The sequence below is a fragment of the Cygnus olor genome, chromosome 11 (genome assembly GCF_009769625.2).
Source record: "Cygnus olor isolate bCygOlo1 chromosome 11, bCygOlo1.pri.v2, whole genome shotgun sequence".
Taxonomy (NCBI): Eukaryota; Metazoa; Chordata; class Aves; order Anseriformes; family Anatidae; genus Cygnus; species Cygnus olor.
In genome coordinates this window covers 3,123,444-3,351,192 of record NC_049179.1, presented here as the reverse complement: position 1 = coordinate 3,351,192, position 227,749 = coordinate 3,123,444, and the positions used below count along the sequence as shown (strand labels likewise).

At 39.3% G+C, this 227,749-nt stretch overlaps 8 protein-coding genes and 2 long non-coding RNA genes across 29 annotated transcripts; 7 read left to right on the top strand and 3 right to left on the bottom strand.

Moving 5' to 3' along the window:
* The first annotated feature begins 4,202 nt into the window (after positions 1-4,202).
* Positions 4,203-14,628, top strand: LOC121076027. Its single transcript, XR_005823305.1, has 4 exons — positions 4,203-4,269; positions 5,112-5,264; positions 7,562-7,639; positions 11,890-14,628. It is a non-coding gene; the product is annotated as an uncharacterized LOC121076027 (long non-coding RNA).
* A 203-nt stretch (positions 14,629-14,831) lies between these two features.
* On the top strand, positions 14,832-100,009 carry PRTG (protogenin). Of its 4 annotated transcripts, XM_040569929.1 has the most exons (20): positions 14,832-15,080; positions 15,970-16,272; positions 47,770-47,914; positions 48,910-49,043; positions 49,353-49,490; positions 50,647-50,805; positions 51,366-51,525; positions 52,171-52,418; positions 56,339-56,503; positions 57,546-57,851; positions 58,565-58,753; positions 81,646-81,741; positions 82,158-82,344; positions 83,841-83,968; positions 84,748-84,918; positions 88,447-88,626; positions 89,796-89,916; positions 90,851-91,016; positions 91,913-92,017; positions 93,060-100,009. In XM_040569929.1, exons 1-20 carry the CDS (start codon positions 15,014-15,016, stop codon positions 93,444-93,446), a joined length of 3,555 nt encoding a protein of 1,184 aa, XP_040425863.1. In that variant the 5' UTR covers positions 14,832-15,013; the 3' UTR covers positions 93,447-100,009. The 4 variants fall into 4 exon arrangements, with proteins under 4 accessions (XP_040425863.1, XP_040425862.1, XP_040425861.1 ...); XM_040569928.1 differs by lacking the exon at positions 14,832-15,080 and having other exon boundaries at positions 15,358-16,272; positions 91,913-92,002; XM_040569927.1 differs by lacking the exon at positions 14,832-15,080 and having other exon boundaries at positions 15,358-16,272.
* LOC121076026 lies at positions 83,226-109,907 on the bottom strand. 4 transcript variants are annotated; one of them, XR_005823304.1, is made up of 4 exons: positions 109,783-109,906; positions 109,452-109,665; positions 83,673-83,832; positions 83,226-83,584 (listed from the first exon to the last, which is right to left on the bottom strand). It is a non-coding gene; the product is annotated as an uncharacterized LOC121076026 (long non-coding RNA). The 4 variants fall into 4 exon arrangements; XR_005823302.1 differs by adding an exon at positions 108,837-108,959 and having other exon boundaries at positions 83,227-83,584; positions 109,452-109,907; XR_005823303.1 differs by adding an exon at positions 108,837-108,950 and having other exon boundaries at positions 83,228-83,584; positions 109,452-109,906.
* Positions 109,908-109,992: 85 nt separating this feature from the next.
* On the top strand, positions 109,993-123,631 carry PYGO1 (pygopus family PHD finger 1). Its single transcript, XM_040569945.1, has 3 exons — positions 109,993-110,288; positions 114,799-114,884; positions 116,700-123,631. Exons 1-3 carry the CDS (start codon positions 110,240-110,242, stop codon positions 117,819-117,821), a joined length of 1,257 nt encoding a protein of 418 aa, XP_040425879.1. The 5' UTR covers positions 109,993-110,239; the 3' UTR covers positions 117,822-123,631.
* Positions 123,632-125,561: 1,930 nt separating this feature from the next.
* Positions 125,562-133,745, top strand: DNAAF4 (dynein axonemal assembly factor 4). The gene is made up of 9 exons (XM_040569944.1): positions 125,562-125,757; positions 126,284-126,431; positions 127,145-127,278; positions 128,595-128,835; positions 129,555-129,700; positions 130,280-130,389; positions 130,744-130,897; positions 131,749-131,854; positions 133,335-133,745. Exons 1-9 carry the CDS (start codon positions 125,635-125,637, stop codon positions 133,457-133,459), a joined length of 1,287 nt encoding a protein of 428 aa, XP_040425878.1. The 5' UTR covers positions 125,562-125,634; the 3' UTR covers positions 133,460-133,745.
* A 677-nt stretch (positions 133,746-134,422) lies between these two features.
* Positions 134,423-135,983, bottom strand: C11H15orf65 (chromosome 11 C15orf65 homolog). Its single transcript, XM_040569953.1, has 2 exons — positions 135,688-135,983; positions 134,423-135,104 (listed from the first exon to the last, which is right to left on the bottom strand). Exon 2 carries the CDS (start codon positions 135,096-135,098, stop codon positions 134,742-134,744), a length of 357 nt encoding a protein of 118 aa, XP_040425887.1. The 5' UTR covers positions 135,099-135,104; positions 135,688-135,983; the 3' UTR covers positions 134,423-134,741.
* Positions 135,889-156,782, top strand: CCPG1 (cell cycle progression 1). Of its 9 annotated transcripts, XM_040569934.1 has the most exons (11): positions 135,981-136,454; positions 137,034-137,131; positions 138,839-138,910; positions 142,532-142,646; positions 143,250-143,329; positions 143,519-143,726; positions 144,689-144,784; positions 147,771-148,025; positions 151,519-151,628; positions 152,676-154,081; positions 156,031-156,782. In XM_040569934.1, the coding sequence occupies exons 3-11, from the start codon at positions 138,851-138,853 to the stop codon at positions 156,209-156,211; spliced, it is 2,511 nt and encodes an 836-aa protein (XP_040425868.1). In that variant the 5' UTR covers positions 135,981-136,454; positions 137,034-137,131; positions 138,839-138,850; the 3' UTR covers positions 156,212-156,782. The 9 variants fall into 9 exon arrangements, with proteins under 9 accessions (XP_040425865.1, XP_040425870.1, XP_040425874.1 ...); XM_040569931.1 differs by lacking the exon at positions 137,034-137,131 and having other exon boundaries at positions 135,889-135,983; XM_040569938.1 differs by lacking the exon at positions 144,689-144,784 and having other exon boundaries at positions 135,980-136,134.
* Positions 156,774-165,805, bottom strand: PIGB (phosphatidylinositol glycan anchor biosynthesis class B). Of its 2 annotated transcripts, XM_040569941.1 has the most exons (12): positions 165,481-165,805; positions 165,268-165,403; positions 165,002-165,119; positions 164,588-164,692; positions 164,288-164,418; positions 163,555-163,695; positions 163,072-163,123; positions 162,436-162,647; positions 161,193-161,257; positions 158,758-158,968; positions 157,838-158,018; positions 156,774-157,259 (listed from the first exon to the last, which is right to left on the bottom strand). In XM_040569941.1, the coding sequence occupies exons 1-12, from the start codon at positions 165,803-165,805 to the stop codon at positions 157,140-157,142; spliced, it is 1,797 nt and encodes a 598-aa protein (XP_040425875.1). In that variant the 3' UTR covers positions 156,774-157,139. The 2 variants fall into 2 exon arrangements, with proteins under 2 accessions (XP_040425875.1, XP_040425876.1); XM_040569942.1 differs by lacking the exon at positions 164,588-164,692.
* A 376-nt stretch (positions 165,806-166,181) lies between these two features.
* Positions 166,182-202,790, top strand: RAB27A (RAB27A, member RAS oncogene family). Of its 5 annotated transcripts, XM_040569949.1 has the most exons (8): positions 167,544-167,698; positions 179,412-179,530; positions 188,857-188,965; positions 192,593-192,765; positions 194,943-195,028; positions 195,800-195,903; positions 196,641-196,764; positions 200,342-202,790. In XM_040569949.1, exons 4-8 carry the CDS (start codon positions 192,613-192,615, stop codon positions 200,538-200,540), a joined length of 666 nt encoding a protein of 221 aa, XP_040425883.1. In that variant the 5' UTR covers positions 167,544-167,698; positions 179,412-179,530; positions 188,857-188,965; positions 192,593-192,612; the 3' UTR covers positions 200,541-202,790. The 5 variants fall into 5 exon arrangements, with proteins under 5 accessions (XP_040425885.1, XP_040425884.1, XP_040425883.1 ...); XM_040569951.1 differs by lacking the exons at positions 167,544-167,698; positions 188,857-188,965 and adding an exon at positions 166,182-166,292; XM_040569947.1 differs by lacking the exon at positions 188,857-188,965.
* A 2,461-nt stretch (positions 202,791-205,251) lies between these two features.
* RSL24D1 (ribosomal L24 domain containing 1) lies at positions 205,252-213,351 on the top strand. Its single transcript, XM_040569946.1, has 6 exons — positions 205,252-205,434; positions 208,647-208,760; positions 210,195-210,267; positions 211,013-211,076; positions 211,560-211,645; positions 213,034-213,351. Exons 1-6 carry the CDS (start codon positions 205,354-205,356, stop codon positions 213,105-213,107), a joined length of 492 nt encoding a protein of 163 aa, XP_040425880.1. The 5' UTR covers positions 205,252-205,353; the 3' UTR covers positions 213,108-213,351.
* Positions 213,352-227,749: the final 14,398 nt, after the last annotated feature.

The following is a 227,749-nucleotide window of genomic DNA, read 5'->3' as shown; positions in this document are numbered from 1 at the left end:
TGGCAGCAGAAGAAAGGCTTTTTCTCCACCCTAAGGTATGAATTTTCACAATTATTTTGGTGCTGTTACAGACTAAGAAAGGAACAAGTTCTGTTAGGGGAGGGTTTGTAAGCGGCTGGGCCTGAACGAAGTGTTCACACTGATAAGTGGTGGGTGACAGAAGATGAAGAGTCCCCTGCTGCAGGCTTTAAAGTAGGTTTGTTGAGGAATGGTAGTACCAGCCTGTTAAGTGTGAGAACAGGATCAATGATGCTAAGTACTGGGGCAGGGTGGTGGGACACAGCCCTTCTGGAGGATGCCACAGGCTGAAGGCAACCCAACTCTGGTGCCTGAACACAAGTGCAGGTTGCCAGGGGGAGACCAGGGGAATGCAGGCATAAGATAAAAACAAGGAACGATGTGACAGTTCATATGGCTGCAGGTGCTTGGATGCATGGAGATCTTCAGAAAGGACAAGAGGCTGCTGCTACAGAGCCTTGTGTTCTGGATCAGAAAAGACACCACTATGGGTAATAATGTCCTGGTGAAGAGTTGGTCTAGGTCACCCAATTGTCATAAGGAAGTGGGTACGGTTGTCTTGAAGCATCTCATGGAGTCCTAAGATTGCAAACCGTGGCTTTTACAGGAGACTTAGTTCTCTAACCTCTGCCAGAAGGCCAGCACATGGGGATGCAAGGAATCCGGGAGGTTTCTGGAGGGGGGGGCAGAAACAAACAGGTGCTGGATTGACCAACCAGGGCAATGCTGTGCTGCATCAGCTGCATGTCCCCTTGTACTTGTATTTTGACACATCCATGTTCCCTGAAACATGCACTCAGATTTTTGGAGGGTAACTCTGAAGATACTACTGTGAACACTTCTGAAATTTTGTCACCAGAAACACTAACAGGTATGGGTCTGTGTGCCAGCTGCAGCCCCCTTACCAGAGCATTACAGATTACACCTAAACTGCTTCCTTGTGTGTTCACCACCTTTGTTAACAATTCCATTACTTCTAACACCTAACAGTGCCAGATGATAGGTAGAAAAAATTTCCCAGGTAGGTTTGAGCTGAATGTACCAATCCATTGATAAAAGTATATAGTGTTGATATTTACAAAGAGATTTTGTGTGGATTTGATGAAGAAGCATAAATTTGTAAAGATATTTTAATGGAAGACTTGAGCAAGATGCCAAGGGTAGAGCAGAGGATGGACCAGGAAGCAAGGGACAGGATGGCTGTAAAAGGAATGGTTTCTTTTTACTCAATTTTAAATGGTGCCCTGAAAATTAATGCATGTTTTTGATATTTTTTTCTGGGCTTCACCAAGGCTGAAAGCTGTAAGCAGTAGTATTCACTGACATTGATAGTGGCTTCTACAAATAGTTACTGATTCAAACTGATTTTAATAGAATCTGAAAAACATGGCTAAGAATCTGGCCTGTACTTGACCTTTTCCTTTTAGAATGATGTTGTGCCCCCTGGCTGATGCCTTCCTCAGCAGTCGTTATCTCGTCTGTTTGACTTTGGTTTTTAGCAACACGAAGAGCTCGAGGGTTGGCCGCGTTGCTCCAGCTTCTGCTTCCTCCGAGCCTGAGCGGCTGCTCGCTGCCAAATGGAGGCCCGGCAGCGCTGTGTGCGACAGGCCGCAAGATGGCGCCTGCTGCTTTGCCCGAGGTAGTGCTGAATTGGGAAGGATACACACAATACGCGATATTTTTAATAATTTCTACCCCATTATTATTATTTTTTTTATCCTGGTTTTGATATCCCATCAATAGAAAGAGAAAACCTGATTCTTGTTACCTGAAGTGGAATGGGAAAGTGATTTTTACAGCAATCTTCTTACAAGTTGTGGTTAGCTGTTCCAAGCACAGTATAAAACCTCTTACAAATTTTTCAGGAGCTTAACTTTTCTGGCTAAGTTGAACTATTTGTTTCAGTGCTTAACCAGGATGACTGGTGAAATTTATTTGTGCATTAGTTATTACATTTATATAGCAACTGGTGTATCTGTATTAACTTTGTTTAGTGTTAAGCCTGAATAAATAAATGCAATGCAGACAACTAAATTATTTAGCTTAAAGTAAAACGTACAAAATGAGCTCAACTAAGAAATGCACAGGGCTTGTGGTATAAACTGATTTTAATTCAAAGGTCTACATAAGCAAGGTTTTCACTCGCTGCTGTGAGCGAGGTTTTCTTAGATTTTCAATCTATGTTAATAATTTGATTTGTATTGACTTTTGGTATTTTGGTCTTTCTCTAGAATTGTCTTTCTCTAAATTTCTCATTTACTCTAAGGATTGTTGTATATGTGTAAATGTTTTGCGGTGTGGTGTTACAAAAATGAGGCTTTAAGTGTGAATAAGAAATATCCAACAGTAACTTAGTATTTTGGGAGGGATTTTTTTGTATTTATTTTTTCTCCTTCAAAACTCATCTCTTTTTAGGCTAGGTTTTTGTTGTTTCAGATCTTTCATTTTTTATCAAGTGGTATAGTTAATCAACTATAACCTCAGCATTCTTACTGCATCATGAGGCAGAACTGTGGGTTCTTAGGAGGCTAAAACAATTTATTTGAAGTGCAACTGAGGCTTCACTTGTGCTACTTGAAGGAGACGTGACTTAAAATATTTTAATGCTATTAACGAGTCACGTATCTAATGTATAAACTTTTTTTTTTAACTAGAGACAGGGTTAAGTATATCATGCATCGAATGTAGACAAATAATTTTCCTTCTTTACCCTGTTTTTCTCCTCTCTAACTTCATTGTTAGTTCATACATTGTATGTTCATACATAAACTTACTTTGCGAACTACCAGATGCTTTGGTGTTTGATTTACTCTGTAAATCCATACCACAGTTGTGCTGTTTCACTAATTGACTGTCGTTACAAAAATCTGTGTGTGTCTCATGGAAATCCACAGAAGTCTCTGGCATACCTTCAGCATGAAACGTGACCTGGATCAGCACAGATTTCCTTTTTTCTTTTGTTCTTTTTTTTTTTTTTCTCAGTGTAGCTTAAATGTTACTTAGCAAATACATGATACTTTTATCAAGTCCCCAGAGTGGAAATCACATCATTAGAATGAGAACATACTAAAACACATATGAAATATTTAAAACTGAAGATGTGTATTTTTAAATAATGTTTTCATTTTACTCATTTCTTGTGTGGTCAGAAATAGTGTAGATTGTTAAAACAGAAGACTAGTCTTTTTTTTTTTTTCTGTCATTCTTCATACTGTCTATTTGTGTTTTCCTTTCTGTTTCTTGTTAATTAGTTTGTTGTGGTGCTTGGATTCTTCACATAGGATCTTACCAAATTATTTCCTTTGTATGAGATTCTGCTTTTTGGGTGCAGTTTGTTTATTTTACCATCTCCTTTTTTAATGAACCATTTCTTTAAAGGAATCAACATGCAATTCTTATGATGTGAACTGAGAGGAGCTCGTGTATTTATCTGCAGTTAGACCACCACTAACAACAAAAAAACCATACCTCTGGTGCCATAGAAGCACCTTACTGAATTGTTTGTACATTTAAAAGGACAATACCTACTATCTTCCATTCTTATAAATGAGAGTTAAGCGTTTAACTAGCTGCTGCGTTGCTCTACGTCATCACAAAATCGGCATGAGAAGCAAGCACAAGCTTTGGTACTCTTATACTAAGTCATTTTTCTTTGAAGTAGAGACTTAATTGCTTTTTCTGTGTGAAACATATATCATTAGCACACTAATCAGAATACAAACAGCTCACAAAGGGGATAATGAGGGAGAACTTCTATGTAATACTTGTTTTACATCCACGTGACTCTGTAGAAAAATGTTTTGTTTTGCTGAGCTGTCCTTAATTTGAGGTTTCTTGCTTAATGAGACTTCAAACAAATTCTGCATTGTAGGTTTCAGGTTTTTGTCCCAGAGAGAGAGGCTTGGGATTTAGGGGGGAGGGGGGAAGCAAAGTGCCTTGGAAAACCTGAACAAACATTAAGTGAGCATGCCTCTTGAGGAAAGACAGATAAGGCAGCCTTCCTAAATGTGATAGTGTAAAACTTTCAGCTCAAATATACCACAGACTAAAACATGCATCACAATTTGTGTTTCTTAAGCCCTTTTGAGTGGAAGTTTAATGGAAAATGTTTTTGTAATTGTCTGATAGCTTTTCTGATATTTTCTACAAGTTGAAATATTTCTGACTCAGATTTTTTTTTTCAAGGGCTGCAAAGTATGACCTTTTAGAGGCTACAAACACGCATGTCCTACTATGCACTGCTGCTTGGGAGTAAGTAAAATGCTAAAGGTTTAAATCAAATTGCCCTGAGGACTGGTTACTGACCTTTTGAATGCAAAGCTGTCAAAACCTTCAACTAGACATCAGCTAGAGAAGAACACTTAAGGCAGATCAATGCAAATAGAAAACAATGTGGTTCTGACTTTTGGTAATTCCTAGTTAGTAAGCAACAGCTACTGTGCTATAAGAGCTGTTGGAAACAAACCCACGTTGCCTAGGAGTTGCTGGGAGTAACAAGTAACAGGGTTGTTTGTTTGTTTTCAGGGAAAGACTTCTATAATCTACTTAAGAAATTAAAAGTTTTCATTAATTGCCAAATCCTGATATAGTTATCTGAGCAGGATGCTGCACTGACTTCAAAGGGATTTTTGTCTACTTAAGGAATGCAGGGTCAGGCCCTTAACTAGTGATAACTTTCTTCATTGGGTTGTCAGATATGACAAACTATGCCACTTTGATAGAGGTTACCCTCTCCATGCCATGCCATCTCTTTGTCCTGAAAGCCTGCTTTTTTCCTTTGCTCAGGTAACTGAGTTCCTGGGTGGTTGCTATATAGAAAAGCTTGAAACTGACTCTCTGCCTGAAGCTGCAGTTTCTGTGAATGTATTTTCTTCATGTTGAATAGCTATAGCACGTTATTTTCTGGTTGTGACGTACAATAAATTCAGTTGCGGAATGTGTTTGACAGATTTATGACTCTTCACCCCCATTCTATGAATTGCTGCCCAACAATTAGTCATCCATCCTTAATAATTTAATTCCTAATTATTTTTCATGTACTATTGCTTGCTAAAATGCAAATTTTTAAGTAAATGCCTTACTTTCTCTGTCAGCTTACAGAAATGGACCAAAAAAGAGGGGATGAGGAAACTGCTCATTCATATGTAGAATCTCAGTCCAATAATTGTGGGCATCCTCCTGTGTGGACAGTATTAAGCAATCATATATATCCTATGCTGAAGATTCACAGACTAATTATTTTACAGGTTAGTAAAAAATAATTCACCATGCTTAATCAGAATCTTAAAACTGCTTTTCTGTTAGTGTAATTCAGAATTAGCTATTAAAAAATAAGAGGTGCTGCTTCATCCAAGACAAAAATAATATAGTTGAGCTCAGTTAACATGGAGCTAAAAATTATGCCTTTTTTCCCAAAGTAATTAATTTTTACTGTTCTCCACAGTGAGAATTCAAAGTTTGTCAAGACTGTGAACACTTCTAAAATCTAATTCTCACTTGAAAAAATTGTAGACATTTATATAAGTGAAATAAGATGAAATTACTTAAGTACATGAAAAATTTCAGAATTAGGAAAGCAAATATCTCAGTTACATTTTTTTTTAACATTGAAAAAAGTCTAGTTATGTAATTGATTCTTAAGGTGCAAACAGGCTGGCTCAGCTGGTCTCTCACTGTATGAAGAAATTAATCCTTGTCATGTTCTACCTAACATGATGACTGAATAGCTAAATCTGTTGATTGGGGGCTGCAGACTGGGCTGCAGCTGCAGCAGGGGCAGGATGAGGTGGGGACGAGGAGCTGAGCCGCAGGGTGTGACTCAGGGCATCCCGGACTGGTGGTGCTAACAGGGATGGGCCTGTAGCTTGCTCAGGGCATCTCAGAAAGAGCATTTGTCCATTTCTGTCTCTCCTGAAATTGGCAGGAATTTCAGTACTCAGGAGAATTTGGACGGCTCTCTGCTTGGTGAGGGTTTTCTCATCTAGTTAGTCTACAGCATGATGGTTTAGTTGCTGCAACAGCATGCTGATGTTGAGTGGGATGCTAAGTTTTCCAGTCAATGACTTGCACTGGCCTGCTCCTCAGCTGAGCACATTAGGCCAGTTTCACTCACTCACCTGGCAGAAAACTATTCCACACACACTTTTCCTGGTTACCTAGGTAGGGTGAACATTTTGATGTGCATAAGGTGTGTATTTTGTATGTGCATTATTTGCCCGATGCAACAAGTTCTGCCATGTGCTAACATTTGGCCACTGTGATCTTCCAGAGATATCAGAACATGAATAACAGCAAAATGTTATTTACTATTTAGGAAACATAATCCTAGGGTAATTACTAGACACTGGATAGCAGCATGGCTGAAACTACCAGCAGCCTTAACAGCTGGCTGTTCTCCTGGTCTCCATGCTATGCAGGCGCATATGTGTGTGCCACATGCTAAACTGAACCAGGGACTTAATTTCAGCAAAAAATGCTTGTAGTTTCCCCCCCAGTGTTATTTCCATCAGGTTCGGTTGTCTGATCTGATTCCTCGCTTGGCCATGCAAGCCCTTGTGCCACCCCAGTACAGGCACAGCATGTTGCAAAGCGCTGAATTGCATCAGATGAACTAAGGTTGCCTGTGGCTGTGCTTGCAGGAGAGCCTCCCTGCACGGCAGTGCTCCTGCCTCTGATCTCCTCCTCCTGCCCTGCAGGGCACCTCGATCCAGCCATGCCTCCTGCCTTCGGCTCACCTCCCGTGCTGGGCAGATAGCTCTTCCAGAGCCTCCAGACAATGAGAAGTCCCCATGGGATCCCAAGTGATTCCAGTAGCCTAGCTGAGATAAAATCCCAGTGACTGTGGGTGATGGAGGTGGTAATTTCAGCATCAAAGAACAACCCCCTGTGCTGTCCAGCTTTTGGCTCCCCTCAGCTCACCCCCCTCCCCTTGGCTCACTCCTTGCACCTGGGTGTTGCCTTTAGCGGCTCGGCCCGAATTCTTCGTAAAGGCGTGCTGCTGTAAGTCACAGCTTCATGTGGCCCTTCAAACATCTTAGTATCCATCCCCAGAGCCACATTGTGCATGGGGGCATTTGCAGGATGAGTCTGTATGTGTGTGAGCGGGAGGAGGTGCTGGGAACATGCCTTGAAGGCTTCAAATCTGTTTATCTTCACACTCCTGAGAGGCGATCGCTCTCCCGTGACAGGGCAGCGCGCTGGAGGGAGCTGTGCTGGCAGCAAGGAGATAAACCTACAGGGCGCAGGCTGCTCTGGCCAAGTGGCCTCTCCCTGACCAGCAATTCCTTATGTCTCTGTGAGATGAAATGGGACAGGAGCAGCAGGAAGCCTCCTCCAATCCTTCTTTTTAATAGTTCCTCAGGATAAATAGTAGATAAGAGGAAAGGCAGCATTGTTAATAAGCTGAGAACGTTAAGACAAAGAAAAGAGCTGTGGTCTTTCACAGCAAAAATAAATAGGTATCTGTAGTGGGGTATATTCAGCAATATGTCCAACTGCTAGTTGGCCTCTGACTTGCTTTGTTTTTCATTTATTTTATTTCCAGTAATTGTTTCCTGATTGCAAACATATAGAGGAAAAAAGAAATGATTTGCATGTTTCCTGTTGTAACAGCAGAATGAAGGTAACTTACACAGGGATGAAAAGAGACCATATTTCATGCCTGTTGCTAAACAAATAGCTGCGGAACAGTGGGTTGTCATGATAAACAAGAAAGACACTGACAAAAAGCTGCCCCTCTCTAGAAGGTTTGAGAGATTCCTTTGTAGATTCAAACATAGGAAGTGGTAACCTAGGAGATAATTTCTTTCTGTTCATTTATTCTCAGTCTGAGACTTATTTTATCAACCTGGTGTATTAACGTTTTGATTTATAGAGGATTATATCAGAGTACAGTTCTGCAGCATTTTCAGGATTTTTACTTTTACTTTATTTATAGGGAATAGGGTTGAGAGAGAGGCCTGTACTGTGCTATTTTTTTAGAAATATTACAAATGCAGCATATGGGGTAGCTTTCCTCCACCTGCCGGCTGTTCCTCTTCCTCCTTGCAATTCCCACATACACATAAAACCTTAATGAAGTTATACCATGTGTTTTGGTGCACAGACACCATAGCTGCTGTTCTGTGCTATTGCTGTACCTTCGCCTGTATGGTGCAACCTTTGGTGGTTTTCCATTCATTTTATACTACAACAAGCCAGGTCAGGGAGATAAACCAGGAGGAAAGAAGTCCTACCAGGGGGGAAAAAAAAAAAAGGAAGAGTTTTCTGGAAGGTTAGGTGTTTGGAGGAGCTTACTGCAGGCAGTGGAGCACTGGCTCTGGCACAAGTGCTGGGAAGAGAGAGCATGGGGCTGCAGTGCACCCAAACCCCACGCTGTTAGAGCTCTGCTGTGCATAAGAGAAGAGTGCATCTGGGATCAGGTATGCTCTCAGGTGTGTGCTTTTTCTTTATGCAGCTGTGGCTGTGTGGTTTGTTAAAAGCACCAAGAGGAGGTCCTCTTTCTCCTGGCAAAGCTCATAGCAGACCCTATCTTCACGCTGGTGTGACAAGGGCAGGGGTGAACTTCTGGAGGCTGCCTCCAGGGCACAGTGAAACAACGTGGCAGAGGCACACCCACTGATTCAGGCCAGAAGATTGGGATCACGGAGGGTGTCTGGAAGGAAAAAAAAAAAAAAAACACAAAACCACGCTAGTGTGGCAAATAATTGTATTTCTTCCACTTTGGTGTTTGTTGGTTTATAACCGTATGAGATCTGTGTCAAAATCTCTTTGTCGAGGAGGTGTGCTTTTCCTGTACAGGAAGGCTCCCTGGAGAGAAAGTTCATTAGCATCCCAAGGGCTCAGCCTAAGGTGTGTTTGCCCATCTGCTCGGGGAAGGAGTAAATCTCCTTTGAGAAGGCAACCAAGATGGTAACTGTACACGGGTTCAAAATGAAGCAAGAAACCACTAAGTGACCAAATGTGCTGAAAATAAACATTTGTATAGTGGATCTTAATGGAGTTAGCTTAACATATTGTAAATCTGTGAATACAGTTGTAATTGGATCAGGAGTTTGGCATGAGCAGCAAGGAAGTGGCTAAGCATGCCTCTAATGACACCAGATCAAAAACACTCGGAACAAGAACTGTAAAGAAGAAAAGGGCTTCCCCGAGCAGAAGGGTTAATGATGCTGCACCAGGAGTGCCGCAGACGTGGCTGCCCGTTAGCTGGATTTTCAGGACTCCACCGGCTAAAGGCAGAGCTGAACCAGCGCAAATTGCCGTAATTCCCCTGCAGTTAATAAGGCTCTGCCAATTACCACTGCTCTCGGCCTGTCCTGAAAAATGATTGCAGCTCCAATACAGCAGCAGCTGTGCTAAGGCGCTCGTAGTGGCTGTACCCTGTCCCCTGCCCTGGGTGCCTGTAGCTACACTTTCCCTTGTACCAGACAGACCCACAGCAGCTCCCGCAGGGATCTGCTGGCAGAGCCAGAGCCTGAGCTAGGACCTGGCATTGGGGAAGGGTTGGCTGAGCGGGTCTGGGAGCAATGGGGATACCAAGAGTGCAGTTTGGATGATTATATGCTGGTTCGGAAATAGATTTGGGCCACAGGGCTGCAGCACTGACTCTTACAGATACTGTTCTCCACCCAGAGGTGCTCTTCCCTGTCTTTTTCTGTCCTGTGACGTTAAGGTGCTGGAGCAGTGCTGTGTGAAGCCAGAGCAGGGGATTGGCTCCCATGGAGCAAATCTACTTCCCCAGGTGTCTCAGAGCTTGTTAGGTTAGGCAGATGTGGTACTGCAGGTACACAGCTCAGGCAGTTTGTGTCCAGGCCAACCATGTCCTGTCGTGGCCTTTCGCAGACCACCAGGATGAGACAGCCAACATGATGCTATTCCTTCTTCTCTGGTTTCTGAGAAGGAAAAGGAAAACTGAGCTGAAATGCCTAGTGCAAAACTGTCCACAGAAGAACTGAACCATTTCTGGTTCAAAATAAAAGAAATGTAAATGGTTTTAAATATATATATATTAAACTGGAAGAAAACCACATTCTCCATCCGTGGCCTGGACCTGGGGCCTGTTGTGGCTACAGAGATCTTGTAAATATGGAGTCTACCAAGGGGAAATGCAGTTGCAGGTGAATTTTCAATTTTTCCTTTTCCTGAGGCTGCCATTTGCCATCACACTGAAGAGTCCTGCCTATTAGCTTCTGTTCCAGACCTGTTGCTAGCACTTCAGACAAAGTGTATAAACATCATGGTCATGAGACTTCATTCACCTTTGGAAAGTCCCTCTTTCATCTTGCTGGATCATGATGTGACCAAAATTTTGGATTTTAGCAACCACACACAGAGAAGAGCGGTGGAACAAAGACCTGAGCTAGTTTGGTTCATGTCAATCTGATTTTTTAAATTGTTGTTTTCAGGAAACATAAGCTGTGCTTGTTAGGGTTCGGGCTGAGAGAGAAATGCAGCATGAGGTCAATCAGGTAATTCACAGACAGCAACCTGGACAGCGTGTTGGTTTTCCAGCTGCTGGTAGCACTTTAAAGAGAGGTATTACTCAGGTCTTAAGGCATTGAAGTGGTGACTGCTGAAGTATTACAAGTTATGCACGTATATTTCAAAGAAATAATCTCCTTTGCAGACCCAAAAATGTAAGAGAAAGCATAGAAAAGGGTTTACACGGTCTGAAAAGAACCACAAAACTAGGGAAGTTTACATAGTTTCCCACATATGCCAAAAATACAGATTGAGTCAAGTGAAAAAGCCTGTGTTGGTGGGAGGAGAAAAATTGCTGCCCTGGAGCAAAGTAGGCATAGATTTGTTTGTATTGGCTGGCAATATCTTGGACTCATCCTGAACTGTCGTGGTTTTCTCATGATAATGCTTCTGTGAGACTGTTAGCCAAGTAGATAATTGTATTTATTGGCTCCGTGTTTACTAACACGGTGTATTTGACAGAGCTCTAGCTGGCAGTGCCTTTAAACTGTGGCTCAATGGCTTTATCAGCTAGTGGTGAAGTATGAATTTACATATGTTATCACAAGTCTGCCCTATCTCTGATCCCATTAATTACTGGAATACGTGTTAAAATAATGATATCTGACAAATTAAGGAGGGAGAGTTTATGCGGATCTAGTTACAGCATGGCTTTATTCTAAGGAATTTATTTGTTTCGCTCAACAGAAATATGAAAATGGAAATACTGGTGTTGTAGCTGCCCAGACGCAGGCACAAAGAGTGCTCCAAAGGGACACACTTTTCTTTACTAAGCCATTTAAGACAAACAGCGTATTTGATCTCAGGAGTCAAAACCTCCTGCTGGCACAGCGTAGTCCAGGGAGATGGTAAAGCAGTTTCACTGCCACAGCTGAGTACAGCAGCCAGCACAGACACAGTTAATGGAAACCAGCCCACATGTGGGACTATGGCTTGGTCTCAGCTCCCCTTCTGAAGGCACGTTTGCTGCGTTGCTCGCTAGGACCTATGCCTGCCTCAAAAAGGGCCAGTGAATGGGGATTGGGGTGAATGGGGAGTGGGACGGTGCCCTGTGCTGGGCAGTGCTGCAGCCCACCCGCAGGAAGCAGCACCCTGCCTGAGGCTGTGCAGAGCAAGGGGCTGGGGGGAAGTAACTACATCTAACAAGGGACAGTTTCACCCTACCCAGCAACTAACCAAAGCACATGATATAGAAATGTTACCGGGTAACACAGAGCTGTGTTAATTTTGCTGTGTTAGTGATGCATGTTAGGTAAGTTAAAGGGGAAAATGTCGGTGCGAAGTGAGCAAAAATATCCCTTTCTAGTGTCAGAAAAAATATTATTTTGCCTCAGACTATGATGCTAAACACCCATGGCACTCACTTTCTGTGTATTTCCTTCAAATCAGCATCCACTGGGGAGTTCCTGTATCCTGTCTGGAAAAGAAGCCTGTGGAAAGATCTCTCCAACGTGCACAGTGCTGGAGCAGCGCATTTGCCACAGAGTTCTAGGTGGTTTCATGAGTCACTTGTGAAGTACTGTTCTGGGCAAGCAGAAACTCTGAGTTTTTTAAATAGGATTGCACTGGAGGACTTCAGTGGGTACTTACCCTGCCAAGGTAATCACAGTGTGGGCCTACAAAAAGCACCTCCAGGGTTCTGAAATAAAAGTACTGTCAGGAGTGGTCTCCCTTCTCTGCCTCGCTGCTGTTTGGCGACAGGGGCTACTGCTAGAAACCAGCCCCACGGCTGTCTGGGAGGTCGCACACAGCCCACGTGTGAGCAGTGTCACAGGGACGCCCCAGACACAGGCAAGAAGTCTTCCAAGGAGCCCTGACTCCCACTGCATGGGGGGGCTTTGCTCTGTCACTAGTGAAGGATGTGGAGGGGAAACCCCTGGAAGCAATACATCAAATCAGAACACATCAGAAACGTATCTCAGATTACATCTGCAGTAATGGGAAATCCATATGGAAAATCAAGCTAACTGATAAATATTTGTTAGATACTCATTGAAAATGACTGCACTTTTTTTGTCACAACATAAAAATGTGTGTTTCTTGGATTTATTTGATGGGTAGGAATTGCAGTGCTGAGTGAAGGTACATATTTGTCTATTTGATCAGATTTGCCTTGGTAAGATGCTGTGGTGAAATGTTTGGCATCTCTCCAAAGAGCTTTAACAAGTGGACATGTTTTGTCCAGGCCTTGGAATGTGTTTTGAATTGTTGTTTGTTTTGGAAATGTCAATGTATGAACGTCTCAAAAACATTGATTTTTATCTATTTGTTTACATTTATGCAACTTCAAATGCCTTAAATATAATATAGCCTTAGTATCGACTTTTCAAATTAAGTAAGGAGAATTGCAGAAATATTAAATACAATTTTCACATTTTATTAGCATTATTTGGAAGCGTTCTGTTTAACACACAAGTAGTTTCACACAATTCCTTGGTATGCCTGTTCTGTGAGATCCAATGCATTCCAGGAGCATCATGCTGTGTGTAACGGTCATTAACCTCTGAGGAAAAAACCCAAATCTTTAGATGTATCCCACACAGTTCAAACATAATGCCTAATTTAGGACATAGCTAGAAGGGGAAATTGCAAATAGAAATGTATTGATTTTTTGTTGTTGGCACTGTCTCCCTGCAGCCATTGGGAGGGTGACCCTGGGACTTTATACCAGATACTTCAGATGTATTCCCCATTGGTGTGTTTGTCTTCTAGATGTGCTGAGCTCATCTAGCAAATCTTGAATTCTGGTCACTCTGATCAGTCAGAGTTTAGTAGGAGAGAATACAGTACTGGGATGAGCTGCAGATGGAAGGTGTGAGTTTGCCACAGGCAAGAATGAACTTTATTCATAAGCAATTTTTTTTAGATTATTTTTGAGTTCTAATAAATGATACTTTTTTCGTAGTTCACGCTCTTATCTTTAGTGACTGGATAAAGTAAAACAGTTAGGAAATTTCAAAAATACTGTGCTAAGTGGATCCTGTTGCTGTATGTATCCCTATTTGGACACCAAAATGGTGGATGTTCAGTTCTGCTGTGCAAAATGACTATGAAACTGCGTGGATATCTCTTGGGTAACTGTGATTTGCATGCACAGCTAATCTTTCCTAATTACCTTCCCTGAAAACTAATGCTAAGATCTTAGCAATCTGAAATCTTTTGCTCATGTATTTCTGACAAGTGAGAAAGGTGATGTAGGTCGAACTATGGCTTACATTGCATTTTTATGGCTCTGATTTTCTCCTGAACGCTTTTAGAGGAGTCGGTAACTGAGGCTGTAGCCAGTCCTGGTGATGATGCAGCAGAAGGGACGGAGTTTAGCTGCTGGCTCCTGGTTCTGTGAACTTTGCAGTGCTGGCAGGAACAAAAAGCAGTAAAAACTTGCCTGTCACTGAAGTCAGCAGCTATCACAATGAATGCAAACAGGGGGCAAATCTGCTGAGTAAGAAGATGCCTTCTCTACATCGTAACTTTAGAACTCTGAACAGACAAAAAAGAGCTTAGAAACCACATTTCCAAACTGGCTGCCAGCGTGGTGTAAAATCAGGGGTGAAGCTGAAAGCTTAAATTATAACAGCAGCTTTTGATTTGATGACATCTCTGACATCTCCCAAACAAATCATGTATGGGATGTTGATACCCTGATTCTCAAGCCATATGTTTGCAGTTTAGGTTCCATTTTGGCAAGCTACACTTTGGACTTGGGGCAGATGTAAACTCATGGCTGCCTTCCGGTGAAGCGTGGCTCATCCTCGGCAGCAGCATGCTGCCCTGTGCAGCCATCTGGAAATGGTTTTATCGGTGCTGCGAAAAGGGGGCTGTGAGGACCGCTGATACAATGGCACTCCAGTCGTGCTCTGCTCCCATCCTTGCCTTCAGCGGTCGGACTGTGAGCACGGGAAGGCCATTTCCGTGGGCTCACAGGGATGCTCTGCAGCACCTGGACGTCGCTGCACCTGTGTCGGGCACCGCAGGCCTGGGCCAGAGCTGCACGCGTGCCCCAGGCCCCATTTCCAACTACTCCACTCCTCACCAACCCTCTCTCGTTGCTAACAGTAGAGTAGCTCAGTAGTCTCGCCCCGCTCCCCCGACGGCGGGCCCGGCCGGCAGCTCCCTCCCCGGCCCCAGGGGCTGAGGCGGCGCCCGCGGGGCACAGAACCGGCCGGGGGGCGGCCGCCCTCGGGTCCCGGCGGGGCAGCACCGGGGGTCGGCCCGGATGGCGCCGTCCGCCCCTCGCGTGCGGGGTCGGCTCCTGTCCCCGCCGCGGGCCGATCCTCCGCCCGCCCCGGGGGCATTGTCCGCCGCGGCCCGCCCCGTCCAGCGGCGTCCCTCCCCCGGCCGGCCCTGCCCCTCGCCCCCTCGCCTCCCTGAAGGCCAATGGAGACGGGATGCGGAGGGTAGGGCCGGGACGGGCGCGCCGGGGCCGCTCCGTCCGCCCCCTGTCTCCTCCCCTAGCCCGCTGACCGGGCTCTCTGGCGGCGGCCGGCGGGGCATGCCAGCCGCGTCCCGCTAAATGGCGCCGCTCCGCCGCCGGTCGCTGCTGCGGGCGCTGCTCCGGGCGCTGCTGCTCCCGCTGCCAGGTGAGTCCGCCCCATTGTCCGGGCCGCGCCGCGCCGCCGCACGTGGCTTCATTTAGCCGGCATCAGCGCCCGTGCGGCACCGGCCGGAGCGGGAGCGGCCGCACGGCCCCGCGCTTTGTTCGCGCCGCGACGGGGCGGGCGGCTGAGGGGGGACAGCGGGGGGCTGGCGGCCGCCCCGCCGGCAGGGGGCGGGAGCGGACCGCTGGGCACCGGTAACCGGCCTCTGAGCACCGGTAACCGGCCGCTGGGCGCTGTTAACTGACCGCGCGCCCCCGAGGGCTGGGGGCCCTGAGGGGCGCTGTGAGGGGTGCCCGGGCAGCGGGGACAGGGCGGGAGGAGGGGGGATAGAGGGTAGGCTCCGCTGGGCGGGGTAAGTGGTTTCGGTACTGATTTCTTGTAAAATTAGCCTTTTACGACGCCCCAGCTCCTTTGACAGGCTTGTAAAATTAGCGAGCGGCTCGGGCGCCTGGCGGGTGCTGGCGAAGCTCCCCCGGCGGACAGAAGTTGGCACCTGCGTCGGGGGGCGGCCAGAGCCCCGCCGCCTGTGGGGGCACGGCGGTGACCCCCAGGCACTGCTGCGTCCAGCACTCCGGCGGCTGAGCCAGGGTTGTGCTGAAGGCACCCGTTCCCTCGCTCATCCCACACTGGGATGCGTTTGAAAGCTAGGAGGCAAGAGGCTGAGCAGCCTAGAGTCTGACGACTTTACTCGGCTTGAAGTCAATAGTACAGCTTTCCCTGAGCGATCCGGGGTGCAGCTGGAAGGGCTCGGAGGTCTTGGAGCCTTTAATAACAATAATGGGTTTACCTCGTGCTGTGCAGGATTGCTCACAAGTGCTCCTGGTAACGAGCATGTCTGTACTTACAGTCAAAATCTTTTTCTCTCCCTTAGGAGTGTGGTGCTTTAGTGAACTGTTTTTTGTGAAGGAGCCTCAAGATGTTATTGTCTCAAGGAAGGATCCAGTGGTTTTAGACTGCCAGGCCCGTGGTGAAACTCCTATAACTATTACATGGCTGAAAAACGGAGGCAAAGTATCTGAAAATGAAAGGATCTACACTTTATCCAATGGCTCTTTATACATCAGTGAGGTGGAAGGAAAGAAAGGAGAGCTGTCAGATGAAGGATTTTACCAGTGCTTAGCTCTGAACAAGCATGGAGCCATTCTCAGTCAAAAAAGTCACCTTACTCTAGCAAGTAAGTTCCAGCTCTTGTTTGTTAACCTGCTCCCAAGTTTGTGGCAACAGCTCCTGAACAGCACAAAACAACTTATTGTTCTGATGTTTGTGTGCATGAAAAGACAAATTACAAAAGCAAATAGTGAGACAATTCTGCAGAACACTTGTTTCTTTGTATATGTGTAAATATTATGAGCAAAACTTGTCATGCCTCCGTTCAAGTCTGTGACATGGCCAGAGTGGCAGAGCCACCTGTGAGCCCTCGTGGATGGTGGTGCCTTATGTGGTTCGCTCATCAGAGCAAGCAGTGATGCAGAGCCATGCTGGTATAGTGGTTGCAGATGATGCAGAGCCATGCTGCTACCAACGGTCTGGGTCTTATTTCTCAAGTCCTGTTCTTGAGACTTTACAAGGGTTATCTACAAATCTGTTCTTTTTTTCTTGTTCAATAGCCTGATGTTGTGATGAGTAGTGTTGGGGATATCTTGGGGCAGAGTATAATAATAATAGAAATGGCTGTCTTTGGGAGAGGAGAGAGGAAAGGTTTTCAGGGCCATCAAGAAGATTAAATCATAGAACCATTTAGGTTGGAAAAGACCTCTAAGATCATCTGGTTCAACCTTTAGCCTAGTACTGCCAGGCCCACCATTAAACCAAGTCCCTAAATTACCAAGTCCTTGCTGTTCTGATGTCTACGTTCAGCCAGGCGGATGGGTACTGTCCCTTCTGGAACTGCTTCAGGGTTCTGGAACCTGCCATAAGGACCTGTACACGGTGCCACTGGGGGAGTCACACTTGTAGGGCACTCCAGGCCCTGATGCTGCCTGAGTGGTGAGGGAAATTCTTGCATGTAAGTGCCTTTATAGCTTTAACGGTCTGACCCTGAGTGTGTGTTCCCCTTGGTTTTCCTAGCATCTTTAAACGTATTGAGCAAGAGATGTGTGTTGGGAGCTGAATGCCGTGCCTTCTTCCAGGACAGTGCAGAGTTTTGCCAGTAGGCTGGAGTCATTTCAAAGGAAGTGTAACACAGAGAGTACACAGTTTGTGTAGTCCTCTCATGTTCCCTCTCTAATAGGACTTAACTGATGAACTTAATCTAATAGGAAAAGGCTCCCTTTGACCTCTTCAACCCTGTTCTTTGTGGCAAGTTGCAGTAAACTGTGGCACTGATACCTCTGTGGAAACTAGGCTTTGGCTGTGAATTGCAAGTTTTATCAAATTCAATCTGAAATTAGTTAATACAGTTAGTACATTAACTGGCATTAAAAAAGTCTGAATGTTAATACTTTTTTTTTCCCCATGTGCTTCTGAACTGAATATAAAAACTATCCATAAGGTATCATAGGAAGGTGTGAAATACCTTGTTCAGTGATCTGGAGCTTCGGGCAGTTGAAGACCAGCCTGGAAGCAGGTGGCTTCAAGAAAGTTACGAGTTTTCACATGCTGCAAGAGGCTGTGAACTCTCAATTTCTGAAAACTGGCTATTTATTACTTTGTATCATGGCATCTTACTCACTTTAAGGATTAGAGGCTTGGTAGTTCTTAGATACTTTTGACTAAATGATGAAAAATGAAGTATTAATATTGTTTACATTTACATTCACAACATTAGGTTTCAGAGTGTCAGCAGCATTAATAAACAAATTGAAGACAGTCTCTTAAGAGGATAGGAATCTCATTTTTTATAAATATAAAGCAAAGCAGTAGATGATGGATTCTTTGTGTAGGACTGAGGAAAAATTAGGGTGATATTAAATATGAGATGTTGCAGGATGAGCTCTGTGTTCTCCATATGAGAGAACTTCTGGAATGGTACGGAGAACTGTAGTAGTGGAGCACAGTAATACATTTGTATGATCTTTTTTTTTTTTTTTTCTTCAGACAGGATTGACCTTCTGTAAATGTTTGTTTCTCACATACACATCATTTCACCAGAAAGATGGTTTCGCTTTGGTTTGTTTTTAAATAATGAAATTTTACCACCAGGGAAGATACACAAGCAAATAGATTGTGTGTTGTGAAGTGATACTCTTGTTTTGCAGCCTTTTTTTTCTTCCCGTAAGACTATGACAAAAGGTTTCTTTTTCTTCTTTGAATACTTAAAAAGGTTTCTTACGGCTGTTGGAGAAAACTTGAAGAGATAGCGGATCTGTAATGGTCACAGTAGGTGATGTTGACTTAGTGATTAAGTGGTTAACTAGTGACCAAATGTGAAATTAACCCATGCAGCAGTTTATTCCTTTTTGTCATATGAAATGAAATTTGAAGTTGTGGGTTTTTTTTTTTTTTTTTAGGCTTATAAGTTTTGTTTAGAATCAGTTGTGGTCGCTGCAAAAGCAAATTACCTTGTGGTCAGGCTACAGAAAGAACTATACATATTAAACAGGTGGAGAATAGGCATTAAATGGGCATTCTTTCTTGGGAGGAAAAAAGCAAATGCTCTCTTAGGTCTCTGGTAGCAGCAGGGTGCAAGGATGTTCTTTTACTCTGCCTGATCAGAGATTTTGCTGGTAAGCTTATCTTTTGCTTCAGAATTGTAATGTTTAGTGTTGCATTTGGAAACCAAAAACTTTAATCTGTCCAAGAGTTTAAGATTTGAACACACAAGGAGATCAGGTCTTGGTTTCTAAAGTTAGGAACTGGAAGCTGAAGGTTGCACTCTTGGCAAGAATTCCATTATTCATGTGCAAATTAAGAATTCACAGGGTTAAAAGGTTAGAAACTGGCCAGGATGAGGTTTACCCTTGTGATAAAGAGCAGATGACCCTCATTCATTGGCCAAAGCTTTCATGTAGCTCCTCTGCAAAGTTAGTGATTGCCATGAATTGTTCTTGAGGAATGCAGAAATTCAAATGTGAGCAGGCCTTTCCTTAAGTGTCACTATGGAGCCTTATCTCCCGAGCACATCAGAGTAGGTCTGCAGGGACAGGGTTCCTCCCCAGAGGCCCCAAGGCTTTGCTTTCCTGTTGTTCATCCATGCACAAAAGAATTTGACTAATTTAGGTCTTTTTTTTTTTTTTTTTTTTTTTTAAGATCCCCCCACTTTTTTAAAGGAAGCTGTGGAGCTGAGGTATTGCTTAGGTAAAAATAAATATTCTTATCAGTACATGCTTATAGTTGCGTCCAAAGCTGGCTAGTTGATGTAGGGGGGAGAGAGGGAGGTCCCTGTGCTGGTCTTTGTGAGGTACCATGTGGGGGTAAAATGCTAATAGTGAAGAGTAAACGACTTACTCAAAATTCCCCTTATTGCTGCCACTGCTACTAGCAGAGATCTCTCTAAACAGAATATAAAAGTCATGTAGAACATGGAGGAAATCCAAGCACTTTTGGTACAATTAGAGTCAGCTAAAAATAAATAAATGAGATTTTTGTATTTTTGCAATTTAAATTGTGAATGGAAGTTTAACCACAGTTGACTAAGATTCTGTCCATAAATACAGCTAGACTTGCAGTAAGGTAATGTTAAGAAAAAATGGAGAAAGGGTAATCGTGTTTTGAAGTTAGTAACACAGGCTTTGAGTAGTGATTGGATAGGATGCTCATTGTTTATTTCCTTTTCACAAAAAGTGGAAATTGAAGTCTTAAATGGATGGAAGGGATATATACAGCTGGTTGGAGTATCCGTAGAGAACCCTTTCTCCTCTTGTAACTTGGCTGAATGTCTTATGTGCGAATTACAAGAAACATTAAGCCCATTCTTCATGAACAGGTTTCTGCATTACACCAGAATGAAAGGTTATTCAAGCAGAGGATTTCTTGGAACATGCTCCTTGAGGAAGCTGTTCGCTTGCTGCGTTACAGTTCGTGAACTGCTGGGCCTAGTCGATGTGGCAGAGTACTTTGTGGAGAGTTTGTGCTTTTGCTTACCTGCTGCGGCAGTGATGTGACTTGTGGTCCCACTGCCATGTCAGTAACTGGTAATGTTTATGTTTTTATATCCTACATCTTTTGCTCTGCTTTTAAATATTTGATTACTTAAGAGTGCATCCAGCTGTGCATTATCCTCTATAGAGGCAATCACGCTTTCTTAGCAGTAAACCATGCTTGTTCCAGCTGCTTGTTCCCACTTTTGCGCTGTGCCCTTCTTCCTGTGGGCACAGCTACACGTGTGGCTAACTGATCAGGGTTAAAATAATAGAATTAAAACAAAAGATGTTTTTAACCCAAGTGAGTTGCCTGATGTGTTTTGTTATGGAGCCCATTGTACTGGTGTAACTGAGAGGAGTGATGTGAAGGCGAAAGTCTTGGTGGAGGAATGCTGCTGAAGCTTAGATTGCCACAAAAATAAATGTTCTTTAAGCCTTTTTGGAACATGTACATATGCAGAAATGTTGCCCTTCTGCTATTACTTTTTTAAAAATTAATTTTAGTGTCTTGCCTTAAATGAGGAGGTCAATAGTTGTGGTCTCACACTATCATTTTCATTCAACGTGGAATCTGTCATCTCAGGTATCCTCCAAGTGTTTACAGATCTCAAAGATATGTTTAATTATGTTAAATAGTGATGGAGAGAGAAACAAATTCTGAGATGGGGGTGGGGAGCAGAAGGGCCGAAGTGTTTTCTGACTGAGATGGAATGAAGTGGCAAATGGCTGTTGTAGACAATAGTCTTGTATTAAAACAGATAGCAAGGTCTTAATGCTGTAGGACTAGTGTGGTTACAGACAATTTGAGGAAGCTCTTGTTTTAGGTTTTTACAAGTGCTGCCTTATTGCTATTGCTTTGATTAGTTGATTTGAGTGCCCTGGGAAGAGAACTGCTTCCTAAGCTGAGTGAACGTGGCTGAGTTTTCAAGAGTTCTTCAAGAACTCCCCCAGACATTTTTTGACCTGGGCTTCTGCAACATATTTACAGAAGAAATTGTCCAGACATAACAAATTGTTACCTTTTTCCTTTCTTTTTTTCTTTTGCACTAGGGCATTCCCTGTTCTTTCAGCAGTGACTGGTCTGCACTTGTAACAGGTCTTCCACAGCCTAAGGAGGGGGCTTTTACATCCTTTCCGGGACAAAAAGTATATGAAACTCTACTTAGCGCATATGAACAGTGTTTCCGTTACTATGTCAGTAGAGAAGAGAGCTTTTCACAGGTTTCCTGAATGTCTCAGTTTCACATTTGTCAAGCATAATGCCAAACTGAGGCATTTTATGTGCTTGCTGTTCTTCCAAACTAGTGAGGCCAAAGCTATTATGGTTTTTACTGTTTTTTTATCACCTTATCTTTATAATGTATAAAGTTTTTACCAGCTTCTTTTTTAAAGGGAAGCTCAGTCTGACTGGCGGTGGGTTCTGTAGCTAATAAAACCCTCACCTATGTGAGAAGTGTCAAAGGGAAACGTGGTACCATGCTACAAGTTGTTCAGAGCCACGACTAGAGGTGTTCTTACCTGATGCAAATTCTCCATGTGAAGCATGTACTAAACTGTTGAGATTTCTTTTCTCCTTGCAGAGCAATGCACTGCAGCAAAGGATACTGTTCTGTTCTTGCAGTGTGGTGCTTCCCCCCACCCCTGCCTTTCTTCTCCCTCCCTCTCTCTGCATTTCTTGGTGTAGAAATTGTTGAAAGGGCATTCAGTAAGGCCCCCTTTTGTCAGCCAGCTCTGATTATCCTAAAGAAAAGGATCTCACTCTGAGCAGTTGTTTGCCTAGAGACTTGTTGTCACGTCTTCACAATTTAACAGCTGTGGCTATTGATGGTGTGCAGGACAACTTAAGACATGACAAAAGAGAATCTTGGAGGAAGAATTTATGTTACTAAGCATTTTCCTACAGATTTGTCCATCGATTGACAAATTTGTGTTTCATTTTTGTGTGTTGTGCTCAACATTTTGTATTTTTCCACATCTCATATCCAAAACTGTGGACATAATCTTTTGTTTAGTTTTGCTTTTTTTCTTTTTTTTGTCCCATCAATAGGCCCAGCTGTTAAATTGGGATTGATTACTTCCAGTCTTTATAACTAGTAATCACCACCTAAGTGAAAAAGTAATCAACAAAGTCAAACCTCCCCATTTTGTTGAGCAAGTGTGTGTTGTATGGTCAACATTAGTTACCGGGGTCAACCTCTACATTGCTTTTAAGCAGCAGCATTTTAAGCAGCATCTGCATTTTTAAGTTGATTGTCTCGGCAATTGAGTTAGAGGAGAAAAAATCAAACTAGATGGTCTGTGCTGGGCACTAAGAAATCCATTGGGTAGCATTCAAAGACCTGCATCTATATTGAAAACATTTTTTGTTTGTATGGATAAAATTGCTACTGGATGGAGATAAGCATCAGACATAGGAAGGAGATGGGTATGAAACCAACAGAGTGTGGAGGATTTAACTGTGACTTAAGAGATGAAATTGTAACCTTCTCTTCTGTGTTGTTTTTTCTGTATGTAAAGATTTGGAGGGAGATGGCCTTCCTTATATTTTAGAGGAAAATGTAAATAAGTAGTACTAGACAGATTTTCTTTACTGCCTTTTTTTTTTTTTTTATCTTGATGCTTCCTAAATCTTAACAGCAATTCTGTTTTTGTTCTTTTTTGTTTTGTTTTTTTAAATAGGATTTTATCTTCTTGAGGGAGGAGAAGTTTTGTTCTGTTTTTAACAACGTGAACATTCGTGAAGGCAAAAAAAAAACACCTAAGTGGCATCTGGATAATACAATTATCATCTCAAGGCCCTGCTTCTCAATTGCCTGTCTCTGTTGGGCTTCTGGAAGGAGGTTTCTGACACATCAGTGCATCTGTAACACAGGGGAATAGCATCTAGATATCAGTCCCCCCTATTCCCAGGTGCACGTAGGTCTGCCATATGCTTGTGAAGTTCACTTAGGTTGTTCTCCTGTTCTCCTTATCAAACCCCCCAAAATGACAATGTACAATCTTTGTGTTTTAGAGGGTAGAAATTTCAGGGTGTCCAAGTCTTTCTGTGCCACAGTTATACTAAACAGCTCTTAACATTTCTGCTATAGTCAGGGGATTGCCCAAGTTTGGCTGATAAGAAAAATCAGTACATTTTTCAGTAGTTGTTGAGGAAGTTATGTTCACTTCTAGTTTGGACATTTCACTTTAGCAACTGCGATAGCATTTAGTGAGGACCTTCTTGTTTACTACGTGTCAGAGCAGTAGAATGCAACATGAGAGATGAAATACTGAAAAGAAACATGTTATAAAAGATAGAGGGATGCTGACAAGTTTTATATCTAAAGCTGTTACTAGAATTTAATCATTACTTTGAGGCAAAAGTTGCAAAGTACCAGGATACTACTTCACCATCTCCGGAAGGGCTGCTAGAAATGAGTGCCTTAAGTACTGAGGAGGGAGAAAGTTGGCAAGGAGCGGAGTTTAGTCTTCTGTAGCCTTGGTTCTTGGGTTTACACTTATATAAACTAATTTCTTCTGACTAATGTACCCATATGCATATATTCCCGTAAGTTATTTGAAAATGATCTTAAGAAGTTGTTTCTGCACATAGACAATGCTTTGAGGAAAGAAAAGACTTCTGGAATATGAAACAAGTGGAATGAGTGATGCACTGATAGAGATGTTCTAGCAACATTGAAAACGGACAAGAATGTTCATTATGGAAATAGAAAATGAGTAGGAACCTCATTAAGTGGAGTTTCCTGCAGTCATGGGCATGGAGGCTGATGAGGCTCACAGAACATGTGATGCACTCAGTCCCAGCCTCGCTCCTTTTGGAAACCTGTCCTTGACTATCTAAAAACTAATGAGCGTGTACAGAAAACAACCAGGTCATGTAATTTGACCTTGTATAACATAAATGAAGGAATTGCTTCTATACACAATGAAAAAGAAAACAAACAAACAAAAACCCCACACACAAAGCCAAACCAACCAAACAGAACATTGGAAAATTGAAAATCCAAAGAGCAGGTGGTAAAGATGAGGGTACTCTTTTATGAAAAAAAGTGCAAAAAATGATTAGTCATCTGCAAGTGTGGAAACCCTGTGTTTAGATACCTCAGGATACACTAAGGTATGGTCATTTTTAAGGGATGTTGCTGCAGAAGAAAATACAGGTGAGCCATCTGCTCAGTCAAGTCATTAGTAAAAAAAAAACAAAAACAAAAAAACTCAGCAGTCACTTCCATAGAAAGCATAGAAAGTGATGATCATCACTTTGCCTCTCAAGACCTTGCAGTTCCACTTTGACTTCTATTTTATCATTTTTTTTCAGTAGTAGAATACTACTGAGCAAATTATGTCTCCAGCCTTTGACAAGTGGTGACTACCATTAAAGCCCCTGTGAAATTCTCCTGGACAGCAAGAAATAAGATTTCTGTTGTTTGTGAGTTATGAATAAAATCTGTTGTGAAAAGCACAAATCTAACTGGAGGAGAGGGTCTTGATATGCCTTCTCATCTGTAAAATCTTCAGAAGAAAACTTTCTACCTACAGTCAATATAATGGGCCTGGTGGTAGGATGGGTTTTGTCTCAAAACACTGCAGTTCATCAAATCTGTATTCAGATGGGGAATGTCTTTGCCAAGCCTGTGCTTAAGTAGATGTTACCTAGTCCACTAGTCTTAGAACATGCTAAAATTGTGATTTTGAATTTGAAAATAGCAATGTTTTCCTTTATCCTAGAAGTATGTGTAATGGAAATTATTGTAGTTCCATTCTGAAGTTATTTGAATATGAGAGTCAGTTTTGAAAGAAATTATCACCAAATTTACCAGTGGTAAGGGGCTCTCAAAAGTTATTACAGGCATTAAACATGTCTTCTGGTGTTCTTTTAATACATAGCTAGGGGGCAGTTAAACTAAGTCTTTGCAGCTTGTGATTTGTATCTTGGATCCGCTGTTGTCTGCATGTTAGAAACTGGAGGAGATTTTGTGAACAGCAGCAACTTTTTAACTTCAGATTGCTTTTTGTTGTTGTTGTTTGTTTAAGCATCTTTAGATATGATTCCTGTTAATATTGATTGATTACATTGTCTGTTCTCATTTCATTAGGTCAGAATTTCTTTTGTGCAAAACCCACCTGTCTTTATGGTATCATAAATTAATAGAATTATAGAAGAAAAAACGCTGGATTCTTAATTGATCAGTGCAATTTTACCACATATATAACAGTTAATCTGTAGATATCCTGATAGATACCTATGGCTTACTTCTGAAGTCTTACATTACACCAAAGATCTTTCTGAATTTTCTAGGTGAGGGTTTTGAGTTACTTATATAGATATATGTATAACTCCCATTTGAGCCATGTCAGGTTAAAGAGAAAAAAAAACACAAGAGAATAGGATTGGAAAAATAATCTGTTCTTCTGTATCTCCTCAACCTTTGCAGTATTAATTTCTCGCGCGAAGTAGTGATGATTAGTTGCCTTTTCTTACACCAACATCACTAAGGCCATCTATCAGCCTGTTACAGACTGGCCTGTCAGGTTTTTTTAAGCTGTATTGTGATGCACTCACTTCTGTACACCTTAACGTAACTTGGACAGGAGAAGTATCAAATACAAAAGCTTTTCATTTGTTTGTTGATTGTTCTAATATTCAGATTTTTCTCTGCATTTGTGTCCTCTCCAGTGTTCCCACCCTTTTCTAATTCTCATGTCTCATAGGCAGTTTTTGCCACATGTATCTTTTTTTTTTTTTTATATGCTATGTTTTCGCTTTGGACTTGCAAAACTGCTTCTGCTAATCCCCTCCTCCTCCTTATTCCTGTCTGGTGACTGGAAGGAGGTACTGTTTTCCAGTGGAGTTTATTTTCACAGCTGTGGCAGAGGAGGGAAGTGTCATAAGATACTTAAAGGTCAATTTTGACCCCAAATTTAGATGAGGTAAAAATGATTGGACAGAAGCGTAATATCTTGTCTCAAGTGGTCTGGCTGTCATTTCAAAATCAGATAATAATTATGATTAAGAAAAAGCTGTTTTGATAGCCTTTACAATAGACAATAAAAAGGGCTCAGTGTTACCTGGTATTGGGTTGTGTTCCACGTTTTGTTACAACTGGAAGTTATCAAATAAGCCGTAATGTTTTCAAGGAAACTTTAAAATGAAACTCAAGGTCTTTGAACGTGCAGAAGAGTTCTAAATAATTTCTTGCTTTCTCTTGCTAGTACAATCTTGAACATATTAATAATTGTTTGGGTAATTTATCAGCAGATTAACTAGTGTAAATTGTTAAATTACCATGTCATTGTCTACACCGAGATTCTAGTAAACCTCTAATAACTCTAACATGTGCCTCAGGCAGAGCTGTGCATTATGTATGCTTTTTGTAACGAGAATTCATTGACTTTATGAAGCCATTGACAGACATTTATCATTTTGTTCATTAAACTTGTCTGTGACATCCGGCAAATTGATGTTAACTGGAAATATTCTCCAGGAGTTCTGGCATGACTCTGTCATTTTGCCTGAGGAGAGAGAAACTTTGTATGTGGTGTATCCCAAATTACAAGGGTGAAACTTCCTTCCCCTTCACCATCCCCCAAAAGCATAAATGAGCATATGACAATCTTTTTTTTTTTTCCTTGTCTTCCTTTTAGTGCTCCTTTATGCAAACAGCCCTGTGGCCCACAGTTTGCAAGCAGATTTATCATTGATCTTCTGTAGAGGTTGAAACTGGATACTGCTTTTATTAGTTCAGCCAGTCCGTGCCATGAGGGCAGCTCAGTTTTATCACAACTGAACTGTATACAGCGTATGTGACGTAATACAAATCCTCAGTGCTCCGTGCACAGTGGCTCATGCAACTGGTACGTCTAAGCCTGTAGTCTGGTGCATCACTCTATATATTCTCAAAATTAATGTTTCGTTTATTTAAGAAGTGGAGATGGTATAAGGATTTTTTTTTCTGTTTTTCATTTTTGAAACATAATTTTTGTTGTTCCTTCCAGTTAGTAAACTTTTTTCTCTTTCTTTTAAGGCCGTGAACCTTATTTCTAGCAATAATTATGTTTTCTAGTATTTGGGATTCTTGACTATGCTAAACACCAGAAGAGGTAAGCATTGATACAGTCTGCAGTGTATGGAATTTTTGGTAATATTGATTGGAGTTTGTGACATTCCCAGCACATGGCATTTAGTACTTGTTTTTAATGGTCATCATCTTCACGTGATATTGCTTATTGCTGATTCACATAAAACATGGTAGATGACCAAATGCTATGTTGAAAAGCTTCATAATATATGTCGTAGGGCAGTGATTCTTTTGGTCTTTTGAAATTTCAGTGTTCAGAATGATATCTCATTCATTCTGCTCTTGAGCACCTGGTGTGAAAAATATGTGCTTTTAACACCTGCCTGTGTTTGATTCCTGTGGATAGCTATCTCCAGCAACGGTACAGGTTGTTAATAGGATATCTGCCCACCTGCTAGTGTTCCTGTTGTGCTACCTGGATCCAGTTGTATCAGGGATCTTTCAGAGCAGGAATGAATGTGCTAACAGTTTGTGACATATCAGACTAAAATGTTTATTAATGGGTTAAAGACAAGGTTCAGATTGTAAAACCTTCCAAAAATTGAACGTCCCAAAATCTGTTAGGTAAAATGCTCATCTTGTGAGAGAAAGAGTACAGCAGTTGGCTCTTTAAAATATATTGTGTCCCACTACATAATAGTTCAGTGGATTAAATGAATTTATTGATTTCCGCTTCTTTACTGACACACATTTATGAGCAGTTTCTTTGGCACCATAGCCACATGTCAAAGGTCACAACTTTCCTTCACTGTGGAAGAATAAAAGCTTTCAAATGGTGAATCCCTGAAATCCACACAGTGCTTTATATGTTCACCCATAGCACCCGCATAGAATGATTGTGATTTCATGACTTTATGTAAAATAAATAATAAAAATATACACACTAAAAAACCCTATCCTTATGTATCATAAATTAACTGCAGGAAACTGTTTCTCTGCACAAAAGGCAAGATATCTAGTTTGCTAATAGGTATAATTATAAGATACATGGTAGTATACTAGGCTTTTTTTAAGGTCATAGGTTATATTGAGAATAGTTCATTTTAAGAATATGATAAGCATTTCTCATGAAGAATTTCATTGCACTTTGGTTTAGAAACAGTGCTTCTTTACTTTTAGAGCTGAGTCAAAGACATATTACACTTTCTGCACCAGAGGTGATATTGGAGGTAGATCCTACTGATAGAATTAAATGCATTCAAAATCTATGTTCTGTGTTTAAAGAAAAGCATTTGTAATGTTGACGTTTACTTTAATGCCCTTCATTAGTGGTAGCCTGTGGGATTTTTGGTGTGTACTGGATATGAAATTCCACTGACGACATAATCATGAAGCTACTAAAAAAGAAACTGCAATGGAATATAAAGAAGTTTAATCTGTCCAAAAGAGAAAAATCAATCATGCTTTAAACATAAGGTGGCTGATACTAGTTCTGAAGTTTTGGAAATGTAGGGATTAGCATGCAGTAAATGCCATGTCTCTTGTTCAGTCTGTGGCGCTCGTCTGATTGGTAACATGGCAGAAAAAAACACCTTTTTTTGGGCTAGATAAGTTATTGAACTAATGTAGTTAGCTGTGATGATTTGAACTGGTGTCCTCTGGGATCCAACAAGTACTAGACCTGGCTTGGATATAAGCAAGCAGGAGTAGCTGGGATTTGGGACCATCTGGGAAGGGTTGTCTTAACTTTTTTGGAGCTATCAACTGGTAGAATAGCTCAGACCATCTCAAGAAACAACTGACTAAGTCTGAGCTGCAGACAGTTTCTTGTAACTTCGTTCTGATTTAGAGTCGTCAAGATGTCTGTGCTAGGTAAGGTGGAAGTTTTGAAATGTCAGCAGGGGTTGGCCCTGTAACTTTTTTTTTCCCCTTTGGCTTTAGTCCCAATAGCAGGACTATTTCTGAAGGAATAGCAGAGCCTGGAGTTATGTCAGTGGGAAAAACATCATTTTCTGAGAAGACAAAAATATCCTTCCCATCAAGTATCCCAAGATACAGAATTGGCTGCCAAGCTTTATTTTTACATAGTACAGATGAAACCTGTTGTTGCTTTTCAGTCAGGAATGTTGCTAAAAATACCAGCAGTCACCTTTCCTGGGCTGTTGATTTGACCAAATGATGGTCTTATTCTAAGCAGACTGGTGACACTGTCTGCTGTTAAACTTACCAAACAGTAATATCACAGTAATATTGCAGTAACAATAGTAATAATAATATATAGTGATATTGCAGGACTGTGGTTACTAAGTTTCTGACATGTTAACCTTTTGAATAGAAATTTGTCATGTCAATATCCATCTCTTTGTTATTAAATATATGTCTTTTTAATAATTATTACTACTATTTCTTTTTATACAGTAGACTTCTGCTTATCCCATTCACTGGCAAATCTAAAGTAAAACTGCTTTTTCTGTATTTTTTTTTCCGCTAGGAAAGCATGGGAATGTCTACTTAGGGAGCAGAGACATGGGATTTGTTGGGGAAGTGGTTTGGGAGTAGCTTTTTCAGTTGCTATTAAGATGTTTCCAAAGTTGGTTGTCCTGTAAATTTTGAGGAAAAATCCTGAGTTTGCACGCATTCAGCACGGTCTTACTCACCTAGAGACACAGAGGGTGCTGTTTGTGCTGAGCATGTTGTTTGGGAAGGCCAAGCTGGGCCTTCCTTCGAAGCAGTCGCAGGCAGCTGTTGACTTGCCTTTTTCTCCTGCTCTGAATTACTGAGGAGCTGAAGTGTGATCTAACAGTGCCTGGAGAAACCAGCTGGCATCGAAAGCTGAAGTCAGTGAAAACAATGGTCTAATTACCTGGGGAGGAAGTTTGGGAGAGCAAGTGGGCGAGGCGGAGGTGTGAGTGGCCTCATGTGTCTAGAGGTCAGGAAGGGGAAGAGAAACGCGTTGGTGGGAAGCGACCAGAACTGGGGAAAAGCCTGCAGAGGGAGGCCTGGGGTTGGCTCTGTGTGGAGATCACCATGGGTACAGGGTGGGACTGGGAGAGCACTGAGGGGCTACCAAAGACTGGCTCCAGAGAAATGGCAGAAAGGAGTGTGACCGTCGGAACAACTTGCAGTGAGGACCCAGGAGTCCCGGGCTTTTCGCAGGCACTTCAGGAAGGCAAAGAATAACCTCACGGTTAGGGGAGCCCCAAAGGGTTTAAATTGCATCACAGCTTCAACCAGGAGCTTCTGTGTTATGTGACACAACCAGGTTGGCCCTACCGTTCACAGAAAGCCTGTCATTTTGTGCTGCTTTTTTCCTCCGTGCCTGATGTGAGGCTCTGAGTTTTGGTCTCCTGGAGGTGCAACAAGCTGGGGGGAGCTGTGGTTGCAGCACATGGGGTGCTGTGAAGGATCACTGTCATATGTTGGACTCCTAAAGTTAGTGAATGTTTTGGGCCACCATCCAACTGTTTGTACCCAACAGTAAAATGAAAATAATAATAGAACCTCATCTTGAGGTGTTGTGAAAGTAAACGCATTTCCATTTGTGAAGAACTGTAGTTCAGAGCCCTGCAGAAAAGGCCATAGGGAAGTTAATAACTCTGTCTTCACGGCAGGGCTTAGTAGAGCGCAATAAATAAGGAATGAGGCCACACACTGCACGGAGAAGGGAAAACAAAATATTGAATAGTTGCTCATTACACGAGCGCTATTCATTTGTTGCCATGAATAGTGGGGGAAGTGTGATTGTGCAAAGTTGCATTGTTTGCTAAAGCACATATATAAACAGAGCAAACGGACTTACATGAGCAACTTCTTCAGTTTCCTAAATTCTGAGCACTTGAGTTTGCAAATTTTCATTGTGTTTGTATACACACATATAAGAGGCAGATAAACTGAATGCTACGTTAGTTGGAAAGCTTAGTGGTTAGCTTCATTTATCTAATGTGTATGTAATGCAGCAACAAATGAAATAAATATACTTGAAAATACAATAGTTTTACATAAGCAGGGTGTCAGGAAAAGCCTTGTGATGGCAGAGTACCTGCCTCCTGTTACAGTTCTGAGACAAGTTAAGTAAGTTCATCAGAACTGTCTGATCCAACCAAAACATGGACTGGTGTGTAAGTGTGTATTTAACAATAGCTTTAATTTTATTTTAAAATATTTTGGTGAACAGTGGGTTGTTATTGGCCTGCTTTACTGACCAGTGAAAATCTGGTAGAAGTCTGTAACAAGACTTGTAAACCTGCTGGTAGTATTGTTTATCACAAAGTAAGCTGACTTAGGAAGCCATTATAACACAGAACTAACAAACCCCACATTTGATTTATACTTTTGACTACAGTTTAAGCTTGTGTGTAGACAGGACTTGTATGAGCACTGAGCTGTATAATTCTCTAGTGTTTGTCACGGCAACTTTCATTCCCTCTGTGATCTGATTCTGAGGGGAAATAGTGTTTTTTTGTGTGTTTGCTTTGCTTGGTTGGTTGGTTTTCCTCCCCTGGTGTATGGGAGACGAGCTTTTTTTGTGGTGAGTGGTTTTAGGTCGGTGCCAGAAAGGACTGTGAACTGCAGTGCTGCGAAGAAATTAGCACCTGTGGGTTGCACCTCCTCCTCTATCTGGTCTATTACTTTCTAATTTTTTCTCCCTCAAATATTTATGTGATGCTCTGGTTTATAGCCTAGAGCACCATGTACTTGCTAGGCTGTAGATCTTATCTGGAGCCATAGGGTGCCTTTCTGAAAATGTAGCTAACAGTGTTCATGACTTTCATGACTAGAGAACAACCCACCCTTTTATTTCCACCCCCCCTCTTCCCAACACATTTATGCAAAGAATCTCAAAAGCAGTGAAGTAATCAGCACTTTGCACTTTTGGTGCACCTGGATCCTGTTGGGAATCTGGCTCTTTGTGTGCCTCACCTTCCTTCTCTAAGGATGTTTTTCACAGGCATGTTCAGTAGCTGGAATTATGAGGAAATGTTAAGCATTGTTTTGGCTTACTTTAATTGTTCCTTACCCTATTATTTAGTTGTTGCCGTGTTTGCCATTTTCTTGCTTTTACCTAGATAATAGTTGCCTGGCCTTTCACAAACTTGTGAAGAGGAAAGATGGTGACCACCTGAAACAATAATATCTGTGGCAGAATAGCCTGAGAACTTTAAATAACCAAAGGGGACCGTTTCCAAGGCAGCTAAGTGACCTTTGGATCCCAGAAGCGGGCTATTCATAGAGGCAAAGCCTTTGTCCTGCTTTGACCAGTGGTCAGTGAACTCTGGCAGGCCCCTCGGCTCACCATCTTGGCCCTAGACTAGCAGCTGGTGATTGATTCATTTAACTGTCCAGATTCACATTCTTCTGTCAAGGACTTGTCAAGGAAGAAAAAGGTTCTGTGGAGGGCTATTCATTTTGCTAAAAGGAAAGGGATGCATTATATGATTGAGTGGATTACTTTTGGGTCAGAAGAGTTCCTGCTTTGCTCCGTTTTAATTCGGTCTTCAATCAAAGAGAGATTTAGTTTATCAGCACAGTGTGATGCTCATGAAGAGGGACAGATCATTTCAATTCCATCAGTGTGATAGGGCTTTTTTTTCCTCTTCCTTCCTGTGATTTGTTCCTTCCCACTCAGATTTTTTGCCAACAAGTAAATAGATTTTTGTGATCAGCTGATGTAACAGGGTTGAGAACATAAATTTTTATCAACCTTGCACCTAGTTTTAATGTGTAAAATATATGAATATTGTATTTCTAACCCTTCTAATACCTCTCGTATAGATGGTGTTAAGCAATCCAGAAAAGACTAAAGCAAGTAAAAGAAGATTAGTGAGTTACCTCCGTTTTAGATACGGAGAAAACTGAGAAGAGGACAAGTTGTACGGGATCCAACTAATAGATTACTTACCTACAGACACCTCAGGCAGCTGTAAAGATAGTAGAAAATACTATCTTCTATCTAGTTCACATTTTCACCTGAAAAACAAAAGTTTGTTGTACAAACCCAGCATTCTCCAAATGGACAAGAGGGCCACCTCTCAATTTGTCTGATGCTGTTTTTAGAATCCCCTTTGGTAAACAGAGGAAGGTGTTTCGTGCTTTATGAAATTTGAATCATGTTTTCAGTTTTGTAGTTAATGCACCCAGAAACTAACTTTTGATTTGCACTATGAAAGTGTTTTGCCGGGCCCTTCTGTCCATCTTCCCTTTAGCTGGGCCAGGTTTCCTTAGCGTTAAGATTTTTCTTTTCTTTTCCTGCTGATCCTCTACATAACGTACTGAGGAAAATGTTGCTTAGCTCCTTCCACTGGAAATAACAGGCATTTAAGAGCAGATCCCACCAGTTAACCTTCTGCATCTGTTTGAATGAGCACGATGAGCTGCAGCAGATGAAATATGACCTTCAAGTTTCTTTCCCCACTCGTATAAACTATGTATTGTTTTGATTTGGCTTACTGAACGCATTACGAGGGATTTCTGATTGGCTTCAGGCCAAGGTGTTAAACTTCTGCTGATGGAAGTACAAATGCATAATGCACAAGAAAATACAGTGGGACTTCCCCTGTTTACTCTTTTCTCTTCCTCTTTTTGAGGGAAATGGGAGAATTTTGTATTTGTTGAGATAAATGAGTGGCTTAAACTGTCTTAAGAGCACAAGAGATGAACGAACTCTGAGCTAATCTAACCGTGCTTAGCTATTCTCTGTTACACTGCTCTATAGATGTGGCAGAAGTCTGGGCTAAGTACAACATCTGTTGAGTAGGCCTCCTTTGCCACTTGCAGATATTATTTCATGGGGACTTGGTGATATTCTTTTCATGTCTGCACTTGCATTTCCCGGGGATCAGTCCCCTTTCTCAGAGCTTGGTTGTTTCAGTCTGGAGCATGATGTTTGGGATATGGGGGTACCGGCTTCTCTGTGCTCCAGGTAACACAACCATGGTGCCTTGGGTAGCTTTGACTCATGGCCCTGAGCTGAAGGTAAATAATGAGCCTTTGAAAATCATGGGAATGGAAGATGGCTTGTCAGTGTGTATTAGAGCATATAAGTAATCTAATAAGCAGAGGTATTACCTATTTAGTAGAACATCGCTGTTGGCTTGTGCTGGGACCGGGCAAACTGGAAATCCAGCTCTTGTCTCCCACCCCAGCAGTTGACAGCCACAGCAAGCAGCGTAAAATAAGGGGTCGCCTTATGAGGTGACTTCATCTAAAGACATTTTTTTTTGTTTATTCTGTTTGCTTTTGATATGAGGGCTTTTATGGTAAATCCGGAATAAATTTGCAGGTTATCTTCCAGACAGATAAGAGAGTGAAATAAATATACTTAGGGAAAAATACAGGCATTTCCATGGCATTGAAGGCAGCGTGATTTTCATCTGGAAGCCGTACCTCTGATTTGTTATAAGGTCCTGCCCTTCCCCACCTCCAGAAATACTGCAGATAAGCGTTTAACTAGAGGAATTAAATAGTTTTCAGTAAACATGCAGTACTGAAAATGCTTTTCGTTACTTTTTTGCTGATGTGTGAAGTTTATTTCTGTTTTTCCCTCTGCTGCTCTCAAAGACATTCTGAATTTTGCTGTTAGTTACTGTGCTTCACAGAAAGGCTGTTACTGGGGAGGTCTCTGGGCTGTGTAATGCAGTAGGGGGGCATTTGGTGACAGGAATGAGCTGAAGGCGTTTGGCCCTTGAGAGCGTAGGCATCTCTCCTTTCCCCACGGGAATGCAGCAATGTTGACATTTGGAGAGGGGGCTGAAGGGCTTGAATTCTCAACATCTCTCCCCAGCGTTTTGCAGTGAAATTTTGTGTTTTATTCCAGAACGCTGCTTCTGAAATACTATAAGCAAGAAATGCAGAGTGCTTGTACTTCTCAGCGGTAGCGTTTCTGACAGTCTGAAGACTTGCAGCACCGCCATATCAGCTTACACTCATTCATATGTGGATGGTGTCAGTTTGCCACTGTAAGAAATGGAACCTCTTCCTCTGCCTCCCCCCAGATGTGAGGGAAGGCGCAGTGGTGGGCGGCAGCAGAGGAATGTGTGGGGCCCCGCTCCTGTCCTGGGATGCGCTCTGCAGTGCTGCCCATGATTGATGAGCGGGGCAGGGTGAGGGGAAGAGTGGGTATTGCTTTCTACTTAGAGTTTTGTTTTATTTTAGCCAGGAATAGCATTTATTTATTTTTAAAGGTGTGTGACTGATAAATAGAGGTCTTACCCTCCTGGTGGCATCTGCAGTGGCATTCATTGATCAGAACAGGGCAGCTTTAGAGCTTGCAGTGTCAGAGGCTTTTGTTGCACAGTGCTGAAATAGGCTTCTCTGTGTTTCACTGAGTAATTATCACATTTTCGTTGATCTTTTTGGGGTCTGTTCTTTGAGGAATCTTTGAATCATAGCAGTCAATCTCTAGTTTTCTACTTCTATTATTCTATCTGTTTTCTTTTTTCTTTTTTGCTGCCAAATGAGGATGGTTGTGAAGGGGCATGTCTTTTGTTGCACAATCCTGCTTGTGTTCTGATCCTTCATGTTGTAAAGTGCAAAACTGTGCTGGATGTTCTCCGTGCAACAGTTGGATTATTAAGTAGAACTAATTCTTCACAGAATGGCAACAACTCCGAAGAAAGGCATCTGTAGGATTAAGCACAGATACTGGAAGGCAATCACTTGGCAAACTGCTGAAGGAAAGCAGTCCTTGCAAGGGAGAAAGTGGTATGTTCTTTCTCCTGAATGTATGCAACCACACAAGTTGAACGGCTTTGAAGCTGGTTAATGTGGCTTACTGTGTGCCTTTTCTGTACTATTTCCTGCATTTCTTGTCTGAAGAAAAGCAGAGGGGAATTCCTTGATAAGTGCGTTAGCATTTATTGTGCACTTCTGTGGCCACACACTATTGCCTGGATGATAGATAAAGCTGAGAAGGGAAAACCCCAGCTGGGAAGCCTTCGGAAGTTAAAAGATCAAGTCTCATGCTTGTTTACATGATTCAGTAGGGTGTATTAGTTGTACTATCAATAAACTATTGAATATACAGAACCACCTATTTCTAAACCTCAGTCTTTTATTTCTTTGAAAACAATGCTAGTGCTATAACTCCTGTGGTGATTTGCATGCCTGGCTTCATTTGGAAGGGCAGTAGTGCATATGTATCTTCTGCTATTTATTAAGTGATTGAGGTGGGGTAATGCACTATGTGTAGCCATGTGAATAGCTTATATATAGTTGCGAGAGCTGGAAAGTGCTGTTGTTGCAACATCATTAACTGCTTTGACCAGGTAAAATAGAAAGACTTGTGCGAATTGTTCCTTGACTTCCTTCCTTCAGGTTGGGAGTCTTGATGTTTGTTGCTGTATTGCAGTTCTCCTGGACCACCATCTCAGTCTGGCTCTAAGAGCACCTGATGGGCAGAATAATGAACTGGAATCTAAGGTGCTCGTGAGTTAGTAGGGTGTCAGTTAGGATCCACCTGTTGTTTTCTGTAGCACATTGGTGCTGCCTAGGATCCCGTTTATTGTCACAGTTATGTTAATATGTCATGAATAAAAAGCTCTCTCTGTTCAAATGGTCTATAGAAGGAGGAAATAGTACAGTCTAATAGTCATCCTGTCAGATTGTACTTTCCTGTTCCTGCCTGCATGTTTCTGCCTTTTAAAGAGAGCTTTTTGAAGGATGATTATCCATTTCTGAGGAGCCAAATTTCTTCAGCAGGTTTGATGTTCTTCTTAATATACAACAGACATTAATTATGAGCTCCTACTGTTGCTAAGGCTTTCCAAAATTTATGGTGGATATATGCCACCTATGCAGCAAAAGGAAGTAGTACATTTCAAAAAATTGCATATATCCTGAATTCAAATGATTGCTTCTATTCTTGGGAAAATGAATTGTTATCTTAGAGATTCCTGGTCCATTGTGATGCTTATTATAATAATTGTGAATCCACAGGTTTTCTGTTTGTTGTTAAAAGGCGAACTTAAACAGCCAGCCACATGTTTCAATGTTGAAAGCCTGGCGTTCCATTTGATGATCAGTTCTGTGCCCAGGAAACAACTATTTACAGGACTGAATGCTTCTGAGAATAAATGGCAACATTAGGGTTTGCTTCTGCCTTCAGACATCCATGTAAGAGCAGGTTGCATTTTCAAAACTTCCTCACCAAAGGGAGGCTGTTCCAGAACCAAATGCATCTTTTTTTTTTTTCCTGTTGCTTTTTTCTCTGGAGCAGCCAAAGATGATGCTGTCTTTGAGGCCATCTCCAGACCTTCACTTCTATAGAGCTCTTACAGAGGGGAAGAAAGTTTTGGTTTGTTTTTAATGAGGGGAAAAAAACAAACAAACAAACTTGAAACATCAGGAAATAGAAGGAAAAGGTGATTCTGACTTCTTTGTAGGGGGTTAAAAAAATTTCTTTTCCTTATCTGGTCAAGTTTTTTTTCTCCTTTCCTGTCAACTGTCTTCTGCATGCATCTGTTTGGGTCCTCCTCTTCTCTTGACTTTCTGAAGTGGGATATATCTGCAGACTTGCCCTTAACACAGTTTCCATTCTGTATGTGGAGAAGTCAGCATACTTTCCTATTTTCTGAGGGTACTGTAGGAAAGAAAGAATAAATCATGAATGTATTTCCCTAAAAACCTGGTCCAGAATAGTCCACTTGACTTCTAAGTTGTCAGGAAGAGATGATATTACATGTGAAAATTCACCTAATTTGCTTCATTTTGAGAAGCTGATGGTTAAAACTGTCTTGCTGTGTGTGTGGCCAGAAACAGCTTTACAGAATCAGCCCCAGTCCGAGCGGTTGGAGAGCTTAGTTACGTTCAGTGGACATATTCAGACTTGGTTATTCCTGTACAGAGATTTTTAAAGTGATCATTTGTCAGCCACTGAGTTAGGAGCTTTAAAGAAAGGAGCAGGGAGACATGAAAGTGTTAGGGGAAACAAATGAGATCGCAGCTGACATCTCCAAGGGAACTTTTGTTCAAGAGTGCTTAGGCTGTTGACCTCTTTGCTTCTCCATTTCATTCCTTTTAGATTATAGTATTCCTCAGTACCAGAGAAATAGTGTCTAGTTTGTGACTCTGCAAATGTTACCTTTTTTTTGGGTGGAGGGCAACAGGGTTTCCATGGGCATTGCTGTGCAAAGGTTTTAATGCACAGAGAAACCAGTTTGCATCGTGTTTTAAAAAATGTGTTCTTTATATATGAAGTCAATCATTTATTTCTTTAGTTTTTCCCCTCTTACCAGAGGTTGGGGAGTAATTCCTACTGATCTACATCTTAGTTTGGAAATCAGTGTATAAAATTACACTACTTAGGTACCTGCTAGCAAGTTAGCAAGAGTAAGAGGGAGGAAAGGAAAAACTAAAGCATAACATTGTTTCTATCCTTTTCTGTTCCTTTCTCTATTGCACCTCCCCCTCTTTGTTTAGTTTTGGTGGTAGAACTAAGTGTATGGTGGCCTAGAAATAAATATTTTTGCAATAAGGTGACCATAAGTTTTAGCGGAGCAGACTGTTTCCTAGATGTAATTGACTGGTGGTTTGTTGGAGGTGAAACTGCAGTAAGCTCTGCAGTGGAGCTCACCCATTAGCTTAGGAATAAGGGCTTCAAGAAGATTTGACCAGAGCATGAATTGATGATAGCAGAAAGGCAGATGGCCCAAATCCTCACTCATGACCTCATCAGGGGTCTCCTTGGTATTTATTAGTGAAAGCTGTCTCTAATTATCCCTATATGTAGGACAGATTTTGGTCTCTTCAAAACTCAGAATGTGATTTTGAAAGGATCTCATAGACTAATTCATCTGAAAGATTTGCTTCTTGCCTACAACCTGCCAATATTACTCTAGGAGCTGAAACGTGAGGAGTAAGTGGTGTGAAGGATCAGTTTTGTCTATAGAAAACATCAAATTTCATGACCAAACCTGGCTCATTCATTCTCTGTGCTTGCATGTCTTTCACACTGTAGAAATGGTGTTTCTAATCTTGTTTTTCCAATATCTGGCTTTTTTTTTTTTAATTGTCTATGCTTGTATTTTCTGTTGAAGATTTGGAATACTTAACGTTCATTTAAAGAAAAACAAGTTAAAAAGATTACTAAAAACGGAACAACTCCCTTTGCTCTCCCTCTGATCCTAATGGAGCAATATGTTCCAGGGGTCTGGAATAATACATACATCACCTAGAGAATTGATTAGAGGTACAGTATTTCCACAATAAAAGGTCTCTTACCTCTAAGACAAGGCCGTGACTCAAAGCCCATTGAAATGGTGTCAGTATGGGGAGGAATATTTGTCAGCGGTCTTAAACATTCACTCTTTCTGGATTTGTCAACATATCTTGCATGGATGCTAATACACTATGCCAGTAGCTCCAAAATTTGTCATCCCATTTTGATGAGATCCATTCTTTGACTTACCAAAAAAAAAAAAAAAAAAGTGGTAGGAAGGGAAGAGGAACTCAAGTTGTAGTACTAAGCTAGTGGCTCCAAAGAACCCAAATGCAACTCTGGAGACTTTTGCAAAGCCTCAGAATAATTGTGATCACTGTAGAATATGATTGTATTTTGTACAAGCTGTAATTCCAATTCACCTCCTTTAAAATGCATGCTAGGAGATTCAAAATGTCAAATTTCAAAGAAAAAACTTTGGGATAAGCAGATTAATAGGTGTTCCATACAATTACTGATAGTGTCAAATCAATGCAGCAGTTTGTATCATTTAACCTCCCTATTACTTAATCGTAATGCTCTAAGGTAATTGCTTGAGACTGGACTCCTTTTCCAATACATTTCTGAACTGTCTCCTTCAAAACTGCTGCTATGGTGTTCATACTATTGCAATCGTAAGAATTTTTTAATATCGGTAAAGTCAAAGGGGACCATTTTCTTTTCTTCTGTTTTAATTTTAGGAAGAGAAAATAGGTGTATTAGCTTTACCCTGGAAATATGTTTAACTTGAGAAATATCTGCGAAAATACACAGTGTAATCTGTTTAACAAATAGTGTAGTGATAGGCTAAATGTTATCCTGCTTGCTGATATTTCCAGCATACACAGCAGCCTGTAGAGTTTTTGTTCTGCATGTTCCTCAACAATGAAGACAGAACTTATTAAAAAAGGGAACATTATTTGCACTTCTGTGACTACTTTTCATTTCAGTTTGGAGTAGAGGAAACATGACTTGTTATCCGTAATTCCAGCTTTGTCTCGAGTTCATATTTTTCATACTAAAGTGTTTATCTTAGTTCTGGAACTTGTCTTCTTCTTAAGAGTGAGTTCTTAGTGACTGGCTTGATAGAATAAAGGAGAGAGAAATTAAAGGTGAAGTATGAAAGTGGAAAACAAAACAGAAAGGTAAAAGGAAGTCTTTACAGGGTACTCTTTACAGGGACGAGCGCATTTCCAGGCAATTCAAGAGAATACTGCTTTAAAGTCATGTCTAACAGTTTGCTGTTAGTACGTCATTAAAATCCAGGGATTAATAGCAGCAGTCTCTTTGTTTCACATTAAAAAGGAATTAGTTTAATTTGGGATTAAAGGGTGCAAAGAGCTGTTCTAGCAAAACTATTCCCAAGGTATCAGTAAGGTAAAGTGGGATGGTTTGAAGACTGTGGCTTCTCTGACTGTCCCAGTTATACTACATATCTGTATGGATATTAAAGTTGTTATAAACTGATTCAATAATCCTTTATAATATATGTTATCTTTGGAAGTGAAATGATGTGGAAAAGCTTGTTTGAAATGCTTGGAAAGGCAATTAGATTTATAAGGCAATTGGATTTATAAGGCCATACTGCCTTTCTCGTACTGGAACTGTGGTATGACTTACGTTAGGCAAAGTATATTCAAATCTGTGGATACTGTTCTGAGGGACTGAACCTTTAAACAAGACTTTCTTGTGTATCAGATCAGGATAATGTACAATCTTCTGCTCTTCCCTCCTGCAAGTATGCAGGGGTGTGCAGTATGTGCAAACAGATGGAACAGGGTTGGCCGTTATTCCTCCTCCCTTTTGTACTCCAGGTGTTGCTAAATATGTAATCGAGGAAAAACAAACATCTTGAGAGCTCTATTGTATGAGTACATTCTGGTGATTAATTAATGTATTTGAGGAGAGGCACATGATGAGTTTATGGACACTACGTGTGTTTTCGACTGAACAACTTCAAATCTTGAATTCTTACTTATTTAAAATGTAAATAAGTAGGTTGATGTTTGTTTCTAAAAGTCAGTAAGGCTATTCTCCTCTTTCCCATGTAATTGAGCAGCTGTTGAGGCATCAAAGAGGCTACCTTCTGTAGCTATTGATTATCTTGTCACATTTTTCTCTGAAATACTTGGACTCGCTTGGCTTGAAAAGAACGTAGATGTGGAAGGATGCTAACAGAGCTGCTCCAATACATTAGCTGTTGAATAGCAAGAGTGTACAAATCGTTGTCCAACTGTAGGCAACCCAAGTTATGCTGAACCTGTGGCACACCTCAGCTGTCTCTTACACCTTAGGGAACCTCTGGCTGATGCTTGGGTTCTGCAGAAGGGTTCTTCACACACTGACTCTTTCTTACATACCCTTTTGTTTACGTACTAGCTTCATTATCTTATCTCCACAGGTTTTATGGCCTATTGATGTAAAATGTACTACACTGATAAAGCTCTGAAGAGCAAAGAAAAGTGAAAGAGAAGGTGGGAGGAGGTAGAGGGATGGAAGACTTCAAGAGCCTCTTCATACTAGTCTGCTCTGAATAGTCTTTTTGCCTGGGGAAAACATACTATTAGATTCCAGAGTTTTCTGGAAAAAAAAAAAAAAAGTGCTTTGGGAAAGGATCTTTACTGTGGCATTTAGTGTGAGGTTACAGTAAGAGCAGTGCCACTGTCCCCTGGGTGGGCGGGTAGCAGCCCACTTTTGGTAATTGTTGTATTGCCTCCCTTGCCTGCCTGCTCCTCATGAATATTTTTCCCTTTATCAAAACTTCCCTTTATCAAACTCATCTGAACTTCCTCCACTACAGCTAAAGTCTATTTCTTCTTTTTCTGTTTTTAATGATTAATGAGAGTCATTATTCCCTGTCCTCTTTAATATCTCCTTTATATATTTGTAAGACAGCCGTTTCTCTCTTCGGTTTCCTTTCCCAGGACTAATGAGGTCCAAGCTCTTTTAATCATTCCTCATGGGTCAGGTTCCGTTTTCTCCTGAAATCTTACATTTTTATGCGTTATAATTGTAGGTCAAACAAGACGATCAAACTTTTAAGGGTGAATGTAAGAAATCACTGTGTTTGTGGTAGCACATACAGAATGCTTTTCACATATAGTTATTTATAACTTTACCCACAATGCTCCATTTGTGTGAAATTCACCTCTGAACTGTACCTACTTAACAGTTTATATGCACACACACACACTTAACTATATATACCTAACTACTTCATTTAATTTTCACTGACATCTCCTGGATAATTTGGCAAAGACCTACCCATTAGATCACTTTGTGATAGCTCCAGCTTTGTGTACTCAAACTGCTGCATCAGAAATGGGGAGGACATCTGCGTGTGTATAGGTTTGCCACATCTGGGTCTGTCAGTGTTCATGTAAGTGTTATTCCTGATCCAGACTAGAGTGGCCACCTGAGTGGCAAATCATTTGGAAATATGTGTCTATATAGCCAGCCAACAGGAATGGCAAAACTCCTTTCATAATCAGTTTTAAGCCTCACTCCTGCAAGGATGGAGGAATCACACTACACTCAAGGCAAATATGTGCAAGTTGGCTACAGTACTAAAATCTAATACACTATATATTTGTTGCATTTTTTATCAACTGTTTCAGGGAGAGAGTATCACAAAAATTAGATCAAGAGGAGAAAAACACATTATATTTATCACATGCTATCCTGAAATCCATTGCTCAGGAAACAGACATAGCTTTTTCTTAACATACAAGCTTATTTTTCTCAAGTGAAACCTCTTCACCTGAGAATTAGGAAAAAAAAAAAAAGTTTCATTTGCAGGTTAGGGCTATTGTTTAATTCTCAATACTATTAATACGTAAGTTCTAGAAATTGCATGATGGCATTAGGCACTTTTGTTTCCACCTGAGTAGCTCATCTGTCTGAGTGGCCATTACCTGCTGAGAAACACACAAGTGTTTGGTTTGGAGGGTTTCACAATATTTGCTGCAGTCTGGTTAGGTGAAACCCAATTCTCTGCTGCTGTTTCAGTTCAGGGGCTTCGTCTTCCATTCTTTCAATTCCTCTATTATACAATTACATTTCAGTCTTGGGCTAGTGTCAGCTGGTATGTGTGAAAAAATCAGCAAGATTTAAAAGTAATAAATACGTAGGTTGTTGGAATTTCTTTTGCCTTTCAAGAAGGCTCATTCAGAAAATCACTTAGGGACATAAAGGTCATGAGGTAGCCTTGACCTGCCACAGCATCTGGTTTTAGTACCCAGGTCGAAAGTGCAGGATGTAAGGGAACATCCGAAGTCATCTGGACTTGTGTTTGCATGGGCAATCTGCCTTCATTTAATTCCATAATTTCCTTCACTTAGGAGTGAAGGAAATGATTATTATTGTTAAAAATAATAAAGGACTGCTGTATTTTAACAACAACAACAACAAAAAGATAAGAGGGGTGAGCACCTCATTAAGAGTTTGACTTTATTGTAACATAACTGTTAAATCCATGTAAACCTGAATTTAAGTACAGTTTTCTTCTGTGCATGCAGGATAGTTTTCAATACATGTATGTCACGGTAGACAGAAGCAGTGTTTCTCTAATATTTAATCATCGTATGCTGACAAGTAATCATTTGTCATTTGAGCCTGAGGATATTTGCCTCAGTGGTAAATGAGGGAACTCATACCTGAATTGAACTCTGATTTCCTTTTGTATGGATAACTTTATTGGGCAGAACTGGGTGGTTTATGCCATCACAAATATTTGTACTCAAAAGTAACTATACAAACATCTGTTCCCTTTACATAAATTGCAATAATTTTAAAAATGAAATACAATTTATAATAATTGTTTTCTTCCTCTGTGTGCAGCATTTGGTATCCTGCAAGTTAAAAAAAGGTGGGAGCACCAGCTTCTTGGAGTAACATTTGTTGTTTTGTGTTTTTTTTTGGCTATAAACCTGGGAACAAAATGATTAAATAGACTGGAGAAGAGGGGGAAACCTCAAATAAAAAGGCACTTACATTTATTGTGTTCTGCAGGGTTGTTTTCAGGAACAACCCAAGTCTCTTGAGACTTTGTTTCTTATCCATTTTATAGAGCTCTGGCCTCTTAACAGCAGTGCTTTAATGACTTGTTCTTGGGGTTCTGAGTTGGTATCAGCGTTTGCCATGAAAACAAGTCTGTTACAAAGAGGTCAGGTTTCATGAGACAGCAATAGACTTGTAAAAACAGATTTTACTGGCACAAATAAAGTCAGAGTTAAGAAGAAACCACAGATTTGCGTAAGGAAACAAGATACAGAAGGAGCAAGTATTGAGCTAAACTGATAAACAATTTATAAATTGAGAATGATTGGGAGATGAACAAAAGTTTTTTTTCTTCGTTTCTTAAATGACGTTTAGTGATATTAATGAGTTTTTCTGAAGATTTTGTGCAGTTCTCTGCAATTCTGACTTTTGCTGTCATTAAAGATTAAATTTCGGAGGCAATACCTCTGTCCTGCTCAGGTGGAAAAATGTTCTTTAGATATTAGCCTAAAATTTTTTAATGTATTTTCTAAATAACAGAGTTGAGTCTGTTCTTACTTGCTATTGTGACATTGTTTTGTTCCTGTATTATTAATTTTCTTGAATTTCTTGGAATCCTTGAGAAGCTCTCTTCTGTCTTTAATCTTTAGCTGTAATGTACAGGGTGCATTAGAATAAAACATTATATATGTTTATGTGTATATAATATATATTATAGTATTTATTATATAGGGCACACACACACACACACACACATATATATATATATAAATAAAAGCCATATACTAGATTTGTATTCTCACACTGTTCTTTTAAATAATCTCAGTGATATAAGGAAATTTTTGGTGTGACTTTATAGTTCCTCTAGAGACAAAACTTTTAAAAGTCTGGAAGAGCTTTGCTTTGCTGAGACCTTTCTGCCTTGTCAGAACGGTCCTTTCTTACATCACGGGCTGTGTGGTGCATCTGCACTGCACAGTGGCTCTGAGACTTGTGTTATGTTGATTTGTGGTGTTCTTATTATGCCTTTATTACATTCCAAGAGATTTTATTTTGAAAGTTAAGCAGACTTGCTCAGCTTGCTTCATCATGCTTTCAATAAATAGGTAATGAATGCAAAGAACTATACTTTGTGTTAGAAAATCTGTTCAGAACAGCACAAGGGAAGTACTCTGCTGACTCTCCAGATGATACGTGTTGTCTGTGCAGGCAGGGATTAGAATGGATGAGGAAGGGAGGAAGTAAGACGAGTGTGGATGCTTTTGTTTTGCTCTTCTGTGGTGGAAAGCTACAGTAGAGTTGGACAGCATCAAATTCAGCAGAAAGCAAATCCCACAAGTTAAGAGTCATGGGAGCAATCTGGTATACATGCAGTTTGCCTTGCAGTCAATCTTAACTCTGTGAAATTGAACTTTGGTCTGTAGAAAAGAACTATTATGTTTCTTTTTCCTTCTGATGATTTCCTAGCAACCAAAAGAAGATATCTACTTAGGGAGAAAACTGCTTGAATGTTTCCTCTCCCTGTCCCATCTCCACCCCATCCACCTGTAAGGCTTCTGTTGTAACTTTTTATGTATGATGTGGCTTTTTTTGTTTGTTTTTTTAATTAAGTGGTTAATTAGGACTTAACCATGAGGTTTATGAATCTCTTACTGCTCAAAAGTGAAAGGAATAACCGAATGCACAATGTAGGGAACTGGGTTAAATTCTGCAGGTGAGTGAGTCTGGTTCTCTCTGCGGTGAGGGTGGGTAAGCAACTGGCTGTAGGCTGTGCTGGGGCTGGGGAGACCTGCTGCTAAAAGCCACAGCCAAGCACAGAGCTGATCTTAAGCACAGATACCAGAGCATCTCTACATGTGTCCTGGCAGTCTGAATCACATTTGAGGTGCCAGACCTGGATTCCAATGGCCATGGTGTTTGCATCACGTGGTGGCAAGTGCTTTCGGGTGATTTTGCAGGCAAGGGTGGTTTGGTAGTCTTGTTAGCCAGCTTTTTTGGGAGGTATCATTAGGACTGTTCATTCCCATAGTGCTGATGGTACTACCAAAATGCAGTGCAAAAAAAAAAAAAAAAAAGATTTATTCTGACCCGGGGTATGAAATAGCTATACTAGTAATAGGAATCTTTAACTTACATAGTTAAGTCTATGCTAGGAGTTAGTTTGTGCATGGAGGGGAAAGCAATCAAGTGATGGCATGTTTTCTTCACACTCCAAAATCTAATTTATTGATGCTGTGTAGGAGTATTAAATTGTGGGGTAGTGGTGGTGGGCTGGAGCATTCATTAAGATGCTTGGTGTGCATCAGTGCTGGACATGTACCCTATACAGCAGAGCATTATTGAGAACACCTTACAGCTAATACTATGTAAACCAAATTCAATTAATATATAAAATAGAGGAATTCTTTCAACACAAAGCTTGAAAGTTAAGAGATGGGTAACTTACTAATATTGTCAACTACATTGTGTTTTTTTAGAATTTACACAAGAGTAGAAGTTTACTCTAAATCTGATTTTAAAAACAAATCAATATCATGGAGTTTTTACAGAGATTGTTCCCTGTGCAATTACAGGGAATGTGAATGCATGTGGAATTATTCATGTTGTGAGTTATCCAAAACGAGTTGCCACTGAATAGATGCTCTTTGTGTTAATTATGTAGTGAGCAGCAGTAAATAGAGCAATTAATTAGAGGCTTTTGTATTCCTTTCCCTTCAGCTTTTATTTTCTGATCAATTTCTTAGGTGTCTATTAGATGGAAGGTATTTATTGATCTGCCATTTCAGCTGGCTCAATTTTGCGAACTCCTGAAGTTGTAAGTGCTTGAAATTTTATAGGGAAGCAATGTGTGGTCACTTGGACTTTTGGGATGAAAGTGTTGGTTAAAATTTTGAGATCGTTGTAGGGTTTTTTTGTTTTTCTTTTTTTTCAATCAAACCAACTTGTCCAACTCTGCAAATGCTTTTACTGACGTGAGTGTTATTAAATGACTGAAGTATGACTGTTGGGATTCAAGTGCTGTTCCAGAAATTTTCTATTGCAGTCAGATTTTTTTTGATGAAGTGTTGTGGGGCCCAAGGTTCTTGCATCGATGTGAATTGCAATAGTTTAATAACCGGTATGCTTTCTAGTTGCATGCCAGTCAATTTGTTCACCTCATTCTATTTGAGAGATTCATGTTAATTTTGGTTGATATATGTATATTTTTAAACCAAATTAAGTTAAAATAAAATTATTTTTAATATACCTGCAACCAATGAAAGCAGGCGTTGAGAAAAGTTTATAAGGTAATTAGACCAGTCTTTCTTTACATGTACAAAAGAGGACAAATTGAAGTATTTTGGAGTATTTTTTCAAGTTGACCTATGATCTGGAGTTTAGTTTAGCCAACGTTTTTTCCTCACTTGACTCCTTCAACTTACATGTTCTCTTATTTTTAGCCATTTCTGCATTTGAAGTCCAGCCACTTTCAGCTGAGGTTCAGGAAGGTGGAGTAGCTCGATTTGTCTGTAAAATAACAGCAAACCCTCCTGCCGTTGTGACATGGGAAGTGAATCGAACAACTTTACCTGTAGCCATGGACAGGTAAGTAAACTTGCATGTTTTAGAATGTCATTTATTCTCTGTGATAATTTTGGGCCTACTACAAGAATAAAATCTGAATACTTGCAATGACTGCATTAAAAAGGTTCCATCTGTGTAGTATGTCCACTACTAATGAGACAGTAATAGTTGTGTGGTTAGAGTCATGAGCACAGGCCAGTCAGTTGCTATTGTGTATGCAATAAACATAGAATGAGATAATGTCCATTGACCTGTGAATTGTTGGGGGAATTGCTGTGGGATACAGAATAGGAGGACTTTTGCTGTGGGGACAGTTTGAACTAGTGGGATTGTTTTCACAGGTGCAACGTAGAAGAATTGATGCTGAACCTGTGGGTGTTTTTTTTCTTTCCTTTTTTTTTTTAAGGGCCTATGAAGAACTATGTATGTAGAAAACTGAGTTAAAACACTTCATGCTAGGGAAATTCTGCTCAGGGAGACTTGTATTTTGAGTTCATTAACTTGAAGCATATAGCCTGTTCTGTGCTGGGTATTCTCCATGGCCAGATTGCGATCACTGAACCTACTCCCATCCTTCTCAGCATGTAACTTTTGTTGAACATGTCTAAGACACCTAGCATGCAAAGGAAGGTAAAAAGAGAAACATAAAAGTTGAAAGCATAGGTGGGTTTATTGGAAATTGTTTATTATGCTACGGTAGCAGAAATTGCTGCCAAATAAACCCACCAACTTGAATAATATGGACATGGTAGCTGGCTAAAGAAGGCTGGGATGATTGCTTTTGAGGATGAGAAAAATCTGCTGGTTAAAACAGATTCTTCTGCTCTCATGCTGGTGTTAATCAGGGAATCCCGCCTGTAGTTGAGGAATGGAGAGAGATGAGTCATGTGTAGAGAGTGTTTTTTGAGTCTCCAGCCTGCTGTTCGCAGGTCAATGTAGTAATGGCTATTTATAAACCAAATACTTCTTTCACTGGTGGAACATTTATCTACATTTCTTTTTTGTTTCTTTGACAGAATAACTGCTCTACCTACAGGAGTTCTTCAGATCTATGGTGTTGAACAGAAGGATGCTGGGAACTATCGATGTGTTGCCACGACAATAGCCAATAGACGTAAGAGCACTGAGGCAACACTGAGTGTTATTCCAGGTACTCAACATGTGAGATTTTTCCACAATATTTTAGTTGTCTTAGTACTGTAGCAAAAACACTTACTTGCAGTGAAGGGCTGTAACTGCCCTCTAAACCACTCACCAAAGCGATAATTTTACTTACTTATATCTCGTGGCTAAAATATTGTTCAAGATATATTTATTTTTTTACAATTACTGAAATATGGATTTGATGTATACTTAACTTTAAGCATCCTTTAAAAATATATATAATTAAGCTTTTGTTTAATTGCCCTCACTTTCTTTGTTCTTTTTTTTTAATTATTATTTTTATTTTTCTTCAAAGCTTCAGATTTGAAGCCTTTTCACAAGCCAGCTATTATAGCTGGTCCTCAAAACATTACGGCATCTCTTCATCAAACTGTCATACTGGAGTGCGTAGCCACAGGGAATCCAAAGCCAATCATCTCATGGAGCCGGTTAGGTAGGTCTTAAAATTACAGCGTACAACATTAAGCCTGTGGAGAGGAAGTGAAACTGGAAAGAAAGGATTTCAGCAATTAGGTTACTGTTCTGAGGCTTCATGTAGTAGGCAATGATTTGTAGGTTAGGGTAGGATAAGTGGAACTCTTTGTCACATACTTCCATACTGCTGTAGAGAACCCCTGAGGTTTCCTGAGGTTTGCCTGCTTCTGTTATCAGTCCTGAACTGCCCCCAGTACATTATGGACAGGGTGCCAGGTGGGGCAGTGACCTCCAGGAACCTGTGAATCAGAATAGAATCACTGGTAAGTTAGGGCAGATTGGAGTGACTGCATCCTACAAAACAATCCTGTAAATGTTTCTTCCCCTATTCTTCTTGGAAGCAGCATGTGAATGGGATTTGGACGTTGTATTAATGGGCTGTTCAGACCCTGGATTGCCTTAGAGCGCAAGTAATCTGACTGGAAGGGGACAAAAGAACAGAGGGAATGCAATAGGAGTAAGAATGTTCATCAGTGGAACCCCTTTTTGCTATGCAAATTGCCTCTGTTTTCACGTCTTGTTATACGTACCTAAATGTGAAAGTCAAGACTATACCTGTAGAAGCAAATTGTCAAAAGTTTTCCTACCTTTTATTTCTAGAAGTGGGAGAAATAACTATGTTTCCTGGTTGATTCAGTAGCTCTTGTGGACAAACAAGTTTTATTTTTTAAAAAAATTGTGTGACAGTTAGCTTAAGGGTTTTTTCCTTAGAAAAATAAAATATATGGTAATCAAATATGTTTGTTTTATCCCCAGCATAATTCAGATGGAGGTGGATGATCCCTGTTGGTAGTGATGAACTGAATCTTAGTGCAAGACAAATGGGGAGGGTAACTGGGAAAATGGCATTAGTTTTTAGCTGTGATGGAGAGTATCAGATACGTCGACTTACTAAGTGGAGTAACCTAACTGTCTGAATGGTCAGATAACTAAGAGTTAAGCTCAAAGCAAATACAAAATGGCAATCTCTGAAAACTCATCTGAGATTTTTCTTTGCATTTTTTGATCTTTAAACTCAAATCCATGCCATTACTATTTAGGCAACCTTATTCAGATTGGTTATTGGAATACATTGAGCAACTTCCTAACCATACTTCTCCCACTGTCTCAAATAGACCATAAGTCCATTGATGTCTTCAATACTCGTGTCCTTGGAAATGGGAACCTCATGATCTCTGACGTGAAGGTGCAGCATGCAGGCGTGTATGTCTGTCGAGCCACTATTCCTGGCACACGAAACTTCACAGTCGCAATGGCAACTCTCACTGTGCTGGGTGAGCCTGCTTTGACTTCTGCTTTGTTTCAACGTCCTGCTTCTCTCTTGAGCTGTGCTTTGTAGGGGGTTGGATTTAGGGAGGTTGCCAAGGTGAAATGGATCACAGATCTGTGGCTGCATTCTTTTGTCACTTGACTCACATGAGATGCGCCAGGCATTCGACATTTGAGTTACAAACTAATAGTTCATTTGCACTTAGAGATAGACGGGTGCAGTGTTTCATCTGGGAAGGTTGACTTCCAAAACAAAATCTAGTGACAAAGTAAAAATATGTAATACACCTGTGTGAGTCATTAGAAGTTTGTTGTAGACTGGAGTTTGATTTGTTGTTTGTATTTATAAATGCAAAATCAAAAATGTGTAGCAATGTTGCTTTTTGTGGAGGGAGTATGTGTTTTTAAACATGCTTTGTTCACATGAAATGTGCTTTCTGCATGGGTATATTTATGCTTGAGTGGCCTGAGGAGAGGGGCTTGTGTGTGGGAAAGTTCTTTCTTAGTCTGACTGTCCTGGCATTTATGTGGGCTTGATTTTTTTTTGCTTGTTACTTACCTGTAGCTCCACCTTCATTTGTGGAATGGCCAGAAAGTTTAACAAGGCCTAGAGCTGGTACTGCTCGTTTTGCCTGTCAGGCAGAAGGAATTCCTGCCCCCAAAATTTCATGGCTGAAAAATGGAAGGAGGATACATTCCAATGGTAGAATAAAAATGTACAACAGGTAAGATGTCCATTGCTGTATGAGAGGTGTGCCTGTGAAGAATACAGTTCTTATGAAAGGATGAGATTCCAGTAACTAAATATAGCCAAACAAGATATAACTCAAGTAAACAAAATTAAGTGTAACATTATGGACACTTCACAGGCAGAAGGAATGCAAGTTAGCCGATACCTAAAATCCTCAATGAAGATTTTGTGTTCTCTGCATTACCAGGGAGGAAACTCAAGTGGTTTCACAATGGAGTTACTCTAGATTTACAGTAGTGTAGTACAGACCAGAATCTTGCAAGTTGTTTGAGGCCTGTTTCACTCCTGTGTAGCGAACAGCTCATACTAAAGAGTTGGTTAAGAAATGACAATCCTAAGGTTGTGCTATTTGCAGGGAGCAATAGATTTACAGGCTTATTTTCATTGTGCCTGGCTTTGCAGGCCTAAACACGAATACTGACATGGCAGGTTTTGAGTAACACTACAGGTTGCTAAATTTCACAACAGCACATTAATTTCTAATTGAAAAGTTTGTGAAGTACAAATCATTTAAACTCATGAAATAGAGGAAATGTAACTGTTGTTGCATTCTATAGAGCTACGTTTATTCAAGATGTAAGCTTTTCTTTTTTCCTTTTTTTCTTCCTTTTGAATTCAGTAAATTGGTGATTAACCAGATCATTCCTGAAGATGATGCCATTTATCAGTGCATGGCTGAGAACAGTCAAGGATCTGTGCTCTCCAGGGCCAGGCTTACTGTAGTTATGTCAGAAGACAGACCCAGTGCACCTTATAATGTCCATGCTGAAACAATGTCAAGCTCAGCAATCCTGCTAGCGTGGGAGAGGCCGCTGTATAATTCAGACAAAGTGATTGCATACTCTGTGCATTACATGAAAGCGGAAGGTAAGCAGTTTAATTTAATTTGTTTCCATATACTATTATATACTTATATGTGGTAAGAACTTGAATGTCTGTCCAAGAGGTGCCGAATTTGAATGGCTGATGACTAGGGCTTCATCAGAGCATAACAGCATAAAAATCCATATTGTAACCAACAGACATGCGTGGGCAAAAATGCTTTTGCGAACTCATCTCGTTTGTGGGACTGATTGCTCTTCCAACTCACCTTTGTCTTATCATTCCAGTGAACAGATTTTGAAGTCAGCAATGGGCTTTAAAAGTTGGGACCTCCCTACTAATGTCTGGGTTTCCCTCAATTTGTCCTCAGGGGGAAATTCTGCCTAGCTCTCTTCTATATGTTTGCTTGGTTAGGAAGGACAGAGCATATACCAGAGTCCTGGAGGCTTACAGAGTTGACATTTTCACTAGATTCAGCTCTTCTGTCTATATGCCCCAGTTCTTGTGACTTTACAGATTTCCATGTGTTTTGGAGTAGAATAATTGACATGTTATTGGCTTTAGCTATTATCTCTTAGAATATTGACTTAGTGAGAAAATTTGCTCTCCTTTCACCCCTTGCTCTCCTACAATGAGAAATATATATATTCGAACTTTCCAAATATGTGGAAATAGCCATGAACTGTTTGCTGTAGCCTCTTAAATATTATATAAATTCCTATGTAACAGGGAATGGATAATTAAAAGAAAAATGAATAACTAGACATTTATAATCACTTAGTGTTATGCGATTCCTTTAAGTTAAGGAAATCTTTAGGGTGATAGAAAACAGGCATTGTTCATAAGTAAGAGAAGTGACTGCCGAAGGACCTGAAATTTTGTTTGGTGTGTGGCTTAAACTAAGCTGTAATGCAGCTCTGTTTTCTAGGAGGACTGATTTCTTTTTTCATTTCTATTCAGTAACTAGTTTATTCAACGACAGGACTGCAGATGCTCAGCTCTGTGTGGAATACCAGTCTGCCATCTGCTAAGCAGAGGACAGGAAGGACAGCTTAATTACTCTAATACTGATGCAGGAATAGCTGCCTTTGCTTTTGCAAGTGGAATCTTTCAGGACACAAGAGAATTTTGTCTGAAGGAAGGAAGGAAAGAGTTTTAAAAGATAATGAGGACAAGAGGTGCGGGAAATTACCCCCTACACTTTCAGTCACTGAGGTATTGTGCTGACAACCCGCACTCAAAGCTAATATGAATAAAGTCACACTAGATAAGCTATCTGGGTAATTGTATGTCCGGTGCCAGTGTAGAGAGCAGAGACCGGGTAACTTCAAAGAAAACTGGGAAATTGTCCTTAGGGAAGCTTGTATTTGTGCAGGAAATACTCTTTCACAGTAGTGAAAAATCTTCTAGAATTTGTATTCTGCAAAATTGTTTTGCAGTCGTTGTATCCTTTGCTTGCTTATACAAATGTTGTGTCTTGCGAAATAAAAACAAAACAAAACCCACCAAACCCTGTATTATTTAAACTTGCTTTCTCAAATACTCATTTTGTTAATCTTTCCAGACAGCCTTGTGACATTTATTTCACGTAAGGCTGTTGTGTATCCTTTCACATTAAAAACTCCCTGGTGGGGAGTGGGAGGGGCTACGTTATGTGGAGTAATTTCAGTGCTGGGAATCAAAATGTGGGTGATTTGTGTGCATTTTTAATTGGTACCAGAAGTTCTGCATCAGGGCATAAAAACATTTTTGGCTTGTTTTGTATTGTAGAAAATGTTTGGGTTCAAAGGCTAGTGGACAGCACTCCTGTAAAAATAGCTACTTTCTGAGAGGTAGTCGGTGAACCTTTCAGAGGATGTTGCCCACATCAGAGGCATTATTAAAAATCTAGAAAGCATGCCTTTGCGAGGAAGTATCGCATCAGTTGGTTCTGTAATCTCAGTTTTAGGGCAACTGTATTTGAAGAAATGCAAATTAAAGGATAATCTTTTGATTCAGTGAGATGACATTCACACCATACCTGGGCTCAGAGTTGCTAAAATTCACTGACATTGACATGTCTTGCTTACTTTGTAAGAATTCTGGATAATTATGTGTTTGTGTAAGTCGTTTGGATCAAGGTATTGCTGTCATCATTTTCTTCAGCGTGTCTTTCCTCAGTCCACCCTCACAATTTGTTTCAGACGCTAATTAATATTAAAAAGAACCTCAGATGTCTCCCACTTAACTAGAGCATATCTTACTTGCTTAAAGATTCTGATGTGTGTAACTTTTTTCTTTATGTATTGCTTGGTGGTTTATTTAGGAACCTTATTTGTCAGTGTGAGTGAGTAAGGTTTTATTACAAAAAATAACAAAATGCTTGCTAAGTCTCCTACTGATGCTTATGATTCCATAAGTCTGAAACATAAAGGAAACCTGGACAATACACTAATCATATGCAGTTCCTGAGAATTTTCCGTAGAGTTCACAGTGTGGTAGGTGCTTTGAATACAAAAGATACCATCGCTCATCGTTTAATTTCACAACTTGAGCATTCTGCTGCTTCCCTATAAAAAGACGTTCAGGTCCTCTTCCTTATTTAAATTCAAGAAAAAAAAAGGTTTTAATGAAGTTAGTTGAATAAACTAACAGGTGGTGTGGTGTCTTTTGTCGTGTTTTTTGCCTTTTTTTTTTGTTGTTTCTTTTAAGCAGAATATTTTGCATTCAAATCGGGGTCATAGTAGCAAGAAGAATAAGGGTCTGATGAGCGTGCATGTTGGAGTGTGTTAATTCCTTGTTAGTGATTCAGAAAAGGCACAAAGGGAACACTGATTGTGGTGGAAGGCAAGCCTTGTTCTCTATTATGGCTGTTTCATTAGGGCCTCTGCATGAGGCCTAGCAATCCATTCAATGAGAGAACAAGTCCTTTTAATTTGAGCTCAAGGATCTTGTTTAGCAGGTCAGAAATCGTGCCTTGCAATTCGTAATTAACAAGCCATTAACTAGTCTGTTGTGAGATGCTCGTAATCTTGTCTAATTAAAATGCTATCAAGTTAATTCATAAATGTGGGAAAACTTAATGGTGGAATTTGCCTTTCGTTTTGTTTATAAATTCAGTTGTGAAGAGGAGGAGCTGGCTCTTACAGCGTTTTGATTAAGTTGACATGCATTCGGTGTGAATTGTTCGTTAGCACAGCAGCTTTCACCACACGTATTCCACTTTATAGCCTTCCTCTATAGGAATAAAGCCCCACAAAGACAAGACTGCTGCTTGCATTGCTATGCATATTTTAATGTGAATTGCTGAGATTTTTTTTTTCCTGTCTCTTATTTTCTCTCCTTTTTTTAACGACTCATTAAGGAGCAAAACACTTTTGAAGTTCTTTCTAGGCTATTCCTATTGGCCTTTTTCCAAATAAAAGAAAAAAAATGTCAATCAAATGTACTAGAATTTGAAGGGCTAAAATAAGATCCTTTCACTGAATAATTTCTTTCTGTTTGTTTGGTTTTGTTTAGGGGGGGGCGGGTTTTTTGTTTGTTTTTTTTTGTTTGTTTTGTTTTGATGGAGTGAAGGCTTTGCATTCCTCCCAGTCTGCTATATTAAAACCTATGTAAATAGGTTTTGAAAAAACCTCCCTGACTCTAAACAAATAGATTTAGAAGTTTGCTATGAACGATAAGGCAATTAGAGCTCGTGTGTTGTGTTACTGTACATTGGGCACAGTTTGTTGTGACTGATTCTAAAAAGGGGTTTAGAGTTGCATTCAGTGTCCCTTATTCGTGAAAATCCTGAAACACCATAATGTACACCACAGCAAGGCACAGTTACTCCTGTGCATAAAAGAACTCTACTTAGTAGGTTGAAAAAATAGACGTAGGCTGGGGAAGATCATGAAATAACTTGGTAAGATCTCAAATCCAAGCACCGTGATGTTTACAGATAGTGAGAAATTTTTGTTTCTTTAACCCTTGTTTTATGGCAGGTTTAAACAATGAAGAGTACCAAGTGGTCATTGGAAATGATACAACCCATTACATTATTGATGATTTGGATCCAGCAAGCAACTATACCTTCTATATTGTGGCTTATATGCCTCTGGGAGCCAGTCAGATGTCAGATCATGTGACTCAGCACACCCTCGAAGATGGTAAGACAAATAAATACCACCCATTTTGAGTGAGCATTTTTATTTGCACTGAGTAGAAATGTGCAATCAAGTGCTAACATCTCTCGAGGATCCAGTGACATCAGTGAGACTTCTGGATACATGCAGTCTAAGACTGAGCTAGCTAATGAAAGGAATGAGAATAAGGTAACATTCTGACAGGACAACATTATATATTACTTGGTGCCTTTTTTTACATTGAAAGATGTTTCATTAAATCAGGTAAGTAATTGTTCCAGATCTTTAAGAACTTCCTCAGTGCTGAGAATGTGTTGGAAGCCTAGGATTTTGAACTGCACACCCAGTGCATCTTCTGGAAATTTTGAAGGAAAATTTGAAATAACAATTTGACATACCAAAAAAATTAAGGTGGTAGTTTTTGATGTGCGTGTGGGGGTGGTGTCTGTGCTTGTTAGTGGAATCCGAGTTTCATGAAAAAAACATACTGACTTATTTCTGCACAGTGGTCTAACTATCCAGAACATCATGTCAACAACAAATTGTTTAGTACATCCCACTGGAACTGATTAACAAATTCTGACAGTGTTAAGCTTTGGCAGTGTGGAACGTTGCCCATTCCAGTTATCCACCTGTCTCTTTGCCAGGAGTTACTACCCTTACAACACAGTTGGTGGAACGGAATATGCACAGAGTCTTCAGCACTGCAGGGGGTTGTCTAGACTCCTAGTTTAAGCTTCTTCATCTAACCTTGACAGTCAGTTTGGCAAAGCAGTAAAGTGCCGATTGCCATCAATTCCTGTTGGCAGCAATAAGAGATTAAAATGTTGAGGGCTTTACAGAAAGGACTATACTGTATGAAGTCTGCACTGTATACTAAGTCTATACTGTATGCAGGTGAGAAGTACGAGCATTGTTAAGCTATTATTAAAATAAACAAGACCATACAAAACTTTTTAGATTATTTACTCTCTTATTACAAGTACCTCATCATAAGTTAAGGTGTCGGATGAGAATTTTACATCTTTTTCCTGAGCTCAATAGCTTTTGTCCTTTTCTTTTATAGTTCCCTTGAGAGCTCCTGAAATTAGTTTGACGAGCCGGAGTCCTACAGATATTCTCATCTCTTGGTTGCCAATTCCTGCAAAATACAGGAGAGGTCAGGTGGTCCTGTACCGTCTGTCTTTCCGCCTCAGCACAGAGAGCAAGATCCAAGTCTTGGAGCTTCCAGGGTCTACAGATGAATATCTCCTAGAAGGCCTGAGACCTGACAGTGTCTACTTGGTTCGTATCACTGCTGCAACAAGGATTGGCTGGGGAGAGGCATCTTTGTGGACTTCCCACCGGACTCCGAAAGCTACAAGTGTGAAAGGTAATTGTTATGTTACTGGCACCTTGGAGATGGGGTCAGTTGCAGGCTTCGTCTGAGGGCTACACGTTTTTCTGACACGTAGCACAAGGATGTGAAATAGGTTTTCCCATTACATGTTCTTATTCTAGTGATCTAGAAAATAGTTCTCTATGTATGATTTTGTGGATAATCTGCACAAACTTCTGATTCCTAGAATAATAAATTAAACGCAGTTAATAGTTTTAGGATCAAATGTTGATGAGGAGCTAATCTGTTTTGTGCTTTACATGGGACAGTAGGAAGAAAAGCTGTTACTATTTTTGTGTTGATCTTTGATTGTTGTCGCATGATGGTATTAACATATTTGACACAGTGGCAGGAAACTTTAAATCAAATGTTTTAGCCTGTAGCCTTGTTTCCAGTGATAACACAGTTTTCTTCTGTTCTACATGATTTTAATCAAAAAACAAACAAATTCAAAAAGCATAGTTCTTCACTGTCAAACCCTTTTCTTCATTTTGGACATTACGCAGTGGAGAGGCTGAATTCAAAAATGTTTTTTTCCTGATTTATCATAAATTATGCTTTTAGATTAGCTATAGGGAATCAAACATATTAATAAAGAAGAATGAACTAGAATGAAGAGTGAACTTAGGAGTGAAGGATGACCAGATTTTTGCATGGATTTTTTTTTCTCAAATATAATAATAATAATTATATTTCTCTAAAACCAGCACCAAAGTCTCCTGAGCTGCGCTTGGAGCCAATGAACTGTACAACCATTACAGTACAGTGGCAGCAGGACTCTGAGGACACTGCAGCTATTCAAGGGTACAAGCTGTATTATAAGGAGGAGGGCCAACAGGAAAATGGACCAATTCTCTTGGATGCCAGTGATCTGCAGTATACTGTCAGTGGTTTAGGTGAGTGTATAAAATACTTCTTAACTGTTCTGGAAGACAATAAGATCAAAGGACGTCCTCGGGATCTTAAATCTTCAGACACGTAAGGCAACAATGTTAGGTATGGCCATGTATTTTCCCAGCAGTAAGTTTTGCAAGTTTGAGTTATGCTGCTGGTGGAATAATCCTATCCCTAAATATATGCTGCACAATGGTTGGATAACCAGGTCTTGTTAATCTTGTATAAGTTGGAAGAAAAAATACCGAAGATTTTTCTCTGGTGTTTCTAGTCTATGTCTGTGTTATTTGTAGCCTTTTTCACACCTACGCTGCTCTACAAGCACTGTTTGTTCACTGCAGAATTGCTGTAGGACACACTACTGTAAATCCTTGAAAATTTTACTGGGATGCTGAGTAAAAATGAACTACAATTATCTTAAAATATTAATGGGATAGTAACATGCATGGTGTGGTAGCTAGTAGTCCCTCTGCATGTTATTTCTTTTATATTTTAAGTAGTACTAGTAAATATTTGCAGGACTGAACACGAAGATTAGAGCACGGAGCTTTCTGAGTCCCACTGGAGTCTTTCCATCGATCATCAGGCTCTGTTTCCTTCTGCAGCTCTTGCCAAGTATATCAGTACAGATGTCTTGATATCACCCTTAGTTAGAAGGTGCTTCTGTATGTATATAAAAAAAAACCTGAGACTTTGTTCATAAAGAGATAGGATCTATAATATAATCAGCAAATGTAATATAGGACTTGACACTTAGTATTTGAAATGTGTCGAGATAGTTTATTAGGGGTAGTGTGGAGAATTAATCTTTACTAAATTAACAAAATTGACCTGTAGTCTTAACTAGGTCAAATGGCCTCTTGACCACGCTCAGATAATTCTCATCTGCTGCATACAGTCGAGATACTATTTTAGGGGAGAGCATTCTGGTCTGTTAACTGGACAACTGACCATCTGTGACCATTCCTAGCCAGAGCATCTGGCAGCAGCTGACTATTTAACTGAGCTGTGAGACAAAAGAGCTGTGGGTTGGAAGGATGTGGTGTCTGTGTCCTAGGACATAAATGCATTTTTTTGTCTTCTCGTTATGCAGTTACTAAACAATAATTTCACACAGGCAAACTCATTAACTGTGTGGCATCCCTCCCCCCCCAAAAAAAAACAAATTTAAAAAAATTATGTGAATTTTCTCAGTATACTAATTTTCCTCAGATTAGGATATAGTTTTACAGAATTCTGTATGTTTTTATTGGGTTTCCTTTCCAGTAAGCACATAGAGGAGAAAACAAAAGCAAAGTGAGTTTGGGAAACTGACTTTCACATTGGTGATTGATAGCATTGATGATGTAACTACTGTAAATGACTTTCAAATGGTTACAGGACTCCTGATGGAAAGATAAGGATGATAAATCAGAATCAGCAATGGCAGTATAAAATAGGTTTCAGTGACTGAACATTAAATATGTCAATATGAATATTATGCCACATTTTAATCTCTTGTTGGTTCCTACCTTATGTTATTGAAAACAGATCACTCTTACGCCAGTGTTATGTCTCCCCAGTTACTTCTGTGTATTTTGAAACTGGGTTATTTAGCATGATAGTCACCATGTAAATAGAATTAAATGATCTGATCAATGTCAGGGTTGCCTTTCTCAAAATAAGTATTCACAGTTTCACATATACATTTGTTTGTGTTAAAGGTCTTGGCATTTATTTTCAATAGCAGGCCATTTCCCAGACAAGTGTAAAATTCCATTATCAATTGAATTTGCCACAGGAGCAGACTACTGAGTGCATACCATGCATTTTTGCCTCTATTTTTAATTCTTCCTTTGCTTCTTCCTGCTCTATAAAGTTCTGACTCTTTACTTAGCAGAAAGTCTTTCATTATGACTTGATGAATCTGCTGTTACAGGTTCTGTTTCGGTAATGTTTCAGAATGTGTGTTCAGAAGTTGAAGCAAGTTCGGTTGGTGGAAGGGTTTGTTTGGGAACCTTCTTTCCATGGCTTTAAAAGTCAAAGGGAGTGTCCGGAGAAGGTCATTTCCCACTTTTCAATGTCTTCAGATCAGTTTTTCTTAAAGAATTTTAAGCATGTGCATATATATCCCTGCCTCAGTATCACCAGTAATCACTATTGCACTAGGTATTTATTTGCTTGCCACAGCTCACTGCGCAGCCAAATATATGATCGTTAGGAGGGTAGAGCCTATACAAGAGGAGCAGTGGCTCTGAAGAACCCATTTTAGGCTTATTTGGTTTATTGGAGCCAGGAACTCTTCGTAACTGTGGCACTACTGATGGGAACCTCATTCTGCAGCCTGCATCTAGAGAGTTTAAAATCATGCAGCTTCTTGCTTATCAGACTTGAAAAAACATGATCCATGATGATGCTGCAACACAAGAACACAGTTCTTAAAGCTGCCTGGAATTAATTTTAATTAAAGAAAAATAATAGTTCTTATGCTAGTAACAGCAATATTTTTTACTAATTAAATGGATGCTTCTGGTGATGGGGGAATGCAACGTGTTCTTGTGCCATTAGTGCCTTTTACACTTGGAGTGAGGGAGGAAAGGAAGAATTCACTCTGCAAATTCATTCTTCTTTAGTTGCTCTCTGAGAGCCCTACCACCTTGTGTGATGGTAGTTACAGTGAGGATTTCAGAAAGTTGCTCTTAGGTGACAAAGCTAACGCAGAGTCTCACCAAATGCACACAAACCCGAAGGCAAGCAGGTTGTGGCAGAAACGTGTACACCTGAGGTGCTCTCTTGTTTCTGTTGTATACAAGATGATATCATGCAAAATAACCGTTTTCAGACAGAAACACCTTAGGGGATGGAAAAACTGGTCTGTTAGCTTTGGTGAAAACGCCTTGAGCATGGGAGCACACATACCTGGGCCTTGCCCTGGCGCAGGGCCCTTCCCAGGAGAACCTGTGGAGCGGAGCGTCCGCGCTAGGGACCGGAGCCCCCAGGAGCACCGCTGGCTCCCAGGGCTGGGGGCACTTGCAGGCTGCAGGGGCTGGCCAGGACCTGCCAGGTGACTGGAGGACCATGAAACGGAGCCCATCTGCTTTATATATGTGTGTGGGTATGTTTTTTATATATATATATATATATATATATATATATATATATGTATACACACACGTATGTGTATACACATGTATATGCGTATGTATAAATATAATAATAATAATTGTTTGGTGGTTCCTGTGAGGCTTGGAGAGCCTGCAAGTCTTCTGTCTGGGAAAGCTGCTTCTATGCTGACTGGAGTTACCTAAAGGTGTGTGACATGAGGGATGTCACAATCCCTTGCTACTTCTCCTGGTACTCCAGTTTTACATTACCTAGTGGCGTCCTCCTACTCAGTCCAGTTCCTCTGGAAAAATACTTATGTAGTGACAGACTCATTTACGCAATATACTCTGTGTTATCAAAAAGTTCAGTAGTAATCAGCAGAACTTCCTTGCTTCCCTGAAATTGTTCTTTGTCCTACCCTTTTCTAGTTACAGAGAGGAGAAATGAGGAAAAGTGTATTTCACCCCTCACTTGGACAAAATATCTAAGTGCTTTTGTGAAGAATTTGTCAAAATCTATATGATGCAAAGACATGTTTTGTGACCCTGCATGACACTGGTCTAAAAAGGGGGTTTGTGCAGAAGAATTAACAAGCTTCCTACTACATTTAGCATTCCCCTGGAGATTTGGCCTTCAGTTGTTTAATTTCCCCTGGATCTATTTATATTGCTTTATAACTATGATTATAGCTAATTTTAATCAAGAGCAGCAAAGACAAGGTCAATCTACAACCTATAGAAATGGAATAAAGATATAAAAGAAGAGTCAGCGCAAAGAATTTCTCCAACTGAACTGTCAGATGCATGTCACCCAAGTGCCTTTTGAAGTAATTTCATAGAAGTGCTTATGAAGTTTCATAAAGCAGTTGATATAATGGTCTGATATGACATAGTGGTTTGATTCCCTCCCCCGCTCCCCCCCAAACATATTGCAGATGCATGCGTGAGAAAGTGTACATCTTAAAAACTTCAGCTTTAATGCCATCTTTCTCATTAAGAGCTGCAAATGTTGTAATATCGAGAAGGAATATTCTAAGAGCATTGTCTATTTTTTAATTTCAGATCATGACTATTGGTGTGTCAAGGTAGTTATTTCTGATAGCTAGGGCTGTAATTTCAGTTTGATCCCAGGTTTTGTTTGTGTCAAAATGTAGTCTTGCATATTTGTATCTGAAAACTTTGGGATATCCAAAATTGCATATGTGGGAATTGATATTACTGTATGGTTATAAGTTACCGTGAAAATTTAGCTTGGGATTCACATACAAATTTCAAGGAACCAAGCATTTGAATGGTTTAGTGAAATAATGTGAAAAACCCTACAACTTCAACTTCAGCATGCTTTTTTTTTTAAATTAATTTAATTGTTCTCAAATTTAATTTGATGAAGTATTTTCTAGTATTGCAGGCCTTTATTTTTGCTTGAGATACTCTACGTCAAGTCAGACATTCATATTTTTATTTGAGCAAATTGCAGCAGTCTTTTAAAATAAATACAGAAAAATCAGAAATGACATCAGTTCTTAATAAAGAACAACTAAAAGCTCGTTTTTTGTTTTGTTTTGCTTATAATAGCAGATGATAGTCCTGTGTGCTGTGTATGCTGTAGCCATTATACCTACATGGTTGCATAGTGAAAAGTGTCTAATAGCTCAGTAGGTGACCAGGACAAATATTATCATTTATTACCACTGTTTACAGCTGGGTCAGTCCAGTGTTTACTCACACTGATTACATCCTTAAACTAAACCTCTTATCTGTCAATTCTCCTGATTGTGTGTAACAGGCTTGCTACTACAACTTATCAGCTAAAACATGAGGGATTTGCTGAGCGAGGGGAGGAGGAATTGGTTGAATTGCATAGTAATAAACCCCAAAGAAGTAGGTTGGGTGTGCTTAAAGCAGCCTTTTCCTCAGCTGTGACCTCTTACTCTTTCGCAGATGTGGCAGTTTATGTATATTTGTATTTAACAGTCCCAAACTCTTGGGCTAGTCCTGGTATGATATGCTTCTACTACACGTCAGTAAGCAAGAGGCACATTCCTTGCTTCATAGTCATGAAAGGCGGACCTGTCACCACTTTAAATGAGCCTGTCTTCCAAAGGCAGACATGGCATATCTGCATATCATTTTTTCCTTGTTCCTGTTTTCTGGGTTTAGAAGGGGTGGGGGAGAAACCCTTATGATTAAGAGACGCAAGGGAGGGGGCTTTGCTACACTGGAAGTCTTTTCTACCTGTAAAATATCAGAGCCAGTGCTGCTTTGATAAGCTTTTGTCCCTTTTATGTACAGAGCTATATTGCATTTACAGGCTGTAAGTGTAAATAGTGATCTCATATATATACATACATATATATATATATATATGTATGTATATATATGTATATATATTTTTTTCCTGTTCCATGGTTGGTATTTACAAACTGGTGCATTAAATTTTGTTTCAAATGTAAGTCAGTGCTAGTAGTTTCTCTAGATAGATTTGTAGCAGGGAGTTCGTTTTGATTCAGGTTTATTCTTGGATGTGTAAAAACTAGGCTGGGTGCCAGGGGCAGGGAAGGAGTGAAACCTTTGTCTTGTGCAGCATTTTTGACTAAGTAATTGTTGGTCTGTGTGCAGCGTGATGTGTGCCAGGACAGGGCAGTGGGGAGCAGCAGGAGGTTGCTTAGAACAAATTCACTGAGATGAGGTGACCAGACAAATGGATTCGCAGACTGACCCACTTCCTTAAATTTGTGCCTCTCTCATGGAAGAAAAATAAACTGCTCTGTTCAGATGAAAAATCGACTCACTCAGGTTATAAATTGAATTTTTACCAAGCAAAACTGAAGCTCGCTTTTACTGTATGTCCCTTTGTTGGAGCTTATTGGCATGGCATCCATTACAACAACTGTGTGTCTGGCTCCACTTTATTTAAGCACTCCTAGAGATGACAGAGTGGGAATCCTGGATAAATATCAGCTTGTTTTTGAGCAGATTTGCTCAAGAGAGGCCAGTTAACTATCAGCTGCTAATGCTGCATAGTTATTGTGCAGTTCAAGTGCCACATCTGTAAAAATGGAGTGCCTTCCTTCCTGTGCAGTTCTGTGGTTATATTCCTCTTGCACTGCGCTCTATCACGTTTGTCTCATAGTTACATATTTTCAGCTTAATTTTTGTTCTCAGAAAAAGAGATTACTTTGATTATCACATTCTTTCTGACACTACAACCTTTATTAAATAAACTTGATTTATTGGTTCTTTTTGGTTTTTAGATGCCTGCATTGTTTTTGAAAATAAATGTTATTTTCACACAGTTGATTTGTAATGGAAAGCTTTCATTAATGTTTAGTGTATTTGCCAATATTAAATTACACCACCAAGTCTCTCAATAGTTTACTGATTTAGCCAGCAATCAAACCTAATGGGTGCTGAAATACTGAAATCTGTAAAATCTACATTAGCAGCATAACTGTTTAGATGTCGATTAAAATGTTACATATGACAAAACAGGGCAAACGCTCATTAAGAGAAATCTCTGGGCTTCTATGAGTTAAATGCAGAGTCATGAAATAGTTTTAAAACTGATGGAGAATTATTTGTCTGCATGGTAAGATTGATTTGGGGTCAGAAAGATGTACTCTTGCTCTCTTAGATGGTTAAGATCTTTCAGAAATGGGTAGATTCCGTGTCAGAAGGATTGCCTAGCATTTTTTTAATGTAACCTTCTCAAACGTGCTCCCTGAACTACTCTGTTTGAATCCATTTATCTGGGAAAATAGTCCTGATGTCCTCATTTGAACATGCCTTGACTTTTGCAGTGATTCATTTTAACTTCCTAAGTTAGTTGCACTTTAAAGGGGAGGGACAGGGTGAGGGAAGAAATAGCCAAGTGAAGATTGAAGACTGAATGTACTGTACTTCAAAAAACAAAAGAAAGTGTTAAGACCAGTTAAGCCTAGCTCTCTAAAGAGATAGTGGGAGCTGTCAGGATGAAGGAAGTTTCATTATTGCATGGGATGATGCCTTGCAACAATTTTATAGATTAAAAACATAAAAGCTTTATTAAAGCAACAGTAGAGATTGTCTTCCATGGGCCCGCTCCAGTAGCTTGGAGGGTTATTGCCTGTATTTTGGGAAGACTTTCCCTTTATCAGCTGTCCCTGACACTGAGTTGGGTGCAGTTGTTTTCACTCAGGACATCAGACTAATTATTTTGCACATCAGGCTAATTGTGTTGCAACTCTAAGAACTGGAATCAAGGGGGCTGGGCAAAGCACTGAAAATTGGAGGGGATGTGATTTGCAATTGGGCAAAAGAACTTGCCAGCCTCTAGTACAGCAACTGTATGTCTTCAAGGTATTTCAAAGGAAAGTTTTCTGTGGTGGTGAAGGAAAATGCTTGCAGGAAATGCTCTCTGCTGCTCTGTGTTCTTGGGCTAGAAATTCCACCATTTAAACCTAACCCTGTGTGGGAATTCAGTTGGGAAATTGTGTCATGTTGATTGAGTAACAGTTAGGATGTATGCAAATAGTGTTTCATTGTTCATTTGCTGGAGCTGAAGATTAAAATTTGCTTCACGAAAAGGACATGTTGATCACTATTTGAAGTAATTTACAATTTTCTTGATGTAAAGAAAAACTCTCAAAGTTGCTTTTGAAATGTTTCAACTATTACAACCAATATGTAATAACATATTTTTTAATTGATATATTTTTAAATGTTACCAGTAAATAAAGACTAATTTATTGGAATTGGAAAATGCAGTTTTAAAGGAAAAGAGCAAGCAGGTAAAATGGCAGGCGTGATCTGATAATTGCTTATGTTTCTTTCTTAAAAGAAACAAACAAACCACCACCAACAAAAAACCCACAAAACTATGTACATTATGTTATACAACCTATTTTTTTTAGATCTAAACGAAACTTTAAATACGGTAGTTTTTCTTTTTCTTAAGTGGGAGGATTTGTCTCTGGGAGACAGCATTATTTAATTTGCTATTTATTGGACTTCATTAGTAAAATACTTAAGTCGTGGATTGCAAAGAAACTGCTCCTTGGAGAAGGCTTAGAAAAAACTCCTGTTATAGGAAATTAAATCAACATTGTCCATTAATCATACTGCACGTCAACCCCCAGACCTTTCTTGATTGTTCTTGGTGAATGTGAGGAACCATTAGATGTGTGAGGTCCTTAAAGGTCTGAGTAAGTCAAAGGGGAAGAGTTTAAAAAAATGCCACCATTAGCACATGAAAGAGACTTCAGAGTGGACAGAAGAAAACATTCGCTGTACAAGACTAGTTACATTTCTTAATTTTTTTCCTCTGTGTTTTTTTTAATTATTATTTTCTTCCTTTGTTTAACAAAAATACAGATGTTGTGCTTGAAATGTTAACTTTATTTTCTCCTGATTTTTTTTCTTTAACTTTTTTTTTGGATTATGTCACTGCTTTTGATAAAGTTGTATGGGAAAGTTAACAGTGGGGTTTCTTTATGAAATCTGTGTTAGTGATAAATAAGTGCACTTCTAAAGCTGAGCTAATGTGCTTTCTGGTAACTTTCTTGCCCAGAGTAACACCTTGGTTAGAGTGTATTTGCCATGGCATTATTGCTAATCGAAGCGTTTTTCTATTTTGGGAAATGATGCAATTGTGGAAAAGCCAATGTTTTTTCAGGCTGTCTGGAGTCACGCTTTTGTGGCAAGTGAAGAGCGGGTATGTGGGAAGTGGGGAAAAAAGCAATCTTGTGTTGGAAGATGAAGCTTTTGCTCTGAAGCTTTCCTTCCAAACCTCTGATTTATTTTTTTTTATCTAGGAAAAATGTTTAGTAGAAATAAGTTTCGCATTAAAAAGCATATTTCAGCATTTATACCCACTTCCACAGTATTTTGCCGTTCTTATAGCTGAATATTGTACCTTGACTCAAACTGGTTATAATTACAAAATCAAAGACATTTGCTACTGCACATTTTTGTAGAAGCTGTGACAAGGAAATATTTTTTCATCCAGTTTGGTAGATCAATTGAAGACTAGGATTTTCTGTCTGTTGCATGCAGTGGGTCTTTGTGCAACTGCCATATTATATATTCAGACAAGGGAGCAGACATAAAATATTGTTTAGAAATACATCTCGAAAATGTGGTCTGCACTTCAGATCCCAGAGCTTTCTAGGAAGGCGGTGGAATTGGAAATGTTGAGGAGCAGCAGGGCCAATGGTAGGAGGATGTGTACGGGGCAAGAGAGGCAGATAGGTGAGTGTTGCGCTGCTTTGCCTTGCGTCTGTTTACCCATCAGTTCCCACCTTATCCTTCCCATGTTTAAGATGCAGGAAGAAGTGTGCTCGCACCCTGTTGCCTGGCTCTGTATCTGTGTGTCTATATTTGCATGTTTATGTACAAGAAGTTAGGGGAAAAATGGGATATCTCTTGGCTTCCTGACCTGGCTTCGTCTCTTAGTCTAGCCCAGCACTTGTTCATCAAAAATATACATCCTACTGTATCAGTCTTTTTGTATTACTTTTCATTTTCGTGGTACTTGCTAATGTTGGCCTAACCTAGGCTTTGTCTTCCTTCGTGTCTTCTAGTCTTCGCCTTGCTGCTCATGTCCTGCCTTTATCTAACTTCTTTCTCCCATCGGCCCTAGCACCTTAGTAGCAACAACGACATGCCTTGGAAAACCCATAGCTGTAGCATTCCCCCTCAGTTATTTGTGCTGAAACACAAGGAAGAGAAGGGCTGTTTTGGTGGAGTTGGAGCAGGTACTGATGCTTTAAACTGAATGTGGCACGATATTCGTCAAATCAGTGCCAGAACTGACCCGTACATTTCCAGATTTCTGGCTTTGCATTCAGTCTATTGTATAACAGCTCCCCCTTGAGGGAAATGTCTTTTACTGATAAATTCATGAAATGGCTGTTCTATCCATGGGAGTTTTGTGTGGACAGGTTTGGGGTTCACGTTTTCTCCGAACTGCGTAAGATGAAGGAGATTCCTGGTGACCACGCTGCATCCCACCTAGCTGGCCCCAGCTGGCAGTACCAAGGGGGTTCTGCCTTCTCTGCCTCCTGGGAAGTCACTTCGTTCTCTGAGCTCATCAGAATGCAGTTTGGAGCCTGACAAAGTAGCAAAAACTCTTTCGGAAGAAAATACCCCATGTTCCTCGTGTACCTGTCTGTGCGGCCGCACTCTGCTTGTGCTAACATTTGCGTGGTTGCACAAGGACGGGGGGGAAGTTGCCCCGCGTGAAAACTCAGCAAAGGGATGTTGTGGCAGGAGTGAGTGCCCGAAGGGTGAGGGGAAGCAGGCTGGCTCCTTTCAGCAGCAGCGTTGGCTAATGTTGCTTTAAAATGCTCATCAAACTGCAGGCTCAATTTAGCCTTTATAAAACTGAATTAATGATGGGAAAACCTTTTAATTGTACAAAGGAGGATAGCTAGCTAAGAGTTAAGTAGCTTTGTGTTTATTTTACTGAAGTAATCAATCAGCCAGACTGCTTTCTATTTTCCAAGTATTGTGTAAACTTCATATGCAGAGGAATTACATCAAGATCGTTTCGTTCTCCCTTTTTCAATCAAGATAGTAATAAAGCTTGGATTTAAATTGTGAACGGGTTAAGAAAGATAACAAAAACAACCCTGTTTATGAGCAGTCTCCCAGTCTTTCATTTACTACCTTTCAGCTTGTTAGTGCAGTGTTTGACATGTATTTAATACTTGTTCCTCACAAAACTAACTAATTAAAAAATATAGCAGGTATGGTGAAAGGTTTAAATTACAGCTGGTCTCTGGTCAAACATTTTGACAATTACTTTGCTTCCAATGAGAAGTGATTTTGTTTGGAAAAAAAATCAAGAAAGAAAAACATTTTTAAAGCCAAATTCCTGTATATATAATTATGGAAAACACTTAAAACGTATAAAAGCATCCTTGGAAAAAGGGACACAGTCTGTGGAAATTCTGTTCCAGGTTCTGCGAGGATGCAATTTACTTTTCCATGTTGTTATTGCTATTCTGAGCATCCTTTAAAGCACAGTAATATTTACCTGTAGTAAGTAGTATTTACATTCAAACATTTTATAATCCATTTCCAAGTGGGAAAAATACATGTACTTTTTTTTTTTCCTTCACAAAACATCACAAAGTATAAAGAAATAGTAGGGCTATGTTTTCAGCCAGAAGAGCAAAAAAAAAATTTCAGAAGTTTCAGGAAGCCTGAAATTTTTCAGGCTACTCTTCTTGTTCAGACATTTCTTTGCACAGACAGCAAACAACATTTTGTAGGAGGGTATTAGTACTCAGAACACAGTTCAGAAAATTACTCTTTACTAAAGCATTTCAGCTTTTGAGAATATTAAGATGAAATTCACAATGTGCACGAGCATCTTGACCCTTTCTTTCTACACTACCTGCAAGGTATAGAAAGAAAGACTGGTCCAGAGGTTTGGTCTTAATTAAGTAGTCTTCAAATAAACCGCTAACATCTATTTACCTAAAAGCAGCATTAACTTGCACAACTGCTGCCACTAATATAGACTTAGTAATCCTGCTGGTGAATTATTTTAGAAGTACAGAGTTCTGGCCTGGGAAGACATGAAAACAAGATGAGGAATTGTACCAAATTTATGCTCACCGAAATCATTCGGGAAGCAATAGAAGTGTGTAGTGTATCGGGCTTCATTGCCTGGAGATGAGCTGTCACTTACAGTATTCTTTTAATAAACTTTTCTGTGCAAATTCCCACCACAAAAGTGCTGATGCCATTGTGCCAATGAATATAACAGCAGTGCATGTTAGAGCCAAGGACATCGTAGGGTCTTGGATACTTTTCTGATCATTACAAATGGAAATTTTCTTTAGGGCATGTTTTAGAAGTCCAGGATGTTGCTGTATGAAAATGTGAAAGCTAAAAATAACCCTGCTGTGCCAAACCACTAGGGAGGTTATTCAGCATAATCTAAATGTAATTAAAATGAATACCCTTGTTAAATGTCGAAGGCATGCAACCAGTGAGACGAAAAAATGAGGCAGCTAAGAAGATAGTGGGGGGGAAAGTAACAGACACGTTCATACGTGGAGAGAGATACCGCAATGCATCTCGTGGCTGAGGAAACAGAGACCTGTGTCCTTGTTACTTAAGGTGAAATTACCTGCTGAGCTAAGGCACGTAAGGAGAACTCCTTACAAGCGTTATTAGCTGTCTTCCTTGCTTCCTGGTTTTGTTAACATGTGTTATGGGAAAATGCAATGAATAATTTGCATTAAAAGTAGTGCATGAAGGCGGCCTGATGCCAGCCTTTTTTTTTCTTTAGCCATTCTCAATACATCTGGATATAACTTCAGCAAAGTAAATAAGAGAGCTGCCATATTAGAACCAATAAGAGTGTATCAGACTGTTAGTCTAGGACAAATGCATCCGTTTAGCAAATTAGCTCTAAAACTTGTTAGTCTTCAAGGTTAACTTGCCCCTCCACTCTGTATTTAGCAAATGTTCAGTTCTCACACAGCTGTGCATGCCACAGAGCCTGTGTACAAGAAGTGTAGATAAGCTCCGTCTTCATACTGCATCGCCGTATTGGTGTGTGACAAATACAAGGGAGTGCTCTGAGAGCGGGAGCATGCGTGGCCCTCAACACCTGCAAAAACACAACTTCCCACTGAAGTTTGGACTCCAATTATATATATGTACAGCTGGTAGGGGCTATGTAGCTGATATTTGCCATAATAAAAATATAATGGTTTCACTTTTACGTACTTTATGCTTAACCATTGCTTGTTTTCCTTTTAGGACTGACTTGCTTTCCATATAGCAATTTGCAAATGTTTTAGTGTAGTTCCTTGTTGCCCTTGCAAGGAAGAGCTCCAGGCTGATGGTTATTTGCCCTACCTACACAAAACCTTGCGTGTTGCAGTCATGCTTGCCACAGCACAACTCCTAAAGCTTGAGATCTGAGATGAGTCACCAGACCACAGATGTTTTCGCAATGAAACTGTGCACCTTCTAGAAAGTCGCTGTGGTGCAAGTAATGATAGATAGTGTTTTCATTTTGCTGCTCAGAAGGGTCAAAATGGCATGGGGAGTCCATGACAGATCAGTAGAAAATGTTGGTTCTGTAAGAAAATTTATTTCATAGCTTCAGGGGAAAGTGTGGGTGCTGTGAATAGATCTCCTTTGTCATTGTATAAAAATATGTCATTTGTAAGGTGATGCTGGATGTCAGGCAGTCAGTGCGTATGTGTTATAGTGCTTGGTATCTAAACAGTTGTTAAGCCGAACTTGCCAGACTGCTCACTGCACTGTGCTTAGATGCATTTTCAGGAAGCATTCCTCTCAGTGCGAAGGTCAGACACGTTGTCCACGCTTCCTTTCCTTCTGCAACACAGAAAGGCCGGTCTTCACGGGAGAGATCATCTTTTCGGTCTCCTTCTTATGGAAAAGAACTATTTGTAGCACACCCCTTTCTTGAGGGTGCTTGTAGCAGGATTATAATTATTATTAAATCAGACTCTCTAACGTCTGTCTCTAATTAACTGTTCTGTCTCTCGTGTACAGGTCTTACATACAGCTGTATGTAAGGGTACCTGCTGTATGGGGTAGCACATCCTATTTGCAGCAGTGTGTGAATTCTCGGTGGACATATCTGGGTTAGTAACTGGGCATATTGGATGCTCTGCTGGCTCTTTCGGACACTCCTTCCCTCCCCCTCTCCCTCCCTTTCTTCTTCTAGCCTTCTTCTAGCGATGGCCTCTCTACATAATTCCATTAAAGTGATTGTGCTCCGAGGGGTGGACTGAGGGGCAGTGCTCTCATCTTTCAAAGCAGGACCAGTGAGCTATGTGCTTTCCACTGGGCAGTAACAAAAGAAAAGGTCTCTTAGAAGAAAAGACGAGCACAAAAGATCAAAATTAGGTGTTTGTCCAGGCCTCTGGTATTGCTTTCAAGTTAGCTTTTGAGGGCTCACTTTGAAAATGGTGAGCCAGGCTAGTTAACATAAGGATGTCTGCTAGTTTTAGAGTGTGTTGTTAGAATAATATTGGAAGAGAGCGTTTTGCTTGTGTAATTTAACAGTTCCCTAAAGAACGAGAGAAGCCCAGAGACTGATCAAAACTGGTGCAGGCACAGCAGTAATGTGACACGGCCCGTACAAAAATGGAGCCAATTTGAAGTCCTTAAGATTTGCTTAATTTCTTTTAAAAAGATTAGAGGCATTTAAATCATTCTGTCACTTTTGTGTTCTCTAAAAGGCCCAAATGCTGGATGTTGGGAATTCATCCTCTAGCCCTCCCCTCATGCTTCTTTGTATAAAGTTGCCATTGCTGATTGTGGGCAGTAGGAGAGGTGATGTTTTTACTGCAAGGGGGTGTGAGGTGTTATTTGTCCTGGGGCCCTCGAAGGGGATAGCGCAGAGCTACAAAAGGGATACAGACCCTTTTCACATTTAGACAAATAAGCGAGATCCATCCAAAGCCGTGGAAAGCCAGACCATTTAGCTGAATCAATTCATATATGTCGTATGTTCTGGTTTCTACCAAAATAAACCTTCACAATGTTGTAAAAGGAACAAATTGCTTAGTTTCCTCTTCAGTTATTTGGGTTGCAAAGGAAAACATGAGTATCACAGACAGGCTTTGTTCTAACTGTTTAAAGTTACCTTTAAGTTGAAGAACAAGCCATATAGATGTAAAATGTTGGCAATTTGTAACTTCTCAGAAACTACTTCAATCTGATATTAAAAAGTTATTTAAAATATGTGATCAAACTAAATTGCAACTCCTTTAAAGAAAAAAGTCATTAAATATCATTATCTGAAACTTGTAAGAATGCTTGGAAATTACATATCCAGAGCCTGGACAAGATTTTAAAAGCCATAATGTAATAGGATTGCTAAATTTGTTTATTTGCTTAATCATATGTACCTGAGCAATGTAAAAGGGCATTCTCTGAAGGGAAGAAAAAATTAAATCCAGTCCTGAAAATCTGAGAGGGAATACCTGTTTTTTTGAGGGGAAAAGACCTGAATTTGTGTCATCTTTCTACTTCCCAGCTTTATGTTACTGTTTGGCTTGATGTGCTTTTCTCTGGCCCTTTTGTCTAGTATATTTGAAATGTATTTGCTTATTTTCTTAATAAGTTTCTGCTGTATTTACATTACTTTACTTCAAAAGTACATTTTTAAGGATAGTATTTCTCAGTGCTCTTCCTTTCCCACCCTTCCCCCTTAATAATTCCCCTGGACCTCTGTTGCTTGGAGCAGACTTTGGCTAGCCCCAGATTCGATGTCAAAGGCCATGACCCGATGTCAGAGCAGCCCATGCTGCTGGCCTCTTCTTTGAATAATTATCTGGAGTTTATTGTGTTGAAGGGATGGGCTTGGGGGCAGCGCAGTCACCCTGGAAAGCCAGACCAATGAGCTATCCAGCCGGACCACTACCCAACAATGGACCTGTGGGTTACACAAAAAATTCAGCAGCACAAAAGATTAAATTAAAAATGGACATTTGGCCACAGAAGTTTTGTCCTTAGGACAACCATTTTGTCAGCCTTCTTGGTACAGTACTGTTTTGATAATTTAAATTGAAAAGAAAGAGGTAGTATTTAAAATTTGTACGTATGCTGGACTAAAAGAAATACTTTGTTTATCCCCTTCCCCACCTGTCAGAACCACCAGGTTGAATGTGGCTGAAAAAGTTGTTTCTATCCACTGTGCTCAACTCAGGACATGAAGACACTCAACTCTTTTCCTAGAAATTCTGTGCAGTCCTAATACTTTTAGAAACAAGAACAAAGCCCCAGATACTTTTATTTCTGTCAATATTTTGCTTTTAAAGTGCTGAGAGTGGTGATGTTGAAAACAAGTATGAAAGTATGCTCAGTATCCAGACTTAATGAGTCAACACTAAAGGGTAGTAAAATGTCCATTTTCTTTGGGCTTCCTTATCTTTTCCACTCCCCAGAAAGGACTTAAAAAGTCTGAAATCCAGGTTGAGGATTGCTGTCTCTTCTTATCAGGACAAATGAAAGGCTGCTAGAGGTGGACTCACTGTTCTGGAGGGTTGAAAAGGGGGTGGAGGTAGGGGGGGTTCTTTCATGGTCTGACCTCGGATTCTTTCTTAATTTTATCTAGCCCTGACCTGTTGGCTCTGCTATGGCTCCTTTCAAGGCCTTTGGAGCTTCACAAACATGCAGCAGCTGAAGGAAACAATGACAGGGCTTTTAGGGGTTGCAATATTACACTCTCTTGTAACCTTGACTAAGTAGCCTGTAAACAGATGCTTTCTATGAAGTGTTTACCAGAAAGCCAAAATTTTGGCTGCGTTTGTACACACCAGACACGTTTTGGGTAACTGTTCATTCAGCTGAAGCTTATATGGAATCCAAATTTATAGTTCTAAATCAAGGGTGTTACAGAGCTGTATTTGCTGATACAATATGGTGATGGAACCTGCTGTTACATGTTTTATGGCTATGTTTAATGCCGTAGATTTACTTGGAACAGAAGAATTGTGCGAAGACAAATGATCAAAATCTCAGTGGGATAAACATTGTTTGGTCTTCTGCAGAAAACTGATTTGAAGATAGTGTTAAAATGTAATCAGGACATATGCACTTCTTTTTTGTTATTTTTTTGAGGAGGGAGGATGGAATTATATATGGATTAAGATTTTTGATTGGTGTCCTTCTTCAAGCTGAGAGAGTTTTAATTATGTAACAGAACGTCTCAAGAATGGATTTTTTTGTTCCATCTTAACTATGGAAGTGACTTTGTTCTTAGTAACTTTTAGTAAAAGTTCAATCTGTGCAATCTTGATAATTTAAGAATGAGATAGTTGCATTAAAAAAGTACTTCACCAGCTGCTAAGCGATTAGAAGCACATTTTTTTTCTTTTAGATGTTTAATTGCTAATACAGGCATTTCATCTTTGATGCCTCTAGTTTTTCCAGCTGCATTCATTGGAAGTGCATGAGGACACCATCTGGCAGTAATGAGGTATAACTCTACCAGATGGAACCAAAACACATTGGTGGGAGAGAGATGTTCCTTCCTCTCTGCATGTCACCTTTGTCATTAGGGAAATGTCGTCCAAACAGAGAACCTTTTTTTTCCCCTTCCTCCAAATAATGATAGCTGCTATAGCAGTCATCCCAGAAAACCTAGATTTTCAGTGGATATATTTCAGAGGCCAGTAAGGGTCATCAGGAGCATCATTTATTCTGTTGTGGAACAATCCCAGCTTGTTTTATGTTTGTGTGTGTGTGTATTTGTCTCAGTTCTTTAGTTCTTCTAAAATATTAAGTTTGAGACACTGACTTAATGGAATTCCGTGGAATTAATACACCCACATACACTAAAACTAGATCTGGCACAGGAAGGTATAATTTCTGTTACTTGTAGTTGCTTTGCCTGCCACTGTCTATTTACTAGACCATGTATATTTTTCCAGGCTTTGGAAACTGGTCTCTGTACATTTAAAACCTGCCTAACTAAGAAATGTATATAACTGGAACTTATTACAGTTTTAAGTTTTGGAAATAAACTGAGAAAAAATGCATATGAGTACTTCTGAATGCTGCTTCTCCGCACAATAAAAGAAATGGGAGAATTACACAGAAGCAAGGCTGATGGCAGTAGTAACTGAGCTGATGCAATAAAATATAGCAGTTCCAAAGAACATCCGTTCTCTACATCTGTTGCTGTAGAGCAATAGAACTGGTAAGAAATTGTCAGTTCTTCATGATGTTTTTGCAGTTTCTGTCAGTATCTTGCATCCAGATAAATAAGCGGATCTGATTCTCCCTCCATCCTGAGAAATGAAATGATTTGTCATAAAAACAGGATTGGAACATCTGAGTTCGCTATAGCTTTTCTTGCTGAATCTGTTTTTACAGCACTAACCTCAGTAACTGCTCTGAGCTTTCTGTCTGCCAAGAAGTTAAACATAATCTCTAAAATTACACCTTAATGATGCACTAAGACAATAAAATAGAAAAGTGTTCTCATTTGAACTCTTACCAAGCTTCGGCCACTGAAATGTTAAATGTGTTTTCCAAGTTACAATCTATGTTTTAAATGATAGTTCAATGTATTTTTAGCTCATACTTACAGTATTTAGCTTTGCCATAGTCCTACTGTGAAAAGTTTCTAAACCTATGGACTTGTAAAAGAAGGAGAAGGCTCCCCCAAGTGTCTTTCTGCTAAAAGACATATTGGGGTTGAACCTGCAGGGCTCACTGCAGATTTTTATGGGAGAGTGAATTACAGCATATGGGATGCTAGAGAAGTATCACTAGGGAGCTGTGACCTACCTACAAAAACTGTCATAAGAAAATGAGGCTGATCCTACTTTTTTTTTTTTTTAAAGGCAAAACAGTGATGTTTGGAACAGTATCTATTCTGATCATTTTAAATTAACCATTATATTAATCATTATAAGGCATACTTAGCATCTTCCAATGTGTATTTTATAGGAATATTATTACTAGAGGTGATATTTATGACCCTGGTTGAACTACTATTCATGTGTTTTAAATATTGCCAGGCTTTGGTTATATAAAATGGTTGTAAGAGGCAGATCCATTGCGCTGTGTGAAGCTGTGCCAGCTTATCACATCCAGTCTCTAATGTCTTCTAAAAGACAGTCTATATACTCCAGAGGCACTCCTGTAATAAAATCTATGTATTAGCTCTGTCATGTTTATATAGACATCAGTGCTGGCCTCTTGCTTTGTATGAACAGTGTAGTTTTGTGTCTTTTCCACCAGCTGATTTAAGTAATGACAATAAAAATGCGTGTAAAAGGGCTGTGGGTGCTGTGACACTTACTTAATTTTATAATAGTCTAACGTAGCCAGCAGCATTAAAACAAAATGGAACAAACAAGTGAGCAAAAACCAAACAAGCAAACAAACACATTCAACAGGAACAAAATAACTTTAACAAAATGAATCTGGTTGGTATATAGGCTAGAACATTGCTCCTGTTCACCCCTTGTCTGGGAACAAACCTTCAACCACTACACAAATGCTGACAATTGCAATTGCAGGAGAATTAAATGAAATGATTCAGTGTTACCAGGCTGTTCATAAAGATTTTGAAAATGCAGAGGTGAAATCTTGATGTGAGGTGCTGTTTGTTTGTTTATTTGATTTAAACATATTTTTTTTAGTGTTTGAGTGAATCACCATTCCCATTTTGTTTCTGAATAGCAGCGATTGTCTGTGGAAAGATGTGTGTTACTTCTGGGTCTTTTATGGGCGTAAATGATGGCCTCAGTGCTCACTTCCCTGATTTCTGAGCCTCTCAGCCTCCTGTTAGTGTATAATGCGCATGGATGGCGTACACTAAATTTGAGACTGTCAGCCCCTAGGTGGCCATGCCATCCACAATCTTTTATCAGTGATTTATGTGTAAACTATTCAGGACACCTATGCGGGCTGAAGATGAGAAAGCTCCTAAAGTTCGTTTTCTAAGGATATGTCTGGCTTTGAATGTTTGATCCAGTTGATGAATTGCTAGATGAAAGTGTTTACGCCACATTTGTGTTGGGATTGCCATTTAGGAGTAAATCATACCATAAGCCTGTGGACAAAACCAACAGTTGTTCATAATGCACAGAAGAGAGGCTACTATAGACAAAAAATATTTTCCAATATTTTCCAAACAAGTTTTATATCATTTTTTTTTTAGCTGCTTAATATACTGTCCTCTTAAAATTCTTTTGTATTCTCTGTTTTGGATTTCTGTAGTATTTAGGCTTTTCTAGGCCAGTACATAATGCAGCCCTGCTCAGTAACTGTTTCAGTTACAGATACCAGCAGATTCTGTTTCAGTCATAGAAGCAGTAAGGTATGACAGCTCAAAAATTGTGACACCCCTTTTGGATTAACCAGTCTTGCTGCCAACTGAACAGTGATGTCCTGTGTATGAAGTGGAAATAACCTTGGTTTTTAGACGGTAGAGACTAGTTGAAAGGCTTTATTTTTAAACAGGTTCTTCTATGTGAAGATAATTTTTTGAAACTTCCTGCAAGAATTTTTGAAACTTCTTACAAGAGTAAGATGAATGGTATTCAATGTTGTGCAGAATTAAGTAAAACACATTGGATCAAAAGAAGTGTTTGTCTTAGACATGTGAATTCTTTTTTTTCTGTGGGAGTTAGATTTGCCTCTTTCTTCCACATCACATTCTTTTTCTTCCCAATCAAGCATTAATGAGGAATTCGAGTTTTAAAAAAAAAAAAAAAAAAAGGCAATGAGGATAAACAGACCTCACAGGCTCCTCATTCAGCTCAGCAGGGCACTAGACCTTAGCTATTCTTTATTTCACGGTGAAGGTGATCAGTTCTGGGTGACCACTTTCAAAGGGCATGGAGTTTTTGAAGGTGCTCAGCAGGGTGATAAATTGTCGTGTTTGTCATCATGTGTCTTGCGGAAATGCAGCAGGGGCCTCTTCTGCAGGAACTTGTAAAGAAAAAGATGCAGACTGTGACGCTGGGCTGGTTGGATGCCACCTGTTTGTGTGGAATCATGTCAAAGGTCTGCTAAATAGTACTTGAATTCAAGTTTACTCTAAGAATGGATGAGAAAATCAAGTATAACAATCTCCAAAACATAATCCTAAAAAGATCTTGAAGATGTTTTGATGGCCTCAGTTTTTAATGTTGCTTTTGTTTTCAAAGATTTCAGTTATGTGCTAAATACCTGTATTCCTACCACAGGTTAAGTAGGAAGTCTGGGGAGGTAGATACTTTTGGTTTTCTGAGACACGCATTGTAATTCACGTCAGAAAGTTACCATAACTTGATTTGGACGTGTGAAAGTCGCTTGGTACTTCTGAAGCGTAGTAGTTATCTTTTTGGTTGGGCACAGTGTTTTGAAATGCCCCTTCCCTTCAGATGAGTGTTTTTTTTTTTTTTTACAGACTTCTAAGAGATTGTAATGATTTATATATATAATATCTTGCTATCCTTCTGAATTTTCCATGTTAAAGTTCCGTATTTCCACTTACATTGTGCTTAACGTTATTCTTGGTGTTTGTGTCCATCTCCTTTTATCTGATTGCAGTTTTGTTGACTAGTAACAACTGACTTCATCTGTTGTTAAAGTGACATTGTAAAGTGAAAAAATGTTTAAAAACTCATTTTCCAACGTTTGGCTATTTATATTGTTTTCTTGTGACACTGAGGAAAACAGGAATGGGCTTTTCTTGCCTATTCTAACATTAATGCTAAATTGCTAAATATGTCAAAGAAATAACTGAAATCCAATTTTAAGAGCTCATTTTGCTCTACACCTATATTTAGATTTTGGTAAAATAATCTTAAAAATAAACCTAGATGTAAACTGTATCTAGTGGTATTAAATTAAGGCTGATGTTAGTAACTAAATCAGAAAAAGATTGTCTATTTCAAAATAAGCATGAAAACATTTTACAAAATGCATTTTTATGAAGCAACTGTGCCTTATCTATGGAAGAACAAAATCCAGCTTTAAGTTTGTATTGCTTATGCAGAGACTGCAGAGGGCGCTAACGATCTGACATAAGCCCAAGTCCAGTTTGTGGTTAGGAAATGGGTTCCTGTTTGTTTCAGGAGAAAGGCCATGTCAAATCTTGGCTAAAATGAGAAAGGAGAGCTTATTTTGAAAAGAGATAACATTATGGTATTTAGTGCAAGGAAAAAGATAATCAAGTATAACACAGTCATATGACATCGGCCTAGACCTTCTTAAAACATTAATAGAAAGTAGTAGATTCATTAGCTGTCACAGTGGAAGAGGAAAATAATGTATACATCAGTGCTGCTATAAAGTTTAGCTGCGCCCATAAGAGCTCATATGTGCGACCACTTTGCAAATCATCTATCGTATGGATGGGATTTGTTACAAATATCAAGAGAGCAGGCTGCAGAAAAGCTAGCTTTGGCAGTGCAGCCGTCCTCGTGGTTTGTACTCCATGTCATCTTCATTTGTGAAAAGCTTAAGGCCCCTCTTTTTTACTCATTTCCCTGTAGTAATTTTTTCACTTGGACCAAGGCCAGTGTATCACTAACAGAACTGAGGGAAGCAGCAAACTGCAATATGAGAACCCACAGGCATGGCCAGAGGAGCAGCAAACTGTAATATGAGGACCCAAAGATATGGCCAGAGAAAAGGAAGCAGGGAGACCCTTCAAGCTAGGAGCAGTGACCCTCTGAGAATGCCAGAATCAGCTTTCAGGAAAACATATGGAAGCGGTAGTTTTAAGTCAAAGGTGTTATTAACCATGACTGTTGTTTCACAGTATTATATATCCTCTAGGAAGCTTGAACCAAAACATTTCCCATTTCTTTGCTGGATCCTGTCTTTCTGCATTTGCCTTACTTGCCCTGCTTCATTCCAGCCTGTTTATCCAGAAAAAAATGTTGATTTCTGTGGACCTCATGCTGTTTGTTTCAACAGATCTCTATTACAGACTGAAAGCACTTTTACTTATGCAGAATGAAACTATTAAAAAAATGTAGCTCTGTAGCTGTGAATGTGTGAGTTTGTTTCAAATAGAAATGTGATATTTATCTTATTCCCACTGATATCTGTTCCAAAAAAAGTTATTTCAGGCTACTGGAAGCAAGACTGGGAGATGTAACTGATTCCAGCGCAGCCTTGGCAAAGATTCACAGAAGGTCATAGGACTGGAGGAGAAAAGGCAGTCTTCCAAACATTTAACCCATTTATCGGTCTGCTGACAGTAGCAGACAAGTTTTGAATTGAATTTGCAGAACATTCAGGTTATCTCACTGCCTGTAGAAGTCTGAAAATCCTTATTTTTTGTCTTGATTCTAATTATTCCTTTTCTCTTTGTGCAGATCCTAGAAGAAAGTACCACGTAAGGCTGCTGGCATATAACAATATGGAAGAAGGTTACCAGGCAGACCAAACAGTCAGCACTCCAGGATGTGTCTGTAAGTGTTGTAGATGCATTAAGAGTTTAGTTTCAAGATTTCAGCAGCTCTTTTTAATCTATAAGTAACCACTTAATTCAATGTAAAATAGAGAACCAGAAAGGTTGTGTGTGTGACAAATACTGTTCTAGTCAGAGACAGTCTCTCGTTTTAATAAGTTGCAGCTGAGGAAACAAGTTAGCTACCAAACGCATTTTCCTTCCCTGTTGGATTGTCTGTGTCATCTAACCAGTGACGTATCATATATCTTGTCAGTTCAATGTCTTGAACCAGATTCCTGGGTCTGAATGCCAGGTAATACTGAGTGGGAGCAGATTTGAATCTAAATCTATGGGTTCAGACCTGTCTCTTAACCTTACCAGTATCTGTATATGCTTCATTAAATAATTTATGCTGCTGTTTTTTGTTTTTTAAAGCTGTCCGTGATCGCATGGTGCCACCACCCCCGCCCCCTCACCATCTCTATGCCAAAGCTAACACTTCATCTTCTATCTACCTTCACTGGGGAAAGCCTGCCTTCACATCTGCACAGGTCATTAATTACACAATCCGTTGCAACCCAGTGGGACTGCAGAATGCATCTCTGGTTCTTTACCTTCAAACGTAAGTGCAGTGCTCTTGCATCTTCATTTCCCATTTCTAGATCCAGTTTCCAGTTTTCCTGTCCTCTTTTAATCCTCTTTAAGAGGGATAAAAGTTGTTGCAGTCAAAAAGCTGTGTGTTTTATCCAGCGGCTGCTAGTTCTGTTTCTTTGGTTGTATAAGATGTGTTTGTAGAACACCTGAGTTCTCTTCCTGACATCCTGATGTTGGATCTCTGGACAAGCTCTTGAATTTTTAACAGGTTTATTAGCTAAGCTGAATTTCATGTTAAACTCTTCTTCAACCAAGCAAAAGAGTACATATTTTATAGTTAGCTTCTCTGGTCAAAAATGGGACTTGGTACAGTGTCTGATTTTAACACTGGAGGCAAAAATTATTGAGTTTTGAGGGGTTGAGTGTGTCCTTGTGGGAATGTCACGTTCCCAAGTGTGTGGCATCCTGCCAGGAGAAAGCTAAGTAGGACCTATAGCTTGCTATTCAGAGAAGAAACACATGAGTCACAGAACAGTAGGACAGGGAAGAAGTCCTGCCTGAGCTCAGCGTTCAACTCTGTGTCCTGGTCATATGAGAGCAGAAGACTTTGCTCCGTTGTGACTGTGTACAGTGGGGGCCATGGTGCTGTTGACGGAATCCATATGTGTGTAGCTCTCTCAATGTACGGGCTTACTCAAGTCTTCTAAAGAACAGAAATGCTGCGTTAAAAGATAGCTTCCATCTCTGACATTGATGGTTTTCTCTTCAAAGAACACATCGCCTGCTGTAGGAGTTAACAAGTAAACCCAGTACAATCACCATGTACAATTCCTGGCGTATAATATGGAGCATAGCAGTGAATACTGCTTTTTGTGATAGGATGAAAGTATTGCAAATATTGGTGACTGACTTTGCACTACGGAAAATGAAAACACGAAATGAGACTTAAGTAGGGAAGATTTTTATTCCACGGAGTTCCCCTAAACGTGGGGGTGATAGAGGCCATAAATGTAAGGGGGAGTTGCATGCATAGCCTATATATTGTGAACTGAGAACAGAACCAGGAATAACTGATGGAGCCAACAGTAAGTGCCTTTTCAGCAGCAGTTGTAGTTTGTGTTACTCCAGTTTAAAGCTGGAGTTTAAAGAGCTCCAGTTTAAAGTTGTCGTATGGATGAACGTGGGAAGAGATGAGTTTGGGATACCTGCTGGCAGTCTGGGTCATGACGTTCTTGGACTTGCTTGTGCATCAGCTGTCCAACTAAGCTCTGTAAAAACCTGAGCTCAAATCAACTGAGCTACAGTTAGATAGCAAACATAGTGTGGTCCAGAGAGCTCCAGGGTTAGTAGAATTACCTTTTTAGGTAGACAGTGCAGACGGCTCACGTGTCTGGACTTGAACTGGTTTGTCCTGTGTTGAACTGACAGCAGCAATCCACTCACCATGGCTAAGAGATATCATTTGAGTTCTGGATCTTCAAGTCAACACCTGCTGTTATATTTCTTTCTTCTTCATCTGTACAGGTCAGAGACTCACATGTTAGTTCAAGGTCTTGAACCAAAAACCATGTATGAATTTGCAGTTCGTTTGCATGTGGACCAGCTCTCTAGTCCCTGGAGTCCAGTTGTCTATCATACTACCCTTCCAGAAGGTAAGGGCACTAGGAGAAGACCACAAGGTTCTGAAAAAAATGTTCTGTAAGCCAAATAACCTAAGAAATTGCTTATTAATTTGGAGCTGTCTGCAGGAGAGAGAAAGACTTTCCTCTGATATACAGATAATGCTCTTCTCAGTGGAAGATAGAAAAATGCTCTAAAGAAAATGCGTTTTTTGGAACTGTGAAATTCTTTTTTCAAAATCTACATAAAACCATCAACCATTTTTAAATAAAATGTGATATTAGCAACCACTGAAATAACTTAAATAAAAAAAATTGTTTATAGGAGAGGCACAGTTAATTCATAGGTATTATGAAAACATATTTTAAAATCCAAGAGTTTTAGAAACTGTAAGACAATTACATATGTACTTTCCTTTCTACTACACTAACTGCTGGTTTGTTTCTATGTCAGCTTGGTCAGTGAAAAATCAAACTTCAGTTTCACATTCTTAGCACAGCAATATTTGATGTTTGGGATGTACCTCTTCACAGGGAATTTTTATTTATTTATTTATTTATTTATTTATTTATTTATTTATTTATTTTGGCTTTGAAGGAAAAAATACAGAACTTGCTTTTACAAAATCTGAGCTATTAACCAGATCAGAGTCAACACGAGAATTTCTGTTGAAGAGCAGTGAATAATGTTTTTGTTTATGTTATCTGGGATGTAGCAATAGCCATTGGTTCTAGACAGCAGTTTGTTTTTGAGCAGTTTAATTATATGTAAATTAGGTTAGCCTAATAGTATTGTGTTACTGTTCTCACAGCACCATCTGGCCCTCCAGTGGGAGTGAAGGTGACTTTGATAGAGGATGATACTGCTTTGGTTTCCTGGAAGCCACCTGATGGTCCTGAAACAGTTGTTACACAATATACTATCCTCTATGCATCCAGGAAGTCTTGGATCGCTGGGGAATGGCAAGTGTTGCACAGAGAAGGTAAACTAAAATCATAAATGTATGAACTGGACAAACAGTGATGTTACTTATAAGATGCTTCATTATTTTCAGCTCCCTTGGACTACAGTAAGAAAGAAATTCATATAAATGTTGACGTGAAAGTTATAATTAGTTTAGAATTACTCCCAGCTGATGAAAACATATTAAAAACCAATTAATACCTCAGAAGATGAGGGGAGAGGGGTTGTCTGTGTTGCTTTGGAGCTCAGAGTGTGCATGTGAACCAAAATGTTTCATAAATGCAATTACATCCATCATAGTTCTGGATAACAATGATTGTGATGGTTTTATTTTGTGAATGTGCTCTTTCAAATCTGAAGTCTCTGAGATGCCTTGCTCTTCAGAAATAAATTTACAAACGTGGCTGTGTGTTTCTATGTTTCTTTTGATCACTGCAAGTCCAGTTAGCTCAGTTTGACTTAAAGAACTTTACCCTACTCCCAGTAAATAGCTGTGCAAATTGATTTTAACTCTCTGGCTCTCTTTGACGGCTGAATCCCAGCTAGCTAATCTAACAGTCAGGTATGGTAATGCGAACTGCAGTCGTATCTTTGTGGTTACATGTAGACATAGTCTACATTTTCATAGGTGCTTTCCGGAATAATACTATGATTTGAAGAGCTGCATTAAGAATAGATTTATATTATAGCCAGGAAAAAAAAAGCAAAATACATTTATTCTTAGGTTGGTATTCAAAATACAGAGGCAGTTCAGAATAGATAATGTTCCAATAATGTATTATACTAAAGAAAGAACCTCAGTGTTACAGAGTAAAGTCATGTGCTGAGCAGCTTAATTAAGAAGATTGCCTAGGAAGACTTACATTTTGTTGTTCTGTTTTTGTTTCATGGCTGAAAGCTTATTTGCCAGCAGAGAGTGATGCCTTAAATCTTCTGTATAGGAAAATACACAATACATAATGGCTTTAGAAGTGCACTCAAAGAGGACAATTCTTTTTTTCCAGTCTCAGTGAGACAGAACTGTCTTAGTTAAAAATTGGTGGTTGTCCCTTGTGCTGCTCCTGCAGAGAGGATAAAGGACTGATAGCCACTTTGAAAGGTGGCAGTCTCACTTTGTCTTTGCTGAAGCAGAACAGTATTTTTTTTAAGGCTGACCTCTGACAGAAATTGTCAGCTGAAGAACACTGCAGAAGAACAGCAGTGAAATGACTCTTAATCTTAAGCAAAATTTATGAAAAATATCTAGTCTTTGAAATATCCGTGAGCTGTAACTATAGGGGACTGAGTCCTTTTTTTTTCTCCCCCTACTAAAAGTTTCAAAGAAACAGTAATATAAAGTTGTTACAAACTGTTCAAGGAAACAGAAAAGTTTTCATATTAAAGGACCAATCTAATATTAATTTTAATTTACTAAAATGCAGCAGATTTAATTTTAAATTTGCAGAGAGCTTATATTTGAAGAATAAATGTAATTTTAGTGATAATATACTATATTTGTTATGTGCAGCAAAGCAGCTGAGTTGCTCTTCCAGGTATATCCTTCAGCTCAGCCATGACTGTGCAACTGAACAGCATCTCAGAAAAAAAATTTTACCATAGCTAGTTGAAATGAGGGGATGGCAGTAACAATAAACACAGGCACGTGTTCCTGTACCGAAAGTGTTGGATGGAATGAGCAAATGGAAAGCTATAAATCTCCATGTTACTGTGTCCATCAATATTAGTCATGGATTTAGTAGTTGGATAGATATATTTGGGTTTGAGGTGTGGCATGGAATTCAGGACAATCTGTAATACTCCTACTTTAAAGTACATATGAGAAAACGTGAAAGAAAACGAGTATGTAGAAGGAAGATGGGGCAAATACTGTGCCAGTCCCTTGCCAGTCCTTTCGTAGGTAATTTCAGGTAGGAGCAGGGTTTGACTTTTTTTTTAATGCATTTATTCTGACAAGATCGGCTAACCCTGTACAACAGAGTATTGTTTTGTCTTGACACTAAACTTCTTCTGCAGAAGATTTATGAAATAAATCTATAAATTCCTAACATTGGCTTTAGTTTATGCATGAAAACATCTGCCAATCCACCAAGTTAAAAAACAAAAACCCAACGCTTTAATTTGATTGAGTTTGCGTTAGCCATGGCAGATGTAGGATGTAACTGCAGTTTGTTGCTGGTTTGTGGTGTGAGCTAGCTTCCAGCCACCTCCCCCCTCTTCCCTAGCTCCCTTCAAGTGGATCAGAAGCTCCAGCCCTTACACACTTGCGGTGCAGTAAATCAGTACAAAGTGCTTACTTGCTTTAGCTTTGCAACAGATTTGCAAGGGGCTGGTGGGAAAGAGCCTCTAATATTGAAACATGACCTTCCGCCCTTGCTGGTGCTAAATATTACAGCTCCTTTGGTTACAGATACCTCGCGTTTTACTTCAAATGCTTTCAGCTAATGGGTGTTTTTTATGGAAGAGTTGAAATAGCTTTTGAAGTAGCTTCTCTTTTGCCAGATGTATAATCTTTTCTGTCAACAAAACAACCTTATATTTTATACGCTCCCATGATGCTATAAATTCTGACTTCTGAAACTGATTTGAAAGGCTGAAATTTAGACTTAAGTCTGAGAAAGTGAATGGAATTTGTGACAGAGAGCAGGGGATAGATTTGGTCCTGTAACTGCCATTATTTTGGGAAAGGAAACCAATATATTTCTATGGTAGGAAGAAACAGAGGCATTTTAGAAAGCAATTTGAATTTTAAGCAGCAGTCTGCAGTTCCCATACAGGCAAAACTCATTGATTTTGATACGAGTTTTGCCTGTCTAAGGATGATGCAAGTGAATCCTATTTATGTTCTTAATGTATTTCTCCTGCCTTCAAGGATTTTAGGAAAAGAATCCTTAACATGTGAGAGATGCTTTATGTAATATTTTAGTAGCACAGCTTAGATGAACAGTAATCAAGGAAGCCTCCACATCTCTAAATAAGGTTTAATTTTATTTTAAAAGCATGGTATAATGTACTTTTCAAATCTGTCCTGTTCGTTTTACCAAATAGACCTGAAATGTGATAAGCCAAACCTGAATTATGTTGTTGTGACATTTTTAATTCGCATTCATGATACGGTGCCGTTCCCACAGAGCGTCTAGGAGGCACCTAAATACTAGAGATGTCTCATGTTCTGCTTTCTGCGGCTGAAAGTCTGGGTAACAATTGGAGCATTGCTCATGGATAGAATCACAGCGTTAACACTGTCAGGCACTGAAATGAAGCTAGTGCTAGACTGAGGATTAGTGTGCTCTGTATTGTAGCCAATACTTGACTCTTGTTTTTGAACGGTATTGACACTTCACACTGTGCTGTGTTCAAGCAGTATGGAGTGAAAAGACAGAAGTGTTCTATACCCTGTACATGCAGGCTGGGCCATATAAAAGTGATCACAGTCCTCGGACCAGACTGGGAGGTGACACTGGAAAGAAAGCATACGTCCTAGTGTCTAAATCTCAGTCTGTTTTCAGAGACTTTGTCTAACTGCAACTGTATATTCATCTTTTCCTAGGAGCAATGACTATGGCTTTGCTGGAAAACCTCGTAGCAGGGAATGTCTACTTGGTGAAAATAGCAGCCTCCAATGAAGTGGGAGAAGGACCCTTCTCAAATGTGGTGGAACTTGCTGTACTGCCAAAGGAGACAGAGTCTAATCAGAGGCCTAAACGCTTGGATTCAAGAGATTCCACAAGTCAGTAACAATGTTTTGATTAGTGCTGTCACAAGTACCAGAAAAAAAAGATCCCTGTTTGTTTTAACTGGTAACTGCTTTCTGGATAAACCATTCTGTTTCATATGAGGCAGTCCTAACAGTATAGCTTTTTTTTTTTTTTTTTAGTGGAACCATTTTGGAATTTCTGTCTTAGTGCAACTCAGAACTGGTTTAATTCTTTTGCTCAGAAGTTGGAAGTTTGCTTTTCAACTGGGAATACATAACTATTTTGAATCGTACTATCTTGGCAGCCCCTCTGCTAAGGCATTTCCTATAAGTCCTTTATTTGGCTTGAGATACCAGTAGCACTGAGTCAGTTAGAACCAGACAGCCCAGCAGAGATGAGATGGCATCTTGAATAAATCTGTTGAAATTTGCTGGCTCCTAGAATTCCAGCAACCCAAATCAACCTATTAGTCAGTGATATATCACCATATGTTTTCACCAAAGAATTCAGCCCCACGTGCAGCTCTTTAGGAAAAAATATGCTTTACCTTGGGGAAACCAAGGTGACTTCAGTGGTTTCTCCATCTAAGAATGGAAGAACAAATTCTGTCACAGAAAGGGATTTGTCTTGGTGACTTCTCACAGATTTTAAAGTTGTTTGGGGAGACCAGATATAGTAGTTATTCAGGTGTATGAACCTTTTAACCTTTCCTTGCTGCTGCATGCTTAATTGTGATTCATGCACGGATTTATCTTGTTCAGGTTTTCTCTGCTCCTGGACTCCAGCTGTATTTCAGACCAAATAACTGAAGTTGTGCTCTCAGGATTAGGTTAACAGACATTTGATGTCAATGACTAAAAACCCTCCTAGGTGACAGTGGCTGGAATTCTCCAAGCCTTTTCCCTTTGTTATTTAGCAGCACCCTGTAAGGAGTGGGTTGGAGCAGGCTCCTCTGCTCTGTGTTGTGTGTCACTGAAAAGGCTGTAGTGTGGGGCTGTCCCTTTTTCCCCTCCCACGCTATGGCTGCATACGGTCCTCTATTTGGGCTAGAAGTTTTATTTTCAAAAGTGTCAAAATATATGACGTAGAAGGTCTGGAAATCTCATTAAAAGGAAGCATTTGTATGTGTGATTGTGACTGTAACCCCATTCGGGTAACTCTTCTTATTTTCTGAGCCTTTTATTGTTCTTTTTTGCTATAGCTTATTCTGACTATTACCATCTGGACCAGAAATCAATGACTGGCATTGTTGTTGGGGTTTGCATAGCCTTGACCTGCATCCTTATCTGCGTCCTGATCTTAATTTATCGCAGTAAAGCCAGGTATGTTTTTGTTCACCAAGAGTGAGATCTTTCTCACCACTCTGTTTCTGTATGAGGACAAGTCACTTGGGACATGTGTTCTTTGAGAGTGCTAAGTTCTTTTAAGTGCTTTGTCTCTTCACCTGTTTCAGCCAGAAATGGAAGCAAAGTTCCTAGTTTTGTTGGCTCTTCCTACTCTATCTGAACCCCTTCTACAATGAAAAGAGGAAAGAACCTACAGAGGGGGTCAGCAGAGCTTTGACAACTAAGCATGAGGCATGTTTCCAAACAAAAAAGCCTTTTGAGTCAGATAAACATGCTGCTTTACATCATCTGTTCCTCCTGCTTAGCCCTGCAGTCTGCCCAGACCTGGTTTGCAAGGCTTTAAACCTTTGATGTTGCTGGAAAAGAGGAACTCTGACATGAAGCAGTTCTATGATACAGTTTCTTTGCACTAGTGCAAGCCACCCTCTGTCTTCCTTGTCATCGGCTGCTAAGAGGCCAAACCTGGCCCTAGTGACTCTGCCCATAACTTTGGGATCTGAACAAATATAAGTTACTAAAAATAAATACATTTTTAAAGCTGTCTGAAAGTATATTTTAGTAACAGGCTTTTTAGCACACATGCGGGAGAAAATATGGATTGGGAGACAGTCTCTGTGTAGCATGGTAGAAAGGTCCTAATATCATTAGCAGTTACTTCCTTCAAGTAATATTAGTAATCATGAGAATTGCTGCCTGCACATACGCTTGTAGCCTACTGTGCATGATTAACTGGAAGCAGATGTTATTTTTATGACAAGCAATAACATACATTTCATGAGAATTATGTAATAAAATATAGATGCTAAGAATATACCAATATTACTTGATTAATAATAGCCTTGAAGTTTATACTTGATTCAATGTATTTTCTTCCTGTGGGTCAATTTTATTTCTGCTTAACATTGTGTAGAAAAACATCTGCCCCTAAACCTGTGCAGCAAAGTACTGACCAGCTGTCACATACCAGCATCTCATTAGCCAGCGCTAATGAGGCGGAGAAGAGTATTGAAGGAATCGCAGAGAATGCAGAATCCTTGTTGCCAATGATAGTGGGAAACAGCTTCATCGATGCTAAGGTACTGTGAGCTTTACTCACTCCCAAAACAGAAATCTTTCTTTAGAATTCGTTGTTATAACATCTGAGTCCCTATCAAAATTAAAATATGTACACTGCAAATTCACAGCAGTTTTGTTTAGTGGACAAACACAAGTGTGGCAATCCAGGAACAAATTTTCAAGACTCATTTTAAAGTTCAGCTAGAGATTTGATTTAATGCACTCTACTTTGTAGATTGCCAATTTTGGCAATTCTTTTCTAAGAGCAGGAGATAGGCAAGAGAGTCCTTGTCAAGCACCTAGTTTAGTCAGTGCGATGCACAGTCTAGTCAAGTGTGGCACTAAAGCAAGTATTAAAGAAAATCTTTCTTTATCTTCACTGGTAAGACACTTACATTTTATAAACTCGTATTTAATCAAATTATAAATTAATCTAGATGGCAGGATGTGTCAGTAGATGCGTAGAATCTTTTAGTATGACAAAAACACATCGGACATATTTTCAGATAGACATCCTGATTTAAGGCATGTTCTGTACATACTGCAAACTTGCATTGATATTCCTTCAGGACATATGGAAGAGCTGGAAAAATATGGAAATGGACCTCAGTGCAGGCACAGGCACTATGTCACATTCCAAAGGGTAGAACAGGAGCAGTGATTGAAACTGTTTGCTCTGTGTTGTGGTATTGCACCTGTTAGGTCTGGCCTGTGGGCTTGCCAGATTTTGTGGAAATGGTCTTGACTGGTCTCAAGCAGTAGATGAATACCTGACCATAAAAAATTAACTGAGCGCGAAACCTCATTTGTCTTCCTTCTCAGTATGGAGCCAATGGTTGGAATAGAAAAAAATATTTTTAAGTATCTTGGAAATCTAGTGTGTTAAAATCTCTTTCTCCCCCTCTTTCTATTGTAGGGGGGGTCTGATCTAATTATTAACAGCTATGGGCCTGTCACAAAAGCTAACTGCAAGAAGAGGTGGCTGTTCTTCCAGGATACTAAGAAGGTGAAGGCTGAGGAGGTAATTGGCCTAATGGGCAGAGATGCACAGTCTCTGCTGTAATACCCTGCGTTTGCAAAGGAAGATATTTAGTTTTCTATGTATGGGAAAATGTAATTAGTAGCTTAAGTTTTAATGGAATAATTTCAGTTTTGTTAGGGTTGATGGTATTCTACCTTGTAGCATAGTCATATGGAATTTTAATTCTCTGTCCCAAGTTGTCAAATATTTTAACTCTTTACAATTAACTGATAACTTTCTTGCCTGTGCCCTTTATCTGTGAGCAAACAGATTTCTGTATACTGTCTGTGCATACCATCTACAGTGCATCTGCAGAGACCGTGTGCGCATATAAATACAAATCAAATATAAACATCTAAGAATCCCGTGCTACCCTGACAGCTAATACCTTATGTTTGCTGAAGAGAAACCAAAAGAGGGAAATGAAATGATTTCTCCAAAGTATTGAAGAAACTTAGAATCTGAGCTAGGACTGTCATGCTTCTGAAATTGTTGCTCTGCCTGTAATTTCTATTTGGATTCAATCCAAAACTGAAATGTTAAACCGCATCCTGAACACTGTAGTACAAATTCACGTCTGTGGGGCATCTGACTAATGTTTATTGAATACTAACTTATATTGTGCTCTTGGTATGTTTAAGGAATAGGAAAGCTTGAGCAGCTGTTTATTTTTGATGCCTCTATGGGCAAAATACTTGCTACTACCCAAGGAGTAATGTTTAAAGAATATGCATGAAGGGATGGGGACAGCTCTACCAAGTATTTTGTTAAAATACCATTAAGGTCTCTTTAGTGAAATCATTCTTGATTAGCCATGCTTGGCAAGAAGGGGTTGCTTCGTCTAGTATGGAAGAGAAAAGGATGCGCAAGGCTTGAGATTGATTCTTCTTAACCTGCTGTAGGAAAGCCCAGGCTGTTATTCTAAGCCAATGCTGTTGTAAGCACTCTGGCGGAATAGGAGATTGGAAATGCAGTAAAAATTCAAATTATGGCTCAGCTTTTCAGAGGCTGAACAACCTTTTCCTCTCTGCTTTTTATATAGCCTCAGAGAAGATTTGTCCAGGCAGTGTGTCTGTATCAGCCAAGTACCACTGTGCTGATCAGTGAGGATGACTCTCCCAGCTCTCCTGGCCAGCAGTCTAATTTCCAGGTGCCATTCAGTATTGCTGCCGATACAGAGCATTCGGCCAACAGTGAAGGAAGTCACGAGACTGGTGACTCTGGAAGATTTTCTCATGAGTCCAATGATGAGATACACCTCTCCTCTGTGGCAAGTGCCACCCCTCCTGCTACCAATCATTTTGTAAGCAATGACATCACGAACATGATGAGCCCTGCCATCAGCAACTGCAAAGAATCTCCTCTGCCGTTCACTACTGACCAGACTGCTACCTCACCTCTTCAGATACACTCTGCAGTGCAAAACTGACATCCCTAGGACCACACCAGACATTCTTGCAGTGTATGTCTGTTCGAAGGACAATGAACAGGAAGCCAAAGTTTTATTGTGGAAAGCCTGACTAACCCAGCAGGTGATCCCGAGTTTCTGTTGAATGTTTTATATTTGTTTATTTTAACTCACTCATTTTGAATGTTCAGTGGTCAACAAATGTGAAAGGACAGTGAAGATTTCTGACTAAAGTTAAGAATATGTCACTGGAGCAAAGGGAAGGCTTTAGGCCCTTTGCTGACTATCTACCTCAGTTTGCCGAGAGGTGAACTCTGAATGACAACTGCTTTACCTCGTTTGTGTTCTAGTTGGTCTCAGCTATGGAACTGACGATACTTCCTAGTAGTGTTGTTTTATTTTTTATTTTTTTTATTTTTTTCAGTTGAGTGTAGAATGAGTGTGTGTGTGTGAGTGTGTGTGCGCGCACTCAGTGATCAGGGAGTTGTATAGGTAGATGAACAAGATTGTTTAGCTGAAGCTCTGTCTTTGAAAAGAAGGAAATCTTAGAGCATAAAATATAATGATTTAATGTGGTTGATCTAAAGGATGTTGAAAACTGCGAAAACTGGAGTTGGTGCTTCCACATGTACAGCCACATGAAATCTTTTGTACCTCTTGATTCTCATAGCCCCAGTAAGCCTAGGACAGTGCCTTTCCCCCAGAAACTTGTGCCAGCAACCACTGACCGGATGAATGCTATATCCTTAGGGCTCTGGGGCATGTTGGGCTCCCTACAGTGACAAATACTGCCCATTTATTGACAGTTGGTGCTGAAAAGCATGGCAAAATGAGGAAGCATTCAGTATTTCCAAACAGTTTGATTCTGCCTGAGAGACGTGGAATAGATGATAATGCTGAGTATTCTGGTGTTGCAGTACTTCTTAGCAATGGTGCCTTGCATTATGTATAATGAAATTACTGATTTGCCTTATGCCTTTTTAGTATTCATAAAATTGCTTTGGAGTACAGAAGGATGCCTTAAATGCTTCTTAGATGTTATAAAAGAAACTGTATCATGAGTTAATTTTTTACCCAGCTTAGAGTGCTGATAAGCACTGCTAGCTTCACGGTATGTCTCAGAGCTGTTCTTGGGATGCAGCCCTGCTCCTTGCCTTTGCCTAGAATGCTGTTAGCCAGGAATTTTAGCTCAGGGAGTGACTTTACCCACAAGCCAATCTAAAACTCTCATTAAGCTACCATGAGAAATAGAAAGTCAGAGCTTTAGTTGAAGAGTCTGTTGAAGGAGGTGAGTACTGCTACTGCCTTGAACCAATACAATTCCTGTTTTATACTACCTCCTTTAAGAGTTATTCTAGTGTGGGTTTTTTTGTTTGTTTGTTTGTTTTTCCTGTACTCAGGGAACAGTTTGTTACTTTTGAGCTGCCTCACGAAAACGTGGAGCAAAATGACAGGGTATCATGTTTTATTTCTTAATGGGGTAGGGGGTGAGGGAGAGAGAGAGGAGAGGTTGGATTCATCCAATGTTCTAAACTTGCCTATATATCCAGTCCTCTGCTCTGTTTTCCCCATTTTACTTAAAAAAAAAAAAAAAAAAGGCATTTTTTTTTACTTTAAAAAATGTTTAAAATGTAACGTGAGAAAGCAACCATAGAAACTCCTGGCTCTAGTTAAGTCTGTCGGAACTCCCACTGAATTTAAGGTAGGCCAGGCTGGCTTTTGTATTGTTCCGTAGGTATCAAAAGGTGGTCAGAAGTCATCGACAAGCCCTACCCTTCTGTCTGTTTCATTTTGATGAATCGGCCTGTAGCTATGGTAGTTCTTTAGCTTGTAACCGTTTGCTAGTTCAGGACCAGACAGTACGTCTTCACTTTTTCATCACAGTGTTGATTTAAAGGCTTTTAAAATAATCTTGTACCAAAGACTAATCTGTAGAAGAGAAGGAAGCTGTATATTTTCCAAAAATAATTGAACTAGTTAAAAGGTACAGGTCTGAACAGCTGAATACATTTTATTGTGTAAGTAGTCACTAACAAAATCAATAGGGCTTCTATTGATTGTAGTAGTTGATTGCATAGATGAGTTGTATGCTTCTACAATTTTAACTACCTTGTTACAAGAGCCTTTAAATAAAGTTATAATTATATCAGCAGATATCTCCAAAGAATTCCAAGTGTAATTTTTTTTCTTCAGCATGTAGCTGGATCAACAGTACAGTATTAAAAATATTTTTGAACATTTTTTTCTACTTGCTGAAGAAAAAGAAAACATTTTCACCAAAGATTTTTGATCTCATCAGGCAGAATGTTTAGTGTACAGCAGAGTACTGTTTCTAGTTAGTTAAAGCGTGAATTAACTGAACCTAGATTAAGAATGTGTAACAGTAGCATGAAGTTTCACACTTCATCTTTCAAAGTAGCCTCTCTTCTTAGTTTCATTCAGAAAGAGCTGATATGCAGGTGGTAACTATTTGCTTCTCCAAAGACTTGTTTGCTGTGAGTACTGATAATCTGATGTCATTTTATGACCTTCTTTACAAGTAAATACTTTAAATCCTAAACTTTTTCATCAAAAGACCCACTCTGTAGTTTAACCCATGGTGAATTTGGGAGAAAAAGGCTTAATACAAAATTTGTCAGTCTAGTATAGAAGTTCTAACTTCAATAGCCAAAGAGATCAAAATATTCAATTTACTAGAGAACAGTGTATCCAGAATTCTATTAATCATTTAATGTTTTTTTTAAATTAAGGTACTTTTTATCAGCAAATAAAGAAAACCAAAGATATTTAAGGTTACCTCAGCATATAGGCAAGCTTAGTTAGACATTAATTATTCTGTCTTTTCCTTTATTTTTATGTTAACCAAATATAATATGTTTCTCCAGAACCCAGCCTACATTCATATGCTTCCCTTTATTGTGTCACATAGTTAATTCTAGTTCTATTTACACGTTTGCTGCAGAACAAACACTGCAATCTCCTCAGAAATTCATGTTTTATTATTAATATATCACCATATTTTTGTGAGGGAATAGTTGTTTGATGATTAAAAACTCCATCAATGTAGGCAGAGGAATCTCTAGAAAAAATCTGTAAAAATCGATGCCTTCTCTACCGAACTGAATAGCAGAATTCTTTGTGATTTTAACAGTGCAAAATCAGGCTCAACGTTTAAGTGCTTCATATCCTTGAAGCCAAAGCTTCAAATTATAGATGCGGTATTAGAGACATCAACTTTCTTAAAAGTTCATACTTCTTACGATATAAGGAAATCAATTTCTCGTAAATGAACTTTATTTATTCCATTTGCCTAGAAAAAGCTGGGAGACAGAACAGGTTACAGGTTTTCCAGTATTTATTCTTGGTTTTGTCTGTAAAACTGGGTCCTGGAGAAAACACTATCAATTTTTTAATTATGAATTAAGTATGTTCTGGAAGATGAACGTAAATGTGGAATTTAGTGTTACACTACGTGAATTGATTTTGTTTAAGTGTATTAAGAAGTAAAGAGCCATGGCTGGTGTAATGAAATGTATATGCAACCTTTGTACTTTAAAAACAAAACAAAAATGTTATAGGTTGATGTGACTTGAAGAGCATCACAAATTTGCAGACAAAATCTTGACCCTGGTTTACCAGGCTGTTTCCAAGCGAGGACTGTGATTGCCCTTCTGTTGGAAGAGCAGTGCCTGCTCTGTGAGCCCTGGATCCAAACCCAAGTGCTCAATCTGCCCACAGTTATGCTTGTGTACTTTCTTCATGTTTTACAAATAACTCCTGGAAGATGAGAATACTTTCTATCTCAGAAAATTGGGAACGTGTATGCTGTGCAGAACTGTGCCTGTCAGTAGATTTCTTTTATAGCTCTGCTTTTTTAAGAGAGACTTGAAAAATCCATATATCAGTATTTTCCTATATTAGCTGTTCATTTTTGGTGTAATTTATTGGATTTTAACAGAAAGGAGTTTTAAGACATTTCTCTACCTGTTTTTAATTATATTTAATAGTTCATTCCCTCTTTGGTTTTATTACCCTGCTTTAGACTATGAGCTGAATCTTGTTTGCTTTATCCACACCAGAGTCCTTACCCTGTTTCTTTTTAAGTCAATGGGAGAATTAATTTTAATTTCAGTTTGCATGGTCTTGACAGACAAAATGAGCTGCTGCATTTTATTTTATTTATTTTTTTTAGATCTTCACAGTATTATTACTTTTAAAGGACAGGATTCTTAGTTGGTTAAAACTCCCATTGGCAATTTGTTTTTTTTGGTAGGACAAAAAGTTGCCATATACCAGAGGTTCACTGTAACTCTCCATGCATGTAGTCTTCGCCTGTAGTGAATACTGAGTATTTTAAGTCAATTTAACTCTTTTTCACTGTGATCTAAGTCAACTTGAATGACTTAAAGTTTGCTGCAACCTGAGCATACACAAGAATAGTTACCATAGACCACCGGGTCTTAGTAACATGTTACTCTGACGTGTAAGCTGTAAGACCAGGAGTTCTCACTCATTTTATCTGTTATAGAAGGAAGTGCAGGCAGGGAAAAGTCCATCCCCTAACATGGGAAATGTTCAGTTCTGTAGGGCACTCCATGTTTAGCCCAAAAGCTCATTCACACCTAGTGAAAAGACAGCTGCACAGGTGTAACTTTGGTGATATTCCAGAGAAATCACTTTACTGGAGTCATTCTGTTAAAATTGAAAGCAGAATTACACCTAATAATTATTAAAGAGGTACTTCTTAGTTTGAACAATTGTTACATGCTTCTTAGTTGCTGGAAATGCAGCTTTGCTAATATCAAGTAATTTCTAAAGCAGATGAATTTGTCTGCAGGAATATTGAGCACCTTTCTAACAAGTTAATAATAAATTATTTTTGTAACTGCATCTTTTGGAAGCTGTGTTTACAAAAAATATAAAATAAAAACACAAAAAAAACCCAAACCTTTTCTTCAAAATGAGTCCAAAACCAAGTTGTTTGCTGTTAATAGAAGCCAATCTGAAAAGAACACATTCAATTTGGCTCAAAGTTCACTCTCAATTCTGCTGATAAAAATGCAGAGTAAGTTTGTTTCCTTGGAATTTCTCTAGATTTACACTGAGGCTGGTCCTAAGTGACTCAAAAGGGATATAAACACATGGTTAAAGTTCTGCCATGTTGGTCCCTCTGGAGTGCCATTGCAAGCTGAGCTCCTTGCGGAGGTTTTCAGCTGTCCACGGTTACATATACCTACATTGCATCTGCCTGGTGTGTTTTCAGTGAAGACTGACTGTATATGAAAAACTTACTTAAACAAAATGTTGCTTTTTGATTGTTTGGCTTTTTTGTTATTATTTAGCTTTTTTCCAAGTTGTGAATGAATTGCCAGTGTAGGAGCCAGGTATGTATCTCAGTGTGGTGTTCTGGATCCTTTCACTCCGTGTGCCATTTTCTTCTAAGGGCAGCAATGGCTAACTGGCTAATGGAGGACGGAGCTGAATTGTATTAATTTTATACTTGTCTCAGGGGATCAGCTCTGTGGACTCCATTGCATGAGGGAAGCTAATGTTTGCCCTGATTTGAATGTAATTTTTTAATGTCTTTTAAAAAATACTTTGTTTAATAATGTGGATTTGTTTTTCTTTTTCTAGCATCCTAGTACATGTTACCTAGTGTGTTGGTTCTTTTTTCCTCTCCAGGGTTGTTTATATGCTACCCCAAGGTCATGCCAAAAATTAATAGAAGTTTAAATGCCAAATGTTTATGAAACTGCTGTCTAAATACTGATTGATTGCACAGTTGAAATAAAAAATTTCCTTAGTAAAATGCTGCTTGAAAAATATTTTGTTTTCATTGTCTCTGACTAGTGGCTCAAAACAAGGAAGATACAGATAGAGTTTTATTTGAGGCTGAGGATATGTGGCAATTTTGGTGCTTAAAGTCATAGAATGAGTTAGAGAGTAACCGGCACGTTCCTTATCACTGAACTTCATAAAAATTTCCCAAGCCTGTGCTCATATGCCATTTGTGTACCTGGAATAATTTCCTACCTAAAATCTCCATCTCTACTCCACTACTGTCAAGCAGCTATGCGAGATCTCTGTTGTAGTTCACTTGCAGTAGATGTAGAAGATGCAGTTCTAAGCACAGTCATTCTCATAGAAGTTTGGAAAGCTATTGACGAAGCTGAACTACTGAGTTTTTCTCATCACTTCTACACCTACTGACTGATGAATCCAGTATTTCAACAAATAACAGGAATATTGAAAATGCAATTGTGGTTGGTCAAAAGACAAATTACTATTTTTACAGATGATAATATTATAGACAAGAGTCAAGTTAAGTTAGCAAGGAAATTAGGTTTGATGGGGATTAGAAGTTTTCTATTGCTAGCAGGTTGATTACTGATTGTCACTAGAAAGCAGCTGAAAAATTGGCCAGGTAGTTCAGTGAATTAGGTACAGCGTTGGAATTAGAGTAGTGCCCATACAAATCTTCCACTACTGGAAATGAAACCACACTAATTACTACTGTATGCACACACCCCATAAACACAAGCTGTTTCTGTGTGTCCTCCAGACACAAGACATAGGCAGCCCTAAGACAGAAGGCATGCTGTGTGCCCTAAGAGACAGCAGCCACAGAATTAAGAGGGCCTCAGAGTTCTGGTCTTTTTAACACTGATTTTTCCTGTATCATGCAAACACTGTACCACCCCAGTGTCGCTGCAAATGGGATTTGTGTCCACCTGAAGATTCCAGCAGAGAGGGCTGTGGGAGGTGGTGACAGCACCCAAGAAAATGTCCCTAGGAAACTGATGCCTCTTAGAAGTGCCAGTGAGCAGATGTTTACCACAGAGTAGCAAGTCACCAGTGATGACTGCTTCCCAGTGGGGCAGCTGCTAACAGCTGCCTGCTGCCAGGGGCTGAGCCTTTCTGCTCTGGCAGCATCTTGTGCTGATGAGTTGGGCACTCTGGATTCTACAGTAAAGCCATGGTGTCTGTCTGTCTTTCCTTTTGACTTCTCTCGTGAGAAAGGAAATCTGAAAAGCCTCACACTGCTTCTTTATGAATCACAGCTGTTCTTACCTGCAGAATCTGCTGATAGAACAGTTCTGCCTAGTTGGGTAGCTTATATGACATTTATCCTTGGGAGTATTAGAGCACCAGCTGTAGTGTCTATTTATAAAGCAAACTCTAATGCAAAATTCATTATTCCTTATGTTTGAATGTAGGAACACTGAAATATTGTTCTTCAGAGGTAATTAGGCCCCTGCTGAAAAGATAATAGAAGTTCAATAGAGTATTTGTTAAAATGAATAGATGTCAATTACTAATGTAAACATAATGTAAATGTAAATATATTACATTTAAAAACACAAGACAGAATTTTTAACAGCTGGGGAGCAGTCGGTTCTGGACTGTCCAGTGGTATGAAAGCTCTACCAACATAGTCCATCAGAGACAGAATTCTTTCTCTAAGTGAAAACAGAAACCATCTGCAGAGCCTTATTAAGTTACTGCTGGTTAGTACGGGTACATTTTATGCCCCAGAACCTTCATTTTTCATTACCAATAAAAAAATAAATAAAGCCCTCTGTTTCAAGGAGTTTGCAAAGGAGATCTTCAAAGCGAAACACTGGTCTGTGACTTGATGCAATGTCACCTGCCTGCTGTCTGCCACCAACCAGAACGTCTTGAGCCTCAGTCAGGTGAGCATGATGGGTCACTTACACTGAATTGAAATTACAACATTGCTGTTCCTTTGTTTAGCTTATCAGAGATGTCAATTTATTGGCTTTGCTTAGCTGTTTTTTGGATAAAAGGACAGAGCTTTGGAATACAAAACCCAACTTTCTGCCATACTTTCCAGGTTGCTCAGCCCCCACTAAGTTGGAAAGCAGAGAGTAGGGAGGGAATGGATGTTATCTGCAGCTGTGGCAACACATCAGGATTGAGGTACTTTGCACTGCAACAGTGAACAGTTCTTTACAGATGAACTCTTCTCCCTGTCCTGCTCCTTTCAGTCAGCAGGTAAAAGCGATGTCTCTGTTAAGAAGCAGGCTCTGTGCCTGTATTTGGCTGCATTATGGCTGTATTTTTCCTTCACCCGTGATCATGGTGTCAGGACTGGTGCTGGACAGTAGAGAGTGTCCTCTCTCAGTAAGAGAGAAGCTGCAGGTGATAATGCTGTAGCTGTCCATGTTGCAATGTCTCCCCGTTCTGTAGTTAACGTACTTGAACCTGACTCCGCCTTTTCCACCCCACAGAATGAAGAGGATGGGCTTTGAATCCTCCTCTCTGCACATGCCTGCATGCCAGAGCCCCAGGTAAATCAAAGCACAGATCTGACAGAAAGCTACCGTACTGTTTCTTCCTGAAAGTGAAGGGTAATGCTTCATTTAAACCCCATAATTTAAAACCTATTTACATAGGAATGCACTACTAAGACATCCAGAAAATGCAAATAATTAAGAACCTAGCTGTGCCTCGCTAAAAGATACCGTGCACAGTTGTCCCTAGTCTGTAGGACTGCTTCTGGCTGGCAATAGAAGTCCGAGGGGGCTGGCAAAAATTTGGGTGCCAGTTGCTCTCTGGCAGACTTGTGTGCTCAGTGTCCTGGCAGCAACCGTAGTTTTGGACACTTGCTCCTGGAACACCCTGAATCAAGCTGCCAATAGAGCATTTCAGTGAGGTGTGGTGTGAATCCCTGTCTGGCGAACAGGAACCAGCTGAGATGGTTTTTCAGCAGTGCTATGAGGTTGTCCAGGATCCTCAGGGTTTCTCTGGATAGATGGCTTGAGCATCACTGGAAGCTGATGCCAGTTCCAGGTGGGTGCAGGGGATGTTACATTTACAATTCTGAAGGATGAAAATGAATTTTTGTGGGTGACTGAGGATGTGTTTCCTATTACACTGCACTGTGGGAAGTGTGAAATCAGTGCCCAAAACACTGGATTCTCCTTTAGCTGGAAAACAAGACATAAGAGAGTGGGAACTTTACAGAGGTCTTGCTAATAGAAGGGGTGTGAATTTCCTTTTATCTGCATAGCAATATACGTAGAGAAAAGGATTTTCATGAGTAAAGCAGCAGATTTCTGGCTAGGCTGTGAGGTCGTTGCACCATATGAAAGCAGAAAAAGTGTTGCTCGCACTGCAGTTCACTACAGCCTTTAACAATTTGGATTTTGGTATGCTGGTCTAGGAAATTAACCCCTCTGGTTTGCTGAAAGCTATTGTCAAGGGATGAGTAGCAGAGCTTAATATATGCTGGCTCCTTACTTTTGCAGTTTACAGTCATATTAGCTTAAAATAATCCCACTGGACTGCTTCCACACAGACTTCCTTATATTAGGTTATGCAATTTAAGTTGCAAGTCAGACAGGTTACAGAACAGAGTGTAAAATAAAAATAATTTCTATTAAAAAATATATCATTCATGTTAGCAACCACCATGCTTTCAAATAGATCCTGGATAGGATCTATTGTCAGTAACAGCTTTCTCAGTCTCTACCAGATAAAACACAAGGCCTACAAAGTCAAGGCAGAATGAATCTCTTGAGATCAAGATTTCCAGCTTCAAGGGGTAAGTTAACTCTAAGCCTGAGGTTAGAATTATCTCAATTAAAATTTATCTGCACAATGTAAAGCAAGACAACCTTTTGTTTGTAAGAGGAAAGAATGCTGATACTGATTTGTACAACACTTAACAGAAAAATAGCTACATTAAAGAGGAAAGCAACGTGTTTGTTTTGTTTTGTTTTGTTTTAATACTGCATCTCAAGCTTTGTGATCTATATATGATAAAATCGGTGAGGAGGGTGTGCACATTGAAAGACACTGCAGTACAGCCAATGTCCAGGAGTCCACTTCTGGCATTGTGGAGGCTCAGAGGTTCACATGAGCATAGCCTGCCACTGTGATTAGCTTTTCAGTGCTGGCTGCAAATGGTACAAACACACTGGAGCCCAGCAGAGTGTGGTGGTTGCATCATGTCCTGTGATTTAGAAATCTTGGCTCAGGTGATGAGGTTGCCATTTGCAGTTGACTAGAAACAGCCTTCTAATGTGAGCACTCCAGAACTTGGTTTAGCATTCAACAAGGTTTTAAGGGTTTGCCATGATGTTTCTCTGCCATAGCGCAGCTAGGTCAAAACGTAAAGCCCAGCCCTGCAGTTGCAGATAACCAAATGACAGAATTCCTACAGGAACTGATGTATAGCTCCCTAAAATGGCTGTCTGTAAATTTCAGATTTCAAATCGCACTCACTAGGCATAATACATGTCAAGCAATTTAATCCAGTCTGGTGTTTGCAGACAGATAGTGCATATATTTTAAATAATTAGTTCCACGTTCTTTTCTCAAAATCCTGGATTTCCTGTGAATTTTAGCCTGGGGATTAGGAAAGCTGCTTTCAGATGTAACGGGTGAGTACAGCATCTATGTAACTAGGTCACATCGTTCTTAGGCATATTTAGTTATCTTTTCTTGTGTTCATCCTTACTTTGGTGCACAATAACCAAAAGCGGTAACTAAGTTTGGTTCATATTCTCCTCCTAAAGGGTAGCAAAAATCTGAGATTTTTTTTTTTAACTGCATTTTCTAACAATGGTATGTTTGTCATATGTTCTCTTTCACTTTGATTTTTCTTGCTTTAGCTGCATTTTCCTTTCATAGCCTACAGACCTGCAAATTCAGACACTGGCTGGTTTCTGCTTCTTCACAGCAGATCTGCTACTACTCAGACCTTGTTGCTTGTTCAAAATTGATTTCAGAGTTTTTGCTACTGTATTCCAGTAAATATTTTTCTTAAAATTTAAGACTAAATTGTAGTTGCCAATGCGAATGGCATAGCACATGCTGTCATGCAGGGGTCCTCTCGGCTGTCTTCCAACTATCCTCGTGCTCTTAATTTCTAAGAACCATAATTGTAATTGAAAAACTCAATAATGATCTGGATGGAGGGAAAGGCAAGTGATACAATTTGTCTGAGGTGGCTGTTGTTGTCCGTAGGGTTTCAATCAGCAAGGTTTAATGAGCTGGATCCATCCCAGAGACAGCACCAGTGAGAGGGTGTCCTGTGAACTGCACTCTCCAAAGCCATGAAAAGCAGAACAGCAAAACAAATGTGTTTCTGTGTGGAACCTTTTGTAAGAGATGCATCTTATCAAATGAATATGGCTTTGTATAACAAAGTTGGTAGCACTGTATAAGAGAGAAGAGACAGCATAGGCGTGAAGATTCCCTCCAGTGCAAGCAGACAGACAGACAAGGGCCAGGAGGCACTGTGTCTGCCCAAGGCTCTTGCTGCAGCCAGCTCCCAACTAACACTGAGGCCCAGGGCTGAGATGAGTGAATACCTACACAGCTAAGCTAAGACTGGAAAGCTTTTTCTGCAAGATGCTCTGCTAGCTCTGGAGTTAGCATTACTCCTCTTATAGCTTTATGGCAAAAATTTCACTTCAGCAATTCTACAGTGGAAATCCCAGAGGAGTCATTGCCTAAATTTAATTACTTAAAATGCACTGATGGATAGGACAGCCTGGGATAAGGCTTTCTCATGTTTATACAGCACACAAGCTTCATAACTCCCAGCAAAGTTATTGACAGAGTCTGGCTCCAAGAATGGGTTCATATCCAATTAGTGCAAAGATCAGCGTGGCCTTTGCAGAAAACCAGAAGGGCTCTTGAGAGTGCTGTGTAAGTTCAGGAATTAAACGCTTGCCTTTCTTTTTATCAAATCATAATAAACAGGAAAATTCAAAGGGATCAAGATGATAATCCAGAAAGAACATGAAATTGCATTTCTTTCACTTCCCCACAGAGTGTCCCCATTTCACCATTCATTGATCAAGAGAACACTTCTTTGAGTAGGGAAATAACCCATTTTGTAGAGAAACTCACAAAGGTTTGTTAAACATGTATTTATCTCTGTTTAAAATTTATTACCTTGATAACCTTAATATGGCAAACAAAATTCCATTTTACTTATCCTAGAGGAAAAGGTGAAAGAAATCCTGTATTCCTTGACAGCATACAGATCAAATGAGGTTCTATGCATATATGCATTTATATCTCCAATGAATTTCTTGACAGACTTTGGTAAATAAATGCAATAATGAAACCTAGGTTCCTAAATAATCAGATGTTGTTCTTCGTATTTCAAATGTTTATGTTCTGTATTTATTAACTTATATGTATGAGTTATGAAATCTTACAGTTTATAAAACTACTGAATAAATTGTAGCTTTTAATTTTATAAGTCACGTGTTGTTGGCAAGAGTATCTGAAGGCATTGGAGATTTTGTTCCTGAAATGCTTGAACATGGCTTTATTTTAACTGTAAGCTGAAAAGGTAAGTGTGCACTCAAAAACAAACAAACAAAAAAACCAACTGTTAGTCCTACTGAGTTTATGAACATTCCAAGAATGTTCATATTTTGAAAGTTAAAATTTTTGTTCCAGTATAGATGAGACACTAGACTACCCTTTGCACATGTTTGACATTTTTGTTGATCAGTCCTCTAGCAAATTGTCTTGGAAAGTTTAGGAAAATGTACTTTATCAACCAGTGAGTTGCTATGTGATGAGACAAAGTCACGATCTTTTTCAAGCCTTTTACTTGACTTCAAGATACATCACGCATTGTACAGAAGAAAGCTAATGCAATGGATCAGAGAAAAAATCTTATATTCTTTCAGTGAGTAAATCGTAAAGCAATCTTCTGCTTTTTTCCTGACATTTTTCTATTAATTTCAGATTAAAGTTGAAACATGAACAGACAATTAATTAGATTTTGATTTGTACTTTATATTATGTGGATGAATGGTTAATACAGAAGTTTAGACATTCTTAGTTTTTGTTCATTAGAAGCAGAAATGAAAAAGAAGTGGGCTTATGAGACCTGGTTTACATCACCATAATGGATGAAGCATTCACCAGTAGGCCAGCAGTTTACACTTAAATAGTTTCAATGACTTGTGATCAAACTGTTTCAGTTGCAGCTGCAATCCCTGAGACTGGCAGAGAGATGCTCTAAATCTTACATACCCAGAAGGGACCCGGTTAACACATCTTTCCAGTGCAATACCAAATGTATATCCAGCTAGACTAAAAAAGCATGAAAAGTGCATCTTTGTATAAACATGCGTTTAGTTGTACTTCCCTGAACAAGGGAGATGAGGACAAATGATTCTGGAGGATGAGGTGTAACACTAGTGTAACAACAAAAATAGATTTTTGGGCCTGACAGAAACTCCCTCCAGCCTTGATAAATAGTCCTATTTATCACGGCAGTATTGTGAAACAAGTGTAAGAAGTGTTTGCAGAACTAACACTTAAATTTGTGTAACATGGAAATGGGCATCTTAGAAAAATGAGTTAATCCCTCCCACACACCCCTGACATAATAGGTGAGGGAATCAAGTCTACTGAAGCTGGAAGACTGTCACTAGCACAAGCTATCACAGTCCAAGTTTCCCTAAATGTGTTCCCTTTCTCCATTTCAGCATTTTCTGTCCAGGTGGAAGAGAGACTACTGTCAGTTTGCCTGATGTTTCCACGTGCCAGAATCCCCACACAGCATGCTGCTGGGTCTTGCCATGCTCATGCCAACCCCTGAAGCCATCCACACAGGCTGGACGTTCTGCGCTTCTGCCTGAGCCTGCCTGACTTCAGGTGCATGAGCTGATAAATTAGGGTAACTGGACAGAAAGCTCTATGTGTTTTGTTTTATAACTTGCATGAGAGGAAAAGTTTTGTATTTGACCCTTGTACTGGAAGTGGAAGAGTTTCACAATTCAGCCAGCTTCCAGTTTTTTTCCCTTCTGATATCATGCCTTTTTTATTACTATGGGATGAAGTCTTGGCCCCCATAAAGTCAAACAGAATGTTTCTTTCGCTTTTTCCTTTTTTTTTTTTTAATTCCTTAAGTGTCAGTAAACTTCTTCTCTTTGGTGTTATTTTTTTTTTCCATTAGCACATTTGTATACGTTCATATATTGTCAAAATGGGCTTCTATGCAACTCTATTTGCTCCTGAGGTACACAGTACATACACGTGAAGGATATAGTAAAAAGCATTTAGACATTAACACTGTTGTGGATCCACGTCTCACTGAGATATTTCTCTCCTGATAATGCAGTGCAGCATTGAATATTCATATGATATGCCAATGATTAGCAAAAGAACATTCTTTACCTATTGGGAGTTTGTACAGAAGGACTCTTTTAGTACCCTTCTTTTTAAAGTGAATTCAGAAGGAAAGGAACCTAGATGTTACCAAAATGAGCTCCTCTATTTATATTCAGTAATGTTTTTAGGCTTGATGCCTCACGTGATTGAAGCTACTGCTATTTCACCAAAGCTACCCTTCTCAACAGCTGGGGTGAGTTGTAAAGTATTAAATAGTATTTGTTCACACATGAGTACTCTGGCAGTAGACAAGACCTTTTTGTTTGGTTTGTTATTGTTAAACAGAATAACGTAAATTCAGAATAACAGAATCATTCAGGCTGGAAGGGACCTGGGGAGATCTTGACCTTGACCCCAACCTCCTGCGCAAAGCAAAGTTAACACTGAACTCAGACCAAGCTGTTCTGGGCTTTGCCCAATTGGGTCTTGAAAACAATTCTACAAGTTATTTTGTTTTTAGTCCCTATGCCTGCTTAGCCTAATAATAGTATTTCCCCCCTTCACATCCTGTTGAAACCTCCCGTTTCAGTTTATTATTTTATCAGTTCAGGAGAATTGAGTCTCATTCTGCTGTTACGCACTTCAACAGAGAGCTCAGCTCTCTCTTCTTGGAAACCTCTACCTAGGTATTGGAGGTTACCTATTAGATGCCTCTGAGTTTTATTAATTAATGCCAGCCTTTGAGTGGATGAAATGGTGGAGTAATTTTAAAGACAACTAATGAGCAGCAAGGCACTTAGGTGGTCAACAGTGTGTGATCAGACTTTTCAGACTTTTGGAATGGCTGAGATGCTGGTGTAGGTACCTGAACCTGTGAATTAATTCACTTTCAGACACTCTCTCAGCCATTTCGCATGAAGGTTTAGAAGTGTAAAATTGGTCCAACAGGATTCTTACAGATTGCTCACTAAAATCCTGAGCACAAGTTAAAGATGAATTTGGATGAACAGCAAAACAGACAATTTTTTGCAACTGGAGCACTGGGTTAAAATCTGAATTCCCTGCTCACATTGCTGATGCAGACAATCATCCCCTAGGAACCTTTATAGACTCAGTGACATCAATCTGCGCATCCATAATTACAGTCTACATGCTATTATTACAAGGCAGCCTTGCACAAAAGCTCAGGCAGTCCTGGGAGAATCATCTAGGCCTACAGTGAGCTCCGTCACAGAAAATGCAAATCTCTTCACAGATAAGACATTTTCCTCCAAATATAGACTAGCTCACGCTCACCTTGCTAATAACAAGCCATACTTCTCTTCAGCAAGATTACACAAAATTAACCAGAAGATCCCATGAGGCTATTGGCAATATGCTGTACTTCAAGGTACGTGCATTCTGGGATTGCTGCAAAGACTGTGGACAGATAAAAACGATGTCTACGGAAGGACAGAAACTGATGTAAAAACTGAATAACTTTATTTAGTTAGAAATGCAAAATGTAAAAACAAGAACATCGTAAGAGTAGTAACACTGATGTGTTATCCTTTACACAAACATTGCTTCTTCCTGCGCTCCCCAAACGTGTTCCAAATACTGTAAAGTACAAACTACATGTCTAACAAGAAGCTATGTAAATAAATAGCACTGCTAGGTGTTAGGAAGTGTCATGAATGTATTAAGGTATATCAACAAAACCCATACTTAACTGCTGGTGTCATTATCCTAATTAAGGAAAGATAAATCATTACTCAAAATTTATTTAGTGCAGTTATTCAGTAGTTTTGGTCAAGGATGAGGACTCCATCTCTAGCAGCCCTGTCACACAGCCATTTTGGAAGAGAGATGACAGTAGCAGAACACACATACACGATTCCCCAACGCCACAGTGACACTGGCAGGACTCACCTGGCATCTCGCCTTTCTTAGGGGTTCAGAGGGGCTGTCGACATTTTGATGGCTCCTAGGTGGGCCTAGCGAGCGGTGTCTCCTCTGTGCTACCCCGGGGCTCTGGCTGGAGGGGGCTGCCCGCGGGGGCTCCCCGCAGCAGCCCGGACCTGCCTGTCTGCCTGCGGCGTTGTATGAGTGCCCGGGAGGGCTGCGAGAAGCCGGCGCCGTGAGCCTGGAGGAGAGCAGCGAGCCTTCAGCACGCGTCGTGCGGCACGGTACGCGGCAAGCCACAAGCACCTCAGGGGCACGGCCCGGCCTGCGAGCCGGGCAGGTGACGGCAGTCAGTTACCGCACCGAGCGGGACGGCGCTGGCCGCGGGGGTCGCGCTGAGGGGTAGCCGCGCGCCCGGCCCCGGCGCTTCCAGTCAGGGCAGGAGCCCCCCGCTGTGCCCCCGCCCCCCCCCCCCCCCCCGGCCCTAACGGTCCCAACGGCCGCGCGCTGGGCGCCGGCCTCGCCTCCCTTCCGCCGGCGCTGAGCCCGTCCCGGCGGCGGGCGGGCGGGCGCCCACAGCCCCGCTCCCTGCCGCGGCGGAGCCCCCCCCACTGCCAAACTTTGCAAAGTCCGGCGGCTCCGCCGAGCGGGCGGCGGTTACGGCAGCGGCGGGCGGGGGCGGTGGCGGCGGCGGCGGAGGAGGCGGAGGCGGAGGCGGAGGGGGCGGGGTGCGGGCCGGCGGCGGCGGCGGCGGCGGAGTCAGCATCAAAGAGCCTCGATTCCTGCCGCCTGGGAGCCATGCGCCGCTGTCTGTAATGTCAGCGGAACAGGAGAAGGACCCCATTGCGCTGAAGAGATCCCGAGGTACGGCGGGGGACGCCCAGCGGGGCCTAACTCTCGTCAGGGGGACACCGGCGGTGCCGCGGGATGCGCGCCCCGGCCCCGACCGCCCGGCCCCCAGCCCCGGGCCGCGCTGCCCGCGGCTCCCTCACGGGGGTGGGACCGGGGCCGGGGCCGGGGCCGGGGCCGGGGCCGGGGCCGAGGCTGGGGCCGGGGCCGGGCGGGAGCCTCGCTAAGTTTGCACGGCGGCGCCCGGCCCGGCCCCGCGGGCTCCCGCAGCCTCCGGGCCTGGCAAGGCGCCGGCAGCCCCAAGCAGCGCCGCGCTGCCCCGCGGGCGGAGGCGTGCGGGCTCGCGGACGTCTTGTGTTGCTGCCCATTAGTATGCAGCGTGCGTCCCCGGAGTGCAAGGGAAGACGTCGGCGGTGCCACATGTCCGAGCGAGTGCCGATGCGGAGCCCGTAAATTGCACTCGAGTCTTCGCTCCCCTGCCCCGACCTTGCTCTTGCGTTTGGTTTTAGTTGGGGTTTTGTTTCTTCTCGTTGGGGAGCGAAGCGCGCCTCCAGTCTCTTCTTTCATTAGCAGTCCCGTTGTACGGCTCCAGCGAGGTTTGAAGTACGCGTTTCTTTGAAATGCGCAAGGAGAAGGGTGGAAACGCGGTATCTCTTCCGAGTTGGGCTGCACAACTGACTTTAAGGCAGCAGTACATCTCCTTACATAGCGGCAGTTGTATCCTTGGAGTCCTTAAAAGCAGGAATGCAGTTCTTAATGAAATCATGGGAGGTGGTGGAGTGAGGGAGTGGGGTGAAAATTACGGCAAAATGATTCTGGATGGCATTTCTTGCTTCTCTTTTCTTCCCCTCCTGCGTTGCCCCTGGAATTCTATTGTTCCTGGCGTTTTAGGCTTTATGCGGGTGAGTAAGTGGGGAAAGGTGGGGATTCTGCTATCTACGTTGTCCCTGATTTACAGGTCACTTTTCTGAAACTGCTCTAGTAACAGCTGGGTTGCAACCTTGAGAATGGGAGAATGAAAATATGCAGCAGTGTTACAAAGGGGACTGGGATTCATTAGGCTCCGCTCTCAAGCCCTGGTTCTGCAAATATTTCAGCCCGTACAGTTTCATGTGCCAGAGTTACCCACCGAGTTCCATGGGATTACTGCTTAATATCAAAACTGTTCACGGGATCAGGGCCACAGAACAGGCTCACCAAATCTGGTTGAAATTTGACTCTTTTCAGTTTTCTGTCCATAATGGAAACTATATTCAGTCATTTATAATACTTGGGAAAACCTTCTTACTTCGAGCACCGTTTAAAAAGACTGTGGCACCTGTCCTGTGAAAAGCTAGGCAGAGGCTTGCCAGTGACCATGGAACTACTCCATAGTGTATTTGCAGTATGTTAAGTATGGCAGAAATTATACATAAAAAAAACATAATCTCTGAAGGTGCAGACAAAACTGCAAGTTGCAGTTCTCCTGATTAACATTGAAAGCGTCTGTCTTGTGTGTGAAGTCAATGGGAATGTGGGATTTACTCCTCCTGCGCTGCTCAAATGCGAATACGTTGCTGAATACATACTGAAATATATTTCATCTATAACATAATAGGGAAACAGTTATCAGATGTGTATTTATGTCTCTAAATCCATTCACGTATGTGGTGTCCCAGTCAAAAGGATTGTGTTTTTTCCTGCAAAATTAGTCTCAGAAGGTGAAATAATTTTTTTTCACCCTTAGTGCAAATATCACAATGTCCAAAATGCTCAGTACACATTTTAATGAAAAGCCTGTGTGGCAGGTACCAGAAGTGACTTTCAGGAAAGTTTATTTTGGCTGCATGAAAATGACCCTTATTCGCTCTTTTTTTGGAGGTATGCTAGGACTAACTTTCAGTTTCCTTTCATGTATAAATTAAATCATGATGAAATCCACAGGGAAAATGTAAATTTGTGGGGCTAAATTAAATCATTGGCCTCACATAGCGAGAACTGAAAATATAAAAGCTTTGTACGCTTCCAGCTGTAGGACTCAGTCCTGTAAACCTAGGCAAATGACTGGCTTTACCCATGTGAGTAACCCGTGTGGAAATCAGTGGAGCTTATTCACCAATTTCTCTTATTAGAATTCTAAGGCTTATATGCATAAGTTGTTGAAGAACGAGGTCTCGGAGAGGGAACTTGTACGCAATTTTGTTAAGTTGTAGCTTCTCTAAAGCAAAGCCGCGCTCTTGTATGGTGCACAGTTATCTACTTGATTGTAGACTTAGTAATTGCTGTGCTGCTACTTGTTGAAGTTAGTTAAAAGAAATCTGGATGTTTGTAACATTCTGCTATCAGCAGTTAACATTGTTTATATATTGAGAGTATGGGACCATGAACAGGAGTGTATTTTATGCAATTGTGAGGAAGGGTGGCCACAGTACAGCTTCCCACTGAAATGTATGCTAAGCATGTAAGAATGCAGGAGAAGAAGAAGCTGATGGGAAATGCAGAGACAGTTTTGAGCAAATAGTTTATCAAGAAGATGACGTATAGGATAGGGATTTAAGGGACATTTGTCATCTTTTATATAAACTTTATGCTGTGATCATTTAGTATCCACAAGTAATGCGGTTGCAGTGCTTCATAGCTTGCTAAGTGTATGCAGGATTTTATATTCTAAATCAAGGCAGTAAGGACTTTTTTTTCCCAGAGTAATCCCCAGTTATTCTGATGGTCAGTTGTACCAGCATGTGTTCTGCTAAAGCATGAGTGTATTTTGGGAACATGATAATGACTTAATGCCCTAGTCTCTAAAATTCAGTCTTAAAATTTGCCAGTAATGATAGGTGTAGATTTGGGATGCCCAATTACCATATGAATGATTAAATGTTTTGGGAATTACATATATGAAAAAATGAGATGAAATTTCTACAGTAACAGCCAAAGCCAAAAAGAACTTATTAAAGCCCAAGCAGAATTCGATTTTTATTTGAGGTAGGACTGGTAGTTTCCCTGGAACCTCTTAGGTCAAAAAAGTGCTGGGGTGGAGGGAAGGCAGGGTGTAGAAGAAAAGAAAGGAAGTGCTCCATGTGAAAAGTCATTGCAGGGGATGGTTACAGGCCTCTTTTGACTAGGAGTATTGAAATAACTGTTGGATATTTTTGTTTGTATACAGTAGATTTAATTCTTTCCTGTGTGGGAGATTTTGTGTTACGTTACTGTACACTCCTAAAGCTGGCGTAGCTGTCTGCTGGGAATACTTGCCTAATGCGGAGCTGGTGTAATGTCACACATTATGCTTCTTTGCATAATGCTATTCATAATTCATAGTTATCTTCAGGTTGCCTTTGGTGATAAAGGCAAACCCATGTGTTCAGGTATATGCTTGCATCTTGATTAAGTTTGACTTGTATTCTGAATTTGAGTTTTAAATAACAGCAAATTTTTCATCCTGGATTGCCCCAGTCTCATTGTTCCATGCTGTTGCTATATTTTTATTTTATTTTTATTTAAGTAAACGAGCTACTATCTTAATGAGTCTGGGAAAAAATGAAGTAGCATATAGCTTCTTAATGTAAAAATATTAAAATGTGTTGCTTTGGTCTCACCTGAAAGCAATTTCCATACTTTGGCTTGTGGTCACCTCTGCATTCCCAAATGATGGCAGATCCCTTGAACCCCAGGAAGGCAAACCTACTGGGATAATAAGGAATCTGCTAGAATCTTTTTTGTCTATGGTCTTAATAGAGTTTTAAAAATGAAAGCCATAATTTATACAACTTTGAGAGCTTGTCCTACTCTTGAGGCAGAGATGAGTGCCAGGTGAAGTACAGATATCTCTTTGTATTGCTCAGAGTGAAATCAGGTGATCAATGAAATGAACAGTCTTTACTTCTTTTTGTGCCAGAGCAGCCGTGCTCAATTATACTATGAGATTTCTGCAGAATAAGGCAGTTTCACCTAGAGCCTCTCTCATTTTTGGCAGGTGTCTTTTTGATTAAGTCTTGCATTTGGAGAAATTCAGATCTGATAAACTGGAGATCTGTCTAAACAATATGGCAGGTTTCCAGTGGTTTTCATTCACACATCTACTGCTGTTTGCTTTTTCCTTCATGGCATATTGTAATGTACTGTTGTGTGGCGGTACAGTGAGTTTGATAAATGCCGTGTCTGTGTAAGTTAAATAGGAGGTGAATATTAGCATGGCTTTAAGCAGTTCTTGAAAAAGTTTTATGCTTTATGCAAACAAGAAATACTTCTGACTGGTGAAGCAGAGATACGAAGAACCAAGGGACTGATAAATGTAAAATAAATGGAAAGCTTTATTCAAACCGTGATGAGCATGAATGGGATATTAGAGTGGTAATAAAGTCGGGTAGCTGTGTGCGAGGTATGCTAACTTTTACCTCCAGGTATTTGCTCCCTGAGGATTTACAATGTAGGGCACCAGAATTAATGCAAGTTCATTATTTGTGACAGATATCTCTTGCTATGGCAGGCAGAGGCATACGTCTAAGAAAACTAATGCAGAATTGCACTGATTGAAATTTTGTAGGTGGTGACAGTGGATTGGATGGGTTAGGAGGACCAGGAGTACAACTCGGAAGCCCTGATAAGAAAAAGCGCAAAGCAAATACACAGGTAAATTCCCTTTGATTCTTTTGATTTCTTAATAAGTAGCATACTCAGATGTTGTTTGCTGGAATGACTGTCCTGCTCTGTTCAGAATATCAGTCTATTCCCACAAATAGTGTTCGCATACAAAATATTTTAGTTGTACTGCGAAGCAGAAATCTTCATTCCTTTGTCACCTTCATGAAACTTCATCATACTAGTTACTCTCACTGAAGTTACTTTAGGTCTCTGCAGGTTACTGAGGTCCTACAAAGGAAGGAGTGCAGTGAGACTGCAACAACTTGTATTTTGCCATATGGATTTGATTCTGGGACAGGCTTTCTCTTAATGACTTTGTAGCCATTGGTAGAATCTGTACAGCACAAGTAGTTGTGATGAGACTACTTTTCTTCTTACTTTTATTCCTGTATATGTAGGTTTGTGGGCCAACGCATCAGTTTGTTAATGCTTTGACCAAACTCGTGGCATATTCCCCAAGTGGTTTTCAAGCAAAAGTTATCAGGCAGGTTCGGCTCCTTTCTAGTGAATCCTTGCAAACTGGCATTTCTATATAGTTTCTGTTTCCAGAAAAGGAAGCCTGAATACAAAACATCTAAAGCAATTAGATATCTGTAGTGCAGAATTTTTCTTTGTGTGTTTATTCAGCTTGGAGTGAGAGTATCTGTTATTTTTTTTACTGTCCAATGAGAGTAATTGTATTTATACAGGTCAAACAATCACTTCTTGTTTGGCCTATCCAGAATTCATTGAGATGGGGATTTGTTTTCTTAATTCTTGTTTTCTTTTCAAGTAGTCATGGCAGAACCTGCTCTGAGAAATATCCAGTTAATTTCAGGGTTTCAGATCTCTCTACTCTTGGAGTTTTCTCTTGTGTTCTGGAATGGCAATAACCGCAGAGGGGAGGCAGATTAGTTTCTTCTCTTTTCTTACGAGGCTCAAAACTCACGGGACAGCAGAAACTTGGAGTGGGGGAAGGTATGTTCAGTCTTAGTTTATGAGTATGAGGCTGTGTTTTCTGAAAGCAGCTAGCACAAAGAGTTGAGGTGAGGTTGAACTAGCTAGATGTTCTCACAGGCTGGTCTAGAATGAAATTCAATTGTATAGCCACTCCGATGACATTTGAGCAGCCCCTGGGCTCTATTAGACACTTGATTTTGCTTTGTAACCAGGAATCCTTGTATTTTTTACCTACTGACACTACTTCAGACAGTCCACAGTCACTAGATACACTTAAGGGACTCCTCTGGTACATAGGAGTCTGTGTATAGGAATTTTCTGTATTCTATGTTCTCTACAGTTGTTTTATTTGTTTATTTTTTTAGGATTATAGTAACATTGGTATTTTAGGTTTGTATATTCTCCTAAAAGTGGGGTGTCTTAAAAGATGTGTATTCAGTAAACTGAACCCAAAATTAATGTAAGAAAATACTCTAAATCTGCTCTTCAGCACTTGGAACATGTTGTGCATGTGTTTAAATGAAACGTGGCTTTCTGTACTGTTGCTTTTCTTAAGTAGAAGATGAAGGGGGGGAAAAAAAGTCACGCATTAAGTAGTGTTTTCAGAAGCATGGTTGTGCAACTGTACAGTTCCTGAAACAACGCTGAGATTACTATAAACCACTTTGTCATTTGGAGCCTTAAATCTTCTCTCCCCTCTCCACTGAAATTTCAGATAGCCTGGCAGGGTATAGTGGGTGGGCTGTACACAACAGCTGAACTGTTCTTTTAGCAGTAGTGCTGCTAATCCAGGACCTTGTGGTTGGTCTCTCTTGCGGGGACATAGTAAAACTAATTTAAATGTTGTATTTAAAATATTTTTAGGGATCATCATTTCCACCTCCATCTGAATATGCTCCACCGCCGAATCCAAGCTCTGACCACCTTGTAGCTGCAAATCCATTTGATGACAACTATAATACTGTGTCTTATAAACCACTTCCTTCAGGAAATCCGTATTTTAGTAATCCCGGTTATCCTGGCTTTGGAGGCTATAACACTTTCAGAATGCCACCTCACATGCTGCCCAGAGTGTCCTCACCATATAGTGGTTCTTACTCCCTCAGAAACCAACCACATCCCCTTCCTCAAAACCCGTTGGGAATGGGCTTTAGCCGACCCCACTCTTTCAGCTTTGGCCCACATGATAACCCAGGTTTTGGGAATCAACCACCGTATAGCAGTGGTCAGATAAATCAAAATGTCAGTATGCCTGGTCAGCATTTCAGACCAAATCCTGGTGAGAATTTTGGCCATTCTGGACAGATACCTCACCCTGATGTGCCACCTAACTTTGGTCCTGGAAACAATCCAAATTTCCCAAATTCTCAGCTGGAGTCGAACCATTCTTTTGTTCCTCCACCAAACACCTACAACCAGGCAAAATCATCAGCACAAAAGCAAGACTTCAGTCAGGGTGCAAGTAAAGCATCCAGCCAGAACACTGCTGCTCATCAGCATCATCACAGGACAGAGGACATTGTGACTCAAGGTAACAGTGACCTAAAAAATGTCACGCGAAACAACGTGGTAAATCAGGATAATAGCCATTCCAATAGTGCTGATAACACTAATGCTGGTCATTCAAATGGGACGCAGAGTAAGTCCCGCCAGCCTCGAGGTACCGCTGAAGGATGCAATTCTGAAAAGAGCAGCAAAACTCCCCTTCATCCCAGTCGTCATGGTCACTCATCCTCTGAGCCCGTCTATCCATGTGGAATTTGTACACATGAAGTTAACGATGACCAGGATGCCATCCTGTGTGAAGCCTCTTGTCAAAAATGGTTTCATCGAATCTGTACAGGCATGACTGAGTCAGCGTATGGCCTTCTTACAGCAGAAGCATCAGCAGTGTGGGGCTGTGATACATGTATGGCTGACAAAGACGTCCAGCTAATGCGCACTAGAGAGACTGCAGGACCACCTGCACTGAATACGGATGGCTAACAATGTAAATTGGTGGTCGTGGTTAAAATACTTGCTCCGAAGATTTGGTTGCAAATTGGGTACTTCACTTTCTGCAGACAATCGGTTGTGTTTGATTGCTATCATCTTTTTTCCCCCCAATCTGTTTTCATTCATAAAGTTCCATCTCAGCTTTTGTACTCTTACTTTTATGTGTGCAAATATTTTACAGGGTTGAATACTTTTTGTTTCTGATTAAACTGTAAAACATAACTGAGAACTGATCAGAAGTAGGAAGTGCATTGACAACTTTATTGAAGGCAAAAATGTGCCTGTATGAATAGATTCTAATTTGCTAGTATTAACATGTTACCTAACACTAGCATTTAATACTTGGTTTTAATGGTACTATGTGTGCAAGTACTCATTGCATTTTTTCATTTTTATTTTTTTGGTGAATGTCCATTACTGATATTCTTGCGATTTTTTTCTTTGATTATAGTGGAGATGGCGTGGAGGAATGTGCAGTGCTAAAAGTTTTTAATTTTAGAATAAATACAGGGGATTTCGTATGTGCTTTTTCTTATTTTTGCAGTAGAGCATTAACATGATTCTAAAATCAATGATTTCATACTTAGTAACACAGTGAAACCCACTAAGTCTTACAACTTGGTATTTCCTTCAAAAGACAATGATCTCTTTACTTCTCAGCAAATACTTGCTGAGGACTCTTACTAGGTCTTGCAGTAGCGGAAATAGTTACAAACTATCATTACATTGGAACAAGTTAGATTGAGTTTACAAAGTCCAGTGCTTTAAATCTAGAGAACACCAAAACTAGGGTTGCATATGTAAACTTAAATAATTTATCTTAAGCACATATATTAAGATATAGTCCCTGTGCAGTTGTGCACCCCTCGTTCATCCTGTCTTATTGGTGGTTCTAGTCTCCAGCCTCAGCGCTGCCTGAAGATTGAGAAGGAATTTAAGCAGGGTAAGTCCTGCCCATCTCCAAGGGCTTTCAGATAGAGCCTGCTTGGTCATCCTGAGCTTACACAGTCCTCTTGGCAAGAAGAATGGTGGGAGGCAATGGAGTGTGCTTAGCACAGACTGAACTACAAGACAATTTCACCAGCAAAGTCATAACACTGAATTCCCACCACTGCCTCAGCCAGTCTTGCAACTTCATGGGGACAGAAAATCTAGGGTGAAGACAAATACAACTCTCACGTCAGGTGAGTTTAGCTCACATCAGGAGCTAGCAAGCAGAAATTTAGCATTTTTTCTAAACTTGAGATCCTACTGATAAGTATGAATGGCACTAGAGCTTCATGTTTGATTCTAAGAATTCTCTTTTTATATGGATAATTTGATCTTACTCTTGATTTCAGAAATACCCTCACTCTTTTTCTTTTTTTTTTTTTTTTTTTTAAATGTGGGGAAACATCTAGGCTTGAACACTCAGGCCTTAGCAGGGTGCTAAAGTTGCATATGCAATTGAAAATGAGTGTTTCTGTAGAGAAAAATGTTATTTTAACTTAATAAAAGGTGGTACTGTAATAATAGTCTCTCTGTAATACTCACTGCTGTGCTGGAAACTTAATTGGTGGTTGTTTGAAAACTAGATCATAAACCAAACATTACAGGTACTGATCAGTTTCCTTAATGTAATAGAAGGTGTTCAGATCTGTGGTGATGAATGGTGTAGGAGCCTATGTAGAATATAAGCAGCTATATTTAAAGGCTCTTTTTATGGTAAGTTATGCAAATGACTGAAAAGTAAGGCCTGTCTGCTACTTCACCATTGTGTTGATTTTTAAATGGGCTCTGCTGCAGTACTGTCCTGGGAGATACTCCACAGATGTACATAACTGTCCTTTTATTTTAATACTGAAAACATTTTTATACCTTTTTACTGGAGAAGTGTAGCATTGCTCTCCTTTTCTGTAATGCCTCTCATCAAGAAAAAGGAAATGTTCAAAGTGTAAATGACAGCTCATATCTTGAGGATTTCTTGTACTGTGATGTAAAGGAAGTGTAAGGCAGATCCAGAGCTCCTGTTTTCAGCACTATTTGTTTTATTTAGTACAGAGACTAAACTTCATCTTGTTTTGTTAGAGGTGTGATGGTAAAACCAACCAAACAAGCGAATAAAAACAACAGCAAAAAACCAACCTCTGTTACAAGAGTTGTCATCTTCAGTAGATTTCGTAACGACTGACTGACTGTTACAATTTACTTTTGGTATCTAAAGTAGAAATTAAACCGAACTTTGTTTAGATAAATTGTTTCCTAGAGGAACAAATAAAATCTCTGCAACAATTTACACTGTGAAGTTTGTGGAGCTAGCTCAGACTTAGAGCAATGTAAATGAAATCAAGACTTTGCTCAGTGATTGAAAGTTCAACAAAAGCTCCCGTGATGATATTGTTATCCAAGTAGGCAGTTCACAATGCCCTTCCGACTGTGAGATGTTTGGGGCAGTTATTCTCAGACGCCCAGTTAATGTTTTAACATTTTGGAGCAGACATACTTAAAATAGTCATGTAATTTTTGAAATCTCTTCCCTCAATCCTGTTTCAAGTAAAGCAAGTGTTTTGTATATAGGTTAGCAAGACATTGTAAGAACACTGTATTTAAATTCTAAACTTCTACTGGAATATAATTTTATGAGTCTTTAAATCATGTATCTGTGAGACTTACTCTAACAGATTATTTCATTTTTTCTAAAGTGGTACCATGGTGGGCTTGTAACCCACTGAATTTTCTGTGTGTATTAACCTGCAAATTCAAGGCGTTAGCAAATGACAGTTTAAAAACAAAAAATAAAAACGAGCAACAAAATCAAACTTGTTATCATACTGATCACAGAGAGAGGACTGATTAGGATCTCAGAAAGTCATCTGGCCAATATATTTACCCTATTGATATGCTCTTGGCATACCTGGACTTTTTACCTAGAGAGAGAGAGAGAGTTATACTTTGTTTTTCTCTGCATGTATTGACTAGTAGTACTTTAAGTATGCACAGGGAAAACAACTATCATGTTTTATTAGTGAAGTACTAGGAAAATGTCAGCTGGTTAGAATTAGAAATTAGTTATAGAAGGGGGGGAGGGCTGGTTAGAATAGGTGAGCTTTTTTGTAATACTTTACATGAAACAATTTGTATTGAACTATCATGTGATTATTTCATTATTAGGGATTTAGACTACTGGTGCTGCATACCAAAATATCACAAAGATTTTGTAAGTCTTACAAACCTTAACATTTTGTGGGAAAGGTCTGTATCCTTTTTAAATAGCTCATCACGTTCAGAAATGCAGCCTATACTGCTGAAAATGTGTTTTTTTCTTTTTTTCCCTAGGCTGAAATAACTAGGTGTAAACTGGCCTAAACTGCCCTTAATACTTAGTTTTTGCCAGAGACCAGTTTTAAATGAGAAAAAAAAATATAATATTCTCTTTGAAATACTTTATTGCTGTTACGGTGTGTATAGGCTAGAGAGTAGGTGTCATGAATCTGGTTTCTGGCTGGTTCACTGATTGCTTCGACAACTTGAGACAAACAGGTTGGCTGTTTGTGCCTGAGTCTCTTCTTTCAGAGGACTGGGCTAATGCTTATTTCTAAAGGGTGTTTAGAGGCCTAATTATTATTTGAAATCTTCAGATGAAGGAGACAAAAGTGATAAGGTTTTTCTTTGTTTAAAACAAAAATATAATGCTGGGGGCTCCTCAAAAATGAATATACTTTGTGACTTTTTTATTTATTTTTTGTCTAAGAACCAATTTTCTAAGTACATTTTTCAGGCTTAGCTTCAAGTATGTGATGAAGTCAGTGGAACTGCATGCACGAAGTCAAGGATATTTCAGAGCTTTTGCAGTTCTGGGCCTCTGATGTTTATAAGCGAAATGCTTTTTATGGTTTGAGATTTTTACAAAATCAACGGTGTTCAAATGTAGCACCTCTTTAACATTTGTCTTTCTTCCAACTTAATACGATAACACATCTGCATTAAATACGTCCCTTCCATTTTATATATAAACATTGCCTGCCAGTAAGTATTGGTGTAACATTATTAAAAGAGGAAGTCATGCTTCTTATCATGTTGTATGTGACTTAAATGACTGTTTCATATTAAAACTAATCTTTCCTTATGTACTGCTTAAATATACCTGTTTTGGGAATATCAGTTCAGTACTTTTAAACAATCTTGAATGTGTTCCACATTGGTGACATGTATTTTTGCAACAACTTTTTTGTTTCAGTTTTAAATTAGAGCATGTCTAAAGTAATACATGCATTAGTGCTGTGGTGTGTGGCAAAGTTAATGTATGTAATTCAAATTGGAAAAAAGTTTCCAGACTTTGTCCAACATTAACCCTGTGGCGAGGGATTAAATTACTATGTAATACAAATTATTTCATATCATGATGTGTTTTAAGCTACTCTATGAAGTATGTGATACATTATTGTTTATGGATTGGTAGCTGGCCTGGTATCTTGCATAGAATGAGGTATGATAGATGGTAGCAGTTCATGATAATTAAAACAGACTACGTTTCACAACATGCTGCACTTAGGTGCATTGTCCTCCTGTTGCTGTAACTATTAGCATGAATTCCTTGACGGTATCCACTGACAAATGGGTGAACATGTAGGTAATAAGCTCATGGGTGTGAAAATCCTATTCTGACGCTCTTTACTTGGATTACAAAACATGATTTATTTTTTTTAATCTACTGGATGTGATTAGATATATGCAGGAAGATGTAGAACTGGATGTACTTTAAAGTTATTCTGCAATGACTAAGTTTTGTCTGAAGCTTTCTATATTAGAATAGACTCTTCCTTAAAATTGGAAAATTAAGTGTACTTAGCAGAACTTTCAAGGCAATATAACTGTCCTACGCTACATACTGAGTTATACACATTCACTTCTTTGTATGGAATGACTCCAATTTCTTGTTGCTTTATATGGAAATAAAGGGTCTCTTTAGTGCCCTAGTGTTGTGTGTCATCACTTCTGAGATCATAAATTCTGAATGGTGTTCAGCCCCTTAGAGGTGCTGCCTATAGCTTAAAGTATTCAGTGTTGCCCTTAGCCACTTCTGAACCAGCAAACTTATACCAAGACCATATGGAGCGCCTATTTTTGTATTGTTTACTGTACATGATGAATTATCCTTTTCATGTTCAAATAAACTGTGTATCTCAGAATAAGTTTTGATCCAGCCCCACCTTTTTCCTCAGAGGTATGCTCACTGTATTTCAGAAATTGCTGTATTGGAGACAGTTCAGGGTTGGAGGCATGAGAGGTGTTGCCTTTATTCCTGGAGACTCTTATCTGCTAAAGGATGGTCTAAATCTGAATTTCCATGTAACTTGAGTAGGGCAGACTCTTAATATATTTGTTCTTTTCTTATTTTCTCTTTTTTTTTTTTTCTGAAATGTGTAGTAGTTGAGGGATTTTTACTTGAAAGACAGTCTATTCTCCAAGCTTTTGTATGTGGCCTTTAGAGCAGGTGCTGTGTTCTTTAGGGCCTTCTGACTTGGACTTTTTTGTCCATATTTTCCTTTTAGAGATAATTTTTTTTCAAAAATCAGTTGAAAAAGGCACGTTACCAATCTACTGCCATCCAAGCAGTGCAAAATATGAGCTAATTAAGAGTGTTGACATTATTTTTTTTAATAATGATGTGGTATTTGACCCTTTAGAAGAACAATTATAAGAATTTGAATCAAGTGTTCTTGGAAAATGTGTATGGTAGATTTTTGTCCAGCACTGTGTGTAACTTTGCTTTCTGTTGTCTGGTTTCAGTTTCTTTTAAAATAAAGATTTTTTTGTGTGTGTGTGTCTGGGGAAATTGCCTTTCGATTTATGAAGATGATGTAATGCATAAGTTAACTCTTCAAATGTTTTGCCTGTGAGAACGCATTTGGATTGGGCTTAATCCTGCAAGAAACTGTGTAAGATCAAAAAAGGCAGCTTCTGCCTCTATTAGTGAAGTCTGCTGTTCTCTAGAGGCATTAATCTGAATTAACTTCAAAGCAGATTAGAAAAGGTCTTGCACCATGAACCCTGTTATTTCTTGAAGGAAGGCTCAGGCATCATTTGCCTGAATAGATTTGATATTTTTTTGCTTTTGGGAAGAGATTATGCAAATAATTATTTATTCCAATTAATAAAATTCTTACTAAGTTACTCAATTTTTTTCTGCTGAAATGTCAGATCTAACACATCGGAAATCAGTACCTTACCAATAATCTTTAGAAGCAGTGGTGTGGATTGTCCCAAGCCACACACTGAAAACAGTTCTTTTTAAAAAAATAGGGATGACAGAAATGGGAAAGAATTTTTTTTTTGGGGGGGGGGGATTATTTAATAAATTAGATAAGAAAATGCATATTACAAAGATATTTTTTTTAAGCCTCCAAAGCCATTAGGAATGAAATAACCTCTCCTGGATGATATGAATATATTAGGAATTAGAAGGTTCAGAGTAGTATTACTAAAATTTGATGGGAATACAAATCTCCATCCTTCAGAGCACAGGAAATAGGTATTTAAAATTTTCCAGGGAACATTTAATCTCTTCCTTTCTCTCACTACAAAGCTTCTTGCACTTTTGACTGATAAATTAGTAACAGCAGAAGAAAGATCTTGAATGGACCTCTCTTCTAGCTTATTTTGCAAGTGTCACAGCAAGAGCTCAGTCATTCGTCCAAGCAAGCTAGCAATGTGGAATGTCTATGACACAGGTGGTGGTTTTGTAGATACATATCAGCACAACAGTGGTAAGGGGGATTGGAGATTTTTTTTTTTAAAGGTACTGAAGCTATTTGGTGTAACTTAAGAAGATCAAATACTGGTAAACGTACCTATGGCCTATATTATAAATTGTGTATGTGTAATGTCTTATTGCTGGCAGGAATAAATAATAAGCTGCTTCATTTCAGTATATTCTCTGTGATTAAACTAAAAATGACACCTGGATGACCAAAGCAGAAGGCCAGCACTCCACAAATGTAAGACTTATCTGTGAGTGGACTCTACAAAACTGAAGAATGCATTTGGGATCACCACAGCTACATTCTGGAGTGGTAGGGGATTTTGAATTGCTGTTACATTATAATCGTTCTATCCAATGCTGCTCTTTCAATACCATGATTTTGAAACAGCAAGCAGTGTTTTTTTTTTTTTTTTAAGGTTACATGTGCCAAAAATTCCTAAAGTATTTTGACTTTCAATTAAATCTTTTTCCTCGTGTACTTTTGAATACTCTTGGAATGTGGAATTTAATTCCGATTCCTGTTGATGACACCAGATCTGAAACCAGACCCAGATGATACCGGTCTGGGTGAATGAAGTTGGAGACTGTCCTAGAGATCATATTGATTATTGTGGCTTTCTTCCTCTGAAAAAGTTTTTAAACCTTTGTGATACCTATTTGTATGTTGTAATGATGAAAAACTACAGTTATCTCTTAATAATAACTGCTACCATTTGATCGCTCCTTTGGAATATAGCTAATAAAATATGAAAGTTGAATCTTCAGTGTTACACGTCAGAAACCTTAACTAGTGCGTCTGGTTTTAAACTTGGTATTTCATGGCCCCCCGCCGGGAGGGGGGGAATAGTGGGGTGACGCGAGACTCCTTGGCCCTGAGGACCACAACTCCCAGCATGCACCGCGCCCCGCTCCCCCCGGCGTGCCATTGGCTAAGGCTGCGGTGGGCCTGCCAGCACCTCCCACGAGCGGCGAGGGAGAGCCGGAAGTGCTCTCAGAGAGCCCCGGCAGCTCTCTTCCTCCCCTAGCAACGGGCGCGGGGCGGCCCTGGCGACGGGCGGCGCCATGCCGGTGTGGCTGCGGGAGCACAGGTGGCGGCAGAGCGACTCCGCCGTCTTCCTCTCGCTGCCCGTGCCCGGCGCGCGGGTCACCGCCGCCAACATCTTCTGCACCGACCGCTACCTCAAGGTGGGGCGGCGGCAGGCGTCTGTCGTGCGACTCGCCGCCTTGAAAGCCGGCGTGTCAGTCATTTTATAGCGCTGTCGGAAAGCACAGGCTTGATATGCAGTGGCTGCACCGTCAGTTGTACGGTTTTATATAATCTTGAACCCGTAATCCCCCTTTGTGTGCTGCAGGCTGCTAAGTACCTGTCGCGCTAGAGAGAATCGCTGTCCCTCTGTTCATACTTACTAACACTTTTACTACCCAGTAGTGATAGCAGCCTTCCCTAGACGCAGCTGTTTATGCTTTCAAAATGATTACAAATTGGAGGTCTACTGCTTCTGTTTCAGTGCTGAAAAACAAACTGTTTCCATCTCTTTTATTTGCTCTAATAGGAGCTAAAATCTCGGTATGGCATACTAAGCAAATTAGCATTGTCAGTAGCACGTGTTTCCTGAGGTTTGCTGTATGCTTGCACTGAGTATTTCGACTATCTGGTAATTCATTACAAATTTGAGTATTAGTACATGTTCATTAATTATTTTTTTTATAGGTAAGCGTTCCTCCCTTTTTATTTGAAGCCATCTTATACGCTCCTATTGATGACACAAACAGCACAGCGAAGATTGGAAATGGAATCGTTTTCTTCACTTTGTATAAAAAGGAAGCGGGCACGTGGAATTCCCTAACTCTAGAGAATGGTAAGCTTTCTCTTGTGAAAAATAAGTTGTGTTTAAAGAACCCAAATTGTGCCAAAACACTAGCTTTACTGCTCTTCCAACTGTATTATTTGGTCTAGAAAAATATTACCTTTACCTTCATGGCTCTTCGTGTGTATCAGTAACTTTCAGAAAACGTATGAACTCTAACCTGTCGCTGAAAAGTACGGTGTCAGTTGGGGATATTATAATTAATTTATTCTGAATTACCTCCAGCTCCTTCATAGGAAATTGCAGGTGGTCTTTGTGGTTTTACTAGTTCCACACTGACCTTCAAAATCAACTGTTGGATTTGAAGTGCTGAAGTGGTCTGCTGAAGTACTGAAAAGAGATAAACTGCTAGAAAAGGCAGTTTTGGAGAAAAAAAATTCTCTGCTCTAACTTTACAGTTCAAGCTAAATTAAATCGTGTTGTTCATTGTCTCTTCTCTTCTACTTTCTTTTTTTAACAAGGAACATCAAAACATTGACTATAGCGAGCACAAAACAAAGTTTCTAATAAAACTTACATTGAGTGTTTAAGCAAATCTTAGATTTTCTTTTTAAGAGATGGATTTGATAAAGACTGCTTTGTGGATTTTGAGAAGTTATATTTTCTTAGATAAAGAGAAAAGAGGATTTCTGTTTTTACGAACATGGTATGTAACAGTAAAACTTTGGGCCTAAATTTCTAAAATATTTTTTGTTTGTTTTAAGCTAGTAAGGAGAAGCTGCAATATCTAAGAGAGAACGCTGTTCTAAAAGCCCATGAAAAGGCAAAAGAGGAGACAGAAGCAAAAAAAGTTACAAAACAAGAACATAAAAAATATGCTTTGGAGGCCACAGTGAAGGTAAATTTGGAAAAATCTCTATCATACATGTAAACATAATTAATTGCCAATGAATCTGTCAGCTGCTTTGTTAAATGTACCTTAAAAATGTAAGAAGTACTAATTTTTATTACAGTGGTAGAGAATCTTATTTTTAATTTGCACTTAAAACATATCTACTACCACATATGAAAATGATATAGAAAAAATAGTAAGAAGTTGTCATTTTCCATTAATATTTCTCATGAAAAATATTGGTGAGGAATTCAGATTTTCGTCAGCTGAAAGGAGACAATAATAATGTGGCAAAATGTTAATCTTTTGTGGCCTCTGCAACAGCACAAGTGTTTGGTCATTTGTTGCTGACAAAAACATGGATATATAAAAACTCTTATTTATTCATTGTTGTTCTGTATCAGATGTTCACTGCGGTTGTTTTTTGTATGTGGTATTTTTGTTGTTCTGCATTTTGTGTATATTTTAAGACACTTTTTTTTTTTCCTTAAATGTATATAAAAAGTCTGGTAATTTCATTTGTGTTTAAATGAACTTTTAAAGGTATGCAATGAACTTCTAAGATTGCATATGCAATTTCGACAAAAATAATCTGCAGTTAATAACTTTCTCAGCTGAAAGGCTGTATCTATTTCTTGTATGTAATAATTCCAAAGAGAAGTGGAGAGAGAAGAAATAATGCATTAAAATGAAGGTATATGTTCACATTTCTGTATATTCCAGAGTTGAAATATAGCTAGGATATTGAAGCAAAAGTTTGGTTAATGAACAGTGAAGTGTCATCTTCTAGAATTGCTGGTAATTAGGGCCTCATCAGAAGGCACTTCCTACCTCTCTTAATAAAGTAATCATTATCATTATTGAATCAGAGGCAGGAAGAGCTTTATCATCAAGTATAATAAAGCAGTCCAAGTAGATTTAAAAAAAAAACAAAAAACAGTATTTTTTTCAGAATAAAGAAGGTATGTGAACAGCATACTTTTGTGTGGTGAACCAAAATGACCTCTGGAGACAACAGGAAAACCTACCAAATATTTATTTGTGGATTGTATTTTTCAAAATATAAATAAAACTTTATTTTTGACTGTTTTGGGACCATACACCTATGTAGTGGTAGTAAAATAGTTAAAACTTACGACTTCTTTTAAAAGCTAATTAGAAATCTTTCCTAATAATTTTTAAGTGTCTTTCATAACTCTGCTTGTGGGATCATACTAATGGTGATGATGCGCTTAGAAAATGAAACTGGGAAGATAATGGTATCTTTTACTCAGTTCTCTTATTAATGGATGCTACATAACTCAGTTTTATCTTTCAAACAGCTAGAAGAAGCAGAAAGAAAAAGAATTGAAGAGCTGAAAGAACAGGAGCGGCAGAAAGTCACTAAGGAGTTGGAGTTATGGAAAGATCAGCAGAAATTTGTTGAGAATCAAAGGAAGGTACAAAAAGAAGGGCAACTACACGAAGAAGTAGAGCAACTAAAGGAGAAGAAAAAGGAAAAAATTAACAAAACTAGCATTCCTAGTGAAGAAACTTTGAAGACCAGACTCAAACCTACAGAAGGTTGTATTATTGGGATGTGTTTTATCATTCTTCAGTGTATGGGCGTAACGTTATTCCTGGATGTTTCTAGTTCATCATTTATCTTTGTGTCCATCATACTGAATTAATTCTTTTATTTTGCAGTTATTTTTGTGTCTTTATTTTCTTGTGATTTGTTGAGCAATACCATGCGAGTTCTTAGCTCTCATTTAAGTCCTTGGAAATAAAAGGGCAAGTTTTGCAGTAGGCTTTAGGAAAGTAGAACAGGAAGTTTGTAATAGTGTGTTGCAAAGTTTTTGAGAGTGGAGTTCATGTTACCACTAAGGTATCCAACTGCTAGTTTGCATAGAAGTAGGCAGTCTGCTTTCACTCTATCCCATACCTTGGCCCTACAGAGAGACAATAGTGAACTAGATCAAGAGAAAATTGTTCATTCTTGTTTTGTTTGTATTGCACTTGCCCCAAGAGAGAGTCATGTAAGTGAAAGAGATGGTGGTGTAAGCAGAATGTACGTTCATTTGTGACAGACAATGTAGTCAGTAACAGATTGCATGATATACAGCAAGAATAAACATTGTTTGAAGCTTTTCTTCAAAAGAACAAGTACAAACTTTTGCCATGCTATTATTAGAGATTTATTGCTAACATGCAGAATTAATAAATTAGGAATTTGGTAGAAAAACAGGAAAAAATCACTTTTGCTTCATTTTTCATTTCCAGTACTCCAATTCTCTTTGTAGGTAGTGGTTCCTATAGTATGTTTTCAGAAAATTTAAAGGAAGAGCAACTACCAGCTCCTCGATCTTCTGGTACAATTAAAATCAACTTCACGTCACGAGTTTTTCCTACAGCCCTACGAGAATCTCGTGTAGCAGAAGAGGAGGAGGTAGAGATTGTTCTCTTTTTAGTATGGTGCTTCTGTTATCTTCCAAGACGGTGAATTATTACTGTTTATTCAGGAAGTTGACAGAAATGTTACCTGTACTATGTTCTCAACAGCCAAAGAATACTGTCTTATTTAAATCTTAATTTAAATAAAATATATATTAAAGATATATATTTTCACCAAACATGTAATTGTGGTAAATAAAGTTTCATTTCTTTTTTTTTTTTTTAAAAAAAAAGAAAAATTTGCAATATTAATTGAATTCCATGTAGTACAAGATTTGAAATTTCTTTATACTTAATGTTTGTTAAGTTCTGTCTTCTTAAAAAGAAGCTCACAGAAGCTTACAGAGTCTCTAAAAGAGCTTTATTGAATATATATGAGTAATATAGTAACCTTACTTACCATGTAGCAATATTTGGGGAAAACAGGAAAATCTTCCTGTCTTACATTATTAAATATTTCTCTCTGTCCAAAATACATGACAAGTAGAACTCTTTTGATAGGACTGAGTGAATAGACAAAAGCAAAACTTAAATTTTACTTCAGAAATAATACTTGTTCATTGTATATTAAAAGTGGCTACATAAACAAGCAGAAGCTCGAAGAATAATAAGTGCTGATTTGTCTGAGCTGGAAGACTTAAAAGAAGAGGAGAAGAATCCAGACTGGTTAAAGGACAAAGGAAAGTAAGTTAGGTTCTGTTTGAAGGTTTATTTAAAATGAAATAAGCAATCACAATCACATATATCACTTTAAAAATCAGTCATGTGAATGCATAGAAGTGTTCATTCACCTTTTATTGATCTTCACTGCTGTCACACTTCACAGTGTCTATTTTTGCAAAGTTGCGTGTTGTTATGCTTTATTCTGAGCATTAAGTTTGACTGAACTTCACCTATGTTGCTCTCAGAATAGGTTATGACTGACCAAGCTGCTAAAATTTCAATTTTTAAAAAATTTGTTGTTAACAGTAAGTAGGCATTTATTTCATGATGCATCACCTTAATTAAATTACGTTTCACTTTTTGTTTTATACTTAGCAAAATGTTTGCAACAGGAAACTATCTTGCAGCAGTAAATGCATATAACCTTGCAGTCCGGCTAAACAATAAGCTTCCACTACTGTATCTGAATCGTGCTGCTTGCCATCTTAAACTGAGGAATTTACACAAAGCCATTGAAGATTCCTCTAAGGTATAAATATTTAAGTTCTCAGACTGTTTTCTTACACATGATTGTGATTTATTACTGTGATGCTTCTGTTTCAAGCAGATCTGTAAATAATTATTAGTGCAATTCAAAATTTTTAAATTCATAATTGATATTATGTTGCTGATTGACTCAGCACACATTTCTTTACTGGTAAAATGTTAAAGGAATACCTGCACTTGGAAAAAAAAAGACAATTTTGAGCAGGAAAGGGGCAGAATATGCACGAATACCCATTGTATTATGTTATGTTGTTCTTCATTTGGTGGGAAGAAAGAAAGGATGATGGTAGTGATGATGGAGACACCTTAAAAACAATACAGACATTTTAAAAGAAGGGCTGGATCATCTCTATTAGCATCTCTCTTTTTTTTTTTTCTCTTGTGCAATAAGAGGGGAGTGACCTCAAATGATAGCTAACAAAATTTGGAGAAAGTTGTTCCAGAATTATTACCTTTTGAACTAATAAGTCTTGAGGCTTGAAGCCCCCCCCTTTTTTTTTCAGAGTAACTGGTGCTGCAACATGTGATTTTTTTGTTTGTTTGTTTGTTTGTAGCATAATAGGCAATATCATTTATGAAAATAAAATAAATTATTTGAATGAACATTTAGCATAATATGTATGAGTTTTTAGCCATGGCAATGACACTGTGTTTACCAAACTATGAGACAGCAGATAGGAATCTTAGCAATGAGATTCACAAGCTATATAATTACATTTGAATAGTTACTTAGTAAGTGAAAACAGTATGTATAAACAGAAACAAACAAACCAGAATTATGGAAAATTATGGAAAATCTACCTCTAAATATTTTTGCTATTTTCATTTGTAAAGGCACTAGAATTGCTGACACCACCTGTTCCTGATAATGAGAATGCTCGAGTAAAAGCATATGTGAGACGTGGTACAGCCTTTTGTCAGCTGGAATTATATGCTGAAGGTAAGACTTTGGTTTTATGAACACACACATGGATTAATACTGACAAGCAAGTAATTCTGTTCGGCTCAATGAGACTGCACTTTTTTTTTTTTTTTTTTTTTTGGGAAAGACATTAAAGGAAGCGTATGCAATCTCTCTTTTTGTTATGAACCTTTATACCTTAATTTTATTTTTTTTAAATTTGCTGGCTAATTGCAATTCCACTCTTTTTTTTTTTTTTAAACACGTTTTAGGAAAATTGGTTTTACTCCTAATGTAAGCAGTACAAATTAGTTTCACCATTGAGGAAAAGGCTTTAGTGAGTTGTGTATCCTCCCTTTGGTCTGCTGGTATTCATTCTTTTTGTGCATAATGGCTGACTCTTGACTGTGGTAACTTGGTGGCCATGGAAGGTATTATTGTAGAGTGAATGAAAGGCATTCAGATGTGGGATGCAAACTCATGTGAAACTAGATTGCACAAGTTCTTTTGCTCGTGAAGCAATGTTTTATTGGTTTTGAGATTATAGTATTAGCAACTACAGAATGTACTGACTTAAAATAACCTGAAATATTTCTAAAATATTTGCTTGTGAACTACGTAGTAACATATCTGTGTTAACCAGCAAGTTGTTTCATCAGGTATGTGTGATCTTTGTGACAGTATCTGAATTACGTGTCCCTCTCAGGTTGGCTTTTTAAGGCAAAGTTACAAGTGAAAGATTATAATAAAAACTAAAGAATATTCAAAATGTCAATGTAGAGCTTTTCCCAGTTCTTACCTTTTTCTGCCCAGGAATCTCTTTGTTGCTTCCTTTCAATTTTATTTGCACTTGGAAACCTTATTAAAAAAAGATAAGTGAGGATTTTTGTAATTTATTTAATTCATTCCTCTACTTATGTGTTTTTTTTGAGCTATCATATTCACAGTTCATGTATTTTTTTCTTGTTTTCATGCACATTTGTTCTGTCATTCAGTTTTTCTGTCTTCTGCAGAACACTTTTGAACACTCCCCTCCTCTGTAATTCCTCTATCCAGTATGCTTATTTTTTAATTTAGACTGATTCTGATGTAGATTGGACTGAAGTGCTCATTTGTCTATTTATTAACTGAATGGCACGTTTTCAACAACTGCAAGACTGTCTGCGGGTAGGAGCCCTAAACTACGAAAAGTCTTTACACGAAAGAAAGCAGTTAGTTGATGTGTGTATATACACATATGTATGAATGGGCGGCTCTGTTTTCATATTCTGGTATCTGAAAATATATACTAGTGATGTTTCCACTAAAATGTTTTTAAAAATAATATAAGCAAGATATAAATTTTATTTATTGACAGAAGTAAATCCTATTGTCATTCTGATCTGTCTTGCTCAACAGCAAAATTCAAGAGCAATACTTTATGCAGGTGACTGGGAACGGTTACTTCCAGTTAGTTGCTAAAGAGGAAAACACTCTTGCATTTTAATGACTGACATTCTTATAAATGTGTCCGTATTAGGTCTCCAGGATTATGAAGCAGCTCTCAAGATTGATCCTAAAAATAAAACTATAGAAAAAGATGCAGAGAAGATTCGACACGTAATTCAAGGAACAATGCAAAATTCATTAAAAAATCAAAATTAAAAAGGAACTTTTTGAGAGAGGTGCCTTTTGAGGGCATCAGGAGTCTTAGTTCACGTTCTCTTTGATATGTTGTTAACTAGATATTCTTTTGTTTCAGTTAGAGCACTGACAGAATTTATAGAATTTATAGAAGATCAGATATATGAATTAATATTTTTTGCAGGTATGGTACTATAACAAATACAATTAGATATACTGTATATCCTTTTGATACAGAGTTGTCATGTTTTTGCTTTCTGTGATGTATTGGTTAGGCTGAATAATAAAACATACATTTTGTACTCGATGGCAGGTGTTGCTTCCATTTGCTTGGTGGAGAGCCTTGAGAGAAGTGTTGAGCTCAGTCGGAAATGTTTGGGGTAGTTGCTGTGCCGTCTTTCTACAGATACCTACTGCATTGCAATGCAAGGAGGTGGATACTTCATTTATGGCAGTTGAAAGGAGGGCAGTGCAGAAACTTTAGTGTCTTGGTTGATTGTAATGCTCTACTTGCCAAAATACGGCTACTGTCTTTCATATAATTACTGAGAGGAAGCAGGGGGGCTAAGGAAGAGAGTCACTGTCAAAGTGAAGAAGAAAATACAAAGCAGGCATTGATTATAAGTCCCTAATTCTCTGTTTTGGTTTTGGAGTCTGTTAGAACAATTTGTATACATCTTTATAAGATATTTGTATTGCAGTGATTCGTTATAGTTACTAAAGGCTCTTTCTGATATGGACAGGCACATTTTTCTACTGCTGTGAAATAGACACAGTGCCCTGTCTAGAGGAAAGTTAGGGAAGCAGGTGTCTTTGGTGGTATGAATAAGGCCGCCTTGTCTCATTTAATTACATTGGGAGCAAATGGATGTTAAACTTGATGATTTCAACACCTGAGCTGGTGATACATATACCATATCTAAGTCATATTTGTTATGTTGATATTAGTGTCCTGAGATGTAGGAATGTGGAGACTGACCTTAAGTTTTAAAAGCAGAAAATACTTTAATTAAAACATAAACCTTCAGGTGAAATGACTCTTGCACTTAACTCTTTCTACACGCTTGAGTTACACATTTATGATACCTGTTTCAAAAGCTTTATTTTTACAGGTTTAGGTCTGATTCAGAGAAGTATATCATCAAATGTGCTACATCCTTTTTGATGCATCTTGTTCAACCCAGCAAAACCAAGATAAATCAAACATTTCAATCATTCTGGGAATAACTGTCACTAACAAAGTCAGATTTCTTTTCTTAAAGCTCAGTGTCTAGGCTAAGTCTGAGAAAATTAAGAGCCATTTTTACAGAGTATGCTGCAAATTGGGGTAGTCATATACCCTACTTCTGTCAATGTCAGTATTCAAATAACCATCTTGAGATGACCCACAAGTGAGTAAGTGTTTTGTAAACGTTTGATCTACTGGATGGTAAGTACAGGGTAACATCTGTGAAGTAGGTGGTATAGCACCATATTCACTCGAAGTTGTTTTAAACAGTAAAACCTGAGGCTTTCTCAAAGAACTACTGGTCATCAGCGTTCTGGGGTCCAGCATACAGGAAAACACAGGATTGCCGGGATTTGCGCAGACAGGCAGATGAGAAGATTGCTTTTTCCCAGTGTTGGGACTCGAGGGCAGCTTCTCAGCAGACGTTGTCATCTTTCCCTGCTGAAGAAATAGATTTAACTCAGCCTTTCAAGTAACAGGGCAAAGCCTTTCAGATTTGTTACATGTTTGTGGGCAGAGCAAATGTTGCTCAAGGCATGCACTGAAATACACGCACAGCACAGGGCGAGGAACTTAACGCTGCTAGCTTTTGACCTTATTTAGTAAACTGTGGACAGTGATAGATGGGCTCCCGCGGAGTATGTAGTAACACCGTTTGGATTTGCATCACTTTCTGTATTGGTGGTAATCTTGAGCACAGAAGATATTTTTATTATCCTTACTGATTAGCTGTCACACAGATATGTGTAAGCTTAGCGGATGGTTTGTTTTGTTTTTGAGTTTCCCTTCGGTACTATATGGAAAGGTGGGGGCTGAAGAAGAGCCCTAACCCCCTCCCCGTGCCCGCCTTCCCTGGGGGCACGTTCATACACGTGCACATTTGTTTCCCTCTGTTTCGTTGCCAGCCCGCTCCCCGCGCCTCTCGGGACCCGGCCCTGTCCCCCGGGCCGCCCCCCTCCCCCGGGGCCGCCTCCCGCCGCCCCAGCCTCGCGTCCCCCCCGGGCCCTGGCCCTCCCCGCACCGGCCGCCGGGGGCTCCGCGGCCTCGGCCCCGACCTCGGCGGCGACGCCGCGTTGCCATAGCAGCGGCAGCCCGGGGGGCGCCGGCTGGGGGCGGGGCCGGCGGCCGGCCGCGGTGCACTTCGGGTGCCGTAGTTCGCGGGGCTGCCGGGCGGCCGGGCCTCGGCGGAGCGCGGACTACGCTCGCCGGCGTGCCCCGGGGCGCCGCCGCCGCGCGCAGGCGCCGGCCCGGGCGGGTCGGTGTTGTTTTGTGGCGGCGTCACTGGCGGTGCGGCCGGCCCGGGCGGGCCGCGCTCAGGTAGGTGGCGGGGCCGGCACCGGCGGTGCCACAGCGAGCTCCGAGGGACGTTGGCTGCCCGCGGCCCGTCGCTCGGCGCGGTCCCCGGGCTCGGGGCGGCAGGGCCGGTTTCCAGCCGGGGGTTCGGCCGCGTGCTGGGCTGGCACCGCAGGTGCCTGCTGCTGGCGTCCGCCCGGCCGCGCGGGGGTAACCAGGACGTGGTGGTGCGGTGCCGCCCGTGTGTGTGCGGGGCACGGCTGGCTCAGCGCGCCTGGGGAGCCTCTAAACGTGGTGCCGCTGGTCTGCGCTTCGGGAGGGCTGAGGAGAAGGAGCTCGGGGCTCTGACTGTGCTTATTTGGGCTAGATGGAAACTTACAGGGTGTCAGTGCAGGAATACGACGTTTGGGGCCCTAGAACTTATGCCCCAGTTTAAGCAGGGATATAAAAAAAACTTGAACTGAGACTTTGTTTTGAAAACTAGTGGCAGTAAAGGTATTTATTCTTTTCTTTTTTAATTCTTTCCTTGTGGCTCTGCCATACAGGTGTGCAGTACTCCTGTATCCTCCAGCTGGCCCTGCTGTTACTGGGCTAGAGCCCATTAGCATCTTCTTGGTTTGTTAGTTAGTAATTCTGCAGGCTTTGTGTGGTTGTTTTCTGCATAAAGCTACTGGTCTATTTATTTATTTATTTTTAATACCTGATTTCAGGAGGATAGAGCTAAGAATACTCAGTGTCTGTGCGCTTGTAGGAGAAAATGTCCTGGCTTTTAGTGGCTCTTTGTCATTTGGTGACAGAATACAAGCTGGGGAGGATTTTGGGAGTAGGACGGCTAGCCATTGGGCTCAGGTCAGTTGTCAGGCCCTTAAATAAACAAATACAGCATTCGAGCTCAGATTTAGTTGTGACTATGTAAGTTTTATTCTTCTCTTACAGAACTAAGCTGTTCAGATGTCGACTAAATTTTAGGAGAAGCGTGCCTAATTATTCTTCTGTTAAAGCTTTTTAGCCTGTTTTGATCTTTTGGAAGTAAATAATTATAAGTAATAAAATGCTTTACTTTTGTGCTTGTAGGAATATAGCAACCCTAGAGATGCCTTTCAGTCTTGCATCATGTCGTCTGTCATCATTTTGATAAATACTGCAGCCATACCGATCAACTCCATGATTTTGTAATTATTATTTTTTATTCCATTCTTTTTCTTGCTTTTAAAACTTCTTGGAGATTGATCACCTGTATGCAGTTAACCGTGCAACATTAGTAAAATATTTTGGTTGAACACAAGATAAGTAACTCAAGGCCATTTACTGAGGGCAGCAAGTAGTACAAAATAACGATCGTTTGGCTGCTTGTCCCTGTGTTTGTTTTGAATATTTTTGTATTATACAGGTAGCACGCGGCTATGTCCTGAAGCTGTGGTTTAGTGGGGGGGGAGGGCACAGGTGCTGAATGGCTACATGGGAACCTGAGGCCGCGGTTGTGCGTTCAGAGGAACTGGTTTTCTGCAGTGCTCCATTACCTGCCAGTCTGATCTGGATGGAGAAGGAGCTCATGATGGCATTTGGGTGGACTTAGCCAGGGCCTAGGGTGAAGCACTGAGTTGGCTAGAGGAAGACGGACATGACTATGTCCAGCACTGACTCTGCTCTTCCAAATGAGCCATTTTCAGATTTATAAATGCAGTCATGTCAACAGATACATATTTTTTTTTTGTCTATGAAAGGAATTGGTATGGTTTTAATAAATAAATACATAAATAAAGCCTGACGTCCCCTAGGTGATATTCTAGGAAAAGTGCAAATGAGGGAGGGGAAAACATCTAAGGGACAATGACAGCTGTATTCAAATTAGGGCTTCAGAATGGAAATTCACTTTCTCTGAAAATTTGATACCTCCGTTGGTTAACTGATACGTTTGCTTTGTGGTCTTACCAGACATTTTTAGGTGTAAGAAATAAAGCAGATGTATCAAGTTGTCAGAATTCTCTGGAATATAGAAGCCATATTGAACCACGATCTGCTTTGCTATTTTATTACTCTGGATGCATTATGTAACACAGAAGCGATAAGTTTCCTGTACTGTTTTTAAGAAGTTTTCTTTTTTTCCCTAATGATATAGCTGTAATCAATTTTATTTAACAGCTTAACTTTTAAAAATTATTTTAAAGAACAAGAAATTCATTAAATTTCTTTTTGAAATCTTTTAAAGAACTTTAAAAAGTAATCTAAGCGTGTAACAATAATGGGTACTCTGTATTTCTCATCCAGGAGAATAAACAGGCAGCTGCTGCCAGAAAGTTGTCCTGAAAATAATTAGCGAAGTCATCCAGTAGTGTCGTAGAAAGTAAAATGTTTAGGAGTACTTGAAAAGAGTTAACAGAAACATTATTTTGCCCAGAAGTTGAAGAGAACTAGTTTCAAAAGATCCTAAATTAGTACCTAATCCAAAAAAAGCTGTTTTTCTTAAGTAAATTATAGTTCCTGCGCTTGTAACAGTTCAAAAATGACTTCACCTACTGAAACATGTCTTTAAGCAATGATGCTTCAAGCAAGTTTTAAACTTAATTATTGATTTACTGGCTAGTGTTCCATGTGTTTTAGCTAGTCTAAGAGCTTTTTGGCTGGCTAAAATAGGTGTGTAGCAAGAAAAGCTGTATTTGCTTCATGCATAAAGGATAATAGGGGATATGTGCAAAATAATATATTTTTGGTCTAAATCATATTCTTTCTTCTTTTTCCTCAATTTCAAAATAACAATGTGTGACTTAATGTGTAATGTTGTGTGATGACATGATTTTGGTTCTTCTTTTTTTCTTTTTTTCAAGAGAGCAGTGAAATTACATATCTTGCATGTTAAAAGAATCTACATTTCTTTGCAGTGTGCTTTGAAAATGTCTGAAAATTCCAGTGACAGTGATTCGTCCTGTGGCTGGACTGTCATCAATCATGAGGTACCCGATCTCCAATTAATTGAGTTCTGTCAATATAAGGCTGGCCATGGAGTAAAAAAATTGTTCCCATTTTGTAGTTGCTGTTTTTTTGTAGACCTTGCTTGTCAAGAGAGGATATAGGAGAAAGTTTTATAAATAATAAAATAGAAAACTGCTGTTTCAAAATGTGTATGCTTTATTTTAGCTGTTATAAATTTTAATTGTTATTTAAAAGCATAATTATCTAAGTCTTACTTTGAACTAGAACTTTAGTGAGCTTTTCCTCTGTTCCATCTTTACTGAAAGCCTGGACTTTGTGTAAACTGTCTGTTCTTGTCAATGTGTCTATTAACTGTCCATCTGTGTGTCCTGCCCCCAAATCATGGGCAGGTAAACTATGTAATGCAGAAGGCAGTGATCTAGTGACTTCTCCAAGTCTTTTCTGCCACTAAACTATCTCATCGCAGCTTCAGCAGCTGCTGTTTAGGAATAGCCCTCTGTCCCTAGATTCCATCTGTTTTCTTGTGGAAAAAATGGTCACAAGCATGTGCTCAGTGACGAGAGTATTAGTAGGAGGAGTTTTCAAGGCTTGCAAGCATGCTGTAGCCATTGTCTTTGTATTCCTATTTGCATATAACTAATTACTTTTCTTCCTGATGGAGCTTCTCCATCTTTGAGTTGAGCCTCTGAAATGGTACGTCAGGAGTTTGGGGACTGGCATAAAGACACCTTGGGTGTGCTGTCACAAATCTTTTGTATTGCCTCACTCTGCTTGCAGAATGCTTAGCTAGTTTGGAGGAAGATGCATGTAGGTCTTTTGGGTCTTAATTGCAGGCTTTTAAGTACTTCCTTGTGAGTGGTATGCAGGTTTGTGTTGAGAAGGAAAGGTGTGGAAAGTTGAGAGGATCTGGGGTCCCCAGGAATCAACAGTGTCCAAAGGACTGGTTGGAAATCCCCTGGAAAGGGCTGTGTTACAGGGGTGCATAATTATGTATTCCATACCCTGGATGCTGAAGTTTTTCTGGACTTTCTTGCCTTAAGTGGAATGTGAGGGAAGCTACAATGAGTAAGGGAATACCAGCTCTTTATTAGCTTCGTTGGGAGGTGCAGGTCACGGGAGGGCAGGGCAGCTCTCCTTACATCTGTGCTGTTGGCCCTGTTGTTCAGGCAGGAGGTAGCAAGGCATAAAATATGCAGAAATAACCTGGATGTTGGCTTCGTGTGGAGGAGGAATTTGTGTGACAGCGCGGGATTGAGCTAGTGGCAGCAACTGAGAAGATGTTTTTTTCTGTTAGGCAAACCCTCGCTGAAGAGGTGCCTTCCATGAGGCCGTACACAAAAGCAATCGAATTACTGAGTAAGGAAGTTGTGATGGTAGATTGTGGGGCAGCGGATGGAAAGAGCTAACAGCGTGTGTGCAAGGCAAAAAGTGGTTCTTGGTTCAAAATACTTGTTGTCTTTTAAAACCTATTCGATTAATGTGTGGAGCTGTATGAAATTTTGTATGGCTAGTTGTGTTAGGTACTGGAAGGCTGCTATAAGGTCTCTCTGGAGCTTTCTCTCTGGGCTGAACAACCCCAACTCGCTCAGCCTGTCTTTGTAGCAGAGGTGCTCCAGCCCTTTGATCATCTTTGTGGCCCTCCTCTGGACTTGTTCTATTATCTTTATAGTCTAATAGGTCTGTGTCCTTCTTGTGCTGGGGCCCCAGAGCTGAACACAGCACTCCAGGTGGGGTCTCATGGGGGCAGAGCAGAGTGGGGAGAGTCACCTCCCTCGCACTGCTGGCCATGCTGCTTTTGATGCAGCCCAGGATACGACGGGCTTTCTGGGCTGTAAGCACACGTTGCCAGTTAATGTCAAGCTTCTCATCAACAAACACCCCCCAGGTCCTTCTCCTCAGGGCTGCTCTCAATCCATTATCCATCCAGCCTGTAGTTGTGCTTGGGATTGCCCTGGCCCCAGTGCAGGACCTTGCACTTGGCCCTGTTGAACCTCATGAGCCTGTCCACTCAGGCCTGCCCAGGTCCCTCTGGATGGCATCCCTTCCCTCTTGCCTGTCGACTGCACCATACGGGTTGCTGTCATCGGCAAATGTGCTGAGGGTGCATTCAGTTTCTCTGGCCGTGTCACTGACAATGATGTTATACAGCGTTGCCTGTTCTAAAACAAATTCAAGGAACAGTACCTGAAATAATTACATTCCTTGGAGGAAGATAGGAAATAATGGCAAAAGATAAGAATGATCAACTTCTTTTCTTTGTTTTGGGTTGGATGACAGGTTAGGAATCCTGTCACTAAAAGAAAAACAGAAAACCCACTCATTCCAGTCCTCAAGATCAGGATACGGAAGTGCGTAGACTTCTGGACTTCACGGATTTCTAATAAAAATAAAAGGGTTTAGAAGTTGGCTACAACAGCTGGGTTACTCAGCAGTGAATTAATTACATGCTCTGTTTTCATACTTGTGATGGTTATTTTACAGTGCTACTGAAAATGAAATTTGCAGTCATTTGGGATAAAAGTTGTGATACTTCTGTTGTCAAAAGAAAAAATCCAGACTATTTGCCAAGTTACTCAAGAATTTAATTTGTGAAGCCTGTTTAAAACAAAGTTAACTTTGTGTTATGATGCAACTCTTTTTGAGGTATCAAATCTTCCTGAAGTACAGCCTCTTCTTAAAAACAAAAGCATGCCAACATAAACAAAAACATGTTTGCTTAAGCCCTGAAATCAGGCATCTAGGGAAACTGACCTGGTAGTATTACTACTACTGTAATTTCATACCTGCTGTTGCAAAAATAACTAGCTCTGTTTACAAAAACAGTACAAGTTATTTATGGATCACAGTGACTTAGTATTTTTCAATTGGATTTTGTGTGCTTATGGTTTTCTAATAATCTTACTCGAGTTCCACCAGTTCCTATAAACAAAAATTGTGATACGAAGATTGAATACTCAGGGTTGTCAAGTCATATTGCTGCAGTCTCTGAGTGGTGGTGTTTATCTTCAGTTCCTGTTCTGCTCTGGCAGCTGACTGATAACTGAGTCTTCTTTCTGGATTAAAGACAGCAATACAATTTAGAGATGGCATAAACATTTGTTTTCATGGTGTCAGAGACGTACTAGTAAAACAGCCGTTCAGGTTTGCTGGTAATAATTGAGATGGAGTAGGGCATACGTGCTTTTCCCTGTAGTAGTGCTTATCAGAGTTCCTGTTGGTACTTGGGAAGGCCCCTTTCTTTGTGTGTGTATTTATTTACATACAACTCATGGACAGGTGTGCAAGAATTAGTTCCCCTGTTCAAAGCTTAATTAGCAACTTCCTATGTTTTTATACATTCTGTGTAATAAATGGGTCTAATAAAGCTAATAGGAAATAGTTACCCATTTAAAATACTTGGTTTAGTTATTGATGCCTAGATTACTTTTTTCCCTCTAGAATTGTATTCCATGGCCCTTTTTCAATCATGGTCATTACTTAGTATTTCTTCAGATTTCTTTTGCTTAAAATCAGTTTTAAGGGTGGTTTTTCTTCTCTAGTTTTTATTATTAATGTTCTGTTTTCCTGGTAACCCTTTCTTGTTAGTCTACAGTTAATGGGGTTTTGGTCAGTAACGTTTATTTAAAACTCTTCAACTCCAGGGTTCTGACATAGAGACAGTGACTTCAGAAAATGGAAGCACAAATGATAACCACGAATTCATTTCAGAAGAATACGTTACTTTGCAAGAAGAAGAGCAACCAATCAATTTGCAAGGTAAGATATTAAAAGGGAAACAGTCTTATAAACCAATGCAAGTATTTGTTGTAGCACTGGCACAAAATTATTATTTTTAGTAGAGTACTTTGTAGGCCTCTGTTAAAATACTCAATTTATCAGTGTTATGTATGTTACCACTGTGTTATTTAGTAACCAACTTTCTAAGATATTTTTCTTAAAATAAGTGTAAGCAGTGGAGTGTTTTTCATTTTGTTAGTGTTTTAAGTGTTATGGAATAATATGCTCTAGTTTATTTTATCAGATAATTTATAGTAGTACTATTGCTTAAGATGTGTTAATATATTAAATATAATAATGCTATAGATCAAATAAGAGTAATTTGGAAAGAACCGGCAATGTTTTTATACATAAAAAGTGACATTGTGCCACTCTTAGTATTTCTTGAGTTGAAACTGCAAGTCTTGTGCATATTAATATAATGAAAATCCACTTATTTTAATCACTACATGTAATAATACATTAATATTGGCATGAGAACACATACAGACCTAACATACTCTCGTAGTATATGGGAATGAGGGGAATTTATAAAGCTATATGTTTTAATCCCATGGTTGTTTGTTTTTTTTTCTTATGTAGCTCAGCACAGCACTGATGGAGAGATACCAGTGGTAGATAACACTCTCTCTGCTTTTGAGGAAACTCAGACAGTTCCAGAGGTAACTTATATATAATGTTGTTCAGAAGCTTCTGTAAGCCTTATTTCAAAATGCAAAGCAATACTTTAAAGGTATTAAAATGAAGATACTGATTTTTCTTTTTCAAAGCATTAGGAACTCTTGCTACTTTTTCAAGTTAATTTATATTCTGTGTATTTGAATAACTTTTTACATTATCTTCTTCCTTAGGGAAGGAAAGAAAAAGTGCATGATGATGGTTCCTGTGTTGGGACTATTAGTGATGATTCTGACATTGTTACGCTTGAAGCTCCAAAAGGGGAAGAAACTCAAAGTCAGGAGGAAGCTCCAGCTGATGGTGAAGAAGCTCGCAGTTCAGAGGATTTTAACATGGGTTCCTCCTCTAGCAGTCAATATGCATTTTCCCAACCAGAAACTGGTAAGAGCAATAAATTACTAAGTAACTGTGTGCAAAAATGAGACAGAAGAAAAAACCTGCTTAGGAAATCTTGTTTGTGTGGAGCTGGAAAAAGTAAGTCCTGTTGAGTGCATGTCCAAATGTTGGCAATATCTAGAACAACTCTTGTTACCCTAACTCTAAAACTTTGTTCAAATATGTTTCTGCATTCTTTTTATTTGGAAGTATTATGTTAAGTGAAGCGTTTGCTATTTTAAATAGAAAGTTATTTTCTAGCATAGTGCTGGTTTGCTCTTAGAATAATGTAGGCTTTCTCTTGGCTGTTCTTTTGGGCATTTGGAGAGTTGGCAATGGTTAGTTAGCTACTAGGTTAGAATGATTTTGGGGGCCATGAGGACTAGTAGTAACATAACTACAAACACTTTTTGCTTATCTTTCTACTTATGTAAATTATATTAGGATGCTCCTAGTATTTAACAGTACTGCATGATATCCAGGAGGAAGGATATGAATATTTGGACAGTTAAAAAATAATATATAAAAAAACCGACACAAAACAGCAAAACCTTACTGTTGTGTTAATATTCTCATTTCCTACTCCTTTTTAATTGTGTTTGGCTGCTTATTTGTATTCTTTTGTGTTTTATTCTCTCTAACAGCTTTGTGTTACTGATTTTTTTTTTTACCTTTCAAAGTAATTTTTTTTTTCAAAAGGAGGATTTATCTTAAAATGCTGTTTTATTTTCCATAGTATTAAGCATCTTCATAGGTTCATGTATTTGTGTAGTATCCATTGAATTTAGAAACTGACAGCATCTAATTGTGACCAGTGACACTGAGCAACAAAATTATCTCCTTCTTTAAATCTTCTAGATGACTTGATATAACTTTTCATTAAAAGTTTAGTTTGATTTTCTTTTTTCTTTTAGGGTTGAGTTCTAAAAATGTTTTTCTTTTTTTTTCCTGTTTTTTATACACAAAAGTCAGTTGGCTGGAGAAGCTGAGGAAGATTCCTGATTATGTAAGGGAATGGGGCAATGAGGTGAAAGAGCATGTGTCGCGCAGTCTTCCTTTCCAAGGTGGTGTGATTAAATTTGATCAGCTTGTGTAAAGCTGATTGCTTATAGCTTGCATGGAGTGTTCTAAAAATTATCACTACCAGTCTGACTTGATCTTGTAGTAGTGATATTCCAAACAGATGCTGAAAGCCAGTCTTCACTGAAGTTTGGCTAAGCTGTCATTCTGTTACATTTTTTATTTTTTGAAAAATGACAACTTAACTGATTTCCATTCCAAGTCTACATGTAAACTTTGTAATACTTATTAGTATGTATGCTTGACCAGAGAATGTTACTTGTTGAATTCCAAATCTGTGTGACTGACAAAAGCAATTTCTTCCTTCTAAAGCTGATTCCAGCATGGTCTCTAGTACTCTGTGTTTAATTGACCAAGCATTATAAAGAATGTCTGGAGCACTTTTGCATTCATTTTAAATGTCAAAGGTTTAGCAGTCCAAGTTTTTATGCCATTTTCTACAAATAGCAATACTTGCCGTCTACTTCATGTTGAGTTTTTTATTGGTTTGGAAAAAGATGAGCTTTAGTTTTTCCTTATGTAGGTACTAAAACATCCTATGAGGATTTTATTCTACGCTTGCACTTGGAAACCATTCCTTTGTAGTTTATGCTGTCCTAACCATGCAAACAGCTTCATGAATGAAGTAAGTTAACTGAGCAAAAGCACTTGTATACTGAAATAAGTTATGTCTACGCTTGAGACGTATCTGTACAGAAATGCCAAAGAAAATCACATTGTTAACTGACATTGTCATATCATCTGTTTTCGAGTGTACATCTTGTGTTTTAAAATCGTAGCAGAAGCTAGAATTTTGGATTGCTACTGTGATCACACTTTGTTTCCTTTATACTCTTTCTCATCCTGTTGGAGTGTGGCTTTGTACTGAATTCTTACAGCAGTTGTAAGGCAATGTCATTGAAAGCTTGCCAGTATCTGCTTATCAATGACTCTAAATTTCTTGTAGCTTTTTTCTTTGCTTTTCGATTGGCTTTTTTTTCCTGTTCTTTGCTCTCCACTAATATATATATATATATAAAAATCCTATTTGGTTAAGAGCATCTTGTTGCTTAACCACTTTTGTATTCCATATGCGTAAGTTTCTTTGGTTGTTGGGGGGAAAAATACTTAACAACACACAAAAAAGCAATAATAACACCTGTCTTATTAAGTGTGTCTATATAATCCTTTATAACTTCTGACTTCTGCATTTTTATTTAAAAAACGAACAAACAAACACTTCTCTCCTGACTGGGATCTGAATGTTTGTCTTTATTGTCCAGGATTGGGGAAGTATGCAACTGCTTAAATGAGTTATTCTAAAATAATGTACTTTCAGACAAGTTATATAAACTAATTTAAGAATCTGCATGTCAGGTAGCTAAGTGATTTGTCTTTATCATAACGTCTGGTTTGACTAATTGACTAATAATGTAGTAAGAAGGAAATCATCTTCCATTATCTAACATGGTGTTTGTCCATGGAGTCAGAAATTAGACATGTATTTCAGATTGGTAATCTTCTGCGAGGTTGATGTAATCACTTCTGTTAAGTTGGATTATTTTTTCAATGACAAATCTTAATTGGTAATGGTTTTAATAGATTACTGCTGGCATTGCTTGGCATTCTTGTCTGTTCAGTGATGTGTGCATGGCTTTGCTCAAAAAATTGGTTTTCAGTAGTGAAATGTTCAAGGACAGTAACTCTGTATTAATGTTTCTAAATTTGATGATCTCTGATGAGGGAATGAACAACCGTGTTTCTGGAAGGGGTCTTAGCTTTGTGTAGTTGCAGGCATTAAACTGAGAACTGTCCAAGCAGGAGTGCTTTGTTACGTGCTGGAGGCTTCATTGATCACATTGAGTCTTTTTCAGGCGTGTGAACTAGGTACATGAGCATAGATATTTGGAAGCTGCTTGTTCATCCTGCCGCTGCGTCCCTTTTATATTTGTCTTATGCTTGAAGCTTATGCTTTCAAAGGAGAGAGATTAAATAATCATTTTTAGTATACTGGATTATATTTATTTACAGTACACATAGTAAGCATTTGTACCATAAATAGCAACAAGCAGTTCTGGCTCTGTTGTTGTTTTCTCAGTTAGAACATAAGGCTTTTGGGCCGTAGGAACACAAGCATACAAATGGTATCATAAATACCATTGTACAAAAAGAGCTTGAAAGATGATTTGTCTAGTTAAAACTTGTGCTTATCTCAAACCTTGGTTGATCCATCATTCTAAAACATCAGTCAGGTAATCAGTGTTGTGGACCCAGGGTGTTAGGCAGGGACAAACACAGAGGCACCTGAGGGGCTCTTTTCCTGTGCAGGATTGGTTGAAAATTTTTTTTTTTTCTTTTCTGAAAGGTGGTTAAAAAGTTACATATACAGGTAGCATATGGTAGATACTAAGAGTAAATAAATTTGCAGTTTGAAGGTGTACTTGGATATTTACAACAGCTACATGAATGGAACTTCAATGGAATTTTGTCTGCAGCTGCACGTTGATCACAGAATGAAGTTTGAGACACTATGATAAAACAATGGCTACATCTTTTTAGGAGGCTTTCTTTTAGAAACTGTTGCTCTTTTGTTATGAAATAGTTGAGTCTGAATATCTCTAAGCAAGGGAAATCTGAGTTCTTAACTTTTCTACTACGCAAGAATTTGCAGAGGCAGTACATGTGGATATTTTAAAGAAGTGGCAATGTCTGAAAGAAATGCTTTCTAGTGGGTGAATTACAAGGTATGGGCAAGTGTCAGACAGTTTTTCCTGGTAATGTTAATTAATGTTAAAAATGAATTTTTAACTTTAATTTTCTGTATATAATATCAGGTGTAAACTGTCACATAAAGAATTTTTTTTTCTTATGAATGTTCTCTGAGATGAATGTCCAATACGTTTTTGTGTGAATAAGATGAATTTTTATACTTGAATTATTTTTAAAACACCAATTAATGCATTTTAAAGACTGTTCTATGTTGTTTTCCAGTTTTTTCATCTCAGGCTAGCAATGATGAATCAAGTAGCGATGAAACTAGCAATCAGACCAGTCCCACAGTGCGAAGACGTCGGGCTAAGAAGCGGCTGATCTCTAGCTCCGAGGCTGAGAGTGGATCCCCTGCTGACCCAGAGTCCAAACCTCCCAGAGAAGAGCAGCACAAGCGCCAGTTCGGTAGCGGTCTGAATAGATGCATCATACTAGCTTTGGTGATTGCCATCAGCATGGGCTTTGGACACTTCTATGGTGAGTTTATAGAAAGTAAAATACATAGAACCAAGAGTGTGCATACATAACAAATACCATTTTATTTTGAACCTAATTTTTCTCATTCTATGCAAAAAATCTAAACCTGGAACCTACAACTGAGATGAATTAACAGCTAATGTGTGGAAAATAGAGAGGCCCTTCAGCAATGCAACTGTATTTAATGTAATTACATTAAAATTAAAGCAAATGAAAATAAATTGAATGTTGTTCACTCTTTCAGGTAGATCTTTCTTCATTTTCTCATACTGCAGTATCTGCACTTCATTTTTCACACCTTTTTCTTTTGAAGTAGATTTATGGTAGCGCTTATCATTCCCACTAGTGTTCAGAAAGTCATTTCAGGCTTTTGTCCCATTTGTATTTGTCTGGTAAATGTCAAAGCAAAGCATGTTTTTTTTACAGGAGTTCACAGTATCAATATTTTTCTCTCTCTAGTGGAGAAAAATAAGCTGTATGTGTCCTTGCAATTCTAGAGTGACTTAAGGAGTCCACAATAGCAGCAGTTTTTCTGTGTTCAGTGCTTTGCCCAAAGTTGAACATTACAGATTGTTGCTACATTTAACAAATTAGAAGAACTCATTACTGATCTAAATCTATGGAGTGCAATCCTGACCATGTAAGATGTGTGTGATATGATAAAAAGAGAGAGCGTTTATTTCTTAGTAGTCATTTTTCATGAGTAGTTGTTGGTTGCGTATGAAATGTGCCTTAGTAAGAAGGCTTGTGATTCAGTTTAGGACTGGGAATATGACTGTAACTGGATTTGATTTTGACTAATTGTTAGGAGTCTGAATTTTGACACTTACTTTGAAAGGCTAATTTTCACTTGACGCAGTTTTTTTCCTTCTTAGGTAAACCTGAAGGTAAGAGTCATGAGTGATGTTGTGGGTGCTGTGCTTGCATTCAGGTTTAATTATTAAATTGTGTGCATGTATGTATGCTTACACACTCATACCTATGTATGCATAACGATATAAAACACGATAATCGAATCTTAGGAACTACTAGTGTATACAGGATTGTATGCGTGACTAATGCAGTCATGTAAAATACTTCTTATTTAGCAGTTGCAGCAAGTAATAGCAGGTATAAAAACCCACTGATAAACATTGGCATGCTAGAAGCAGAGAAGAACAGAGCGACTAGAAGGATCTCTGATAATGTTTTGCTCTGGTAACTTGAGGTTTCACTTCTGCTCATCATTTCACCAAATTTAAATTGCAGCTAATGATAAATACCATTCTTGTAAAGAATTTGCAGATGTATGAATGAGAAATATATTTTGGAAATGTACAAAGGGTGATAAATATACTAAGGAATTCAATTTAACCTGTTGAATCTTCTAAACAGAAGTTGTCATCACTGATAGTTTTTCAGCAGAGAAAGCAGCTCTGTGTGGCTTTAGTTTTTACTTCCTTGAGTGAAAGTTCTTTGGGATTATGTGGTGACTCATCTTTCCGCCACTAGAAAGGAAATCAAACCCTGCTTTCTGTTTTAGGTGTGATTTGTTTTTGTTCTTTAAAACATAGTTGCGAAGAGAAATCTATCTTCTAAAGGAGTATTCCACAGCAGTCTTTTAATACTAGGCTAGTTGACCTGTTAAGAGGATTGTAGGGTGTTACTTTTTAAGGAATAACTTTTTTTTTTTAATCAGTACCAGGATAGTGTTTTCCTTTTAGCTAGAGCTCCAGGGCTTCTTTAAGATTCATCACATCTTTTTTTTTTTTTTTTGATGATTCAGAAGACAAGTAGGATTACATTTTAATAATTGTGTTCTTATCGGTATAAAAAACTGAGTTAGCTGGCTTTGTGATGCTCTAGGAAGGAGATCTGAGAGAGGGCAAGCTTTCCAGGAACAACAGATAACTGGAAAAGCTGAAGTTAGAGAACTCTAGCCAGAAGACAGTTTCCTTGTGGACATTCAGATATTTAATTGCTTTTCTTTAATCAGAAGCCATAAAAGGAAACATTACCATAATGCTTGAGATTTGGATAGATTACTTAAAGAATCTGAAGGATGTTGTGACTTGGAGTACCAGCTGGAGACAAACCAATCAGTGAGGAATGTTACCTCATTACATGCTTTTTCCAGTGTCTTTGCTACCATTTCCGTGTTGCTGATTTGTCATTTTGCTTACTCTATCTAAATCTGTCTTGACAAGGAGAGAAATAGTTTGATTCTCGATCTGTAATTCAGGTTCCTATTAACATGACCTCCTTACACTAAATGATGATTTTTCATATTCTTAAAAGCCATGGACTAATTCAAACATATCTAAAAAACATAAATATGAAAAACAAATTTACTCTCAGTGTATTTAAATTCACTTATGCAAGGATCTTTGCTTCCTATGAATGTCCGTCAGGACTCTGTAAACTGAAAATCATTGCTGTAAAGAGGTTGCTTTCCTTTAGCTGTGTTGAACTATTGAGGTTCAACTTGGTTTAGAGTACTTTTTTTTTTTTTAAGTTCATACTTGACAATATCTTAAACAGAAATTAAGAGAGCACAAAAAAAACAACTCAGTGTAATAGTATTTATGGAATTTCTTCTCTTTAGTAATAATCATCTTAAATACAGATATAGAGGAAAAACTCTGCAACTCTGCATTGGTTTTGAAAGAAATACCTAAACCTTACTGTTGCCATTTGCTGTAGCGTCAATTCAAGAGACACCTAAAAGTGAAGACCTGAAAACTACATCATGTTTACAGAACATGTGTATAGGTGTAGGGAAGCACTAGTAAAGAAGTTTTAACTAAGAGAAAATATTGATGGCTAGTGCAATAAAGGTATTTTTTTCAGAAAAAAATAAAGCCTCAGCTTACTTCTGACAATTGAGAAGACAGGGTATTTGCTGACTCTTCAGCCTTTGCTCTTATGGATAAGAATGACAAAGACAAAACCTAGAGCTTGCTGCTTTGTGAGAAATGTTTTAAGAATTGTGTTTCTGCATGGAAATTTAAATACTGTGCCGATATTATCTTTTTTATGTAACTTTACTTAACAGTAAATGTTGTAGTTCTGAAACAGAATCTGTGGACTAATGTACTCCCTTCTGTCTATGTTGTCTTGCATGTTACTGAAAAACAACAAGAAACCTTACACATATTCATTCCTGCATAACTTTTGTGCTTTTTTTGCATATAGTGTTCCTAAAGTTGGTTTCTTTGTTCTCCTCAAATGAGACTAATGGAGAATTGATGGGTCTGTTTGAGAAATTGTTTGTTGTTGGAAGAAATAGAATCAGTATATTACAATCTGGTTTTAGCTGTGAGGAAAAGATTTTTAACTGTTTAGCTCTAACAAAATTATTAACTCTTACTAGTAAGTACTGGGCAGAAATGGCAAGGTAAGAATGCTTCTGAATTTGCAGGGAATATGAAGATGATATTTAGATTTATCTGTTCATATTTTCCTTGTAACTGCTGTAAGTGAGAATATCAAAAGAAAGTTTTTATCTTTGTAGGTACAATACAGATCCAGAAACGTCAACAGCTGGTAACAAAGACACGTGAATTAAAAGATATGAAAGATGACCTTTACCAGTGCCAACAAGAGCAAGGAGATAAAGTGGGGGTAAGTATGAGTTTAGCTAGAAGTTGTGTGATTATTCATCTGTCATTATGCATGTGTAGTTTACAGAAAGTGAAATTATCACACAAATGCATTACGTATTTATTTTTAATACATTCTTTCTGAGAATGTCACTTTTAGTTCCTCTGAATTATTGACATATTTTGTAATTTGATGAAATTTGTTAATCGTATGTGTTTAAGCATAAAGTTTTTTATGTATGCAGTCCTAGTAGTTGTGTGGGAGTTACCTGGCTCTAGAGACCATCTTCTTCCCTGTGACATAATGCCAGGTTGTCATTTGTAAAGACAGGAGAAATAGAGCTGTGATGGTAAAAACCTATTTTGGTTGAACTTACGGTTTTACAACTTTGCTTTTTAAATTATTCATGGTTATTCATTTTTCAAATATTCAACAACCCAGTTTTTTTGTTCAGCTTCAGATAATTCAGAGAGAAGACTAGGAAGTGCTTTGTGTGTGGAGTGGTTTTTTTTTTTTTATGTTGCTGATAGCAGCAGTTAAAACAATACAGGTTGTTTAATTCTAGGGTTTGTATGCTAAGAGACTGGGAGTATCCTCTTGTGTTAGCATATAGTTACATAAAAAAAAAAAATTTTTTAGCAACGAAGTTGATTCAAGATCAATTTCTCCTGCCCTAATACCCTTGCTTCTGCTCATGTATTTGTTTTTGTATGTAAATCCTGATTGCTAGACATAAACAGCATGCACACTTTTTTTCATTTCTTTTTAAGATGTATCACTTCAAGTATCCAGTTTACTATCTTTCAGCTATTTAAATCAGTAAAACACAAGGGGTGATGACCTCTGGTTGGAAGTGGGAGCCTCTCACATGGTCTGTGTTGTCAAGAAAGTGTTTGTGTGTTTATCTCAGAGATACACACACAGAGCTCTATTTTTGTATCCTGCTGCAACATGTGTCACTTCATCCAAAATGACAAGTAAACTCTTCGGGGTTTACCTTGGTCTTTTATTTTGCTAGCTAAAATTGTAACAATTCTAATCATATTACGTTTTGCTTGTTTGCCTTAGTTGCTCAAGGGAGATCTCTCCACATGTTTGACTTCTACTGAGATGGAAAAGAAATCCTTTGAACTGCACAAAAAAAGTCTTGCTGCAGAAAATCAACACTTAAGAGAATCCCTAGAGAAGGAAGAAAAAGCTTTGGCCTCACTTCAGGAAGAATTAAGAAAACTAAGACAACAAATTAGAAACTTGGAAGATAAAGGTACTAGTACTGAGTCTATTGTCATGGAAAACCAGAAACTAAGGGAACATTTGGAAGAGGAAAAGCAAAGAAATCATAACTTTCTTAGACAAAAGGAAACACTCTTTGCTGAAGCACAGATGTTAAGGAGAGAATTGGACAAAGAACGTCGTGTTACAGAAGCTCTAAAAAAAGAACTAGAACAGCTAGGTTCTCGTCAAACGCCTGACAATGTTGCCGATGATGATACATTAAGAGAAAATCAAGAAATAGAAACTCTGCGAGGAAGACTAGCAGAACTAGAAAAAAAGCTAAATTTTGAGCAACAGCGCTCTGACCTATGGGAGAAGTTGTATGTTGAAGCAAAAGATCAAACTGAAAAACAAGAAATGAATGAAAAGGGACAAAAGAAAGGTGCTAAAGGGCAAAGTAAGTCTAAAAAGAAATCAAAAGAATCATTTTTTGGCTCAGTTAAAGAAACTTTTGATGCTATGAAAAATTCCACCAAAGAGTTTGTTAGACACCATAAAGAAAAGATTAAGCAGGCTAAAGAAGCAGTGAAAGAAAACCTGAAAAAATTCTCTGATTCTGTGAAGTCTACATTCAGACACTTTAAAGATACCACAAAAAACATCTTTGATGAAAAGGAGAAGAAGTCAAATGATAAAAAGTACGAGGCAAACAAGAAAGCTCGAACTTTTTACCGAGAGCATAACTCTTACGAGAATCTGAAGAACATGCATTACAGGGGACCTCACATGTCAAAAGATTTCAAAGATGGAAGAAAACATGAGTTTACGACATTTGAAAAAGATGCAGGTTCAGACAAATGTCTCAACGATCCTTTGTGTAACAGAAGACATCAGTTTGTCCTAAAAGGCTGTTCTGGTATTTTTGAATGTGCTCATCAAGAATTCATTAGTCTCTTTAACAGAGTATCAGATCCTATTAGGGTAGATGAATTTAATCGGCTAATGAAAAAGTATTTGCAACAAGTCGTACATAACTTTCATCACTGGAGAGAACTAGAGAATTTCATCAATAAGTTTTTTCATAATGGGCTTTTTATACATGACCAGATGTTGTTCACTGATTTCGTTAATGATGTCAAGGATTATCTGGAAGATATGAAGGAATACCAAAGTAAGAATGAAAACGTTTTTGATGATTTGGACAAATACGTCTACAGATACTACTTTCAGTATGATAATTCACCCCAATATGGACCCAGGTTTGTTTCAATGTTTCCTGAACTGTTAATGACATGAAGTAGCCTTTGTAAAAACAACTAGTGGTGGTGTTCTAATAGATTGTTTTCTAGTCGCAGATGTATATAAAGGTCTCAGTGGTGGAAATACTAGAGTGTACCTCCCACACTAACATTCCCCTGCCCTTCTCCTCTCCTACCCTCCTAGCCCCCTTCAAAAAAAATATATATGAGGTACTACAGATCCCCTGTACATAGCACAATCAAAATTTCCACTGAGTCTTTTAGAAAACTGTAGCTGCGGGTAGGGTTACTTTAGATTGAACGTGTATGATAGCTTTTCATTTTATCAGACAGGCAATCTCACGAGAAGCGTTAACTAGGGCTTCCCTATTGTCCTTCCCTGAATTAGGTTTTCGGATGTATTTGGGCAGTCTTAAAGTCCTGTTCTGGCAGGTATCTTCCCTGCTGGCTTTCAGGAGTTTCACTACTTAGTATAGTACTGAGTTGGTCTTTATCCCCAGATCTAAGCTGCTCAAATAGCAGACTCCAGTTGAGATCCTAACCCAGACTAAAATTTGTTCAGACTTGCTTACAAATGTCCTTGGCAAGTACTGTTGCCTGCATTGCTTTCCTGTATCTAATGGTATTCTCAGGGTTTCTGCAGAGTAGTTGTGGTAGTCCGGCCCAAAGGAGCTAGAGATGATGGACTGTTTCTACTGCATAGACTTTGGTGAAGAAAATTAAGCAAGCAGCCTTAATATATAGTGTGGAACTTGCTCTTTCTGGAATACTTAAGCCACAGAAAATATATACATTTTTAATTTCATTGCTGTTACTAAATTGCTTATGTGGTCTTTTGTGCCAATGTTTATTCTGAGCAGGTAGGAAAAAATGCCGTATGTGAACTTCTTGTGCATTATAAATTAGTTGTTGTCTTTGAAGACATAATGGAACTTTTCCCTCTGGTATTCAGCACAACACATGTTGAATAGTTAGACTGAGGTGCAGTTCTTCAGTTGCGTTTATCTTTTGGATTTGTATTATTTACTATTTCATGGGTTTATTGTGGCAGGAGGTCTGAATATTATTTTGGAGTTACTAAGTGCTATGTGAGGTTGGACCTTCTCTTAGTGAAGGCTGAACTGTCAGGATGATTCTATCAGTTACCAAGTAGCCTTTTCAAATGTGTTGTTTTGGTTGCTATATGACTTTAGTTGTTTTTATTTATAGTTCAAGTACTTTTTACTAATGTATTATTAATTTTTAATTAAGCAGTTTATTTTTAAGCACTTCAGTTTGCAGAGAAGCAAAACTTCAAATACATTTACTGATTGTGTCATACAGAATTTTGTATGATCCTGCGGATGAAAATAGCCTTAGCTCAGTTTAGCAGAAGCCTAGACTCTAGTAATAGAATAATAGCATACAGTGTAATGGCACTCTGTGCATCACAAACGGCAATAGGTGAGCAGCTGTTTTTTGTCAGCACCACTCCTCCCCATATAATTGTATTTATTATACTTGTACACTGGAGAACCTTTAAAGTACCTATTTTTAGGCATTGGGGTTTATAAAGTTTTGATTACTTTTATAGAGCAGAATATAATAGAATAGCTGAAAAACAGATTGAGATCTCCACTCAAGCATCACAGTAGGGATACTCAAAACAGCTATTCACCTGGCTTTATTATACAAAGAAATATAGGAAACCAGCTGCAAAGCAGTTTCATTTTTAGAAAGAATTTCTTTTAAGTATACCTACCATCTTAGTGATGGTTTAAAAACAAACAAAAACAGCAACAAAAAATCCTGCATGTTTTTCTTGCAAGAGAAAGGACTACTTAATACTAATTTTTTCAGCTAACCTCAGCATGCTAAAAGCTGTTCTTGATAATGTAATTGTATTTCAAAATGCTTTTCGAGAAGTGCTTTCATACGCGTTGTAATAAGTTTTTGTTTACTCCTTGCAGTCGACCTAAAAGGCCTTCTTTTACACAAAATGAAAATACCAGATATGAAAAACAAGCTCAGAAGTACCACCATCGTAATAAAAGAGAAGGTAAATGGCATAAACATGGTCGCACTAATGGAAGACACATGGCAAATCTTGAAATAGAATTGGGGCAATTACCCTTTGATCCAAAATACTAAGTAATTTATGGAAAAAAATGAGATTAGATTTAATAAATGACCTCCTCTCTGGAAACTAATTGTTTTTCAAGAAAGCAGCAAGATGCAAGTTTTTCTCTAAATAATTTGTTTCTTACAAATTGTTAAAAGGCACAAGTCAAGCTTTCTAATATGCATATTTGGTATTGTTGCTTTAACTGTTCTACAGAAGTGATGAGAGTTTGGGTGCCAGCGGTATTGTTACAGAAACTAGGCATGCAATGACTTGTATATGAAAAATATGCTTAATTGCATTCCATTAGTGTAGTTCAAGCTTGAGTCATGCATAATGTATCAATAATTAACTCCAGTGTTTGATATACTAACTTCATCTCATCCTTCAAAAAAAAAAAGTCTACATTATGGTAGTGTACTTGTTAGTGTGTTGTAATCTTACACTTGCTTCTTGTCTTTGGGGGGGTGGTTCAAGAGCCTGTTGAATTGTGAAAAATTTGCTGTGCTGCATTCTAATCAGCTTGCTGATTTAAGCACTTGAAATATCTTGCATATCTGCATATTGTGGAAGAAAAATAAAGAGACGGTGTGGGTAAAAGAGTTTATTTATAAAAAAAAAATAGCATAGCCGTACAGTTCTATAAATTGGTCCAGTCTTGTCTGATTTCTTGTTTAAAGTAGTCATATGGTAGCTTTGGTCTTCCTGATGTTCTCTAGTGTTGTAAGAGATCAGTGCCCCCACCCTGACATAGTGCCACTGAAGTTGCCTTCAGGAAGAGGTTTTTGGGTTTCAAAACAGTCAGTAGTTGCCTAATCAAACCTTCCATTTTGACTTACTCAGTTACAGACTCACTACTCTCTCCTTTCTGCAGTAAAAGATCTTCTAAGCATATTATTGCTATGGAAAACTGATCTCATTAGGTCATTAGTCTAGAAACTTATCTTCAGGTATGACTCATTTCAGTCCTTTTCTGTAGACGTAGATATGGCTTCCAACTCGTCCTTGAGGTACGTGAGTGTGAAAGATGGTGGCTGTTTTCTCATAGCCCTTTAAAGCTAGAAATGATGATATTTCCTGTAAATGAACATACATTAGTTTCCACACTCAAAAACCGTATTTTAGAGCTTCAGAACAGTGTTTCAAAATCTTCTGGAAACCATCAATTCAATAATCCCCTGGAAGTTTTTTGTTCCTTATTTAAGAAAGACTGCTACAGAGGGGGAGAGAGCTATTCTGTTTGATCTTATTTGGAGTGTATCTTCATCAGATGCTGTTGTTTGAGTACATGGCCCTCATAAAAGAATTGAGGGGAAGAGGTACGCTGACTAAAGGCATTTTTGTTTGTCACTGTTTCTTACTTAAAAGTGTATGATTCTGGGAACAGACATTTATTTTAACATGGCATGAGGAAAATTCTTTCAGAAAACTTTACTTTATGGCATGCAGAATTCATATGGAGGGCATGTGCAAATGTTAAGTGTGTATCGGCAGGATGGCATCTATACTGTATTATGGACTAGGGGGTTCAATTTTCATTTAAGTGTTTTAAAAAACTACAGACAATACTTTTAAAAAATCTCAATCATAATTCTCTCAATTTGTCCTGTAACTTGACATCAAAACTAGTTTGTTTCATCTTGCAGTTACCATACCTGTTCTAGCACACTGAAGAAAATCAAGTGACTAGGTAATAATGTATCATTGTAAAACTCCTTATTAAGCCAGCCAAGTGGATTGGAGTAAAACACATCTGCTTCATCAATATAGCTTTCATTTCCAGTTAGGTCTGGGGGACATTGAAGGAATCTCATTTTTAGAGGACAGTGAACATGGCTAGGGAGAAAAATAAAACAAACTTCAGAATAAACTGACCAAGATGTGAAATGACTAGAATACCTCAGTCAAAACAAATTGAGTAATTAGGTTTCTTCCCCCTCCACGGCCAATGTTTTCTTCCCTTCTATACTTCATATGAAAGCAGAAGTAGAGAAAGTAGATTCAGCTCCAAGCTGCTGTGAGTGCTTTTAAGCAGTTCACAGAAAGCAGACTTTTCTCAATACAAACGTCATCTGCAAAACATCAGTTTCTTAAATGAAAGATAGTTTTCCACATCAGCTTCATGGTTTGTATCTGCTTCAATGTGTTGTTTATTTACCAGGATATATTACAAACTTTTTGAAATAGTGACTTCTGTCATTGTATGTTATCAATAATATTTATTTACCTTCTAGCAGCAGAAGTAAAGGTAAAATTAAAATGTTTTGACTATAACAGTGAGTCTAGTTTTGCTACAAAAGCTACCACAATTAAGCTATATGAAATACTGTCTTAAGTCTGCTGCATATCCTCATACAAAGCTATTTTACAAAAACTGAATAAAATTTAGATGCTGAATCTTATTCTGTGGTGTAAGCACAGTTAGCTTATTTTCTGTATTCATTTTTTATTAGTGGTATGAAAAACAAACTTCCTGCCTATATTTATCCAGCTCAGGCAGGTTTAGGAAAAAAAATCATAATTTCTGCTAAAATGTCTGAATTTTAATATAATAAACTGTTAGTTACTTTATTACCTGTAAAATGGAGTGGAGTGGCATGGCATCATGATGAAGACAAAAGCTTGTGACTGGTTAGAGTCGTTACAAAGTTCCTGCACGTGACTCATAACATCAAGAGTGCCTCTCTGGTGAATCAAGCCTGTATACAGGGCTGGGAGTAAGTTTGATACAAGCAGGAAGCTTGCTGCAGATTTCTTCCATGCTTTTAGGTGTTTTAAAGAATATCCTAGAGAAACATTTAAGTAAGTTTATGATAAGCAAAAACTTAATTCCGCACAGTACTTCTGAAAACTATTAGTTGAAAACAGTACTTTACTTTGATGTATTTTAATATGCTGCAGTCTTTACTGTTAAAATGGAAATTCAAAGGTTAGTCTTTGAATCCCTTGCTGTTGGATTTAACAGTGTAAATGTTAAATCCATATCTGTCCTTTGGAGTCGAGAAGTAAAACTTTGAAGCCAGTGTTTTATCTCTCTAGAGCTTAGTTTGTTTTTTTTTTTTTGTGGGGAAATAATAGTCCATTCATTACTTTGGATGAATGGTATACAGCGACTTACTGATGTGTTGTGATTCACACATCCAAGTAGAGCCAGAATAAATGATAACATGTGCTCTGGTATGATTGTAGTATTCTTTATCTCCAACATGCTAAAAGCTATAGCATTCCCTTTATACATTTGTTATGATCCTTACTGTTAGTTGTTCCTGAGCTACCATCCTTGGAGAAGCTTATTCTCCCATCTCCCATCCCTGCCTTCTCACTGCTCTTCGTGAAGAAGCTAATAATAGAAAGAAGACACATTTCTCCTGATGGGAGATAATGTGATTCATTCTTTTCAGTATCATGAGATAAAAATATTTTATGCAGCCTAGCTCTGTGACCACCTTTACAGAATCAAAAGAAACAAGTTAGAGTAGGCCTGTTTCAGAAGCCAGTAGCATAGCGCAAGTAATTTAAAGAAGTCTTCAGTCAGCCCATGTTCTAACAAATATGCGGATATCATAAAACAAAGTCTTATAATTAGTCTGATTTAAACGGGTGGAAACATTCTGTTACACGCATTTTTAACTGCTTTTGTGAAACAGCCTTAATTTATCTTTAGGTGTACTTAGAAAGGAATTGAAAATTCTGCTTTTATTTATAATGTTTTGAGCAATTTCAAGACCTCTTTGCAATCAAAACTTATCAATCAAAACTAATCAAAAGTTATCAAAACTATTTTGTCATTTTTTTCTTTACAAAAGTATCCAGATCATACTTTTCTCTTGATAAATTGAGAAAGTGACCATTTTATTATAGATATAAAAATTGAGACATTAACCAAAAAAAAAAAGTGGTCTCACTGGACATTTTCCTGCATTTAAAGTAGAACTGGTTCTTTTTAAATCTGCTATTGAACTGAACACCGAACTAACCAAAGACATTATTTATTTGATCTTTGCTGGCAACAAAACTACTGAACTAAGATTTACTTCTGTTAAGACTAGCAAAATAGGTTAAAACATTACAATTTTCATTCATCTGTTTTGAACTTGTACGTTAAAGCTATCTAGCTTCGTAAGTTCTAGAAATTTGAATCTTTCCTATATAACTTTCCAGTAGATTAGGTTTTACATTATGATTTGACTGTTTGTACAGATATTACACTAGTCTAGCTAATACCTTTGTTTCTGCAAAATACCTATTAGGCTCTTTGTTTTGTATAAATAATAAAAAATAAGAACAGGAAAAAGATAACAAGCTTTTAAAGTATTCCTTTAAAGCATTAAAAAATCTTAGTTATCAAAAACAATACGCTTTCCAGTTGAAACTGTGGACAAGGTTCTATTTAAGATGCAGTTGCGGTGATAGAAAAACTACAGTTGTCAGATGCCAATTCAGCAGTTTATGCAAGCTATCTTTAGTTCATTTTAAAGTTAACTGCATTAGTTTAGGGATGTTGTTTGTGGTTTAACAAACTTGCTGTACTATGCCTGAAGGAAAAAGCTATCACATTAACTGTTCTCGGACTGCTGTGGGAAGTAGTCAAGAGCAGACAAAAAAACTATCATCATCTCTTAGCTGATGATGCTACTCCAGATTCAGGTCTAGAAAATAATTTTAATTTCAGAACACCTGAGTTTTTTTCATACTCAAAGGCAATTGCCTGAGCATACTTTAGAGAAGTGAGTGGAGAAATATTACAAAGAAAACAACAAAATTTGCTGTAAGGGTGGCATTGCACTAAAGTTAGGAGTCACTGAGGCAATTTTTTTTCTTGTAGGAAATACTTTTATCCATGCTAAGGTTTCTTCATGTATATTTCAGTTACTTACTGTTCTTCATCCTTTTTTCTAGGCTACTTCTAAGAATCCTTTGTCAAGTACCTACATTCAGTATTAACTGTCTGTCTTTGGGTAAAAGTTATATATACAAAAGGTTGCAAGACATTTAAAACCAAATTCTTACCGCAAAAAAACATGCAAAATGGCAGTACTGGATAGATGAACCTGAATTCTTTATGGCTCAATGTACTGTAATAAAAGAGATATGGTACTATAGAGAGAAAGCTGAAAACATCAGTTCTGTTAACAAAATATGTTTAGAACATGGAGGACTATAAGAGCACTTAGACATACGTAAAAGCATGTTATCAATTTAGAGTAATCTCTTTTTAAGAATGTAACAAGAACATTCAAATTAAGATTATTTTGTCAGTTTAAACCACACGTTAATAAAAGTGCCTGGCTACTGTGATAGAGCAATGAAGTTGTCTGATTCTATGAACGATAAATACTTTACCCATTACTTTTCTGTAATAAAAGGCAAGAAAAAGGGTGGATGGTGAGCTGAGATCTAAGTACGCATTTGTATCTACCAAAGTAACATTCACCTCTGCTAATACAACTTCACTCCATTCAAGTCTTTTTTTTTTTTGGTGGTGGGGGGATTACTGCAGGATTTGTGATGGGAACCAGACAGGTTCTTACAAGACTAAGGGAGTCAAGAAAGGCCTAAAGCCAGCAGACCTACTTGAAGTTTGGGGCTGGACTGAAAGACAGGACAGTATTTGTGTCCTTGCTACTGTTTTGCTGTATGATGTTACTACTGTAGTTTGATATCGTTTACTACTTGGTATTTATTAACTTGCTGTATCTTTTCCTGCCTGAAAGTCTCTTGCTTAATCTACAGTTAACTGAAGCTTTAGAAACAGCTTACCTTCTTTCCTAGTTCTTCAAGTGATGTATCCAGCCCTGCGATAAATGTTCTTAAGAGGTGTGTATAAACTTGTGAATGAAGTAAGTTTTAGAAGTCAAAAAAAACCCTTATTGGGGATGTATTAAAGAAGCAAATAATAGAGTATTTTCGTTAACAGACATCTAGTGAACAGTTTTCTAACCAGCTCTATTATTCTTTAAACGTTTCTTAGGTGATTCAGAGTTTTTTTTTCCATTTTGCACTGAATTTCATGCCAAATTATTTTAATATTTCAGGGTCTAACTAAACACATGTATGCTAATGATGCAAATGGTAGTATTACCTTCAATTCTAGAGACTGTTGCATAATTGACTGCCTTTTCTCAAGTATTTGAATAGTTTTAGATTTTCTATCATTTAACCTGAATACCATGCTTTGTTGTAGAGAGGACATGAGCTTTGATGAAAAGAACACAACTAGTCAAAGATTGTAATTGTACTTAAGAGAAATTACCTGTATACTAACACTGTCCAGATCACTGCCATTAGAAAGATGCGATACCTTTTTGGCGCCAGCACACAGCCATGAATAAAGAAAGGCAGATGGGTACTCAAGATAATCGGTAGTCCCTGGGTCAAGTACCAGTGCCAAGGATGAGAACCATAAAATGTTCCCAAATTCTGCAGCACGTTGAATTTCAAGAAGTTCAGCTGAACCAGTACCCACTGGGATGTTCGAGGGAGGGGGGGAAAAAAGTTTAAAATCCAAATTGAAAAATCAACATCTAAATTGAATTATACAGTCATCATTAGCCTCAAGTGACATTTTCATTCATACTCACATCTTTTCTACTATCTCTTATCACAGATTTCCTGTTTTGGCAGTTACAGAAGGAAGTGTGTAAAGTTTACAGTATACCATTAAAAACTACTGATTTACTGAGAGCTCATTTGAAGTAATAGTCTGTCATTTAAAATAACTAAGAAGTCGGTGTTTAAGAATTTATGACTTCAGATATACTTACAGAAGATAGGCCAGACACAGTCTAGCCACAGAAATAACAGGATTTAGAGAAGTCCACATCATCTATCTGTGTTAAAATGGTTAGAATTAATCTTTGTCTTATAAGTTGAGTTTAAAGCTACTTACCTCACCAAAAAACACACGGTCAATTATTAAAGAGATTCCCAATGTGACCAATCTGAAAAAAAACAAAAGTTGATTGCATTGCTATTGCTTATGTATCAGATTGTACTGTTCTCCAAATTGCTGTCAAAACTTGCTGAAGTTACTCCTAAACTCTTGTAGGATTATCCATACTCATGGCCATTTTACAGTGGCCATCTGCTATCAGCCAGTATCCTTGGCATAATAGCAGGATAAGGTGGAATGATGTTAGTGTTTTTGTCCTTAGGAAATCTCTCTGTGACTCTACACAGTATACACATTCATTCACATTCATTTCAAAGAAGCATAACTCTCCTTTAAACTTTGTGTTTTTTTCTCCCCCTGTGTTTTAACAGCTTTTTTTTTTTTTTTTTTGAGTCCTCTGTCTCCGCTGCAATATGTAGTGGTAAAATCAATCTTAAGATATAGCTGCAAACAGTCAATTTAAATTCAGAAGGAACTTACCCAACTGGAATGCAGTTGTGCAGGATAAGGTCTGCTTTCCTCTGTTCTCGCAAAAAATGACTGAAGACCAAAGGTATCCATGGGATAGCAGCGGTGGGACGGATAGCAATTGCAAGTGCTATCAGTGTTAAATATTTGCAACTAGAATGAGGGAACAAAAAAAAAAAGTAAACTTATCATAAGATCTGATCAATTATTTTGCAGACAGTGATGTTTCCTCAATATAAATATTGACATGTCTCTGACCCAAAGTTCTGCATGCCCCAGATAACCGATTCTCTGAGTGCAGATACTCTGTTTTGCTTGAAAGGTTGCCTGCTACATAACTGCTTTATTAGCAATAGAGTCATTAATTAGGAGCTCATACTTGTTTTAAAATAGATAGCTGGTAAAGAAAGTTGTGACCACAAATTCATCTATGGCTGCACCCAAACAATTGTTATCTTTTCTCAAGTTACCACAACCTCTAGTCCTCTAAAGCTTAGTTTAAGGTTTTTTGCAAAGTGATACTTCAGGTAAATAACTGGAGAGTAGTCATATTGTATACCAGCTATATCACTACTTCAAAAAAAAATAAATCTAGAGGAAATACCACAGTTGCTGGTGCTACTTGCTATGTGAGTGAGGTATTTTTGGTTGCTTTAAATCCTTAGATAGAAGTCAGCATTTTAAATGGTATCTGTTGTTATCCCAAGCCAAAGATTATCAGTACTGTTAGTAGAAAGTTTCTCACCTGCTCCCCATCTTGGAACCTTTTATTGGATAGTAGTAAAGGGCAAAAATGGTAAGAAGAGTTTCCATGGTGTTTGTAAGAGTTCTGGTACAGGAATACCATGTAAACCAGGAACACAGCTGGCAGAAGTACTGAAAATAATTATGAACAAGGGGATGCACAGGGAGATGTGTTAAAACAAGTTCTGTAGCTCTAAATAACGGTGATAATTCTGAGGCTTGACTTAGCATCATTTTACCACTGTTCACACTGCAGCAGTGTTAATTAACATGCATATTTTTTTTCAAGTCTGAGACTCACCACATACTTCGCTGTTTCTGCATTTTCAAGGTGTCTCACTAATAAATAAAGCTTCACATCAGCAAAAGCTGCCAAAACTGCTTGTACCAGTCTAGGAACCCATATCTACGTAAGCAAAGACAAAACTTCACTTGCACCAATATCTGTTATATTCCAAGTTCAAAGAGTTCAAGTTCACTATTGTATTAGTCAATGACTTCTTAAACATGAAAATAGTAAGTGAATTATTGAATGTTCTCTATAACTCCCCATGATTAAAATATAACTATATGATTCTTTGGCTAGTATTTCTGCCTCAAAAAACAGTTTTCAAAAATCTTTGTCGTTCAATAACAAAAACGCATGGAATTTAGATACGATGCTTTTATGTTACACTTTAGCAGCAGATGCGTTTTTTGGCTAAGTGATACTTACCAGCAGCTGAACGTCGTCCTTACCCAGGAGCTGCAAAGCTTTGTAGATGCTCGCGAAGAGCAGCGGGTAGGAATAGCCCCGTAGGCGCTGCGCCCACTCCCAGGTGAGGTGCCCATAGCTGTGCACGTTAAGGACGCACCGTGATGGGCCGCGGCCGCAAGCCCCCGCCCGAGCCGCGCTCCTCTCGGCCGTGCCCCGCTCCGGCCGCTCTCCCTCCCGAGCGGGGGCGGCGGGGAGAGGGCTCGGTTCGCACCGCCAAAGGATATCTGAACGCCATGCGGTGCGCCACCTCCAGCGACTGCCAGTACTCGTCCGGCACGAAGCTGGTCCGCACCAGGGCGCAGTTCAGCACCCGCACAGCCACCGCCAGCGCCGTCAGGGCCGAGGTCCCGCCGGCAGCACCTGCGGAAACAACGCCCGCAAGTGAAGGGCCCGGGCCCCGCCGGGGGCCGCCTTGCCCGTCCCGCCCTCCCGCTTACCGGCGCCGGGCTGTGCGGCGGCTCCGCGGGCGGCCCCGTACAGCACCGACCGGCGCTTGCGGAGCCGCACCGCCTCCGGCCGCCGCGGCCGGCCCCGCGGCAGCAGCAGCCCGCCGGCAGCCTCCATCGGCGGGGGCGGCGCCAGGGCTGGGGCTGAGGCGGCGGCGCGGCGCTTGCGCGACCTCTGCGGCTGCGCTTCCTTCTTCCGCGCTGCCCAGCGGGGCTCCTCCCGTCCTTCAGGAGCGGGGCGGCGGCGGCACCGGCCCTTCCCTCGTCCGTGCGTGTCCGTGCCCGTGCCCGTGTCCCTCCCTGTCCCCGCCGGCATGGGGGGGCGGCTGCCGCAGGTGGCGCTGGCCGTGGCGCTCGGCGTGGTCAGCGGGCTCTACGTCTACCGGCCCCTCTTCCAGCCGCCCGGCGCTCAGCAGACCCCTGAGCACCCGCCCGCGCCGCCGACAGACGCCGCGCCGGGGAAGAGGCCCTGAGGGAGCCGCGAGGGCCGCGCCGCCGCCTCCCGGCCCCGGGCTGCGCGCTGAGGAGACGGCGCGGAGCGAAGAGACGGCGCCGGGTGAGGAGAGGGCGTCCCCGCCGCCAGCGGGATCCGAGCCTGCGTCGCCCGCCTGCCCCCGAGCCGTGTGGGGGCTCCTCCTGCTGCCCTCCTGCTCCTGCTAGCCCCGAGAGGGCTCCTCCTGCCCGGCCCGGCCCGGCCCCGCAGCGATCCGCCGGCAGGAGGCGTGACTGCACGCCGCTGCGCTCGGTACCAGCCTGTAGAGGCGCGGGTGTTGAAATATCCATAAAAATCTGAATGTTTTAAGGTATGTGTGTCTAAGTGTAAATCACCATCAGGGAACTGGAAAAGAGAGTCGCCGTTGTACAGTTACGCTTGGTGCTTTTTGTGGGTTTTCTCTGAACTATAAACACCGTTTTTGTCTGCTTGTCATGGTTGCAGACCCTAATACTTGAGTTCTGTTGGGAGCACAGTTGGACTGTTGGCTGTTGGTTGACACGACACTCGTGACCAGAAGTGCTTCAGAGACAAAAAAAAAAAACAACACATCTCCTGGGATTGTTAGGTCAAGAGTGGCTATTTAATAGGGACGGTCCTGGGGGAGTTAAGGTTGCCTGGAAGTCAGGTAGTACTTGGGGAAGTGCTTCAGCACGTAGCTCAGTAGAACAGCGTTAGCCTTGCAATAGGCGCACATCATTCTGAGACTCGAGGATGCTAGATCAGTAGCTATTTCAAGACTTTAACCCATCTAAAAAGAAACACAAACATACAGATGTGGGGACCTTGGTCCTGACACAGAAGCCTGTTTGGAAATCATGAGGGAAGAAATTTCCCTGGCTGTGCTTTCGTTTGAAGTCAGGAACAATGTGATACTGAGAGACGAGTCGGTAGACTCCACAGAAGCTAAGATGGGAGTATAGCAGTAGGAGGTGGACAAGGAAGTGCAGCTGAGGAGTGCCTGATAAGTGCATTTTGAACCTGAGGAAGGGTCACAAGTCACTGATGTCAACAAACACTACTGAGGTGACTCCAGCAACTCCTTTGTTTACAGTCCCATTTTATTTTGAAAAGCCCACCTAGAAAGGCATGGCTGTGTCAGTAGCTTGCTGGACATCAGTCCGTAAGGATGCCAGACGGCTTTTACCAAGTCCGTCTCAGCGGAGAGGCTGTACGAACTGATGCGGAGGGAAAGGGCTGCCGATGCAGCTGAGCTCGAGACCGTGAAGAGGCCTCGCTGGGCAGCGCGGAGCACATGGCAGGAAGGAGTTCTGGTGAGGGCGAGAGGCCAGCAGGGGGCAGGAGCTGCTCGCCCCGCCGGCACAACCGTCCGCAGCGGGTTTGCTTCCGCAGCCCCTTGTGCCTCTGATGAATTTTCTTCAGCGGCCCGTGATGTGCTTTCAGAAGGGTAAAGGGTCAGGGAGCGCAGCCGAGGAGCCGGCCTGGTTCGTGCCAAGCGACCCGTGAGTTTGGGCAAAGCGAGGGGCCGCAGGCAGCTCCCAAGCCCCGCTGCAGCGCGGACTGGGGCCGGGCTGAGTCCCCGGGCTGAGGCGGTGCCGGGGCGGGCCCCGCGTCCGTGAGGAGCCGCCCCTGCCCCGGCCCCGGCCCCGGCCCCGGGCCGCACGGGAAGTGATGTTGCCCTGACGGAAAAGGCGACTTGCAGCCCAAAAAACGGACGCGGCGCTGCCGGAGACGCGGGGTGGCGGGGCCGGGCAGGTAGGCGGGCAGCGGCCGCGCTGAGGGGCGGTGGGACGAGGGGCGAGAGGCCTCCGGGCGAGGGGCTGGGGCAGGGGGGGCCGCCCTTTGGGGATAGCGCGGGGCTGCCGCGGCTTCCCCTCAGCCCTCGGAGGGGCTTCGGCGCCCGGTGGGGCTTCGCCGGCCGTCGTTAGCGGGCGGGCCGCGCTCCCCCTGCGGGAGCTGGGCTGCGCTGGGGCTGGGCCGGCGCTGCTGCATCGCGGGGGAAGGTCCCTCGGGCCTGGCTGGGGAGCAGCTGCAGAACCGGCGCCGTGCCCGCAGCAGAAGGCGTGCTCTGCTCAGGGAACCGGGGAGGGGGACTGCCGGCCTGAGTTAAAAAAAAAAAAAAAAAAAGGGCTTTTGCGAATGGTGAGTTACCGAGGGAGCAATGTAAGCGCGGTTCCCCTGTCTAGTCTGAACTTGGATCTCGTGTCTGAGAGGCAGCACACCTGTTGCTGCTTTCCCAGCGCTGCGTCTGACGGTCTGCTTGCCAGAAGGGCTCGGGGGGGGAGGGGGTCTCCTCAGCCTGATTTGCTTGGGCCAGACTAACAATTTGATGATCTTAGATCTAAGGAATGCTAAATCCATCAGGAAGACTTCTTAGTTTTTCTAATTCTAGTTACATCATTATTTACATATATTCACATCATTATTTAACATCAGTTGTAGTTTTTGTAATACTGGTGAAGAGTAAAGGATGTGCCTAGAACTGTCAGAAACACCCAGCCTTACTTCTTGGCTCTCCTTAGAGCTGCGTGGGGCGCATTTTGAGCTTGTTGATGGTGTGACTGCTCGAACAGTTTACGTATTGGTTAGCACGTACAAGTTTTTCATAGAATAACACATGCTTGGAGTTAGGAGTCCTCCTAGGCATTACTGGAAAGGTGATCTTTCTCTGTATTTACTGCTGTTATTGAAACTCTACAAAATGCCTATTGATTCCCATACGTGAAATGTGTTAGCACCACTAATCAATTTCTAAGGTCTATTCTGCATGCCTTTTCTTGGAAACTCATTCCTAGGTAGAATTGTCTTCTCAGTCCTTGTTTCTTTTCATAGACATGTAGTACTTTTGTGAATGTTCCAAAATTATTTTCCAGTCAGAAAAAAAGTGTATAATAGAATATGCATTTCAAATGTTAATACATTATTGTAGGAATAGTATTTGTGATGCTAAAGGGTTTGTCTCAAAAGTGTGTTTGAAGAGATGGAAAAAAGAACAGCACATTCCTGTGTTTCTAGTTCAGGGTTCTAACTTTACACCTGCTTAATTTGTTCCAGAAAGGAGTTCTGGGTGGGAAGCATGTGCTACAGCATACACTGTTGCATTTTTAGAGTTAATAAAATTTCTCATCTGGGACCAGATATCTAAAACCAGACTGTAAGTTTGTTTTCATCGCTATCTTTAAACGTGGTAACATTATTTTATCACTTGACTACACATTTCCTTTTCATTCAAAGAGAAGATTGGTGAGATAAAAGAATTTTTAAGCTCTTTGTGTTTACAGGAACAAATGTTACAAGCTATGTTCCTTGTATGTTGTCTTTGGATTCTCAGTTGCTCTATTACTGCTAGGTGTCTGCTGTGCTGGCACAATGGCCATTGATCGATCTGTCAGTTTTCAGTATTACCCTGGACCTGCACATCAGCACTGTTGTTGAGAGCAGTCTGTCATGGCCACCAGAGGACTGGTAGGAATTTAATTTAGAAACAGGCAAAGTGGGCACTAGATATGGAGTATAAAGAATGACAGCTCCTTTCTCCCTGTTATTTAATGGTTCAGGGAATAATTATAACAAGGTGCATTTAAAATGTATTAAACTTCTTATTTAAATAGTTAATTATCAGATACTCTCTTCTGTATTATAGACTTACTTATTTACTCCACTGCACATGTGATCTGATTCCGCAGGTGCTTAAGTTTGTTCTTATTTCTTATTTCAGAGGGCTACTTACGTATTTATAGCTAAGCATTTGCTGGGCTGGGCATGTGAAGTGCTCAAGAACTTGTTTTCACGCCTGTCTTGCAGATGCTACCTATGCTGGAGATACAATTAGGTTTACAGAACTGACTTCAAAAGTGTGGCTGAAAAGTTGTTTAAGTACAGCATGGTTTAAGAAATAGTTATTTAAAAAGCAGCTTGTTTTTAGAGCAAAACTTTTTTTTTCTTCTATTTATACAAATAAGTTCTCAACCAGTTGTCTTCTGGGAATAGCATCTGGTTATGAGACTTCTTTTCCTGCCTTTTATTTTTTGTCTTTCTAGTCTGAAAACTGCTTCCTTGTTGTACAAGTTAGTCCTGCCTGCTGACATTGAATCAGCTGTGATCAGACCCTTTTATCTCCCTTGGAGGTAAAGCCACGATGAATAAGGAGTTGTAGTCCTTAATTTCTTTATTGAAATATTCTTATATTGTTTTCTTTTCATAAATGATACAACAATTTACTTTTGTTTATTTTAATAAGTAGTCTCAACTTTTGTGATTTATTTTCCGATATAATAAGCTTTGAAGATTACATTTGGGCATATAGATTAAAATATAGCATATAACCAGCATAATTTCTTCTGTGATGTTGCTGTGGCTTCAAGGAGTTGAAAATAGTGTGATATATTTATGAGAGTTTTACACGGTACCAAATGTAATCTTTTTCATGTACTGGGCAGCACTTTGGAGCTGACTTGACAAGTTCTACGGTATTTGAACTACTAAAGGGAAAAAAAAAGTATCATTGCTTTTATGACTCTGAAGATAATATAAAAATGTAAGCTAATGCAATGCTATTTTCCCAAGTTTGGGAACCCATTTCCCATAGGTGCTCTGTTTCCCTGTGGCTGATATTCTCACTGAAGAGAAAGGGGTGAGTCTAAACCATAGCAGATAAAGGCACTTCGGGAAGACAGTGTGAAGACTGCTAGCGAGGTAGGAAAGGGGCAGGAAACAGCAATGAAGATACGAGCTTAGGAGGAGGAGTACAGCTTTTCTAGACATTTGTGGTTTGCAGTGGAAAAAGGAGTTGGTAGATACATGAACAGTCTTTTTAAATTAGAAGTTAAATTTGTGGGCACTTGCAAGTGGTATTTTGAATCTCACTCTATACTTCTGCAACAATTATTTATGTAGAACAGGTATGTGAATTAAAGGACTGTAAGGAGTATATGTAGCTGGTATTTTTTTTAGTGCCCAAATAAAATACTGGATGGATAAGGATAACTGCTGTATCAATCAAGAAGCTGATTCTAGGTTAACTTTGGTGTTGGTGACAAACAAGGAGTTGTGCAGCTGGCCATCTTTCTGCTTGTGCATACAGCTGTCATTTGAAGCAGTGACCTGTTGGAATAAAAAGCAAAATAGTTAAGTATTATTCAAGATTAAATTTTTTTTTCCTTTGAGGTAAGATGAGGCAACACTGTGGGTAGAGGCAACACTTACTAAACTAACTTATTAATGGAAAAGGTAGATGAGATTTCAGGTACATAACCTTTCAGGTTCGAATTAGAAACAGCAGAATTCAAATAAGTTGAGAACAGTCAATATACCCTTATTATAGTATTTCTGTTAAGCATATTAACTTGCAGGGCAGCATGTGTCATCAGCAGGCGATGAAGGTTCTCTTGCAGAAGTACTGCTGTTTTAAGGGTATCTTCCCATTTCTAATTAGATGCTTCAAAACGGCTATGCTGTCGTGCTAGCTGATCTACAACCATGAAAGTGAACAGCAGGTGCTCTTCAAGTCCACCAGATTTCACTCTATCATTATTTTCATAACTGTTGGATATTTATTTGGTTCTCTTGCCTGCTTAGTGAAAGGGCTATAATGAAAAGGTTGCTATGTGAACTGAAAAGAAAGAAAAACAATTTTGTCCAATAACATCTTTGGGAAAGGGGAATATTTGTACTAGACTGAAGGCTGCAGTCAGCAGTAAGAACTAGTAAAACATGTATGTTGAGTAGGAGTAAAAGAAAGTTGAATCGTTTTATGGTTAAAAAAACAAATTTTCATTTTTTTTCTTTTGTGTCTCTGCCAGTCGTGCATATTATGAATCATATTAGTAGGTGCTGAGGAAAGATGCATTCCTGCTTTAAATCTTTGCTGACAGTCGCATGACTAACACGTAGCGTGCTGCATTTTGAAAACTTCAGAGCAACACTCAAAGCAAGCAGTTGTGGGAGTTGTTTGTGCTGTGAAACTGTTTTATGTAAGGTTTGCACGAGAGATGAATTGCTGCTATGCTTACTGCCAATGGATGGTGTTTTCCAAGTCTATTTTAAAGTCTAGTTAATGTTCAAAATGCGGATTATAGCAAAAATAAGGATATATTTTTAAAAAATTCCAAATTTTAATGTTAACCATAATTCCCCTCAGCTCTTCATTTGGTTCCAAACCAAGCTTTATGCATGACTGAACGTAACTCCAAGTGTGGGTGTTTGGTTAGGCTCTAGCCATGCTGCTATTATCCATTTGCAAGAAAGCGTTAGGATCTTAAAGTGCTGGATGAGAAACAGCACATGCTCTGCTGACTTTCTCCTCTAACAGTAATTCAACTTGACGAGCCTTTGCTGCTGGGGCATGAACTGTTGGACAATACTTAATTTTTCCATATTCTTTTTTGCTTCAGAATGGTGTCAGGATAGACAAGAGAATAACCGTCCAGTGACGGTGTCATCTAGATTTGAAGACAGTACTGTCCAAATCTGACAGTATTTCTTTTGAATTCGATAGCAAGCCTTTTATAATTAATTTTAGATTGGGTAAATGTAGCCCTAAGTTTGACTTGCTGAAGTAGGGTTATTGTTTATTTAGCTATGATATAGAAGAGGTGACTACGTATCTTTATTTGATAATTTTTTGAATTGTCAGTTTGGATATAGCATGTAGTGCACAGGATGGGGCCTGAGATCCTGCTATTTGTTAGTAGAAGCTGAAGAGCTGACTTTGAAAGATTTACGAAAAGAGCTTGCTGCAAAAATAGAACTGTGCATTTTGGTAGACTTCAAAAGGAAAAAAAAAAAAGAAGCTTGAATTGCTAACACAAGTAAACGCAACCAGATTTTATTCTATTAGCTGTTTTATTTCTACTAATAGATGTGCTTAAATTTAATTTGCTTTTAAATAGAAAATGCCTTTAAATCCAAAATGAAAGGAAAGGTGTGGTAAAATTGCAGGATTCTCAGTTTCCAGGTGTCGGTGTGTGGCAGCACGTGCTGTGGCTAGTCTGGGGCAATGTGTGTATAACATGGCCAGCCAGTTGGTGGCCCTTAGAACCTAAAAATGGTAACCGCCAGCTCTTCAGTGGAGACATGCATTCGGCTCTTTCCTTTATCCAGCTGCCAATTTTTCACAAAGTGTGTAGGAACTTCATATCTCTGTGGATTATTGCCCTTCTGTGAGGAAGTGCGGAAACTGATCAACAGGTTCAAATGCTGGGGAGGAAGGCAGAAATGACAGAGGGACAGAGAAACTCAGTTTCTGTCTAATAAGCTTTATTTCCTTAGGCTAAGAGGGATGTCCTCATTTCAGCTTTGTTTTTTGCATTGTAAATTTGGAGCTTTGCTTCAAGAAGTCCTTATTGCACACACAATTTCCAGTGTGACATGCTGAACCTTAGGGAAATTCTTTTCAGCCTAGCATCCTGAGTGGTCTTGAGGAATGGGAGCAATATCATTTTTTCTTAATGGAAGTTGCAGAAGGAGTAGAATAGAGCAAATAGAACTGAAAGTCCCAATTTGGCAATTACGCCAGAATCACTACGTGTACAAACCCACCAATTCCTCTAGCACACTCTGGATTAACCAGTCAGGTCAGTCATACTTAACTTAGGGAGTCACTGAATAAATGTGGAAATCAAAGAGCTCTAATATTAATGACGTTCATGGTTTAAGAAATGATAGGGGAGAATAATAGCATTACAGGTGTCTAGTGAGGTTTCATATGCTTTATTGCATGAAAGGTCGAACGATACAGGACAAATGGAATATTTTTCTGTAGTTCTGAACTTATGCATATATAGAATATATATGCATATATATAGAATATATATGCATAATGCAGAATATATATTCTATTATGCATATATAGAATATATAGCTATATTTATCAAATAGTGCAAAGTTACTCTGTACTCTGAAAGAATGCCAAAATGAGTTTAACAAATGCTTCCCAGCTAGTTATGTTCAGTAGATGTTATCTTGACAGGAGAAAAGGTGGTAGGTGTTAAGTTGGGTTTGCCTAACAATTTCTAACTAGGCAGGCTGATTGCATAAGTGTGTACATCACTTAGGCAGACTTGGCATTTTTGCCCAGATCAGCCTGTCTGTGGATGGAACTATTCCTAGGTAGTTAACTAATTCTATTGAGTGTGCTTCAGGTGAGTGAGCATTGCATTTATGGTGGGAGAAACACAGTTCTGCAGGCAAGCACTAGCTAAGCCATTCAACTTTTCCTCCTGAGAGCTAATTTAATGTGGAAAAGACACTGTTGTCATTTTATGGGGAGAATGAAGACCGCTTGTCATGTTAAATAGATTTACAAAAGATGTGAACGGGGTGTAGAGCTGGAAAGAAAACCCAGCTCTGTCCAAATCGGGGCTCTATTGAGATCCATCTTAAAAAGCAGTGTTGTCGTCTTGGCAATGACGCACTGGATCAGGCAGTGCAAAGAACAAATGCATATTGATTAAGTGTCAGCATGTGAAAACATCAAAGCAACTTTCAAAATTGTATTAATATTATAAGACTGTAAAACACTGAAAATCCTTTCAAGGAAGCTGTAGTGCATGTTCATTTACATTGGTACGACAACTTCCTGTAAAGCTACTACATTTTTTAATTAATACACTTAGTCATCAGCCCTGTTGATAGGTAGATAAAGATCATTGATCTTAAATGCGATTTGTAGCTCTTCAGGCTGAACATAGAGATACCAGATTATTACTGTGCAGTTACAGCTGCATACCAAAATGCAGGGCCACTTTTGTCTGCATATGTTACTGTTCTAGGTGCTTTCTTCATGAAATCAGGCCCTCACTTCCTAAGTATTTATGACATGAGGAACCAACATAAATCTCACTTACAGAAGAGCGTGTGTAATATTTCCTCCATCTTTAGGTTAAATATTCCTCTTTTAAGCTGATGTAATTTGAACAGTGTGAATGTTGCAAGGAATATCGCTTATTGCATGGAAAAGGATCAGGTTTGCTCAGTCCAAAAATAATGTTAGTTCTTGCAAATAACTATTAAATTTTATTGCTGTTTTAAATTCAGAACTTTGTATTTGCTCTTTCTTGGTGTCCTAGCACCTTGTACATAGATTCTATATTCTTTCTAATGTGTTCTTTCTAATATTTCAGAACTTGATTGGGAAGTAAGAATGTGATTCAAGAATGAAAAAAAAATAATTTTGCATTTCTCTTTTCATTCAGATCTAGAGCAAGCACCTACACTCTTGGCATTGTCTCAGGACAAGTTGTGACTACAATTATGTTAATAGAAAGTGGAGACGGTAAATTTGTAGTTCAACAGAAATGACAAATTGATTAGATCCACTCGTTTGGGATAATTTTACTAGTCTCTTCTGAGATATTAATCTGTTCTTCAAATGTAAACAGATTTGCTTCCTGGAAGTACACTTTCAGTGTTTTTCCTGTGAAAAAGGTGGCAGAGCTTGGTGTGAGGTTTTCCGAAGTGCTGATGTTTGAGTGCCCAGTTGCTGGGAAAGATTCCTGTCTTCGGGCAGTAAGTTGTTCCATGAAAACAAAATTGATGCTTCTATCTATTATTTTAGTGTGACATTTGCTTTATTCCTGAAGAGTATCTCATAACCCTTGGAAGTTATTCACCCGGAGTCACGTTTGGAGAATATTTTTAAGAAGCTGTTACCTGTTAAAAAAGCTACTGACTTTAAACATTGATACTTTAATAGTTTATCTCTTGCAATGCTGAAAGTTCACTCACAATCATTAGTAACTACCTAGATTGGCTCGCATGTGAAACAAAAGAACAGAAGTGTTTTACTTCAAATCGGTATTACAGAATATTTAACAGATGTGCCTTTTGGGTAGCAGAAGGGACTGCCTGACCTACTTTCATTTTAATTGCTGAAGGAGTATTTAGTGATTTGATGCTGGCAGAGTTCAGCTGCTACATTTCTGATATGAAAGTTGATCTTCTGAGTATGGGTTGCCTTTTCTTTCTTGGTGGGTTCTTGGTGTGAGGAGAGTAGTTGCTGTTCAATATAAAGGATTTTCTCCCCTCCTTTCAGGTCTGTTTAGTTCTGTCTTGGGATATTGGCCTGTTGCTGCACTTACAGACTGCTGTGGCAGTAAGTTGCAAGCTGATTCATGTGACAGATGGTCAGTTTTCCTCTGCAGCTCATCCTGTCAGCTCTACTAAATTTTTCCAAAGTGTCTTTTCTTGAGAAGCTGCCTTCTTCCAAGGAAACAACTGTAATTCTATTTTACAGTTGTAGGAATCTGCCTGTACCAATAAATATTTTTCCTATTTACCTCCCCCCCCTTTTTCATTTTGCACGATATTTGTCTCACTTGAAATAATTGCTGTTAGCATCTGATCAGTCTCTTCTTGAAGTTTGCCAGCATATATGTCAGTCAATTCATAGGCAGCGTGTCCCACTGGCTGTTTTCCCTCCTTTTGCATTTTTTAAGTTTCCTTTTTGATTGCCAGTAGAGGTTTTGTGGCACAGATAAGATTTGTGGATGCTAATGAATAATGTTACCCTGGGCTGCCTGCTGGTTGTTTTTCATTCCACAGTCTGGCATGTGAAGACTATGCTGTGGCTGTTGGTAAAGACAAGCTGAGGTTCTTGTCTGTGTTGGAAAAAGCCATAACTGGTCATAGTGCTGAAGAGCAGACCCCAGCAGAAATGGGTCATCGGAGGCTGGGGGCAGCTGACACTGCTGTGAGGCAAGTTCATAGGTTTCGGCTTTGGAAATAGAGAATTGTCTGTAGCATTAAGTGAGGTGGCCTGTTGCTCGATCCTTTTGCCCCTATTTCTGTCTCCAGTGGCAGATGTCCAGATTCCTGTGGGAACCACTGACAGACAGGTAACAAGCTAGCATTTTCTTCTTTTCTCAGGAGCGTAGAATATATGAAGGCAAACTTTCTGAGGCTTGGGATGAAGAATGCTACGTGCTGTCCAAATGTGTTTGACTGTCCTTAAACTTCCTCCTGAGTTCCTAGACCTACGTGGCATAGATCAGTTTTATAAGAAGGCCATTAATTCCAAGTATTCATATCATCTTTTTCATACAGGTTGTAACCTGTTCATAAAACTTCTTCAGAAAAACCCCAACACCAAACAGCAGAAAGATTTAATAACTGAATAACTGGCCATTCTTCTTTAGAGCTCTAGCTTCAAAACTGCTTTTCACAGTTGCAGGACTTTACTGATGCAAATTTGATCCCCTACACGTAGTTGTAAAATGTCCAGTCTCTTATAAACGCCCGAGCCTTGGATACCAGCGAGAGGAAGGCTCACCTTGGGCTGGCTGCAGTGGTTCCTGTTCCAGCTGCCACCACACCGTTTGCACGCGCTTCCTGCCACCGCAGAAGGGGTAGCTCAGCTGTTTGTGCAGCATTTGCTGACACCCTGCAAATGTGTTTGTTTAAAAGCAGAGGCTTTAAGTAACCAAACTTTGATGTCCTAGTTTGTAAATTGGCACCCTCTGTTTTGGTACTAACTGCAGTTTGAAATCAATATAACTTCACTTAGAGAAAATAATTTTAATTTCAACTGTCTTTCTATTGAAGTCTTACTGCTTTGAATAAAACTCTTTTCTGGAGAGGGAGAGTGGGAATTGGTGTTCTTCGTACCAGGTTGGTAAGAAGAAAGTTAAGCAGCCTCATTTAGTTCTGAAATCAAAAGATGAAGTTTGGAAATTACTTACAAATTCCTCTCCCCTTACAGATGGCAAAAATGTTTCTGTGTGGAACAGCTTGAACTCCTTTAATGTTGCTGGTTGAGGCTTCCAGGCAGGCAGTTTGTGTTCAGCATGTGTAGCTGCTCTGCAGGGCTGTTTACAACACGGCAGAGCTGTTGCTTGGTCGCTTTGTCAACACTTCTTATCCTGTTCCTCCTTCTGCCCTCCGGAGCAGTTACCAGACATTCTCAGCACTTGTGGTCTAAGTATTTCTTCACTATGAGCTGATGTGCTGGTATTGATCAGGAAAGCAGTTAAAGACAAAAAATGTTCACTTTGCCAAAAATTGAGTGCCAACTTTGTTATTGAGTGTGGGAGCAAAAAAAGGACTTCTGTCTTCTCCTGAAGCTGAGGTGAAATTTGTTGAAGGTTGGAACGAGCCAAGAATGGGTAGACTTTTAAAGATTATCACCTGTAACAAAATGTCAAAGGAATGGATTTTAGTTAAATCTGGAAAAATACCAAGGCAGGGCATGAAAAATGTTCTGCTGCAGTTAATTATTTGCCATCTCAGCATAACAAAACTTCCATGTTCCCTGAGGAAAAGGGCAATGATCGTTGCCTTGATTTACAGGAAAGGAGATGAGATAGTTGAGCACTGCAGCAAGTGAATTAGGAAGCTTCTGGAGTTGTCTTTGTTACTGGTGGATGAATGCATTAAGGATATGCTAAATTTTGCAGCCAGCTATCTGCAGCATTTCTTAAGTGACAAGGCTGGAGAGTAGTCTTACAAACCTTAATTTCCTTTCTTACTTGAAACGCTGTGAGAAGCAAACTGAGACAAGAAAGCGTTGTGCAAGGTAACCCATCTTCAGTTAAATCTTACACATCACTCGCTTGGTCCACATCTTTCAGCATCCGTAAAGTCAGGAGTGTTTGAGAGAGAGGACGAGACCTTGTGCTGGTGGCAGCAGCCCCCCAGCTCCTCTCCCATCCCGGGGACCCAGCGCAGGGAGCGCCGGCCAGCCTTGGTGCTGGCGCCAGTGCCATAGCATGTCCTGGGCATGTGGATCCGGCCTGTTGGGGCCTGTGTTAACAGGCCCTGATGAATGGGCTCATTGTTGAGGAAGAGGTGGTTTACAAGTTAAATCAGTAATTTTATTTCCATGAAGTTAAGTGAGTAACATGTCCACGTGTCTCGGAGGATTGAGGGGGACTCTCAGCTTTGGCTGCCACAGAGCGTCCCTGGTGCCATCTTACCCCTGGGGCCCTCGGGACTGGGCACAGCAGGGCTGCGCGAGGGTCCCCACAGAGCCGGGGCGCTGCCTCCTGCGCCTTGCTCTTGCTTGGTGTCCTGGCATTGGTTTTGTTATAGGTGCCTTTTTCTGTCATCTGTAAAGGCATAAAGCCAGGCTGAAGATGAATTCTCCACAGGATTTTGCATACTTTTAGTGCTCACTGTGTTTTATTATTAGACTACCGCGTTTGCTGTATTTTATTTGTATCTTTAATGAAACACACTGCACCTTCCATTTCCCTATGAAGAGAAGGGAGAGGGTCCGTAGTCTAAGGAAAGGCTCAGGGTTTGTTACCTGGTTTAGGGAAAACTTGTTAATTATGTTGCTTACTTTTAAAGGGAGGAAAAGAGATCACTTGATCAGTCAGCAAGACCACATGACAAGCAGCTGAATGTAATTAGGTGGGCAGGGTGGTTGTGCAGGGCTGGCAGCTCGGCATGCCAGTGCAAATTTGAGAGATATTATTCTAAGCTACACTCTTTTGGTTTTATTTTCTTGCTCTGCTGATACTGATTGCAGATGAACAACGGCTCTTTTTGCATGACTATGGTATTCAAGACATCTGGACTGCGTGAGGAAACTCTGAGCTGAAGTACCTGTGGGAAAACTACAGATCCCTTTGCAGTTGTTAAGCTTAGGTACGTAAATGTTTTCTCTTCTTTATTTATTTTCTTAAGATCTATTACATTATTTTCTTTGAGCTGACAGTTGTCCTATACCAAGTGTTACTGTGTTAAGAGTTTTGAAACAATGTCAGTGTGCGAACAGCCTTAAATGTTTTGATTTGAGAGACCTAGCTCAGCATTGAGGAATCCTTGTGTTCTGGAGGAATATGTAAACTTAAAATAGTGAAGTATACTGATTTATGTAAAACACAGGTGTTGGGTTTAGATGCCAAAACTGCGGCTATTTAGTATATCTTTTGTCATTTCTTTTTGCTGGCTGTTTTTGGCAATCGCCAAGTGTTTTTGGCACGTGTCATTCTCGTTGAGGTTAACTGGAATGGTTGGGGAGTGCTGGTAGTAATAGTGGCAGAGGACTTGAACATGGTACAGGGAGAGGAGGGCGTTCCCACTGGGATAGTGTCAAAACTTAGAAGCAAAAAAACAAAACAAAACAAAAAAACAAATTGGTGTTTTAATTTTCTTGGATTTGGTCTTAGACAAATGACGTACAGTGAGAAGCTGCCTGTAGTTCATAACTGTATCAGTCTAGGTTAGCTGAGTTAGCAGGAACATGGGGGAAAGAAATCAGTCCTAGTTGAAGACAAACCTGGGTAAGTTTATCAACAAGATTGAAAGAAAAAAAAAATGTAGTGACCAGTGCCAGGATTTGGTAACCATAAGATGCCCTTTCTGGTCCCAGGTTGTTACCCTGCATTTTCTACTGCATTTGTGTCAAACTCCTTCTGTAGTCAGAGGGCAGAATTAGACCTTTGATAGTAAAGTATACTGTGCAAATAACATCTCATGATACAAAACAACCTAACTCAGTATTTGTAAATATTGTACTACTTGAACTCCACCTTCCCTCTCCCATATTTATTCCTGTGATCCCATTAATATACATAGATAAACTATTCTTAATAAAATGGTCCTTTTGTGTGGCTTTTTTTTAGCTGGGTTGCACACCATTATGTTTATCCTCATGTGTAATGAATGTATTGGTGATAAAAGGAATAAAAATAGTATGTTGCACGACTGTTATTTTTACTTAAAGAAATTGGACTGCAAGGAACCATGAGAGCTCATTTAGTTCACACTCCTTGTTCAATCATACAGTAAATTATTTCAGTCTTAATTATATAAAAGGTAATGTGGGGGTGGGATATGATTACTGTGTTTTATATCTCCTCGGGAAGAAACTCAAGATGTTTGTGCCCATGTGATTAGGTCATTCCTTGCCACTCCGAGCATGAGCTTGTAATCAGGTGTCCGTTCTAGTCTAGGTGTTTGTTAGCATCTTTCCAGTTGTGGACCAAAATTCCAGTTTTTGCAGGCTCTGAATAACCAAGGAGGAGTTGTTCAGAGAACAGAAAACAGTAGTTTCCTCCACGTCTGTGGGAAGGTCACAAGACATTCCCAAGATTATAATTGATGTCTATCACAGAGTATCTTAAGATGATTTTTCTAGTCCTAATCATCAGCCCTTGAATTATATTTATGGGAGAAAAGTGACAAATTCATCAATTGAGCTACGCAAATGGGTTTTCTTGCTGTTTCATTAAGATATTTGGAGTGTATGAAAAAGCTTATATAAAATAACTGGGAGCAAGGATTTTTTGTAAACATTGATGCTGGCTTAATGTTATTTCTTCCCTGTGCAGAGCTGGAGGGGTTGGTTGTCGTAGTTGCTTTATTGTAGTTTATGGTTAAATAACACTCTTCAATTATTGCATTACAAGTGTGTTTTGAATGTTTTGTCTTATAGAAACCATTTCCAGAACATCTTAGGGTAGTGGTTTCTATAAGGAGTTAGTCTAATAGTGTAAGTTGTTTGAAGACTAAATTTTGATGTTGAGATTCTGTTGTATAGAGCCAAGCAATATTCTAGCATGTGATGCTTGCCCCCCTTTTCTTCCACGTGCTCGCAGTGGCTTTTTCTCTGTCTGATGTTTTCCAGCATGTCTTTTAACAGCACTCTTTTAAGCAAAACAACCTGAGTAATTAGGCCTGGTAAAGACAAACTAAGAATCAAATTCAGCAGTTTTTTTTCTAATGTAACTAAAAATGCCATCAAAGAGAAATGGTAGTTTTTTTTTTTTTCCAGTACAAAAAATATGAAAAAAGAAGACCAACAGAAGTTCTAAAACTATGCAAAACTTAAAGAATGAATTCAAAACACCTTATAAACTGTTCATGGAACATATCCTGGCAGAATGAGGGAAATAAACTCCAGTGAAAGGGAAGTAGAAGTAGCTTTTTAAGGAGAAAAACTTAAAGTAATGTTTCATTGGTCTAGTATGTTTGGCTTTGTAACTAGGAAATAATATAGTTCCTGCTTCTGAATTTTGTTTAAACACTGTGTAATAAATATAAAGGAATAAAGATATATAAATAAAAGGAATAAAGATTCTTTATAAAAACTCAGCTTTAATACATTATGCTGTAACAGTTGGCATAAACAGAAGCAGAATGGGGATCTTTGTGAGGTGGGAGTCCTCTGGGAGTGAGTGGGTTGCTATATGTTATTGTAGCTCCATCGTAGTCAATGATGTTGTACTGATTAGTGCTATTTTCTTTTTCACTTGCTGAATTTGCTTGTTATTTGCCTGTTTGTTATTTTGGAGCTTTGAAGTTCCAAATACCGTAGAAGGTAAGAAATTACTAATCACTACATGAAATGGGAGCATCAGTTGGCTTGAGACTTTCTGATTCTTCGTAAGTACGCAAAGTTTTATGCTTTCCTGACTGAACAGTAAGCACAATCTGAATCCACTGTGGTATGAAAATAATATATAGCTATATATTATAACTGAGTAACTGAAATGATGAGTAAGAGTAACTGAAATGATGAGTAAGGACAAGCTGTGGCATTAGACATGATTCTTTTTGCTTTCCTTGCAGGGCTCATGTATATCTCCATGACAGGAATTAGTGTGAGAAATCATGTTTCGCTGTGTTGTTTATCTGAGCAATCTTAGCTGTATATCAAGGTTTAACTATAATTCACACTGTAATATGGGATTCTGATCAGAGTAGCAAGATAAATAGTGTTGGCAACTCAGGCTGAAAAACAACAGGGTTTTTGAATGGAAGCTTTGTGTTCTGCAGTTCAGCCCACTTAATCGGTACTTCTTTTGAATTATCCCTTCCCCGAGGCTCTAGAAAAGGAGCTCTGCTAGGATACGAACTGAAGCAAACATCTTGCCAAAGCACTGTCTGAATATTTTGGCAGACTGCAGAGCCTCAATAGAAAGATTGGACAATGTTAGTATGTGCTGTGGTTGGAGCTGTTCAAGGGGAAGATTTGATGTCTTGTTGCAAGAGCAGGCTTATTTTTCAATTCCTGCCAAACAAACAACAAAAAACACCAAAACAGCCGTATTTCTGGCTTTGCTTTTTTAGAAGAATTTGAGTGATACCTTTGAGCCACGTCCATGCTCCAAAATAACTGTGTCCTGCTGTTCACAGGTCAAGATTTCTGCTTTGCTGTCTCATGCTAGTAACTTCTCGAAGAGAACAGGTAGTGCCTGTTGAATACTGTCTGGGTCTATTTGAGGCAGAAGTGGCGTTTTATTATGTAAAGGACAAGTTGAATTATTCCTGGAGTATTCTCAGCAAGTTATTTCTAACCTTCTCATAGCATTTATGAAACATAGAAGCATCACACATGCTTATTATTTCCAGACGTGTTTACTAAAAAGTCCTATGCAGTACTGAGCTGAAAATATTTCTCTAAGACTGTAGCTATTACAGACTGAGAAATCAAAGGCTCAGAACCTTTTTTAGATCTTCTATGAGCAGAATATTGATCCATCTCTTTATTTCTTTGAAGTGTCATGCTGCCAGCCTGCAGTGCTCTGGCTGTCTCCACATTGCAGAGGTTGCCAGCATGGTCTGGGGTAGACCCTGCAAGCTTAGCACCTGCTTAGCATCCCTATTTTTATTTTTAAATTTTGGAAGAGCCTCAGTTTTGTGAGTCTAGCTATTTTTTTCCATCCAAGTCTGCATGCACAAGTTCTCTGTTTAGCTTCTCTGGCTGCCCCTTGTTTTCAGGTCCGATCATATCGGATCTTAGATTAAGGGACAGAAGGAATAAGCATTTCTAGTTACTAGACAGGGTGTTTCTCAACTGACAGTTTGCCTGATTTTTTCACGGGTAATTAAAAACTTACTTTGCCCCCGCCCTTTTTTGCTAGATCCATTAGATCCATTTAAGAAACCCTTCTGATTCCATAATTCCAAAAACAATTTCTTAGTATTCTTAATGTCATGGCGCAGTATTCATAGATAATACAAATGTTCCAGCTCATTAGAAATGGGTAATAGTTAGTTGTTCAATGAATATCTTTGATAACAAGTAAGTTTTCTGAGGAACAGGTTGTCAGCATGAGACAGTATTTTCATGATTGCTGAAAGCGTGATTTGACAGATGAGTCTTGCTCCAGAAGATTACGATGCTATGTGGTTAGCTGTTTTTATCTGGCACGTGTAGACAGACTCACTTTGGAACTTACAAGACTTTGGATATTTCTATGTCATCTAAGTAACAGAAAAACTTTTAACCTCCTGAGGAATAAAACAGTCAGAAAAGAATGTAGGAAGTCCTGTATTCTGTTTCCCTGTTATTTATTGTTGAACTAAATCGAGTTAACTTGCACCAAAACTAAGGAAAGATGACATTATAGGAAAGCAGTACTGCTAAAGAAAGGTAGCAGCTGAGGAAAAAAAAAACCAACAACTTTTGTTGCATCTTCCAATCAAAAACCTGAGTTAGCAAGGAAGAGTTAATCTCAGGAGAAATACCTGCCTCTCTTGTTTTTCCTAATTTGAAGGATGAGAAAGGTGGATTAAATTCTGTAGTGAACTTTTCCTGCCCCACCCCTTTTGTATGCTGCCCTCATCTTGTCAGGAACATGGTGCAGTTTTATAGTCAAATATATATCATATTTGAGTTTTTCCTTTATCTAATAGTGTCTAATAGGTATCTTAAGGTTATTTGTTGCCTGACCTTCTCCATATGCTCTTAATTGAACTGGTCATAATCAATTATTTTTGCCAGATTGTTTCCCTCTAATGCAGCATGTATCTTGTGTTCTTCATGAGCTTGGCAGTTTGACCTTCTGAGGAAACATTGTCTGTATTCCAGGTTTCTATCTTCCAAAACAAGGTGGGAAACACCTGGGAACTTTCCTGCCCTGGAGAAAAAAAACAATATATGTATTTTAAAAGAAGCTGCAAGTATTTTCCTCTGGCTGTTGACAGAGTATGTACTTAAACAAAAAACCTAGCCTGACTAATGTGTATTACAGCCTCCTGAATCATCCACATTGGCTGAGCATAAAATCTAATACTTTCTTCAGCATGAGTACATGCACATCTTATTCCTGAGATGTCACTCCATTCATATTCTAACTGTTCACATTAAATTGCTTTCTTTTTCAATTGTTAGATTTTTACCTCTTCTTGTCCCTTTTCCTCTGCTTTTTCCTGTTGTATGCGTATTCTAGCTATCTGCAGAAGATTTTTGTTATCTCCAGTAGAACCCAACCATTCCTTAAAGAAATGCCGAATTCCTATAATTCTTTGTGATCCTTATAATTTTCTCCTTTGTCTTTCAGTGTCTGTTTCTGAGGGCAGAAATAGGAGTACAGTCTTTCCTTACTTGCCTGGAACTGGAAGTGTTGTTCAATGGGTGGGTGGGCAAAGTTGCTCTTTCTGTGAGTAAGAGCAGCTTTGTGGGTGAAATCCTGGTGACTCCTGTGTTTCTGGCTCATGTACAGCCTGACCTGCCCGTGGAGAGGGAGCTCACCAGCAGGAGACTTGCTGAGGGTTTTGGGCTGATGTGCTGTAATGAGGCTTAGAGAAATTAATGTCTTCTGCAAAACGTAGCTCAGTCTGTTTGAAGGTCAGAAACAGTATCTTTGGCCACAGTAAAACTGGAAACCTTTGACCAAGACTCTTTGTTCCATGTCACTTTAAGCCTTCTGTCCTTGCTGCTCTATGAGCGTGTTTGTATTAACTGCATTTCTGGTCATGTTGCTGTGAGAGACTGTATACTTTTGCCGCCTCTTAGCTGGACCTGCAAATTGAAAGAGTTGGAAACTGTGTAAATGTATGTACGACTGGCATTCCAGATTCCCTGATACTCTCAAGAGCTGATACAGCGTAGTGATGGGTTACAAATGCTAAGGTTAGGCTGTGGATAAGCCATAAGCTGGGTCCCAAAGCAGACAGAATTGTCACATCAAGGAAGGATGAAGGGCATCGCTTCACATTTCCTGTTCATAAGTTAGTGAATGAGTCTAGTACATTACCTTGTAAGGCATTATGGCATAAAGTACTTATTAGAGGAACAGTTGAATGGTTGAGGAAAGTGTAAGTATGGAGCTGTTTTAAAAATAAATAAATAAATGAAATATTTGCTTTATTTTTTTTTACTCTGGTGATTCCTCAAATGGTACAGACCTTTGCTTCACTGCTGGAAATTGAAGGCAACTGCTGATGAGAGTTCAAAGAGGTAACTTGGGTGTCAGAAGGTCTTGTTCCCAGAAGGGACACAGATCCACAAAATTCTGCAGTTCTAGCTATGCTGGCAGCTGGCAAAGTGTCCTGAGCATCTTCAGCTGAGGTAGATGTGACATCAACGTTTTGAAACTACAGTTTTGCAGCTCATTTTTTTTTCCCCACATATTTGCAGACTCATATATATCCTTGGTATCCTTAAAATGACTTAGCTCTTTCCAAGAAAGAGGCAATACATTAATCCTCCAATTCCTTAAAATTCCTCTAAAGATACCACTAAGGGAAATGTCAAGTTAAGCAATTGAGAGTGACGAAAAGATAAGTGCTCAGAGCGACTGAATCTCCTCTTCTTGCTTATGAGAGGAAGGGGTGATTTCCTTCCTGTAGTTTATGTTGCATAGAAGTCCCAAAAAGTGTTACTTGGGCCAAATTAAAGGAAGTCAGGTGATGTATTTTTCTAAGGAAAAAAGTGGAGTTCAGAATACTTTAGTAGTGTCAAGTGCATATTTATTAACTCTCTTTCCTCAGCACAGCAGTTACTTGCGTATATACAAATTGTTGTCATAATTTGTTTATATTACATTTGTGCATAGTAGGAATGTTGACTAACTCCTCGTCCCTTTTTTAAAGACAGATCTGACAAGTGCCTGATGGTGACCAGTTTTGAAAGCACTAAGGTGCCACTGAAGCCTTACAGCAGGGTGCGGCCGATTGCCACGCTTCACTTCTGCTAGGCGGGATTGTGGTTATTGCTTTGCTGCAGCGTGACGGCAGTGCTGGTATGACAGGATTAGTGCATGTCTTCCTTTGAGGTCCAGATCCCTTTCCCAGTGCTTCTGCTGTAACATGTCATGCGATAGATAAAAAAAACAGCTATTGAAGTTAGTTTATGTCTGTGTAGTGCCCAGGTGAGAAACTACATTTTTTTTCCAGTACAAGTTGACTTGCACTTGCAGAAACCTGTACAACTACATTATTGCCCTGTGCTTTTATTTACACGTTGTTAGTTGAGAGGCCTGTGGTATTTTCCTTTTCTGTGTGGGATTTGGGCTCCTCTTCTTCCAACTTTTTCATGGTAAGCATGAAGCCTCAAATGCTTTTTAAGAATAAAGCCATATTTAGGGAAACCTTCAATTGCAAAGCATTTCTGGACTCTAAATTGCATTAACGTTTTCACAGTATATTTACAAATATGGGTTCATTGTTTATAAATACTGGGAAGCCTTCTAAAGCAGATTGAGACTTTTTTGCCTGTTGCACTCTACACCTGCTGCGATACATCCCCAGGCTGTAAGTCGGTCGATACACTCCCTCCTCCCATGGACAGCTGGATCTCCATTGCAGGGAGAACTTGCAGACTTTGCTGCAGCCTGGCTCCTACCTCTACGATACAGCCTAGTGAAGTGCTCACTGTTCCAGTATGGGCTGTGTCTTCCTAAACAAAGAAGGCAAGGCCAAGACATGACTTGTCTTTGTCTTTAATGTCTACCTGAAGGCTTAGAGAGGCTTGCAGAAGTTGGTCACTGTTAGAAGTTGTGTAACCCTTGCAAGTCTGATGCACATACCCCAAAGGGTAAAGTGATGAATTCCTGTGGTATGTGAAAACATGAATTAGGTATAGGTCTTATCTACATTTTCTTTTTGTTCAATTCTAATTAGTTTGTCTGTTTATGAGTATGTGGTACATCCTATCATGTTCGTCATTAGCTTTATGGCTGGCTGGACTGCAGATCTGGGATACTGGGGTAACAGCTGAGTTGTGTAGTTATTTCACTTGGTATGAGAGGGAAGAGAGGGTTCAGTTAAGCAAATGGTTTTTATTTGAGTAGTTTAATACAGAATAGTATTCTTGCTCGTGGGGGTGCTGACTAGGTGCTGCAGCTTAGAGAAGAACCTTTCCATTGTTTCCTTTGTTTCCACCTTTTGTCTAAACTGGCCTCATTTACATACGCATTGCTTCTCTGTGGAATGAGGTGGTGTTGCGGGTGTGGTCTGCAGTCCTATCAGGCACAATACCTTATGTTCCAGTCTTTGCCAAGGAATAGTTTTCTCTTGTTTAGAAACCTATGGTAAGGCCAACTTTCCCCATGGGACCTGAGGGGCAATGTGCTTGAATCTGTGTATGGGAGTGAAAGAAACAAAACAGCGGTTGGCATTAGAGACTGCCACCCGCTTTCACTGAGAGAGAAGGATGTAAAGCTGGGAACTTGACAGAAACTGAATAGTTATGATCCATATGCTCTATCCTTAATACATCTTTGTATGAAAACACTTGTTAGTCACAATGTATTACCATGTGTGGGTGATTTAGCAGATATTTTGTATCTGCTCCTAAGTAGGTCATGCACCAATCTCTTCTGAAATGCTATTTGCCTTTAGAAATAAATGGGACATGTGAACTGTGTAATTGCTTCCCAGCCACACTTAGACATGGAGAGGAGGCACACCTCTTTATCTCTGAGCACCCATCAACATGAATGCAAACAGGTGACACGTAAACTTCTTGGCTGTGTGCTAAAGAGGTGGTGCTAGAAAAATACTCCTGGTAGGAGTACTATCTGAAGTGTGCCCTTACTCTTCCTTTAGCAGAGTTTGGGGTAAGTGGTATACTTTACTTTAAATTGATGTGCTTTAGGACTGTCTGAATAAGAGCATTATCAGATTTCTTGAGTTTTACACTGTGTGTACACATTTTTACTTGTAGCTCAGTGCTTTTTACTTCTTTTTGCTTATGTTCTCTTATCACTTCCTGCCGTCTTCCTCCTTCCCTCCATCAGCTCTGTAACGGTGCAAGAGTCGTGTGTTTTGTGTGATGCCTGCTTGTTCAAAAAGCATATTCCCTGTCCCTGTACTGCAAAGGAGAAATCCTGCACCAAGCCAATTTCTGTAAGTATTCAGGAACAATGCTGCCATAGTCCTAAATGTTCTATCACACAATAGGATTGTGTTATTTGAATCCCAGAGGCAAAAATATGAGCCAGTAGCCTAGGTGCCTGTTAATGTGAAACTACCTTGGACTAGGAACTCTCCTGAATGAAAGCAGCACCTGCTTTGCGGAGCATCCCTTGGCAAAGGACCATCTGGACGTGTGTGTTATGGGCATGCTCCAGAGCAGCAGCCATACAGGCACAGGTTAAGTGATGGCAGGGGGGGTCCTGTCAGCCCCTGGAGTTTTCCCAGAATTGTTCATAACCCCTGTCTGTCTGCATGTCAGGCTAAGTGCAAAGCCAGAGCTGAGTGGGATTCAAGGAGGGCTTTACAAAAGAAGCAGCCTTTCTTGCTGTGGAGTCTAAGCTACCTCCTCCGGTGATTCCTACCCCCAGACAAGGACTTACTCTTAAAAGTGGGTTTGCGGAATGGTTATTCTACAACGATTTCAGGTGCTGCTTTTTTTTTTTTTTCCCTTTTCTTTTGGAGACCTGATAAATTCTGGTTGTGTCATCAGTGTTCTCTTATTCTTCCATTCCTACCTCCCACCCTCTCGATATAAGAGGTGTAGAAATGTGGAAGAAAAGACTGGAAAGTGTGATGCTATAAAGCCTAATTTCAAAGCACAGCAGAAGTGGAAGAAAGAAATGGGACGGCTTTATAGTAACAGGTCCAGGATTTTTAAAAATGCACCAGCAGTTTTTTTTCTATGCATACACTTTTCTGTGAATATATTCTTATTTCTATAATATGGAGCTGGATGTGTCTGAACTCTAGGACTGCAGGTCTTGAAAGTAGAGGGTGGAGACTGCTTTTTAAATATTTGTACAGGGAGGAGGACAAAGTTTGAAACTGCCCTGAAAGTAACTCTGCATGTCTCCAAGGATAGGTTAATTGTGCAGGGTTTCACAAGAACCACTCCCTGGAGGTATTTGAATAACAGATTGACATTATGGGGTGCAGTGAAAGGTGTGTGCATTTCAAAAGCCTAAGGAGAAAATTTTCTTCTGAAGCAACCCCTTTAGAAAGCATTTTTATGCCCTTCCTGTGAAGGGCTCCTTGCTTTCTACCAATCATTTACAAATTATATTTGTTATCAGCCATATGGAGAGTTGAGGTTTAAGTGGTCTGTTTGGTGTGGCCTGTTTGTCCAAACAGATGTTCCACAAATCTGATATAACAGCAGGGATACCTTAAGGTTTTTTCTCCCCAAGGCCTAAGGCTTTCCCCTAGCTCTGGCCAGTGGAAGGGTTCAGCTGTTTAACTGTAATTCATAGTAGAACTGAACCTTAACAAGTTTCTTACTGTTCCAAGTGATGCTGCTGCAGTGCCCGTTCTTCCTCCATAAGATCTTGCACAGGATGAAATAAAATTTAGGTTGTGAGAGAGTTAATTTCACATTGACTAGCTAGCATTATTGTTTGTATCTGCTGCTAAAAATATGCTCTATAGGCCTACGGCTAGCTAACAAAATACCAACAAGACAAGGCAAATACTTCTGTATGAGTGCAGAAGCGTAGTAGAAGATGTGAAGCGAGCTTCTCTTTGTATAATATACTGGCTGTAAGATTTGCATTTAAGCCTCTTTTAAGCAACAGTAAATTTAGGGGTATTGAAGCTGAAAGAACATATACTTGAGTAGAGGGGATATTTACACAGCTCTTGGCCCTTGGCAGAACATCTGAGAGCAAAAGAAACACTGTATAAGAGAAGGAAGTCTAAATAAAATCTAATCTTTAGTAAAAACCTCCGTGTTTGCTTTTTAAAGCATTTTCCCTTCCTTCTAATGTGTTTGAATGAAAAGAGGCTTTGTAGAGCCACAAAGTAAATGATCTGTTTTTTTCTTCTTCCCCAAGATGGGAGAGGATTTAAAAACAAGCAAACAAACACACACACACACATGCACACAAGCTTTTGCTGGTGCTTGTGATTGTGTTTGATGGCTCAGGCTTCTCACTTCTGCTAAAAATGTTCTTATGTCAGTGTGTGGCTGCCAGTTCCACTTGTTCACTGGACTATATCGCTGTTAGACCTGCGTGGTGGATGCAGGCCTGCAGCTGTTGTATATTTACATAAAAATAACTTTTTTGTTGTTGTTTGTTTGTTTCAACCTCTTAATCTGTTGGAAAATGTTGTATTAAATCACAACAGTGGAAAGTGGATTGGCTGGCTCTCGCGTCTTAGTGCCCAATTGTTAACTCTGGTAGCTTATCATAGTTAAATTCCAATCCTGCAAGAGCTTGCTGTTATTGCTGGTGTAATGTAAAGTAAGCGTTGACTGGGGATGGGGACGTTTCAGGACAGGAAAAAGCAAAAAGGTGTCAAATGCTTTCCACTGACTCTTCCATCAGAGGTATCAGAATAAATCTGTCTGCATTTGGTCATGGTAAGCCCAGTCACGGCTAAGTTGATTGATCGGGGTTCTGTCTTGTATCCAAGAGCAGTACTAAAGTAAAGCTGAAACTTCAGAGATAGTTATGGTTTTAGTTTAATGGTGGTGATTGACGCCTACATACTAGGGATACGGGGTTTGTTCCAGTCCTCAAGCTGTGAGTTGATACTCACGAAATGAATTGGTTGTATTTTGGTATCCGTTGCCCTCCTTGGTAAGAGGCAATTGTATGCCAGTTTTCTGTTGCTTTTAGAAAGGTTATTTTAGGCTTATCTTTTCATGTTCATTTCTTTGAAAACAACATAAGGCAGCTCTCTGTTTGTTTTGGGGGAAGAGACGCTCAGTAGCTACTCAACAGGAAAGTACTAGTGCACCTGCACTAGTTTTTCTAGTATACATTACATTTTCCAGAGCTTTTTGTTATATGTTCCAGCTGGTTTTGCACTTTGATCAGAATATATCCAACATGGTATAGTTTAAAACTAGCATCATAATAAAAACTTTTGAAAATTGCCCTCTAAACTTTATTAAAAAAGCTATTTTTTATTCTGTTACGAAAATACTTTTTTAAGACTGAAAAATAGCTATTAATAGAGAAACGGTTGTCATATAAAAGAAGACAGAACTATGGTCAACTACTCTGAAAGCCTGTTACAGTGCGTTTGCAAAAGTTGAATAAATATGTAATATTTGAAGTGTTGTGGTGCCTTTTTATTTAAATGTAGTGGGCAGTCTGGGGGGGTGGGGGGGGAAGGATTTTGTGTGTGTTAATAATGTCACAATGAATGTGAAATCAGAATTGCATTGCTAATGCATTTAAGCAGCTTTTGCCAGCTTTCACACAGGTTAAAAACAGTTATGCAGTTAATTTTCCAGACACCTTGAATACTTTTCTTTGACCTTGATCTTCAGTCTTTCTTGAAGAAGCTAAAATTGTGTTACATTCACTTCGTAGTAAAAGGAGCATAATAAAAATGAATTATGCTTTTTTTTTTTTCCCGTCACAGCTAAATTTTTGTTTGATACCTTGACATAATTGGGGATTTAAGGTGAAAGCAGTGTAAAAGAACACAGAACTGGGCCTACTGCTGGATGCTTTGTAGTTCAAGTGGTGACTTGTATTTTAAACATCTGTCAAAAGAAGCCTTGGTGGAGTTGCTGCCTAACTAACGCTTTTTGCTTTGCTTTTTAAGGTGTCTCCTGAATTCTCACTATGTCTGATGGGGACTATGATTACCTCATAAAATTTCTAGCACTCGGTGACTCTGGAGTGGGAAAGACCAGCCTTCTTTACCAATATACAGATGGCAAATTTAATTCCAAGTTTATCACAACTGTGGGCATCGACTTCCGGGAAAAGAGAGTGGTGAGTTTTCACAAGCAGTGTGCTACTTTAAAATGATAGCTGTTTTGTAGCTGGTGGCTAACATCTGTGTTTTTTTTTTTTTTTTTTTTTCCCAAATCTATCCTGCTAATCCTTATGTGTAGGCATGCCATCCATAGTTACTATGTATTTACTTTTGTGACAAGGGAATTATCTTATCTGGCCAGTTTTTATTTTTTGTGTGTGTCCATTTTTCCCAAAGTTAAAATAACAAGAGTTGATTCTAAGCAACCATTTCTTACTGCTCAGGAGGGGTAGATGTGTGTATCTGCTGAGTGGGTTGTGCCCATAGAAGCTCATGTTGAACTCTCTACGTGAGGAAGGATTGAGCTGTCACAAAAATGTTTTTGTTGTTTGTGAACTGAAATGGCTTTAAAACCATTTTAATGTATGTGAAAGAAATCAGGTAACGCAATGTATAGAGCTGATCAGGCTTCCTGAGCAATTTCCACTACGAGAGAAGAATTATGGAAGACAAAGTAGAAAGGCTTTTTTAACCCCCAAGTTGTTGTTCGAGTAGGCAAATATGCTTTTGATGGGATGGTGCGGGGCACTACATCATGATAACCAGCTGGGTGCTGGTCCTCCCTGCACAAAGAAATTGAGTTAGCACAGCTTTTTCTTTCATTCTCATGTGGAACTATTAAATGTCTTTCAGTGTAGTGTGTTAAAATTTTGAGTGCCCCTTGAATATTGTATTCAGTTTTGGGCCCTTCACTACTGTAATTGAGTTGCTTGAGCACGTACAGAGAAAAGCAAGAAAGCTAGCTGAAAGGACTAGAAAACAAGACACATGAAGGGAACAACTGAGGGAACTGGGTCTGTTTAGTCTGGAGAAGAGGAGGCTGAGGGGAGACCTCATCACTCTGTACAACTACCTGAAGGAAGGTTGCAGTAAAGAAGGTGTCAGTTCTCGTCTCAGGTGACAAGCGACAGGGAATAGCTTCAAGCTGAGCCAGGGGAGGTTTAGATTGGAAGCTAGGAAGAATCTCTTCATGGAGGGGGGCTGGTTAAGCATTGGAATGGGCTGCCCAGGGAAGTGTCACTGTCCCTGGAGGCACTTAAGAGAGATCTGGACATGGTACTGAGGAACATGGCTCAGTGATGGGACTTTGGAGGTCAGGTTGACAGTTGGACTTGATGATCTTGAAAGTCCTTTCCAACCTAGATGATTCTATGATTACCCAAGTGTCCAGAAGTCTGGGTGTTGTAATATTAGGACATTGTGTAGACTGGCTTTTGGTGGATGACATGCACCACAGTAGTGGAAGGAGTAAATGCCTTCATATGATGTGAAACTAGTCTCCTGAATAAGTTAGTATTCCTTTTGTGGGATGGTATGCATGGTGGATTTTCTCAGTTGGCATGTCTGATAATTTAGTTCGTTTCACAGCCTGATTCATCTAATCCACAAATTCAGTAAGCTTATGTGTCTTTAAAGATAACATTTGTAACTCCAGTAATCTTAGGTACAACAACAATTGAAGGAAAAGACAATCCAATGTGAAGTGTTCTAAACAATAAGTGAACCTATTTTTATCTGATCCTTCCAAAGCTAACAGATGCCCTTGTTTACATTTTCATGCTGAGTAAACTCTTCAGCTTTCATTATTAGCATCCAATTTCTGCTTTTATAAACTATGATAAGATCTACCCTAATCTCTTTCAGTAATTTTTTGACAACTAAAAAGATACATCATTAGCTTGGAGTATATTCTGTTTGCTAATGAGGTTCTGTTACTGGTACAAATTTATTGCCAGGTTGCATGTTGTGATCGTTGCTGTCTTATAATTACATTTTCATGTGAACAGGATAGAACATAATAGTAAAAAGTAGAAAATTGAAATACAGAAGATAAGATTGCCTAATGAAACTCAGTGGCCACTCTAAGTATTTGCTTGGAACGTGTAGTCTATTGGAAATGTTTTTTTTTTTTCCAGTTCCAGCTTATCTTTATTTTTAAATATTCAGTTAAATGCAAAATTAAAATGCAACTCATATTACTTTTGTCATAAAGTAAAGGGATTGAGTTGTAGTTGGGAATCCTTGCATTGGCAATCCTAGTTTTGCTGCATTTAACAACTTGAAATGTCAGTTATTTTGTGTTTCATAGAGGTTGGACTGCTAACACTCATTCTTGCAAATTTACCTTTTGAAGGTGTATAGACCAAACGGTCCAGATGGCGTTGGTGGCAGAGGACAGCGGATACATCTTCAGCTCTGGGATACTGCAGGGCAGGAAAGGTATGTTTCCTTCCCTGCCCCTCCAATCTAGAAAGTGAAGCAGGTGCTATCAAGTTAGATGCAAATGGAACCAAGTACGTGACTTGTCCTTATTGATTCATACATTTTATTGGTATGACTCAAGATGGTTAAATGTATTTACTATGGTGTTGGACAGTGATGACAATTTCTCATGAGTACCCATTAAATCACAACTGTATTAAATTAGAACCTTAAAACTGTAATTGTTGCTTTTTGTCTTCTGGAAACTTTCAGTTTTTTTCATGGCCAATGCATATAGATGTTTTTAAGGTTTTTCTTTTTATGTTTTTCTTAAACTTCTGTGAATATGCCAAGGTGTTGGAAAAGTCGGACTGGTGAAATCACATCAGAAGGTTCTTTCCTATTTGTCCATTGAAAGACAAACATCTTAACGGTTGATTGTTTGAAAATCAAGAACCGATGTGTGTAGTAACAAATTTCAGTTCAAAGTTTGTTTTTTGTTATCATTTTAATTTCTGAATCTTGATGAAGGCATGCTGTATAATGCAAGACTTTATTTAAAGCTCTCAGGCTTGAGTGAAATGTCTCCTTGACTTCCTTAGGCCTGGGTTAGGCCATAGTAATGTTAGCAACTCCTGTTATCCATTCCTTACATCAGCAAAATAATTATTATGAATATTTCATTCTAGTTAATCCAGTCTTTAGATACCTCAGTTTCATGACTATATGTAATTATATTTTCAAAGTAACTTATCAGATGTGCTGAACAATTTCACTTTGCTGTTCTAGGTTTCGTAGCTTGACAACGGCTTTCTTCAGAGATGCCATGGGGTTTCTTCTACTCTTTGATCTGACAAATGAGCAAAGCTTCCTCAATGTCAGGAACTGGATAAGTACGGCATTCTTTCTTCTTTCTTTTCTTTTCTCTCTTTGTATTTCTGCAGCAGTGGATGGGGGCTGTTTTTGCAAATGTCTCACTGAGAAATAGAACTGAAAATACTGGTTTTTGAAGATTTCTCGGGAAGAAGAAAGTAAATGTTGCATTTGTAATTGTAATAGCTGTTAGTGCTTACCTGAAATTCAGCTTTGCCTACTTAACGTTGAATTTTAACCTATATAAAAGCAAACTCAGAGAGCATCATATCCCTTACTTGGGTGATATTCAGTAATTTAAGTCTGTGGAAAGCCTATTTGACTCACCTGAAGCTTTGTCAGCAAAGCTTAACGGAAGGCAAATGTTACCAGGCTGCTGTGTCTAGAGGAAGCCTTTCTCAAACCTGTTGCATCATCCATCAGGAGAAGGAAGTAGTTGTACTTTTTTTCTGTCAGCTCAGTGAAGATGCTTGTTGAGCATAATCCCTTAAGCTACAAATATGCAGCTTCTCTGCTAGCCTTGACGGGCTTCTGCTCCCTCGACTTGTTCACTGAGCGTGCGATAGTGGGCATCCACCTGTTCTCTGCCTCCTCAGTACAGCTGCAAAAGTCTTGAGAGAGAACAGATAACACAATTGTTTCTCTTTCAAAAAGTCATTTCTCCTGAAAGTCTTTGTGTCTCCTGAAACACAGTAATGTTCTTGATGAGCTTTATGTGACAGTAAGTCATGACTTCTATTCATATTATTTCTGTTAGGTCAGCTACAAATGCATGCGTATTGTGAAAACCCTGACATTGTATTATGTGGAAACAAGAGTGATCTGGAAGACCAAAGAATGGTGAAAGAAGAAGAGGCTAAGGAACTTGCAGAAAAATATGGGTAAGTAACTTCCTTCCAGTTATTGCTGTGTTTAAAGCAAAGTGAAATGCTTTCTGTAATGCCTTTTCTGAATAATGGAAGGTTATTGTGCGAAGTATTTTAGAATGCTGAACTGAGCTATACAATGCCCCCCCCCCCCTTTTTTTTCCTGTCAGAGATTAATGTTTTCTGCATCGTCTAAAAAATTGCACTTAATCTCGCGCTGGAGATTAGTTAATCTTCTTTCATTGATAGTAAGCAAAATAAAAAGAAAGTAAATGGTTTCACAAACATTTTGGTGAACACGTGGACTTTAGCTGTAAAAGCAGGTGAATTATGGTGGTCTAATTATTAGGCTCTTGCCTGTGCTGAAGCTTTCTATGAGGCATGGAAAACCTGTGTCTCTTGCAAAGCAAAATCTGAAAGCTTTTGGTGAGGTGATGACCATCACATGAGATTTTAGGGGGGAGGAAGTAATGCTAAGCAGTGACATCCTAATTTACAAGTTGAGTTTTGTTACAACAGTTTGTTGTAGAGCAGCTCTTGCCACTGGCATGGCAGCTGAAACCTGCTGCCTCAGTTTCTTTGAGAGCCTCGGGACTCATTCACAGGCATTTGGAGAGTAATTACTGAATGCTGGCTTCCCACAGAAGAAAGTAATGGTCTGGATCACTGTTCCCCTGTTCTCTGTCCCCCTGCCCGTACTGTCAGCCTGTTCAGTCTTTCCTTGGTTGTTCAAGCAATTTTGTGCTTAACTGAGTTCTAGGTCACTTAGCCTCAAAAGGTTCAGCTGTGTCTTCTGGCAGACACCTGCACTCTCACAGACTAGAGGGAGCCCGAAAAACAAACATCAAACAGATCAGCAGAAAGACAGGGTAGCCTTCTGTTTCTCCATTCCTACAGGCAAGGGTCATGTGTCCCTAAAGGAAAGACGGCAAAGTTTTTCTTCCTATCATATATGGCAAAGTTTTTCTTCCTATCATATACTAATTAATCCCGTAGTAAGTACTCTTATAACTCATGAAACTATTCCATGGCTTTCATCTCTGCACTACATTTGTGTTTCAATGTGGATCAGAAGTATGTTTTTTGAAGCAAATCGTCTGACCCATTTGATTCACATAGTGGAGCAGCCTTCTAGCATGTGAACTGGATTCCTTCTCACTTAAAAACTAAACTAGATAATGTGCTCCAACCAGTAATCTGTATTCAGAATAGTGGGGGGGATTCTGGGGGACTAGACATGATTTTGGACCAGCTCTAAACCACAAAACACATGTAGTGTGAACACCGAGTCCTAAATGGTAATTTGTTCTGTAAGTCTAGTCCAGTTGTGCCATGCTATTTTCTGTCACAGATGTAGACACAAACTAGCTTTCCTTGACCTTGAAGACCAATAAAAAGCAAACTGTCTATTAGAAATAAATGCATTTAGTGCACTGTGGCATTGAGATAGAATAGGTGCTAGGATTCACATACTTTCCCAAATGCTTGTGAGAAGAAGCAAACTAAATCCTAATGTAGCAAACAGTTGTCTGTTGATTAAAGTATGAGATACTCAATGTCCTCTTTCTGTGGAAAGACCTTGTACTGGTAAGTGAAGTGTTTTGAAAATGGTTATAGGAGACCTAGACATTTAAATTAGTCATTGGATCTTGCAAATTAAATAAGAAATATTTAAAATTATGAAGTGTTTAATTTCAGTCGTTGGGGTGGTAACACTTATGTCACTGCTCTGGCACCATCCTGTGGTGAACACTGAGCACTGAAGGTCGAAGCCTACAGTCCCACCATTGAAACACCCTCAGCAATAATGGAAAGTAGCAGTATGTGTTCAATACCCAGGTGTCCAGAAACTTTTTCTAGCAAAGACAGAAGGGGGTATGAGTGTGTTGAAATGAACCTTTTACCAAAAAATAAATAAACAAGCAAACATAAAAACTGCTGCCTAAACTTTGTCAAGATATTTCAGAAGTCTACTAGAAAAAGGAGTGGTGTTCAGGAGAATTAGGAAGCCACCTACTTGTAGCAGTTCCAAAATATAGAGGGACTGGATGGGTAAAAGTACATATGCAATTGCTTGAAAATTCACCTGCTGGGTCTGACACAAGACTGGCCAGAGCTTACTCTTTAATGAGGTGTGAATGTTGTGAGTCTTGAATATCTTACTGTCTGTAAAAATCGGTAAAGATAAGAGTCATATGCTAGGTTAGGGTGCAGTCTAAAGTACTACAGCAAGAAGGTGCCCACAATTATGACGGTCTGAATTTTCTTCAGGTAGAAGTTGGAATTAGATTTGGTTAACCTAACGGTTTCTCTCAGGACAGACATTCTACATTAATTTACTGTTTATTACTGCTTGTAGTTCTATTTTTACATCTGTAGCCATCTTCCAATGATGAGCTTTGAATTGGGTGAACATCAATGTCCACTAGTTTTTTTTTAACATTTGCTTTCCTGCATAATTTTCCACTGGAAATAATTATCCCTATCTTCCTATTCCAGTGTCCTACTTTTTCTTTTCTCCTTTTTTTTTTCCTATGAGTTGTCTTTTTAGTTATCTGTACTACTATCATTTTCATTTTACTCAGACTTCCTTTTCATTGAGCATCTCTTTGCTTTCTTTATTTCCAGCTTTGTTCCTTTTATTATCTTGCTTGTGCTTTCTTTCTGCTGTGTCCGTTTACCCTGACACATATGATATCAACTCATATCTTTTGTCCATTCCCCTATTTCTATTTCATGTTCTCCTTTATCTCTTTAGCCAGCTGTATCTGCTGCTTTCCTGTCTTGCTAGGAATGGGGTGTTCAGGGCAATAAGGAGAGAGGAGAAAATACCCTACGTACACTCTCCATTGCAACATGGATGCACTTCTTCCCTCAAAATCTGGATCCCCAAGCAGTGCGTGTACATGTCTTTATATTTGTCTATAGTTATTTGCTTTGGATAGGGATGTGTACCGAGCTGGACTGCTCAATAAAGGAGCAGTGGCTGCTGAATTTAGTACGAGGAAGAATATTTTATCCCTGACTTTTCTCTGCTGGAGACAGATTTCCGCAGAAAGTTGATCCCCTGCTGGGGCTGCTGACATAAACTGTAAAGCAAGTTATTGCTCCAGTTCAGTGACACCTTTTGTAGTGATGATAATAGCACCTCAGTAGAAGTCTTTGCTGCCCTGCCTGTGTGGGAACTGCATGTTGGCACTCCCTCTCTTGCGATGACACCCTAGCTTATGTAGATAGAAATCAGTAAAGAACACATTGGCAGGCAAGGCTATATAGAATAGTTGCATCTGTTACAGGTGAACAGATCTGAAAAACAGACCTCAGGAACATGACTCTGGGAATTTGTACTGACCAGTGCCTCTGTAAAATAATGTAACTTAATGCTTATCCTGTTGCTCTACCAACAAAGTGAGACAATTTATTTGTTTCTTTTGCATTTCAGTCCACTGACCACTTATTGTCTCTCAGTCGTGGTGTAACAATAACAGTGTTAGTGTGATTTTTAAGTATACAGCAGTATTTATGTATTGGTTTTGCTCCTCTCCTGTGAATATGAACTGTGATTTAAGTTTCTGTTTTTTGCCTTCTGCAGAATACCATATTTTGAAACCAGTGCAGCTAATGGGAATAACGTAAGCAAAGCCATTGATACTCTGCTTGACCTTATCATGAAGCGCATGGAGCGGTGTGTGGATAAGTCCTGGATCCCAGAAGGGGTAGTGCGTTCCAATGGGCACAGCTCTACAGAACAACTGAATGAAGAGCAAGAAAAAGGCAGATGTGGCTGTTAACTCAGTTACAATTAAATTTAATGTATATGCTAAAGTATAGTACAGTTGTAGCTTAACTGTTTAACTTACAGACAAATCCCATTGAGTAGTTATTTAATGAGCTATATTAACTCTTAATATTAATTCTTGGGTTTTCCTCTCAAACAACATAGACCTTTGCTTGCAAGGTATGCAGCTTATTAGTCATGGGACAGAAATTCATCAGTTTGGTGTAGCACTGCATATTTCCCAAATTCTTTACTTTGGAGGGAAGGAGAGAATAGTTTTCATTAACAAAGGTAGAAGCATCTCTCGGTATGGGCAGTGAGAGAAGGTAGGTTTCTGAATTGAAGAGTAGCCTTTTAGATTAGATACTGTGACAACTCTTAGTTTTTACAAACAGCAAGCTTACCAACAAGAAATACGTTCTTGATTTTTAGTAGAACAGTTCTTGATTCTATTTTAACAGAAACATTTAATCATTTCATGAATCAATGACAATCATAAAGAACAAATCCTGTATTCAGCAAAACCCTGCAAGTAGCTTTTCATTGTTTTTCAAACCATCGGTATTTAGTGGCGATGGCCAAAAGAAAGCTATTTTACATGGAGTGTAAAACTTTATAGAGAAGCATGTGGGTGCATATGTAGAGCACTTTAGGTATGTCATGAAACTGAACATTTAAACTACAACTGTACTATGTAAAATATAGCCAACACAGCCTATGAGACCTCCTGACATAATTTGAATTTCCAGAACATGCATATACATATAAATATGTGTAAATGGCATACGTGTACGTCTGTTATGTTTCTTTTATATTACCAGTCATGTTTTAACAGGAATGTGGGGTAACCTAGATGTCAGCAAAATTTCGTCAGAACTAATGCTTTGTACTGAATTTGTTTTACCAAACACAGATTTGGAATATTTCTTCAGATTTGGATTGAAAAATGAATAATGATTCTCCTATGGTGAAATGCAGCTAAGATACCAGTTCTGTCTAAATCAGTATTTCTATAAATTTATGATGCTTATTTTCTGCAGCCAAGTTTTGTGTCATGTACATCTTGGTTATTATATATTCATTTATGACTTGTTTGTTTCCTTTAGGTTGTGTTTAAAAATGAATAGAGTTACTTTCCCTCCTCGCCCCCGGTAGATCAACTGAATGTCAATTTTGGTTTTGGTGGATCATGTTACTTGTTGATCATTTTTATTTATTCTTGAAGCAACCTAAGGAACAATCAGTATTTTAGGTCTTTTTTTTTTTTTTCCAGACTGATTTATAAGATGTGCCTACCAAGCTGTTTTCTACCCTGGCAGAGGTTGTATAACTCTAAAGTATTGCCAATTAAAGTCATAACATACCACATTGAGTCTTTTTACAGACTTTCCACAGCAGCTTGTTTACAAACTCCAAAGCTATTACTTCTTTAGAAATTACATATTTATTTATTTAAATATTCTGTCTGTTTGGCTACTGCAGTTTCAGGCAAGTGTTTTTATCGGTTGTGAACATGAATTGCAATGTAACATCTTTTGAAGGACCAAAAATGTTTCTACAACAGGAGGTAATCAAAAGATTATATACATGATGTAGCCTCTGGCTATATTAAGAATGCAAGAGTAAGTGTTAAAATTTGGTTCTTAAAATATTTTTGCAAAATAATGTATTCTTCTCTAACAAACACAACATGTAAATATTAAATTTTTATCACAACATACACAGAATATTTTGAAAGTGCAATATAATTTGACTGCTCTGAGGCTAAGACAGAGATTAAAGCAATTTATATTGAATAAATACATTTTTTTCTACTGCACCACAATATCAAGGTTCTGAAATGCTTGTGGACCGGAGTTACTGTAGTTTAATTCAGAGTGCCTTTTGAAGTTACCATCATGTTTCTGACCAGTAAAGTATCAAACTTGACTGTAGGACACAATGTGTTTCAATGTACTTTGGTGTCTGAATTTATTTTAATGTAACTCTTTGCTTTTCAGAGGGTTGAAGTGGAACTTTGTCAGGCATTGACTTTAATGGAAGTTCTTGTGTTTATAGCTCCATCCAGTTCCTGAAAACAGTAAATATTGCAACCAACTACTGAGCTAAGTGACTACTGAAATGGTGTAAAAAATATTTCCTTTTGGATACTTATGTTTAGATTGGATATTAAATATTAAATACTGAAACTGTCATATTTTTGTCATTCATATTATATGTAACTACTGTATAGAGTCTACATAAAATTGCTTTGATGTAAGCCTTAAATCTTATGGCACTTTTCAATCTGTTTTAATTATTTGGTGATAAAACTTTTGTTGCCTTTTTAGCTCTCATGAGAAATTATGCTAAATGTTTCTTGACAGTGAATTGCAGTGTTTTTACTAGTCTACTGCTAGTTTAAAAACAAAACACAAAAATAACTTTCATGCAATGAGAAACTGGTATTTCAAAATGTGGTTTTTTTTTTTTTTTTTTTCCCCCTCCCGTGTCAGATGAAAATGTTGAGATCTGTAATGGAATAGAAAGTTGTGGAAACCCTTTCTATTAAGATGTTTTGTCCCAGGATTTCTTACCAAGTAATTAAATATTCCTGATCTCAACTTTGTCAGCATTTGTTGAACTGAATTGTAACATTACCCATTGTCTCAGTTCAATAACAGTCTGTGTCCTTCTTCACTGTCCCCATGCCTTATGGCTTTTTTAGTTCAAATGCATGTAAATTCCCTTCTCTAGCTTCAGTGTCACCATTCTTGTTCTCCTCTGGCACTGACTGAACTGGTCAGATGTGGGGGGCTGGTGCATACTGGGTGATGCCAGAAGGAACCCAAACCCATAGAATAAAATAGAGGCGACACTTCTGTATCTATAAGACATTCAGAAAGTTGCTGACGTGAGCATATAGCCACAAGAAATCAGAAGTTGGAACAGGTGCCCTGAGTCACCATCCTTGATGATAATGAAAATTCAGCTGGACGGGGCCCTGAGCTACTTGGTGTAATTTGTCCTGCTTTGAACAGGAGTTTAGATGACCTCTAGCAGTCTCATCTAACCAAATTATACTCTCTATGAGCCCAATCCTGCAGGCGCATGCACTTGTATATGGTAGTTCTTATTTCTGTTATGATACTTGGACAAGTATGTAAGTTTAGCAGTACATACTCTTTTCTGATAATTCATCTGGGTTCTGGCTTCAGCAGCCTTCAATCTGTATTGCATTTTTAGATCAGGAATAAGCAGTCCAAATCCACAACGTAATGACATGTATTTGAAGAGGAGGTTAGCACATTGATATGAAAAAGGCAGTAAGAGGAAGAAAAATCCTTGTAAATGCTTGTAGTGTCACTGTGCTTTCACATCCCATCTGTCTGTTGGGGGTGTTGGTGATGGTCTGTAATTCACCGTGTTTAAATTGTAGAAGCCACCAAAAACTTCACACTGTATAGTACTCTGCCAGGAGTAAGCTTTCTTTAGTGAAATAAATACAGCTGGGGCAGGGTTAGAGCAGTCACAGCGGCAGGAAACTCAAACTAATCAACCCGAAACAATTGACTGTATTTGCATATGCCAAAGAATTGCAGCCCTAGGCCTAGGCAATCTTGTTTACTGCTTTTTGGTTTTGCCTCTGGCTGTGAACTTGGTGTCTTTATAGCTTCCCTCATACAACTGCTTTGCATATGTGTCTCTACCATTTCTTCCTATCAGCTGGGTTGCCGTCTTCTGTCACAGCCACTGAGCCTTCCCTCGGGTGTGCAGTGTGCGACTAACTGCTATCTTACACAGTCCTGGCCTGCTCACTGTCTGAGAGGCAGGGCTAAGCTGTTGTTCCTGAGGGCTGGGGGTTGAGTACCAGTCACAAGTCATATGCTCCAGCCTGCGCCTCCTGCAATAGGATGTGGCTGAGGTCAGCTTTTCAGAAAGATTGGAGACAAGTTCTGTGCTGATAAGGTTAGCGTCTCTACTGCTCTAAATCGATTTTTATTCCTTCTATCTTTTTTAATACAACCCCAAGCTGACTTACTTTTTTGTTGCCCTAGAAACCAGAAAACAACATCTGCCCTACAGGCGTGTGCAATTCAATACATGAATTTTTCACCAAATGTTCGGATAGTTTATTTTAAAGGGAGAAGCAGGAATTGTGGTGCTGGAGCTTTACATAATGAAAAGATTTCAGATGCTAAGCTGGGATAGCATCCTAGGGCTGAAGATGAGAGAGGAGGCCCGGTCTAGGTTTAAACGATACAGGAATGTACAGGACCAAGCTTCTTAATGAACAATTAACTGCACAGGAGGGACAACAGAAGGTGTAATGGGTTATTTCCATTCTAAAAGGGGAATGCATGTTTCAGCAAGTGGGGAGTCACCTGGGAAAGTGAAAAGACAGCTTATTTTAAAAGACAAAGTACAGTGAAGTGCTAATAGTTTATCACAACTTATTTTTTTAATGGGTTCGTTATTGTGAGCATCTCGGCTTTCCCCAGGCTTCTTTCTCTGGTGAAATCGCAGCGGTGACCCTGCTCTCGATGCGATGGCTCGCAGTTAGCAACAGGGGGTTGATGTGTGCGTATGCAGGGGGTGAGCGCTGTGTGTCGGCGGCTCTGTGCCGTGTCACGGCTCTCCGAGGCGCCCCTGTCGCCTTTCTCCCCCCGTCCCGTTGGTGCAGTCGCCCCGAAGCGGGGCCGGGGGCCTGGCCGCGGGCGCTGCGCCCCGCCTGCCCACCGGGGGGCGCTGGCGTCCCGTCACGGCGCGGCGGCCGCGGCCTTCCGGCGAGCTCAGAGCGCGCTTCCGGCGGGGCCTGCGGGGCGGCGCGCGGCGGGGCGGCGGCGATGCGCATCGAGAAGTGCTACTTCTGCTCCGGGCCCATCTACCCGGGGCACGGCGTCATGTTCGTGCGCAACGACTGCAAGGTACCGCGGGGGGGGGGGGGCGGCCGGGGCCTCCGCGGGTACCGGCCGGGCCGTGCCGCCGGGGCCGCTGCTGCAGCGCGGCTGAGCCCGGTGCGGGGTGAGGCTCGCACGAGTCGCCTGCTGCCGGTGCCAGGGCCCGGCCCGTGCTGCCCCGAGTCACGGCTCTCGGGGGTTGGGTGTAAAGAGGATGTAAAAAAAGTAATTGAAGACGATTACTGAAGATTTTATGTTTTCCATTCGTTTTCTTTAGAAGTGATTATCAGAGGGGAATGAGTTTAAGGTTGCAAAAAAGTAGGGTTTTCGCAAGCTCGTGGATAACGAATGTAATTTTATGTGCCTTTAAGTGAAGTTTTAGCTCTGGTCTGGATAGTAGGTAGCCCAGGATACTTCAAGCGATGCACAGATTTATGGGCGCTGAAGGACTCTAGATGCTGATATGGTTATGTATTTTTTCTTTCCCTTTCTTATTTCATTGTCATCTTGCTACTTACTCTTTCTGACTGGAAAATGACAGCTGGATGTGGGACTATTTCCAGTAGTTTGGGACTGGATTATTCATAGCTCAACAGTTTACTGCGTAATTTCAGTACTAGTTTAAGTGAAATTTCAAGTATGAATAGTAAAGTTTCTTTTATGCATCTTTGACAGGCCTGAAAACACCACCTGGATGAACATAAGTGGCTTCCATGGCTAGTAGGGGCAGATGCCTCAAACGAGTCTAGCACAACGTAGCTATAAAATTAAATGCAGCGTTTTGTTTTATAGTTACCTTTAGAAAGCTGGGGGTGGCCGTGGGATCCAGATATAAACAACGGAATGAACTAAGTGATAGTTGTTCACGGGTAAAATACATACAAACAATTTAATGACAAAAATGTTTTGTTACAGATTAGTTCTTGTGATCCTATGATGGTCATAGCCATTGGTAACTGATAAAGACTTCGTAACAACTTTAGAATTAAATGAGTTATGCCTGTGTACGCAATGAGGAGAACTAGTACATGACACCGACTATTTCATGAGCAGAATAAAAGTGATATTTTCTCAGTGGCAACTTCCTTGTGTACTTTATTTCATGATGTAATCGTGCAGTTAACTAAACAGTATTGGGAACCCACTTGATAAGTAGCTGTCTGGTTGTTGTTTGCTTTTCTGTCGTTTACAGAGGACGAGATTGATGCTACCAGCTTGCATCAAATATTTAATGTTGTCCTTTTTCTTACAAACCTTGATTTAAAGTATTCAAAATGAACTAGGTAGGCTATTTAAATAAAATACAGCAGCAATTTTGAAAATATCAGTCGTTTGCAATTTAAGATCACTGTGTGGAATGAATGATTTTAAAGATTTTTCATTAAACATGAGTCTGTTAATTAATAGTATTTAAGCACTGGAAATTTAAAGGTCTTTCCAATGGGACTTAACATTAAAGAGTAATTTCTTATCATTTACTTTGAAAATGAATATTCATCCATTTTCTTCTGGTTGTTTTTCAGTCCAGTACCCAGTGGGAAACTAGGGTTATGCTATCATGCATCATTAACTTGAAGAACACAGTTTAATTTGAACGAACTTTGGCAATTTTTCTTTATGTGTTGGATTTTGCAGATTATATTTGGAGTAGTAGAGCAAAAAGCCAAAGCATTCTCAATTATTTTTGTAGATGAGTGGAATAATTGTACATCGCAGGACGTAGAAATCTGTAGAATATATGGAAAAAAAGGAGCAAGGAAAAAAAAGGAAAAATGGTCGGTTGGAATATTTTGGTTTGTGCTTTAATTGCTTTCAGTAAATTCAGTCCAAGACATTATAATATGCGTAGCACTCCTCTTGAGTGGTGATCTTTAAGGTTTAAAACTGTGATCCAAACGACAGGTATTTCTGTGTGTGTATTACATTGAAAAATATTATATGAGACGTATGAGGATTTCTTCTTGTCAGGATGGCACTGTATCTAAAAAGCGCTTACAGGTATAGAAAATTATTTATTCACAGTGCATGTTTGGTTTTATAGTTATTTTGGCAGACGATAAATAAAACCCAGCCAAGTTGTGAGGATTTTAATCAGCTTAACTGTATGTTGTGTATGTCACTGACAGCTGTGAAAATGACTTTATAAAGAAGAAACAAGAACAGTGCTTGAAATTGTTTGTTTTATAAGTAAAAACTTTATCAAAGAAACAAAACTAGTCATGTAATTATGGGAGATTCTTTTTATATATAGTCTCTGTGCTATTCTCTTCTCTTTCTAAATTGTAAGTGGTTTCCAACTTTTTTTGTAGTCAGTTTTCACTTGGGAGGATGACTAAGGCTTCAGACATTGGGGGATCTAGCATCTTTCTTACATCTTGCTTCTGCCCCCATTGCTTTTTCACCATGTCACTTCTTGCATCATTATGCTTTATTATTTGGGAGCTGCTGATGAGGATACCAATCTGGTTCTTAGATGCCAAATTGTACTGAGTGTCTTAGCTTGCCGAACTTAATTGCAGCAGTCCTTCATGTAATGAAACTTGCTGTAGCTGAATGTTGCACTGAGAGTGAAATAAATTAATAAATATATAACATAAGGCAAGTGTGTTTAGTTTTCCTGTACAGGGTTCTGTTGAAATGTAACACAAATACTAACTTTTGGAAGAGCGTTCTTTTTGTGTGCTGTAACAAGATTTGTGCATGTTTATTTCATTAAGACTCTGAGTTTAGTCTGAGTGGGCTCCAGAGACCCCATAGGTAGTGTATGCATGCCTTAGTGTATAGTAATAGCAACATGAACTCTGGAAGAATGAATGCATCATGGCTGAACTTTAACTACTCCACCAAAAGCTTAGTGTGTTAGGGTAAGCACTAAGTATATGAGCAATTACTGCTTGCCCAGCTGCAGTCCCTCACAGAACACATTTTTTTCCCATTTCTGCATCATAGTTATTACAGACAAAAATCTGCAAAATAGAAATAATACTTGTCTGTAAGCTGGTAATTTGCTAAAATATAGTATCACTGAGAATGATTAAAAAAACAACCCCCAAAGCAGCCACCATCCCTTATAGTTGCTTAATAGCGACATTTGAAATAAGAAGACTGAAATTTAAAAGATCAGCGTCATTTTCAATGAGCTGTATTGTTAGAGAAATGCCACTGTTTGATACCCTGTTTGCAATTGGGTGGGAATAACATGATTTGACTCTTTTTTTTTTTTTTTTTTTTTCCCCAAGATATTTAGATTCTGCAAATCAAAATGTCACAAAAACTTCAAAAAGAAGCGGAATCCAAGAAAGATCAGATGGACCAAAGCATTCCGGAAAGCAGCTGGCAAAGAATTGACAGTGGTAAGGAGATGAACTTCTTACGTTACACTTTACACTAATTCATCAAAACGGCAGTAAGCTAGCCTTTTCTACTTCTAAACACATTAGGTTAACTAGTTGAATGTTTTATTGTTTAGTTAGATGAGCACCAGGTATGGAGTTAGTGTAGAAAAGAGGGATTGTGGGAGAGTATGTGAATTTCCTTGAGGGTGAGCTATTCATTTGGTTTGACTATAACATTGAACTTCACATTTCAGCTTCTGTGTGAAAGCCAGTTGCATATATCCACAATACATGCAAAATCCAAGACGTGCTTTTTCCATCTGTGAATCTTCTGCTCTGTGAACATAGACCTTTGGTAATTGTATTTCTGCACAATCAGATAATCTGGCTTACAGGGTGCCTATAAGAAGTCTCTCTATATAAACACCTAAGTTACCTTTGGAAATCTCCTTAAAGCCTATGGTATATAGGGAAAGTCTTTGCATAGATAGGAATGTTTCAAAAAGAGTGTATGAGAACTTACGATGGTTAAAAAGAAAAGACAAAGTTACTTCAGTGGTAAAAATACTAAGTACTCATATTTTACAGGACAGTCCTTAAGTAATAAATGTTGTCAGGTGGTTGTTCACAAAGTATTTCTGAAGGACTGGCTTACTCTTCCCCTTAGAGTGACTGAGGACACTGGCATTATGTCCTGTTATGCTTGGAATTTAGAGGATTTTTTGGCCAGTGTTTTCTTTTTTATACGTTTTGATGCTATGCCATGGTGAAGACTAGTATTTGTTTCATAATGGAGCAAAGTTTGTGAGTCTGTGTGCCATTTCTTGCTACTACATATTGTAGCTCTCATTGGAGCTGTCTTTACATGAAGTGAAGATTAAAACTCTGCTTTACTGTTACAAAAAAAAAGCCTGCGGGTGAGGAAAAATCTTCAGACAAAATTGGTGCAAAAATAATTATGTCTAGCAGAAAAAAAAACCCACCTCCCATCAGCTGACCCCAAACCCTACAGTGTCATCAATTGAAATATTTCACCATTTCAAATGATTTTATATTGTTACGATATTCTTAAAATGAAAGAACGTTTCTTGAACTTTTTCAAAATTCTGGACTGTTGAATAATGACTACACATTTTAAGTTTTGCCTTCTACCTGTCTAGTCTACTCTGTAGTGCCTACTTCACTTCAGAACTTTTCTGTTCCCTTTGTCTTGTTAAAAAAAAAAAAAAATAGTCAAAGGAGATGGTTTGGTAAATAGTTCTCTTCAGGCAAATCACTGTGGCATGTGACACTTTGAGGTCAAACACTAATATATTCCCTTCTAGTCTAGTAATCTCTAAATGTATTTAAAATATGGGAATTGAGAATATTAATAGTTGAGTGCTACAGTAAGAATGTATTGATCTAAATATGCTTCTGTATGTAAGCTGTATTTACTTTTTCTTAATACAGGATAATTCATTTGAATTTGAAAAACGTAGAAATGAGCCAGTGAAATACCAGAGAGAGTTGTGGAACAAGACTGGTGAGTCATGTTAGAAAAAGAACAAAAGAGTAACTGTGAGGAGTGAACTTTTACTTTACATGAACATGTTTTCAGGAGACTACTTAGAATAGTTACGCCCTTTAATGATTGTTCTTGGAAATTACCGGAGTCATGACTGGAGTCTTAGGTGTGGGGCTGTTGTGAATGGGTATGGGGTTTTGCTTGATTTTATTCTATTTATTTATTTATTTATTTATTTTCAGAAACTGTTTAGAAAACCAGGTGTAGCATTACTGTATTTTGAACTGTTATCTTTGAAAAAGCCTTGGTTGTTCTCCAGAATTTTAAGAGGCTCCCAGTGTAAGCCTCTTATACTAATGCCATTGTTTGTTCCCATTCATTCTGCTTTAGTTTGTTTCATAAATAATATAAATGATATAAAATGGAAGAGTTACTTTGTAAGTTAGGAGTGAATGCCAGAAAGGGGAAGATGGTAACTTGCATCTGATTTCAAATAGAGTAAGAGTCTTTTCTTGTGATGCTTAACTGTAGAAAATGTACGTAGGCATAAAAGTGAAACCATTAATAAGTTTTAAAATATAATTCATCATTATACAAAAAATTATCTCCTCTTTGAAGAAGGAAGAACTTCTATGCAATATGAGTTCCGTCTGATGTAGAGGTTTCATATTATGGAGTACTGGTCGTGTTGCTCTGTAAAATAGCATGCATTTTCAACTGTATCTATGTAAGCACTTTTACAGCAACTTCTGATTTGTTTCAGTTGATGCAATGAAGAGAGTGGAGGAAATCAAGCAAAAACGCCAAGCTAGATTTATTATGAACAGGTGAGGAGAAGTATTTGTATTACAGGAGCTCTTGCAAATCTGTACTAGACAGTCAGTCTTTCCAGAAAAATGACAATTAGGAGTTTTAAATGGTTATTTGCTTTGTTACGTATACAGTAATCCAAGCAATGAGGTAAAATAGTTTGAGTGGAGTCTGCTGTGCTACCTAACTACTATGCTACATTGGCTGTCAAAGAAAATGTAGCTTTTACACATGCAATTGTAATAGTGGTATTTCATTATTTGTAGCGTGGATTTCCAGATTTAAGCACATTTCCGATAAGAGTTGATAGTACTGGCTTTCTGATTTTGAATCCAGTATGTACTTAAATAGGTTTTCAAATAGTTTTTACGTTTATTTGCTTACAGTCAGAGTTACTTAACACTTATATACCTTTAGCTAAATATGTGTGTCATGGATTAAACAGAAAACATCCACCACCTGTTTAAAGGTAATTTAATTTAATATCCCCCATCCTCCAGATTAAAGAAGAGCAAAGAATTGCAGAAGGCAGAAGATATCAAAGAAGTCAAACAGAATATCCACCTTCTTCGTGCTCCACATGCAGGTAAGAACTTGATTTACCTGGTTTGTGTATACTCTTAAAGTATATAATTTTGTGATGAATATTTATCTTTTTTTAGTATGACTTACCCTACTCATCAATAATCATATGCTTTTTTTTTTTTAAACAATTAATTTGACTATTGAATGTGAAGTATAGCTCTTGTCATGAAATGTGAGCAATATCCTTGTTCTGAATCAAACATACATTTTTGTTTATTTGGTCCTGCATTCATCCCTTCTTACTGCAGTGTTTTAATTTTATTGCACTTAATACCTGGTACTTTCAGAACTGCAAGTCTCTTAATCAGTGTATTTATATAAGTCTTCCCTTTGAGTTGAATCATTTGAACTCAACAGCCAGTCACATTAATTAATATAAAATACAGGATTTTTTTTTTTGTTAGCTAATAATGTAACTTTTTTTTTGTAGTTCACTGTGTGAACTTACATGAGAATACTGTTTCTGCAGTGTAATGCTAACTTTTTTGATATAATGGTAATTTTGCTAATTTTGACTAAAACCTCTGTATAGTACAGATAAAATATTGTATATTCTTTGTCAGTGAACTGAGTTCTTAAGTTGGCTTTGAGTTGCAGATACCTGTTCCTCCTAAATAATTTTCTGTTTTCCAAACACCTTATTGAAAGTGCTATTTTGTGTTAGATGATGTTGATAAAAACAGATTATAAAGATTATTTATTTTTAAAAATACAGCTAATGGAACACAGTGATAGAGAGAATTTAAAAAAAAAAAAAAAAGAACCAACACTAATATCCATTAGTTCTTGTTCTATAAAAATTACTAATGACCTTGTCTCAGTTGGAGGTAGGTTACTTTATTAGTTGTTAACTAGAAATCTGTTATGTTTTTTCCATTTCTGTTTGTGTTACATACAAATCTTAAGACTGTAGCTATGTGAAACAGGCTTTTGTTAGGATATATTTATAGTTAATTTTTTGTTTGTTTTTTAGCTTTGCTTATGTTAAGGGAATGATGCACAATAATGTGCATTTGTTTCTCAGACAACAAAAGTTTCCTTTTCAGTGTTTTGGATTAAAGAGCAGAAACAAATGTCAGTCCTGGATTTTTTTTCATTTTGGTAGCATTATTAAGAGGTAACATTATTGCCATCCAACACACCATTAAGGACAGCTTAAATCTTTTTGCTAGCTATATAAATGGAAAAATATGTTGACTGCATTTTAGACTTTTGCATAAAAACTGTATCAGCTTTTCTATTACAACAATTCTATAATTTTAGGTGGTGATGGAGGTTAACAATAAATAATATTCAGCTTGGTGGGTTTACTGTTAAACAGCTGCTTAATATATTCAGGTTGTTTTGCCTGTTGAGATATCTTGAATTTAATATTTCTTTGTTTTGAAGGCAAACCAAAACAGCTGGAAGAGAAAATGGTGCAGAAGCTACAAGAGGATGTGGATATGGAAGAAGTCTCTTAAAATGCTTCCATCTTTTATTGTCATCTCTTCAGCAGTTAACAATTGCTTACTGCTTCACCTGGCATCGTTCAGAGCTATGCTTACAGTTGAAGAAAAATACATTTTAATAAACAGTGGCTGTTACAGTTTGAATGATTTTTATTGTTATAAAAAAAATAATATGAATAATGGTTTGGGCAGTACTTCGGTTATCTAAGTGGAGAAAACCTTGTCAGCAGGATGAAAAATAAAACATATTATTTGAGATAGTGTGTTCTTTCTTACCCAGAAAGAAAATGTACTTTCCCTTTTCCCTGATAACTCAAGGAGTAAAAGATGTTGGCACTAGACTTATTTTGCCTATTCTTCTGTAGCAGTGAAAGCAGATAAAAATGTATTTTAATGGTTATGAGGTGGGGCAGGATGTATTATTTTTATTCAGTGCAATGCAGAAATTTGTTTTCACCCTGGTCATTGAGAACATTTTTCAGTTAGTTATTAATGCAGATTATTTTTGTTTCATCCCCTCTTTAAGTCAACTTCCCCCAAATTACAGTGCAATTGACATTAAACCTGGCAAAGCTAGCATTGATGTAGGACTGGCTGCTATTTGGAAAATAGTAGTGGTGATAGCATCTGGTGTGAAGTTTGAACCACCATTCTCCTAAGCTACTGAAATTCAAATCTGACATGTAATCAAGCTGATTAAGATGCTGAATAAATCATGCTTTTGACTGTTTTTACCTAGTGCTCAGGATTATTTTGATAGAAAGGAAGCTCATGTTAAGCGTAGGTATTTTGCATATTGTGATGGTATTTATTCAGTGTGTCATCAGTACTGAGATAAATTCACTGCTTTTTTTAAACTGCATACGGTTTTATCTACAACACTGTGATAAGAGAAGCTTTCTGAAAACATCTAAAATAGCATTTACTTCTCTGTCAGTGATAATTTCCCTGAAAAATAATTATTAGTTTATTCCAGATTTGAATATGCGCTATGTCAACTCATAAACTTCCTCATATCTATTGTCTACTTTTTTTTTTTATGATGTGGCCTGTTTTACCAAAATATTTGATGTTGTTAATCCTTGAAGTGGGATACTAAAATCTTGTTACAGATTTTTTTTAAAACTGACTTTAAAGAGCTAAAGTTCAGTGTGTGCTAAGTTTTAATTTTCTCCAAAAAAAGTAATTAAATTTGTGCTAAGCAGAGAGATCAGATGGGATTCATCACCTGTTTTGCACTATGTATAAAAAAAAAATCTCTTACTTCATATGAGGATTTTTTTATATTAAAAGACTTATACTACATAGTATCTGTATTTTTTTCTGTCCACTTATCTTTAAATGCACTGCACTACTTAGGACACCTGTTTGTTCACCTGTGGGATTGATTGTTAACTCTTTTCTATGAATGTCTGTTAGTGAAGTGGTCATTGTACAGTAGCTGAGAAGAACCTTTTGGGGAGCACACTACAACATAGATCCTAAGCATTCTGCTAGTTGAATGAGTTTAATCTGTGTGCCTCTTTCTATCCAACTGTGTAACAGTAAATTGCAAGCAAGGGCTAGTTGAAAGTTAATACTGCAGTTGTCCATTGTGCAGGTATGCCATTTCCCTCAGGAGTGGAGACTGGAAGCCTGCTGCGAACACCATGTGAGTATGTAGAATGTAAGTGAATAGTTAGAAAATAAAATTGTCTTGGGTAATGGTTTTCTATTTCAATTGTTTAGCTTTGAAGCTGGCTTGTGGAGGAGTGCAGTCATGTGGAGTCTGGGAGCTCTCACCTGACTCCTGCCTATGGGGTTCAGAGAGCCCTGGGGCTAGTTATAGCACTGTCTTAAGTGCAGAGATGCCTTTGTAGATCTGTTAGCAAGTTTTACTCTTTTTATGTGTGTGGCTATTGTCTGAAGCCTTGCTGGTCAGCAGTTCTTTGTGGGGCACCATTTCTGCCACGCCTGGTAAGCCCGTGGCCTGCACTGAGTGACACCTTCTTAGAAATAATAACTTTAGTTTTTGTGGAATGCTAAATTACTGGGAGATGGGTATAAGTGTTCATTTCAGTGTATTAGGCTGTTTATCAAATGTGGGTCTGCTGCCAAAGATGGAGGAGTGGCGCTGTGGTACCTGTGCCAGGTGGGCGGGGCAAGCTCCTGAGGTAAAACTGCCCCGAAACTGCTGCCATGTGCCCACAGAGGGTGCAGGCCTGCTCCTCTGATCTGCGTTTTGCCAGAGGTCGTCTCAATCTTTTTGCAAGAAGTAAGATCTGGAGACGCTTCTTTTTACTCATGGTCTTTGATTGGTTTGGTGATTCATCGATTCTTGCTTCAGTTGTTTGTGGAATCTCTTGGGTTTTGGTGAAATTTTGATTCCAAGTCAGAGGACTACAAAAAACCTAAGTGGTGGGTGGTGGGGGAGGTTTCTGCTTTGCTTGTTTTGCTTGCTTTTATTTTCAGGCCTACCTGTCAGTCTTTCCTTTGCAAGTACTAACTAAAAGTGTAAAAAACCAAAAACCAAACAAAACCCGGTTTTCTGTATAATCAAATTGTGCTGACCATGTCTTTCCACGTTTTTGGAAAATCTTTTTTGTACTTAATAAGGGAAAAATTTGTGGCTAACGGCACAAACGGCAGTTTTGCAAACTAGTTGAGAAACAAAAGGTGTTAGATATAGTAAACATGTTGAAAATACAGCTTTTTTCCTGTAAATGTACACAAAAGCTTACAGCTTATAGGCCTTGTTCAACCTTTTTTTTTATTTATTTTATTTTATTTTATTTTATTTTATTTTATTTTATTTTATTTTTTTAACCTCCTAAATATTGGATTTGTTTGGATGCCTTTTAAATACTGAAAAGTAGTTCCTGAGAGAAGCTGTCTGGAAACTTTCATTTTTGGAATAAAATGTGGGTGTGTATATATTGTAATCTATGTAGCTAACTGACTTTAGATGTTTGCAGTAACAGAGTGATGGAGCCCCAAACACATACAAGGTCTGTCCTTTTGCAACACAAAGAAACATAAATCATTTCAATATGTTGACATGGTCATATGTGTCGATGGCTGGAACAGCAATATAGACAGCTGCTAATAGGTCCAAAGGCTTATATCCCAAGAGAAGATATTTCAACCTCCAGGCTGTTCAATTCCTCATTTACTGCTCTGGTCTCAAAAATTCAATCTCCTTCACCAGCCTAACTTATTTATGGGTTTCACTGAACTGCGACCAGAGGGAGCAGAAAGCAGAAATAAATCAACCACTGATGAAATTAAGTCTGCTTGTTATCTGTTTTTAGATCCAAATTTTAAAAGGCCTTATGCAAAGAAATACAGAAGGTGTTTTTGAATTGTTATTGGTAACAGTCCAAATTCCGTGATCAGTTATTTTGATATTATTACAAGGTGCCTAAACAAAAAGCATTGAACACTTTGGTGTTATTTGCTAAATACTGGAAGTTTTTTTTGTGTGTGACCTGATGACATGATTATAGTCATGATGTTTAGAACAAGCAGCATTACTCAAGAACAGGTAGGGGCAGAGTGGATTTGTGGAGACAGCTGAGTTTGAAGATATTCTTTGGTGGTGGTGGTTGTTCTTTTCCTCTCACTTAGATCTTTCATTTTCTGTTTTGTTAGGTAAAGTCACTCTTGTTCATTAAAATGTTCTCTGAGTGATTTTTCAAGGTGAAGCAACAGCAGCTTATCTTATTTATGTATATATATATATATATATATATGGCAGTGAAGGTATGTTACTGAATAAAGGAGGATATTGGCTCTAGCTCTACAAGCGGAATTATTTACTAGTGAAATTGTTTTGGTACTGGAAACAGTCCTGAACAGAAATAGATGTGTTATTTATAAGGCATTAATATTGTGCTTCCATGACTTATCACCTGGAATTGAGGTGGGGGTCTATGCATAATTGAGAGGAACTTCTTGTTTACTGTTTATGTAAGCTGTTTTCTGTAAAGCTCTGCTCTGTGCTAAACTTGCTGATTAAGAGAATTGCTTCTGTAATCCACTTTGACTGAAGTGATTCTTGAGTTGAGAATTTGAGAGCTTTCTTAGTTCTTGTCAAAATAAAAAGCTGTCAAAAATTCCCACTGTGTTGAGGCTAGCAATGGTTACATTATCGCTGTTTTATGCAAGATGTTGCCAAGTGTAAGGCTTCCAGCTTTTAAGCCTCACTACTGAAATTCACCCTAAAAAGCAGCACCCGGTAAGGTGAGTGGTGGAAAGATCAGATGTTTTTCTCTCTCACAATGACCATTGCCCGTTATTTACAGCACTCAGCAAGCTTAAATTGCACTTCAAATCCCCGTGTATTCAGATTCAGGTTTTATGTACTCCCTGACACAAAACCTGGGGACAGAGTAGTACAGGCCATACAGGTTTAGCTCTCTTCTTAAAGGTGCCAAACTTGCACTCAGTAGTCTCAGAACTTAGCCGTGAAGACAACTTTTTCTTCTAACAATCCTAACAAACTGATGCTTGGTTTGAAAGTCAGAAAGAGCCAACCAGACTGGCACTCAGGGTGCTCCAGACTTCTCTGTTAGGTTTGTTGTGTCTGGGTACAGAGGAGAAGACATTCGGGTTTAATTTGATTAGGTCTGCTGAGGATGAGAATAGTCTCAGGGGATATATTTTTTTTTTTGAAATAGAAGATACAAATATCATAATGTGATGCTAGTTCATGTGTGATATTTACAAAGAAGTAACAGTTACCCTTGAGCAAGGAATAAATTCATAATGATCTATTCATGAAGCACATTTACCAGGGTTCCTTAGGGCTGGCCTTGCTGCTGCTTGGGTTGTCTCATATAGAAGATCCCCCAGGGTATCTGTGATGCTGCTTTTAAAAGACTTGTGCTTTTTCTCCATGGATGCTTACCTGTGTGTCTGGTGTTAACCTGGGAGGTGATGTTGTCACTGGCACTGACAGAAAGCTGTGATATAAAGGTGACAGGAAGCATTCTTCACTTTCCACAGCTGGTGTAGATTAATTTGTTTCCAAAGAGAAGGAGATGGCTCTCTGAGAATTGCTTTTAGAAGGCTTTCTACAGCAGACCTGGAGAATTCAGGTTCTGCTAAAAAACATACAGCTGTGAACACAGGAGCTGTTCTTAGGTCAAACTAAAGGTGCTTGAGCAGGGCAAAAACCTCTGTCTCATAACAAATTTAACCACATTCTCTGTTGGTAGGAAAAAAGTGTCTGCAGGTAGCAATATTGCAAGCAAGCATTTCCAGTGGTCATAAGGGTCTGCACTTCCCTCAGTTCAATTGGTTTTGTTATTGTACCATATATAATGATCTACATTAACTTGGTCATACAAGGAACATCTAAACCATACTGTCTCCTGATGTGCTGATGTGCTAAATTTTGCTGAACTATCTACTATTACCATTTCTTTGAACAGTCATTTGAATCTGCCTTAAGTTCATGAGATTCATTTGAGATCAATGAGATTCATTTATTTGACCAATTCTCGCTAATAGTTTTTCATTTTCCATGGTGATTGAGTTTAATTTTGGAAACTTTTATAGTTTTTAGGCTGACAATACAGGAACTTTCATGATGGTTCATATCCAAAGTCCCTTTAACCTAGTACTAATGATGGTGGCCAGTATGACAGATCTTTTCAGAGAAGTACAACAAAGCATGCATCATCTGAGTGATATTTTTTTTGTGTGTTATCATCCCAAACTCAAGCAGTCAGTAATTTAGGGATTTCTTTGGAAATTGCTGGTGAACCATTGTAATTTTGAAACTCGTTATACTTTTATCTCTCAAATGTAATGTTGTAATGAATAGTACTCTTTAATTGCTTATTATGGGAAATATTTGTGTTTCAGATTTGATACTATCAGGTTTTCTGTAGTTCTGGTGTCATGCTCTTGTCACCTTCTCTGCAGCATTTGTTGGATTGTGGACCTCCAGTTACCTATTTTACAAACCAAAGGTTTCTAATTTATTACCCTGTTCTGCAGAAAACTGTACTCTGAGCATTGTTGCTCTTTTCTACATATAAAGTGCTTTTCTCGTTTATAGGATGGAATGATGAGAAATTCTTACAATGTGCAAGACATGGAGAGGCCCTGGATGTCTACACTGTTTTCTTTTATTATTTTTTTCTTGTGTATCTAACTGTCTTTTTGACCAATACCTGCTACCTTTTTCCTGCGCATGTTGCAGAAAGAAGATAAGTTTCCCTTTGTTCACATTTCTTCTGATTTAAAACTTGCCAGGTCATTCAATGTTTTCTCTTTCTAAATGTCTTTAGTGAACAGACAAGTCTATGACAACCTGCATGCATCAGACATCATGTTTAGGATTTTGCTTTTAAGAGAAGTGAGATATACAACATTATAAAAAAAATAAACAGACACACAAAGAAGAACTGCAAAGGGATTAAATTCTGTCAAAACAAATCTCAACAGATGGGCATGTGCTGCTCTTAACAAGCCAAGAATATCACCTTGAATGCTCTTTGCTCATGAGAACTGTGACTTGGAAGTGAGCAATACAGTTGTGTTAAATGCTTGAGCAACTACATGGTTGTAGATGCAGGGAAGTGTTCACCAGCATGAAGTTTTATGAATCATTTACCTTTTTAAAAGTAATTTCTGCCATCCTAAGTACAGTATGCTTCCCACGTGTTTCTTGTAATAGCTGGGAGGTAAGTAGACAGCTTCAGGTCAACAGAGCTGAATTTTATTCCTGGTTCTGCTTTCCTCAGTAATTGTATTCAAATTGCTTAGCATTTCCTAGTACTATCTAAAATGGTCTACCTAATCCCAAGGAGTACATTCCGTCTCTTTCATCTGAAAGTGGGACTTTCCCAGCAATTAATCTTAATTTTATCATAGAAGTCTACAGGACATCTTTGTGTCATTTCAATCTTTCTTACTTTACCAGCTCTGAAAGCGGTTAAGTTTTCATTCATCCTTTCCATTTTTTTTGATAGATTTGGGTCACCAGCTAAGGATTTTAGGGACAGTTTTACTGGTTACGGTGGAAGTCAGATGGGACTGTTAACGTGCTCGCATGATACAGGTCCATATAACGCGCCAGATGCAGTGCCATTCAGTAATGACTCCATTGATCTGACCCCATACACCTGACTGGGAATAAAGACACTCCCATGAGAACAAGAAGTTGGCTGCTGTTTTGCTATGCCTAGGGTGTGGGACATCTAGCTTATTTCTGCTCGAGTTAAATAGAAATTCTAGTAGTTCTTAGATTTTGTAACATTTTGTGTTCTATGTGATTTTCCTTTAAGCCGTGTTTCAGAAGCGCTCTCTGCTTATGCAATTTAGAAATCCTAATAGACCAGCATAAGTCTAGTAGCAATCAAATATAGCACTGAAATCTGTATTTATTATCTCTAGGGAGACAGGGCAAAAGAGCTGAAATATTCCCAAAGTATTCACTCAAGATGTAGTCATATGTATTTTGTGATTCCAAGGTTGCAGACTTTGATTTATAGCCTGAAATGTAATCCAGCATTTTAAAAGATAATTTAAAACCTTTTTTCCTTAGCCTTCAAGCTTATGAAGAATGAGTCTCAGCCAAGTGTTAATACCTTAAAGAAGTGATGTCTTACTCTGCAGATAAGCAAAATGGTGAGACACATTTGCACTATACTAAGTCCAGTTTTAGTTCTGACTTGTGTTAATCAAAATTAAAACTATTGACTCTTCAGTTTCAATACAACAACACTTGATTTAATCTTACAGTCCCAAAATCTCTCTTACTACCTGACAGTCCTGAAGGTTTTTAAGCTAAAGTTGTTATTGATGATAAAAATCTTTCTGGTTTACGGAAAATTCAGAGGAAAGGTGAATTCAAATCCAAATAAACAGTATGCGGCTTGCTATACTAAATGTATTGTGTGTTTTCACAGATAATTCTTAAATAGCTTTATTTTCTCTTTGAAACAAAGCAAAGATGACCCAGGTAATTGGTGCTGGAAAATCATGAATAAAAATTATGAGGGAGAATAAAGCCCTTGGCTAACATCAGATTTGTATGACCTATGGTTTAGAAACTTGATCTGATTGAGCCATTGTAGCCCGAAGGAAATGAGTATCTTTCTTGAAAACTTCGTGATGGGATCCCAGATAATCAGTAACCTGGGGCGTACTTCTAAGGATGCAGAAAATGCAGTCAGGAAAGATTTCCTTTCTTGGACTAAAAAATAAAGTCTTGGAATGAGTCTTAATATCCAGTCATTAACGTTAGAAACTCTAATCAATCACTGAAATGTCTTTTGCTCTTCTTTCCCCAACGTTCTATTTATCAGATGGTAAGAATTTGATACAGAAGCCAGCCGGATAAGGTATTTAGTGTGTTGTGATTCAGCTGCTTGGCAAAAGACCCTGCTTTGGCAGTTCCCAAACTGATCTTTTGAAGTACTCCTGAGGGAAGGAGCCTTCTTTCCAGAACTGTCCTCCTTTGGTGTGGCCATCTGTCTCCACACAGTCATTTGGGCAAAATATAAACTACAAACAGGAAATTGCCCAGTTGCCATATTAGCTGCAGAATATGCACTAATGCTCTACTCATTCATGAGGATTTAGTGCCAGGGTTCTTTGCTAGGGATAAAACACAATATCATATTTTCCCTTCCTGCCAGTGTTGGATTATAAACTAAATCCTGCTCGTTTTACTTTCAGAAGTAGTCCCAAAGGATTTTGGTGTGATTAATTGCATATGAAAAAGCAAGCAGGATTTGGCATTGTGTACTTTGAAAATGAAATAGAGGTAAACATCAAAAGCTTGAGCTTACTGATGCTATTTCAGCTTGCCTTGTGATCTGAATCTTTTCTGCTGAACAATTCTTTAAAGATGATCATGTAACTTTAGAAAAAAATGCTTAGAGTTCTGGAAAGGAAAGAAAGCTATTTTTGTAGGACTTCAATTAAGTAAAGAGTTGAAATATTTACTTAAGTGTTTCTCTCTATCTAGAGTTAGGCACGTATTTATGTGCTATGTTTTGGACTATATGAATTAACAAAGAACTTGATTCCTTTTTTTTTTTTCTCATGTGTACATATATTTTTTGCTCTTTTTTCCCCCCTTGTAATATTCTAAAGCTTCTGCTGGGGAGAGTATGCAAAACATCTACACGATACATTGGGAAATAACATCCTGAAAAAGCTTCCTCCTTGATGGGTTTACAGTTTGTGGAACAAATTGTAATTCTGGAGACAGCATAGGTGAATTTAGGGATGAAGAGCTCCAAAAAGTAAAAGTTGGTACTTGATGAACTTTTGAGGCAGTTGTAGCATCAGCTGTCCTAGATTTTATATGGGGAGGGAGTAGAGGAAGCTCTGTCAGAACAGACCTAAACCAATTTTTTACCCTTCTAATCTTTTGTAATCCATTTTTATGGCTTTTCAGGAGGTAAGGATATTTCACCTACCTTAGTCTTTGACCTTTTTGAGGTTGCCAATTTATAATTAAAGATTGATTTGGAATGCTGTGTAAAATCTGTTTCAATTACTTGTTCTCCTGCAGACTCAAACTGTGAGTTTATTGTACTCCGGAAGGAGCCCTGGGGGAAGGCTGGCTTTCCTGGGGAGGGAACGGAGGGGTCTCAGGTACCCAAACACCCTGGGAGCACAGAGTGTGTGGGCAAGGAGGTCAAGAAAACCAGTGTTTTAACTTATCCAAGTTCTTCAGATATGGCGGATGGACCTAAGGTGAGAGCCAGAGTGGGCTGGTTATTCCCATCACCCCAGGAGCACCACTGGTTTTTGAAAACTAATTTCAAGATCCTGAAAATCAGTAATAATCTCAGGTGGAGTCAGTGGGCCTGTGTGAAGGCTGAGCCATGGAGAAGGGAGGAAGGGTTGCCTTGAGCACCAGAGCTGCAGGGTTTCTTTGCAACATGGTTTCCTTGCTGCTCTCTGTTATTTCTCTATCTGTAAAACTAAGGCTGAGTGTTTTGCAAAGATAACATCCAGTCTGCCTTGGCTATGTTGTGCTTTGAGGTAGAAAGCAGTAAGCTGTGTCTGAGGCCATCCCCTGTTCTAGGGAGACTGACCCCACAGCAGCTGTTGTGCAGACAGTGCAGAGCAACAGCTTTCGATAAATGAGAATTTTCTCTTGTACTTTCTCACAGCCCAGCAGCTGTTTGCTCCAGCCATCATCATTATCCTCCACAGCATCCCCAGAGCTCCCTCCGTACCTGTCCTCTGCCTCCTTGCATGGCAGCGTCTAGTCCTTTGTTCGTGCAGAGGTCCTGCTCTGATAAACATGTCTTGGGCAGCAGTGATACACAAAAATGCAGCTGCATTTTGAAAACTCCATATAAAATATGTTTATATGAAGCCTAAGTCCATGATTCCTGTCCTGAAGTTTTTGTTCTGAGGAAGCATGTTAACTACTTCAGTGAACAAAAAAGACCTAAAATAGCATGATGTGGCCTTCCCTGAGGACAAGGACGCAGCGCTCCACTTGTCCGAATCTCTACATCTGCTGTCTTATTTACTTACCTCATGTATCAGCAGCCCAGATTTCTTTATGGGGGTGTAGGTAATAAATTGTACATGATACTTTTCTTACTGTTGCTGCGTGATCTGGGTGATAATATGGTGACAGCAGCAGAATACACCAGGATCTAAGCGCTCCTTTTCCTCTAATTCCAAATAGGAAGGAAAATTGATGCATAATTTAAGTGTTGAAATATGTAATGCAGTTTTAGTGTTTCTATGGGAATCATTCCCATTGTTTTTAGGTACTCATCCATCATATGGAAAAATTGTTGTTTATCTGAAAGTACAAGAACCAAAGGCATAATTTCGTGTAGGTTGTTATTAGGGAAGCACAGGAAATTCTTGACATTGTTTTTCACATCCTTTTCTGAGCATTTCTTTTCAGTTATCCTGATTTAATCTCAGAAATTTCCTACTCTATTTTAGACTCTTCTCTAAATGTGAACAGTGATAAATGAAAACAGAAGATGTCATTATTTAATCTTTTTACCCATGCTTTCACAGTTAGCAAAGCAGCAAGGTGCAAACTAGGGCATGCTTAAGATGCTTTCAGTTCTCATTTTTAGCTGTGGTACACTTCCTCTATAAGCAGCAGCCGACAGTATGTATAGGATAACTACTTGAGTGGAATATGGGCTACATCGTTTAATTCTCAGTGCCTGGGTGTTTAGTGTGAAATGTTATTTTATTGGTTAATATTGCTTTGCAGCAGCATTAGTAGGAAAATAGGAAAGATACAAAGAGGCTCTACAGATACTGCAACACACCATAAAAGTGAGATTGTCATTTTTATCCTTCAACAAATTACACCCACTCCCTACTGTATGAGCAATGCATTTAATTTATTTTCATCTATGTCTTATTGATCCCACAGTCATGTGTTTAATTTCCTTTGTTATCAAATCTGCAACAGTCTGATCTTGTGGCATCATATTTAGATTTTGAATTGCATCATTGTCTTGCCATCTGTTAAAGCCCTGTGTCTGCTGAGCACTGTTGTGAGAGGGCCTCCAATTGCTAGCCAAGTCAGAGAGGTAACAGATTTTTAATTATACACACAGGATGGGAGTGCTGGGGGACTGAACAGTGAGTGATTATTGCTCGGACAGTGGTTGTGTCTCTCAAACAGCCTGCTAACAGCGTGTGGTCTACTAGAAGTAGCTAATGTTATGTGTGTGTAACTGCTCTTGGGAGATAAGCTGAGGGAAGTGGACTTCCTGTGGGGGGTCTGTAATTGCTGGGCGCCCAGCTGTGTGTGAAAAGCGGCTACAGAATTAATCACATTTGGTAGTTGGAAGAAGCTGAAAGCTCCCTGTGACCCACCTTCTGACCTAATGCATGCTGAACCTATAGCTTCTTGCTTTGATAACTGAGAAGGCCCATATACATAATTGCTTCCTCTATTTTCTGTTGATTAGAATTCAGAGTAGGCCACTTTGGAACTGAAAATGAAGAGATGAAGTGTACAAAGCCTTTGTCTGCTGGAGGCATACCATCTTCAGACCATTTTGCACCAGCAGGTTACTAGGTGTTTGCCCATCTTGTCTCCATGTGGCTCTCAATTTCCTCAGAAGATACAGGAGGGAAGAAGCCCCAGCAGCTCAAAGCAGTTCTGCTCCTTTGTTGGGACAGAAATCCCCTAAGACTTGTCAGGAACTTGTTCTGTTTTATTCTCCTTTTTGTGCCTTTATTAGTGTATTTGGAAAGTAAAAGATGCCAAGAACATCTATGGCAGCAATAAACTGAAGATCAAAGAGCAAAACCTGTCTGCAGGGGTTTAGGCTGCATAATTAAAGGCTTGTCTGGAGGTGGATTGGGGGGAGTTACTGTTCCCTCAGAATTGCTGTGGGTAAATTGGATGTAGAATTAATTCATTCAGGATATAAGAAACAGGGGATGCCAGAAAGAGGTGCTCTCTGGGTGCCTGGAGGGTGCTGCTCACTATGGGCCAACCCCAAGGAGGTTTCCCAAATGCTGAAATAGCTTTTGGAGTTGTGGAGATACGGCTGTCCCAAAGCATCATCAACGAATGCCCTGTGTGCATCACTGCTATAGTAAAAGGCTTATATGCTGCACACGTTAGATGCTTTGGTGTGGGGCTTTCTGTTCAACAGCAGTCCATGCTTCTATGCCCAATGTGAAATACTTCCTTCTGGAGGCTTTTACCAAGAATGATTAATCAAATTAATGGTTGAAATAAGGGATGTGTAAAATATGCTGATGACTTGGTTTTCCCCTCTGCTGTGCACTTTGTTAAACCACACTAATTGGTGTTATGACTTCTGAGATTTTCTCCTCTGTTGATGTAAATACAGCAATGGAACCCTAACCATACGGAATACAATTTGATTAGTCATCAGATCTCAAACTCTGCTTGAAGACAGCCCTATTGTCAGAGCCGGGCTTCACATACTCCAAACTGTCAGGTTGTTACTGAGTTGTTTAGTGTGTAGGTGAGTGCATCTTAGTACAGTGACAGATACAAATTTGTTTACTAATTCTCGGTGAGAGCTTCTCATCATTCTTGAATGATCCAGGGGTGAGCTAAGTTGGAGAAATTTCAGTAACATTGGGGGGAGGTTGATTGTTTTGGATTTTTTATTTTATTTTTATTTTTTAATGCAGGACATATTTTCAGCAGGGTACCAATCAGAAAGGCAAAGTAAACACAAGCTTCTGAGTCAGCCAAGTGCCATCCAGGGTGGGAATTAGAATAAATGATACGAGCTGTTTTGACAAAAACAAATGAATCTATAAATGTGCCTGTTTCAGCTAATAAATCTTTTAATTAGTATTCATGCTGTGTCTTGGTATGATGCTAGCAAATACCTTTGTAGATGAAGAAAAAATACAGCAGAATTTGTGTAGCTGCTAGGGACGCACAGTATAAACAATTTAGGTTAAATGGAGGCGTGGGAAGAGACTTTAAGAGTATCTTGAAATAATTTGTCATTCTGATGAATTGTGGCTTGCAACCAGAACAAGCGGTGCACTTCTAGAGGTGGGGAAGTATAAATTTTGTGGGATGATATACTATGTATCATTGACAGACTTTTCCGTACTCCCATGGGTGTTGCTGATGCAAGTTTCAAATGAGCTGTCTTCAAGAGGTTTCACTGCTTTAGAGTTATACGGTGCCCTCTACAAGACACTAGAGCTTAGACATCTGCGTCTTCATAACTAATTAGAACTTGCCCAGTGTGGGCCCTGGTGGACAATAAATTCAATTATCTCCTAAATTCCCCAGGCCAATGCTGAGAGAAGGCTGTGTGCAAAACGGAAAATGGTGCTTGTTAGTGTTGGCTGGTGAAAGCCTGTTATATATGTGGCACGATTATTTTAATGTATGACTATTATGTTCCCCTTTATACGAGAGGCCAATGTGGTGAATTTTTTTATTTTTATTTTTGCCAGGAATATCTGATTTAAAAGTAGAAGAAAAATATTAAACCCAACCCAAATATATCCACTATTAATATTACTGGCACATTATACTCATCCAAGCTATGCGCGCATTCCTGATATGCCTTTATAGATCACTAAAACTTGCCTAAGTTTATGATTGTGCTCCCTATGAAGCTCGCTGATTCTTCCTACATAGTCTGGAGATTTGTATCCCAAGCTTCCAGAAGACGCAGCATTACAGCTTCCAGGTTGTGTTGGTACACCGTTGGTAATGAATTACTACAAAAGCAGATCATCCACTTGCATGATCAGGTGCCTCTGTTAATTAGTGTGTCTGTGTCCAGTGCAGTGGTCAGCCACAGCGGTGTGCCCTGGGCAACTGCTTTTACCTGCCCTCCTGCCGTGGTGCCTGGTAGGTGGGCTCACTGCTGAGCTCTTCAGAATCACCTTCAGCCATGAAAATGCTGAAGTGCAAAGTTGACCAAAGGGCCAGGTGGCCAGGGCAAGTGTGGCAGAGAGGGCATGATGGATGATGCTTGTGGATGTGGAGAAGTGATGCATTTCTTTTGGCTGATGCAGCAAGGACAACTTGAATGGAAGTCATGGTCACTGAAAGTAATGAGGCGGGTTTTGTTTTTGTTTGGGGATCCTCTACATCCCCATGACAGTGACAGAAACAAGATCAGAAAATCTTTCACAAATAAGAGGAGGAAAAAAAAACATTCTATGTAGAATTTTAATTATAATTAGTC

Bases quoted from the DNA above. Each gene is read 5' to 3' on its own strand.
- RAB27A (XM_040569951.1), top strand. From the start codon at position 192,613: ATGTCTGATGGGGACTATGATTACCTCATAAAATTTCTAGCACTCGGT. The intron at 195,029-195,799 runs GTATGTTTCCTT...TTGCTGTTCTAG, and splicing joins GATACTGCAGGGCAGGAAAG to GTTTCGTAGCTTGACAACGG. The intron at 196,765-200,341 runs GTAAGTAACTTC...TGCCTTCTGCAG, and splicing joins GAACTTGCAGAAAAATATGG to AATACCATATTTTGAAACCA.
- PIGB (XM_040569941.1), bottom strand. From the start codon at position 165,805: ATGCCGGCGGGGACAGGGAGGGACACGGGCACGGGCACGGACACGCAC. The intron at 165,404-165,480 runs GTAAGCGGGAGG...TTGTTTCCGCAG, and splicing joins CGCCGCACAGCCCGGCGCCG to GTGCTGCCGGCGGGACCTCG. The intron at 162,648-163,071 runs GTAAGTAGCTTT...CGAACATCCCAG, and splicing joins ACCGTGTGTTTTTTGGTGAG to TGGGTACTGGTTCAGCTGAA.
- PYGO1 (XM_040569945.1), top strand. From the start codon at position 110,240: ATGTCAGCGGAACAGGAGAAGGACCCCATTGCGCTGAAGAGATCCCGA. The intron at 110,289-114,798 runs GTACGGCGGGGG...GAAATTTTGTAG, and splicing joins TGCGCTGAAGAGATCCCGAG to GTGGTGACAGTGGATTGGAT. The intron at 114,885-116,699 runs GTAAATTCCCTT...AAATATTTTTAG, and splicing joins AGCGCAAAGCAAATACACAG to GGATCATCATTTCCACCTCC.
- CCPG1 (XM_040569931.1), top strand. From the start codon at position 138,851: ATGTCTGAAAATTCCAGTGACAGTGATTCGTCCTGTGGCTGGACTGTC. The intron at 144,785-147,770 runs GTGGTGTGATTA...GTTGTTTTCCAG, and splicing joins GCGCAGTCTTCCTTTCCAAG to TTTTTTCATCTCAGGCTAGC. The intron at 154,082-156,030 runs GTTTGTTTCAAT...TACTCCTTGCAG, and splicing joins TCACCCCAATATGGACCCAG to TCGACCTAAAAGGCCTTCTT.
- C11H15orf65 (XM_040569953.1), bottom strand. From the start codon at position 135,098: ATGACAACGTCTGCTGAGAAGCTGCCCTCGAGTCCCAACACTGGGAAA.
- PRTG (XM_040569927.1), top strand. From the start codon at position 15,876: ATGGGTTTACCTCGTGCTGTGCAGGATTGCTCACAAGTGCTCCTGGTA. The intron at 51,526-52,170 runs GTAAGATGTCCA...TTTTGAATTCAG, and splicing joins AGAATAAAAATGTACAACAG to TAAATTGGTGATTAACCAGA. The intron at 83,969-84,747 runs GTAAGGGCACTA...CTGTTCTCACAG, and splicing joins TCATACTACCCTTCCAGAAG to CACCATCTGGCCCTCCAGTG.
- RSL24D1 (XM_040569946.1), top strand. From the start codon at position 205,354: ATGCGCATCGAGAAGTGCTACTTCTGCTCCGGGCCCATCTACCCGGGG. The intron at 210,268-211,012 runs GTGAGTCATGTT...GATTTGTTTCAG, and splicing joins AGAGTTGTGGAACAAGACTG to TTGATGCAATGAAGAGAGTG. The intron at 211,646-213,033 runs GTAAGAACTTGA...TTTGTTTTGAAG, and splicing joins TCTTCGTGCTCCACATGCAG to GCAAACCAAAACAGCTGGAA.
- DNAAF4 (XM_040569944.1), top strand. From the start codon at position 125,635: ATGCCGGTGTGGCTGCGGGAGCACAGGTGGCGGCAGAGCGACTCCGCC. The intron at 125,758-126,283 runs GTGGGGCGGCGG...TTTTTTTTATAG, and splicing joins GCACCGACCGCTACCTCAAG to GTAAGCGTTCCTCCCTTTTT. The intron at 128,836-129,554 runs GTTGTATTATTG...TTCTCTTTGTAG, and splicing joins CAGACTCAAACCTACAGAAG to GTAGTGGTTCCTATAGTATG.